At 46.9% G+C, this 237,629-nt stretch overlaps 18 protein-coding genes and 1 long non-coding RNA gene across 49 annotated transcripts in view; 12 read left to right on the top strand and 7 right to left on the bottom strand.

The window, feature by feature from the left end:
• Window positions 1-11,198: 11,198 nt before the first annotated feature.
• TMT1B (thiol methyltransferase 1B) lies at window positions 11,199-13,456 on the top strand. Its single transcript, XM_064491138.1, has 2 exons — window positions 11,199-12,048; window positions 13,107-13,456. Exons 1-2 carry the CDS (start codon window positions 11,551-11,553, stop codon window positions 13,341-13,343), a joined length of 735 nt encoding a protein of 244 aa, XP_064347208.1. The 5' UTR covers window positions 11,199-11,550; the 3' UTR covers window positions 13,344-13,456.
• A 282-nt stretch (window positions 13,457-13,738) lies between these two features.
• ITGA7 (integrin subunit alpha 7) lies at window positions 13,739-33,161 on the bottom strand. Of its 12 annotated transcripts, XM_064491131.1 has the most exons (27): window positions 32,749-33,161; window positions 28,324-28,451; window positions 28,146-28,225; window positions 26,781-27,036; window positions 26,159-26,290; window positions 25,763-25,882; window positions 24,714-24,921; window positions 24,390-24,583; window positions 23,942-24,030; window positions 23,695-23,822; window positions 23,434-23,529; window positions 23,207-23,268; window positions 22,917-23,086; window positions 22,293-22,442; window positions 21,562-21,677; window positions 20,824-21,016; window positions 20,661-20,741; window positions 20,475-20,554; window positions 20,261-20,335; window positions 20,025-20,127; window positions 19,338-19,514; window positions 19,023-19,154; window positions 17,101-17,214; window positions 16,794-16,892; window positions 16,580-16,705; window positions 15,482-15,594; window positions 14,390-14,527 (listed from the first exon to the last, which is right to left on the bottom strand). In XM_064491131.1, the coding sequence occupies exons 1-27, from the start codon at window positions 32,952-32,954 to the stop codon at window positions 14,467-14,469; spliced, it is 3,489 nt and encodes a 1,162-aa protein (XP_064347201.1). In that variant the 5' UTR covers window positions 32,955-33,161; the 3' UTR covers window positions 14,390-14,466. The 12 variants fall into 12 exon arrangements, with proteins under 12 accessions (XP_064347198.1, XP_064347199.1, XP_064347204.1 ...); XM_064491128.1 differs by lacking the exon at window positions 15,482-15,594 and having other exon boundaries at window positions 13,739-14,527; window positions 24,390-24,430; window positions 24,518-24,583; window positions 25,763-26,290; XM_064491129.1 differs by lacking the exon at window positions 15,482-15,594 and having other exon boundaries at window positions 13,739-14,527.
• Window positions 33,162-39,159: 5,998 nt separating this feature from the next.
• Window positions 39,160-42,715, top strand: BLOC1S1 (biogenesis of lysosomal organelles complex 1 subunit 1). The gene is made up of 4 exons (XM_010976910.3): window positions 39,160-39,243; window positions 39,963-40,035; window positions 42,109-42,241; window positions 42,523-42,715. The coding sequence occupies exons 1-4, from the start codon at window positions 39,183-39,185 to the stop codon at window positions 42,631-42,633; spliced, it is 378 nt and encodes a 125-aa protein (XP_010975212.1). The 5' UTR covers window positions 39,160-39,182; the 3' UTR covers window positions 42,634-42,715.
• Window positions 42,716-42,854: 139 nt separating this feature from the next.
• RDH5 (retinol dehydrogenase 5) lies at window positions 42,855-46,742 on the top strand. Of its 2 annotated transcripts, none has more exons than XM_031463670.2 (5): window positions 42,855-43,443; window positions 43,977-44,323; window positions 44,468-44,726; window positions 45,958-46,121; window positions 46,385-46,742. In XM_031463670.2, the coding sequence occupies exons 1-5, from the start codon at window positions 43,181-43,183 to the stop codon at window positions 46,606-46,608; spliced, it is 1,257 nt and encodes a 418-aa protein (XP_031319530.1). In that variant the 5' UTR covers window positions 42,855-43,180; the 3' UTR covers window positions 46,609-46,742. The 2 variants fall into 2 exon arrangements, with proteins under 2 accessions (XP_031319530.1, XP_031319531.1); XM_031463671.2 differs by having other exon boundaries at window positions 43,310-43,443; window positions 43,996-44,323.
• A 705-nt stretch (window positions 46,743-47,447) lies between these two features.
• CD63 (CD63 molecule) lies at window positions 47,448-49,944 on the bottom strand. The gene is made up of 7 exons (XM_031463686.2): window positions 49,868-49,944; window positions 48,771-48,959; window positions 48,542-48,616; window positions 48,344-48,439; window positions 48,099-48,236; window positions 47,786-47,869; window positions 47,448-47,606 (listed from the first exon to the last, which is right to left on the bottom strand). The coding sequence occupies exons 1-7, from the start codon at window positions 49,931-49,933 to the stop codon at window positions 47,541-47,543; spliced, it is 714 nt and encodes a 237-aa protein (XP_031319546.1). The 5' UTR covers window positions 49,934-49,944; the 3' UTR covers window positions 47,448-47,540.
• Window positions 49,945-50,858: 914 nt separating this feature from the next.
• Window positions 50,859-62,562, top strand: LOC105086397 (uncharacterized). Of its 2 annotated transcripts, XR_010382950.1 has the most exons (6): window positions 50,859-51,038; window positions 51,484-52,048; window positions 53,335-53,533; window positions 54,596-54,790; window positions 56,246-56,329; window positions 60,610-62,562. It is a non-coding gene; the product is annotated as an uncharacterized LOC105086397 (long non-coding RNA). The 2 variants fall into 2 exon arrangements; XR_010382949.1 differs by lacking the exon at window positions 60,610-62,562 and having other exon boundaries at window positions 56,246-56,646.
• A 258-nt stretch (window positions 62,563-62,820) lies between these two features.
• Window positions 62,821-72,513, top strand: GDF11 (growth differentiation factor 11). Its single transcript, XM_010976906.3, has 3 exons — window positions 62,821-63,287; window positions 68,233-68,630; window positions 69,142-72,513. Exons 1-3 carry the CDS (start codon window positions 62,837-62,839, stop codon window positions 69,520-69,522), a joined length of 1,230 nt encoding a protein of 409 aa, XP_010975208.3. The 5' UTR covers window positions 62,821-62,836; the 3' UTR covers window positions 69,523-72,513.
• On the bottom strand, window positions 72,211-117,244 carry SARNP (SAP domain containing ribonucleoprotein). Of its 2 annotated transcripts, XR_836914.3 has the most exons (12): window positions 117,069-117,244; window positions 108,594-108,693; window positions 106,906-106,952; window positions 106,613-106,680; window positions 103,456-103,507; window positions 102,529-102,602; window positions 102,049-102,077; window positions 99,705-99,730; window positions 98,451-98,519; window positions 78,808-78,897; window positions 76,481-76,647; window positions 72,211-72,474 (listed from the first exon to the last, which is right to left on the bottom strand). XR_836914.3 is itself a non-coding variant. In XM_010976904.3 (11 exons), the coding sequence occupies exons 1-11, from the start codon at window positions 117,102-117,104 to the stop codon at window positions 76,606-76,608; spliced, it is 633 nt and encodes a 210-aa protein (XP_010975206.1). In that variant the 5' UTR covers window positions 117,105-117,244; the 3' UTR covers window positions 76,355-76,605. The 2 variants fall into 2 exon arrangements, 1 of the variants encoding a protein (XP_010975206.1); XM_010976904.3 differs by lacking the exon at window positions 72,211-72,474 and having other exon boundaries at window positions 76,355-76,647.
• Window positions 117,245-117,371: 127 nt separating this feature from the next.
• On the top strand, window positions 117,372-119,959 carry ORMDL2 (ORMDL sphingolipid biosynthesis regulator 2). The gene is made up of 4 exons (XM_010976905.3): window positions 117,372-117,517; window positions 118,381-118,555; window positions 118,704-118,855; window positions 119,461-119,959. The coding sequence occupies exons 2-4, from the start codon at window positions 118,382-118,384 to the stop codon at window positions 119,594-119,596; spliced, it is 462 nt and encodes a 153-aa protein (XP_010975207.1). The 5' UTR covers window positions 117,372-117,517; window position 118,381; the 3' UTR covers window positions 119,597-119,959.
• A 237-nt stretch (window positions 119,960-120,196) lies between these two features.
• Window positions 120,197-127,342, bottom strand: DNAJC14 (DnaJ heat shock protein family (Hsp40) member C14). 2 transcript variants are annotated; one of them, XM_010976903.3, is made up of 8 exons: window positions 127,201-127,342; window positions 126,349-126,508; window positions 124,440-125,905; window positions 122,380-122,486; window positions 122,077-122,196; window positions 121,545-121,705; window positions 121,360-121,462; window positions 120,197-121,148 (listed from the first exon to the last, which is right to left on the bottom strand). In XM_010976903.3, the coding sequence occupies exons 3-8, from the start codon at window positions 125,847-125,849 to the stop codon at window positions 120,938-120,940; spliced, it is 2,112 nt and encodes a 703-aa protein (XP_010975205.2). In that variant the 5' UTR covers window positions 125,850-125,905; window positions 126,349-126,508; window positions 127,201-127,342; the 3' UTR covers window positions 120,197-120,937. The 2 variants fall into 2 exon arrangements, with proteins under 2 accessions (XP_010975205.2, XP_064347193.1); XM_064491123.1 differs by lacking the exon at window positions 127,201-127,342 and having other exon boundaries at window positions 126,349-126,900.
• Window positions 127,343-127,359: 17 nt separating this feature from the next.
• Window positions 127,360-132,198, top strand: LOC105086391 (transmembrane protein 198). 7 transcript variants are annotated; one of them, XM_031463677.2, is made up of 6 exons: window positions 127,800-127,925; window positions 128,160-128,390; window positions 128,936-129,195; window positions 129,788-130,369; window positions 130,817-130,977; window positions 131,099-132,198. In XM_031463677.2, exons 3-6 carry the CDS (start codon window positions 129,021-129,023, stop codon window positions 131,234-131,236), a joined length of 1,056 nt encoding a protein of 351 aa, XP_031319537.2. In that variant the 5' UTR covers window positions 127,800-127,925; window positions 128,160-128,390; window positions 128,936-129,020; the 3' UTR covers window positions 131,237-132,198. The 7 variants fall into 7 exon arrangements, with proteins under 7 accessions (XP_064347194.1, XP_064347195.1, XP_010975203.2 ...); XM_064491124.1 differs by lacking the exons at window positions 127,800-127,925; window positions 128,160-128,390 and adding an exon at window positions 127,360-127,490; XM_064491125.1 differs by lacking the exons at window positions 128,160-128,390; window positions 128,936-129,195 and having other exon boundaries at window positions 127,672-127,925; window positions 129,788-129,900; window positions 130,139-130,369.
• A 1-nt stretch (window position 132,199) lies between these two features.
• On the bottom strand, window positions 132,200-137,908 carry MMP19 (matrix metallopeptidase 19). The gene is made up of 9 exons (XM_010976900.3): window positions 137,694-137,908; window positions 137,331-137,416; window positions 136,312-136,442; window positions 135,849-136,064; window positions 135,135-135,380; window positions 134,577-134,702; window positions 133,808-133,972; window positions 133,518-133,645; window positions 132,200-133,345 (listed from the first exon to the last, which is right to left on the bottom strand). Exons 1-9 carry the CDS (start codon window positions 137,781-137,783, stop codon window positions 132,890-132,892), a joined length of 1,644 nt encoding a protein of 547 aa, XP_010975202.1. The 5' UTR covers window positions 137,784-137,908; the 3' UTR covers window positions 132,200-132,889.
• Window positions 137,909-155,394: 17,486 nt separating this feature from the next.
• PYM1 (PYM homolog 1, exon junction complex associated factor) lies at window positions 155,395-170,154 on the bottom strand. 2 transcript variants are annotated; one of them, XM_010976899.3, is made up of 3 exons: window positions 170,091-170,154; window positions 156,827-156,920; window positions 155,395-156,347 (listed from the first exon to the last, which is right to left on the bottom strand). In XM_010976899.3, the coding sequence occupies exons 1-3, from the start codon at window positions 170,122-170,124 to the stop codon at window positions 155,864-155,866; spliced, it is 612 nt and encodes a 203-aa protein (XP_010975201.1). In that variant the 5' UTR covers window positions 170,125-170,154; the 3' UTR covers window positions 155,395-155,863. The 2 variants fall into 2 exon arrangements, with proteins under 2 accessions (XP_010975201.1, XP_031319550.1); XM_031463690.2 differs by having other exon boundaries at window positions 156,802-156,920; window positions 170,091-170,109.
• A 3,035-nt stretch (window positions 170,155-173,189) lies between these two features.
• DGKA (diacylglycerol kinase alpha) lies at window positions 173,190-191,870 on the top strand. Of its 2 annotated transcripts, none has more exons than XM_064491120.1 (24): window positions 173,190-173,376; window positions 178,662-178,809; window positions 179,242-179,315; window positions 179,648-179,780; window positions 180,029-180,103; window positions 180,566-180,615; window positions 180,980-181,054; window positions 181,254-181,373; window positions 181,487-181,601; window positions 182,164-182,252; window positions 182,389-182,508; window positions 182,710-182,808; window positions 182,991-183,074; window positions 183,314-183,387; window positions 183,526-183,600; window positions 183,999-184,084; window positions 184,175-184,264; window positions 189,532-189,692; window positions 189,944-190,008; window positions 190,208-190,298; window positions 190,582-190,780; window positions 190,888-191,008; window positions 191,197-191,257; window positions 191,522-191,870. In XM_064491120.1, the coding sequence occupies exons 2-24, from the start codon at window positions 178,746-178,748 to the stop codon at window positions 191,603-191,605; spliced, it is 2,205 nt and encodes a 734-aa protein (XP_064347190.1). In that variant the 5' UTR covers window positions 173,190-173,376; window positions 178,662-178,745; the 3' UTR covers window positions 191,606-191,870. The 2 variants fall into 2 exon arrangements, with proteins under 2 accessions (XP_064347190.1, XP_031319516.1); XM_031463656.2 differs by lacking the exon at window positions 173,190-173,376 and adding an exon at window positions 174,137-174,175.
• A 92-nt stretch (window positions 191,871-191,962) lies between these two features.
• On the bottom strand, window positions 191,963-199,386 carry PMEL (premelanosome protein). Of its 2 annotated transcripts, none has more exons than XM_064491122.1 (11): window positions 199,279-199,386; window positions 197,212-197,322; window positions 196,910-197,056; window positions 196,073-196,207; window positions 195,534-195,695; window positions 194,653-195,294; window positions 193,640-193,756; window positions 193,315-193,399; window positions 192,999-193,204; window positions 192,809-192,920; window positions 191,963-192,201 (listed from the first exon to the last, which is right to left on the bottom strand). In XM_064491122.1, the coding sequence occupies exons 1-11, from the start codon at window positions 199,352-199,354 to the stop codon at window positions 192,060-192,062; spliced, it is 1,935 nt and encodes a 644-aa protein (XP_064347192.1). In that variant the 5' UTR covers window positions 199,355-199,386; the 3' UTR covers window positions 191,963-192,059. The 2 variants fall into 2 exon arrangements, with proteins under 2 accessions (XP_064347192.1, XP_010975198.2); XM_010976896.3 differs by having other exon boundaries at window positions 192,809-192,896.
• A 770-nt stretch (window positions 199,387-200,156) lies between these two features.
• Window positions 200,157-204,977, top strand: CDK2 (cyclin dependent kinase 2). 3 transcript variants are annotated; one of them, XM_064491118.1, is made up of 9 exons: window positions 200,179-200,235; window positions 200,321-200,488; window positions 201,222-201,299; window positions 201,408-201,528; window positions 202,207-202,377; window positions 202,849-202,950; window positions 203,618-203,761; window positions 204,065-204,268; window positions 204,548-204,977. In XM_064491118.1, the coding sequence occupies exons 2-9, from the start codon at window positions 200,373-200,375 to the stop codon at window positions 204,650-204,652; spliced, it is 1,041 nt and encodes a 346-aa protein (XP_064347188.1). In that variant the 5' UTR covers window positions 200,179-200,235; window positions 200,321-200,372; the 3' UTR covers window positions 204,653-204,977. The 3 variants fall into 3 exon arrangements, with proteins under 3 accessions (XP_064347189.1, XP_010975197.1, XP_064347188.1); XM_064491119.1 differs by lacking the exon at window positions 204,548-204,977 and having other exon boundaries at window positions 200,157-200,488; window positions 203,709-203,761; window positions 204,065-204,202; XM_010976895.3 differs by lacking the exon at window positions 203,618-203,761 and having other exon boundaries at window positions 200,158-200,488.
• A 2,042-nt stretch (window positions 204,978-207,019) lies between these two features.
• RAB5B (RAB5B, member RAS oncogene family) lies at window positions 207,020-221,835 on the top strand. Its single transcript, XM_010976891.3, has 6 exons — window positions 207,020-207,120; window positions 216,563-216,825; window positions 217,934-218,085; window positions 218,356-218,478; window positions 219,057-219,150; window positions 219,364-221,835. The coding sequence occupies exons 2-6, from the start codon at window positions 216,663-216,665 to the stop codon at window positions 219,477-219,479; spliced, it is 648 nt and encodes a 215-aa protein (XP_010975193.1). The 5' UTR covers window positions 207,020-207,120; window positions 216,563-216,662; the 3' UTR covers window positions 219,480-221,835.
• Window positions 221,836-223,813: 1,978 nt separating this feature from the next.
• Window positions 223,814-228,079, top strand: SUOX (sulfite oxidase). Of its 5 annotated transcripts, none has more exons than XM_010976888.3 (5): window positions 223,814-223,965; window positions 224,607-224,673; window positions 225,383-225,445; window positions 225,732-225,909; window positions 226,147-228,079. In XM_010976888.3, exons 3-5 carry the CDS (start codon window positions 225,393-225,395, stop codon window positions 227,554-227,556), a joined length of 1,641 nt encoding a protein of 546 aa, XP_010975190.1. In that variant the 5' UTR covers window positions 223,814-223,965; window positions 224,607-224,673; window positions 225,383-225,392; the 3' UTR covers window positions 227,557-228,079. The 5 variants fall into 5 exon arrangements, with proteins under 5 accessions (XP_010975190.1, XP_031319527.1, XP_010975189.1 ...); XM_031463667.2 differs by having other exon boundaries at window positions 224,531-224,673; XM_010976887.3 differs by having other exon boundaries at window positions 224,474-224,673.
• A 7,955-nt stretch (window positions 228,080-236,034) lies between these two features.
• IKZF4 (IKAROS family zinc finger 4) overlaps window positions 236,035-237,629 on the top strand; it is a 17,430-nt gene continuing 15,835 nt past the window's right edge. The window contains exon 1 of the mRNA XM_064491116.1: window positions 236,035-236,294. Coding sequence (XP_064347186.1) covers window positions 236,255-236,294 — 40 coding nt within the window. The 5' untranslated portion in view covers window positions 236,035-236,254. The remainder of the gene's footprint in view (window positions 236,295-237,629) is intronic.

Raw genomic sequence — 237,629 nt, 5'->3', positions numbered from 1 at the left:
TGCCATGTGAGGCCACTTGGTAGCTTAGGAGTCAGCTAATAATTGAAGAGCGATTTCCTTACATGCCTCTGACCATTACGTGTCCCAGCCCTTCCGAGGGGCTGTTCTGTGGGCTGGAGCAGCTTCCAGCTCTGCCTTAACCCTCCCTTCTGCTCACGCGCAGCCTCAGTTCCCCCAGAAGTGAGGGGTGTGCATCCCTGAGCACGAATGTCGCTGACTGTTTGACCAGTGCCCTGAGGATAGGGCTCTCCTCACTGACCAAATGAGGACAAGCCGTGTGAGTGGGGCTTTTCCGGAGATCTCCCAGAAAGGTCAACCCGTGACAGCTCTCTGGGGGTCAGCTCTCTGGGGCCGCCTCAGGAGCCAAGCAGGACTGGCGCTGCTTGGGTGAGGAGTGAGGTCACAAGTTTTTGTGATATGAATACGTTTTTCCATTGTTTTTAGTGCCTTTCTTGTAAAAGGAAATGTAAATTTGACAGTGGTTCAGAACATACAGAACCAGAAGTTAACTTTCTACAATTGTCACAACTGATTGCACTTTCTGTCTACAACCTGCGTGTGGCAGGCAAGGCCACCCCGAGGGTGACAGAGGACTAGTCTCTCACTTTTCAGACCGTGGGTATATTAGGAAATGAAGAAATGCCAGAACAGAGTTACTAAAATGTTGTTGTATTTTAGGTATTTTTTTAACCAACCCAAACTTTGAATATAGCCAGTAAATACAAAGACACGGCGACCTTGTTTAGCAGTAACAGCAGTCTACAACTGAGCCCGTCACGAATGCAAAGCCCAGGTCAAAAAGCTCTCCCAGTTGCTGGAGTAACACGACCCTTCTTTTCTGTCCTGCTGGGGATTTCTCTGCTCCCATGGGAGGAAGGGAACAAGAATTCGGATAAATCAACCTCAAGGTCTCTCTTGCCAGGAGAGCACCTGCAGCTCAGTGGATCAGAGTGGTGGCTCCTCCCAGCAGAACCAAGGAGGTGGGGACAAGTGCGTCCTCCCCACCCACGGCCGTATCTCAGCCCCTGCCAGCATCCTCCTGCCCTCCCCCAGGCCTCCCCAGGGGAAGAAGTCACTCCCGGTGCCACAGTGGAGATCTGCACCATTCCTTGCTGTCTGGCCAGGGAACTATGACAGAGCGGTCAAGAATAAAAGGACTAGACGTGCTGCTTTACCTAAATAACTCATTTCCCTGCATCACACGAGCAAAGGAGCCCTTGTAGACCTAGATCTTAAGATAGAAAGGGTTTCTTGTGGAGCCTTCTTTATCAACCCATGTTCAAGCTTCAGATTTTAGCCAAAAGCTAATAGAAGTTTTCCTCTGTCCAGAATTTATCAGAACCAAAGTGGAGAGGAGCTCTCTGATTTCATAAACGGAGTAGATGCTGTGTGCTGTAGCCAGCTTCCCCACAAGTTATCTAAAAAGCCAGCACGTCTCACCATAGCAGGGATTAATTTTTCCCCCAAGTCCATAAATTCTGATTTCATATTGAGAAAGCATATACTGCAATGGAAAAAAGACAGTCTCTTCAGCAAGTGGCGTAGGGAAAGCTGGACGGTCGCATGTAAATCAGTGAAGTTGGAACACTCCCTCACACCATATACAAAAATAAACTCAAAATGGACTGAAGACTTAAATCTGACATGACACCATAAAACTCCTAAAAGAGAACGTAGGCAAAACATTCTGAGACAGTAAATCATAGCAGTATTTTCTTAGATCAAACAAATGGATTTAATCAAACTTAAAAGCTTTTGCACAGCAAAGGAAACCATCCACAAAATGAAAAGTCAACCTATGGAATGGGAGAAAATATTTGCAAACGATGCGACCCAGGGGGAGAGGGTGTAGCTCAAGTGGTAGAGCACATGCTTAACACACATGAGGTCCTGGGTTCAATCCCCAGTACCTCCTGTAAGAATAAATAAATAAATAAACCTAAATACGTCCCCCAACGACAACAACAACAACAAAAACCCAAACAGATGTGACCCACAAAGGCTTAAATATACAAACAGTTCATACAATTCAATTTCAAAAGAACAACCCAATGAAAACACAAGCAGAAGACCTAAATAGACGTTTCTCCAAAGAAGATATATACATGGCCAACAGGAACATAAAAAGATGCTTAACATCAATAATTACTAGAGAAATGCAAACCAAAACTGTAATGAATTATCACCCCTCACACCTGTCAGAATGGCCATCGTTAAAAATTTTACAAATAATAAATGCTAGAGAGGGTGTGGAGATTCCTACACTGTTAATGGGAATGTAAATTGGTGCAGCCACTATGGAAAACAGCATGGAGCTTTCTTTAAAAAAATAAAAATAGAGCTACCATGTGATCTAGCAATCCCATTCCTGGGCATGAATCTGGAAAGGACAAAAACTCTAATTCAAAAAGATGCAAGCACCCCAATGTTCATTATATAATTAATGGAACACTACTCAGCCATAAAAAATGAAATATTGCCCTTTGCAGCAACATTGATAGACCTAGAGATTATCATACTAAGTGAAATAAGTCAAACAGAGAAAGACAAATATTATATGATATCACTTACATGTGGCCTCCAAAAAATTATACAAACAAAGAGAAAGAGACTCACAGACACAGAAAGCAAACATCGTTACCAAAGGCAAAAGGGAGAGGGGGAGGGATAAATTAATAGTATGGGATTAACAGATCAAATTATGCATAAAATATATAAGCAACAAAGATTTACTGTACAGCCCAGGGAACTATATTCAATATCTTAGAATAACATATGATAGAAAATAATCTGAAAATATGTACATATATACATAAAATACATATAACTGAATCACTTTCCTGTACACATAAAACACAGTATTATTTGTAAATCAATTATACTATAATAAAATTTTTTAAAGATTATATTTTAATAAAAAGTAAACTTTTTTCCTAAAAAAATACATATTGTCCCTAATATTAAGATTTTGATGCTATTCCTTGAAAAATGATAACCCTAACATAACTGTCCTAAGGAACACGTGCCTTCTTCCCAAGCCCACATTCACTCTGCTGGGCTCCTCAGCCCCTCCCAGGTCAGGTGCCACCTTCAAATTTCAATCCACAACACTCCTCCCGGACAGAAGGGAAAAAGAGATCTCAGTACATTTTAACACATGTCATAGCTGGCATTTTAACTCATATCCAGTAGCTTCCATTACTTTTGCTGTGAAATACCAAACACCGCATCTGAACATAAGAGGGTGCATGCAGAGGTCACACAACAAACCTACGGATCAGGAAGGGCACGTTGGGTCACTGGAGGACACGTGCTCTTCTTTCCCTCCCCTCCCCGCTCCTTGCAAGTGTCCTTGGGACCGGAGGAGGCCTAAGGTGAAAGCCGGCCAGCTGCGGCGCAGAGCAGGCGTTTCAGCGCAGCTGCGCCTTCAGACGGTGAAAAGGCTGCCTCGGATCACCAGGAACGAAGTTTACGCCAGACATTCTGACCTTTACCCCAGCCCTGAGCCTCGCCCCATTCCTGAAGCTGAGGGCCCGACCCCAGCCCCTGCCCCAGTCCCAGGAACTGTCTCATCTGATCCTCCAGCCTTGACCCACGCTCACTGACCAGGCCTCTGCCTGTCTCGCCTACCAGTTCCATCCAGGTCCACCTCCTGCTGCACTGCCCCTGCCTGATCCTGCTGGACTCCATTTGGGCCGATACAGCCAAAGCCAGTCCCAGACCCCCGGCAGCTCCTGCTTGACCCTGCCTGTGAGGGGCTGCGTCTGCAGACCTGCCTACCTGGGCACAGCTGCTAGACTGAGTCCTTTGCCACCACCCACCCCTTGAAGTCAGGCCCTGGAACCTCCAGCCAGCCCCACAGAGCACTGCCTCCCAGAGGAACAAGAGGGACCAAGGACCCTGAGCTCACAACTCCATCTAGTGGAGCTCCAGCCAACAAAATGGTTTCTCCAGAGAGAGCATCTCAGACATGGCTGCACATATGAATGACCTGGGGTCTTGTTCAAAATGCAGATTCAGATTCAGCAGCTCTGGGGTGGGACCCAAGACCCTGCATTTCTAACAAATGCCCAGGCGAAGCCAACATCACTGGTCCAGGGAACACACTTTGAGGAGAAAGATTCCAGAATACTAATCACTACAGTTTTGCAAAATTGAAAGAAAAAAAAAACCCACTTCATAGTAATAAGAGCCCTAATCTCCACCAAGGGGAGGGAGTCATTCCCTCACAGAACGCTCCCGCCCACAGAGTCTGGAGCCTGTCCCTGCATACTTGGCGCTAATCACATGCAATTCTGCTTTGCATTTCACTTAATAGTTTCCTACAGGTGTGTTTCATTTACTGCTCAGGCACCTGGTTCCTTTACGGCATTCATCCATTCTGCAGACATTATTGATTATTCCTGTCTTGGGGCTAGAGGAAGATATAAGACATGGTCCCTGTGCTCAACGGGCCATTAAGGGAGACAGATACGTAAACAGGTTATTTCCGCACAATGTAGTGTGAATATAGTGCCTGTATATAGTGTGAGGGAGAAGAGGCCTAGAGCCCATCAGGTCAGGGAGTCATCAGGAAAGCCTCTCTGGGCACCGAAGAGCCTGAGCTGAATCTAACAAAGGCCAGGAGTGAGCCAAGTGAGGTGCAGGGGCCCCGCCTGGCACAGGCTCCGGCGTGAAACAGCCGGGGAGGACGGAGCCGCGCACGCTGCGGGCTGGCGGACCGCAGTCAGCAAGGGGGGAAGCCTCGGAGGAGAGGCTGAGGTTTCCATCGGGAGCCAGTCACACAGGGCCTTGTCTACCACGCTAAGGAGCTTGGGCTTCATCCTGTGGACAACGAGGAAACAACTCCGATTTTTAAATAAAGGTGTGGCATGATCATGTTTGGGTTTTAGGTAAAGCATGTTTGGGGACTGTGTGGAGAATGGACTTAAAGGTGCCAAAACTAGAAACAAAGGGACCCATTAGGAAGCTTTTTTCAGGGTCCAGAAACCAGATGACCTGGGCCTGAACTAAAGCACTGGTGGTTGGGCTGAGAAAGATGAGACGGGGGAGGATATAGCCTAATGGCAGAGCGGGTGCTTAGCATGCACGAGGCCTGGGTTCAATCCCCAGTACCTCCACCAAAAAAAAGAAAAGATCTATTTCGAAGGCATTTGGAAATGCATGGCAAGATCTAGTGCTTTATTGCATGGCAGTGGGGGGAAAGCACAGGGCAAAGGGCTCCCAGTGCTTGGCTTGGGGTATTTTCTGTTTCCACCCAAGTCAGAGAGGACAAGAAGGCTTGCTTGTTCGGAGTTCAGGACCAAACCCAACCTCTAAGCTAATGAGTCTCAAATCTCCAGCCTAAAATGTTCTTCGAAGTTCCAAATTCCTATATTTAACTGTTCACTGGACAGATCACCTCCAGCATGCCAAAACCAAATTCACCATCTTTCAAAAAAAAAATCTCTTATTCTGATAAATTGAATCCAGTGACCCAAGTTAGAAGCCTTAAAGTAATCTGCTAAGAATTATAAACGCTTGGTGGTTGCCGAAGGCTACTGGGGAGTTAATGTTTAATAGGTACAGACTCTCAGGTGGGAAGAGCACAAAGTTCTGGAGGTGGATGACGGTGATGGTTGCACAACGGGAATGAACTCAATGCCACTGAACTATACACTTTAAAATGGTTTTAATGGTTACTTTTGTGTTATGCATATTTTAACAAAAATTTTTTAATGAAAAAATTAATTATCAGTGCTACCTTCTTAACACCTCTGAGATAAATCTCTTCCTGTCTGTCCCCACCACCATTGTTCCATAGGTGTTCCATCCCGTCATCAGAGTATGACAAATTATCACTCAACTGGTGTCCCAGCCTCCAGTCTTTTTTCCTTAAATCAGTTGTCAGATGTTTCCAACAAGCCAATCAGACCATATGACTGGTTCCCATCGCCTGTAGGAAAAGATCCAAATCCATTGGGTCGGCATATCAGGCCCTCAACGATATGGACTTTTTATTCATCCATCCAATAAAGCTATGTTGACTGGTCCCTGAGACAGAAACTGGAAATGGCCCCAAGGACACAGCAACAAGGAGGAAAATGTGCTCCCTGGCATCGTGGAGCGAACTCACTAGCAAAAACAGCAGATTTTGAAACATAGACAAAATTGTTAAATGCAAAGAAAACAAAATTTAGAGGGTTGAGTAGATGAGAAAGACCTTTAAAGGGAGGGGTGGTGGGGAGTCTGAGAGGGAACGCCAGGGGAATGGTGTGGAAAGAAGAAGACTGTGTTGTTGGGGTAGCCTAGATGGGACTTCCAAGGGGGAAGTATTAGCCAGCATTTCTGAAGCTGTTAAGGGGTCAAATAAGACAAGAACAGGGAACAGCCACTAGATCTGGCGATGTGGAGATCACTGACAGTCTTGATGAGAACAGTTTTTATTAGAGCAATGGATTGCGGGGAGAGGAAAAGTACATGGGAGGCGAGGAAACTGAGATAACATGAGTAGAGACTGCAAGTATGACTCTGACGTCAACCTACAAAATGAGCTGGTAGCCAAAGGGAGATGTGGAGTCAAGAGAGAGAGTTGAAGTTTTTTTTGAGTGAGTTAATTTCAATTTGGTGGGGGTGGGGAGGTAATTAGGTTTGTTTGTTTGTTTGTTTTTAATGGAGGTACTGGGGACTGAACCCAGGACCTGGTGCACGCTAAGCATGTGCTCTACCACTGAGCTGTACCCTCCCCCCGAGAGTTGAGTTTTTGTTAACCTGACATATGTGAGAGCATATTAGTATGCTGAAAGATCCATGAAGAGGTAGAGATTGATGACTTAGGAGAGAAAGATAAAACTAAGATTAGAATTCATAGCAGCACTGTTCATAATACCCAAAAAGTGGTAGCAACCCAAGTGAACATAAACTGACCACTGCATAAACGAAATACAGATCACCAGCTGCATACAGCCCTGAGCTAGATCCCACAAACCCCCGCTGCTGTCCTGTCGTCAACACTGTCATGTGTTCTCCATCTGCCAAAGAGGGCAGAGCTGGAATTGCTGAAAAACTGCAGCCTTTGGGTCAGGCTGATAGAGCCTTGACTCACCCAACTTCACTGCTGCTACAGAACCGCCACTACCAGCAACTGCCACACTGTCCAGCTGGAAGCAGGAAGGTGCCCTGTGCTTCCCACAGTCTGATCTCCCTCAAATGCTTACCATTGGCAGAACTCACAAGGACGAAAGCCAAGTAAATGTAGTTTGCAGACTCCTAGTCCCAGCAATATAGTGCAAAGTATAAAAAGGCGGGTGAAAGGCTAAGAGAAAATAGTTATAATCTGGGGAAAGCACTGACGTATTCCCATTAATCTCAAGAGCAAGAAAAAGAATTTAGTATCCATACTACTATTTAACATTATTCTGAAGGTATTAGTTAAAGCAAGTAAGCAAAAGAAAGAAAGAAAGAAAAGATATAAAAATTAGAAAGGAAGAAGTGAAATTATCTTTATTTGCACAGATTATTTTATGCCCAGAAAATCCAAAGAATTAAATAGAAACAATTATTGTAAACAATGAGAGAATTCAGTAAGATGACTTGGTACAAAATTGATATACAAAAATCAAAAAGGATGTTACACATATGCAAATAGCAACCAATTAGAGGATACAGACTCCCTCTTATATTAACCAAAAAAGTAAAATAACTAAAAATCAACAAAGACATGTTCAATGTCTTTGAAATGCTGCTGAGGGGACAAAAGATGTGAATACTTGGAGAGACATAATATACACTTGCATAAAAAGATGTCACAAATGAAAAAGAAAAGCTATGTCAGTTCTCTCTAAACTATATTTAATACAATCCTAATAAAATGCTCACAACAAGCATCATACTCAATGGTAAAAGAAAGAAACCTTCTCTTTGAAGATAAGGAACAAGAAGAGGAAGCCTGCTTTAAAAACATCCACACTGGAAAAGAAGAAGTAAAATTATCTGTTTGCAGATGATCTGATCTTACATGTAGAAAACCCTAAAGATTCCTCCAGGAAAAAACTGTTAAAACTAATAAATAAGTTCAGCAAAGTGACAGTGACAAAAGTCAGTTGCATTTCTATACACAAACAATGAGCAATCTGAAAACAATTCCATTTACAACAGTATCAAAAAGAATAAAATACTTAAGAATCAATTTAACCAGGGAGTTAAAGACTTGTACAATGAAACTACAAAACTTTGTCAAAAGAAATTAGATATAAATAAATGGAAATACATCCCAAATTCATGGATTAGAAGACTTACATAGTTCAAATGTCAGTAACACAACCTAAAGTGATCTGTAGATTCAATGCAAAATCCCAATGATATTTTTTGCAGAAATAGAAAAACTCACCTAAAATTCATATGGGATCTCAAGGGACCCCAAATAGCAAAAACAATCCTGAAAAAAAAAAAACTGAAAATGGAACACTCTCACTTCCTGATTTCAAAATCTACCGTAAAGCTACAGTAATCAAAACTCCATGGGGGTGGGAGGGAGGGAGGATAAATTAGGAGTTTGGGGTTTACATATACGCACTACTGTATATCAAATAGATAAACAGCAAGGACCTAGTGTATAGCACAGAGAACTATATTCATTACCTTGTGATAACCTGTAATGGAAAAGAATCTGAAAAAGAATAGGCAGACAGATAGAGAAATAGATATGTAGGTAGCTAGATATATAGGTATGCATAACTGAATCACTTTGCTGTACACTGGAAACTAACACATTGTAAATCAACTATACTTCAATTAAAAGAAAGAAAAAAATACTATAATATTGGAATAAAGACAGATGTATAGACCAATGGAATAGAGTAGAGAGGCCCAAAATATACCCTCAATTGTATGGTCAAATGATTTTTGACACGGGTGCCAAGACCATTCAATGTGGAAAGGGCGGTCTTTTCAACCAATGGTGCTGGGAAAATTGGATATCCACATGCAAAGAATGAAGTTAGACCCTTACCTAACTCCACACACACACACACAAAATTAACTCAGAATGGATCAAGGACCTAAATGTAAGACCTAACTCAATAAAACTTAGGAAAACACAAGACAAAATCTTCAGGACGTTGGATTTGGCAATGATTTCTTGGGGAAGACACTGAAAGCACAGGTAACAAAAGAAAAAATAGGCAAATTGGACTTGGTGAAATTTTTTAAATTTTGTACGTCAAATGACACTATCCACAGAGTAAAAAGGCAAATCATAAATGTTACCGGCTTATTATCCAGAATATATGGAAAACTCCTAAAACCAAAAATAAATAAATAAATAAATAAACAACCCAATTCAAAACTAGGGAAAAGACCTGAATAGACGTTTCTCCAGAGAAGGTATACGAATGGCCAATAAGCATATGAAAAGATGCTAGATGCTCAACATCAGTAAGCATTAAGGAAATGCTAATCAAAACCACAGTGAGAGGGGAGGGTGTAGCTCAGTGGTAAGAGTGCCTGCTTAGCATCCCAGGTTCAATCCCCAGTACCTCCACCAAATAAATAAACAAACAAACCTAATTACCTCCCCCACTAATAAATAAACAAATAAATTTTAAAAAACTACAATGAAATATCACTTCAAACCCATCAAGATGTCTGCTATCAAAAAAAAAAAAAAAACAAAACAGGAAACAACAAGTGTTGGCAAAGATGTGGAGAAATCAGAATTCTTGTTCACTGTTGGTAGGAATATAAAATGGTACAGCCGCTGTGGAAAACAGTACGGTGGTTCCTCAGAAAAATCAAAAATAGAATACCAAAAAAAAAAAAAAGCCATATGATCCAACAATTCCACTTCTAGGTACATGTCCTTTAAAAGAATTGAAAGAAGTGTCTCAGAGAGACATTTGTACACCCACGTGCAGAGCAGCATTACTGACGGTAGCTAAAGCATGGACGCGACCCAAGTGTCCACTGATAGATGAATGAGTAAGCAAAAGTGGTGTATATACATAACAAAACATTATTCAGCCTTAAAAAGGAAGAAATTCTTCAATATGCTGCAATGCTTGAGGATGTTATGCTAAGTGAAATAAGCCAGTCACAAGAAGATAAACACAGCATCATTCCACTTAAATGAGGTACTTCGAGCAGTCAGAATCACAAAGATGGAAAGTATAATGGTGGCTGCCAGGGGCTTGGGAGGAGAGGATGGAGAGTTACTGTTTCACAGAGTTTCCATTTTACAAGATAAAAAGAGTTACGGGGATGGATAGTGGTGGTGGCTGCACAATAGTGTGAATGTTTTTAATATCTCTGAATTGTACACTTAAAATGGTGAAGATGGTAAGTTTTATGTTATGTGTCTCTAACCACCACAACAACAACAAAATTCAATGACACAGTCAAAACAAAAGAATAGTTACACATTTTAAATAATTGAATAAATATCCATTCCACAAGCAGGTGATGCAAACATTTGTCCACACGAAGACGCGTATATAAATGACCGTAGCAGCTCTGTTTGTAATAGACAAATACTGGACACAACCCAAAGGCCCATCCACAGCTGAACGGATATATAATTTGTGGTATATCCACAAAATGGGATACTATTCAGCAATAAAATGAATGCCAAGTTGTTGATTTTCTTTAAGTAAAATTTCCTTCACCATTATGCATTAGCATTATACAAGAGGGGGATTATAACAATCTAAAATCTCACAAGGACCATTTTCCAGGGCCACTGATGACCTCTGGGGAAGGACTGAGTTTAAACAAAGTCCCTGATTGGGACGGGAGCTCAAAGTCCACTGCCTCTGTCCTACCGGTCAAACCCACTGATGTCACCATCCCGGCCGTTGGGGGCCTCAGAGAAGAGGTCTGGGGACAAACCCTGAGTCAGGCGGGGATGAACTATTTCAGGAAGACGTCTCCTGCACTGTGCTGCTGGAGCCCGCGAGTGGCCCCTGTGCCGCTGCCCAGCAGAAAAGTCCTGTGACAACCCTCCCACCCCCACACCCCTACCCTTCCCACCCCTACCACCTGGTTAAGACACATTCTTCTCGGTTTTTGGCTTGTATCTGGGGCAGAGGCAGGTTACCGTTTATAAAGCCCTGGGGGTGTGCCAGTGACACCCAACCAGAACTTCCAGCTTGCATAAACCGAGCAGAACCTGAGGACCGAATCAGGCCAGGGTGGGCCGGCGTGAGTCAGCTCTGCTAGGCATTTGGCCCCCGCAAACTGTGATCAGAGACATAGCCCCCTCCCCCTTCTCTCCCTTCTGAGATGGTCAGCACACACCATCCTCTTCAACTGGGCAGAGCGCCCCGAACTCAGGACACACTGGCGCCACCTGTTCCTTCGCCTCCCATAAAATCTGCTGAAGAGCTTGTGGGGGCTTGGGACCTGTGCCCTCTGGAGGGATTTCACAGATCCACTCCACCCGGCGAGGAGGAAACTGCCAAGTAGGAGACAGGGAGCAAAGTCCTACCGCGGGGCAAAAAGAGACGCGCGTCTGCAGCGGCCGGGCAGCGCGGAAAGGCCGGCCACCAGGGAAGCGCCGCTCCCAGCCGGGCTGCCATGGACGCCCTGGTCCGGCTCCTGCAGCTGCTGGTGCTGCTCCTGACCCTGCCCCTGCACATCATGGCTCTGCTGGGCTTCTGGGAGCCCCTGTGCAAGAGCTATTTCCCCTACCTGATGGCCGTGCTGGCGGCCAAGACCAACCGCAAGATGGAGGGCAAGAAGCGGGAGCTCTTCAGCCAGATAAAGGGGCTTGCGGGGGCCTCGGGCAAGGTGGCCCTGCTGGAGCTGGGCTGCGGCACTGGTGCCAACTTCCAGTTCTACCCATCTGGCTGCAGGATCACCTGCCTGGACCCGAACCCCAACTTTGAGAAGTTCCTGACAAAAAGTATGGCCGAGAATAGACATCTCGAGTATGAACGGTTTGTGGTGGCTTTCGGAGAGGACATGAAGCAGCTGGCCGATGGCTCCATGGACGTGGTGGTCTGCACCTTGGTGCTCTGCTCAGTGCAGAGCCCGAGGAAGGTCCTGCAGGAGGTCCAGAGAGTGCTGAGGCCGGTGAGCAGAGTGGGAAGGGTGTGGGTGCGGGGCAGCAAACGTAGCATCGGCCACCGCCGTGTCCGGGGCACCCAGGACGGGGAATCTCGTGAACTAGTGCATCTGACACCCGTCCACCCCCATCTGCTGGTGAACACGGCTGGATGTGGAAGCCCACAAGAGAGCCACCCAGTGAAGTCGGGGAAGAGGGGAGGACACCTAAGGATGGGATGTTTACATTGAGATCCGAGGGATTAAGCAGGGGCTGGAGGGAGTGGGGCAACTGACAGTGTTCTAGGTAGAGATATCAGGGGAAGTAGAATCCGTAAGATTGGGAACTGGGTGTGGAGAGAAAGGAGTTTAGGATGGTTTCCAGGTTTTTGGCATGAGCAGCTGATGGAGGGAGGGACGGTAGAGGGAAATGCCTTTTGCAAGACAGGAGAAACCTGTTTTGAACTCTTTAGGTCTGAGGTGCCATGAGGCAGAGAGAACCCAGAGGCAGTTGGAAGTCCAGATCTGGAAGTCAGAAAAAGAGGGAGCATGGAGATAGAGATTTGGAAGTCACCAGCTTTAGCTGGTAAATTCCAAGCACAGAGGTGTATGAGATCACCTAGGGAAGGCACAGCGAGGAGCAAAGAGCTGGAGGAACCCCAGTTTAATCAGAAGCCCAGTGCAAGTGTTCCCCGAAATGCTGGCTGAGATGTCCAGGACACGTGTGTCTGGCTCGCGGGAGGGGGCTCTGGGCAAGCATCTCTGTACCCAGTGAGACCTCTGCTCCTGGTTCTCCGCCTGCCCGTCTGTCTGCCCTCGGTTACGCTGTCCTTCTGGCCGCCCTTTGAGAATGTCTCACCAGTCGTCCCCACTCAGTCACGGGAGGCTCGTCACACTCGCTCTGGGCGGGCAGCCGGAGCCGGGGCGCAGGAGGCGTCACGGAGCAGGACGGGTTTGCTCCCCGAACTTGAAGACCAGCACCTCCCTCTTCACCGAGAGGTTTCGGGCAGGCGTGGCCGGCGGGACGGAGGTGAGGTTAGAGGCAGGCGGTGGGTGGAGCAGGTGAGTGACACGCTCTTCTCTCCCAGGGAGGATTGTTCTTTTTCTGGGAGCACGTAGCTGAGCCGCGTGGGAGCTGGGCCTTCCTGTGGCAGCAAGTTGCAGAGCCCACCTGGAAACACATCGGGGATGGCTGCCGCCTCACCAGAGAGACCTGGAAGGATCTGGAAAGTGCCCAGTTCTCCGAACTCCAAATGGAACGACAGCCCCCTCCCTTCAAGTGGTTGCCTGTTGGGCCGCACATCATGGGGAAGGCCGTGAAGTAAGCCTTCCCCAAATCCTGCCTGCGGTCGGAATGATCCCACCCATCTGCTGAGTCTGCCTTCTCCTGAGAGGATCTGGGCAGAGAGAAGCCATCCCCCCCACCCCTCCCCCACCCCTCCCCCACCCCACCTCTGCCTGGGGACTCTCCAACCCTTCCCTCTTCAGTGGAAAAGCGCTATTGCTCCCCTGACCGCGGGGAGGGAGCAGTGACACCCTGCCGTACCCCTAGCTGCAAATTCCTGGACTGGGTCTCCCAGTTTTTGCCCAACCACCCCAGGACAGCTGCCCTTTCCTCTTTCTGAGACCACACTCAAGTGCCCCAGGACCTGGTCACACAAGTCATGATACGTGTGTCTGTGCCAGGCCCCCAGCACTCCCTCCCATCACCACCTTTGACCTGAGCTGTGTGCGTGCAGAGAAAATCTGCCCTCTCCTGCAGACCCTGGGCAGGAGGCGGCCAGACTCAGTAAAGGAGCCAGGTTTTGTCCTCAAGTATTTTTTAATAAATAGACAAAATCTGCTAGATTGGATCAGCCAACTAAGGTCAGAGGAGAGGGGAAGCTAGGGAGGGAAGAGCCCCTGAGTCAGCGACATAACCTCCTCCCCACCCTCTGGGCTTAAGGCACTTTTGGGGAGACAGGTCCTTGGGGTTCCATTAGACAGGGTGAATGGGAGAGGGAAGGATTAGGGTCCCCTTCCCCACTTTTGCATCAGAACATCGCTGCCCTCCTCACCCTCCCCCATGACCCATCCCTGATTTCCCCTCTCACCTAACAGCATCCTAAGGGGATGTTTGGGGGGTGGTCCTCATGGGGGTAGAGGTCTGTGCCCTGAGGAAGCAGATCCTGCCAAATTCTGATGGGACACCAGCGACCGGGTCCCCCCTCTTCACCCCCAGGAGCCGTCTCTGGGGAAGGGGTGGCGGGGGCCCCAGGGCCAGCTGGGACAAAGGAGGCTAGGCAGTGCTTGGCACAGGGTGGCCATCGGGGCCCAGCTCGGGCTGCCCATCCCCAGCCAGGATGGGGTGAGCGTCGGGGCCCTCCCGCCGGGGGCTGCCCCAGTTGTTCCTCAGGATCGTGCCCGTCTTCTCCTCCTTGAACTGCTGCCGGTCTTCCCGCGGGATCTTCACCGCGTGGTACTGGGGCACTGCGGCTTCGGGGTACCGCGCTCGCTTGAAGAATCCCATCTAGAAGGACACCAGGCCAGACGTGAGGAGCCTGCGGGGCTGAGGTCCCTGGGGCAGGTGCTCAGCACAGCCAGCTGCCTGCCTCCAAGGTCCCTGAGACAGAAAGGACCAACGGCAGCAGGAAGGAGACAGGCTGGGCGGCAGCCAGCACAGCAAGCAGCCCCAATGAGGGCCACCATCCATGCTGGGTCCCCAGGTACTCATTCACAGCAAGAGAAAGACCAGGAGAGGGCCTGAGGTGCAGGACCAAGGACATCTCCCTTGGCACCTGAAAGAGGGGCTTGAAGGTAGAACATCAGGACCGCTGACCCCAAAGGTTCCCACGCCCTCCCAAGCTTTTAAGAGGCCCAATAGCATCCCCAGGAACACAAACGAGTTCGGAGGGAAAACATGGCTTCCGAGACCCGTGGAAGCTCCGGAATAATTCCTCTTCAAGCCTGTGTGCTCGTGCGCTGGGAGCACCCCCCTCGGGCTGGGCCCTCCCCTCTGTGAATAAAATGGCCTGGCCCCTCCCTGAGTCATGAACATGCTGGCCCTTCCACACCAAGATGGAAACGTGCCCCGTGCACACTCACGCTCAGGACTGCTCACACTCAGGACGGCCCAAGACTCCTACATGCTCAGACTGCACGGCACCTCCTTGCACGACGGCCTGCACACTCATGCCCCCAGAGGACAAGCACGGCACCTCCCTGTACTCCCACATGCTCACAGCCCAGGAGCCCACCCAACCCTGGTGCGTGCCCCCGGCTGTGTATACGCCCCCTCATGACCTCACCCTGGTAAGTCCCTCCCACCCCAGCTCCTAGAACTCACGCGGCCCCCGGGCAACCTCATTTCTTCAACCCGCACATCCCTGGTCCCGTGACTACTGGGAGTATCTCACACTCACACACACACATCCCCACACACGCACACACACATTTACACACACACATGCTCACACACAATTACCCCACAGTCCCTGGACCCCCGGCTTCCATGGCCGAGGGCTGCACAGCCAGACGGGCCCGGTGATAGTCGGTGGGAAAAGATGAGCTCTGGCTGCTCCGATGGAAGAAGCCACACTGGGATGTAAGGGAGAAGGGGAGCAGAAGAGGAGGAGGATGGGAAGACTGGAGAAAGATGGGGGCCCCCATTTCTGCTTGGTCCCCCTTCCATGCGAGCAGGGAGCAGAGAGCCAGTTTCTCCCAGGCATCAATCTCCCCTAAAAAGAGCTGGCAAGGTTCCCAACAGTCTGGACGCCCAGAGGCCTGGTCCACTGATGACTCGCATTTGCCAGAGCGTGTGCTTGGTCTATGGTCCCAGGGAGGAGGGGAGGGGCAGTTCCTCATAAAGCCCCAAGGGCGTGCATGGTTCCGCAAATGTAGCATATGGTTCAGGGGATGACCGCAGGTGACGGGTGTGACTGTACGGACATGTGCTCGTATGTGCTCTCAGTGGAGCCCCAGATGCAAACGTGGTTCTGGCTACACTCTGTGTACAAGCATGGTTCCCCGTGGAGCCTGGAATGTGCAGGTTCCGAGTTCAGTCCTGGAGACAGTTCCCTGGAGGCAGTTCTCCACACTGGTTGGCTTCCTTGGCCACAGCTTCCTTCCTAGCCTTACTTGCCATGCTCTAGTTAAATCAGCCCACATTTCCCTGCCTCCATGGCTTTGCCTCCCATGGTCCTTTTGAAAGGCGCAGACCCACCCATTCACCTCCCCACATCCAGACCCTGCTACCCCATCTGCTAAGGCCCAGCTCCAGGCCCCCGGCTCTCAAGCTCTCCCCCCTTGAATTCCCCCTGCACTCTCCTGACTTAGTACCTCTGCCTTGTGCTTGACCACAGGCTCCCCTCCCCCACGAGACTATAAAACCTCTGACAAGATCTGCGCCTGCCTTATCTCCGAACCGTCCAGGGCCCGACAGGGTCCCTGGTACGTGCAGGGTAAGGGCTCAGTGCAGATCTGCTGAAGAAATGGGAGTGTGGGTGAGAGAACCACACCTGGAGAGGCCACCTGCCTGACAAGGAGCCCAGCCCCCGCCGGCCTCCCCCTCCCCAAGCCTCACCTTCCACATGAGCAACACCAGTAGCGCCAACACCAGCAGCCCGGCCAGGACAGCCAGGAGGATGACCCACCAGGGGACTCCTTCTGCCACCACCGCCACGGGGTCCAAGTATACCATCACTGGGATCTGGGGAGGGAGGGGTTCACAGAACGAGGGCGGGAGCGTCAGGAGAGAAGAGAAGCCCCGGCCCCTCCTCCCCAGCCCTGCAGCTCACCACCGTGGAGGCGTCTCTGAGCAGCAGGTTCTTGATGGAGGACTTCACGGTGATGTTGGCTCGAACAATCACCTCCAGGGACTTCACAGCTGAGTACTCCTAAGGGAGCAGGGAAGGAGACCCTCCTCCTAAATGCCTAAGGCCCCCCTCCCCCAGCTTCTGAAGCTGTAAATGGAAGAGGGTGTTTCCTCCTGTCTTGGGCTGTGTGTGCTGCATTTGGACACAGAGGAGGTGGGAGGAGAAGTGAGTCCCCGAGGGGCTGTTGGGGAAGAGGACGCCCAGCCCGGTGCCCCGGCCGTGCTCTCACCTCCAGGAAGGTGCTGTTCCAGAGGCGGCCCCAGACGTGCAGCACAGCCGCGCGGTCAAAACTGTAGAGAGGGCAGCTGAACACCATGCAGTTGGCCGTGCCCTGGGCGCAGTCCTGGGGACAAGGACAGGAGAGGCTCTGAGCTGCGTGGCCCCACCCCACGGAGCTGCTCAGGGCCCAGCACCCTCACGGTCGTGCTCACACAGACACTGAGTCTGCCCAGAGCCTTCCCTCCATCCCTCCCTGAGCCCCCCTTTCCCTTGGCTCCTCATTCAATATCTATCCCATTTTCCTTACTTGGCTTCAAACCCCCTTCCTCCAGGAAGTCTTCCCAAACTAACCCTTGGTCCAAAACAGCAGCCTACCCCAAATCTGGGCTATTCGGTGTTGAGATGCATGGGGAGCAGGGAGGACAGCAACAGGCAGAGCAGCTTCTCCAGGTGCCGCTTCTGCTACCTAATGACGGTCCCATTTACTGAGCATCTACTATCTGCGAGGTACTTGCCCCATTTAAATGTGCTACTGTCCTGCAATGTGCATATTACCATCATCTCCATCTTTCAAACTAGGAAATTCAAGTTCAAAGAAGCCAGGTGACCTCCCTCAGGTCACACAGCTAACAAAGCTGCTAAGAGGTGGAGCAGATATTTGAACCCAGGTCCAGAGTGGGCAAAGCCGCATTCCTCTGCTAAGCCCAAACTCACTGAAGGAGGATGAGGCTGCCCCAGAGCCGCTGGGGGGCAGCGGACTTAGGCCCTGCTCCTTCCAGGCCTGACTTAAATCCATTTGGCCCAATCCCACCTAATGGCCTGTTTGCCTAAGATTAATGTTCTATTTATCACACTTCGTATACAGAAGACTGGCTTTGACAGTGTTTGAACTCTTTGCGTCATCCTTTATTTTGCCACTTTGGAGCAATTCAAGAATCCTTGGTCAATTTGTCTAAATGCCATTTTTAGTAAAAGAATCCATTTCAAAGTTCTTATCAGAAAGGGAGGGCTTTCCGAGGAAACCAGTCACATGGGGAAGGCCAGGACTAGCCACATATCAGGGAAACAGCGATGACACAAGCTCTTACTATTCCTGAGGCGCCTTCGTTTGCTTCAGGTCATGCTCTCAGGGGAGCAGGGACGCTGAGGAAGCCCCGAGAGGGATGGGGTGTGACAGTGGAACTCCCTCCCAGACAGCTGACACCAGAGCTGGCCCCGCCGCTTACCTCCCCCTGCAAAGGCCTCTTTGACTCTTCTTGCCTCTATTGCCCTTCCTTCCGCACCTGGGATTCACCCCCTTGCCACCAGACCAAGTACCCTGCTGACCTGTGTCCCCTGCTCACTCTCCCTGCCAGCACCGCCCTGCAAGGGACAGCACAGAGCATGCGCTAATCTGCTCAGTAAGTCGGCCTGTGGAACAAAGCTAGGTGACACAAGTAGGAGAAGGGGGGCAACACTGCTCAAAAAGGAGAGACAATAAATCACGTGAATATACCATCAGTTTAATTACTAGAACTGTCAAAAACCTAAAGCGTCCTTGACATTGTGAAAATCAAGCAGGTTTCCTTATGCAAATTGACTTTTTGTCGAAAAAGAATTCAAAAGAACAACAAACAGATCTCAGAGGTGGCTAAGACCATCCCACCTCTATAAACCGTGATCTTTCATCCACAAGATGAAAAGGCTATAGGTAAGCGCCTGCCCTGGAGTAAGCACCTGGCGAGCGTGGAGGGGTGGGACTTTGGCGTCCGCAGCTGCCTCACAGGCGTGTTGTGCACTGTCCTGTCAACTTGCCCAGCTGTCAGACCATCGCACCTCCCCACGCGCCACCCACCGTCCTGACGCACCATTCCCTCCCCACCACCCGCATCCTCTATCATACCACGCGCCCCCTCCCCCATTCTGGCTGCACCAAGTTTGCCCTGCCCGCACCAGGGTGACATTTTTCTTCTTCTCAGCAGAGGACACTGGCCACCAGGACGTGCTGGGCTCCGGCTGCTCACGAGGCTCCGGCTGCTCCGGCTGCCCCAGCTCCCGCCGCCTCCTGTCCCTGCTGTCCACATCCTGAGGTGGGGAGGGGGCCCAGTGAGGGTCCCTCCAAACGCAGCAGTCCTGAGATGGCATCTCCTACCCACCACCTTCCTCCGGGCCCCCCACCTATCCACACACCCCCAGCCCACAGCGTCCTTTCCCAAGTCCTCCTCCCACCCTGCTTCAGCAGCCCTGCCCACCCGGCCTAAGACTCACCAGGTAGAGGGCGTTGGGCCTGGGGGAACAGAGCCCCTTCTGCCCGGGCCCCTGCCCGCCCTCCAGCTCGACCCGCATGGGGTACAGCAGCCACTTCCCGTTGGCAATCTCGTGGGGCCACATGATGTTGAGGAAGGCAGAGCCCAGGGTGTTGAGTGACTGGCCTTGGTTGGAGACCTGTGGGCACAAGCAAGCGTGAGGGCCACTAAATCCCTGGGGATGGAGAGCACGCGGGCTGCGGGGAGGCCTCGGAGAGCAGAGTCTCCACAAAGACCCAGGATCCTAGATCCAGGCGCCAGTCTCTGCCCGCCCCAAGGCCAGGAAAACCTAGAGATGCCACTAGAGGTGTGGGAAGGCCCCAGCCGCGCCAGGGCAGAGTCCGGGAGAGAGACAGCAGCCCTGCCCCCGAGTCCCCGGCCCCCAGCTGAGGCCCTAGGCAGAGCAGCTGCCCTGGGCCCTCATGGGCCCCCCAGACCAGCAGGTGAGACGGCCGGCCAGGGCCGAGCAGGAAATGGCCATCTGAGGCCCCAGCACAAACACCTGCCCACAGCCAAGGCCCAGGGGCTGAGCGAGGCCTCGAACTCGCTAGACCACCATGCGGCCACATGGGAGAAGAGCCACAGCTCCTGGGGCAGACCCCAGCCCCTCCTCTGTGCCAAGAAGGAGGGGCCTCACCAGGACACTCACCGTGACCTCGTACTTGACCTTGCTGCCCACATCCCGCTCAGACCGCATGGCACTCTCACCCCGCACCACGCCGGAGAAGAAGAGCTGCTGGGGAATGGCCACCCTGGCGAGGAGGGGTCAAAACGGGGGCTCAGGAGGCCTGGGGCCTGATGGAGGGTGAGGTAGAGCCCAGGCCTGGGTTTGGCAGTAGTAGTGCCCACCCCTCTGGCGGCGGTGCCCCCCTGAGCAGGGCTTACCCTGTGATGGACAGCGGCAGCTCGATGAAGACACGAGCTCGGGCAGAGACCGGACGCAGCTCCTGCTCGCTGATCCTGGCATGTGGCAGGGCGGGCGTGGGCAGCGGGCACAGACGCCACCCCAAGGGGTCAGGTGAGCACAGTGAAGCCCCTTCTAGGTGGACTTCCAGCCAACTTCCCCCACCATCACCCACCCTGGCCCCACCAGCCTTACGTGGCTAACAGCAGCTCCACCTCTAGCTCTGTGGTCTCAATGGTGATCCCTGAGGTGCTAAGGATGAGGTAGAAGGTGACCTGGAGCAAGGACGGAGCAGGATGAGAGTCCAGAAGGGCGAGGGGCTTGAGGAATGATCGGGGGATAGAGAGCCCCCTGGATAGGGACAAGGGTAGATGTGCCAACCTGGGCGCCTCTCTTCATGGGGTTCCCAAGCTCACACTCGACGTGGGAGGCGTTGTCATTGGACAGGCACAGTGGCTTCTCCTGGAGTGGGGAGAGAAGGAGAGGTCAGCTTGGGTTGCTGGAGCCCCTGAACACCCCACGCCTACCCTGCCCAGGTCCTCACCGCAGGGTCCAGGGCCCGGACTCCTGAGTAGTGCAGAGAGGCAGGGAGGGTGACCAGGAGCTGGGCCTCGTGAGCGTCATCCCCGTCGGCCTGGGGCTGGGCTGGGTCCGAGGGCAGATTGCTGACCTTCAGCTCCAGGCCGATGACTGGCTGCCCACTCAGTGCAAACAGGGCTGTCGTCCCATCTGCGTCCCTGGAGGGTCAGATCCCACTCACTCTAAGATCTGAACACCTCCCCCGGCCTCCCCCCTCTCCTGCCTCCTTCCCCCAGGGCACGCCCCCTCTCCTCCCGCCTGGGTCCCCCAAATCTCAGGCTTAGGAGAATCAAGACTTGGAGTCAGGGGACCTCCATTCTGGTCCCAGCTCCACCACTACCCGACCTTGGGCAAGTAACCTAACCTCTCTAGGCCTCCATTTTCCATTTATAAAGTGGGATTTACAAGAATTCCTATCTCACAGGGTCGTGAAGACTATAAAGAGAGATATATGACATGTGAACTGTATGTTTGTATATATATATATATATGTATATATGTATATATATAGTGAAGGCCTGTCATTCCTTGCCAGGGGAGCCCCTGTGGGTCCACCACTGCCCTCATCTGCAAACTTGTGAATTATCAGCAGGTCCCCCCAGCCTTCCGCTTTCTCCCTGCAGACTGGCGCTCCTGAGGGGACTTCCTTCCGATCCTGGAGCTCTTGCCTTCCCACCCCGCCTGCTCCCTTGCTCCGCCTCACATGGGCAGAGGCTGAAACTCGGTGTCACTGATGCGGGTGCAGAAACGGGCGTGGACCAGCCGCAGGTTGCTCTGACAGATCTTATCTTCCCCACAGCCTTGCTTCAGGAAGTGGATCTGAGGAGAGATTCGAGGAGGGTCATTGCTAGGGGGTGAATGTGCCTTGCCTAGGTGGGGTAGAGGATCACAGGGGTAAACAGCTTGTGTTCAATTCGAAGACCTGCGGCTTCCCAGCTGTGTGATATCGAGCTGGTCACTCAACCACTCTGAGCTGGGGCCTCATCAGCAAAATGATGGGAGTATTACGATGTCGCAGTAGAGGCTAGCAGGCTAGTCCAGAGCAAGGCCATATTTCCTCGGCCTTTCTCCCGTGTAACCGAGCCCCAGACTTAGAACGCGAAGCGAAGAGAGCCACTGCCAGACCGGCCGTGAAACCCATGCAAGGAGCTCCACGCTCCCCTCCAGCAGGCTGGGATAGAGGTGGCCTTGGAGACCACATCTGAAGACGGCAGAGCCCCACACCCCTGCGCCCCTGAGTGCCTGCCTGCCCCTCCGACTAGCAACTCATGGTCACTTGGGCCAGGTTTCATCTGGGGTCCCCCCTGTTACAGCATCTAGAAACAGGAGGAAATACCGGGGTAACCGGTGAAAGGGTCTCGCGCGCTGTGAGTGCGTGTCACTGGCGAGGGGCCACGGCTCCTCTTCCTGGGCTAAGCTGGAACCCAGGCTCACCTCCGTCCGCTGGGTGCTGGGCTGGTGGGCATTGAGGATGGGGGCCGCTGGGGGCAGCCCCTGGCCAGGAGCCTGTCGCCGGAGCCGAGGGGTCGGGAGACTATAGGACAGGGTCACCACAATGGCCCGAAGCTTGTCTTTGACATTCTCCTGGGAAGGGAAAACACAGACATGGATACAAGAACAACCCCCAGCCCCAGCCCTGCCCAAAGCCCCAGCCAGACCTGAGACAGATCCTGAAATTCGGAAAGAGGCTCAGGGAGGTGCAGGAGAGAGGTGAAGAACTGGGCAAGGAGGAGGGAGAGTGACTGGGGTAGAGAAGGGAGGAGAGCAGGGCTTTGAGAACCAGACGTGAAGACAGAACCTGCTGTCACCATCTCCAGGGAGGACAGAGCTTAACAGGAGACGCAAGAAGGCAGCGGTTGGGGGGTGGGGGTGGTCAGCCCAAAAGGGAGCCTTCCCCAAAGTCGAGATCTTAGAATGAGGTGTGCGTGTGTTAGGGAGGAAGCTGAGAGGAAAGCAGTGAGGAAGCTGAGAGGAAAGCAGGGAGGAAGCTGAGAGGAAAGCAGGAAGAAAGAGGATGTGATGACAGTGACCCTCAGGGGCCAAGGGGGCAGCGTGCACCTGAAGCTGGAGCGTGGTGTCACCACAGACTCGGTCACGCTGGCGTTTCAGCCACACGGTGCCTGAGGCCTGGTGCTTAGGGTCATCCGGGCCACGGCTCAGGAATGTCACACGGGGGACCTGGCCCCGGAGCCTCCGGTCTGTGTCCCCATCTAACGTGTAATCCAGGGCTGTGGCAGGTGGGAGAGGAGGAGCCAGTGAGCTGGGGAACGGCTCCAGTCGGCCCTTCCTCCACCTCGGGGGACGCACCGGGAAACCCACTGGGGTGGGGGTGGAGGGGCCTCACTCACCCACAACAGGGCTGTAGCTGCTGGGCGATGCGACGTAGCTGAAACAGACCCTTAGGTCCATGCTGCGGGGACAAAGGCGAGGCTGACAGGCCAAGGTCCCACCCCGACCCTGCACACTCCTGCCCCAGCCCCAGCCCCAGCCCCAAGCTGGGCAGAGAAAGGGAGATAGAGGTGCAGGACTGGACCCTGAAGGCTCCCCTCCGCCCTCCCCTGGGATCCCACCTCACCAGACTGAGTGGCCGCCGGCACAGTTGGGCTGTTCTAGGTCGATGGTTCTCGGAAGGATAGAGACCTCATGGGAGACGTGGAGGACGGGCCTGGCCCTGGGGAATGGGGAGTGGAGGGCACAGGAGGCACGAGAACTTGAGGCTGGGAAAGCGGGGAGGCGGTGGACTCTCCAGCAGCAGAGCTGGCCCGGGGCGGGGAGGATGGGGGGGGGGTGCTCCGGGCCTCGGGGAGAAAGAGGGCAGAGCAGAGGGAGGGCTCACCTGAAGAGCACGGCCGTGTCGGCCAGGGAGCCCACCAGCAGGTCCGGGTAATGGTTCCCATCCACGTCCAGGCCGCCCGACAGGGAGTAGCCAAAGCTCTTTATGCCCACGGCCTCGCCCTCCAGCACCTGCGGGGCCAGACCGTCGGCCTCCCACCCACCACCCCCGGGCCTCTGCCTCCCCTGCTGCTGCTGCCCCGCCGCCTGTCCCACCCATGCCCGTTCCTGGTCCCAGCCACAGCCCTCACCTGGGAAGCTGTGATGACAAGCCCCAGGCTGCTCCCGTGGTAGATGAAGACTTTCCCATCCCCATCGAAGGGAGCCCCCACGGCGATGTCTGCGGGAGCAGGAGAAAGGCAATCAGACCTGGGGGGGGCAGGGGGCAGAGAGGCACAAGGTCCAGGCCCCAGCTTTCCCTCAGTCACTCAGCTCCATGTCCTGTCTTCCCTATCTTGCTGAGCGGCTACTAAGTCCTGGGCGCCTTACACGCATCACGTTCAGTCCTCTCAGCTACTCTCTGCAGGTAACGCTAGCTCAGAAAGGGCACCTGCCCAAGGTCACAAAGCTGCCCAGGTGTGAGCCTAGGCTGCTCCCCTCCCTGGGCCCTCAGAGGACCTTCCTCTTGACCTCAGAGGTACTTCCCCACCCCTGCCCTGCCCCCTCCCTCCCCTGAGCCTCTCCCGGTCCCAGTCACACCTGGGAAGCCGTCTTGGTTGAGGTCCCCCAAGACAGCCAGGCTGATCCCAAACATGGAGTCAGGGGAGCCGCAGAGCCGGAGAGGGGAGACCCCAGCCCAGTGACCCCCCTGGTTCATATACACATACACGGCACCCCCCAACTCTTCTTGGCGCTCAAAGAAGTAGGGGGCACCCACTATCAGGTCTGTCCAGCTACGGAGAGAGGAAGACAGTCAGTGTGGAGTCCTCCCAAGCCTGGGGAGTCAGGAGGAAAGGCCAGAGGCCCCTCACCCTTCCCGGACCCAGCCTCCCCCAGGCTCCACTTCCCTCGGCCCTCTCTCACCCATCATTGTTGAGATCAGCCACAGCCAGTGAGTAGCCAAAGCCGGAGGTCAGGCGCTCCCCAGACAGTGTAACTTCGGGCACCAGGCGGCTGGCACTGTCTTTGCGCAGAATGACCACAGCACCCTTGTGGTTGGCACGAGGGGCCCCTGCCACAAAGCTCAGCTCCTCTGCTCGCATCAGCGCCTTCCCCGAGTCAATGGAGAAACCTGAGTGGGGGCGACCCACTAGTAAGCGCCCCCCCACCCTGCCCCTCTCCGAGCAGGTCGGAGCCAATAGGTGGAAGGCGCCTGCCAAGGTATCCCCACCACGGCTGCACCACTCCTCCTCCCCTCTGGAGGCCTGGCAGCCCTCCCCACCCAGATACTGGGGGCTGGCACAAGGGTTGCGGTGAGGTCGGCCTCAAGGACTGGGGAGGAGGGAGAAAGGCCACTGAGAAGGCCAAGGAGCTGGGCGGGGGGCTGTGGCACTGGTAGGAGCTAGGGCAGGTCGCCTCCCATACGATTCCCAGGGAACTGCTCTCCCCTCTGCACACCCAGGAGGTCCCCATTCCATCCAATGCACCTTCCTTGCCCCCAATTCCCACCATCCACGCAGGGAGAGAAAGTCTTCACATGGATGGGAGGGGGGAGACATGGGGGAGTAGGGGAGAACTTGATTCACCCAAACATCTCCCGGGCCTCATTTCCTCCTCTTCTGCAGAGGGATGCAGATGAGACAATGAGAGGGACTTACCAACACAGCTGGACCTGTCTCCACACGTGCCCACCATCCCTCCCTCAGAGGAAGGCCCCCAGAGGTCTAGCTTCCTTCCTTCCCGGGACAGTCCCACCCACCTGGACCTTCCTCCAGAGACCCCGGTCACAGCCCCCTAGGCTGTCACCCCTGGGGCCTCTTCTCCGTCCTGGTTACTGGGCTCAGCTCTTCTCTTTAAGTTGGGCCCAGTGGGTATTTCCCTGAAAGTGTGCTGTTGGGGGGCAGGGCAGGAGAGGAGGGGAGGCGAGGCCAAGCCCCCAGGGCCCAGGAGGACGTGGAGGGGCGCTTACAAACCTAAGTAGCTATTCAGGGCCAAGTCTCCGGCTGGTCCTGGGAGCCGGTCAGCAGGGTCCAAAGTTTTATACACCAGCTGGTCAGGGTCTGAGCTATCAATGTTGGTCACAAAGAGCAACCCTGCGGGGGATGGGGTGGGGGTGGGGGGAGACACCAGGGAGGGACATCCGGGGAAGAGGCCACAGAGTGGAGAGACCGAGGCAGACGGAAAGGCGAGGAGGAGGTAGAAGAGGAAGAAGTGGAGAAAGAACATGAGAGAGACAAAGAGACCAGAGAGATAAGAATCAGAGACAGAGAGACAGAGACAGAGACAGAAGGATGGGAGCGTGGAGAGGGAGGATGAGAGAGAGAGGAACAGAGGGTTAGAGCAGCTCTGGGCCGGGGAGGGGTCCCTACCGAAGTAGCTGTTGGCAGGGACCGGGATGAGGCGGGGGTCCTGCTCCTTCTCACCCCCCGCCTCGTAGGGCCCGTCGTCCAGATGTGCCAGGTCCGCTGAGCCCTGTGCACAGAGCTCCACCCTGGCCGTGCCTGCAAGGACAGATCTGTTAGTGCCCGGGGCAGGAAGTGAGGTGCACCCCCAGGCCGGATGTTAGACAGGCCCCCAGGGAAGCCCCTCCTCTCCTTTCCAGCCCTGTCTCCACCCCCTCCCCGGCCCAAGCTGCCTGGGGTCCCCCAGACTTGGCATCACACTCACCGAGTGTCAGCCTGGCCAGCGGCAGCGTGCAGAGATGGGAATGGGAGTGATGAAGGGTGGGCTGGTGTGTTGGAGCATGCGCGCCCCGGCTGGGCAGGTGCCCAGCGGTGGATGTGGGGACTCGTGCCAGCCTGTTGCAGAACACTCAGCCATGCGAAGGAGAGGAGATAGCCCCATTCGTGAATGTGTGTACACTGGCATGATGGTGGTGGGAGGCGTGGCAGTGAACTTGTGGGCATGCTTGGCCACGTGCTGCCCCCAGTCCCCTCTCTGAGGTACTGGGACATTTTGGTTCCCTTCTCCCCTCCCCTAGGTGTGACTCACCCTTCCAGTTATAAGTTCCTGGGGCTCCAAAGAGGAGGTAGTGGCTGTCTGGAGAGAAGGCAGCGGCTGTGCCCTGCTGGCAGAACCCAAACTGTTCGTGGCCCTGCGGGCGCCCCTCACAGAACTTCCACTCCCCACCATCCAGCTCGTCATGGATGGCCAGGTCTTGGCTTAGCACAAAGCAGCGACCAATCACATCCCTTGTCTCCAGGATCTGGTCCACTCGCTGCCGCGACTCGTATCGGTGTGCACAGGTCTGTGCGAGGAAAGGAGCCGTCATTCTACTGCATGGGCTGGGGACCTACTTGACCCACATGCATACATGTACATGTTTGGCAGACACTGGTTTGTGTGCACACGTGCATCTGCGTAGGTGCACACACATCCACACACTCCTCTGCCAGCATCACTTGGGTACCACTACCCAGCCAGTGTTAGGCAGGTATATACAGAACCCCCATCCTACCCTCTCTGCACCCGCTTCCCGGCCCTGGAGGGAGAAGCCCTTGCTCCACGTTCTGCCCAGGCGCCCACAGCACAGCGAAGCCAGCACACAGAACTCGTGCCTCCTTGATCCCGCCATACGTTGGACAATCCCCAACGTGCCCAGCTTGGTCCTGCCTCTACCCCTTCCCAAGTGCCACCACCTCATCTGCAAAGAGCTCTCTTCCCTCTCCACTCTCCAAGCATTGCTTATTCTTGAATTCCTGGCTCAAACCACCCCCACCTGCAGGAGTCTTTTCTCTCCTCTCCTCCCTCGGACTTTCATAGACTGGGGACTGTACCACTCACTTAACGTTAACCACATCCTGCCCCGTAGTGACTTGTATTACTGTGTTTGTGCGTGTTAGCGATGACACAGAGAAAGAGAGAAACAGACACAGAAAAAGAGAGAATGAGAATCTCTGCAGCTAGGCAGCAGGGTAGCTGAGGCACGGGCCAGGCTTTTCCCTGTGTTCACCTGTCCTCTCTCAGTAACTAGCACGACACCTGAGTTTGACAAATGAGTGGCTGAATGAACAGTTAGATGTTTTTAAATTTCTAAGGACAGGGACTGTGTCTTATGCTTTTTTATATCTCCCTGAGGTCCTGGGAACCAGACCATCACACCATATGGCCAACCTGAGTTCTGTAAGCACATCTGTATATATACACACTACACACACACAGATACCCACTCACACACACACAGATATACACTCACACACACACACCACCCTTGCATACAGTCAGAAGATGTACTCACCGCAATTATATTACTATTACACAGTCAAACTATTTTTCCCTCTTTTTAAAAATTAATTTTTGTGACTTTTTTCAATAAAAATGGTAAATATTAAAAGTGAAAAAAAATGTGGTACTCACAACAACCTTGCCCCCAGGCCCCTGGCTCCGAACACTGACTCCCAACCACTGGTTCTCCTTACTCTCCTTCTGCACATCCGCTAGAGGCAGGACACGGGGAATTAGGGGAGGGGAGTGGAGGGGCCTCCCCTCCCCCCGTCATGTGCTTCCCCCCACCCGACCCCCACAAGGCCCTCACCTCCCCGGTCGATGTCCACCCTGGAGCAGTCAGTCTCTTCCAGGCTCAGGGGGCAGGCGAAGAGTCCTCCGGTGCGATTCGCCTGCTGCCCAGGCAGAGCCAGAGCCTGGGGAGCGCCCACCAGCAGCCTGTGCAACGGGGCAGGAGTTAGTGGCCGGAGCCCTTCACCTCCCCAGAGCTGCCCAGGCCCAGCTCCTTGGTACCAGGCAGTGTTGGAGGACTCAGGAAAAGGGCCAAACGTCAGTTTTCCCATGTCCTGGTAAGGGCAAATTAGTACACTTGGCCATGCAACCATCACATTCCGTACGCACATACTATCTGGATGAGAGACCATATACATAGTTCACACACACGCACACACACACACACACCCACACACACACACCCCAACTCAAGCAGCCTGGCCAGCACTGCTAGTTTGAAAGAACTGCCTGTTCCCAACACCTGTTTCTGACCAGGTCTTCCCTACCCACTCCCTGGCCCCATCCCCAAGCTCTGCCCTCCTCCTCAGCCATGGGTCAGTTGAAACCTTCCCAGAAATGCCAAGAATGCTGGAAGCAAAAGTAACAGGAGCCCAGACTGGCACCATAAGGTGGCCTAGGAACGAGCTTTGGAAGCCAAGCAAAAGACTAGAAATGGCTCTGCCTCCCCCACCCCGTCATCGGGGGCCCATCAAGGACCCACCCACCACCAGCAATCCTGCCGGCCCAGGATTCTGTCGGTCATTCCGGCTGGCATGGAGGTAGGGGCAAGTGCCTCCATTCCTGCCCATTCTACCCCCACATCCTGAATCCCCTTCCCCATCCTCCCTTCTCCTCCCCATGTCCATGATTTTCCCCACTTCTCCCACCCACCCTGCCCCCACCCAGTCTTCTCTCCTACCTCCCCCTCGGACGCTTTCCCAGATACAACTTTCTTGGCAGGACAACTTTCCATGATCACAGCCAAGGCTTCTTCCCCAGGGAAGGACTGTGCTGGGAATGGAGGCTGCCTGGGTCCCCTAGGGCTGAACCCCTGGACCAGGAGTGAAGGAGAGAGTGAGGCAAGGTGACAGGCACCTAGCTGGCTACAAGGATCCTCTCTTCATAGAGGAAGAGACTCAAAGCGGCAGCAGAGCAAACCCCAAGGCCTCTCTCCTACACTCTTTCCCTCCGTCTCCCTCGCTGAGGGCCAAGGCCTGAAGCTGTGCAGGGCAATATTGCAGACAGGCATTCGCAGGGCACCATGCCAGTTCTGATGGGGCACAGAGCCATTCTCCCTTCCCACAACTCCTTTCTCTTCGCAGCTGTCATCCCATGTCAGAGCCAGTGTCAAGAGAGAGGAGGGGGTGGGAAGTGCAAGGGAAGAGAGCAGACACTGGGCACTGATTAACAACAATTTATTGAGAATCTATCACCTGCCGAGCCCTGTGTCAGGCACTGATGAGACAAGGAAGTAATATTTAGTCAGCACGTACTACGGTCAGACCCAGCCCTAGGCTAGATGCCAGGGATATGAGGAACTAACGTATTAGACTCTCTACTGACCAGAAATTGACACGACATTGTAAACTGACTATACTTCGATTAAAAAAATAAACAGACTCTCTACTGGGTGCTGGGCACCAGGCCAGGCAGGTTACCTTCACCAGCTCATTTAACCTTCACAACAATCCTATGTAAGGATTCTTCTCCTGTCTTTCAGATGAGGAAACTTGCCCAGAGACATTAGTAGTATGCTAGAATTCAAACTTACATCTGCCTAACTCCAATACCCGTGCCTTTTCCGCCACACTCAATGACTGGCCACCTCCAGAAAAGGGAGATGGGGATGGGGAGAGGAGGGTACCCTGAGCAGAAAAAGAAACTGAGTGGCATGGCCAACCTTTGGACAAGTCTGCGGTGCCTCCCCTCCACACACAGGAATGGTGACCCCTTGGAGGACCGGGGCTGTCTTATTCATCTTTGCACTTGCCCCCTAGGAGGTGTCCGGATGTGTTCACTGAACCCGCACATTATGTAGGCTCATGGAAGCAACCAATGCCTCAGCTGGTCTGTGCATAACTAAGTACCAGGAGAAGCGAACAACCAGTGCTCAGTGCTCACATCTCCCCTGGAGATCACGACCTGGGGTCGGGCTGGGGGATCCACCTGGAGGAAAGAAGCTGAGTGCATAGCTATGCCCAGCCCCACGCAGTGGAGAACAGAACAGACCATGCCTCCTGGAACAAGAGTTCCCACATGCAGCCACTCCAGTCCCTCCACCTCTGCACCTGCCACACACTCCTTCCTGACTTCATCCCATGGTCCTCAGCCACCCCAGGCCTCTGGACAGAACAATAGCCACAGCTGCAGCCACTGCAGAGAGAAAGACAAAGACATGCTGGCAGCTGGGAGCAAGGGACTCCTTGGGAACCTGACTTAGTGGAGGCGAAGGAGTAGCCCACTACCTCGGCACCTCTCACCTCCCCACACACTCCAGCCTCCAATCCAATCCAGCCCTCTCTGACTCTCAGTCTGGGTGGCCCTCTGGGGAGGGTGCTCGGCCTGGGAGGTTGGCTCAGCCCAGGGGGTGCTCTAGCCAAGCCGTTGGATCAGGGCTCTCTGTGAGGCACTAAAGCTACTCTCCAGCTCCGTGGATCACTACACAAGAATAAAAGTACCAGCACTGTCATAGCGCCCACTACAGGCCTGTGCTATTCCCAGCATTTTCCATATATTAAGAACTCTTTCAATGCCCACAACAACTCTATATGGTCGTACTATTGTTCATCTCCATTTTACAGTTGATGGAAATAAATGAGGCTGAAACCACAGCGCAAAGAAGGTTAAACTTCAAAGTCTCATCTCGGGGCCAGATCGAAAGACATCAAAATAGGTGAGGTCTTTCAATCAGCAAATGCTGGGGCAGGTGAACTGCAACTCCAAAGCCCGGGGGACTTAGCAAGGTACCTACCTGGCCTCTCATGTGCCACCAGATAGCGGAGTGCCCCCTGCTGAAGCAAGAGCAGGGTGAGGGGGTCAGGCCCCTCTGGGAATGCCCCAGGCTTGGCTCTGGGAGACAGAATCAGGGGCCACCTTCAGAGATGAAGGGGAAATGACAAGAGACCAAGCTATTAAAAATAACCTAGAATTTGCCTGGAAATAGCTCAGAGAGTTCAGCATGTCCTAAAAAGGCCTCCAGTCCTGGAACTCTGGCAGATGCGGGGAGAGGGGGGAAGGGAGGGAGACAGAGATGAGGGAGGAAGCAGAGAGAAGGCTGAAGAAGAGATGAAGTCAGTAGCTTTCTATCACTCCCAAAGTTTGGGGGACCACTGACCCTGCTCCCTAATGACAAAGGTAATGGAAGAAGAAAGATCAGAGCTAGCCCCTCCTCCCTGAACAAGGCAAGAGAAATGAGCTCTGGTCCCTACCCTCTGCCCCCAGGGCAACAGCAGTGGGGAGAAGAGAGTCCCAGTGGGTAGCACTGATCCCAGTAGTGGACACTTAGTGTGGCTTAGGGTCTGGCCTAGGAGAGAAAAGCCCCCCGCCCCCGGCGGGAAGGGGTGGGAAGCTTTCTTCCCCTTCCTGCCTCTTTTTCAAATGGCACACCAGAGCAGCGGCCAACTGTACAAGAAGCATGACAGTCACAGGCCCCACACACAACTGTGTCCTTCTCCCTCGGGTCCCAAACTGATCAGAAACTAACCAGAATTGTCCTCTGCCCCTCACTCCTCCCCGCCTTCCCCCACTGCTGAGATTCCTGGAACTGGAAATTTCCTGAGGAGGAGAAGAGGGAACCGCCTGGCCAGCATCCTTCCTGGATCCCCCTCACTGCTGCTGCCGCTGCTGCTACAGCTTTGGGGGTCTCTGTTCTCTGCCACTCTCGATCACCAAACCACCTAGTGCAGATTGCCAGACCACCCCCGCCCCCAGGTCTTCCGAGCCTCTCCTCCCAGCCTTCCCCGTGGTCTTGAGCCACAGAAGCAGCAGGTCTTTCCTGGCCTCCCAGTGTGCTGCTGCTCTCATCCCACCCCATGGCACTACTCTGGCAAGAAGATATTTATGGAGTCTACCTTCCATCCCTCCCATGGCACCTTCAACCTCTGTCCTTTCCCTCTTCTGCCCTAAGCAGAGGCAAAATGCTCAATCTCCCTTCCTGGGGGAGTTCAGTCCCCTGAAGGAGGGGAGCCACAGGCCCTGGGACTGGAAGGAGGATGCAAGTGGGGTGAAAGGCAAAAGGAGGTGGCTCCTGGCCAAGACAAGAACCTTGCTCTCAAACCCATCCCCAAAGCAAGACTCTGGGTCTCAGACCCAAGACAGATGAGACAAAGCTCCAGGCGGGGGTGTGGGATATCTGTGGGCAGTCTGAGAGTCTTGGTGGGGTTCGAAGATTGAGAGATGGGGCAAGGGGTTGGGGGAGACTGTGGCTCGGGCACGGGTATTCTGGGCGGGTGCGGTGACTCACCAGCTCTGGGGTCGGGGCTGCAATTGCCGGTGCAGAGCCACAGAGAAGCCGAAGAGGCTCCCCGGCTCGCCCTCCTTGCGCAGGGCGCCCATCACGTCCAGATTGAAGGCTACAGCCCCCGGGGAGAGCAGTCCGGCGAGCAGGGAGCCGAGAAGGTAACAAATCCCAGGGGCCCCCCAAGGATCGCGGCCCGGAATCCCGGCCATGGGGCGAACCCCGCGCGCTCTCCCTGAGAACGCAAAGAAATACGCTCGCGCCCTGAGCCCCAGGTCTTCCAGGGCGAGTCTCTGGTCTCCGAGTCTCGCTGGTCCTTCAGGGGGGTCTCCCAATCTCTCGCCTCGTCACCCCTCTTCTGACGCTCCGCCGCCCCAGCACTGCCCAGGACGCATGCAGCAGCAGCAGCCCGGCGTCCACTCGGGCTCCCGCCTCCGCCCCCAGGGGTGCCGCCCTCGCCCCGCCCTCGCCCCGCCCTCGCCCCGCCCTTCGGTGCCGCGGCAGGTGGAGGCCGACGGGAGTCTTTGAGGGATGCTCAGGCGGGCAGCTCCGGGTGGGAACTGACCTTGCTCCCTCTCCCGCCCCCCAGCTCCACCTCAGCTCCGGCACCGCCCTCGCCAGCGGTCTCCCCTTCCTCCCACTCCTGCCCAAGCCTGCGAGTGGTGCAAGAGGCGATTAGGAATGGGGCGGGGTTTGGGGGGGGGGGAGCGTAGAAATTCGGATAGAAAGGGGCCAAAAAAGAGAAGGGGATGCTGGAGAAATGAGAAGTGGATGAGGCTAAAGGCCAGTCTGGGAAGAGAGATGCAGACAGAAAAGGGTGATGGAAGGGTAGTGGTCTCGGGCCTGAGTCCGGTGTGGTGCCTTAATGCTCCCTTCTCCCCATGGACACACAGAGCACCTCTTCTGCTGTTCGAGTCACACCCTCTCCCATCCCATTCCATCCACCCCTCAGAGCCCGGCAGTGGCAACGGCTGTGCTAACCGCGTCGATAGACTTCAGGGGAACAGAGGAAAAGACAGGCACGAAGAGAGTAAAACTGAGCAGGCCTGGAGAGGGGAGCAAAGGAGGCATGAAGAAAGAAAACAGAAAGAGAAAAGAGATGGAGGAAGAAGGGCAAGAGTTTGATCAACAAGGGCAGAATGAAAGGAGAAAACAAGGAAAAGACTGATCCAGGAAGAGGAAATTAAGGGGGGGAGGGGCTGTCAAAGAAGGAGGAAGATGAGAGAGATTGGACCCTAGAGGCAGAGGAAAGGGAAGGATGCCTCGAGCTTCCAGACCCTTCCCAGGGTACATTTCCCACCCTCAAAAGGGGAAGGGATTGGAGGAGGCAGAGTCCTGGGCCGGCCTGGGAAGGGGCTGGCTGGGGCTTTCCAGGGATGTCCCTAGGGACCGGCAGGCCTGTCCCTCTGCGTCTTCTCTCCCCATCCCCCAGGCTGAGACAAAGGCAAAGGGAGAGAGGACATTTTCCAACTCTGCTATTTATAACTCCAGTCCAGAAATGGGGCCAGCAGGAGAGATAGGAAATAACTTGGCACAGCTGGAACCTCGCTTGCTCCCGCTCCCCTTCCTAGTTCTCTTTCTTACCAGGTGTTGGTCTTGAGTATATCCATCTGTCCATCTTTCCCTTCTCTCTCTCACTCCCTGGTTTTGTCTCATCCCCAGCTCTATCTTTGTCCCCTGTCTTGTCTCTGTCACTTGGAATCTTTCTAGACTATTTCTCAATGTCTCTAATGTCTTCTCTACCCTTCAAACACTCTCATATTCTTAAGATTCTCTCTTCTCTCTTCCTTTCTTAAAAGCTCCCATACATGTTTTCCCTAATTCTTCTTCCTATATCCCTTTGACTCTCTTACTTCTTTGTCCAGGATTATACCAAAATAACAAACAAACAAACAAACAGGTAGGCTCTCACTCTGCTGGCCCTGGGACAGTCCTTGCCCTGGGTAAGTTACTATACATTTGAAGGTTTGGGTCTCCATTTTTGCAACACTCCCCCTGCGGGCCTCCAGGGGACTGGCACATCTCTACACAGGTGCTATCAAGGTAATACAGCAGGCTGACCCCGAGATCCTACTTTTATTATCCTCCAGATATGCCCTCTCCATCCCTTTACTATCTCAGAGCCCAGGCAACAGATAAGAGCTAATATGAGAATGCAGAGGAGCGAAATCAGGGTAACCCAAAACTCTGGACTCTCAGCCCAAACATCCAACCAGGCTCAAAATGCCTTCAGAGGCCCAGCTGCCTTCTTCTCTGCACCTGCAGCTTCTGCCTCCCTCCATCTCCACTCCACTGGCTCCTGCTATATCCAAGCCTGAAATCAGATGCCAAGAATCTGCTTCTGACCTCCTCTGCCCAAATATTTGAGAAGTCACCTCACCCGCCACAGGAGGAAGGAGCAGGAAAGAAGAGAGAGAGGCCGCCCAAAATTAGCCTGCCTATAAATAGTGGGGAGAGGGAGGGCGGGGGAGCATGCAGGAGTCCCAGACCAGCCTGGTACATTTAGACATGTAGGTTTTCCCTAAAGGGGAAGTGAGACCAGGTTGTTGGAATGGAGAAGAATATTGGAGGTCAAGGAGGGAAATGAAGAAGCTGGAGGAATCCAGATAATGGAGGCAGCTCGATATTAGAATAAATAACCTGCCAGAGAACTTTCGTATTTGAGTCCAGAGTTTGGAAATTCATTCAGTTAAAACAAATGCTGATACCGTGTGATTCCACTCGTATAACATTGTCAAAACGACAGAGCTGGAGAGATGAGGAACAGATTACTGCTCGCTAGAGGACAGAGATGGGGAGGGGGGGGGCGTTAATATATAAAGATAGCACAGGGAGTTCCTTCATGGGGATGAAGAGTTCTGTATCTTGATTTTGGTGGTGGTTATTCAAACCTATATGGGAAATAAAATTGCATAGAACTACGCACACAGGCACACACATACATGAATGAATGCTTATAAAAAAACTGGGGGAAACGGAATAAAGCTTGTAGGCTAGTTAACAGAATTGTACCTGCGTCAGCAACCTGGTTCTGATACCGAGCCACAGTTACAGATGGTGTCACCACTGGGGGAGCTGGGGGAAAGGCACAAGGGAATGTACTGTTTTTGCAACTTCCTCTGCATCTGTAATTATTTCAAAATAATTTCAAAACATTTTAAAAATTGATAAATGTCCGGACCCAGCAAAGGCTTTGCCCCTTGTCTGAGTGGAAGCCAAGGTTTCTCCAGCCCCTCTGTCTCTCTTCCCCTCCCTCTGGAGCCCCTATTTTCCAGCTCCCCCAGATGACACATTTTCCAGCTGCTGTGTCTAGCTTAGGAGCAAACACTTTCAGAACACACTGCAGGGTTTACTTCTCCCTCCACCTCATCTGGCAGCAAAGCCTTGGAGCATACGTCCCAGGGCCTGCCTCTTCCTCCCCAGCACACACAGCCTCAGGACTTTCTCACCCCACCCACCTCTCCAGCACTAGAGTCCTTCTGTGGCCTCTGAATTCAGGCTGTAGCCAAAGTTCGAACTCCGGGAGTGGCTGGGAGAGAAGGAATAGAAATGTGATCGAGGGGAGTCCTTGGAGACATGGCTTGACCACTGTGGTCTTGGAGGATCCAAGGGAAAACCCCTTGCGCCTTGGGGAGAAGGACTGGGAGGTCACTTCCCACAGGGAGCCATTCAGACTGTCTTGAGGGCCCCTTTTCTTTGAGCGTGGGCTTCATGCCAAGATTTGGAACTTGGCCATACCACCAACGGCCCCCTCTTGAAGCCCAGCCAGATTTCCCCGTATGAGAAGCCTTCTCCGCTCACACCATGTCCTCCCTCAGGCCTCACCCAACCCTAACAACTCGGCAGCTTCCAGCCGTAATGCTTAGCCCAGCCAGTCAGCTTGGAGATAGCTAATTAAAGCTAACTCTGAAGGAGACCTCCAAAGAACAGGGAAATGAGTGGAGAAAAGAATTACAGAGTTGCGTTCATCCATTCTAAGAGAAAGTAATCCGGGTGGGAAATTGTGAGCAGAGGTGGGCAGAAGAAGATTTCAAAGTTCAAGAGTCATTCTCCAGTTATGTATGCAGCTAGTGTCTGTCTCTACCAAAGGCAGGTGGACACTGAGGTTAGACAGTGAGCAACAAGGGTCTAGAACAAGAGCAGATGGAGGATGATATCAGCTGGGGTTCTCAGATGCAGGGACCCATGGGCTCTGCCCAGATCTAGGGCAAAGGAACAGCCAGTGCATGGGAGAGGAGGGCGGGGCTGATGTCTGCAGAGTCCTGGCACTCTCAACACTGATTGTGAAAATGTCAGGAGGTTGTGCCAAGGGGGGTGAGGGTAATACAGCATGGGCCTGGCACTCTCCATGAGTCATCCTCTTCCCAACAGTCACAGACTTAAGGCCGAAACCCCCAACACCAACCCCCTCATTAGCCCCTGACTCCTGTTTCACATTCTCCTTGTCACCATTCTCTGGCACCCCTTCCAGCCCCTGCCTGTCTCTCCCAGCTTTGGGAGTGAGGCACTGGGCATCTTCCAATCTGCCTCTGTTTTGCTTGCTCACTGCAGTTGGAAGCTAGAGCCAGAGGGGGTGAGGACCGGGCCAGGCTGCCCTGCGATGCTCTCACTCTTCCCGTTTCTATTGATCAGCCGCTTTTTGGAGCAGAGCCTCTTCCCAAACACTCCTCCTCTGCCAGGATTCCCTTCAACTGATGTCCCACAAGTACAGAGGGGCACAGTGGCAGGAGACAGTGAGCCCTCCCTAAAAGTGCTTCTGGGCTCCCCCTCCTAGGGCCCCTCCCATGGAGTCTGCAGAGCAGCGCAGTGGTTACCCTGGGGATCTGGCATCAGACGGCCTGCGTCTGTGTCCTGGCTCCACTTCTTCATTACTACACTGCCCTGTACCGCAGATGCTTCCCTGCAAACTGGGGGCGACTATTACACTTCACACGATTGTTCTAGGGATTAAATGAATTAATACATGTAAAGTGCTTGACACACAGTAAGTACTCAGGAAATGTTGGGGAGAAAGTACACATTTAAGCATAGACACATACACACGGTATCCAACAGTTTTATTCAGAAGTTTTATTTTGGCACTTAATGTTCTGCTTTATGTTCCCACTTAACCATTTCACTCACTAATCTTTTGACAGCTGCTCATCTCCCAGGACTTAAGGTGCTACTCTGCAAAGAGCTGAATGACTTAATCTCCAACTGGGACTCAGGAAATTCATGAAGAATGTTTTATTCTAACTCAATCAGTATCCATTTCTTCCCCAGCCCCCACAAGTAGATGTAATGAAGTCACTTTTCAACTATGTCACTGAATCACCAAGTGAGAGCATGCCATAGTTGGAAATGGCCTTAGATGTGGTTCAGCCCCGTGATTCTCACCTTGGGTGCACATTAGAATCACCTGAACAATTTTTAAAAAAAAAACACCTATACCGGGGTTAATTAATTAAGTAGTCTCAGGCTAAGGTATTTCTTTTAAAACTTCCCCCAGTGATTCTAATGTTTAGCCAGGGCTGAAAGTCACTGATTTAATCCAATCCCCTAATTTTAGTAGGAGAAAACCAAAATCCAGAGTGAGTAAGCAACTTGCCTGAAGTCACCCAGCATGTCAGTGCACCGTGCACCAGGAGAGATTGTGGCAACCAAGAATATGTTGGTAACGTTTATCATTGCTTCTTGTTGGGGTTAATCTCAGAAGTATTTCTCTGTAGTTCAGAAAGGTGTTATATAATTTACCTTTTACTTGGCCAGCAGCGCTTATTCTTCGCGTTAAGACTTAAGTGAGTTTGCATTCCCTGACCACAAAAGGACAGAGATGGAACTGCACGTTCACCACACGTAGCCAGCCAAATTAGCTAAGCTCCCTAGGAGGCCGCTGGAAGTGCCTAAAGTGCTTCCTCTCTACAATGATCACCCAGAGGCGAGGAACTTTGGCCGGGTGGTGAGAAGTGAGAGGGCTGGAAAAGAGCGGACAGCATTCCGTCCTAGAGGGAGGGAGCCAGGAACCAGCCAGAACTGCCAGGAGAGAAAGGCCAGGGAAGGCAAAGAATTTCAGTGAGTCCTGGGAGCCTCTGCTCCCCCAACAACCGAGCTGTGATGGACAGCCTGGCAACAACAACCCTCCTGGGAGCCTGAGATTCAGAGGAGATGTGAAAAACTGGCTCTGCAATATGAATACTAAAGAAAACGTCTTCCAACACTCACTGAAAAGTGAGCCCCCCATAAAGACAAAAGCTCACCTGCCCCCAACCCTCTCCTAGTCCCTTCCTTCTTAGCCAAGAGCCTCGCTACCTACCACCCCACGTCTCGAAAGAAGGGCGGTTCCGAGCCTCACGTGACACTTCGGCCACGTGACCAGGGCCCCGCGGGAGCCGAGCGGCGCGTTCCAGTTCCGGGAGCCAGAGGGGGCCGGGCTTGCCCTGCCCCCAGCCGTCGCGACCATGCTGTCCCGCCTGCTGAAGGAACACCAGGCCAAGCAGAATGAACGCAAGGAGTTGCAGGGTGAGCCGAATATCCCCCCCGCGGTTTTCTCTCCCGCCGCGGCCTAGCCGCAGCCCAGAGCCTGGACCTCGAGTACCAGCCCAGATCCGGGGATGGCCGCTGGCCAGTGGTCACGGGCGTTGGGGAGAGGAAATTAGACGGAGCTTTTCTGGAAGTTCCGTTCCCCTGCTAACCGGCTCTGGTCCCTTTAGCAGCACTCTGTGCCTCTCGGCAACGCCCCCCACCTTCGGGCTCGGCGGCGTCCTAGCCCCGCCCCCTCTCGTGGAACGTTGTGCCGATTGGTCCAGGGAGCCGCTAGGCCTGGAAGGGGAAGGAGCGCTCCTGGAGGGAGGAGGGTGTTGGGGACCCACCCGAGATGGGATCCTTGGAGGCCTGAAACCAGCGAGATGGGGGTGGGGTCCTTGTTTCCTGAATCCAGGCTGGGAATCCCGGAGTTACCAATCCTTAGACCGAGGTTGTGGGAAAAGAGTGCCTGGGAGTCTGGAGTCCTGGGCCCTGCCACTGACTGGTTAACATCCCTGGGTGAAGCACTTCCCGTCTCCGGGTACCAGTTTCCTCACCTCTAAAATGTCTTGCAAGGTCCTTTCAGCTGTGGCACTCTGAGGTTAGTTGAGATGTTCCCACAACTAGTAGAACAGCAGTGAATGGGTGGGGAGCCTTCAGCACCATCCCTCAAAAAAACAAATCTCCACTCCAATCCCTTTTCCCCCTCCCCCTAGAGAAGAGGAGGCGAGAGGCTATCACTGCAGCGACCTGCCTGACAGAAGCTTTGGTGGATCACCTCAATGTGGGGTATGAACCTCTTCCTCTCAACACTAGCCCTCCCCCTCTCACCAGGTTTAGACACTGACAGGATCTGGCCCTCAGACGCTCTTGAGAGGATGAGATGTTCCACTCATTCCCCTGCCCTTCCCCCACTCAGCCTAACTTCATGGAGAGAGGCTTGAGTCAGCTCTGACCCCTAACATTGGGCAGGGAGAAGCAGCTGCAGTGGTTGGAGAGGCAGCCACATCCCCCCTCCCCACAATATCTTCCCTGGTGCTCACAACTTGAAGCCATCTGGTCACCTCCCTTCACCCCTCCAAGTCCAGCTGTCACTTCCAGCGGGAGGGAGAGCACCATCCTTCACCAAAGCTTACCACACTCTCCTCCTCCACCTCCCGCCCTCCGGCAGGCCTGGGAAGCAGCTGGCAGGAAAGAGATGGCACAGCTGGTGAGGGTAAGGGCAGAACCTATGCCAGGAGCCACCACAGAGCCAGGCTGTCGCTTCCCTTCCTTCTGAGTCTCCAGAAACCACCCCTTGCCCCAGACCTAAAGGAGGATGCCAGTAATAGCCAAAGACTTGGGAAAGAGCAAAGAATATTGTCTCTTGACCCTGAGTGACCCAGAAGAGTACAGAGGTGATGATGCGATAGGCCAGGCTGTCTACTGGGAGAAAGGAGGCAGTGCAATGCCTTCCACTGCAGGGCAAGGAGAATAGCTTGGTTGTGAATCCAGAGACTGAGTCACCCAAGTGAGCCATGCAGGGGCTGTCATCTTCATTGCTCATCTCTGGGTAGGATTAGAGGGAGAGAAGCCTGTGGTTGGGGCCTCTGATCTCCCTCCCCTGCAGGCCTCTCCCTTCACGCAGTGTGAGTGAGAGAAGCAGGAGGTCAGCAAGGAAAAACGGGATGTCAGGAACTCCCAGGGGAATGTTGAAGCACTGCGAGCCCGTCCTATGGGTGTTTCAGCTCGAACACCACCCCCTACCAAGGCCAGCTCTCCCAAAGAGGAGGGACAGGGTCTGCCCCACCCCTCCCACATTGGCGCCTCCTGGGCTCTGCTGGGAGGTTGGCCCAGACTTCTCCCACTTCTCTTCCTTCGCTGGGCGCCACCCCACTTTCAGCTTAGAGGGCAGCTAAACCAAAGCCAGATTAGAAAGGGTCTTGTGTCGCTGCCCACGGCTCCTCTCATTCCCCGGAAAGGAAAACAAAGGCTCAGTCTATCCCAGCCCCTGTCAGGTGTCCTTCCCACTCTCTGGGTCCCCCCACCCCTTGCCCCCTCCAGCCCACACAGATTCCAGAGGGTGGGGGCACCGGATGTGGATTGTCCCAGCTGACCTCAAGCTTTGGGGTGGGCAGGGAAAGATTCAGCAGCCAATAAGGGAGAACAGTTACTGCAGGGTCTGGGGGGACCGGACAGAGGGTTGGGGACACCAGCCTCAGGGCAGTGATGTAACCGGAGTCAACCATGATTGAGGAGAAAAGAGAAACCATTGCCTAGAGCAGAAGGGAGAGAGAAAGAGATCGCTGGTCTGTGTGGGCGAGAGGAGAAGGGTTGGGAGAGAGACTGAGGGCCAAGAAGCAGCCCCTGGGACATCTTCTCTTGACCCTGAGTTCCTGGGGAGGGGGTTGCTCTCCATCCCACCCCAGATTCAGGGAGGGGCCCAATTTCCCTTCTCAACTTCTTGCACAGATCCCTGGCCTTCCGATCACTGCCAGATGTGTCCCTGCTGCTGGATTTTCCCAGCTTCCCCACACCCCGTTTTCCCTCCCAGCTTCTTCCTCAGGGATGTCTTTCCCCCCAGGTTAACCCTCCCTTCTCTCACCCAGCTTCAGAAACCCCTTTCGGGGGTAGGAGATGGGATGTTTCTAGTCAGCTCCCGGCTAGGCTCTCCTGGGAATCCTGGGAGCGGGAGGAGGGAACCGGGTTCATTTGCATGAACTGATTGGTAGTCATTTGCCTCACATCCAAGGATAGCTAAAATCACAAAGTCTTCTCCAGCCTGGTTCCTGGCTGGCCTCCCACTTTGCAGTGGAGTCTTAGTCCTGGAGACCGCTCCCCTCCAGCTGGGGGAGTTGACTTCCTCCCTCCTCCAACCTTCAGTGTGGCCCAGGCCTACATGAACCAAAGAAAGCTGGACCATGAAGTGAAGACCCTACAGGTCCAGGCTGCCCAGTTTGCCAAGCAGACAGGCCAGTGGATCGGGATGGTGGAGAACTTCAACCAGGCGCTCAAGGTGGGCCAAGCTTCTTACATCACCAGCCTCCTCATGGGCCCCCATTGGCTGCCTCCAACGGGGTCACCTCAGGCCTGGGGTTAAGGAAGAAGTGGGAATGTTCCTAGAAACCCCAGAAGTCTTTGGCCCCAGTGTCACAGAAGCTAGAGAAAGAGGTAAAAGCAGCTGGTGGGTCCAAGTAAAGCCTTTTCTAGGGGATTAATGGGAAGTGCCCCCATCCATCCCCTAGAGCCACACTCCACCCACCCTGACTCCCAGGCTCCCACCCCCTCCCTTCCCAGGAAATCGGAGATGTGGAGAACTGGGCTCGGAGCATCGAGCTGGACATGCGCACCATCGCCACCGCACTGGAGTATGTCTACAAAGGGCAGCTGCAGTCTGCCCCCTCCTAGCCCCCATCCCCCCCTCTCCTCTTGCCTCCCCCAGAGGAGCAAGAGGGAGGCTGACAGGCCATGAATAAAACCCAAGCCTCCATTTCTCTGTGTTTGTCCAAGGAGCTACTGGCTAGAGGGTGGGAATGGAAGGCTCGAAGGCTCTTTCCCTAAGAGTCAGGTACCTTCCTCTTACAGTCAGCTCTCTTTTCCTCCTTGGGCCTGGGACCTGTGCAGAGGGTGGGAGTTTCCCACACCTCCCCAGAGAAGAGCTGTGGGCGCAGTTTTCAGTTCAGCAGAGAAGCAGGACCGGGAGCCAGCCTGGTCCCAGCTCTGGCTCTCTGCCTCTCCACGTGTCCGTGGCCTCCCCAGCCTGGTGCTAAGCAGTGTCATGAGTCTGGGCCTGGTGGGAGATTAACTCTTGGGTGTGGGATCACTTCAGGGCAGGGAAGGAGGGGGGATGACAGGTCCAAGGTCACCAACAGAGAGGGGCAGCTGCCATCCTTGACCGATCTGTCCCCTCTTGAGAATCCACAACAAAGGTAGTGAGGAACCCCAGCTGGACTAGATGGCCAAGAAGAGGGCCCGGGCACTGCCGGCCTGTGCCAAGCGCTGGCTTCAGCCCGCAGGCTCCAGCTCCCCCAGCCTGTCCTCCCCGCCCTCCCCCACCCCACATGCACTTAATACTCTGGCACCCAGTCCACCTGCTGTGGACTTGGCCTTAGCTGTAGCTAGTGTGGAAGCCTGGGAAGACCGGGAGCAGAGTTTCTCAAGCAAAGCAAAAGCAGCGGCGTCAGGTGTTGCAGTACCTGCTAGCTTTCCCCGCAGGAGGTAAGCGAGGTGCCGGGAGCCCGGGTGGGGAGAGGGCGGTGCTGGGAGACTAGGAAGACACTCACATACTGAGAACTCAGAGCCGAAAGCTTTCAGTGTGCCCCCTCACACTTTATCCTCTGATTCTCCACAGCCCTCAGGTGGGCAAGGAGGGTGTTAGCCCCACTTGGTAGATGAGGAAACAGGTTCAGAGACACAGTGATCTGCTTAGCCTCACACAGTAAGTTTGGAGCCCCCGGGACTAACATGCAGGGGCCCCGTACATGTTTCTAAAACCAAGGCCCTGCTGTTTAGCAGGAGGTAAGAGGTGACAGCAAAGTCCCTCTGCTCCCGTGAGGCAGGTCTGCACACAGACCGGCTCACAGATACAGGCTCTGCCCAGATCTTTGTTCTACCGAGATAAGCCATAGTTTAAAAGTTACCTGCCAAGCAGGTAATTTCTCAGTCCGCTCAAATCAGAGACTTCCAGCCAGGGAGGATATTAGTGGCAAGGGCCTGAGGACTGGAGTCAACTAGCACGCCCTCCTGCCCAGCCTCGGCTGCCACCTGCAGGTCGTTTGGGCTCCGGCCATGTGGCTGCCTCTGCTGCTGGGAGTCTTGCTCTGGGCAGCGCTCTGGTTGCTCAGGGACCGGCAGAGCCTGCCAGCCAGCGATGCTTTCGTCTTCATCACCGGCTGTGACTCGGGCTTCGGGCGACTCCTGGCACTGAGGCTGGACCAGAGAGGCTTCCGGGTCCTGGCCAGCTGCCTGACCCCCTCAGGGGCAGAGGACCTACAGCGGGTGGCCTCCTCCCGCCTCCACACCACCTTGCTGGATGTCACTGATCCCCAGAGTGTCCAGCGTGCAGCCAAGTGGGTGGAAACACATGTTGGGGAAGCAGGTGAGTACGGCTGGGGCCCCAGGACGGGTCGGGGTGTAAGGTGTGCACTCGCGGGGCTACGTGGGGAGGAGCGTGCTCAGGTGCTCCCAGAAAGGAGAGGGGCCCTTGGAAGGCCTCACCCACCCCATGCCTTTCTCCCCACAGGGCTTTTTGGTCTGGTGAACAATGCTGGTGTGACTGGTATCATCGGGCCCACACCTTGGCAGACACGGGAGGATTTCCTTCCGGTGCTGAATGTGAACACACTGGGTCCCATCGGGGTCACCCTTGCCCTGCTGCCCCTGCTGCGTCAGGCCCGGGGCCGGGTGGTCAACATCACCAGCGTCCTGGGTCGCCTGGCAGCCAATGGAGGGGGCTACTGTGTCTCTAAGTTCGCCCTGGAGGCCTTCTCTGACAGCCTGAGGTGAGGGGTGCAGGGCCCCGGCTCCCAGCCCCAGGGCAGCCCAACAAGTGAACTAGCCTCTGCCCTGCAGAGGGTGAACACAGCCTGGTGGAATACTTAAGAGACAGTTTAGGGCTCGACTTCGTGGGCTCAAATTCCAGCCTTCTCCCACGCGAGCTTGGTGACTTTAGTCGGTTACTTCTCTTTACCCCCGAGTGTTCCTCTGTTAAATCAGGATGAGACCTGCCTCATGGGTGTTGAGTGAAGTGAGACACATGTGAAACCCGAAAATGCCCCCAAAAGCCTGCTCTCATTATTAGCGTTGTTAATAACAACTATTCATGATGAGCTAGTACCTTCACATAACACTTTCTCCCAAAAATATGGGAAGGGTAGGTATTAACAGACATCCTTAGGGTAACATGACTTACTCAAGCCCACAACAGTGGGAGCACTGGCACCCCAGGTCTGCTAGCCTACAGAGCCCGGTCATTACGTCCTCCTGCCCGTCATCTTTAGACAGTAATGTTCAAAGTCCCATGAGAGCACAGGGGAGACTGGATGAGGGGCAGGGCCTGAATTTGGAGCAGAAGTCAAGTCCCCCAAGCCAAGCCCACCTTCTGAAGGAAGCCTTCAATACATCAATACAGTAAATACACCAGTATCTACTTTGGTCCCTATCCCTGTTTTTTCATTTTCCAATCGGCATCACAGAACACAGACTTTATACTTGGACTTCTGCAGTCCGTGCCGGGTATCCCCAATTTCCCCCAGCAAATGCCAGCACTTGGGACACAGCCCAGTGTTTTGGGCGCTAGGGAGCGGGGCTCTTCCAGGGCAGAAGTTGGCACATTGTGGTTCTCTCCTCAGATCTCACCAGCTGCCTACAAGCTAATAATGGCTTTTATGTTTTTAAATGGTTACTTTGTAAGTGGTTATATAAGTACCTACGATTTATCATTAATTACAGACCTAGTGCCAATAATATTTACTATCTGGCCCTTTAAGAAGTTTGCTGGTCCCTGTTCTAGATGCTCTAGAAGAGAAGACAAAGGAAAACAAACCTCTAAAATACCTCCTTCCCTGTGCCCCCTTTGCCCCACCCCAGAGCAGCAGGAATGTCCCTTCCTGTCAGGACCCCTGTCCCTCCCTGGTCGGTGACCCTTTCCCATCTTAGCCCTCCCACCCGTCCCTGAAGGTCTTCTCCCTATAAAAGCAAGAACCCAGAAACCTCCCTCTGCCCCCATTCCAGGCGGGACGTGGCTCCTTTTGGGGTACGAGTCTCCATCGTGGAGCCTGGCTTCTTCCGAACCCCTGTGACAAACCTGGAAAGTTTAGAAGACACCCTACAGGCCTGCTGGGCACGGCTACCTCCAGCCACAAAGGCCCTCTACGGAGAGGCCTTCCTCACCAAGTGTGAGTAGCTGGGCCCAAAGGCCAGGCCTGCACCGGCCTGCTGGGAGGCGGTGGGCAGGGCGATCAGGGAGGGGGTGAGGGGGAACGGGATGCCATAGGAGAACACCCAGGCCGTGTGCAACCTGCCCACACCCCAAACTGGGGAGGGGACCAAAGCCCCCTCTCACCTCTGCTGGGCAACAGCCCCAGGACCCAGGAGGTAGGGCCTGAGGTGGGCTGGATCGGGACAGGGACGCTGATCACAACCGCCTCCTGGGCTGCAGACCTGAAAGCGCAGCAGCGCGTCATGAACCTGATCTGTGACCCAGACCTGACCAAGGTGAGCAGGTGCCTGGAGCACGCCCTGACTGCCCGTCACCCCAGAACCCGCTACAGCCCAGGCTGGGACGCCAAGCTGCTCTGGCTGCCCGCCTCCTACCTGCCAGCCAGCCTGGTGGATGCTGTGCTCACCTGGGTCCTTCCCAAGCCTGCTCAGGCGGTCTCCTGAATCTAGCCCTCCTGCAAGAGATTGTTTTTCAAAGCAAGGACTTTGATTTATTTCTGTCCCCACCCTGTTACTGTCTGGTGCCTGGCACAAAACAGCCACTCAATAAATGTGTATTATTCGAAACAAAACAGAAACACTGTAGGTGGTTAGAAATGAAGGTGCCCAGTGAGAGACTGACCTCACTTAACTCCACTAACCTAAACTGACATCCCCTAGCGTCTCTGGCCTGTTTAGTACCTGCAAAACAACCAGCCCCGCTGGGGGGCGCAAGGGGACAACATCACAGCTGGCAGTGATCTTTAACGCGGCACCTGAAGGAGTGGCCACCAGAGGGCACTGTTGGATGTTTATTTTCTATGGAGTAAGTGTTGAAATTCAGTGTTTGGCCTGGGAATGAAGGGGTGGGGAGGTGGTGAAGAGGGGTCAGGGCCAAACTAGGTGGTTTCCAGGGAGAAAAAAGGCAAAACCCTCTTAAATTCTACTAGCTAAAGTAAGGAGGATGGATACTGGCCCCGCAGGTATAAAAGCAACCTGTCACCACCCTGAAAGAAGCCAGGCAGGAGGTGGCTTCACAAACCCTTCAGCACTGAGCCTGGCAACACGAGACTGGGAGACAGGGAGCGGAGGCCTCAGCCTCCTCCAGATCCCCACTTCCACTTCCAACCCAACTCACGCCTTCAGCCCAGGTCTTGTCCCAACACCCACCCCTACTCACCCACCAACCCAAGATAGGCCTGCCTTTCCCAGAAGTGCAAAGAGAACAAGGTCCCAGAGGACAACATGGATGAGCAGAGGAACAGGACAAAGCATCACTCTTTAAGACAAACTGAGGCTCTCTCTTTTCGGTCTGAAAAAATAATCCGTTTAATGGAAAAACCTGGAGTATATGACTCCACTCCCCCTGGATGAGGGGGCTGAACAGACCAGACCCCCTACATCACCTCATAGCCACTTCGGATACTCTTCACCAGGCAGCAGGCAAAGACAATGCCCAGGATCTAGAAGGAAAAGATAAGAGAAGGGGTAAAGAGGAGTCAGAGCAGCAAGGCACCCTGGACCCATTCAGGAGACCCCAGACACAAACAGGGCTCCCCACCCCCTCCCTGGGCCAGTGCCTCCTGCTCAGCGCCCCCCCCCCCACTGCCCCGCGTTCCCAGATGCCCCAGGGCGCTTTCACCTCCACAAAAGCAATGCCCAGAGCTGCTGCAGCTGCCACCAGCACGTTGCTCCTCAGCCAGACCCCAATCTTCTCCACGCAGCCCTGAAGGGTGGCAGGCACACCATCAGAGACTTCCCACCTCCTTCCCCGGACCACCTGTCTCCCCCATGCTCTGTACCTTTCACCCTACCCAAGCATCCCCAGATTCCCTCCATCCCTGACCCCCAACTTCCCAGAGCACCAAGCCTCTCCACCAGCACCCGGGTTGCTCCTGCCTCCTGAAACACTTCCCAGGTTCCCCGAGTCCCAACAACCTCGGCCTCCTCCCTACCTGGGTATGGATCGCCTTCACGTTGAAATCGGTCCCACAGCCCTGAGTGACATTGACACAGCAGGAGTCAGGGACTCGCTTGGCCGTGAGCAGGATCTTCTCCCAATCTGTGTAGTTAGCCGCCCCGCAGCACTCAAACTAGGGGAGAGGAGAGATATGGAGAAGAAGGTTGTTAAGTGAACTTCCATCTTCAACATGGAGATGAGACTTCCTCCCTTACCCCTGCTCCCAGCAACCCTACTCACCTTTTCTTGCATCCTGTCCAGGATCAATGCCGTGTCGTTGTTTTTCGTATAATTCTGCATCTGCTGCTGGAAGTTTTTATTAAATTCTGACCTCACCTGGGAGTAGGGAGGAGCACTGTTGAAGCCAGAATTCAGAGCACCTGGATCCCAGAGCAGCCAGGCCTCTGAGGCAAGGTCCTCCCCTTATTCCCTGCTTACCTTGTCTCTAAACACATAGCCAGCAATGGCCGCAGCCAACTCCACCAGCATGATAAGAGACAGCAAGATGGCAAACTGCAGCAAAGGACAGGAGTCAGGTCTGGAGTCTGGGTGAGAGGGGCCTGCCAGTCTCAGGAACATTCACAAATGTTTCCCTCCCCCACCCACCCTCCGGAGAAATGCCCTTCTGGCAGTGCCAGGCACCCACACTGGCCTGTACCCCACTCACCGTCACCATAAGACAGTAGTTCTCCTTGCAGGTCCCACAGCAGCCCACAAAGGCCACCAGGAAGAGGAAGGCACCCACTGTGATGATGACCACGGGCAATAGGGAGCCAGGGGTGGCCCCTTGGGTAATGGTCTGATTCAGGACAAGCTGGACCCCTATACCCACGGCGATCAGTCCCACTGCACAGGCCTGCAAGGAGGGCAGGTCAGGATTCAGAAGACCCAAACACCATCAGGCCTCCACAGTGAAGGGCGACATGTGCACCCAGGACATGGCCAGAACCCCCATCCCAGAGAAACAGATTCTCACACCTCCAGGAAACTTTTGACTGTGGGGGAGGAGTCTGGGAAATTGTTCAAGGCTCTCAGAGAGAAGGCAGTCAGCAACCACGCCTTCCTTCAAGCAGCAATTCACCAAACACAAAAAGAGAAGTTCCCAGAAAGCCTTGACCCCAGGGCATGAATTCCCACCAGTAAAACTTCCTAAAGGTAGGTCTCTTCCTATGAGCCTGTAGGGCTCCCAGAACTGCCCTCTCACTACCCTCCAATCCCACCACATCATCATCAGCTGTGACTAGGCCAGAGCGAAGAGAGGAGAAAAAGGGGGTAAGAGGGTCTGCCCCTCCCTGGACGAACAGTAGCCTCTCAGGCCAGAAGACCAGGGCAGAGCAACTGAGGTGAGCAGAGCCCTTCCCCACCCCCGAGCAGCCCAGCCGACAGGGAAGAGGAGGTGGAGGGGGAGCCGGCTCTATAGAGGAGGAGCGGACGGGCACCCCGTGGCCTGGCGATAGCATCAGGCGGTTGGCTGGTTGCCCCACTGCCCCATATCACAAGAGGTTGGGTCACCCGACAGGAAGGGCCAGAAAGGGTTGTGGGGAGGGTGCTGAGCACCCGGGCCGGCCATTCTCGGTCCAGACCAGCCTCAGAGGTCCCTGAAAACTGGAGGGGATGGCCGCGCTGTCCTCGGTCGTTTCTCGGCTCTCCTGCTACATCTGGTCTCCAGCTGCCTTCATTCTTGATCCCTCAGCCCTCACCACTCCGGGCCAGGTCTCCCCGCACCCCGCCAGCGCGCCCTCGCCGTCCCCGCTCCTCACTCACGCAAAAGGCCAGCAGGAGAACGTAGAGCAAGAACTTGACACATTTCATTCCTCCTTCCACCGCCATGGCTGCCTGGCCTGGAGCAGAGGGGAGGGCAGCGGGATGAGAACCGGCCGAGGGGGGATCTTGGCTCCGGAGCAGTCTGCCGGCCCTCGAGACCTTCCCTGCGCGGCCCCCATTCCCGGCCCCTCCCACCCGGAAACCCGCGGTCAGATCCACGTCTCCCAGCCCCCTCTTCTCCCCGCAGGAGAGGGGTGGGGGCGCCCGCCGCCCAGCCCGAACCCCGCCCCGCCGCCGCTGGGGCCCGGGACCGAGCGGAGGGCGAGGTCAAGGGCCAGGGTCTGACGCCCACCCTCGGCCCGCCGGGCCCCAGGCGTTGAACACCCTCACCCCACCCAACCAGCCCGGAAAAACGGACCTCAGCCCCAGCCGGACCCCAGGCCACTTTCCCCTAGGCTCTGACCACCGCCAAAAATAAATGCAGCCGGCATCCCCACCCCACCAAGCCCGAGCCTCCGGAACTTTCCAAAGTTGCAAAGTTACGAGGGCCTCAGGAGCGGCGGGGGAGCGCGGCGGATCTTCCGAGGCCCAGGGGTAGCCCACGAGCGGGAAGCTGCCGGCGATCCCCACCACCCTACCCTACTCCACGCCGAAGCCGGCGCGAGCCCCGCGGCCTCACCTGGGCTCCCCGAGGCCTCACCTGGGCTCCCCGAGGCTGTGCGCTGCTCTCCCGCTGCGGCTCAGGGGCTCTCTAGCTGCGCCCCCCGGCTCCGGCCCCGCCCGGCTCCGGCCCCGCCCCGGCTCCAGCCACAGCCCCCTCCCCCGTCGCCTCCCCGCCGAGTGGCCGCCAGCCTCCTTCATGTGACGCGGGAACAGCTGCGGCCTGAGTCACCCGGCCCGCGTGGGGAGGGCCGAGCCCCCAGCCCAGTCAAGACCACGTGGCCCCTGCCCGGAAGACAGCGCCCACCCCCGCAAAGGGCAGGACCTCAGGGTGCCGGGGGCCCCGCTGGCGCCCCCAGCCTCTGCCAACTCAGGGTAGGAGAGCGCGACGGAGCGCCGCCTGATTCTTCTGGCTCAGGGAAGCAGAGGAGACATGTGAGAGCCAGAGGAGGGACGAGCGGCCCAGAGTTATCCTTTGAGCGCCGGGTCCGGGCCGCAGAGTTCAGGCAAGGTGACAAGATGGTCTCCTCACCCTCCACCCACAGCCCACTCCCTCTCGCTCCAACTCGGTTCCAGCCCCCAACCCCTTCCCCGAGTCAGCAGAGGGCGCTGTTGGATCTCTGGGATCGGGTGGGGCCTGAATAAACACTATCAGAAAGTCCCTGGCCTCACATCTTGGGAGTCCCCCAAAGTTCTAGAGTAGGTGTTCCCATCCCTCTCTTAGTCCCTTCTCCATTTTCTGGGACTCAAGAGTAGTGAGCTGAGTAGTGGAGGAAGCCCTTCTCAGAACCATCCCACGCAGTCAATCATGACACGTCAGAGTTATGTCCCTCCCTCTGGGGGAGGATTGCGGAGGTCGCTCCCACCGCTTGCTCATAGATCAGCCTGGGGAGGCCTGGGCGAGGGCACTAAGGCAGGCAGGCATCTATCTTCTGGGTCTTCCCCTCCCATCCTAGGGGAAAGTCCAGAGGGCAAAGCCAGGAGAGGACTGGAAGTTCAGGGCGTGGGCTCAAGCTGCCTCCCTCCCGGTGGGCCCTGGTCGTCCCCAGAAGGAGCTGTGTGAACAGGCAAGGACAGGACCAACAACCACACTCCTGCCCGCCCAGCCTGGACCCCACACCTTAGGTTCTTCTGGTCCTGCCTGAAGAACCATTTCCTGAGCTTTGGTGTGTGTACGCAAACGCGGAAAGAAACTGTAAGAGCAAAAGGAAGGAAATCTGGCTGGGCTGAGAACCAGTTTCCAGGACCACAACCTTCCAGCGAGACACACCAAGCCCTAGTGGACCTTGCTCCCTAGTTATCCCCGCAGGCAGACTGTGGAGGAGGAGCAAAGATGCTGAAGAAAGAAGTATCCAACCGTTTCTGCCAGGCATGTGCTAGGCTCAGGGGCAGCGAGGCGAGGAGGACTGTGGCCCTCTCCTCTGCCTGCAGACAGAGCCCACACTGTAAATAGAGGCACTCCCCAGAGCCAGACAGCTGCACGAACTCAGGGAGGAAGAAGAAAAAACTGATTTCACAGAGGTGAGTGGTGCTCTTCAAGGTGACCTTAGAGAATAAAAGGGCAAATGCTCAGTTCCAGGGACAAGGACAGGGCGAAGTATAAAAAGGAGTAGTTTTAAAAGCCCATGGCATGAGCAGAAGACCTAAATAGGCATTTGTCCAAAGAAGACATTGGCAATAGGGGGAGGGTATAGCTCAGTGGTAGAATGTGTGTTTAAATAATAACATAAATAAATAAATAAACAAGCCTAATTACCTCCCCCCCCGAAAAAGAAGACATACACACGGCCAACAGGAACATGAAAAATGCTGAACAGCACTAATTATTAGAGAAATGCAAATCAGAACTACAATGAGGTATCACCTCACAGCTGTCAGAATGGCCATTATCAAAAAGTACAAATAATAAATGCTAGAGAGGGTGTGGAGATTCCTATTTTGTTGGTGGGAATGTAAAATTGGTGCAGCCACTATGAAAAACTAAAAATAAGAGTTACCATGTGATCCAGCAATCCCACTCCTGGGCATATATCTGGAAAAGATGAAAACTCTAATTTAGAAAAGACACATGCACCCCAATGTTTATACAAACACTATTTACAATAGCCAAGTCATGGGAGCAAACTTAATGTCCTTCAACAGATGACTGGATAAAGAAGATGTGGTATGTGTGTGTGTGTGTGTGTGTATACATATACACACATACACACATACCTGAAGCTAACACAACATTGTAAATCAACTATATCAATTTTTAAAAAAAAGTCCACGGTAGGTTGGGGTTGGCTGACTCACAGGGCTCAGAAAGGATGTGGTGACAGATGAACAAGGGGGAAGGTGGTCTGAAGTCAATATGAAGAAACTTTGGACACGTAACCACCAAGTATAATTGCCTGAACAAACCAACTGTGAAAGACATTTTGGGAATAACTGGGCAGGATGTGAATATAAGCTGAGGATTAGACATGAGAAAATTATTTTGTTAGCTCTGATGATAATATGATTATATAGGAAAATTACCCTTTTTTTTTTTTTAATGGCTACTCTCCTGAACCATCTCTTTTTTTCAAGAAGAAGGTTAGACCTGGGGTAGGATGACAAGCAAGCACAAACCCAGGGCAGACCTGGCTCCCCAGACAACCCAGAGAGGAGCAGCTGTGCCAGGGACACCCTCTGTGCTACAGCACAGCCAGGGAGAGCTGCGGCCAGGGAAAGCGGGAGAGGAGAGCAAAGATGGGAACTGTGTGTCTTAGAGACTGTCATCTCACCTCAGTACTGACCAGAGTACTGACACTGCATCCCTTCAGGTGCCACGAGGTAAGAAGCCATTCTTCCTGGAGTGATCGTGTGTGCTTCCAGCTTCCTCAGCCTCAACCCTACTCTTATCAGACTCCAAGATCAATCTTGGCTGCAAACTTTGCTGGTGAGCAGGGAGAAGCCGCCAGCGATGGACAGCTCCACCTTTTCTCATGGCTCAGCCTGTGGAGAAGGACTTTGCTCTCTCAGGTATGGTTGCTGGTCTTGGAGAGACTCCTGGAGAGGCAAGGGCAGCTGCAGCTCACAGACCTTGGTGGCAGGCATATTGGGGGGCACTCAGCCATGTGAACACCCCTGGAGGCTGACGTCTTGAATTCAATTACTCTATTTTTTAAAGATGCATACTAAAGTATTGAAGGGTGAAATGTCATATCTGTAATTTACTTTGGAATAGTTCACAAAACAATAAATGAGGCAGAAAGAAGACAGTCTGGGTGATAGACTAATGAGATGGCTCTGCTGAATGTGTTCTAGAGCAATGGGGAGTGCTGGAAAGTCACTGAATGGGTTATCTTGGGGTTGGGATTGGGCTGACCTTGGAAGGAGGATGAATGAATGCCTGGAGGGCAGGTGGACCATCACTGCCACGTCCAAGGGAGAACTGATGAAGGCCAGGACCATGGAAATGAGAGAAAATCCTTGGAAAGGCCTTTCAGAGGGCCAAAGGACAGGGTGAATGCTTACCTGCAGGAGGGGGAGAGGAAGTGGGAAGAGTTGGCGATGGCTCCGAGCTTCCAGACCTGGGCACCCAGGGGAGGAGGTGGCAGTCACCCAAGGCAGGAGACCCATAAGGGGCAGCCAGGTGGCGATGTCCCACCTGGAGTTGGGGATGTGAAATTCAGAGGAGAAGAGCAGTCAGACTAAAGATAAAAAGTGATATCTAAATCCATAGATGAGTGAGGGCCAGAGCAAGAGAAGAAAACAGAGGCAGAGTTTCAGGAAACCGTTATGTTTCAGGAACATGGGGGAGGGGTGAGTAGCAGTAAAGGGGCTGAAAGAGAAAGGAAGCCGCAGGGCCAGACCCCTCACTGTGCCAGGCACCATCCTGGGCGCTTATAGCTATGAGCTCATTTAAGCCTCACCACAACCTGGCAGGGTCTGTGCGACTTGTCCTGTTTTAGAGATGAGGAAACTGAGGCTCGGAGACAGGAAGTGACATGCCCGGAGTCCAAGCCAGTAAAGGGCTGTGTTTGGACTTGAACCCAGATCTCTGGGGGTTCCAAAGCCCATGGTTTTTTCTCTCTCTCTCAGACACGAAGAGAAAAGAGAACTTCAGGACAAGAGGAGGGGACAGTGGTCAGAAGCGCCAGCTAGTAAAGAAAGCTGAGAAGCAAGAGAAGGCCACTCGATGGGGTGGCCTCCAGCCCAGTGTCCGGACAGGATCCCAGGATCCAGAGCACCTGCCAGTCCTGAGGAGGGATCCAGGCGGGCAGGGGCAGAGCTGAGGTGAAGGTCATGGGAGCGGGACCCTCCCACCGGGGAACAGCTGGAAGCAAACTGTGGCCAGTGCAGAGTAGTGGCAGCGGTGTGGTCACGCAGTGGGAGAGAGAACGGGGCCAGGAGACCCCGGAGAACAGACCCGTGTGGAGTTGGAGGAGGAGAGCAAGGAAAGCCCATTCCTAGTCAAGTTCATAGAGACAGAGAGTAGGGAGGTGCTTGCCAGGGGCTGGGGGAGGGAGGAACGGGGAGTTACTGTTCCCTCGGGTATTCGGTTTCCTCTTGGGAGAATGGAAGAGTTCTGGAGATGGGTGGAAGTGACAGTAGCACAACATGTGGATGTACTGAGAGCCCCTGAGCTGTAAGCACAAAAGGGGTTAAAACGGTAAATTTTGTGTTACGTGTATTTTAACACAATTAAAAAAGAAAAAGAACAGCCCACTTCCCTAGCCTGGAAAGTCAGCAGAGAACGCTGTGTACCTTGGGTGGGGAGGTGGCGGACCTCAGCCCTGCCCTTCACATTACACCCTCAGAGCCTCCGGCACCAGCTCCAAGTGCTAGCACCTGGAAATGCCACCGAGCCACCGGATCCGCTCAGGCTTCTGTCCCTTGGGTGCCTGGCACTGGCTGGTGGAGGCGAGCTGGGGTGGGCACCTGGCCCCCTCCCCACACAGCAGAGCTGGGCTGCCCTCTAACTCTGCCACACCCCCACCCGGGGCCAGATATTTGGGCGCCCACAGGTGTCCCAAGTGAAGGCAGTGTCTTCTGAGAGCGCATAGGCATCAGCTGGACCCAACGCGACAACGCACAGCAGCTTTTAGCCAGCATCCCAAGCCCAGACCCCATAACAGAGAGTTTGACACCTGCTGCAGACACCGCCTCCCCTCCACTCAGCAGGGCCCCTGCCTGAGCCCCACGGGAGGGGCCGGCTCAGAGATTAGACACAGGTGCCCTGGCAGGAGACCTGGGAACTTCCACCTGTGGAGGCCTGTGGGGGTGAGGGAGCAGGGGAAAGGAGTGAGGAGGCCTGAGAGGAGGGAAGAAGAGGGAAGAGAGGAGTTGAGGAGGGTTGAAGACGGCATGGAGATACAGGAGAGATGAGAGGAGGGGTTGGAGGATGTGAGAGAGAGAAGCAGACACACAGACAGGATGGAGGGGGTGGGGAGAAGGAAGAGGAGGAGATGGGGGTGGAGGAGAGAAAGGAGGATGCATCTCTTCACAGGGTAGGGCAGGAAGGGTGGTGCTGGAACTCAAGGTCAAGAGATTGGGTCTGAACTGGGGGCCTGGGATTTTAATCCAGAGGCCCCAGCTTTGGATATGAGGGAGGCCCCGATGCTTGATGGCAGCTCCCAAGTGGCAGGGTTAGATCAAAACAAGGGTGAGGTTGGAGATGCACTCCTTGGTGGAGTCTGGGGCCTAGAGAGGGGTCTCCAGTCACTGAGGGGCCCCCCCTTACTCCTCCAGGTGTCTGGGCCAGACTAGGTCACCAGAACATGGTGCCCAGGGAATATCATCATTGCCAAAGTCAGCTTACCTCCTCGCTGCCAGGTGAGTAAGGCCCAGAGAGGTGAAGCAACCTGCCGGCCAGAGGCAGGGACTTGGCCCACCAACGCCAGTGCTGGGTGCACCACGCCTGCCACCAGCAAGAAGCCCCCTCTGGTCAGAAGCCCTGGTGAGAGGCAGGTTCTGCCCCATGTGCAGGGGGTGAGTTTGGCTAAACTCACTCTCCCTGAGCCTCAGCTTTCTCCCAGTTCAGCAGGAGGAGAACCCCCGTCCTCACCTCCCAGGGCAATTGTGAGGATCAGAGGAGAAATGTGGGGATCAGTTTCATTGCTTTGAGAAAGTAAAGGCTTTATCATACCCTGTTTATTGACTCATGGGAGCTAAAATGATTCTGTAAATCAAATATCTGGACTCGACCCCACTTGAGACGGCCAAGGAAAGGGTCAGGAGGAACAACCCAGCCTCCTTTGGCCCCTTCTACCCACCTTGGCCTTGGCCCAGAGTTCTAGCTTCAGCCCCAACCCACTCCCCACTGCTCCCCAGTGCTCTGCCTCCCTTCTTACCCACTCCTTTCACTGCTCCTGGGGCTTCCAGCCCCTGAACTCTGGCCCCTCATTCTCCCCACCTTGCCTGACTCCTGTCCCGGTCTCCTCCCAGCCTGTGTCACTGTTCCCCACAGGGTCAATCCAGATGCTCAGCCGGTGACTGGGCAGGACAGACAGCTCCAATCCGTGGCCTCCTCATGCACCCCCTGAGCCAGGAACTCGGCTGGGCTGCCTTGTGGCTCTGGTCCAGGACCGGCTCAGGAGTGCAGCGGCCTCCACCTGGGATGGAGCAGCCGAGGGCCCTGGAGAAAAGAGAAAGAGGCAATGCTGGGGGCAGGGGGAGGCAGTTAGTTCAGGAATTCATTCAGTCATGTATCAATCCTTCCACTTACTGAAAGCCTAAACATACCAGGCACTAGGACTATAGAGATGAGTAAGACGTTGATTATAACCTGCAGGCACCAACTCAAAATACGGTGAGGTGAGGGCAGTGCCAAAGAGAGGCCCTGGATGCTGGGGGCCACCTAGTACAGGCTGGGGGATGCAGCAGGGTCCTGAAGGTGTTGGGGGCATTCAGCCAGGCTCTTCTCAGCTGGTTGGACCCCTCCCCAGGGATGCAGTCTTGTAGCTTAGGGAACTGGGGTGAAGAGACAAGGCAGGGTTTGAATGGGTGGAGGTCGCTGGCACTCCTAGGCAGAGCTCAGACCAGTCTGCCCTGCCCTCACATCTCTAATTTCCAGTTACCATTCCCAGACCCCAGCCGGACCTTCTGGTCATCCACCCACCCTCACCCTTGCTACACACACACACACCCCTCATCTAGCAATGACCTTGACTTTCACTGCTCTGTGCTCTCTCCATGAGATTGGATTTCCTCTGAACATTTCTGCTTTCCGCCAGTTCCCCTCACCTGGCAGCCCAGGTCATGCTTTGTCACTTCCTGGGTCAGCATATCCTCCAATGGTTTGAAGTCCCTGGAGAAGCAGACTGTGTGCTTAGACCCCTCCTTTTCTGTGACTAGCAGCTGGAACAGTGGTGCCTCCTGCCAGCAGAGTTGGGCCATGGGGCTGGCCTTGGCCACTGCCCCCAGTAGGATCCCACCAAGGCCCTGGAGAAGGAGAAAGACAGAAAGAGGTGGGCAGGGCCAGGGGGACCTCCAGTGAAGGTGGAAAGAGGGTGCATCTGAGGACTGGGAGGGCTAAGCCTGCCCTGAGAGGATGAGGAGTGGATGGTGCAGGGGCGGGGTGTCTTCTGGGGAGGCCAGATGAAGAGGTGACACCCAGTGATTCTCAGAGTTCCTCATTTGTATCCCCCCTCCACCCCCTTCCTCCAAAAATGAATGCTTTGGCTCCTTCCTCCCAATCTCCAACTTGTCTTGGAGGGCCTTGGGGTTAAAGAGGGTAACATGGCTGACAGGCGATCCAGGCAGGATGATTATAGGGTTGAGAACGTGGTGTGGGAGAGGATGGTAATTACACAGTAAGATCCTCCCTGGGGGCTTCAGGATTTGTGGGCAGAGACCTGGGAGGGGTCCGTTTCACCAACATACTATCCCCAGCCCAGAATAGCCTCACCACACCACATTCCCAGCGGCTTCTTCTGGGAGAGGAGGGGTGAGGGAAGCCCCTCCTGGGGAAGCCCCCACCCCAGCTTCCTCTCAATGGTCCAGCCCTTCCCCTCCTTGGAAAGACCTGCGATGCCAGGGAATGAGTCCACTGACTCTAGAAATAGGCCTTTAGGAGGAAGAAGCAAGAAGAGCTGGGTTAGAGGTCATGAGTTACTGCCCACTGAGCCCAGCTCCAATAGACAAGGCAGTTTGTGTGTGGGGGTGGCCTTTGTGGTAGGAGTGCAGAATAGCAAGAGTCCCTCCTCCTTAACGTGGTTCCCCTGTTCTGGGGTCAGCAGCTCTGAGAGTGGTCCAGGTGTCTCTGGCCTTGAACCTGGTGACCGGCTCCCAAGACCTACAGTTCCTCTTCCTGGGGATGTAACATAAGAAACCCTCTACCCAAGGCTACACGAGCACCTCTTTCCTCCAGCAGCTGAAACCTCATCACTGCTTCTCTCCCGGCAGCTCAACACCCTTCAAAGCTCAGTGACTCCCTTAGCCCCCAACCCACATTTGCTATGATCCAGTCAGGACCTTGAAGAAGGCGGGCCGAAGGTTGCCTGGGTAACACCGCCGAGGGGCACCCCTAGCTGGAAGACAGTTGCCTGGGAAACCAGGGCAGTGGGCGGGGCCCCAAACCCCGGTTAGCCTGTGTTGGGATGAGGAAAGAGCTAAATGTTCACATCTCTCCCAACTCCTTTTCTGTAAAGACAGCAGGGTCTCTTCTTCTGGACTGGGTCTAGGGCAGCCGGAAATCTGAAGCTCCTGAAAGACTCCCGGGGTTTACCTGCAACCCAAGGGAACCCAATAGTACCAAGCCTGAGGGAACTCGAGGAAAGAGGCAAGATCTAGGAGGGGTTGGAGACAGGAACAAAGCTTAATACATTATGGTACAGAACTTGGAATAGAAATCTAAAGTGGAAATATGCAAAGCATGCCCCCCCCCCTAAAAAACCCCACCAAAAAAAGTGGTTTTAGTCCCACGGCCAAGAATCAGAAGTTCCAGAATCCACCACCAGATGGCAGTGTTGCCCACTCATTGGATTAAGTGCAGTCCTGGAACCCACCGGGAGGAAGCCAGAAGATGGAAATCCTTTTTGTCACACAAGTTTTTCCTGACTCTTGCTCGCTGGTATTTGGCAGATACCCATAACTGCTTATGGTCATAAATACACAGTTTTATTTCCCCAACCTGGCTCTGACCCGATCCAGTTAGCAGACCTCATTCTTTTTTTTAACTGGGTTTTTTTTGGCGGGGGTGGGGGGGGGTGGATCTGTTTTACTTAACTTAGTTACTTACTTATTTATAGGTGAGGCACTGGGGATTGAACCCAGGACCTCCTGCGTGCTAAGCATGCGCTCTATCACTTGAGCTGTACCCTCCCCAGTTCACTCATTCTTTACTCAAAGCAGCTAAGGAATACTTTGCTGAAAAATGTTCCCACTCCCTTGGGTCTCACAGTGTGAGGCTGATAAGCTGGGGTAGTAATAATGGCTACTTATCTCATTTAAAACTGTGTGTCAGGCAGTTAATCCTCAGAACCTTATGAAGTCGGTACAGTATTGTTATCTTCATCTTACAGATGAGGCATCTGAGGCCTAGAGCCAAGTTCACATAGCCAGAAAAGGGGCAGAGCTAGGACTTGAACCCAGGCAGCCGAGTTTGAGTCTAGAAGCTGTGTGACTAACCTCTGTGAGACACAGGATGGTGCAGATGTAGCTAGGAGAAGCATCTACTCTAGACCTGGGAGTCAGGAATGGAATCCTGGACAGCATGTCTAAAATCTCATCTATACTGAGACCTGAAGAAAGAGTAAATTGGGGGAGGGGGCAGTGGCAGGAGAAGGGGGAGTTGTCCTGGGAAGAGGAAACAATTTGTGCAAAGATGCAGAGATAATCAAGAGAAAGAGGGTGGAGTGACATCCAGGTTTTTCGCCTGGATGATTGAGTGTCATTCATTAAAATGAAACACAGCCAGATGGAGGCACAATTTAGGGGAGAGAAGAAGTTGTCTGTCACATTTAACCTATGAGGTTTAAGGTGCCTTGGGACATCCAGACGGAGATATCAACGAGGCATCTGGCCTGGAGTTTTAGCCAGTATCATTTACAGTGTCCTGTCTACTCTGTTACCTGAAAAAGGGTCTACGTCTTATTGCTCTTTGCATTGCTCAGAGACCTGCCACTTGCTACATGTTTGGTGGAGAAGTGAAAGCTGGGCCACCTCCTCGAAGGAAGAAAGAGGCGACACCATCTCTTCTCTCAAGGAGTTTACAATTTTGCTGGATAGGCAATATGATCCTATTTTATAGATGAAGAAACTTGATGAAGTGTTGAGATGTCCATGTCGTGGAGGGAACCGGCTGTCTTAAGTTTTTTTTTTCATTCTGCTGCGGTCTTAGTTCCTGTTCTCCATGAAATAGGTCATCTCTTCAAAGATCCCCAGCTTGGTCCTCCTAATCCCTACCCACCTTCTTCCTTCACATCTGGGCTCCCACTTTCTTCTCTCATTCCACTTCAGCTTCCCAGCCCAACTCTGTCCTTACGCCCAGTGCTCCATCTAATCCAAAAAGGAAACCAGTGTCACTCTGTTCTGCCTGAGAAGCCCAATAATGGTCACCCACTTATTCAATAAGCACTGTGTGTGCCAGGAAACGAGCAAGATCTGACCGGACGGACGCCCTCGAACCTTTTCAGTCTGTTGGTTATTTGCCCATTGACCTCTAGGGCTTTAGACTCAAGAGATCAGCCTGAAGGAACCGAGGTCTGGGAAGAGGTATCCAGAACCAGAAGTTAAGTACCTCAGGAGCACTTTAGTACCTTAGCACTCTTCTGCTCTGCTACTGGTACCTCGTGTTACATCTGAAGATGAGGGCTCATCCCACACCTGGGTCTCTCCCCTCACAACTTGCTGTCTGCAGCTCAGGCACAGAGAGCAGACCTCTCTCTCACCCTCACCCCTGCGACTACAAGCCCCTTCTCAGACTTCGAAGATCCTGCAGGTCCAAAAGTACATCTAGGAATTCAGAGGCCAGATTTCTCTGCAAGCACAGTGGTCTCAGCCCTGATCCCTCCCACTCCTCCCCCGATGGTGCCCAGTTCCTGTCTGTTCCAGCCTCTGACTCCCTTATTCCCTTTCAAGCCTCAATTTCAAGTTCACATTCTTCCCAGCTCTAAGTCTTCCTCTTGTTTCAGGGCTTCCCACCACCTCTCCACCTTCTCAGATTGTCTATGGCCTCTTCTCCTAGTGTTCCTCACTGACTCCCATGTCAATCCTTCCATCCCAAGCTGTGCTTCCTGATCCCCTGCTGAGCCCAGCCTGCTGCTTCCCTCCAAGCCCCCTTCAAACATCTTTTTTGGGCTGCTTCTGGTAACTAGGGCCCTTCTGGGCTAAAATCCTCCATCTCCGCCCCCTCGGGCTCTCCGTGCTTCTACCAAGGCTGACTTAAGTGAGTCAGCCTTGGGCTAGGCTGTTCTTCCTTCCGCAGGAGTCTCTGTCTTCCTATCTCTGCCTTCCTCTGATCCTCTGTGTCCGCTTCCTCTGTGTCTACCAAGGAGGCTCCCTTGGTATCTCCCAGTCTCTGTGCCTCCTGCACCTCTTCCTCCTGATTTCTCTGTATTTCTCTTTCCCAGGGCTCTGGTCTCCGTCCCATCAGTTCTTCTGCCCAGCTTCCATCTCTGTGCACCCCTGACCTCCTGTGGTCTGGTCCATAGACCGCCATCTCCCCTCCTGTCTAGCCACAACTCTCTCCTCCCTCTGGTCTCCCTCCTCTATCGTTGTCTTTGATTCTCCCTACTCTAACTCCCCAACTTGTTATGCCTGTCACTTTCCTTCTCTATCTGTCTCTTTAGTTAAGTCTCTCCTCTCTGTGTCTTCCCCACCTTTGTCTCTCTCCTCTTCCTCCAGCTCTTCCTATCTCTATGTCTCTGATCTGTCTCTTCCCCTTTATCTCTCGGTCTTTCTTCGATTTCTCTGACTCTGACTTTGTCTATCTGCCCCCTCTTCTCCCCCACCCCAATATCTCTGTCTCTCCATCTCTCTGGGCCCTCGCTCCCTCCCTCTCTCTCTCTTCCTCGGCTCTCTCCGGCTCCCTCTCTCGCCTCGGATGACAGCGCTGCCTCTTTTGTTGGCTCCGCAGCCAATCGCGGCCGCTGACGACACGGGGGCCGGGGCTATAAAGGGCCAGGCCCGGGCTCGGGCCCCCCCAGCCGCCCGCCCCGGCCGCCCGCCCGCCCCGCCCGCGCGCCCGCCGCCCCCGGCCCCCCCGGCCCCCCCTCGGCCGGGCAGCCCCCAATCCCGCGGCGCCCGGACCCCCTCCTCCTCCCTCCCTCCTCCCTCCGCCCCCTCCCCGCGGGACTCCGGCGTCCCCGCCCCCCAGTCCTCCCTCCCCTCCCCTCCAGCATGGTGCTCGCGGCCCCGCTGCTGCTGGGCTTCCTGCTCCTCGCCCTGGAGCTGCGGCCCCGGGGGGAGGCGGCCGAGGGCCCCGCGGCGGCGGCGGCGGCGGCGGCGGCGGCGGTGGCGGCGGCGGCGGGGGCCGGGGGGGAGCGCTCGAGCCGGCCGGCCCCGTCCGTGGCGCCCGAGCCCGACGGCTGCCCCGTGTGCGTCTGGCGGCAGCATAGCCGCGAGCTGCGCCTGGAGAGCATCAAGTCGCAGATCTTGAGCAAACTGCGGCTCAAGGAGGCGCCCAACATCAGCCGCGAGGTGGTGAAGCAGCTGCTGCCCAAGGCGCCGCCGCTGCAGCAGATCCTGGACCTGCACGACTTCCAGGGCGACGCGCTGCAGCCCGAGGACTTCTTGGAGGAGGACGAGTACCACGCCACCACCGAGACTGTCATTAGCATGGCCCAAGAGAGTAAGTGGTTGGTGGGACGTGAGCGGTGGGGTGCGGGCTCCAGCTCCCGCTCGGGGAAAGTGAGCGCCTCCCTCTCTGATGCGGGGCGCTCCTGGCTGCTCCGTCCGGAAAGGCTTTTCGGCGAAAACTTGATGAATTGGGGGGCGGGGGCTGTTCCGCAGAAGTTTTTCGAGCTGTGGAGATGGGCTGCAGAGTTGTGTGCACGCCCCGTCCTTGGAGGTGAGGGGGCAAACGGAAAGGATTGCGAGATACCGACTCCCACCCTGGGTGTGCAGAAAAGACCGGTGTTGCGGGGATTCTGGGGAAGCAAGGGTCCGCCTGCAGCGGAGGGGAAGGGGCAGCAACTCAGTCCTGAAGGGCCGTGGTGGAGAGGCTGGAGAACAGAATCGGGAGGCTTCGGGACCCCCGCAGTTCTAGCCAGGTTGCAGTGCTCTCCGCTACCCAATGGCCCTGGCACCAACTCTCCACTCCTTCCACCTTGGGCTTCGCAACGCGCCCCCGGGGCTGCAGAAAATCAAGTGCCCCTCTCCCTCTCCCGGGGACGAGATCCCAGAGCCCTGTATCTCTCTCCCGGCAGCCCAGCTGGCACCCATTCTAGCCGGAGCCCTTTTGACATCGGGTCTCTCAAGGGGCTGGAAAAGCTGTGCCTTCTCTTACTGACCGAGCTCAAAGAACTCAACTCCATTGCGCTGGGGCTAAGGGTACCCGTTTAACTGTTCAAACCTTAGTGTTGTATCCCATATTCACCCGCCCCTACCCGCAACCAGGCTTGAGGAGAGAGAGGAACACTTAGGGAGAAAAAGAAAGAGGTAGATGGGAGGCAGGGGAAACCCAGGCATCCTAGCTCCTGGCCAAACGGAAGATGAACATGTTAATAGACTTGAGCTGCTTTGAAATTTTATGGCCTGGAAAATCCAGGCCAACACTCCCCGACACATACACCCAAACCCCCCAGCTCTCCCTAAGGTCAGATGACTCCCTTTTCCCCTCCCCCACTGAAGTCTCCCCCAACCCCCAACAACTCCAGGGAACCAGGCCCTCTCTTATTCCCTAGTGGTTTGGCAAAGTCGCCGCCCCCCCCTCCACTGTTTGGTTTTATGGCTCTGAACAGAAGAGGGGGAGACTGGTTTATTGGCAGATGGGTCATAAAAAGCTGGGGGCCTAGGGGAGTCCTAGTGGCCCACCCCCAAGGGAGAGGCACTGGAACCCAGGTGTGCATCTGGGAGGCTGAGTGCCTCACACTGCCACCAGTTTTTCTGCAAAGCTAACTCCACAGTGCTTGGTCAGGGCTGTACAGAAAAGAATACTCAAAGGACTAGTAAACTAACCTGGGGTTGGGGGTGGGAAGGCCTGGGATCTGGTCTTGGGTTCCTCAGTCTCCCTTCTGTTCTTAAGGCTTCTGCTTTATAGATGCTGGGGTCAGTCTGAGACTGACAGAGGGCAGGGTTGGGGGTGGGGAATTATAACAGAGTTAGAAACAGTGGTAGAGGAATTCTGAAGAAGAGTTTGCTAGAGGAAGATGAAGGATACAGAAAAAACGATACTTTGGTCTATGTGGTGGAGTGTGTGAGAGAGGCTTTCCAGAATGAGTGATGGAGCTGTGGGCTTCCCCCTGCCTCGTTCTGTCCCTAGCATCTCTTAACCAATAGGCCTAAGCCCAGAGTTAGCCCTGGTAATGCAGATGCAGGAAGGAACAGACACCACACGCACAGTTTGGGAAGTGCAGGTTAGACGTAGGGGGTGGACAGGACAGGGAAGGACACCAGTAGATGGGATTCCACCCCAACTTCTACCCTCTTGCCACCCCAGGACTTGGATAACTAGGGAACTGGGTCTCCAGCCAGGTATTGTGCGTCCCCTTTAAGAGCTAAGCTGAGCTCTTAAGAGAGGGAGGGGGAGCAGAGGGAAGGGGAGGGAGAGAGGGGAAAAGGAAAAAGAGACTTTTATAGTCTAATCCCCAGGGACCCGCTTTAATAAGAGACTTGTGCTCTGCTAATCGGGGGAGGTGTTTGTCAGCAGAGATGGCCTCCGCTCCCCTCCCCCTTCTTCCCCTCCCCCAGCCCTCAACCCTGGACCCCAGCCCCCACCTCTCCTGGGCTGCAGTGCCTGCCCTAGTTCCCTCCACCCTCTCGGGCTCTCCCACCCCAGCCTTCATCCTGGGAACCCAGCCCCCTTGCCCTTCTGGGAGCCAAGCCCAGCCCCTCAGTTTCTCTCTCCTCCTTACACCAAGAGGCCCCTGCCCTCTCAGCCCAACCTCCTGCCCCTAGGCCTTCCAGCCAGGGTGAGGAAAGTGTGTTTGGTGTTTGGGGGTGGCGGGGTGGGGGGAGGAGGAGGTGGTGAGCAGGGAGGGGGTTGGGCTTTTGCTGAAAATAGTGCAATGACCTCTCTCCAGACCACAGCCGCCTACTAAACCTGACCTGCTGCCTGCCACCAACCCGATCAATCCAACACAGATGTGGCTCCTTCCCCTCCCCTTGGGAGCTGGGCCTATGTGTGTGTTGGGGACTCTCTCAAGCCTCTTGTTCCTCTGTGGCTCTACCTGCTTCTCCTTTGTTCCTTCCTCTGTATCCTTCTATCCTTTCTCTTTTTCCCACTAGGCTTAGCTACCTCCCTTCTTTTGGCTTCTTAACCCCCACCCACTCCTTTTGCGTCCCTCCTTCTCTCCTGGTGTTCTCCAGCTCCCAAACTTATTTCTTCTCTCTCTGCCATGATCTTCCCCTCTCTCTTCCTTCTCTCCTCCATTTCACTGCCTCTCTCTTCTAACCTACCCCCATCTCTAAAATCTTTTCTCTATTCTTATCTTCCTTGCCATCTTCAGTCTCTCCCCTGTCTCTTCTGCTTTCCCTTTTCTTCCTCCATATGTCTTCATCCTGTCCCCTTATAGTACCAAATGTCCTCATATCCACTGGGTGAGAAGTGTATGGTGGTTCCTAGGGGTGAGGATGGGACCTGCCTGAAGGAACCAAAGACTGGCGCCCAGTCCCCCATCCCTAAGCCTTGGGCAGGTTTAGGTAGGGAAATATGTTTAGAGTTTAGAAAACTAATAATAAACCAACACTTACTGAGAAACTACTACTATTTTCAAATTCTTTATTTAATGCTCAGCACTCCTATGAAGCAAGTATTATTATCTGTATCACTGAGAAGTCTGGTGAGTGAGGTCAGACACTGAATAATATGGCAGACAGTGATAAAACCCACTTCAACTGCAGTCAAAGAACAGTGCTTAGATGCCAGGAAGAACTTTCAGGCACTTGCCTATATAATTTAAGACTGGGAGTTTAGGGAGTTAACTCAGCATGCACTTACTGAGCACTCCCTGGTATTATGGGAGGCAGTAAGGCTGCAATGGTGAGCAAAACAGAAATAGTACTGACACAGTGTCCACTTTCAGCAAGATTAGCACCTAATGGTGAAGACAGGCAGGAAAATAAAACAATCTCTGTGCTGAAATTAGGTATAGCACACTGTTCGAATTGTTGCTATCACTCTCCATCTCACCAGCGACTACCTTGCCCCAGAGACTCCTAATCCCCAAATCTCCACTCCGTAAACCTTACCCCATTGCAGCTCCAGCCAGAGTTAAGATAATCGGGAGGACTGTCAGTGCCCTGGGGCTTCAGAGAAAAACCAAGGGGAAAGAAAGCTGCAGAGGAACTTTGTGTCTTGTGTCCTGAATATATGAAGATCATTAAGCACTTTCCTTCCATTTAAATTGGAGTGTCTTCCCTTTCTTCCGGTGGGGGTTGGGGAATGCTGACGGGAGACAACAGATGCTAAATTATCTGTGATTATGCAGAACTCAAGACCAGGGTATGACAGACACATAAGGGCCTGGACTTCCTGATCATACTTACATGGCTCTGGAAGCTCATTCCTGATTCTTCCTGTTTAGCGTAAAAATGGATATTCCTATCCAATGGAAACATGACTTAGGGCATTCCCAACTAATTTAAGAAATTAGAAAGGGGAACTGAGAGGAGCTGAAATGGAAGCAGCGGCAGATATGGAGAATCATCCTTTAAACCCAAGAAGGGTCAATTTATGGTCCAGAACAAGGGGAAATGGGCCAAAATGTAAAATTGGGATGTTAAACCTTTGTAAAGACTTATTGGCACTGGACTAAGAAACCAAAGGAAGCTCAGAGGAGAAAAGAAGAGTGATTACATCTGACGTGGTGTGTTGACTATTATTTCCGATGCTCCAGGGAAGTATGAGAAAAAACCCCGGGAGGCAGTTTTTCCTCCCTTAAAAGTGGAGGCAGTGATGGTGATGCTGCGGAAGCAGCTGAGGGTCAAAGAAGTGAAGAGTCAGATGCAGGAGTGCTTGAGTATTCCATACTTTTGGGTGTGTGGTTTCTAGTGGGAATGATGCCAGAAGCCTAGATCTGAATTCTGGCTTACTTCATGGAATAAATTTGGCCCCTGCTCCGTATCTGGACCCTGGATTATCCATTCTTTGAGGCCATCTGCTTTGCGGGGGGGGGGGGGGGGCTGTGCCAGGATCCACTTGGCCACCAGACAAAACAGAGCAGAAACGGGGCAAGGTGACCTGAGGACAGCAGGTGTGATATGAGGTTTGGCTTCCATGAAGAGCATCAAAGGTTCAGGAAAAGTTGAAGCCCTACATGCTGGGGAAAGCTGGAGGAAGGAGAGGCTACAGGTTGAGGAATTCCCTAATAACCGTCTTTGCAGGTTATCTGGTAGAAGGGAACTCATGCATTAGGGCAAGCAGGGTAAGGAAGGGGTACAGATCAGTAAGGCCTGAAAGAACCATCTTATAGGGAAAGAGCGAGGGGGGTTCTGGGTACCAGTGACACTGCAGTCAACAAAACAGGCAAGAGAGAGGGGTAAGAACTCGAAAACAGGCTGAAGGGATTGCCAGTGCCCACAACAGCTGCTGACCCCTCCACACTCTTCACTCATGCTGTGCCCTTTCTTTTCAGCGGACCCTGCGGTACAGACGGATGGCAGCCCTCTCTGTTGCCATTTCCACTTCAGCCCCAAGGTGATGTTCACAAAGGTACTGAAGGCCCAGCTGTGGGTGTATCTACGGCCTGTGCCCCGCCCAGCCACAGTCTACCTGCAGATCTTGCGACTGAAACCCCTAACTGGGGAAGGGACTGCAGGGGGAGGGGGCGGAGGCCGGCGTCACATCCGAATCCGCTCACTCAAAATTGACCTGCACTCACGCTCCGGCCACTGGCAAAGCATCGACTTCAAGCAAGTGCTACACAGCTGGTTCCGCCAGCCACAGAGCAACTGGGGCATCGAGATCAACGCCTTTGATCCCAGTGGCACAGACCTGGCTGTCACTTCCCTGGGGCCAGGAGCTGAGGGGCTGGTGAGCAGGGAGCCTGAGATACTGGCAGATATATTAACCTGGCCCTGAGGAGGTGGGATGTTGGAAAAGGTAGACCAGGAATGTAAAGGGGGCTGAGGACCAATATTATTTTTCTAGGTTCCAGAGCTGATTCTAGAGGAGCAATTAGGTGGTAGTGATGGGGTGCTAATCACTTTTCAAAGATCCAAGGCAGGCAACAGCTGGAAACTGGATTTGGGGTGGTGTGTTAATAGATTCGTGGAAACACAGAGATGGGCTGTTGTTGAGACCTTGGGCCAGGGGCTGATGAGGGTCAGGTTGCCAGGAGAGGGAGAATTAGGGAAGGTGAATTGAGGGAGAGATGGCTAGCTGGCAGGAAGAGTGGGCAGAAGACGGGCTGGGGATGGGAGCAGGGGAAAGGCTAACAGTCTCCGTTTCTGATACTCCTGTTGAGGGGCAGGTGAGAAAGGAACAGGGAGTAGGAGCTCTTGGGGAATATGTCACATCTCTTTCTCCTCTCCCTCACCCCCAGCACCCTTTCATGGAGCTTCGAGTCCTAGAGAACACAAAACGGTCCCGGCGGAACCTGGGCCTGGACTGCGATGAGCACTCAAGCGAGTCCCGCTGCTGCCGCTATCCCCTCACAGTGGACTTCGAGGCTTTTGGCTGGGACTGGATCATTGCACCTAAACGCTACAAGGCCAACTACTGCTCCGGCCAGTGCGAGTACATGTTCATGCAAAAGTATCCACACACCCACTTGGTGCAACAGGCTAATCCAAGAGGCTCTGCTGGGCCCTGCTGTACCCCCACCAAGATGTCCCCAATCAACATGCTCTACTTCAATGACAAGCAGCAGATTATCTACGGCAAGATCCCTGGCATGGTGGTTGATCGCTGTGGCTGCTCCTAAGGTGGGGGATAGGATGCCTCCCTCACAGACCCTACCCCTCGAACCCTCAGCCCTGACCCCCATGCCCCCAGGCCCAAGAGCTCCCTCCACCTCTTCCCATGAACATCACACCTTGTTCCCTGCCCAAGCAGTGTGCAATACAACAGAGGGAGGCAGGTGGGGGATTGAGGGGTGAGGGGTTTGGGGGAAAAGGGGAAGAGGAGGGGGCATGGTCAGGTGGGGAGTGTTAGAGGTTTGAGGTGAGAACGTTTGGCAAGAAGACAGAGAGACGTAGAGACAAAGGTAGAGCAGAGGGATAGAGACAGAGGAACAAAAAAGAGCAGCAGTGAGAAGGCAAAAGGATAGAGATGCAGAAGAGACAGAGACTAAGGCAGAGATAGAGAGAGAAACCGAAATGGAGTTTTAAGAGAAAGCCCCACACCAAGCCTCCTTTCTTCCACTGGCAAGGTGAGGGGCTTGGTATGGTTTGGGGAGATCCCCTGACTACCATTCTCAGTAGGAGAAGAAATCAGAATTCATTCTTAGCTTCTTCCCTTTCTCTCTCCAGCAGTGGCTGGGGGAAGGGAAGTCAGGGCAGGGGCAAAGGGAGGATTTTGGAATTTTATTTATTTATTTATTGTGACTTTTCCTTTTTTGGTATTTGGCTTTACTGAAATAGAAGGGCCCCTGCCCACGGTGCCCCATTTGTCCCTTATTCCCCAAACCCTGTTCTCCCTCAGTACCCATCTACTTAAGCACTTGTTTGAAGCCTCCAGGGTTGAGAATGGGAGTAGAGGGCAAGAGGGCTGACACATGAAGTTCCCAACCCCAAGTCACCCTACTTAAAACCTTCCTGAGCCAAGTGGGTTGAACTGAATTCCAGCAGTCACAGAAACAGGAGGAGGGTTGGGGTTTAGGAGCTGGAGGGGTGGGGGGAGTGGGGCTCAACATCCAGGATCCGTATGAGAGCCACTAAACTAACCCTCAGGTCCACCCTCATAGTACTGACTTATTTAGGCAGAGGTGTGGCCTACTCATGCCCAAATTCCCCCCAGCTAAGAGAGAGACCAAAGAGCCTGTGGAATGCCTCTGCTGCCAGCCTTTATCTTCAGGTCAATAAAAAGAAGAGTAGAAAGCCCAGAGTCCCCTAGTCTGGGCAGCATTAGGAGGGGTCAAGAAAGTAGTAGTAAGGAGGCTGAAGGTAACAGGGCGTTTGAATCCAAATCACTGCTCTGGGCTAGGGAATAGAGCCGGCAGACCAAGGTGGAAGGGATTCTGAAGGGGGGACATTTTAGTCCCCCAACCCAAAGCTCAGGGTGGAAGAGGGGAGAACAAGGGAGCAGAGTGTCTATAATTATTTTTATCTTTTATTTTTTGGAATCTAGCAGTACCTGGCAGCAGGGAGGGGACAATACAGTAGGGAAAAGCATCTGACAAGGCCAGTTAGAGCAGATGGGAAGGATGGAGACTCCCTGGTTTGGAAGGCTAGGAAGCAGGCAGGGACTGGTTGCCACTCCAAGTCACTAGCTGGGCCTATTCATTCCTTCCACAATCCTGACCCACCCTCCTCTGGACTCACTGTGCCTCAGTTTCTTCCCCTCGATGGAATGAGAACTAGCAGCACCCGCCACAGCCAAGAGATGAATTCTGAGCACTTACCACGGGCACTTTATGGACATAAAATACCTCTCGCTGTGGGACAGATAACCAGGGCACCAGAGTAGTGGTGAAGAGATGTGAGGCTTAGAGGAGTCACAGGCTTCCGAGTACAAGTTCCCCTCTGCCTCCCAGCTGGACAGTGCCTGAAGCCAAGGAGCTGAGAATCTCCTGATCTGCACCCTATTCATACCTCACCACCAGACCTCTTGGCTCTGGGCAAAAGCCTAGAGGATATCAGGAGAGGAGGGGAAAAGAACCTTCAGCAAAATTGTCACTCTAATTAGAGCCAACAGTTACGGCTTTGATGCAAACAGTACTGAACTAAACTCAAGTCCAAGCTGGAGAGCTGACCTGGAAGGCTTGTTCTTCCCAAGAGCATGACTTTCCTGACTGGTCCAGCTGGTAGAAGGGGCAAAGGTATGTGACCACCCTTGGAAAGGTGATGCTGGTGAGTTTTGGCATCTTATTCCCATCCCCACAGTGAAAAAGTAAGATGAATTATTTCGGTATAGGAATGGGCAAGGGCTGTTAAGCATTTTAACTCACCTCTGCCCATATAGCAGCTATGCTAACCCCAGCCTCTCCTTTCTGGCCCTGTTCTTCATCCTTCCTCTGCCCCAATCTTGGAGAGCAAGATACACCTGACCATCAACACCATCCACGTTTCCTTGGTGGAAGGAGAGGGAGAGAAGTGAAAGTGAAGAACAGAAGATGCCTCCTCCAAGGTCAAATGCCCATGTCTCTTCATGTTGGCACAGGGTGGGGGCTGGGCAACAGGCATCGGGTGACTTCCCTCTACAAATTCTAGAGAGCTGGGGCATTAGACTTGGGGGACACTTAGAATATGACCCTTTAGTATCACCAAATAAAGACCTTTGGGGGGGTCTTTCTCTATGAACATATATCTATGAGTTGAAGTCTCATTCCCCTCGTCCTCCCCACCCCCAAAGAGGCATGAGGTAAAGAAGCCTGGGGGCACAGCCCAGCAACCACCCCCCATCTCCCACCTTATGATGTGTATGGACATGGTCAGTGCCCCTCCGATCAAAATTAGTGTAATTATTATTTACTTTGTGTATTTGTTACACCATGTGCGTGATTGCCTTTGTTTGTTAAGGGTGTCTGAGGAGTATGGGGCTGACAGGGGCACTGGAATGCCGGGAAAGGACTTCTTCACTGAGACCAAGGCTTCCTGGAGGGAACCACTGCAAAAAGGCCATCAGGCAGTTTTCAAGTTATGTGACAGAGGACAAAGATGGCCATAGGGTGCTCTGAGTTTTGGGATGGTCACATGACACAATCCAGCACTTGAACCTGAAAAAAGAAAAATAAAAGCAGTCAAAGAGTTTAGAATTCAGTGATGAGCTCTTCTCCCTAATCAAGCGCCACATTTACACCTTGGAGACCAGGAAGCAGACGATCTGAGAGAGAATGAAACCCTATGTTCAAGGACTAAGAAGATGGGGTCTCTGAAGCAACGGAAAACACTGAGGGCACCTAGGATGAGGGATGGGATGTGCAGCCCAAGGGAGGTTGGGCAAGGGACAGGAAAGAGAAGGGACTTAGAACAACTCTTCTTTGGAGACTTAATCCTAAACTGTCTCAAAGATTACAAAAACCCTCTCTCAGCCTCCACAGAACAGAAGATCTAAAAGTTCTCTTGAGATGACCTAGCTAATGTCTACCCTATTCTCCTGCAGTTCCCTGATCTTAAGGTTTCTTCAACAAAATCCTCAAACCAAACCAACATTCAACTTGCCAGTGTACCAAGAGTGGTTAAGCATCTCAAATATTGATTCCACCATAAAAACGTCTGCCTAGGGCCTAAAGAGTTGGGGATAGCAAAGGAATCTTGCCTAACTCGTATCTGGAAACAAAGGAAAGTTCCTGTGACATCAATCTGATCCAGATGGGGGACAGGGCCACTGACGGCTCAAGTGCAACCATGCTTTCTCTGTCCTGTCAGTTTTCTCAGTAGACTGACCCCACCTCAGACCAACTACAAGACTGAGGTTGAGGGAGGACAGGAGTGCCACATATTGTATTGTCCCCCCAAGGAAGTGCTTTACCCACACTTCTCCCTACCTTTTGTCCTGAGCTAAAAATAGGTCCCTGCCCCCCAACTGCTTATTGTTTCCTACATTGAGAGGACACCCAGAAGAGACTGCAAGATGACTTCCTGCAACTCAATGCATGAATAGCTATCCTATACTGTCTTTGCCCATGTCAGGAAGCTAGGAACCAACAGGCAGTGGCATTTATAGCTTCTGGTGTGTGGTCATGCAGAAGAGGGAAGTCAATGCCCCTGGCCACAACGTGAGCTGGGGTTAAGGGAGCAACTGGGACTCCTCCCATATCTCTAACCTCCAAATGCACCAGCACCTGCAGTAAGCATACACATACACACTCTCAAACTAGTCCACTCAGCCCCCTTTCTTCTAGCTGGACTCTACTCAGGGAAAAGAATGTTTCCACTGTAAATCACCTTGTAAAATTAGGAGCTAATATTTATGGAAAGATTACTATTCAAGCTATGTTAAGCAAACTGTGCTCAGTACATAATATGATAGTGTCAATTCTCACAGCAATCTTCACAATAGGGTTGCTCTTGGCACAGAGTCTGGGAACCAGCTGAGCTAGTGTGGTAGAACAAGGAATTACACCAAAAGAGTTGCAATACAGTATTTCATTGTTACTTACCTATTAACAGTGATCTGAGAGGTTAGAAAAACGAAAGGCAGGGACAACTGAGAAAGGAAAACAAAGAGAAAGCTGGGAGCACTTTGGGCTCAAAGGGTCCCCAAAGTTGTGAAGTCTGACATTTTTTAGTCCCTTTGAAAGGAGAAACAAGAGGAGTGTGGACATGTAGCAAGAGTGGGAGATTAGATTCTGGAGAATTCCAATCGTCAGAGGCCCTTATAAAAGGGAAAAACCGTTCTTCTCCCTTATTTGTGTAAGTTCCTTCCTTTCCCCTCATCTGTTTCTCATGTCAGATATGACAACAGGACTCAACCTCAACACCAAGAAGTCCTGCTCTTATTCACATCTTCCTTCCTTACAGCCCTCACCCCCCAAAGAAGCTTCTAGCCTTGTGTCTTCACAAGTTCCCAGGATTTGCGGAGGGGGAAGGGCAGTTTAGAGTGATGGTAGAGAAAAAGAGAATGATCCTAGAGAACCATAAAAAGGTGCAGATTTACAGCGGAGGAAACTGGTTCCCTCCAGCATCTTTTATAGACTCCCTCATTAAGAGCTTCCAGGTATGCAGAGAATGTCACAGCCTCAGGACAGGGGAAAGAAGACTGGGGTTGGCTAACTACATCTGGATCCTGGATTAGCTACACTAAAGAGACTCGGGGATAGGAAGGAAGGGTACTTGGATCTCAGATCAAGAATTGTAAGCATGGATATCTATTTTGCCTTTCAAGGGACTTACCATTTTAAGATTGAATTAGTAAAAGACATAGGCATCCTGAACTATTCCTGCTCAACAAGTATGTGTGGAATGGTTACAATGAGACAGGAAGAGGATTTGGTGATCAGGCTTGGAGGTGAGACTCCTGACCAACATAAGAATAGCTGCTGGAACAGGATGAAAAGGGTTAGTAAAAAATCCACACAAACTGAGAAACACTGTATTAAAGAAATGGGAAAAGTGAGTTGAGTGGGGAAAAGAATGATTAGGCTTCAGGAAGAGAATCCTCGGGATGGGGATAGGGAGGTTGAATAACTATCTGGAACATTATAGAGGATAAGGAAACAAAGTGAAGAAAACTTCTGAAGGACCTAGTACTCCACTCCATTATCAGCATCTACTCCATTCCTTTACCTATTTCTTATTTTGGGTAGAAAACCCTTACTGAATATATAAACTCTCTAAAGCTACAAAACTGAACGAATTCTCTCTGGTTCTGTTTTCAGAGAGACAGAGTAAGAGGGGAAAAGCTAAATTCAAGATCAGGGCCTGGAGAAAAGAAAAGGGAGGCCGACAGTAGAGGCCAGAGAAAGAGAAGGAAGAAGTTTAACCAGTGTTCCCTTTTGTTCCTTTCTCCAAAGTCTCAGAATGGGGCAAAATTCACAACCAGTGGACAAACAGGCAATCTCTGGATATGTTCTCCAAGACAGCGTATTCTTAGGCATCTAAACTTAGGTCCTTGTCCTCTAGCAAACAAAGGGACTTTGTGGAAAGAGATCATTAGGAAGGGGATCAAATCATTACCTTTCTATTAATCACAAAGCCAGACAGAGGTGTTAGTAGAAATGGGAACAAGGAATTACACCACAGCAACATGGGATCTGATCACGGTACCAAGGTCTTCCAGTAAGGTGCCAGGTTCTTAAGTTTTATTATCAAAAAACCCGAATAAAACCCAACCTTATATAGCTGTACAGAAATAAAGATTAAGAGGAGAAACTCCATACCAACAAATCCAAAAAGATTAAGCAGCACGTCTCAGATCTATATGAAACTTTAAATGCAAACAAGCAGTCTGCTTACGGAGAGCCAAACCTTTCTAAGTAGGAGGCTCAGCAGAGAAAATGGATTTTAGTAGTATTTGAGAAACACTACCACCAAAACTGCAGAAGGGTATTTCTGCAACAGAAGAAGACAAACTAAACTAGCACAAGGCTTGATTAAAAAATAGAAGCCTCTAGTCCACAACTTATGTTCCCAAGGATCTAGGTACTAACGCTTAACACCTCTGACATCCTGTCATACTTTGAATCCCTGTATTTTCTTCCAGTTCTGAGGGGTACCCAGCCTATCTGCTTCCCTGAACTGCATAACCAACAGGGTAGGTCCCACATACTGACTGCAGCACTCTTGAAAATGGGGATAATAGGGACTCTGGACTCCATTCCATAATAGACTACCAATCACTAGCCCTTGTATTTATATCCTTTGCACCTCCTAAAACCCACAGTTTTATCCCAATGGGTCAGGCCAACCTGCTAAAGCAAAGATTCAGGATGAAACCTGGCCTCTTCATGGAGAATAAAGAGGTAAAAGGATGCCTGTGAGTATGAGAGAAGGGAATAAACAGGCTTAAAGGGATAGACTCAATCCTTTTCCTTGTTCTCCTTTCTAAAGGATAAAGGCATTACGGCTAATTCTCTATAGTATTTACCCCTGAAGCTCCCCTTATCTGGTCTAATCTGGCTCTAAGAACTCAAAAGGAGCACCTGATAAAACACATTGTTCTTTTTTCTGTTTTTTTTTTTTATTAACAAGCAAAATAATAATTAAAAAACAATAACACAACAACAACAACCTATAAGTTGGAACAGCAATAAGTCAAATTGCTGAAGTTCACAGATGTACCTGGGGTACATGCTCCCTCACTGCGAGGCAGGACCTCAGCACATGACTGCATTTAGGCATACATGTGACCAGGAAGAGTCAGAGATGGAAACCACCAGAGAACAGAAAGCATCAAGAGCTTTTCATCAGGCAATCCCAAAGCGCTCTGCTCTTTTCCTCTTCTTTGCCTGTAAGGAAAAAGCAAGAAAAAAATTAAGATTGCAAGACACAGTGGCCTGGGTTCCTGGCTTTAGCCTAAACCCTCATGGACTGTCACAAGGTCCAAGAAGGAAGGCAGGCCGAGCTTAAGCTTGGCGGCCAGAGATTTAATGTCTGACTCTCTTCAGTTATCCAGTTAGTTATCCAGAGTTGGGGAGGTCTGGTGGAAAAGGAGGGTAAAGAGAAGACTGTGGGGAGCAGGGGGTGGGAGGGAGAGAAGAACAGTCATAGAAAACAGAAAGATTCCTAAAGGAGAGAGAGGGCCACTCGGCCTTATAGAAAGTTAGCTTGGAAACAATGGGACCTTAACAGGCTAGGGAAAGTCTTCCAGTCAGTGGAGAGATGGGAGATTTCAAAGAACAAAAGGTCGGCCAATGTTATGTCACGGAGAAGGTGACGGGGGATGCCATTCTGGGCTGTTACGCCCAATCAGCAACTATTCCTCAGGCCTCCCAATCCACAGAGAGGCATATAAATTTTCAGTGCCAACAGAGTAAATTCAGGGAAGGGGGAGGCGCAGTGAAGAGGCCAAACATGGATCTCTTAAGGATGGCAGCATTGGAGGGCATACAATGTGTAGAGGGGAGAAAGAGAAAGGTATTTTTGCTCTGGGAGTGACTCACAAAACAGAATTGAGTCCATCCTCACTCCAACCACTGCCCCAAAGCAAAGAGGGGACTCATTTAATTTAGATTAAAAAGAAAAGATGAGTACATGTAAGCCCAGTGCACTCCGCCTGCATCACTTACACAATTCTCTGGAATCAAAAGTTCATGTAAACTCCATCAGCCTCAGAAGTTACTACTCCCTTACATACACTTACTCGCCCCCAAAAAGCTACTATTCCTTTCCACCCCACAAAATCCTCACCTGCCTTATCTTGGAGGCCAAATTTACCAATTTAGTGAGCACTCCTGGTTTAGCAATGGATTCCCTGGCAAAGAGGGAGTAATTTTTAACTAGAATTAAAATAAGCCTAAGTTTACTTCTAGCTCATGCTGGCAAGTATCAGCTACATTTACTTACACCATGCAATGCTTTATCCTGAATTAGTAGCACAAAGAATACAAACTACTTTAGTTTTTTCCCTAGTGGAAAATGTAAACTGATCAGATTCTAAAATTTTCAGTGTTTATTACAAGATTGTTTTTGATATTTATTCATAAAGAGACTATAATTATTTTGAGTATATGAGGTAATAGATTTTCAGAGGCCATCTCCAGAGGTAGATGGAAAGAAGTAAATCTGGATCAAATGGAAGAAGCAACATTCCAAATTCCTTGCCATCTAACTTTCTATAATTCTAAACATATTCATTATTTCAACTGTTCACGTATACCTGAGGTGACACCTCGTCTCCATTATAGATATTCTCAAGTCAGCAAATCAATATCATCCATTAAACATCCGTTAAAGCTCCAAGAGCTGTGAGCAGTCTGCCAATGCTCAGAGCCTCAGTGAATGCGAGTTACTCCAAAGAACGCTGAGATACGGATGAACACAAGTCTTTTTTTTTTTTAAAGGGGTAAACCACTCTTTCATTTTGAGAGCCTATCTGTAAACAGAGTGATAAGAACATGAAGTCTCCTTTGAGCCCACTCTCCTATTCCAGAGGGCAGTTAGGCACAACTGTATTTGTGTCTGGGCTGGACATGGCCTTCATTAAATGATCAAAGAAAATGCTTGGCAGATAATCACAGACATTGCTACTTACTGAATACTTAACAAGATGACAGGCACTGTGTCTAACATTTTATATAGAATCATCTCATGCTTAAAATACCACTTTGAAGTAGGTTTTAGTATCGCCACTTCCCAGATAATGAAACTGAAGCAGAAAACTACCATAACTTGTAAGTAATACTGTGATATAAGTGCCACAGCTACTCTTCAAATCCAAGCTTAACTGATTCCATATCTTGTGCTCTTTCCTACTAGGCTTATCAGCTCTAACAGTGAATTACCTGTGGGGCTACTTTACCCAGAAAACAGATATTAAGCAAAGGACAAAAGATCCTGTCATCTGGTCACTTAAGAAGTAAGCCAGAGAAACAATAATGTTTCTCCACTGTTTGTCACCCTTATTTTCCCTTCAAGTGCTCTAGGAAGCAGTTCTCAGTAAATTTTACCTCTGTATCCTCTGTGGTTCCTGTTCCAGCTGAACTTGTGACAATCCCAAATCGCTCCTTCCTCTTTTTCAGCTTCTCGTCATCCTCAGACTGTTCAGGCATAAAGAAAAGAGTTAAAACAAGCTAGCCTCCATTCACAAGGTAAATGGGAATGAAATTATAACTTATTGGTCACAATATGCCAGCCAAGCTTGTGTCAAGAACTAAGGATCACACAAACATAAAGAACAGAAAACGGAATAAGCTAGCATGTAGCATATTGTCCTTGGAATGACTAAAAACAATCTTAAGTAGGGCCTCAATACTCATTAGACAAGTAGAGTCAAGAAAACAGTAAAAAATACTCATCAAACAAACTTTTGTGCTGAAGGAATTTTTGTAATTCAGAGACACGGAAAAATGAGGCTTTACTAAATAACACCTGCAGAGAGCAGGCTAGTAGAAGGCACCCAAATTATTTGTTGAACACTGCTTACATGTTCCATTCACTTGCCAAGGGAAGAGGAAGAGAGCCAGAGTGGTGTTTCTGAAGAACTTACAAAGAAAGCTAAGCATTATGAACACCTAGCAAAGTCACAGAAAGTTTTGAATAGTTTGAAATGATTTTAAAATAAGGAAACAGCGGCAGTCATCTCTCTGAGAGAGAGATTGTGGAACTTTTCCAAGCATCCAAGACTCATGTATCTGCCCTGTAACGAGAGAGAGAGAGAGAGAGAGAGAGAGAGAGAGAGAGAGAGAGAGAGAGAGAGAGAGAGAGAGAGTGTGTGTGTGTGTGTGTGTGTGTGTGTGATGTATACAAAGATCCTATCCTCTAAGCTATCCCAGGAGACACTCCACTCCACTCCATACACACATAACTACCCTCAGGTCAGGTCAAAAGGGCTCAAACAGACTTCTGAACAAGCTTCTGTGTGGTGCTCCTGAGCTGGATTTAAAAAAAAAACAAAAAAGCCCTAAGGAGTTCATATTCCTGCAGTCTGTAGGCAAGTTTCTGGGTGTCCCCAAAACCAGAGCCAAAAGGAAAGGCAATAAACAGAACTACAGAAACATGGGAATGTTCAAAATACCTTTACTCTCAACTCCAGCCGAGGAGCTACCTTTGCCCTGACGACCAGGGAGCCGCCTTCTGGTCCAAAGCAGGGCGGCCCTACAGCCTCTGCGTTCAGTCTGCCCACCTGCCCTGCTCTCTGAACACAGCAGGCAGCAGTACTTTCCTGTTCTTAGTTCAGCTCTTTCAACTTGAGAAGCATGTTCATTTTCTCCCTTTTATTGCACCTGCCTTCCAGCAAGGAAGAAAGGAGCTAAGAAAGGTTGGTGGCTATTCAAGGACTGAAGACTCCTATACAGGAGTTATCACTTAATAGTGTATTACTAGAATAGAATATTGCCTACATAGTTTTTCTGCCTTTTTCATTATAACCATGAGCAAATCCATAGTGGGAGCATAATTAATGTACTCTAAACTACTGTAAAACATTGAGCCAGGTTCCAAAAAATAAAAGAAGTTCTTGTCTTTAATAATCGTAAGTTAAAATAATGATGATGATAATATTAATCTCATTTATGTTTTAACAATCTTAAACATAGGTACTATGAATAAAATCATTTCATAGATAGGAAAACTAAGCCTTAGAGAAACTAAGTATCTTGCCCAAATCTCACAAATAGTAAGTGGAAGAGCCACAAGTGGAACCCAAGACATTTTACTCAAGAACCCACTTTCTTAACTTGACCATATTCTCCAGTATCTCACATAAGCATTTCTTTGGAAGAACAGTAGCAGAATGGAAGTAGTGCTTAATTTCCAAGGGAGGAAGGATCACTAAAGGATCCTTGCAAACTACTTCAACTACTTCCACTATTTCCATATCTCTCAAATAACTTGAGTCAGTGCTAGGATCCTATCCTTTCTCTACTATACTGTTTGCCTCCACTTTATAACTAACTAGGGATCAAGGGAAAGGACTCCAATTAGTAGTCTCATACTAAACATTTTCACAACTGAATTTGTTTCTAATTTTGGCTAATTGGCTCTTCCATCTGCTGAAATCTATGAAAAGAATTAGGATTTCCAATGAACACAGGCCTCACTATTTCCTTACCAAGGTCACTAGGGAAAGTTTTCTTGATTTTTGTCTACCGCCACTAAGATAAAAGTGATTAAGAAATATAAATGGAAATTTCAAAATGAGAACATCTATAGAATATTCTAAATGAAAGCCCTCCCTTTCATTAAGCCTCCAGGCCAAGCAAGAAACAGTTTCAGGGGGAATAAAAGGAGCATACCATACCCTTCTCGGGGAGAGGTAGGACTAGACTGTATCTTGCTCAACTACCACTATGTATTTTTTTCAGTGCTAGTGGGTACACAGCTAGGGGTACATCAGCAAGTTCAAATCACAGAGGGAGATGCTACTTCTGAAACCTAGCCATTCTCTCAGCACAAACCATGGGGCCATTCCCTCACAAATCTCATCACAAAGCCTAGATCCATTTAGAATATGTGGGACAGCCTTCCCTCTGGTTCTCTACTTTGCTACATCCTAAAATGTAGAGTTTCACTTCTAAATTAAATTTCCTGGTTTTTTTTTTGTTTTTTTTTTTTTTTTGTTTTTTTTTTAGTTCAAAAGTGAGGAAAGAACGAGGTAGGAAAAGAAGAGGGAGTGGGGTCAGGTGGATATATTTCTCTAGCCACTAAGGCTAGTATCAGAGATTTCCCTATGAGCTTCCTTTTTAAATCCCTTGGTGCCTCTCCTGGAGATCCAGGCAGAGCATCTGCTCCAAACCTACCAGAAGCTCTAGAGAGAAAAAAAAACAAACAATACAGATCCCCCCACCCACTATGAACAGCCTGCCCACCTCTCACCCGCAGAGACCAATAGGAGTTCTATTTATTTTGTGCATGCCTGCCCTTCTCTCCCCACCCAGTGCCCCTCAGCTCCCCTCCTAAAGCCTCTTTCCTCATTGCCCTGCAGGGAAAGTGCACAACAGGCCCAGTAAATCAACACAGTTCTAATGATCTCTCTCACTTGACCCTTCTAGCGTGACGGTGTCGCATGGAAACAAACATACAATAAACTTCACTCCATCTTTAGCTCCTTGCTGACAGGTTTTGATTCATGGGATGGTGAGACCCATTTCTGAGGGAAATTACCTCGATCAAAACGCATCTCTCTGTGCATTCATCAGGCCAATGCTCCCCCAGGCCATGCTCAAGTGCACAAATGGGGTTGTGCATCTGCAGGCAGCACTGACCCCTTTAACTCAGTGTCATATGCATTTGCAAACCTTCCTCTGCTTCATCCCTCCCCCACTTCTCTCCTGCAAAACTTCAACCACTAACAAATCTTTCTTCTCCCCCTGCAAGTCCCTATGTGGGAAGAACACTGCTGGAATCTGAAGCGCCCTTATTTGCTACCAAGTGAAAACTCCTCAAAACACAACTTGCATCCAAAATCAGAAGAGAAACCTGTCCTCAATGACTAAACACAGGCATTGGATATTCAGATTGATCCATATACTTCACTTCTCTCATTCTTACTCAAGATTTAAACAGCAAGCCAACTAACTGACTGATGCCAATAGTTTCAGCACAATCTTCACTCATCTCCCAGTAACTGTCTTTTCTTTTCAAAAGTTTGGTGATAAAATGAGAAAGAGAATTGTGCAGAAGAGGAGAGAGCCCATATAAGCAGCACAGGACAGAAAGCATGATATATATATTTAATAAAGACAAACACCCCCATGAATCACTATCACTGTATTTTTCATCATGGAACAAGATAGTTCTAAACTGTATCCTTCAGAAGATATCTTTCACTTTTCTTCTTGTTTCCCTTTCATATTTGGCAAATCCTCAGACAATATAAGGAAAATGATACCTGCTGAGGGAAAAGACTGAGACATTCCAGGCTGCCCCAAGATACAAATTACATGTGTGAAAGTGCTTGGTACACAGAAACTATCATACAAGTATTCAATAAATGTTAGCCATTATTTCTGTTGCTTCCTCGTGTTCCTTGAAATAAAGTCAGAGACCACCAACAAAATTTTGCAGCTAACAATGCCATTCATTCTTCTGCTACACTAGAAGTGAAGTCATCAAAGAATCATACTCATTACCAAGGCAACAAGGAAATTCCCTTTAGTTGCAGAGCAAATGACAGACAATTAGATTTAGCATTCCAATGTAGCAGAACAGTAACTGGACAAAACTCCAGGTACTATTAACCATCTTCTCTTTCTAGATCTGGCCTCTAACTCTGCAGACCTAATCCTAGATACTCTAAAGGCCCCTGGGGAATTGCTTTCACTGATTTACACATCAGTTTCTATCAACATTTTCAGTAACACTGAAATCATAAAATTAAATCATTCATTCACTAGTCATTCAAATATCCACTGAGAGTCTACTTTGGGTCAGGCACTGTTTCAGTCCTAGGAACAGAGATATGAATAAGACAAAGATCCTTAACCTCATGAGGCTTATGAATTCACAACTGAGTTACAATACAGATGTGTGCCACTGTTCATTATACTACTGAATTATGGGGACCCATGGGGAAATTTTCTTTCCCATTCCCAGACCCCAAGTAATTATACTTTTGCTGAGCAACTTGTTAGTTTTTACCTTCTGAACCCTGTGAATCATTGTAAACAGTACAACTGTGTTTTTCTTTCTGTTGACTACTATAAAGTTTGGAGCAAAATGTGTGGCCTGTCTCTGTCAAGTGGTTTTGAAAATATTTCTATTAGAAAGGTTGAAGTGAGAGAGAAACATGAGATCAAAAGATGGAGATCAAACACCCAGATCCAGAGGCAGAAGCTTAGAAGACAAGATGAAGTACAGATAATCACAGGATTGCTACTGGCCGTTTCAGAACTTATTTCTCTCTAAATATAATTGGATTAATTTAAAGAAACTTCAATGCCCCAAGAAGGAAAAAGAGAGGGGATAGAAATACAAGGTTATAGCTAGAAATTTTTAATTAAGGGCTCTTGTCAATGGTTTCCATGGCATATACACTGTAGCCAGGAATTAAGTCCCAAGTGGAAGATCAGCTGCAACAACTGGCAGCCAGTGTATCATAGATACTTTCTAAAGTGACTGCCTCTTATTATGGCAAAGAGTACCATGGATTAATCTCTACCCAAAATGGAGTTCCAGCTTTATCTTCCAAACCCAACTTGTGTCTCCAAGATTCAAATTCAAGTGAACATTTTTCAAAAACAGTAATTACTAATTTTATCTTGAATACAATAAAGAATACCACTGCAAGCTTAGTGTGCTAGGGTTATTTGCGCCACCAAAAGGAGCCCACTTTGATTTAATTAGCACCCCCACAGGTTGTATGCTAAAGCATTCACCTTCTTCAATCTTACTACCAGGGCCACCCACTCTGGATCATAAAGAGAAACTAGGAGAAACAAAACAGTGACCCAAATGTAACCCAGGCTTATTTAGGGGATTTGAACTTGGTAAATCCCAAAACACAAAGCAAGAGTATTTACTAAATTCAAATAAGAGATATCCTCACTATTCTCACAGGAAATCAAAAGAATTAACCAAGTCAGGTATTTTTCCTGGTCAGTACAACAAGCTCACTCATTCATCATCCCTTCTTATACTGTACGTGAGGAGCAGAAATTCCAATCTAAACAATTCAGTCAGAGATATCCTCACAAGTAGAAAGGGGGATTTCAGGGAAGCTCACGTACTACTGAGTTGGAACTGGCCCTTCTGCTATAGCTGTTTTAATGACTGAGCTCCTATTCACATCCAACACTGTTCAATGTAAAAGTCTCATATATATTCCCAACAGCACCTAAACCATGCCACTTTATTCATCTCACTTTAACAGTTATTTTCTCAGAAGTCTTTTCCCTGGAGTGATGGAAGAGAGGCTGACAGTGAGCTAAAGATGATCACAGCTTGCAAAAATAAACAAGTAATTGCCCTCTTTTGTAAATGAATTACCATACCAAGATGTTAATAATTCTCAGGCCAATCTGATTTTCCAAGGGAATGTAAGAGTGAAGCAAAAAGGAAGAGAGGGGGCCTTATGATGACTTTCCTGACTTTCACTGCCACATGACTGATGGTAGGATGAAAAGCAGAGCCTGGGGGCTTTCAGGCGATGGTAGATTAATAATGACATGGCCTTGACTTCCCAGAGGTAAAGGTTATGAAACACTCCAGGGTAAGTGGGCTTCCAATTTCATACTCTCGGGGTGAACGACAGCAACTGATGGTTTTTCTCTCAGAAACACTTCAATGCTTAAACACACAGCTGTCACCTCCCTGCCCCAGTTTCTGCAATTCATTTGAACATGTTTACTCCTGAGCCTTTACACCAGCCAGATCACAGAACATGGGGTGGTCCTAGAAACCAGTGCACAGTCTAAAGGTGAAGGACTGGACTAACAGAGGGTATGCCATCTTAACATATACATAGTAAAGAAATACTCTAACACTCCTGCACACACACATAACATACTTCCCAATACAATAATCTTACCTACTCACAACAATCTTTACACTGTTAAGATCAGAATCAACTTTCTAGGGCCACAAGGGTACCAGGAACTGTAAAACTACATCAAAATTAGAGACCACTAGGAACTGCATCTTCTATCTTTACAGTATTTGAAGCCCCAATATATACTCGGCTCAGAACCAAACACTCTTCTGGGTCACTGGCTCCCATTACTTTTTCTCTCTTATCCACATCAAGCTTTTCCCCTCGACCCCCACTCTTCCCCAACACCAGAGGAGGTCGTCTCGGTCTTGCTCTAGCTGACTGTAGGACAAAGCAAGGAAGGTGGAGGAAATGAAGGCTTCACACTTGAGACACTTGGAAATCAAGTTTCTATTAAAAGTCCCCACCTCCCTCTCTTAAAAGCCAGGAAGCTGCTGCTTTTAAGGATAAGTGATGCAGAGCTTGGCAGAAATGTCAAGAAATCAGTAGAGGGAAGCTAAAAACTTTCAAGAGGAGGTGAATTCTGTCTTCACGAAAATATACAGAGAATGAAAGACGATAGTTACCTGAGCATTCAGAGATTTATAATGAGTGCTAGGAAAATATGTTCTTTTCACCTGTAATATCTTAAAATGCAGATTTCTGGCTTCACCTCAACCTAAAAAATCTGAATCTCGAAAGGTAGAACCTAGGGAACTGTAAGGGACCACTAAGACCCTTAGGTGCAGCAGTAGTTAGGAACAACTGCAAAAGGCTTTGATAAAGTATAGGGGGAAAAAAATTCTTGTTAAGACCAAATAAGGCTGCTATTCCACTCCAATTTCCCCCCAAAAACACTGGAGGCCTTCCAAAAAAGCTTATGCTTCCTGCAAACAGGTTATCTCAGCTGCAAAGATGTGAAGGGAAAAAGAAAGCTACTAAGGCATCACAGCTGGCTCAAAGGCACACATCTGTCTTGCTGCCTTCCTAGAATTAAAATAGAGAAACAGACTTTTCTATCAGGGGAGTTTAATACAGGAATAACACGTCAAAATAAGATCAGGGAACACCTCAGGTGTGTGGGAAAAAGAGAGAGGCAACTAGTTTCAAGCACACAAAGGTATTTTTTTCTATAGAACCGATACAGGGGAAGATGGAGAGTATCAATAAAGAGGAGAACAGACAGGAGAACAGATGGCTTTTGTCTTAAGGCTCATGTGTTTTGCTAGTTCATTTAGAGCACTAAAGAGGTCCAACATCATGTAAGGCTCATCTCTCACCTTATAGGTCTGTTAATTTCCAATTGTTCTTCCTCCTGAACAATTACATACCTTAAGCATAAGCATGGTAGTGAAAATTCTATAACTGCCTCCTCTACTCTACACCCCAATAAACTCCTCACCAAATAAATATTTTCTAATATCCAGACACTAAGCACTTCAAATATAATCTCCTTCTCAATAACACATCTTCATTGTTAGGAATTTAAACATTCAATATTTGATATAAACTCTAAATGTAGAACACTCTGAAAATACATTTCTGTATCTGTCCTAAGAATCTGCTCTGGGGATGAGAAGCTATAAATACATTAAATACTACCTTTAAAAATATGTGAACAAAGTAGCAAAGGAAAAGGAAGGGAGAAAAGGAGTTAGCATTTTCTAGATCTTAACAAGGGACCTCAGATTTTATTTAAAAAAAAAACAAAACAGGGCCTTTGCTAGTTTGCAAACATCACCACCAAGTATCCCCCCCTATAAAACACCTAATCTGATACCCTACCCCTGCCTCATCACCATCTCCATCTCCAAAATACTACAGGATTTTATCTGACCTGCTTCAGCTTTCAGGCATGAACGCAACTTTACTATTTTGGTGAAAACATAAGAAAATGAATTATCATGTAATAATTAACCCTTACTTGAACTCAACCCATATGTATTTTTTAAAATGCTACTTCTCCTGAAAGAAAAATACCATATGATATCACTCATACGTGGAATCTAAAAAAGAAAAAAGAAAAAAAGAGGACACTAATGTACTCATCTACAAATGAAACAGACTCACAGATATAGTAAACAGTCCTATGGTTACAAGGAAGGGATGGGAAGGGATAAATTCGGGGGTTGGAGATTTGCAAATGTTAACCACCATATATAAAAATAGATTAAAAAAAATTTCTTCTATATAGCACAGGGAACTACATTCAGTATCCTGTAATAACCTTTAACAGAGAAGAATATGAAAACGAATATATGTATATATATGCATGACAGGGACATTATGCTGCACACTAGAGACTGACACACTGTAACTGACTATACTTCAATTAAAAAAAAGTTACCTCTCCTTATCAATATCAGCCCAACAAACAGTATCACTCAAGTATTAGTCACTCAGGTGTTAGAATACATCTTCAACATTCTGACACTGCTACAGCTCTTGTATCGTGAGAAGCCTTTGAACACCAAAATTTCATACGCCCTCCCAAAATTAATAACACACATACCAAAAAACCCAAACCAAAATAAAAAACATTCCACACTTTTCCCTCCCATACAGATTTTGAAGCATGGACAGGCCTGGATTCAAACAGTTAGCTCACATTTCACCATAGCCAGGGAGAGTATCTGGGAGTGTTCAGATACTGCTCTGCTTAGAGAGCCAGGCCAGCTACTGGTCACCCCAAAATTAGACATACAACCAGATATACAATCAGATATAATATGACTTACGGGTGGCTTTTAAAAGCCTTATGTACTATAGTGGCAATTTTTTAAAACCTGACATTCAAAGAATGATCCCACCCCCAAGAACTTGGTTGGCAAAAACAGCTGAAGGTATTTAAAAGCAAAACAGACTCAACAGAATGCAGCATTCTCCTCCTTTTCCAGGCTATGTTCACTCTTGAGGTAAAGACTAAGGGGGTCAACAGAGAAGCATAAAACTCGTTTTTTATCAAATTCATCAGTTCCAACAAATCAGAAAAAGGAATGTAAAGACATTAGTGGGAGTGGGGTATCAAGCAGAGGAGACAGAAAAGAGAATAAATTTTTTTTCTTACTACAAACTTTTTTACCTTCAGTTTTTTGGGGTTCAAATTCAATGAATGAAATGAGAGAGAGAAAAATAAAATGAAATGGTACAAGATCCTAGTGGTCTCAACCATGTACCTTATGGAAGTACAACCCTCTATCAGAAACTTCTCAGAGATCCAATTTACAGTAAACAGGGCAAATACCAGTTATAAATGCTAGTATAGCACCAAAAATTTCATTGTGTTTCCCCCAATTTTTAAAGATTTTCCTCTTAAAGTGATCAAGTTATATTCCTAACATTTCTTGCCCAATTTTCTTATGTACACAGCCAGATAAAAAGTGTATGTCTGAGGTTTAGGGCATAGAGGGAGGGTAGAAGAAGTTGAGCAAAGAAAACTCTGACTCCTATTTCTCCTGTTAAAATTAGAATATATTTTCAAGAGCCCTGGACAGGAGAGAGAAAAATTCCATTCTGCCTCTTTGCTCTTCCAAATTCCTATAGCCAAGTGGTTCAACAGCAGTTGAATGGCACACATAATGACATCATTGATTGGAACCATAATAGAAGGGAATGAGAAGAGAGGGTGGGGGGGAAAGTGGGAAGGGAAGGAGGTAAAGATGTATTTGTGTTACAGACAAAAGATAAGTTCTGTTCCTCAGCAGGGACAAATGAAGAACCAGATGAGGGGATAAACTGAGGTCAGAGAGTTTTCCCTATTGTTTCCTCTTTGAACAGCTCCTTCACCACTCCCTCAAGGTTTGTTCCAGTGGGTGGATGGAAAAACAGCAGCATATGTGTTATCTTAGAGGAGGAGGCAGAAGGGGAAAAAAAAACCCCAAATACTTATTTTCAAATTATTATGAATTAGAAGGGGATTTAAAGGACTGGTTAAATTTTAGTTGGGCTCTGAACTCCCAGAAATGCTGAGGACTATGTGGGCTTGGATTTTGGCTTTTCTGAAATTCATCTTCTCTGATGGCCACTCTCGAATGCCATCTCTATCTATTATATAACCTGTTCTTATCTTCTCTTCTTGTTGGTTAATGTAAGTTAGAAGAACACAATTTTGCAAGCGGAAGAAGCATTTTTTGAGACAATGACAATCTAGGATGAAGGAGGAGGGATGGAAATTTCCCCCAAAGCCCTTCATCTATTAAATACAATGACTTAGAGGATCTACACTGATGTTTCTCCATCTACAATCCTACTATTTTTCTTACTCTCATAGGGTACCATGAGAAAAGAGAATAGAGAATTAAGTGTTGCACTTGGCCTAAGTACTGCTGCTTGAGTATACGTGAATGTAAAGAACCCAAACCTACTCAGAATGCTATTTTTCCAACTTATCCTGTGATCTAAATCTTCTACCTTCTCTTCCTTTAAAAAATATTCTACCAAACTTCTTGCCATAGCTTACGGCTCCTCAGGTTCTTACAGCTCCATGCTGGCAATGTCCTATGCATGTCCTACAATTCTTCCTTTGGAAAAGGTTTGTATACACACGCTTAAACTCTCTAACAAATCCTAATTATAGACCTTGTGGGAAGGCTGATGACCAACATCTAATTCTATAGTGTGAACTTCCTTCTCTTCACATTCCTTCACTGGCTAACCTCTATACCAAAACTCACTGCTGAAGGGAGAAACAATCATTCTTCATCTCCTTCAGATGGTGGAATGCAATCTCAATACAATCAAACAGGGCTTCCAGAAGAGAGCGAATGGAGTCAAGCCCATTGTCAGCCACAATGAAATTTGTAGACACCGGTGCCCTCCTGTGCTTGGAACTGACTCTTCTTTGTCCTAGCTTCCTCTTTGATAACTCAACACATTTCTGCGACAAGCTCCTCAGAATCAAGGCAGGTCCAACATCTCTCACTCTGAAGTGGTTCATCCCCAGCAATACAAAAGGTTCATGAAACTAATCACTGCAGCCTGAGAGTCTTCTAGTTACCAGCCTCAACAAGAAGACAGTAGAGGGATATTTATTTTCAACCTTTTTATATTCTGACACTGTGTAACACAGTACATTCATCAGGGAAGATACTGGAAAATCACAAATCTGGAAAAAGTAGTCTTTAGGGTTTACAGGCCTTAAGATAACTCATCAGGACAGTTACTTATATGAAGAACTACAAGTAAGGAAAACTCAGTGATATCCTAGTAGAGAAGGAAGATGTATTAAGGTCAATATTTTCAACTACTAATCAAAAATCAAGAAGCAGTAACACATCCCTACTTTCTCAGGGAAGAAGAGTATAAACCATACTCCGGTTTTCTGCTTAATGCTTGGGCTTGGTTTTGTTTGTTTTAACTACTTACCTAACTGGATTTCCTGTAACTTCCTAAAGTATCAAGTTTCACTTTCCCAAATGTGTCAATGTTTGAAAACAAACCAAAAAAACCCAATCCACTCAAATCAGCTACATCAGTTAACAATACAACTATAAACCCAGACTTCGTTTTTACCAAAACTAACGTCCTATGACCAGCATATATTAACTGAGCTGGCTTCCCATCTATTTCCTCTATCCATCTCTCACTCCTTTTAGAGATGAATTTCTTATGTGCCAGGCCATGTGCTGTCCATCACCAACAGGGACTAACCCAAGCACTACTTCTCTTGGGAGGCATGGAAAACTAACTGACAGAGAAAAAAAAACCACCAGTCAAGCACAAGGTTGAAAACTTAGCTGGTGATCAATCAGAACCAACCAGGCAGAGGTTATTTATCTGCGTTTTGTTTTGAGGTGGTGGAAGGTTTCTCAGTCCATAGTCACCATGAGGCTTATATGAGAAAAGGCATGCCATTCTATCCTCAAATAGTCCAAAGAGTTGGAGGAGACAATTTACAGCCTCTTGTGTAAAAAAATGTCTATAAATGCCAGTGCCATTCTTTGCCCTGTCACTTCCCATTATTCTAAACCTACAGGATTCTATTCACTGAGACTTGAGCTGGAAACATGAACGGGCAGGCCTTTCTTGGGCAGGGGGAAAGGGGGAAGATGATGGGGGGAGGTGTGGTAGCCAGATTTCTTTAAGTTTCTGTGTACTGCTTAATATGTATAGTACACTAGTGGAGCTGAAAATTGAAATATATGAGCAGTCATGCACAAGTCAGCCTAGGAAGAACAGCAGAAATTTGATATCTTCAAATTTATAATATGCTGAAGTCATATATTTAAAATATGAAGAGGAGATGGGCAGACTGTGACAGTTAGGAAAAAAATCTGTCATTAATACTATTGATCTATGGCTCACTCCTTTCACACATCCTGTCTCTTTATTACATCCAATGCAGCAGAATCTACTGAAGAGAAATCAACCAAGCAATCAGGGCCTTACACTGGATCAAGCAAACACGCCATGCACTGGAGATGGTAAGAGGTAGATCTCTCATTGCCCCTTTTAGGATACTAGGATGAAGAAGAGGTTATCTTCACATCACCTATTAACTTCTACTATCTGTACCATATCTAACTAAATGAGATTTGTGCCTAGAGAATTGTACAACTTAAAGACAGATGACCAAACACACAGGAGGAGGCTATACTTGAACCCAGGACCCCAGGATGAGATGGACATTAAGTGTGCTGATCTGGCTGTTCCATAAATACAAATTTAATCACATCATTAACCTCTAACCAACCAAGTACGAGGCAGCAAATCATTTCTGACAATAGAGAACTGTTAAACACAAGACTCTAAACCAACCAACTCTAACTGAAAATATAGCCAGGTGCAATTTCAGATTTGGGTCTAGAACACTAAGTTCTACCAAAAAAAGTTACTTGGAAAAAAAAACCACTTCCTTTTCTTATTTCCTATTCCCTTTTCTCCAACTTTTCTCCTTTTACAGATTTACTCTCAAACTGCTTATATTTTACAAATACTAAAAAATTCTGGGCTATGGAAACAATGGTCCAAATATGCGGTTTGATAAATGATTTCTATGCTATGTAAGTATGAAAACTGTGTGGGAGATAAAAGCTAGACTTGAGTCTAATACAAATGTGGCTATTTAAATTTAAGATAATTAGTGGGGAAAGCAGCAGCTCAGTGGTAGAGCACATGTTTAGCATGCATGAAGTCCTGCGTTCAATCCCCAGTACCTCCATTTAAAAACATTATTTTAAAAAGTTAAAAAAATAAGATAATTAAAGATTCCGTTCCTCAGTCACACTAGCTACATTTCAAGTGGTCAACCACCATATGTGGCTAATAACTAGAGCACAGGCACACCTTGTTTTACTGTGCTTCGATTCACTGCATGTCACAGGTATCGTACTTCTTACAAATTTAAAGTCTGTGGCAAACCTATGTTGAGCAAGTCTATTGGAGACATTTTTTGAACAGCCATTTGCTCATTTTATGTCTCTTGTATCGTATTTTGGTAATCCCTGCAATATTTAAAACTTTTTCATGATTATTATACTTATGGGGATATGTGATCAGTGACCTGTGACGTTACTATTCTAATTGTTTTGGGGTGCCACTAACTATGCCCATATAAGACAGTGAACTTAATAAATGTGTGTGATCTGACTGCTCCACCAACCAGCCATTCCCCTGTCTCTTTCCCTCTTCCTGGGCCTCCCTATTCCCTGAGATACAATATGGAAATTAGGCCAATTAATGACCCTACAAAGGTGTCTAGGTGTTTGAGTGAAAGGAAGAGTTGCATGTTTCTCACTTTAAATCAAAAGCTAGAAATGATTAAGCTTAAGGAAGAAGGTATGTCAAAAGCTGTAACAGGCAAAAAGCTAGGCCCTCTTGTACTAAACAGCCAAGCTGTGAATGCAAAGGAAAGTTCTTGAAGGAAATTAAAAGTGCTATTCCAGTGAACATTAGAATGATAAGAAAGTGAAACAGCCTTATTTCTGATGTGAAGAAAGTTTAAGTGGTTTAGATAAAAGATCAAACCAGCCATAATATTCCCTTAAACCAAAGCCTAACCCATGGCAAGGCCCTAACTCTCTTTAATTTTATGAAGGCTGCTGAGAGGTGAGAAAGCTGCAGAAGTCTGAACCAAGCAGAGGTTTCATGAGGTTTAAGAAGCCGCATTCATGGAACATAAAAGTGCAAGGTGAGGCAGCAAGCGCTGATACAGAAGCTGCAGTAAGTTATCTAGAAGACTGAGTTAAGATAATTAATGAAGGTGGCTATACAAAACAACAGATTTTCAATGAAGACGAAACAGCCTTATACTGGAAGAAGATGCCACCTAGGACTTTTGCAGTTAAAGAGCAGAAGTTAATGCCTGGCTTCAAAGCTTCAAAGGACAGGCAGACTCCCTTGCTAGGGGCTAACACAGCTGGTGATTTTAAGCTAATGCTCATTTACCATTCTGAAAATCCTAGGGCTCTGCATGTGCTCTATACATGGAACAACAAAGCCTGGATGACAGCATATCTGCTTACAACATGGTTTACTGAATATTTTAAGCTCATTGTTCAGACCTATAGCTCAGGAAAAAAAAATTCTTTTCAAAATATTACTGCTCATTGACAATGCACCTGGTCACCCAAGAGCTCTGATGGAGATGTTCAGTGAGATTAATGTTGTTTCCACACTTGCTAATACAACATCCCTTCTGCACTCTTTGGATCAAGGAGTAATCGCAACTTTCAAGTCTTATTATTTAAGAAATACTTTTCATAAGACTACAGCCATCACACATAGTGATTCCTTTGATGGATCTGGGCAAACTGAAAACCTTCTGGAAAGGATTCCACATTCCAGATGCCATTAGGAATATCTGTGATTTCACAGGAAGAGGTCAGAATATCAAGTTTAACAGCAAGCTGAAAAGAGTTGATTTGAACCCTCATGGATGACTCTGAGGGGTTCAAGACTTCAGTGGAGGAAGTAACTGCAGATGTGGTGTAAACAGCAAAAGGACTAGAATCAGAATGGAGCATGAAGATGGGATTGAATTGCTACAACTCACTGCAAAACTTGAATGAATGAGGAGTTGCTTCTTATGGATAAGCAAAGAAAGTCGTTTCTTGAGATGGAATATACTCCTGGTGAAGATGCTGTGAAGACTACTGAAATGACAACATAGGATTTAGAATATTCTATAAACTTAGCTGATAAAGCAGGAGTTGGGTTTAAGAGGGCTGACTCCAGTTCTGAAAGAACTTCTGCTGTGGGCAAGATGGTATCAAACACCACTGCATGTTACAGAGAAATCATCTGTGACAGGAAGTCAGTCAACTGAACCTCACTGGCAAGTGTCACTGTTGTCTTATTTTTAAGAAATTGCTACAGCCACCTCAACCTTCAGCAACCACCATCCTGATCACAGTCAGCAGCCCTCCATGGCAAAAAGATTACAACTCACTGAAGGCTCATATGATTGTTAGCATTTTTTTAGGAATAAAGTATTTTGTGTGTATTTATATATACATATTTATATATATGTATGTATATATTTATTGAAGTATAGTCAGTTTATAATGTGTCAATTTCTGATGTACAGCACAATACTTCAGTCATATAGGAATATACATATATTCATTGTCATATTTTTTTCACCATAGGTTACCACAAGATATTGAATACAGTTCCCTGTGCTATACAGTGTAATTCAATAAAGTGTTTTTAAATTTAGGTGTGTATATTGTTTTTTTTTATTCGTGACTCGCTTTATTGCAATATTCACTGTACTTTGGTGGTCTGGAACTGAATCTGAAACATTTCCAAAGTATGCCTGTATTAGATAACACAGATTATTCAATAGAACAACATTCTACAGAATATTCCCATCATCACAGAAAGTTCCACTGAATGGTGATAATCTAGATGGCAAAATACCACCATTTCTGGAACATTTTAATGGTTTATGTGAAGCAAATTAGGGCAAAGTGTTAAAATTAGGATGGTTCTGAAAATCAGGATTTATGACTAATGTAAATGGAACCTATACTCAACCTATCTCAGAAAGTAATAAGTCTCCAAGTGGTTCTTGGAAGAAATCATATATACTCTAATACAGTGTTATTCAAAACGTGGTCTGCCTTTAGTGCTGTTTGTTACCAGTCGGCAGTAAGTCCAGAAATTGAGAGTGTTTAGAAATTTATGAAGCAACTTAACATTGCTTTGACATTTTTATTGTAGTTTACAAAAGTACCACTCTACAATTAACTGGAAATTTTAAAAACTAGTCTTTTGCCACAGAACTGGAGAAGCACTACTCTAGAACATGTGCGACAATAAATGTTATTAAAGAACAGAGCTCATATAGTCAGTTCTTCCAATTACCATTATCTCATCATAACTTCAGAATTTAAAACAGGAACTGAAATCTTATCAACGATCAACTAAAACACAGAAGTTAATTGACTCAAAGTGATAAAACCAGTTGGCCAACAGAACTGAACTAAGAAAACTAACATTTATTGAGAGTCAAAGTGTAACCATGCAGATAATTGCAAATATACAATTATTTATTCTTTGCAAACACGGTGTTAGGTTATTATTTCCAGTTTTACAGATGAGGACCAAAGAAGTTTAGTAATTTGCTCAAAGTCACAAAATTTGCTGGAAGTTAATAAATGTACCTCTTCATGTTTTATTCAGCCTCCTGTGGAGGCTAAAAAGAGATCAAATACACAGAAAGATTCCAGGAAAGGGAAAAGACAAGACTGATATCCCTGTATAACTCAGGTGGACAGTATAAAGTGAAGAACAAATTCCTCTCTAAATACAAATTTTATTTACAAACCGTAAATAGACTCACAGATACAAAAAACAAACTGTGGTTACCGGGGGGAAGGCGCGGGGTGGTGGTAGATAGATTAGGAGTTTGAGATTAACAGATACACATTACTATATATAAAATAGATAAACAACAAGCACCTACTGTATAGCACAGGGAACTATATTCAATTTTTTGTAATGAGCCGTAATAGAAAAGAAACTGAAAAAATATGTATGAATGTATGTGTACGTATACTGAATCGCTTTGCTGTACACTTGAAACTAACATTGTGAACTGACTACACTTCAATAAAAAATAATTAAACAAGTTTATACTGTACAGCACAGGCAACTATATTCAATATCTTGTAGTAACCTACAATGAAAAAGAACATGAAAATATATATGTATGACTGAAACATTATGCAGTATATCAGAAACTGACACAACATTGTAAACTGACTATATTTCAATTAAAAAAAAGAATTTTAAAAAACTCCAGGGGGCAGGGTATAGCTCACTGGTAGAGTGCAAGCTTAGCATGCACAGCATGCAGGAGGTCCTGAGTTCAATCCCCAGTACCTTCTCTAAAAATCAATAAATAAACCTAATTATGCACCCCCCATCAAAACACAAAAAATAAATTTAAAAAAATTTTTAATAAAAAATTTAAAAACCCCAAATTCCTCTCAGGAATGTGTCCATATGAGCTAAGGAGCAGGAGATATGATGTTCAATATTGTTAATTTTGATGGAATACACAATGTATGGCTGTAAGCATAACTGATGCCATCCATTTAGTTCCTCTTGTCCTTCCACTGACCCTACCTAGGACTATATTGTGTAATAAACCTCTTCTGTCATCAAGGGCTATTTTAATAGATACTAATGATCATTAGGTCTAGGTGGCCTCTATGCTCTGTTAGTCTTTAAAAAACAATGAAGACCTTTGCTGACATACTCCCAGTGCCCCCGAAACTAGTTAGCCATTCATAAATCTTGACTTCCCATTTCCAAGCATGTACCCACAAACCCAGGTTAACTATAAAACTGTCCCAATGGTCCTTCAGCAGTGCAGAGTGCAGCTGCAAATGCTTCCGGATTGTTGTGTAACCGATCCTAACCTATGAGTAAGTTACCCTATAATAAACTGATTCACTGATTATATGGAGCTGCATGTTTCATTTTTTGTTCTCAAGGTAACTTCTCAGTTCGGTGGGTACCTTTTGTTCCCCTCCGCCCTCCAAAACACAAACTCAACAATTCCCTACGGGAGTCAAGTTACTGCTGAGATTCTCAAAATACTTAGCCCTCATATACAAAAGAAGGAAACAGATGACAACTAGGGCCACAAATCCAAGGAACCCTTCCCCCTGACCATCTAGCAAAACACAAATGACTTTTGGTTTATAACAGTTCTTCCCAATTAAGCTGCATATGGCTTGAATCATATACTCTGCCTACCTCTCAACTCCTAACTTATTTCATATAAACTAGCAAATACTCCTACTGAACACCTATGGTCTCAGTGTCAACCTGGGTACACAGATCTGATGCTGTATTTCTGCTAAACATAAAAAAATGTAACCCAAAGGGAAGGAAGATGAAGCACAGTTGTGTTCAAGATTATGAGCCCCATAGAGACACAACTAGTGTTCACTTTTATGTGCTTTTTTTTTTTTTTTTTTTTTTGAACAAAACTATAACTACTATCAGGTCAGTTTTTTTCAATGGATTTCCAGGGGGCTAAATGCTTCTATATTCCAAATGGGAAATAATTCTTTTTTTCCCCAATGACAGTTTTTCTGGTTTGAAATAGTCTTCCCTTAACCCTACCACCACTTCAAACAAGAAACATGTTCTCATTCCCACAGAAGAAAGATTAAGAGACTACCTGGCTCTAGGCAAACAGAAGAGTCCTCAGCATTTTCTCCAATGCGCCTAGCAAAACTCCAAACACAACAATGCCCTATAGGACTGATTTACCCACCCAGCATGGTGCCAACAAAGTTATCTTGCTTAAACTTAATAGTATCAGTTAGCAGAGGGGCAGAAAGAATGAAATAACTTTCTCAATTTTGTTCCACAGAACCTCCAAATTTTGTTTCTAGGTACTTTTGACTTAAAGACAGGATTGTCTTCCCCTGATTATTCAATTTCCATTATGCCTACATCACAAGTTAAAGCAGATGTAACAAGTTTTAAAATCACTGAAATCAACATCTTAACCAGCCTGCATGGAAGCTCTGAAAACAATCTGTGGGGAAAACAATTAGCTCTGTGAAACAATTCACATAATGTAATCAACAGTCAGTGAGAGGAGGTAATAGTAAAAGGACGGCATTAAATGAAGTGCTGAGCAGCCAGCTCTATGCTCAGGGCAGTCATTTCCAGACTATGAGCCCCAAAGGCTGTAATATTGCAAAAACAGTATCTTACCTTTCTGGAGATTGAAGAGACGTTCAAACCAAATCTTTGAGCTCTTTCTTTTAGCTTATCCAGGTTAACCTACAAAAATACAGGAAAAAAATTTTAAGAATCAAAACAGAAAATACGGAAAGCATAAACTATGGTCCAAAGCTAAGAGTTCAAGTAAGCCTACACACAGATACCCTATGTGCCAAATTAAGAAATTAAGCAACACCCATCTACGCCACTAATTATTAAAAGGCCTCTCCTGGAATGCAGTGAAAGATTTAGCCCTGCCTCCTTCATTCATCAAAGGTGGCAAGACCCCAAGGAGGGTTTAAGATCAAAGTAGGCCAAATACTGCTTGAAAAAGCAAACAAATGTCTAAATCATCACCTCCAAACAAGTCCATCATTCACAGTCCAAAACTGTTAATTCCTATACACAGTCTTGGCAAGTAGTTCTTAACTACCTCCTAGCAAAGAGAAACTATCACTGCAGTTACCCTTGCTTCAGAAGATAAATCTACTACCAGTACACAACTCAATTTTATTCCTTACTTTTTCTTGGAAGCCCTGATATGTAAGACTTATCATAAGGATATTTGGGACATTTTCATTACTACTACTGTTCTAATTACTACTACTACCACCACCACTACTATTACCACTACCACTACTACCACTACAACATTTCACCTTCACTTACAGTATTGATCTATAACCCCAAGAGCAGGATTTCATAATGCTGAATATAGTTTGCAGCATTTATTCCCATTTTCTAAATATGCTGAATAGTCATAATGGCCCAGAAGGGATCTTATTCTACTAGTCTTTATTCCCTGGTTTTATATTTAATAATTAGTGTTGAAAATTCCCAGTATCTACAAATAGAACTCATAAGTTGCTTCCACAGATTCTCTTGTGGTAATCAAGAACCAGACATTATTCAAAGCCACTGGTTGAGGCCTAAAAACTCCAGTACCATAAAACAAAGAGCTACATGAACTGTCCTCAAGCTAACAAAATCTACCCACTATTTTTCCCCCAAGGAGTGGCAGGAAGAAAGATATCTATAATGACTTTGAAGATGCGGCAATTTCCCCAACCTCTCAGTACCTCAAACAATTCTTTTTATTCAGGACATAAAACACTGCACTGAAAACAGTCACCAAACTCATATGATCTCAATTTCCTCTGATCTGGGGAGAAGTAAATCTCTAACTTTAACTGTACAGAGCTAAGATTTGGCACTCAAGGTTGAGAAAAAAAAAAGATTTCTTACCATAGGCTTAGTGTCAGATGACAGGCCTAAAGAAGTAAATTAAAAAGGTTTATTTAATATTTTTAAAAGTTGTAAAGAAAGTTGACAGTCTTCAACTCAAGTGAGACAGCACAGAAATCATATATAGGATAAATATCCTTTATCCTATGAAGGGAAAGAAAAGGCAGAAATTATATCTAGAGATCATGTCTGCATTCATTGCTGATGGGAATATAAAAGAGTACAGCCGTTTTGGAAAACATTTTGATGGTTTCTCAAAAAGCTAAACATGGAGTTTACCATATGACCTAGCAATCTGACTCCTAGGTAACTCCCCAAGAGAAATGAAAATATGTATCTACACAAAAATTCAGATATGAATGTTCACAGTAGCATTATCCATAGTAGACAAAAAGTGAAAATAACCCAAATGTACACTAACTGATGGAAAGATAAAATGTGGTATATCAGTACAACACAATATTATCCAATAATAAAAAGAAAGGAAGTAATGACATATCCTAAAACATGGATGAACCTTGAATACATTATGTTAAGTGAAAGGCGGCAGTCACCAAAGACAATGAATTATGAGATACCATTTATATGAAGGCAAATTTATATATACAGAAAAAATTTAGTGGTTGCTTGCTGGAGGTTGGGGGGGAGGTGATGAGTAAAACTGCTAATGGGTACGGGGTTTCTTTTTGGGGTGATGAATATGCCCTAAAATTAGACTGTGATGATGGTTACACAATCCTGTGAATATATAAAAAACACTGAATTGCATACTTTAAGTGGATGAGCTGTATGACATAGGAATTATATCTCAATAAAGCTGTTTTAAAAAAGAGAAAGACACTGTATCTGGACAAAAGAGCAGAGCTACTATCAAAACGAGTTAAAATCATGATCTCTTAAAGCCAATGTTCAGTCCTGAAATTATCACTAATAAGTAGTATACTGGCCTATAGGCCCAACCCCAATCTAGTCAATAATTATTTATTTAAAACTTGACAGAATTATATTTTAAGCAACCTCAATCTTGTAATTGGTTCCCTAATTGTCCACCATAAACATTCAGGTATGGACTCAACTTTTACCATAGCTATTTGCTAGGAACTTTTAGGTATTTTTATGTTCTCACTCATAAAAACAATACTTCCTTTAACTGCTGCCAAATTCTATTCTTTTAAGAGCCACTCTGTAGTTCTCCAGATTATACAGATAGCACTGCAAACGTTATCTTTACATTATTTTATTGACAATCTTCCTTTTCAGGCTAAGTATTAATTTTAACTTTTGTCTTTCTTCAAATAGCACCATCTAATAATGCCTTTAATAATTTTTATTGTACCATCACCAATCCTATTATCTCTCTCGATGTAACTAAAAGCCAGAAAATATTTTGTTTCTAAAACATGTAGTGACAGTGACCAGAACTTTGCTGGACTTTTATTAAAAAGCATAGCAGAACTCTCTAAGATTTTTGAAGCACATTTTCTTAACGGACTTGAAACTACTAACAGGTCACTAGAAGACTAGATTGGATCAGGAGACTACATTTAAAGTCTCTGAGAACAGGAACTATGTTCTTTTTAAAAAGTATAACTTTTCTCCCTAATTTGTTACAAATATATACTCACTGCAGAAATTAAAAAAAAAGGCATTTAAAATTCTACCAACCAGAGATAATGTGTTATCAATTCAGTATATATCCCTCCAATCTTTTTTCCTATCCATAAGTGCATTTTTATTACTAAAATAGGAACACACTACAAATATTATTTTATATTTTTTCCATTTATATGTTTGACAAATATTCTTCAATATAATTTAAACATCTGCATAGTCTTCAACTGTACTATGATACATATTTATTTAACCAATTCTCTATTGTATATTACATTGTTTCCAGTTATTGATAACTATAATGCTGTGATAATCCTTGTGGCTAAGTCTTTAAACATAGCCAAAGTTTTCTTGTAATTTCCTAGAAGGTAAAAGATACTCTCTTCTCTTTGCCACTCACACTAGGCAGTACTAACAATGGGCAGGTACACAGTAATTACATGCTGACTTGTGAAATCAGAATAAGTAAGTAAGGTACTAGAAACTTCCCTAAAGATGTCTAAGAAAAGGAAAACAGATGTTGGTGCTTCCTTCTATTCTCTCATAACTTCAGTACCTTCTCTAAATTGCCCAGGAAGGGTTAAGCATGGTTTTACCTAAAGCACAGAGGTGAATATAATAACCTCTTAAAGGCTTCTAGCACTAACAAGTTTACCTTAATTTGGAGAAATGGAATCTGTTGTGCCAAAAAAGACCATAAAGATAACTTTCTCAGAAGTCTCTATATTCTTACCTTTTGACGGAACGGAAGAAATCCCAAATCTGTAGAAAGAAAAACAAGCCAAATTTTAGGAAGCTGTTCACACTCCTGGTTGTCTGTCTCCGTGTCAAGTGTACATATGGCACTTCTTGCTTGTGATCTCAAGCCTTGCAATCATTAGCTAATTCTAACAACCCCATGAAAGAGGTCCAGTTGACTCTTTTTCTCACCAAGAGTCCAGAGAATAAACTAAAAGGAAGCCTTATCAGAACTGGGAGTAGCAGTCAGTTTCTGACTTTCACCTATTACAAAAACCCTGTTTGACAATAAAACCCAATCTACAACTACTATATTGAATGAACAGACAAGTCCTGAATAAAGTCAAGAGAGTATTTCTTTTCGGCAAAGGCCTCTATTTCACTTAAAATCAACAATTATATTTAAAACCTAGGAACACACTTCCTCATCTTTGTATGATCACTATCTCAGGTCCAAAACACTGGGGACACTCACCTAGCTGCTCTGGCAGCTTTCTTACTCTCCAAGCTCACAGGTACATTGAATCGTTCAGCTCTCTTCTGCATTCTCTAAGTGGTAATAGACAAAAGAAGGGGGAGAGAAACACTCATTTTCTGGTTTTCTTCTTTTAAGAGAAAAGTTGTTAAGAAGTGTGTATCTTTAGAACATAAAGAGTAATTTCTTAGGTCTAAACTGAGTTATATTGACAATCTTAGAAGATATCAGGGTGTACCCCTCTCAGGGCTTAACTCAACAGCCCTTTCCAGAAAGCAAACACAAAAAGACTATTATTACATTCATGTCCTCAAAAACAAAAGGGAAGGAATAAAATAAAACCCACATTCTGCATCAAGCCAAGAAGACAAAAGCTGTGTTTGGTTGACCTTTGAAAAGGGATCAAAGGAACAGCTTGGTTCCAACACTAGTTGTACTCTTTCAGTTAGAAATGAGGCAGCATTGTCCTATGCCATCTCTACTTTAAAGGTACAAAAAGAACACAGATCTTGACTGGAACATAGTTTCAGAGATCTTGAGATGGAATTCAGAGAAATTTCAATCTCTCCATCTAGCCAGTAGTAACTTATAAGTGATATCTTCCCTTGTTACTTTTCAGCTCTTCCAAGGTACAATCCTCCCAAACTCTAATCCTAGTTTGTAAATATCTTAAAAAGAGTTACCACTAAGACCAGAATATTATACACAAAAAGACTAGGGCTTCAAAGGTGACTATGCCAGCCAGAGTATTTTCCCAAATATAGTTAGTTGGTGGAAAAATGTATCAATACCAAAATCTGTCAATATTGATTTTCTGCCTATAAGTAAAATTTTTAAAGTGATGATACAGATAGAATAGAGGGTAAGAAACAGAAAACAAAAACTAAAACATATATATATAGACTGCTCCTCTAAAAGAATGCATACCTCAGTTTGTGGTATTTCAGATGTAATTTTTACTACTTTCTTCTCTGCTGCCCTGGAAAAGAAAGAGATTTTCAAAATCAAAAAACTGATATTCTAAACCAAAACCTCAGAATTGTATAAGAATTTACCTGAGTTATATCCTCTGTCCCCTATCTCTCTGCCTTCCCTTTGACCAAAAAAACATGAAGCCCATTAGCTCTTCAGTTCCTTAAACTGTCGTCTATTGATAAAGAGTTCAAATAATAGACTAAGATACTTTGCTAGAATATAAGAAAGTAACCAGGAAAGAAGTTAATATACTGGGTGAGGGTAACACTTAAAGGACATTGGCAACCATTTCATTTACCTTTAGGAACTTTAAATGTACTTCTGGAGTAATGACTATTCTTCTAACCCTCATTTAAATACCAGCTCTCAATGTTCATCACAACAATCAATGAGTGCTCTACAAGGTCTGGTTTTCTTCTTTTACAAATCCCTTATTTCTCCCATGGGGACTGTAGTTCTTGCTGAAACAGTCAAAATGGGACAAATAAAAATGCCAAAGGGAGTAGAAAGAAAAAAGCCTAAGAGGAGTTTGAATTAGGACAACATGGTAAGTTACTAGTCAAAAGGTTTAAGAGGAAACAAAAGCAGGGGGTGGTGGTGGGGTGGACCAGAGGGGCGGGAGACAAAGTTCGGAAGTACCTAGGATAAATGGAAGGGTATTAACTCTCCACCAAACAACTCCCATAAAACTGTGGGTCATAACCAGTCTCATTAAGGTCCCTCATTTAAGGACATAGGCAGCTTTTGTTCAAATATCCCGGACACTTTTCCCATTTGATGCCCTGAAAGGTAGTAATGGTGTAATAGCATTTTCAGAGGAAGCAATTCTGTAACAGGAACTTACTCTCTCCTCCATCCTTTTGTTGGAAGTCCCTGGACTCACAGATAAGCAATGGGAGCCCCCTGCTGACCATAACTAAGTCCTGCAATATTTAACTGCCTTAGCTTGGGATGGGGGTGGAAATCAAACTAGAAACAGAGGTATTTCTTTGGAGAACCTCAAGCGAAAAACAAAGCAAAGGGATCTACTTTTGAATGGTCAAAGGATCTAAATTAGCCCTGTATATTCTGACTTTTAAAGAAATTTCTGAATTCTTTCCATTTCCTGGTCATCCTTCCTTCCCCAACCCTCTGTTTTGTTCAGGCAGAGAGGGCCACTGAAGTTTAATGTTTTACTTGAAGTCCAATGCCATTAAAAAAGCAGTCCTCTCCACCAAACCCCAGGCTAATGACTTCCTCCACATTCCCATCTTAAAGCACAATCATTGCAGCACACCTCATGGCAGAAAGGGAACAAGGAGAGAGGAAGCTTCCTTCTGCTCTGTTCCAACTCCCTCAGGCACAATTAAGCTCAAGCAATAAATACACATCATATTCTGGGACTCATTCTTCTGTTCACTGAGAAGTTTCTCTCCTATCCAGTCATGTACAAAACATTCTCCAAACTACAGGCACCCAGAACCTTTCTGTATATACTTTAATCTAATCACTACTAGCTCTCTAAAAAGCAAAAGCACCCCCTCAACACACACACAATTTCAATTCCCTTGTTTAGAAATTCACTGATTAAATTAAAGCACTCTAAACAAGAGAATTACATATTTTAGATTTTCTAAAGATAATGAACTTCTATAAATTTTTAAATTTCATTATTTTTAACCCACACAGGCCAATTATTACTGTATTTACCTCATCTTCCTTTTTGCCCCATTAAGTCCTCAAAACATCTCTATCTTAAAGCTATTCCATTAGGCGTTTTCTCAAGGCATTATACCTAGACACTAACCTCCTATGATGGAAGATAAGTAAATGATTTTAGAAAGCAGTAATATTTGAGAAAATCTAATAAAACATTAAATGCACATCCCCTATGTTGCCTCAAATCCATTGCTAGAAATTTATCCTATGGATATATCTGCATAAATTTAAAACTAGTTGTATAAGGACATGTAGCGCTGCATTTTCTGTAATTATGAATAATCTAAATGTCCATCAACAGGAGACTGGTGAAATTACTGTCCATTCAAAGGATGGAGCATTATTAGCTACCAGAAAGAATACAATTCCAAGTTGATGGGTTCATGGGGGTCTATATACTATTCTCATAATTTTTATATATACTTGTAATATCCCATAATAACTAAAAAAAAGAGAGCGAGACCTACTACTTACTAGGATAATTATTCCCATTTCACAGGGTTGAAGTGAGGATTAAATGAGAATACATGTAAAATAGTTAGAACCTTGCCTACTATATAACTATATTTAAATAAGGACATTATTATATAATATAGAAAGAGATCTGTATGTGAAAAAAAATCAAGAAACCAACAATTTGCATGGTGTGTACATATGTAACTGTATATACACATATACACACAGCATATAAAATATTCCAGAAGCATATACTGAAAACATCTGAGAAGTCAGGTGGGGATGAAAACAAGGGTACTTAATTTTCAATTTATATACTCCTCTACGTACTGTTTGACTTTTTACTAGTACATATATTATCTTTTATAATTAAATAGATTAATACAGCTATGAGGAACAAAAATGTTAAAAAGGACTCAACTGTTCTTAATGTGCTGGAGTATAAGATGGCCAGACATTTGTGGGGAGATCCCAAATAAAAGATGTTTGTGATCAATCTTGTGGAATAATTTAAATAAATCAAGATTCACTTTCTACTCTAGTACTCTGTCCTCCCCTCCACCACTGTAAGTCAAAAGGAAGAGAGAATACAGTGTTACTTTGAGACATAATCTCTGCTCAGCACCCTCCTCCCTTACAAAATTCTTTATATGCAGAAAATTTGCATGACTCGATACAGAAAGAGAATCATCTATTACAGTTATACAACAAAGGCTAGGAGAACTAAACTTTATCTGGGCTTGAAGTCACCAGCTCCTAATTATTACATAACCCAGAGACAAACTTAATTTTGCTTCACTGGGACCATGCACTTGAAATGAAGTAGACCCTCTGAAAATGTATGATCTAACGAGAAATGAAAAAGCCAATGGGAATGTATGAGGTAAACAGAGTGAAACACTAAAAACCCCAGAACTGTCTGCTTTGTACTCATTATTAAAAAAAGGATAGTTACACATCAACAGTTTTTTCAGGTGGTTCTTCCTCTTTGACAGGCAGTTCTATGGGCTTTGGTTCTTCTTCCTAAAACCAAATGAAACAAGATGGTTAACATAAATTAAGAGTAAATACCCAATAATAGAAGAATATGAGAACTCCAAAATGAACCAGTCTTTCAGAACCTTCATTCCCCCTGTATGCTCCCCTAATGAGTTAGTATTTAAGCCCTCTAATGATTGATGTTCAGCAATGTGACCAAGGTAGTGGCACACTGCCAGGCCAGTGACTAACCTTACTCTCTCAACTCACCTCTGTTTCATCTCCCAGTACATCTTCTTCATTTGCCTCCTCTTCAGCTAAAGAATATTAAAATATTCAGGTCAAGCCCTGCTACAAAACCATCTTGATCACTGTACTTAGGCTAAAGTTGTATTTATTTTGCTTTCCCAAAATAAAATTAAATAATGAAGGCAGAACTGATGCTTACAAAATTTGTTCCACATGGAGAAGGTAAAACTCTTCTTTACCTAACATTGATATGAGGTTAAACTCTAGCTGGACTAAAGAAGTGAACGTGATGAGTTCAAACTACAACATTAATAAAAAATAATGTGGGAGAATTTAGTGTTGGTGAATAATTTCTTAAAAAAAAAACCCACAAACAAAAGTAATATGCAAAAAACTACAAATTTTTCAAAACTAGGGGAGGGCTCCACAGAAAAAGAAACAAATGAAAAAGAAGGTATTTGTGTCTAGAACAAACAAGGATATAGTTACTAGAATTAAAGAAGAAATGCCTGCAAACTAATAAGCCAATGATGGAAATCCCAATAGAAAAATGAGTAAAGGAGAAACCCAAAGAACCATGAACAAAAGAAATGTTTAAACTTTTTAATAATTAGAGGGATGTAAATTGAAACCACCAACAGATCAGCAAAAAATCGGGCCACTTGATAGGTCAGTGCCAAGTTTAGGTTTGTGAAGGAGATACAAAAACCCTCATGTGCTGACAATGAGATTTATAAAGCAATTCAGAAATACAACTTGTCTGTGTTTAGTCACACTGAGTAAACATTTATGAATAGATATTTATTAGCAATCCCATTCCTGGGTATATACCCCAGAAAGACTCTCACACCAGAATATAAAGAAACATGAAAGAAGTGGTTCAGGAGGCAATAAAGGCATCAGTCACCGAGTGAACTGAACAAAATGTGGTAAATTCCATATATCATACACTACCATGCAGGAATTAGAATCAACAGACTAGATGACCACACAGCCATAGGCCACACAAATACATCTTAAAAAAACACAGGACTTAGAGAAAAAATGAAAAATAAAGTAAGGCCTTATTAAGTAAGTATGGCCTTACTGCCAATGACATAAAAATACTGTATGCCAAACAACACTACATGATTTACAAGGACAAAGACAAAAAGTATTTATCAAACACTTCAGAATAGTTGCCTAAGGGAGTTGGGGTAAAAGGAATGGAAATAAAAACTAGGGAGGGATGACAGTATGCCTTAAATGAAGCGGTTTTTATTTGTTTTTAAAAAGGTGGAATTAGAGAATGTCAGAGCTAGAAGGGACCAGAGACTATCTAGGTTTATGGATTTCAAGGGTGGAGACATTTGTCTCATGTCACAGAACAAAACAGACACTTAGCCATGAAAACAGTGGCTGTCAAAGTTACCAAGTAAATTTCTGGCGTAAGAGTAATTAGAATTCAAATCTTTAAATTCTCAGTCTAATGATACTTTTTTTTACCACACTCTCTTCAACATAATTTGCTGAAATAAAATTACAATGTCTTAAAAGGGAGGGGGGTAATTTCTTTTCATTGTAACCACTGTTTTAGATGACCCAGAATTTTGATACAATTAAGAGCTTACACCATCAACAACCTAAAGGAAAAGAAGAAATCTTCCATATGGCAGAGCCTAGAAATTAATCCCCTCACTCACATCACTCTGCCTCCACAGAGCACTCACCATGCTCTTCAAGATATGCCTGGAGCCTGTTGATGAGATCTTGTTTTATTCCCTTGGTCTCCAAACCACGAGCAAGACACTCCTGCTTTAGTTCAGCAAGCTGAGGAAAAAGAATAAAGCTTTTCCTTAATTTATAGAATGAACCTGGGGCAGGCGGGGAAGAAGAGGTAGCTCTCACAAGAAAGAAAAAGAAAGTTCAACCCCAAACTACTGCTCTTAATCCCACCAAGCCTCTAGGTCCACAAAGATGGTGTACTTTCCCCTAATAATACTCAATATGCAAGAGGACTTTTCTAACAGATTCTGAAGAATAAACAGCCTAAGTCAATAAAATTTGATCTAATCATGTATCTGTTTACTATCATAAATCTTTAGCTATTTCTGAGGGGAGAAAAAAAGGTGTCTTTTTTTCCGCAAATAATTACTGTACTAGCTCATACATGGAAAGAATGAATCTAATATTCTAAAGGTAGATTATTCTTACTATCCCAGACTGTTTACTGCAATATTCCATATACATGCATACAAGTATGACCACCATAGAATAGGTAGGTATGTTAGCTTAATGTCAACAATTAATTGATTAAAGGATATCTGCCAAAATGGAAAAAGTAACAGCATGCTACAGAAGACATTATGTTGAAGACTTTGAAATCAGTAACATGACTAATTGTGAGGACAACAGAAGGAGGAAGAATTGATAGATTACTGACAGAACCAAATAGGGGGTGTCACTGGCTCTTCAGGGAGAACAATGAGTCAAAATGAAGACTCAATTTAGAAAGAATAAGGTACACTATAAAGTAGTACACTTATATTCAAAACTTAAATTGTTAAAAAAAAAAAAACAGATGATAGGGATCTGGCTCAACAGTAACTCACAGGATAAAGACCTCAGTCAGGGTTTTAGACGATTACAAGTGCAAAAAGAGTTAACAGTATGATTTGTTACCAAAGTAATTTTAAGTTAAGGGTAACTGAAAGAAACAGAATCTATATTAAATGATGTAATAGGTTTACTGGGCTCTGTATTCTCATTTTACGGAGCAAAATGATATGCTCCTCCAAGGAGAAAAACGAACAAAAGGAAGGTCCCAAAAATCCTATATGTAGATCAGTGCACAAATATGTATTTGTCCTGAAAAAAGACTTAACCAGTTTTGAGGTAGAGATCTAAGATCAACCAGTAGAAGTTAGAAAGCAGATTCCTACAGAAAAAAGAAATTTACAATTAAGGGAATATGATGGGCATCTTTAGAGGCTTTCAACCACAGGAGCATTTGGAAATGGAGGGGAGCTTTTTTTTCTTTCCCAACCGGGCAGATGGAGCATTCAGTGAGTGGGGCAGGCAGGGAGGAAGGGATACTATGTGGAAACTGTCCTACTCAACAAGCCAACAGCACCCTCTATTGAGAAACATGGTAGGTAACCACCTATTAAAAGTGTGGAGTGGATGCATAGCATAACATGGCCTCGGACTACCTTGGGTTCAAATTTCAGCTTTACCACTTACAGCTGAATAACCATGGGTGAGTAATTTAACCTCTGTGTGCTTCAGTTTCCTACAAAATGGGAATAATGCAACAGTACCCATAACATACGGCTGTTTTGAAGATTAAACCAGTGAATACTTATAAGGCATTTAGAATAGTGCTTGGCAGCTAACAAGCACTTTATAAGTGTTAGATACTAGATGAAGAGTTAGACAAGACTGGATAATCACTGCTTCTCAGATTTTTGAATTTCAGATTGATATATTTTTATTTATTGATTGATATATTTTAAAATAGGTAGACCGATAGGGCTGCCAACTTTTTATAATATTTCAGCCAGGCTGTGAACCAACACTTTTATGGAACAATAAAACCATTACTTGAAAAATGATCATACACTTGGATGTAGCAGTGATGTCAAACTGCTGAAGAAGTTTCTAAAAGTTTACCCAATTTTCTATTTTTGTTTTTTACTTTTCACTAACCAACACTGGCCTACAGACCATACCTTGAATAGTATTAATCTAGAATCTAGACTGTAAGTGATCTCTAAGATCCATTTCTTAAGTAAGACTCAATCTTTCCTATATTGGTACTTTATTTTCTTTCAGTTTCCTGGAGAACAAGTCTTCTGATTTTAGTTAAGAGTTTTGTTGATTTGTTATAAAAGTATTACATTCACCGCCAAATAGTTTGACAATTCTGAAAAGTACAGAAGAAAGTAAAAGCCTTATTATGTAACCCCAGGATTTAGGGATCACCTAACATTTTAAATATATCATTTGGGTTATTTGGTGTGTGTGTGCGCGCGCGCATGTGCGTGTGTGTTTAGAGGATGTTGGTTGGTTGTTTACAAAGCAATACAGCTTCTTTATTTCCTGTAACTTCTAATCTTCCTCAGAAGACTCCATTCCTTTTTTCTTTTGCTGGTTTAAGAACATTAAGACCACCTACAATAAAGGAATGTAAATATTCAGGCAATTCAAAATTCAACTTTCTAATAGAGTTGTTCCTTCCTTCCCCAAATTGTGTCTAGACATACGCAAAAGTTTACAAAAACTTCCAGATGACAAGGAAACAGACAGTGATGGTTTCTGCATAGGGTGCTGATCTGGTAGATTTGAAGCTGACAGACTGGTACAACTGGTTGTTTAGTGTGGATAGCATCTACCACTGCTGACCACTGACCTTGCCATTGCCTTTGGTCATTGAAATCTCAGCCTCCACTGGTTCTCAGTCCCAAATCTCAAATCTCTGGCTTATTAAGCAGTCTTCTCAGCACCTTCATATTCCCTTTCTGGTCATATGAGAGTGTTACATACAGTTTTTATACCATGTTGTATTACTTTAGTTATTACATTGTAGGTTCTGCTCCTATACTGGGACATTATTTCAAAAGGGAAATAGATGAGTAAAAACAAAATAGCTAAAGATGAAGTCGTTTTACACATTTTGACACAATTACGTTAGTAGTAGGACAAAATCCTTTTAAAGTCTCAAATAAGAACTTATAATATCAAATCTTACCCATTTTTATATGCATTTGACTTCAAAATATTTTAAAAGAACATATTTTAAAAGCAAGGTATACTGAATGAATTGCACAGTATGTGAAATTGTACCTCAGTAAGGCTATTTTTAAAAACCAAGCTATAGAACACTGTATACAGGATACTAACATTAATGTGAAAAATAATATGCACCCCCCCCATATAATGTGTATACATAAGATGCTTGGACAAGGAAAGAGCTAAATTAACACTAGTTTAAGGAGTTTGTTGAGGACAAGTGTAGGAGGGAAATTTTTTACTATATACCCTTATTATCTTCAGAATTGTGAACTTGTGCATGAATTACCTATTCAAAAGTTAAATTTTCAGTATCAATCTAAAAATATTATTTTTCAGTATTAACAAGGTACCTTTCATTCTACCTAGCCAACCAACAGAGAAAGGACCAATCAACTGACTACATAATACATTTGACATTACTCATTCATAGCCCTGTGATTTCTACTAATCTTGATTTTTTCTTTTTGGTATATACATATATTTTTATTGAAGTATATAGTCAGTTTATAATGTTGTGTGAGTTCTGGTATACAGCATAATGTTTCAGTTATACATGAGCACACATATATTCATTTTCATATTCTCTTCACCATAAGTTACAAGATATTGAATATAGTTCCCTGTGCTATACAGTATGAACTTGTTGTTTATCTATTTTATATATATTAGTTAGTATCTGCAAATCTCAAACCCCCACCAATTTATCTAATCTTGATTTTTGATTCAAATCTTTTTCATCTGTTATCTCTCAACCTGGTTTGTAAACATTTCAGGACAGAGACATTTTACATCATTTATAACATTTCATATGATAGAAACTAAAATTTCAAGTACCAATACGTGCCAGGAAAAGGGCTAAGTACTTTTAATGTATGTTCCTCATTTAATCCTTACAACATCATGTGGTTGGTACTATGAGCCCATTTCATAAAACAAGAAAATGAGGCTTAAAGAAACTCAGTAATTTGCTTAAAAATCACCCAGCCAGAGAACAGCAGAGCCAATACGCCAGCTCAGGTCTCTCTGATTCAAGCCCAGTCTTAACAACCAAAATGCGGCACTGCTCTTATGCACACTCTGTCTCTCTTACCGTTTTCCTCGTACCTTTCCTCCTCAGCCTCCTTGCTAGCTCTTCTTCCACCCAACCCTGTAAATACTGGTATTCACTGAGATTCCTTCTTTGGCCTTTTTATTCTTCCACTTATACCAAAGGCTTTTTCACTTCCTGGAATCCAATTATTGGCAAATCCTGTTGGCTCTACTTTCAAAATATATCCAGAATCTAACCCCTTTTTGTCTTTCTTTCACACATACTATCGTAAAAACTCTTCAGCCCTTGAGCCTCATTACAGTTTATTCTCAGCAAGGTAGTCAGAGTGATTCTGACAATTTAAGTCAGAATATGTCATTCTTCTAGTCAGAAATCCTCCATGGGTTTCCTATCTCATTAAGGGTAAAAAGCCAGAGTCCTAATGATCACCTCTAAGGTTCTCTTATTAATACTTTGCACAAGGCTCACTCTTCTACCTCCTTCAAGTCTTTGCTTAAACATCACCTTCTCAAAGAGCCCTTCCCCTACATCCTGTTTCAGATACCTTCTTACCACTGTACTCCCTGTTCTTATTTTTCTCTACAAACCTTATCATTATTTGACATACATCAATAAACTTCACTTATTTATTGTCCCTTCCCCCAGTAAAATATAACCTCCATGACAGCAAGATTTTTGCCTGCTATGTTCATTGCTGTATCCCCAGTACCTATGGTAGCTGGCACATGGTAAGCAATCCACAAATATTTTAAACTTTGATCAGCTCTCAGCTCTTGAGCAGGAGACCCCACATTTCCAAATGACTACTAAATATCTCCAAGGTCCTGTCTCAAAGACACTTAAACCCAAAACTGAACTTTTCTTCTCCTGCACAAAACTGGCTTCTTCTCCCAACCTAGACTAAAAGTATCACTATTTGGAGTCATGTTTCATTCCTCCCACATCTAGCTAACCTGTAAGTACTTATAATTCTATATCCCAAATTTCTTTCAAATTCATTCCTATTCTAAAAGCCACTACCTTTTCCAGGTCTTATTACGTTTATTCACTTGACAAATAGTTACTGAGTACCCACTGTATGTCAAGCATTATCTTAGATACAAGAAAATGATCATAAACAAAACAGAAAGTTCCTGCCCACATGGAGCTTACAATCTAGTATGGAAACAAGACAATCAATGATCATACATACAATGTTTAACTGATAAAAAAAAGAACTACAGTATAAAAGCATTTAAAAGGTGGCCTGACCTTGTGTGTGGATGGATGGAACCCATCCTACCTAAGGGTTCCTTGGATAAATGATGTTTGACTGATATCTGAAGGACAACTAACAGTTATTTCAACAAAGGTATGGAGGATGGGAGTAGCAAGAGCACTGAGTCCAAAAGCATATGTAAAGGTTCTGGGTACTAAGCTAAGGAGAGGCAGTCATGCACGGTGATTAAAAACATGAATTCTGGAAACAGATTGCCTGGATGTGAGCTACCACTTATTAGCTGTGTGACCTATGGCAAGTTATCCAACGTCTCTGAGCTTCCATTTTTTGAAATGGAAACAATAGAGGCATTCACCTTATAGGATTATTGCGAGAATTAAACCAGTTAACATGTAAAAACAGCTTTGACCAGCATTTGCCACATAGTAAATATTATGTAAATGTCAGCAATTAATGAACACAGCCATTCTGAGAAATGAAATAAAGCCACTTTGCTTGGAATGTGAGAAACTAAGCTGGAGAGACTGGCAGAGATATAATTAAAATGTTTTAAGCAGGGGAGTGACTTCTATAATAAAAATCTAACTGATGAAATATCTTCCTCTCCAGACCCCATCCTTCTTAATGCTAAAAGAACACAAGCTGATAACATCAGCTCCTCCTTTCAAAATTCCAAAGGCTCTCCACTTTCTGCCTACATGACAGAAACCAAACACTGTACACAACTTAAAAGGTCCTTTTCAATATCACTCCAATCTACCTCCAGTGACACAGTTCACCTACTTTACTTTCCAAACTATCTTCAACTACAAACATATATGCACTTTATGCTTCAATATCACAAATGTCTCACTGTTCTCAACACTCTTGACACTAATATACCCTTCTTGTTCTCCTCTTCTCTGTAGTCCCTTTTTTCATCCTGGATTGGAAATCTGGTACTATTACAGTTCAGAGCATTTTTACCCACAATTCAGTCTCTCTTTCCAACTGTGTTCGAATGACTGCATTTCTACAGAATCTTCAGAAATTTACAGTTGATGTGGACTTACGTATCAATTGGCAGGTATTATGTTTCCTTCCCACTTCAAAGTTTGTACCTTTCCTCTGAAATCCTATACTAAAGCCCCCAAATTCTCTTTAGAAAAATGGAAAGTTGTGTTTTTGTTGTTTTTTTTTTTTAAAGAGACAAACACTAGGTCAACCCAAAAGTCAGGATCACTCCACCAAGATCAACAGTGGAACCAAACATTAACCATCCAGGAAGTCAGAATTAAAGGCATGGGTTCTTAACCAGAGGTCCATGGACTCCTCAGGGCTACAAGGTAGTTTTATAAAGCCCCTTAAATCGCATGCAAAGTGTATGTACATGCCTTTTTCTGGGGAGAGGGTCCATACCTTTCATCAGAGTTCAAAGATATCTGTGACCTCCAAAAGGTTAAGAAGTGCTCTAGAGAAAAAGCAAAAACAAGCAAATATGATTAAAAGAGTGAATCCCTTTTAGGCTGTCAGGACTGTCTCATGTTCTCTTAGACTATAACACCTGAAATCAGGTCAGAGGACATTCCCCAATCAAAATGAAATTTAATACAGACCTGACAAATACAGATTTTTATGGAAGGTGGAACTCCATAAACCAACAAAATCCATAAAGACAAGTCACTAGGCTAGTACTTACTCTAGGGGTTTCAAAAATGGAACTACTAGGAAGAAAAATTAGAAATTCACATTTCCTTTTTATCTCATTCATTCAAAAGTTCCTTTTCTGTGTATATTTTATAACATACATAACAAGACAGTACATAATTTATATAAGTAAGTATACACATAATGGAGGTGTTTGCTCAACTTTTTTTACTTGCCATCCTACTTGGAGAGCACTGATACAATCTACACCTTTCAGGACCACCAAGTTAACAGTAACTCCAGGATAACACAAAAACCCACTAGGACAGTTTAGAATACAAGAGTAAGAAATCTATCAGCTTTCACAGAAAGGCTAATTGGTGTCAACTAGTAAGTGACTAAAAGGACCTCTCCCTAGCCTTAATCTCCTTATGCTCTTTTTTTTTTTTAAAGGCCTATTAAGCTTTAAAGGGTAAGTTTTCAGCTTGGGCTACACCACCTTGGTTTGTCAAAGGTTCCCAGGGCGTGACCAAAACATGTGATGGGAAAACTACTTGTGAAACCACAAATGGACATCTAATAGAGATATTTTATTAATTCACCCTAAAAGAAACTACTCTTTTCTTCCAGGAAAACAATAATCTAAATTTAAAAAAGCTACCAAGATTTCCAAGACACAACTCAAAACCGCTTTTGTGGTTGAGTGTCACCCAGTGGTGACACCAAGAGATGCAGGGTCCATCCGCGATATGAAATGGGACAGAGATAACCCTAATCTTGGAAATGCTTTTCCAAACTATCACAGCTCTGAGCGAGTTGCTCCCTGGTGGTGGGGGCAAGGCTGGCGGGCAGAGAACCGCGTGAGAGAACTCGAAAAACTTTTCAATCTAGGGTATCTGTGCCTTTACTAATTCTTAAGGTCTCTAAAGCCCAGGCCTCTACACAGAGGCCTATCTTCGGAGGCCTCTCCTCGGGTTTCAAAATTCGCCCCGGGGGCATCACCCCACCTAAAAACGGGGAGTGGAAGCATTTTCTGCATCGAGTTTGAGACCTGGATGGGCAGAAAAACACGAAGGTGCCATAATCTGCTAACGGGAAGCTCAGTTTTGGACGAGAGACAAAAAAAGCATCAACCCAAGGGAGAAAAAGGGGTCCCGGGTCCCGCACGGGCCAAGAGGAGGAGACAACTGACGTAATGCAGTCTGACGAGAAACGAAAAGGGAGTGGAACAGGTTGAAGGCACTTACACAACCCGGCGGGGAAGTGACGGACAACACAAAGGTGGAGGAAGGGGCCAAAATAATAAGTAAAGATACAGTAAAACTGGGAGAAGAAATGGGAAATTAGGGAAGGCGTAATGGGGAGGAAGGGAGGCACAAAAGAAAAGAACTACGGTAGTAGCCGGAAAACGAAGTGGAAGAGCCCTCAAGGAGAACACGCAGGAAAAGGCGCAAGCCACTCGGCAGAATTCAGTCTCCGGAGAAGTCCGCTCCGGTCCTTCCCCCCTCACGGTACCTTCAGCTTATGGAGCTCCACCGTCTCGGCCGCCATCTTGATACCCCTCCACTCGGCCAGGCCCCCACCCGCTGGCTCCGTCTCCAGGAGCTCCCGCCTCGGCGCCGACAGCCACAGCCCGCCAATCGCTGCCGCTCTTACTCCCGCCTCCTACCATCAACTCTTCTCATTAGTCGATAGCTGGCGTCGCCCTCACTCCAGTTAGAAGCTTTCCCCACCTCTCTCGAAAGGTGGGACTAGGAGAAGGGCGGGTTCGGGACCTTCCGATCGACGGAAATGGTGACCAATTGTGCGTCCAATTGGAGACAGATAGCCAATGGGTGGTGGCAGCCCTGACTCTGCTCCACCAGTAGGCAGCGCGCAGATGGGCCGGGGCGGCTGCTTCCTGGAGACCGCAGGTGTAGAAGCAGCGCCGCGCCCCGAGTCGGACGGGCTTCCGAAGTTGGCAGGTAGGGGTACCAGGAAACTGAAAAGGGGTGCCAAAGAAAAAAGGTGGGAGGCGAAAGTGGGGCGTGGGTGGAGCAGCGGCGAGCTAAAGACCGAGAGAGGAGAGCTGAAGAGAGCCCTGAGGGGAGCCGATGAAGGAGAGAGGGGAGCTGGGAGGAGCAAGGGGCGGGCTCAATACCAGTGTTTAGGGAATTTTAGGTAGAGGGCGGGCAAGAGCTGCTTCCTAACTGGGCATCAACTTCTGGGCTAACACGATTTTAAAGGGCCAAGTTCAGACTATCAGAGCCGCCCCTGGAGTCGGGAATAGGACTTCATCTCTCGAGACGCGTAGCTCAGGTCCCTTCCTAGCTAAATCCAAAAGCCCTAGGTGCATTCTTGCAGCGCCTCACGCTTGAGAGAAGGACACTGCCTGTTTACATGCCAAGGAGATGACAGGACGGGCGAGCCCCAGAGGAAAAGGTGGGGATTAGATGAGAAAAGGTAGTTCTACCCCATATCCCTCCTTAGTGGTTCCTTGTTTCCCATGTTCCTCTTCTGAAATTCTGGGTGTACGTAACGTCTTCAAGGTTCTTTATTAACTTCCTCAGGAAAGTAAAGTGAGGCACTTGTTTCCATTGCTCCTTTAAGCAAGTGCTAGGCTTAAGCCTTCAAGTTACAGTTAAGTGTAAGAATCAGAAGAAAGATTGCCTTCTAGTTTTCTCCCTCAAGTCTGCAGTTTTTCTTTTGTGCATTTTGGGGAAGTTCTTTCCTTCCCAATAGAGTTCAGGGGATTTTGGCTATTCAGGAGATAACTTGGAGGAACAGTCTCAAAGAGTGGTTGAGAGGAAATTAAGTTGGATTCCTGCCTGATCCCCCACTGTGGTAGGATGAATGTGGGGGTGGCACACAGCGAAGTAAACCCCAACACTCGAGTGCTGAATAGCCGGGGCATCTGGCTGGCCTACATCATCTTGGTAGGACTGCTGCATGTGGTTCTACTCAGCATCCCCTTCTTCAGCATTCCTGTTGTCTGGACCTTGACCAACGTCATCCATAACTTGGTGAGCACTAACCCATGCCCTTACCCACCCCAGGCCCTAACCAACCAAAAACAAAATAAAACCACCAATTATTTGGGGATTTCGCTCTTCCTTCTGGGGTCTAAGCATACTTCTTGGGCTGAAGGACTTCTTTCTGCCCTCCTCACAGGCTATGTATGTCTTTCTACATACGGTAAAAGGAACACCCTTTGAGACCCCTGACCAAGGAAAGGCTCGGCTTCTGACACATTGGGAACAGATGGACTACGGGCTCCAATTTACCTCTTCCCGCAAATTCCTCAGCATCTCTCCTATTGTACTGTGAGTCCAGGGGGAGATATGGGAGCTGCTTCAAGAGCCAGGTACAAAGGCCCACAGGGAAGCTTTAAAAAAGCAGACTACTACTCACTTAGACCCTGTGAAGACAGTATAGTATCCTAGGGTCTAAATCTAGGGAGAACAGTAAAAAAATAGAAGACAGTAATCAAGCATTACTTGCTGCCTCCTTGGTGGTAGGGGAATGGAGAAGGGACTGAGAAAAGATAAAACATATAATAAAACAAATTGTACACTTCCAAAAGAAGTGAATAAATAAAGGGAGAACTGACGTAAAACTGTGAAAACTGAGAAGTGGAAGCAAAAAGGAATCTAACAGTCATACAGGCTGAAACTGCTTCAGCTGTCATTTGCCACATGTCATTAACAATCAAAAAAAAAAAAAAACCACTAATTTATAAATCGCCAGTTAAAGGTGCTATCTGATGATCTGCCCAACACCAAAGTAAATAGTTAATATAGCTGGAATATTTTCAGATATCCTAGGATTACATGCAGTCAAACCGGTCATTTAAAATAGGAGAGGACGTCACTGGAAAGGCCTGATATGGAAGGCCAACTTGACTCAACCTATTTCTTCTCTTCCCCAGCTACCTCCTGGCCAGCTTCTACACCAAGTATGATGCTGCTCACTTCCTCATCAACACAGCCTCATTGCTCAGCGTACTGCTGCCTAAGTTGCCGCAATTCCATGGGGTTCGGCTCTTTGGCATCAACAAATACTGAGGGATGGAGCCGGGGACAACATTGGAACAAAGGGCTATAACATCCCTCTCCTTCCGTCATACTGTCTTCTATATCTTGAAAGCCTGAGAACTAGACAGCCTTTCCCAAACTCGCACTGGAAACGCAAACATCCCCAAAATTTCACTGGAAATGGGTGCCCTTGGCTCAGCCCTGCTAGGAGCAGGTTTCTTTGAATCACGAAAGACAGGTGAGGTAAGGGCCAAATCACTCTTCTCTACAGCAGGAAGCCATGTTTGGGCAGCTTTTTGGTTGATTATAAGTTTTTCCATATTATCCATTCCCACTGCCTTCCAGCTCTGTTTTGTTGTGTATTTTCCTTATAATAAAGATACACTTTTTTCAGATATGGCTACAGTCTGATCAGCAGGAGGGGTAAGGAGATGTCTTCATAAGGCTGGGGAAGAAAGATGCAACAGTGATTTACTTAGAGAAGTATAAAATTCTCTAAGGTATTTTTTTTTAATCCCCTGTCCCTTGGTCCAGTAGGAGGTGCCCTTCACTCTCAGCTAACAGTAGGGAAAAGATTCTCAAATGAAAAAAAGGGCTCCAGCTATATGGGCAAAGAAAAGAGGGCAGATACAGGTTGCCAGTTACATATTTATAGAAAGATAATCCCCTGGCTTTAAATAGATATGTACATACAAATATGAACAAACTTAAAAAAATACAAACCCTTGGATCATATGGGGGCTGCCGGGAACCTCTTTATCCTTCCCCATCACCCAAGGGCAGAGGGCATGAATCTGCTCTTTAAAAGTTACTAGTTTTGGCCATCCCTGCAACAAGCATGAAGTTGGATGCTTACCCACAAGGTGAGAGTTGCCACTCTGAACTCTGTATGTCCTGTAATGAGGCTTACATGCTTTCTTGTTCATTTTTACTAGTATATTGGGGCAAGGGAGGGGGGGGCTCCCTCCTCAAATGGGTCAAGAAAAAAGATAAGACTTGTAGTTTAAAAAGGGGAGAAAGTGTCATCTGCCATAGAAGCAAAGGACAAAACAAAGGCATACAGACCTCAGGGAAATACCCAGTTCCCACACTACTGTGGGAGATATTGTCCAGCCCAGATCCAGGCCCTTAGGTTCTTTGCTCTAGCCACCCTCTATTTCTTTGGTATTGTCAGAAGACAAGATTCAGTTCCTGGGTGCTGATGGAGGAGGGAGAGTGGTTCCAGGGCTTCCTACAAATACTGAGTGAACGATTTGAGCTTAAAATCTTCCCTTTTTAAAATATTTAAAAATAAACAAATCAAACTCCATCAGGTGCTATACACAGCCCTTTTGACTCCCTGACATTGATTTGAGGAAAGAGAAGAGGGGGTCAACGTTGGAAGGGCCTCCTCACTTTCTTCCGCCGCTTGGGTTTGGCTTCTCCCTTGGGTACTGTGCTGTTGGGCTTGGAGGCTGCAGTGGCCCCAGGACCAGGCTGAGGAGCTGCAAAGAAGTTCCCATTGGACATCTGGCCTGGGGGTACTTGAAAAATCCGGCTCAAGAAATCCTGAAGGTCAGCAGGAGGGGCATCTGGGGTAGCTCTGAGAGAAAAACAGAAGGCATGATGAGGCAAGAGATACTGCAGTCAAATGGTTACCCATGTTATCTATCTATACGTACGTTAAAGATAATTCTGAGTCAGTTCCCGAACTTCTTAAAGGTGACACGACTACATGTCCTAAACAGCATGTCATTTGAAACCATATTCAGAATGAGAAGAATGGATAGATTATTGAGAGAAATACCACCTACCTCTGCCGCCCACTGGTGCCTGGCATCCGCGAACCAAATGAGATGTGATAGGGGACTCTGTGGGTATCTGGGGAGATTCCCACACGCTGGCATCCAGCCCACTCTGCAAGCATGAGAGATAATTAGCCAAAATATCACAGTTTTGAGGATGTATGAGCCCGGACTTCTAGAGGGCAGAAGTATACCTGTGATGTCATACACCTTTCCATCCATCAGCGCAAAGTAGGTGATCTTGAGGCCCAACATGCTTGACTCTGCCCAGAAGTCTCCTTCCTCAGCAGGATGCAGCCTATTACACTCAGCACAGTATCTGGCATTCTTAGGTTCCCGGTCCATTTCAAACCTCCTAAAACCAAACATAAGGACAGTTCCTTAATAATTCGTGAAGCCTTCCTAGGGCACTGCTGTAGTCTCATCCTTACTGACAAATATGGCTGCAACAGCTAAAATGATCTCCATGTGTAACAATGATCAGTTGTTACATATGCCCACATACACCCTGCCCTCAACCTTCTACCTTACATCTAGAAATGTTATCTTTTCTTCTTGCTAATTCAAATTCTCAATCTCTTGACAATATGGCAAAAGTAAAAACCTCAGGGTCCTTTTACTCTTTTTACCATCTGTATCGCATAACTACCAATAATACTCACAAGGAAGGTTTTTGGCTACCCAGTTCCTAAGCTGTGGCTGTCCCATTCCTGTCCTATTTCATACCTATGCTTTCCCTGGCATCGGCTGCACATCATAGTATTCATTGCCTCTTTGAGATCATCCTGCAGCTTGGACAGAAACTCATTCACTGACCGGCTCAGCTCATTCTCTGCCATTCGTTTCCTAAGAGAAGAAAGGCTTTGTAAGTCAGGGTATCAAGTGAGGGACAAAGGCCCCTGGCCAGCTAGAAACACAAGCCACCTCAGTTCTCTCTGCCTCAGAGAGCCTCCATCCACAAGTCTAGGGATCTCTGTTATTGAAGATTGTTCATTTACCCAACCTTACAATTTCCTAGCCCCAACTTACATCTCATATTCCTTCCGTCTTTCAGGGTTGCTGACAATGTCCCAAGCTGCCCGCAAAACCTTGAAGGCCTCCTCAGCCCGGGGGTGATGATTTTTGTCAGGATGAACCTACCGACACAAAGATTTCATTACAAATCCATTGCAACCCTCTCCCCATCTTGAGTCAAAATAACCTCGTATCAAAGGGTTCTCTTTCACCACCCTTTTGGAGAGTCAGTACAGCTTAATGGTTAATTGCTTCAGCTCTGCAGACAGATCTGGGTTCGAGGCCCAGCTCTGTCGCTTATGGGCTATATGACCTAGAATATTTTCTCTCTCATGGATTGTTGGGAGTATTAAATGAGAATACACGTGAAGCATATGTCACAGAATCAAGTGCTGTGGTGATCCCAGTGTGCCTGGGACTGTCCCAGTTTTAGCACTGGAAGTTCATGCCTCAGGAAACCTTTCAACCCCAGGCAAACAGAGATGGTTGGTCACCCTACCTGGTATACACATACTAAACCTTCACATTTTAACTTTATTGTCAGTCATAGAGTTCCAACAATATTACATCCTCAGACTCATTGTTTTCTAACTAGGGAATTCTCTGATCTACTCAAAACCTCCTACAGTAGTTTGCCTTTCTGTCCCAGAAATGTGATAATACACCAAGATCCTCACAGGCTTTTTATCCACTTTTCAGCCTTTTCTCCAAGACAAGTAAATCCTCACTTCCTACAGCTTCCTGATTGTTCCCATTCTCATTCACCAACTAGAGAGAAAGCTGGTCTCTTGATTGATGCCAAATAAACAGAATGCTGTTAAATCTCTCAAATTCCCAAGCTCATAGAATGTGGGTCATGGTACTTTAGGGCCTAACAAGGGCAGTGAGAGGTATGAAAGAAGCCCACAGTAACTCTGGCCCAGAAAAGGGGGAGAACTTTGAGGTGTGGGTCAGGTCTACTAAGGATCAGGGAACAACTATCTCTACTCCAAGAAAGTAAGCTGAAAATGAGAATTTTTGAACGGTATTTCCCAAGAGAAGACATCTGCTACAAGACACGAATGAGAAAAAAGAGTTCTACCATTAGTAATAATCTGAGTGTAAGCATTGTTCCCCACTCAGAATATCCCTGGCTATCCACTAAGGGGCATACATTTCTCATTTAACTAATTTAGTCCTCTGGTAAGTTACTTTATTGTGCCTTGAATGGTTAATGGAAACTTTGATTGCCCATTCCTCTTTGGTGTCATGCAACCCTTGAAGTAATTTGCACACTGTAATATTTTACCAGTCAAGTTCCATACACTCAGATAGGCCTCCAATGCAATTTACACACATTACTTATATTCATAATACAGTTTTACTTGTATGGAAATATCAGTAACAATCATATCTAAAAACAGCAACCTAATATCTACTTCTAAAAACAATTTGATCTCATGCTTATATTAAACCATTTCTGTCAAGCATATGGTAAGTCACAATTGAAGCAACCATATTTTCATGTATGACATATGTATGCACATGCCTCTGTATGATTTATGTCCCATTCTTCTTCCCTTTCCCACTTAGGGAAAAGTTGGGTTGCTGGTCTTGAAAAAGCTTGTTTCTTTCACCTGGCCCTGGAATAATCATTCACATGTATTCCCTGAACCTTCCCCCACTAGTCCACATTTCCCTTACTGGGCCAGATAGATTTCCCTGTATTTTAAAAACTCTCATTTGTTCAGGGGAGAGAAACTGACAGGCTTCCTGACTAGGCCTCCACCCTGCTCAGAAGGATTTCACCTGGTTATTCCAGGGTGAGTGAGTCCAACACTCTAATACACCAGGCTCAATTATTTATATATTTATTTGAAAGAAAGAATCTCATGACAAAAAGCTTTAAATGAAGGTAAAGTCAGATCCCATAGTAAAGGGGAAAAAGTCTAATTCTTTCCTAAGGATTAAAGATACTAATCTTCAGATTGACTTTCTACTCTGCCTTCCATTTATTCTGCTCTCCCTAAAACCGTAATAGAAAATAAAATTTGGGAACAAAGAACAGGTAACAGGGAACAGGTAACAGTACTCACCATCACTGCCAGCTGCCTATAGGCCTTCTTCAGTTCAACATCTGATGCTGTGGCTTCAACTCCCAACACATGGAAAGGGTTTAGCTCATCCTCAGAAACCCCAGCCATGGTCAAGAGTCGAGCCACTTCCTCTTCAGGCTGGCAGTAGCGCCCACTAGCTACCGGTGCATTCCCCTGCCTCTTAGTCCTCTGCTTGACCCAAGGCAACTCCAGCCAACCCCACTGAACCATTCTTACCAGCTGCTGCCATGGCCTGCTATCTCTCAGCAGAATCAGGCACCGTTGCCAGGTGGGAGAAGCCAGCCAAGAGAAGAGCCAGGTGGCTTTACCCCTCCAGCCTAAACGGTCACCCAGTCCTACCAGAAACCGCCAACCCAACTGTAGACAGCCCAACAAAAGGGCCAGGGCCAGAAGCAGCAAAGCACCCAGTAGCCTAAGAAAACGGGTGAACAGCCCTGCCCCATAGCAAGACCCTTGGCTCAGAAATTGGAATATCACCTGGGCCCAGCCCCCCAGTCGCCCTGCCCAAACTCCCACCCAGACTCGAAAAAGGTCCAGATCACTGCCTTTCAGCTGCCTGCATGCATAGATGAGATGGCCACAAGTTTCCACGTACTCCCCCACTAATACCAGCAGTTCGATCAGCCACCAGAAGCCTGCCTGTCCAAGCTGACACAGCTCCTCTGCTCCCCACAATCCCAGGCCTCTGCGTTTATCTGCCTGACTTCGTTTGCGACCCAGCCGATGCCGACCAGGGGATCTGGGATCCCTGCGTCCACCCTCCCGAGTATCCTCCTTGGCTGGAACTCGGTGCCGCTGTCTCCGGGGTGGAGGTTTCTTTCCACTGGGCACACGTGAAAAATCACTGGGGAATTTAAGAGGTTCCTCATCATCGTATTCCTCTTCCAACTCTTCATCTTCCCCCAAAGCTGGAGCGGTACAGTGGTGGCAAAAGTTGCTAGAAGAGCTATCTCCTCCCTCAGAGTAAGGCCCTTCAGGGATTCCAGGGGTTCCCTGGCAGTTACAAACAGATGGAATGGAAAGAAAAGACGGGTTCCCATCCTCCTGGTGCCCAGTCTCATTCTCTCTTGAGAGTTCCTGGTCCACTCCTGACTCTTCTGAAGATGCCTCACACTGATGTGGGTCCTCTCCATCCCTTGGGGGTCCTGGACCCCTCGGGAGGCCATGGCTTGGATCCGACCAGTGGGCTGGATTTGGGGGCTGTGTGTACTTAGGACTAGAGTGCTCTGTGAGGCAGCGGGTACCATTAGGAGCAGGCCCCGCTGAGTCCCTGAGTCCTGAGAATGAAAGTATTTCAGGGTCCACAGAGGGTCCTAAAGTCCTGAGGGAGGCACCACCACTGTGGTGGGCTCCACACAACCCTCCTTCTCCGGGGTGCTTCTGGGCCATGACCCCGGGGCTTCCTGAGGACTTTAGGTCACAGCCATTATGGTAAGTTCTGATGCCTGTAACAAAGGTATCAAGGTGGGAATGAGCAAGGATAGGACAAAGAGAGAGGTTAAATAATCATATTGGGGATATATTGAGTAAACCAATCTCCCTTGTTTTCCCAAGTTCTTTTGGGGCATTCATTAACCCTAGCAATAAAGCCACTACATTAACGACAACCCTGATCCCTCCCCCATTCCTCCAAATCCCCTTATTTTCTCTCTGCCCTCAAAAGCTATAATCCTGAATCCAGGAAAAAGGGAGGTACCGCACAGGGTGTGGTCCCGGGGTCACTCTTGGGAAAAAGGAAAAGAAGACCGGAAAGGGGGTCGCAGGCTGCCAGAAAAGGGTGGGGACTGTACGGCCCTTAAGGAAAATCTGAGGGCGGAGCTAGGGGTTGCCCCTGAGAGAAAAAACCAGGGAACCTTTGAACTAGGTAGAAGGTGCGAAGGTAACGTACCAAAGAGCGGCAGTAACTCCTCCCCCTCGAGCAGCTGGGCCTAGGGCCAGGGGGAGCTACGAGAGCAGCTCCCCCGGCTCCGCCTCCTCCTCACGCTCTGCTTCCGCCTTCAGTCCCCGCCGCGGCCGCCGACCTGCGCCCACTTCCACTTCCGGGGTCACTAGAGAAGAGACGGGAAGGAAAAGTAAAAGCGGTTGGCGGAGGCGCGAGCCAGCGCCGCAAGTGGTATGTCAAATCAGAGGAGGCGGTCCTTGGGAAAGCACTGGCCCCGCCCCTTAAAGGGCCCTCTGCTGCCGCCCTCGGCGTGCTGGAGTGGGGTCTCCGAAGGTTGCACCACTGGAAGCGAAGCAGATGGGCGCTACAGCAGTGCCTGCAGACTGGGGACAGATTCTTAGGGCTCCTCTGGCTATATTCTTGGGCTTTACCGAGACCGGGAGATAGAGGAAAGCCACCAAGCCAGTCTGTTTCCCTTGCAGAGAAAACAAGGGAGCTTAGAGGAGCCACCGGCCTGATCCCTTCCTTGCTGGCTGTAACGAGAACAGAGGCCCTTTTGTATCATGCGGAGGTGGAGCGGAGGGGAGGACGCCCCCGGCCTACCCACGGCCTGGCCCTCCTTCTCTGCCCCTTCTTTCCCATCAACCCTCAGCCTCCCAGCGCCTGACCCAGCTGGCCAACTGCCCTGTATAACTGTAGCTCTCACGGCCTGGACCCCTCCTCTAGGTGCAGCTCTCAGGCCCCGTCACGAAGCGGAGCCGGAGGACTTAAAGCGTAGGCCCGCTGGGCTCAGGACCCGAGCCGAGCGCCAAAAATCCCTGCACTCATCTCATGCTGCTTTGCATCTCGTTTGCATACCAAGCTGTTCAGCCAACGTAGACACGCGCCCCCGCCCCCACGCAGACCCGGCTTGGGTTTCCTCTTTGTCGGTCCCCTCTTCTGCATACGCCTCTCTCGTTAGTCCCCCTTTCAAATCCCGTCTTGCTCCGCAAGTTTCTCCACCCATGAACCCTCTTGCCGACGCCCCCAGACCAGTACGAGCCCCTTCCCAGGTCCCCGATCCCCGATCCCGACCACCAAGTTCTCCTGAAGACAATACTCCAATTCTCTGGGAAGTGGAAGAAACCAAGCCGGAGCTGGGGGGGACGGTAGGACATGTAGGGTCTTTGAGAGCTTCGAGTTGTTGAGTCAGCGCCTAAATAGTCAGAGATCTTTTTCCAAACCTCTTATGGTTCCCCCAAGACCCTTCCCTGTTATGGTTGGGGATCTGTGGTCTCAGCCTAGAGCAGTAGGCAAACTGGGTCCCCACACACAGGGAAAAGAGTTGGAGGGGCCCGCCCCGTGATGTCACCCCCCCTCCCCACACACACACCGTGTCCCCTTCCTCCACCCACCAAGCTGGTTGCATTTAGCTTAGAGGGCTTGGGCTACGACTTGCAAGAGTTTAGGGGGCAACGAACAGAGTGGCCCTGGGGGTGCCCTCTCCCGACAGCCGCCCCGACGCCTAGGACTCCGGGCAGGGATGCAGCTGGGAGTCTAGGGAAGCACATCTACCCCCTCCTCTCCTCAGCCCTGGCAGGGTGGTGAGTAGCTAACACCCCCTCCCCAACCTCTCCTTGTTTAGGGTCCCTAGACTTCCAAGCTGATTGAGGAGAATAACCCCAGGGATTCCCCAAGCCAACTCTCCTGCCTATTAAGACCTTGATGTCCGAAAGACCTTGATGTCCGAAAGACCACTGAAGGGAAGTCCCTGCACCCACCCTACCCCACTCTCATAGTGCCCCAATGCCAGCCCCTCCTTGGTGTTCTCCTTTCAGGAACTGAGTTCAAATCCCATGGCAGCCCTGCCACCCCAGGGGAAAGGGAGAGGTAGGAAAAGTCCCATCAGTATCCTAAGGGGAGGAGCCAAAGGCTACCAGGATATGAGACGTCTGTGGGCAAGGCGCCTGCTTAGTCCATAAGGGACCGTGGGAGTTGGACTGTGACTGGACGCTCCTTCCCCAACAACTCCATCTTTTGAAGCCGAGGCTTCAAACCCCTGACAAAGTGTGGGTTACTGTCTCTGCTTAATTCCTTGTCCCAAACTCTTCTGGTGTCTGATTTTTTTCCCTTCTTCTCTGGGGTTGGAGCAGCTGTCAGGGGACCCCCACCATGACTCATTCTCTCCTCTTTCTCCTCCTTCTCCCTCTCTATTAACTCCACCCTTCCCAGTCCAATGGGATAGCTTTGAGTCCCGGCTGCAGATGGGGCAAGCTTTCTTTTCGGCTGGAACAGGCTGCAGGGCCTTTAGCCCCCAGTCTCACCCCTGGGCCTCCCTCTCCACAAACCTAGGACTTCCTACTCCTCCAGCCCCACCCTGAAAAGCCAGGGGGCAAAGATTCATTTCTTGTATAAAATTTTAATTTCTACTTTAATGTCCTTGTTTCAGAGGGTGGTAAATAGACAGCTGGCTCCCCTCAACCCAGCCCAGTAGATTTCTTCAGTGATCTCTTAATTTCTCCCTCCTGAAATTGGCCTTTCTTCAAAAGAAGTAGAGATACAGAGTCCTCAAGATTCATGGGCACCTGAGTTCCTGCCCCTTACCCCCTTGCAGGTTTCCCAACCCCCTCAAGACATTCATGGATGGATGAGAGGAGCTGACACTGACCTCCCCCTCTGTGACCACCTTCTCTTCGGCCATGGAGGAAGCCTTGCTGCCCCTGGCCATGACCTCTGACCCCAGGCCCTTTAATCAACAACTCCCAGAGCCTCCAGACCCAAGATGTGTCTTGGAACCCCAGGACAATCCTGAATTGGCACCTGCCCTGGTGTGTGCTCTTTGCTGCTGCTTTGGAATCATCTACTGCTGCTTCGGTGAGGGCAGGGCCAGGGTTCTGGGGGGCAGCTGCCCAAAACTGTCACCCTCAAGGATGATGCCAACTTTCTCCTTTGCTCCTGGGCCACCTCTACTCCTCTATCAGGGGACGCCTACCTTCAGTGTGGCCAATGCTGCTCTTGCCAGCTCTTCCATCCCCCATGCCCACTCACCTTCCAGCTCTGACTCCTGGCAACTATCACATGCTCTCCCCTTGCCTCCTACCTCAAAACTCCATTCCCAAATCATCCTCCTTGCTTAAGGCGTCTCCACCCTTCCCCAATAACCTGAATCAGCCTGTGCTGATTTCTTCCTGTCTACCATCCCTGGAAGGATTAAACCTTTTTTCTATACTTAGTCCCCTCAGTGCATCCATCTTACTTCCTGATTTGCCCTCCCATCCCCTCAGTTTCTGAAAAGTCCCTGCCCTCCCAAAAATGATCCTTTCTGCCCTTTGCCTTGATGTCCTTGAGTATGCTGTTCCTGTCTTCTGCACCTCTGGTTAGCCATTCCTCTCCCTTCTAATTCATCAGAGCTATCCCTGTAGAACCCCGCTTTCCACGTCTCAGTGCCTCCTGCCTCCCTTCCCAGGCTATCGCTGCTTCAAGGCAGTGATGTTTCTCTCCGGCCTGCTGTCAGGAGCTCTGGTGATCTTCCTGCTGTGCCACAAGGAGCGAGTACTAGAGACACAGTTGAGCCTGGAGGTGAGCGCGGGCATTGCGCTAGGCATCGGACTCCTCTGCGGCCTGGTCACCATGCTGGTTCGCAGTGTTGGGCTCTTCTTGACTGGTCTCCTGCTAGGCCTAACCCTGGGTGCCGGGGTCCTGCTGGGCACCGAGCCCATCTACCAGCCGCCTTCAGCCTGGGTGCCGGCCGGGGGGCTGGTGGGGCTGGCACTGCTGGGAGCCCTGTTCACGCTTCGGTGGCCACGTCCATTCACAGTTCTGGGCACAGCCCTGCTGGGTGCTGCGGTGCTGGTGTCCTGTGCTGACTACTTCCTGGAGGGGCTGGCACTGGGCAGTCGGCTGGGCCAACGCTTGCAGGCACTTCCAGCCTTGCCTCCTCTCTGCTGGTATAGCTGGGTCTTGCTGGGGACCTGGCCAGCCCTGGGGACCCTTGGGGCCCTGGCCCAGTGGAAGCTCATGGATGAGGAACATGGAGGCCACGCCAATGGTGAGTTAGTGCCGTGGTACCGAAAGCAGCCAACCTGTGCCTTCTCTTGTTTCTGGTTCCCAGACTTGAGGAGGGGAAGGGGGAAAATACATGTGAGGGCAGAGGGCAGAGGCATCTAAGATGAATGGGGCAGGGCTTTGAAAGAAAGTTACAGTTGGAGGAGCCAAATGTCTGGGTAACAATGACAAGAGAAATTGTTGTGGGAGGAAGCACAAAGAAGAATTATTGGGGACCGTTATGGAAGGAAAGGAAGATCTCAGGGATATCCAGAAGGAAATAGTAGGATGAATCCAAAGAAAAGCTTCTTTTAGAATAACTGGGGGGAAGGTGAGGTTTGAGAGACACGAAACAGGGAGATTGAATGGGTTTCCCTAGAGTGTGAGTGTATTTGGGGGTGGGTTTCAGGATCTAAAGAGGCCTCCCTGAATCTATATTGCCCCCCTCAAGCAGTGGTCTTGAGCCACCAGCGAAGGCATCTCCAGCTCCTACGGATCCGTCAGCAAGAGGCCAAGTGGCACCGGACCTCCTCTGGGGTAGGGATCTGTGAGGGCAGCTTCCGGCGCCAGCTCCCCTCCAGCACCCGGAGTCCTGCTGACAGTCTGGCTCCAGTGAGTGGAGGGGTAGGGGCTCTCTGGGGCATGGGGCAGAGGGCACATGGGATGGCCAGGGTGGGAGGAGGGCTCTGACCCAGGCCCTTCCTTCTGCCCTCTCTGCCCTGTGCCCCTCCAGAGTTACCTCCAGAGCCTTCGAGAACGCCAGCTGGGACCAGGCATCCAGGCCACAGCCCCCCACACCGTTCTGGACCTGGATTCTGACTGTGGCTCAACTGTACCCCTCACCACAACTTCTGGTTCTGTCCGAACCTGAGCCTAAACCTCCAGTGATGCCCTCACCCCTAGCAAGGGCCTAGGAACAGTAGGTGGTCAGACCCTGAGCCCAGAGGACACACAAACCTCCCGACCTCTTGGACTTGGGGATAGAATCTGTGCTCCAACCCAGACCAGCCCTGTAGGGATATGTTTCAGAGACAGACAGAGAGGAATCTTGTGGTGAGGGGAGCGTGATGGAAGTATGAGTACCTACCTCTGTCCAATAACAGAGGTGCCTTGGTCCCTAAAGCAACTGACTCCTTAATTGTCTCCAGACCAAGGAGGCCCGTTACCCAAATAGCCTTCTGTATACCCACCTCAGTGCCTCACAGCGATAAAACAAGGGGCTTTGTTTCTGTAGGATCTATAGAAAATCAGGAAGCCTCCTAAAGCACTTCATAGCTTTGTGATGGGGAGAAGGGCACAGAGGCGCTCCGGGATTCCTTCATCCCCGGACCCTTCATTAGGGGGTAGTTGGGTTCCTGGTTAGCCTGTCCCTCTGGACCCCCATAGGCTCAAGCCCCCTTCTACCTCAGTTGGGGGTACTGTCCTCCATGGTGCTTCCCTTGCCCTCCTTCTTAACATGGGGAAGAGCAGAGAGCAGTGCCTGGCTCAGTACCCACCTTCCCCAAAAGCTGGCTTCTTGCTCCAAGGAGAGAGCATTGGCCCAAGTGCCAGAGTCTTGCCCTTTTGCCCAAAGGAGCCTGGTCTGCGGGGCTGCATGGGAGACAAGTGCCTTCTCTGCCTCTCATTATAGGTGATGCTAATCTCCTTAACCAGAACATTGTCCCAGCCACTAACCCATTCTAACTCTCTCCCCTCCCCTGATCCTCCTGCCCAAGGTCTGTTCCCTGGTTCCCCAGACAGCATGAAGGAAGATATGTCCCTCTCCTGGGCAGCAAGGTTATGATGGGAGGAAGAATGTGGGAGCATGTGAATAAAATGGCATTGAACACTGAACCAGGGAGTCTGGCCTTTACTGTTGCTGTTCTTTTCTTTCTTTGCACCCCAAAACAAAGAGTTAGCCATACTGACAAGTCCTCTGTCCCTTAAAGATCTTATAAGGGTAACTTATCAGACAGAACTACCTCTGGCTGCACACACACAGCCAGAGGAAGAGCTGCTCAGTCCTCTCTTATGAAGATGAAGTTAACCTTTATTAGGCACAGATGTGCCAGGCACTTCACATAGAGTATTTCATTTAATACATCAACCCTGCGGGGTTGGTATTAACCTTATTTTGCAGATGGGGAATCCCAGGCTCAATGAGGTTAATTAACTTGCCCAAAGTCATAAGCAAATCAATGTGATTCTAAGGATTCCAAAACCCTTGCTGATTTTACTGGCCATGTTGTTTTCTTGCACTCTGTCTAGGAAGAACAGAACCAGGCATTCCCAGCTGTTGCCTCTTGTCACCTAAAGGCCTGATGGATTCCTTTCCTCTACCAACGTCCTCCAGAGAGTAGATAACACAGTTGGAAGTGCTATCTAGGATGGGGAAGAAATGGATGGAGTTGGGGGCTGTCCCAGAGTTAGGGGGTCACTGCCCAGGAGGGAAAGAGTACAGGGGAATGGTGGCTGGAGCAGGGACATTTAGAGGCCTGAGGTCTTTGGTTCATGCCGAAGCTGCAGCAGACATTTGACTCAGGTGTTAGGCCTCTGGGAGGGTGACATTACCAGGGAATGAACGAATGGCAGAGACTGTGGCTGAGGGTGAAATGTCCAAGATTGTATCGCTGGGTGAGTGGTCAGTGTTCAAGGTGATATCTATGGCCAAGGAAGTGGTATCCGAAGTTGTTCCTGTGGCTGAGTGGTCAGTGCTTGTGGCTGAGGAGGTGGTATCCCCACCTGATGAGGTGGCGTTTGGGGTCTCGGGATGACAGTGCATCCAGTTGTGGGCTATATCTCTGGGATAACCTTTCTCTACTCGAAGCTGCCGATTGAGGCGCCAGTACTGTTTGCCCTTGAAGAAGTAGACACGGCCATCCCGCCAACTCATAGCAGCTGACGGCTGGTCTGGCACTCCTGTAAATAACAGCTTGGTTGGTTTGGGGTAGCGGCTGAAGTCAGTTGGGGCCAGCTCGTCCCATTGCCAGTATTCGGAGCCCTAGGTGTGGGGTGGGCGGGGAGAAGAGAAGGATGAGGAGAGACTTTAGAGACACCCACAGGTCTACCCTCAGCCCACTGCAGCTGCAGAACTCCCTTCAAGAGCAAGTCTTCTTGTGTGAGGGAAGCCCACCCTCCTAAGAAAGGATTTGCCCTTGCTTTGAATTTTATACCTTAAAGAGGAACACCTTTTGGTTGACAGGCCAATAGAGAGCTGCATCCAGGTTGGGTTCCACCCTGTTCAGTTTCTTGGGGAAGCCAGGAGACATCTTGAAATTAACATAGCGCCACACCTTGTCTCCTGAGAGCGTGTAAGGAAAGATCAAGTCACCCCTGTCCTCAGGTGATAGCTTTCGGATCCTCCATTCCACCCTTTCAGAAACTTCTTATCTCTCCATCCCTTTTATGGCTTCTCTGATGGGAGGCCCTCCTCAGTTGACACACTGTAAACCAGCCCCCTTACCCTTAAAGAAGTGAATCCATTGTGTTCGAGGAGAGTACACAGCAGCATCCAGATTTCCTGGGAGCCCCTCCCACAGGGCAGACACTTGGAACAGGGGACCCAGCCCTGAATCTGTCACGGTCCACACGTAGTTTCCCTTGAAGGCATAGGTCTTCCCGCGGGGACCTGAGAGCACAGGTGCAACAAGTCGAAAAGACGGGGGTCAAATAAAGACTCGTGGGTATCTCAGGCAGGCTGATCATTTGCCCTCTTCCCACAGCTTGATGCCTCAAAAATTCATTCAACTTTAAGGAGAAGATTAAGGTCAGAGAAGGCGGACCCAGTGCTCAGCCTCTCCTTTGTTCACAGCAATTCAGCTCTGGTCCACTCAACAAAACAAAAGCCCTGCAGATAGCTGCTCCCCCTTGGGGCTCTCAGCTACTCCAAGTGACTCCCAAGCTGTAGGTCCATGCAGGTATAATTCCCTCTCTAGTAGACATTCCAGTTAAGACTGTTTTCTCCATCTTGCTGTATTTTCCAGATGTGTTTTAGTTTTAGTTGCCCTCATAAGGTGGCAGCCAAGGTAAATGCCTGCCTGGCCCACTTCCATTTGGCTCTGAGCCCTCCCTTCCCATGTCACATGCCTCCTTCCATGGCTACCAACCCCTGCTTGGTGTCTAACCTCCACTGCTCATGCTAAGGTCCCATGTCATTCCCATCTGTCCAGGTCTCAAGGTCAGCGGGCTGCCCCTACTGCCTGCCTATACAGCCTGGAGGGGAAGGGTCTTACCCAGCATCATGGCATCCAGTTCACCACTGCAGGGGTCTGGCATGGGCATGGGTTCTGTGGGCACTTGGGGGACAGTAGGGAGCTCTGTCTCTTCTTCCTCATTCTCTGTCTCTGGGGTCTTCTTGCCTGCAGAGTAACATAATGCTGCTCAGGGTAAGAACTCGGAGTGCTGGCTTCCCTACACTTCTACTGTCAGTTCAGCTCAGAGGCCTCATAGAGAGAGGAAGAGGGAATCCTGGAGAGCTTCCCTTGGTGGGAGGCAAGATCATATTTATATCAGCAGGAAACACGTCTTAGTTCTGAGAGGCACTAGAAAGGGAAAAGGAGGTTTGCTAGAATGCTCATTCTTTGTCCTCAAGAAGGGGTGTGAAGGGAGAGAGGCCTGGAAGGAAGATTAGACCTGGGAGTATCAGAAAAACAGCTCCTGAAAGTGAAGGAGCCTGAAAAACAGAGCAGCTGGAAGAGAAAGAAGCCAAGCCATTTCCTTCCCTGGAGATTAGACCTATCTCTTTAAGCCTGAAGAGATGCTGGTCTTGATCGCTAGGGGAAAGGACTGACCATAGAGAGCCTGGATCCCTGCCACGTCATCCGGGTGCAGCTTGAAGTGGGGTCGGTAGCCAGCGTAGACAGGGGCCATGAGGGCCTGGGTGTATCGAGAGTGCCCAAGCCCCAGGGCATGGCCCAGTTCGTGGGCTGCAATGATGCGCAGGTTCACCCCCCGGTAGGTCCCCTCAGTCCAGAGCTCATCTTCATCAAAGTGCACACTGCCCATCTCTGGGATGTCAGCATGGGCCAGGACCCTCCCTGGACAAAAGCAAAGGTAGATAGGAAGGTAGTCAGAGTCTCCTAGGCTGGAACATCCCCTGCCCATTATAAACTCCAATTACTCCATTCCCTTAAAATTCCCCCATGCACATTCAGTCTCTGGGATGCCTCTCTCGCCTTTCAGATTCCCCTGTCATCACCCAGTTCTCTCAGGGATGCCCATCACGCTGTCCCATTACCTCCCAGCCACTCTGTTCTCTCTGGCCCAGTCCTCTCTGAGGTCTGCCTTGAGCAGAGGAACTTAAACCAAAGAAGGCATAAGCTTTGTAGAAGAGGCTTAGAAAGCCTCAGGGAGGTGACATGCTACTCCCCAAGGGAATGTCAAAAGCTGGTTACAGAGTGTAGGGTGCAGCTGAGCATAGAGGGCAGCCTGAACATTAAGGTTCCAGAGTCACTGACTCAAGGAGACAGAGGTCTGTGAGGTGGGAGCTAAGAGCTGGTGCCTACCAGGTCCGTCAAAGCTATTGGAGCAGTACTGGCTTTGGCGGCCGTGAAAGGAGAGGCGGATGTCAGCCCAGCCAGCCTTCACCTCCCGGAAGGTCAAGGGAGCCACATTGCTCCAGTACTGGAAGGCTCGAAGCAGGGCTGCCCGGGCTGTGTAGGATGGGAGCGTGGAGGGCAGGTTCAAGATGCGGAAGGTCAGGTGCTTCTTTCTCCAGCGGCCTGGTTATTGGACAAGAAAATAGATTAGAAACACACATACTTCTGCCAACCCTGGAAAGCTTCCCGGAGTCTGGGCACTCACTTATCAAAGCTGTGTGACAACCCCTCCAGGCAAATGATGATCAGTTAATCACCATGTGATCAAACATTCAACACTGAGCTGGTCCAGGCTGTCCCAATGCCACCTGTGATACATAGCCGTGCCCCACCCCCAATTCATCCTTCCTTTCCCAGGCTCATTCCTCACCCAGCAACAGGTATTTAAGGGTCTTCTGGTTGAAGGGGTCCTCCAGGCCACAGCGTGGCTGCCTCATACGGGCCCTCGTGGCATCATCCAGCTGACCTGAGACTGGCAGCTCAGATGCTTCCTGAAAAGCTCTTAAAAAGAGAGAGAGGGATGGGTCCAGCAGGGCAGGAGAATCTGGAATGACTGGGAACTGGGGACAGCTCGTTGGCCCCCTGTTGCTCAAGGTGGTGGCTAAGAATAGTGACACATAAACTCTGTAGCTAATGGGATCACTTTAGGATCCAGTCCTCATAAATGGGACTTCCTCTTCTGTTCTGCAGAAAAGGGAGTACTCTAAATTCACCACCCATGCTCAGTCTCTTATTTGGGTAAAGTTCTCCTCCAGTGTAGCCTTCTTCCCTTACTGCAATTTCTAACCTCCTGCTCTGGTGAAGTGTCCTGCCCACTGCTCTGGAGACTCTCCTACCACAACTCCTACCTGAGGGCCTGTCCACCCTCAGCCTTCTCCCCTCCCGGATGCTCTGGGGCAATTTCATCCATCAGGCCCTGCAGGTACTGTGGTTTTTCAAGGGACTGTGAATATACCTGAGAGTAGATAGAAAACTGACCCATTAGATCCAAAATACGAAAAGAGGACTTCAAAATAGAAATAAATAAATGCTGAAATAAATGTCCACAAAAGGCAACATCTGTCAACAACTCAATCCCAACTCAACTCAACTCAGTTTTGCATACAAATTACCCTTTATGTGGGATGTGACCAAATATTAGTATTTTGGATACAATGTGAGCTGGAGCCTCCAAAGGAGTAATTAGGGCCTAAGAAGATCCAGTGACTGTGCCCTTCATCTTTGAATCGCCATCTCACCCCAGGGCCCACCACCCATTCCCTAGATCCCCAACATGGACCTGGGTCAGGCAGATGTGGGCCTGGGGAGTGGAAGGGATGAGGAGAGAGAAAGAAGACCTTGACACCTTGCGACCTTGATCCTGAAGCCATGTGCCTTACGACCTCTCACCTCAGCGCCTCCATGATATCTTCTGGCCTGAAGTCATCAGGTCCTTCTAGAGGCTTCTGTAGGTACCCATATTGCAATAAGTAATCCTATGATGAGTGTAGAGATCAGCAGAATAAAAATGGTGTTAGTAAAGATTCTAAGTGACATAACAGCCCATAGGATAGGAGGGGACAGACTTGAAAGGACTAAAGGAGAGGCATCTTAGGGAAGGAACAAGGGGAAGGAGTGGGAGATGGGTTGGGGTGGATCATGGAGGAAGGGAAAGGCAGGCAGTTGTAGGTCAGAAGGGAAGCTTGGATGGGACTGTGGAGCAGTGCCTCTATCCCTCCCCCAGCCTGGGTCCATATTTCCCAGGGGACTCACCACTGCTTCCTCCTGCTCTCCAGGCTCTAGGGCCCGGCCTGAGACTGTCATGGGGAATAGAAAGCCCAGCCATAGCCCCTGCCAGTTCATGGTCCCACCAGGCAAGAGTTCCAGAGGCTGTCTGTGCCCTCTGCCCTGAGCCTTCTGAGAGCCTGGGGAAGCAGGGCTAGGTGAGGGGCTCTTATCTCCAGTTCTTTTCACTCTCCAGTCTCTGGTCCACTTTATGAAACTCCAGGGGAGGGGAATTGGGGGGAGTGGCAGTAGGTGGTGACTCAGCCCAGAGATGTGTTGCAATTCACCATTAACCCCTGTCCTGCCAGAGAGCAGAAGTCAAGATAAGCCTCCAACCCACTCCCCCAGGGTCCTCTGGTGGAGATAGGAAGATATTTCATATTGTCCTGTGGGTGGTTATCCTGGCAGGATTGGAAGCAGAATATCTGCAGAGACTCAGGATAGGGGCTATGGCCATCCCCTAAAGCTGGACATTCTTGTGCCCCAGGGATCCCGGGGCAGCAACCCCCTCATCTACAACCTTCAGGTCTCCCTGTTAGCTCTAGGATAGGAAAAAAAAAAAAAAACAACTACTAAGAGGTAGGAAGCAGGTTGCTTAGATGCTTGGGTTTCAGGTGAAGGAATGAAGGATGAGATCTCTGTTTCTTCACATCCAAGACCAAGTTGGGAATTGAAACGCTCTGGAAGCCTACTTGTGTCTGCTTTAATAAAAAGTCATCATATCAAGCATTTAATGAATCTGGAATGCATGGGTGAGGCTAAGGGTTAACAAAGACACAAAGAAGTAAATGTCTGGAGCCTACCTGCAGGGAGCTTACAGATATAGGGTGAGTCCAACCCAAATACCTGAAATGCAGGGAATAGGATGCCAGGCAGGAGGTGCCCCATCCAAGGGGTCATGGGGCTATGGGGGGGGGGTTCACTGAGAAGGCAGGCTTTGAGCTGGACTGTGAAGGCTGGCTATGAGTTAGATTGAGTAAAAGAGTCTTAAGGCACAGGGACAGGGCAGGTCTTGAGTAAAAGTACAGAGCTGAGAAATGCCAGCTGTGCTCAGTGACTAGGTTCTGAGGGTCTGCTTCATGCACCAGAGTCCCCAGTGCCCACCCCAGGCTAGCTCAAGGCTTCAGGTGATGCTTAATAAATCTTTGTTAAATGATTGACCAGAGTGGGAGAGTGGCTGGGAGCCAGAGTTTAGAGAGGGTCTTGAATGCTATTTAAGAAAGCAGAGAAAAATTTACATTAAAAAAAAAAAACCCTACTTTGTGTTAGGTGCTTTATATATCATCCCATTTAACTCTCACTATCCTCCTGTGAGGGAGGAATTACTCTGGCCATTTTTTATGAGAGGAAATGGAGACCCAGATAGGGAAACGGTGACTAAGGACATGGAGCTCCTAATTGATTCAAATCCTTCTGCCAACTCCTTAACCCATTCCCCTTCTGTGTGCTACAGCGACTCTTAGAGCTTTGTTCTCTGAGTGGTTGGGAGCCACTGAAGTTTCCACCATCATTTGTGCATCACACAACATTTACATGCTGTTTGAACTCAGGGAAGTAGGGATAGGAGTGGGGGAAAGGGTTACTGAACTCATGTTCTCAGTAGGACCCCAGTTCTGAGCCCTTCCCCACCTCCCCAGGCTTAAAGGCTGACAGGCCACCAGGGAACCCTTCTCACCCCAGGATCGAGGTGGGGGATACCGCTGACTCATATAGCTGCCCTCAATGATGCTGGTCCTCTTGACCCACTCAGCGCTCAACTGGGTAACAATCAAATGACTAAGTCCCAAACGGCCAGTGACAGGCAAGGAAGGACAGAGCCTCTGACTGATGAGTGACAGAAGCCATGACTAAGGCCATGACCAAGGCTGATTCCCCAGGAAAAGAGGGAGCTTGGAAACCATCTCCATTCAGCCTCTTTCCACCCCTCACCCTTCAATCCCTCTTCTTTTGAGAACAGAACATGGGCCAATTGGAAATTATATATATATATATTTTCCGATTGACGTCTTCACTACCTTTTTTTGAATAAAAGTTATCCATTGCTCATTGTAGTAAATTTGGAAAATACCAAAATAAGCAAGGAAGAAAATGAAAACCACCAGTAAATTCTACCCAGAAGAGAACCACTAGTAACATTTTCATGCATTTACTTGAAACTGTCTGTGGCTCTGAGTTCAGCTCCAGCTCTGCCAGCCCAGCTCAGTCCCTGGTGATGGAGTGGGATGAAAGAGAATGATAGGAAGTAGTGAGGACAGTGGGGAAGGGCCAGGAGCTGATGGCGGTGTGGGGAGAGGAGGACACAGGGGAAAGCGGTGGAGTAAGATGAATGTGATAGCACATTACTCCCTCCCCTTAGACACCTCATAAAACAAACAAACAAAAGAAGTGGAGAGGAAGCCTAGGTTTGTTAGTGTGTTAGTGAAAGAGATGGTGTTTATTATAAGAGGTGAAGGATGGGCACTCACTGTCACTCTGGCCTCAGAAGACCCAGGAGATGGAACCACATTCTAGATACAAAGGAGCCAGGGAGAGAGCAGAGTGAAACAGTAAATGCTGCCAAACAGTTTATCTCATTTAAATCTGGACAACAACCTGTGGGCTGCTAGTATCACCTTTCACAGAAGAGGGAACTGAGTCTCGAATAGGTTACTTCAGGTCACACAGCTAGGAAGCAGCAGGGCCTCAGACCCAAGCTATGATCTCCTCGGCCTCCCAAGAGTTTCCGCAGGCACCCAAACAAAACCCCCTAGAGCCAGGAGCTGCAGGCTGGGCATGTGCACAAAGACGGCATGACTAACTGTTCCCCAAACGGCGTCATGACCAGCCCTTCCGCCAGCCCCCTCTCCCTGAACGGGCTGAGCCAGCTCTTTTCCCCACTGAATTCGTCACCTCTCACTGGGGGAGATGTGGGAATGTGTGCAAAGGGTTGGACCTGTGGTCTGCCTGCCCCGAAAAGGGAACTTGGGTCTGACAGCAAGAACTTCTGGGTTCTTTGGCTGGTTTGCTCCTGCCCTGCAAACTGGTTTCCCTTTCTGCTCATAGTTTGTGGCAGAAGAGTTTGTACAGAAATATGTTTAATTGAAATATTTTAAACTGTAGCGGCAGGGAGTAGGTGAGACTCTTGAGAGTACTTTCTAATGATCAGGGGCTACGGGGCTTTGGATGGAGGGCAAAGGTTTGTAGAGGTCTCTCAGCCCAGGAGGAGCCAATCTCTAAACCAGCCCCCAGCCCCTTGGACAGCCATTCATACCGAATAGGGTGGCCTGGAGGGCTGGGCATCCTAGTAAGTAAAGGGCAAGTCTGGGGCCTGAAACTGGAAGCTGGGGGTGAGAAAAACATAACGCATAACCAAGTTAGACACTGGCCTAGACAGCGCTCTTGATGGAGAGAAATATGAGAGAAACATAGTGTTAGCCTCTGGCCTGTTTTCCCCTCAGAGCCCTGGGGGAGTCAGGAGAGAGGGAGATTTTGCTGGCTGGGTGAGACTGAGTTCTCGCCAAGCCGTTACCCTGGAAACCTCTGTTTTAACAGGACACCCCCCCACCTCCACACACACACTCCTTTAATTAGTCATGAGTTCCTAGAAGCCAGATGGGAAAGGAGGGCCAGGACTGCGCACAGCTGGAACCGGTTAGTAACCAGGGAAGTGGGTGGGGTTTGGGGATGGCTCAGGCTCATATTCTGCTCCCAGGTTGCCCTAGACTTCCTCAACCCCCATTATAAACACTTTCCGGTATTCCCTCCCACCCACTGCTCCTTAACACGCATCCACTCGCTTGGGACTAGCCTGAACTGGCTCAGGTGAGAGTACGTCAGACCCAAATTCTTTAATTCTTCGTTTCCTGTCAAGTACTGGGGAGACCAAGATTAGCTCCCCTTCTCCAATTCACAAAAAAAGGTGTTATCCCACAGGACTCCCCGGGAGATGCTTGAGGTCCCATCACCCAGTGCCAGTGCCCAAGGGATGCACAAGTTCTAGCCTCTGGAATAAAGAGGGGAGCAGAGGAATAAGGAGTTTAAGATGACAGGGAAATGATGGTAACACAAAAGATTTTTGCTCCAGAAACAAAGAATTTTTGCTCCTTCTGGGAACAGCAACCTTTTTCTTAGCAAAACCCAAATGGATCTTTATTGCTTTTCCCAAGCAAAGTAGGATGTAGGGGAGCACTGTGGCCTCCTGTCCTCATCCTGTGACCCCAGGAAACTGATCTGTCCTAGTGTTTGGGGACAGTCATGGGCCTGGAAAATCCACATTTGGCTGCCTTTACTGTTGGCAAAAGTGTTTGATAGGGGGTTGGCAAGGGAAGGAGCTCAGCACTGCCTTCCCCTTTTGAACTGGATGGGGGAAGGAGACCTTGGGAAAGACCCAAGTTTCTCTGTTTTCTGTCAGGCCAGCAGTGGAGGAGAGGGCGGTTGGGGTGAGAAGGCTGCCCTGATGAGGGTGGGGGAGGCAGGCAGGGAGAGGGTTCTCCTCGGCATCCTCTGTTTTGCCCCTATTAAGAAAGATAGTGGATGTTCACCAGTTTAGTTTTATTTTTGTTTCTTGGTGAATTTATTCATTTGACGATGGAGGAAGCGTTGATACTATACAAGCATATTGTGCACAGAGTGAGGAAGAAAGAGCAACAGGATTTTAAAGTGACAGAGGGGCACAATTCCAGTTTGAGTTGGAGCCCCGTGCCACTTCGGCATAATGAGCGCTCCCCTTCAGCTGTGGAAGAAGATTTTGAAAGGGGAAATAAGAAAAGACAGCTGAGAAAGAAGACCATTAAGAATATGAAAACAAATATATGTATGGCTGAAACATTATGCTGTACACCAGAAACTGACACATTATAACTGACTGTACTTCAATTTAAAAAAAAAAAAAAGACCATGAATCCTAAGGAAGACTGTGTTCTCAGATTTTTTATCCAGAAGCTATTCATAACTATGTGTGCTTGCCTCTTGTCTATTTTTATAAGCCCCTTGTGTGTGTGTGTGTGTCTGTGTGCCTGTGTGTGCACATGCATGTGTTATTACAGGAGTGACGCTTCCCTATTATAAACAATTGAGCTGATATATAACTGTTTACCTACTTCCAAAAAGGAAGCCAGATATTGATAGAATAGAAGCACACTGGGGGGAAAGATTTGAGGGTCTTTGAAAACCAAAGGCTGGAAAAATATCCAGTTGATCACTCACCACAAAGCAAGTCTGGCCACTGACCAGAGGTAGCCATGGTGATCAATAAGATCAGAAAGAACTGATTGACAAAATGTTGGCCTCTATTATGAGGCCAGTGGTGGTGGCCAGAGGCAAAAATAGAGTAAAAGAGAAGCAAGAGAAAAGGGCAATCCGGTTGTGGAGCTGAAGGAGCATGTGAAACCAAACCTGGCTTAGATTACGGTCATATATAGAGGGCAAATGGAAAGAGCTGTTTTTATGACCAGACAAATGTAAGAATGAGTATTGCAGGGGAGGGGATAGCTCAGTGGTAGAGTGCATACTTAGCATGCACGAGGTCCTGGGTTCAATCCCCAGTACCTCTATTTAAAAAAAAAAGGATGAGTGTTGGCAAAAGTTGTATTCATCTGTCACTCATTACCTTACTTATTGAATTTATCAATGCTTCAACTTTTCTGCAAGTATTTCCCAAGTAGATTATAAAAATATATATGAAGAGTGTAGAGGTGTAGGTACATAACTGTGGTGGTTACACCTTCAGGGTATTTGTCCATCTCACAATGATGACCCCTTCTCTGCCCTCCTTCCACAGGGTCAGGGGGTGGCTTCCAGCAGCCATGTTTATCCTCCGTAAAACTAAGTATAGAATTCGATATTGACAGGTTTTCTTTTTCCCTTAGAGTGCTTTAAACTGTCTTCTGATCTCCACAGTTTCTGGTGAGAAATCCATGATGACTCAAATTATTTTTTCCCCTGTGTTGTTTTTCTCAAACTGCTTTCAAAATTGGTTCTACTTTTTGGTTTTCAACAGTTTGAGTATGATGTACTTAAATGTGGTTTGCTAAGCTTCTTTTTTTTTTTTTTTACTGTATTTTATTTTATTTTTAATGAAGTGTAGTTGATTTACAATATTATATAAGTTTCAGGTGTACAACATGATTTACAAATTTTAAAGGTTATACTCCATTTACAGATATTTTAAAATATAAGCTATATTCCCTGTGTGTACAATATACCCTGTAACTTATTTATTTTATACAAAGTATTTTGTATCTCTTAATCCCCTACCCCTATTTTGCCCCTCCACCTTTACCTTTCTTCACTTATAATCACTAATTTGTTTTCTGTATTGGTAAGTCTGCTTCTTTTTTTTCCTATATTCAATAGTTGGTTTTATTTTTAATTCCACATATTAAGTGGTAAAGAGTATTTGTCTTTCTCCGTCTCACTTATTTCACTAGAAATAATATCCTTCAAGTCTATCCATGTTGTTGCAAATGGCAAAATTTTCATTCTTTTTGATGGCTGAGGAGTATTTCATTGTATAAGTACACCACATCTTTTTTATCCGTTCGTCTGTTGATGGACACTTCGGTTACTTCCACATCTTGGCTATTGTGAATAGTGCTGCTATGAACATTGGGGTGCATATATCTTTTCAAATTAATGTTTTTATTTTCTTCAGATATATACCCAGGAGTAGAATTGCTGGATCATATGTTAGTTCTATTTTTAGTTTTTTGAGAAACCTCCATAACGTTTTGCATGGTGACTTCACTAATTTACATTCCCACCAACAGTTGCTGAGTTTCTTTGATCTGAAAATTTGTGTTTTTCACCAAGTTTGGGAAGTCTTCAAACATTATTTTGTTAAAGAGTTGTTTGCTCCATTCCCTTTCCTCTCTTTCTGTGACTCCAATTACATACATGTATATTAGATTTCTGAATTTCTGTTCACAGTTTTCAATCTTTTTTCCTCTGTATTCTTCAGACTGGATTCTTTCTATTATCTATCTTTAAGTTTACTGACTTTTTCCTATATCCAAATGTCTATTAAGCCCATTTAGTGATTTTTAAATTTCAAATACTGTATTTTTCAGTTCTAGAGTTTTCATTTGCTTCTTTTTTTATAGTTTCTGTTCTTCTGCTGAGATTTTCTATTTTCCCACTTATGGTGAGCACAGTTTTCTTTACTTCATTCAGAATTGTTAACAAATTCAGGCTTTAAAGTCCATGCCTGATAATTCTGATAAATGGGTTATTGTATGAGTCTGCGTCCAACCAGGAAAGAGAAACTACGTGGTAATTTAAACAAGAAAAGTTTACACACACACACAAAAGCAAAGAATAAGTGTGCAAAAAAAGAGAGAGAGAGAGAAAGTTTAACATGCTAAATGGCAGGCAAGAAGCCGTGGTGCCACACCAATAGGACCTTCTGGAAATACACCCTATAAGGTGTCAAGGAAAGCTGTTCATAGGAAGACGCCCCGCCTTTCACTATAAAACCTCCTGAGGGTGAGGGGTTACCATGGAAAGCTGTTGGCTTCTGGGTGCTGCCAGTCCCCACGCACTGGAGAAGCCACACATTGCAGGAGCTTGCTGAGTGAGCACATCAGAATTAGGAAGCAAATATACACAAAATGTTATGATAACTCACAGAGAAAAAAATGTGACAATGAGTGTGTATGTGTCCATGAATGACTGAAAAATTGTGCTGAACACTGGAATTTGACACAACATTGTAAAATGATTATAAATCAATAAAAAATGTTTAAAAAAAAAAAGAATTAGGAAGCGAAAGACGTTTCTCTAGTGATGTTTCTCCAGCACCTTCTACTGACAAAACTTCAGTGCCCACTGGCAAAGATTTTCCAAAGGGCCCCCATCCATTTTTATGGAGCAGGCAAACAGGTGAATTTGGAGCTGAGAGGCAATAAATCAATAACCAGCAAGGTCATTTTAGGGTTGAGCTCTGTTGATTATCTTTTCCTTTGAGAATTATTCACATTTTCCTGATTTTCTGTGTGCATATTGTAGATTTTTGGATTGTATCCAAGACATTGTGACATGGTGTGGGGACTGTTTTCTGTTATGTTCCTCTACAGAGTGTTATTGTTTCTGAGCAGACCATTAACTGGATTAGAAATCAAACTACAAATTCTGTCTCACCTGTGGTGGTTGATAGGTCAGATCTCAGATTATTTTAGCCTTAACTGCAAGCTGCTTTGAGTCCGCCACAAGCAGAGATCGTCCAGACACGTGGGTAATGTTTATAAACAGATATGGGGGCCCCACTTTCTGATTTTTCTCCTTCCTGTGATTACATCCTCACTGTCCCATGGCTACGGTTGCCCTGGGCTCTGAACTCTGGTTCTTCAGGCCAGATAAAGGTGGGTTTTCTATCAAAGTTTTAGCTGTCACATGCCACACTATGACTGTGGTCTGCCCTCAGGCTAACATTGCAAAACTGAGAAAATCGTTCTTGACTAATCCCTTTTTCCAAGTTTTGACTCTCTTCTAAAATATACCTGCTTTGGTTCCTCCTCCAGAGCTTTCAGGTGGTTGTTTTGTATTGCGTCCTGAGTTTATAATTGTTATCTGCAGAAATGTAGGACTGTTAGAGGTTTACTTCACTGTTCTGGAAGAAGAAGCCCCTAGACTCATGTTATTATTAGTAGTAAAAAAAAAATTGTTCGTTAAGAATTAAGCTACAGTGGTGATTATTTTATAATGTATATAGTACCATGGAATAGCTATGTTGTGCACCTGGAACTAACATAGTGTTGTAGGTCAATTATAATTCAATTTTTTTAAAAAAGAATTAAGCTATAAACACCAACATATAATGAATAATAACAGAGCTAGGCAAAGCCTCCAATTAAAGAAATAGAATAGTTCCCAGCAAGATGAAAGACAGAAAGACAGGAAGAAAGACGAAAGAAAGAAAGACAGACAGAAAGAAAGGCAAGCAAAGAAAGAGAGAGGAAAGAAGGGAGGGAGAAAAGGAGGAAGGAAGGAAAGAAGGAAGAAAAGAAAAACTAGGCAAATCAAAAGGAGTTTTGTTAGTCATGGAGACATCAAAAGGCAGAGTCAGAGAAGCAAACACTGGCAACGGCCATCCAAGCACTGTATTGAGAAAATGAATCTTAGCAATGGACTTTAGTATTCAGCATATTTGACACGACCATCCCTACTGTGAAAGTAAATGCATCACACAATGTAGTCTGGTAACTTCAGTCTTTCTAGTATAATTGACTTTTCATGTCCCAATTTCCATCCTGTAGAAGCTGAAAAATGTGCCTCCTAAATAAGATATCCATCTCTGAATCCCTGGAATTTATACATAATACCTTATATGGCCAAAAAAAAAAAAAAGTGAGGGAGGTCTTTGCAGATGTGGTTAAATTAAGGATTTTGGGATGAGGAGATTATTTTGGATTATCTGAGTGGGTACTAAATGCAATCACATGTATCCTTATAAAGCAGAGAGAGGGAGATTTTACATACAAAGAGGAGAAGATAGTGTGAAGATGGAGGCAGAGATTGGAGTGAAACTGTCACAAGCCAAGGAATACTGGCAAACACCAGAAGCTGGAAAAGGCCAGGAATGGAGTCTCCCCTAGAGTCTCTGAGGGCACTGTTGTTTTGCTGTTACCTTTATTTTGATCCAGTGATACTGATTTTGGACTTCTGGGATCCAGAACTGTGAAAGAAAAAGGTTTTGCTGTTTTCAGCCACCATGTTTGTGTAATCTGCTAGAACAGTCGTGGGAAACATGTGTGTTCACCAAGTGACCTTATGAATATAGTTTGGTGAACCAAATTAGGAGCAATGTTTGTGGGAAGTTGGAGTGCTGGTTGTGCTGGCCCAAATATTCTGTTTCCCATGGCAGGTGTAGTATGTGTAAATTGATAACTTGACATTGTAGTTTATAAATTCTGGTTTATATATCAGTCTTATGAGCTTGACTAATATGAATCTGACCCGAAGATCTACTATTTGTGCTGACAAAACCAGATGTCTGTCTCTGTAGGGATATTTGCAAGATCCTGGCCATAGTAAACACACACGAAACTAAATACTATATTGTTGAAGTCTCTTGAGAAATATATCTGGCATCTCCTGGTTATTCCATGATGTGATCATCAGTTCTCTACTTCTAAACTTCATTAATAATAACTTAATCATAGAACTTACAGTTTAAAAGCGACTTCATATTTATTATCTCATTTAATTTTGATAATAATGCTGTGGACTAGGTTTTATCATCATTCTTATTTTTATAGTTGAGGAAAGCAACATTCAAGAAGGCTAAGAGTTTTGCCCATGGCAAGTGGAACTGAGATTTGAACTCAGATTTTCTGACGCTGAACCCTAGGGACTAGATTCAACCAACAGACATTTGTATTATGTTTCATTATATGCTAGGTACTAAAAACCAGGAATTCAGATATGAATAAGACCAGCCTTATTTCCACTGCCATGAGGAGCTCCCAACCTAGTAGGAATAAGTATGCAAAGTGTAAAAATGTTTAGAGCAAGGGCGAAAACAAGTAGCGCAGAAAAACTAACCTTACATTGTGCATAAGGAACTATAATTCACTGAATTTGCTTTGTATTTGAGAGTTTTAGAATTGTTACAGCCTGCACATTATTGTCTGGGATGTTATTGCTAGATAAGATGCCATTTTTACAATCCAGTTAAAACAAGCTTGCCACCCAGAGGAGGAACTCTAGGCAGAGGGATTCGTGTTAAACAAAACCACACTTATAATTAATTCTATGCGTGTCTACGTTAGATTTTTGATGAATATAGAAGTAGTTTACATAGTGTTGTCCTTCCCAATAATCTCCTTCATTTCTAAATCCTGGGTTAAACAATTTACTCAAATATCATTAACCTTAGAAATACCTATACTCAAGAGGACCCATCCCTTCCTCTAGAGCAGTCTTGATGCCTGGGTCAGACTAGCCCCTGCTGAGTGTGCTAACCTAAGTCATACAGATTTTTAATGAAGTGGTGCTGAAATAAGCAAAATCCCTGATTTTTGGTAGTGCCTGGTAAGCTAGTCTCACATATGTTCAGCAGGAGAGGTAAGCATGATTCATAACTAACTTTAATACATGGATCTATGTGATAAGTACCATGAGAGACATATAAGAGGCTATAGAATTTGAAAAAGAAAAGAACTATTCTTAGTTGGGAGATTCTGAGAACAGTTCACAAATGAGTAGCTTCTCAGCTGACTTAGGTTAGCACACTCAGCAGCTGAAAAAAATGTAATAAACTTCATTTTTTAGTTTATTAAAAATAGTACATAATTTATGATAATAATTGTAGAACATAAAAATTATATAAAAGAAAAATCATCTATAATCCTACTACCCGGAAACCCAGTGGTGGTTACCGCTAACATTTTTCAGTATTTCCTCTTAGTCTTTTCATGTAATTAAGTGTCCTTCTTAAATCTTTTCAAGATTTCTTTTTAAGAGACTGTAAGAAATAAAAAATACCATTGTATAATCTTAACAGGAAATTAGACAATGCAATTGAAAGACTTGAAGGCATAGAAATAAAAACTATCTAAACTGAAGCATAAAAAGAAAAGAAAGCTAGGAGGAAAAATGAACAGAGCCTTAGCAAACGATTAGACATTATCAACTACTCTACCATACATGTAATTTGGAGTAGTGGAAAACAGGAGGAACAGGAAAGAATATTTGAAGAAATTATGGCAAAAAATTTACCAGATTTATGGAAAAAATACCAACACACCTATATCCAAAAAGTTTGGTGAACCATGAGCAGGAAAAACACAAAGAAAACTATAGCAAGACACAGCATTAATCAAATTGCTGAAAACCAATAATAAAAAGGACATTTGAAAAGAAGCCAGAGAAAAAGATCATTACATACATGGAAGCAAAGATAAAAATAACTATTAACTTCTCATCAGAAACAATGTAAAACAGAAAACAATGGAATGACACCTTTAAAGTGCTAAATGAAAAAAGTGTCAATCTAGAATTATATACCCAGAGAAAATAACCATCAAAAATGAAGACCGAAAAAAAAGAGATTTTAGAGGAGGAGAGTATAGCTGAGTGGTAGAGTGCATGCTTAGCATGCGCAAGGTCCTGGGCTCAATTCTGAGAACCTCTGTTTAAATGAATGAATGAATGAATGAATGAATGAATCTAATTCTCCCCCTCACAAAAAAAGAAAGAAATTTTAAGACAAACAAATGTTGCAAAAAATGTGTCATTAGCATTACAAGAAGTATTAAAGGAGGTTCTTCAGATTGAAGAAAAGTGATACCAAGTGGAAACTGAGATCTACACAACAGAATTAAGGGCATGGAAATAGCAAACATGTGGGTAAAGATAAAAGACATTTTTAAAATTCTTTAAAATATGGAAACAAATATACATATGTATATGCATGACTGGGATATTGTGCTATATACCAGAAACTGACATTTTGTACTTCAATTTTTTTTAATTATTTAAAAAAATCATCAACTCTGTAAGACAAAAGTAGTCATTATATATAATGAATATACTTTATGTAGAAGTTAAATATATGACAACAATAGTAAAAAGGATGGGAGAAAGGAAAATGGAAGTATACCTTTGTGAAGTTTTGACATTACACGTGAAGCCATATAATATTATTCGAAGGTAGACTGTGATAAATTAAAGATGTATATGGTAAACCCTGGAGCAACTACTGAAAAAATATATAATTAATAATAGAAGATTATCACTAAAATAAAATACTAAAAATACTCAATCCAAGGTCAGCAGGAAAAATGGAGCAAAAACAGATAGGACAAGTAGAAAAAAAATAGCATGATGGTTGAGCATTAAACCCAACCATATCAATTGGAATTGTCTATTTATGGAAACTGCCTATTTTTCTGTTGGAGAGTTTGTCTTTTCTTGTTGATTTGCAAGAGCTCTTTATATAATCAAATATAAGTCCTTTGTCATATATGTTTTCTGCCTTTAACATTATGCTCAGGAAAACTTTCCTCTCCCAAAACAGGTAGTGTTTCGACAAGGAAGATGAAACTAGTATAAATTTAAACACTGAGGTAGAAAATCATAAGCTACATTTAGGAAATTAATATTGATTAGGTGTGTTTGGCTATAAAAAGCACGTAAGGGAATCACAGAATATAAAGTAGAAAGAGTAATTCAAGACCAAAACTTTGAGCGCTGTCTTAGTCTATTCAGGCTGCTATAACAAAGACTTATAAATAACAGAAATGCATTACTCCCAATGGGGAAGGACTATATAGGGGTAAGGGATTAAGAGGTACAAACTACTATATATAAAATAAGGGGGGAGGGTATAGCTCAAGTGAAGGAGCGCCTGCTTAGCATGCACAAGGTCCTGGGTTCAATCCCCAGTACCCCCTCAAAAAAAAAATAAATAAATAAACCGAATTACTCCTCTCAAAAAAATAAAAATAAAAATAAATAAACTACAAAGTTTGATTATACAGCACAGGAAATACAGCCAATAGTTTATAATAACTATAAATGGAATACAACTTTTAAAAACTGTGAGTCACTATGTTGTACACTTGAAGCTTATATAATGTTGTAAATCAACTATAAACCTAGAAAAAAAGAAAAAAATTTATTACTCACACTTCTAGAGGCTAGAAGTCTGAGATCAGGGTGCCAGCATGGTCAAGTGAGGGCTCTATTCCAGGTCTCAGATTTCTCTCCTCACGTAGTGGAAGGGGCTCAGGAGTTCTGTGGGTCTCTCTCTCTTTTTTTTTTTTTAATTAATTAATTAATTATTTTTTTGGTGGGGAGAGGTAATTATGTTTACTTATTTAGTCATTCTTAGATGAAGTACTGGAGATTGAACCCAGGACCCCATGCGTGCTAAGAGCGCACTCTACCATTTGAACTATACGCTCCCCGCTGTGGGTCTCTTTTATAAAAGTATCAATCCTCTACATGAGGGCCCCACCCTCATGACCTAATCACCTCCCAAGGGCCCCACCTACTAATACACTTTAGGGGTTAGGATTTCAACGTATGAATCTGGGGGGACATAAACATTCAGACCCAAGCAACTGCCTTTGGTAGACCAAAGGGAACCCATTAAATGTTTGGTGAAATGATACCATCAACAATGGGCTTAAGGGAGGTAAATCTTGTTGAAGATCAAAGTGTGTGGGACTGACTGGGGAAGTGGGTTGTGGAGAGAGATTTAAATTGGAGAACAGTTAGTGTGCTTTTGCAGTAGTTCAGATGAGAAATGACTAAGAGAGCAACCCAGACAATGAATAAGGATAAAAACTACATGATTACTATAAAAATCAACAGCCTCAGGCTTCTTTCAGTGCTTGGTTTTAGATAAATTGAATCTGAAGCACCAACATCCAAATAGGAGATACTGGATAGGCAGGTTTTAGAGATGCCTGGGCTAGAGAAAGATTGGGAGTTACTAGCACTGAAATCACAAGAGTAAATGAAGAACCTTGTGGATTTCTAGAATGTTGGAGGGCTCCTACTCGTCCTTCCAGACTCAGCCTTAATCTAGGTGTCGTCTTGTCTGTGGAGCCTTTCCTGATCACCACCTGCCCCACCCCACAGCTGACTTAGGGGTCCCCTCTTGGCCTCCACGGCAACCTGGTTATGCCCCTAGTAGAGTATCTTTCATACTTTATTATTGTTGAGTGTTTGCCTCTTTTTCTTGAGACTCTAGAAAGGAGTCACCAACATGTATCCATCTTTGTGTTCTCTTGGCCTATGGAAAGCTCTTGGAGAATGTTTGCTGAATTTAATCAAATTCCATGTATTGTTGCTTTCCCAAGGATGAGATACTTTAACATTTCTCTCCCCTCCTCTCAGCCAATTTTACTACCCCCATCCAGCCAGTTACTCGTTCTGGGGTATAACCTCCACCCTTTCCACTTGAGTTCAGCATCCGTTTTGATCTTCAGGGCAGAATGGAAAGGATTGCTGTTGACCATCTTTTGAGAGATGGCATTACTGACAAAAAATTGTACCCTCTCGACCCCAGATTCTCTCTCTCTCTCTCGATTTGTAGCACGAAGTTATAGTTGGGAAGGGGAGGGAGATCTAGACACCCCTTATCCATGAGTGCCTGTGAGCCTGAAGAGAAAAGATTTTCTAGCTGAGTAAACCTCTCTGCTAATTTCAAAACAAGCTGGAGTCTAGGGACAAGATAACTTGCCAGCACTGGCCCCTCACAGCACCACCTAGTGGACATAAAAAACTAACACGTGGACTCTGAGCCTGTGAGGGCAAACGGCCAATCCTAAAATAATTCACTTCTAGATCCCAAAAATCTTTGCTATTTACACATTAGGAGAGAGGATGCACCTGCAAGGAAGAAAGAAATGCCAAATAAATAGTAATACAGTCTCAGGAATGGAAAAAAAAACAAAAACAAAAACAGGGGCTAATGTACTTCGCCTTAAGCTGAAAGAGTCCTTGGGGAAGTAATTAAACTAGTATCCTTCTATCCCACTCATCCCAAATATAAAGCCCAGAAGGAGAGTATGATGCCTTAGCCCCTCAGTATTGATTTTATCAGTGGCTTTGGAATTTATTTTTCTGCAAACCAAGGTAAGGAAAATAAATCTCTTACATTCTAACCCGGTACTCATATAGTATATATTTGAAACAAAATTATCATGAGACATATTTACTCTTAAGTATCTCTCTCTGCTCTTTTCTATTCTATTTAAGAAACGATATTGGTCACAACTTTCTAAATTGATTTCATAACCCACATTTAGAAAAACACTAGCTTATCTGTAAATATCATCCTATAGCATGTGATTAACATTGATTTTTATGTAAAGAAATGTGTCTCTGCAAAATTGAAAGCAAATTTAAGGGGGAGGGGATAGCTCAAGTGGTAGAGTGCATGCTTAGCATGCACAAGGTCCTGGGTTCAATCCCCAGTAACTCCTCTAAGAATAAATAAATAAATAAATAAATAAATAAATAAATAAATAAACAAACAAACAAACAAATAAACAAATAAACCTAATTTACCTCCCCCCAACAAAAGAAAGCAAACTTACCACGTACCTTTCATGCTGCCAAGCCTTTACTCATTTACTTGCTCTCCCTTACCTACCTTTCTTGAGATGTGAGGGTCTTCAAATTCCAACTCCACCTTTAAGCCTCCCCATCCCCCGAATCAGAAGTTTCTTTCTTAGCTCTCCCTCAACACGTTGCTGATCTCTCTACCATAGTAGTTAGTGATTTGCACGCTTAACAGCTTCCTTAAATGAAGGGTCTACAATGTCTTCTTAATTGCATCCCTCCGGACTAACACAATGATTGATAGGACCCAACAAATATTGAAATAAACTTTAATCAAACCACTGAAGACCCAGAAAATGTAAAGGTTTACTGTGGTAAATTCTTTTGCAAAACAATTAATCTCTCCCTAATAATGATTTTTAAAGTATAGATTCCTCTGAAACATCAGAACTTACAAAGCATCAAACACCTACTTATAAGCCAATTAAATCTTATTTAAAATCTTTATAATTGCGTTGGGGTCCTTTTGGTTTTTTGGTTCTTTGGGCTTTTGGTCTCACACTGAGGTCCCTAATCAAGTTCTCATAACTGCTCAGGTGTGCCAGGCACAAATTTTCCCTCCTCTTCTGTTTCCCCACATGGCTTGTGGCTTCATTTGTTCAGCCAAATATTTGAGAATTTATTCTGTTGGGCACTGGGATGCAGTGATGATAAACACAGTCCCAGAGCTGGAGGAGCACATGATCTAATGAGGAGGAGGAGGGCTAACAAGTAAACAAGCATGACAATATAATGTAATAAATGCCACTACAAATGTTAAGTGTGGAGTGTTAAGGAAGTAAGTTAAGAAAGGTGCCTAATGAAAAAAAAAAAAAAGGTACCTAATGTCTGGTAATGAAAGTCTTCCCAGAGAAGATAACATTTAAGCAGAGATCCAAATGCTAAGAAAGAGTTGATTAGGGAGAATGAGTCCGGAGAAGTATTCTAGGCAGGGGGGCCAGCAGGGGCAAAGGCTTAAGGCTCAGAGAGAATGTGGCTCATTTGTTGAACTGAAAATAGTTCAAGAGTTGGAGCAGTTTGACCAGAGTTGAGGAATGGCCAAGAAACAAGGCCAGATTGTGTGGGACCTTAAGAGTCAGGCTAAGAACTGTGAACTCCTGAAATAGTTCATTACAGCTGACTTTCCCCTCTGTTGGTTTCCATACTGGCAGCTGGCTAGAAAGACTGTGATAAGTGAGGATGTGGAAATCAGAGGATAGACAAAAAGTGACAGCTCTTTATGGCTGAAAATTCCTCTTCCTGTATCATTAGTTGGCTCCACAATGCCGTCTGGGGGTGGGGTGGGGGGCATGTGAGAAGGTAAAATTTCATGAGTTGAGTTGCGCCAGTGAAGCTGTGAAGTAGGTCGATGATCTTCAGAAATAAACAGCAAGGGAGATACCAAGGCCCCATTGCTATGCAGCACGATAATGATGACACATGTAAATTAACGTCCAATTTAATTTTTGTTTCACTTTATTATAACACTAATTTCTGTTCACTGAAGTCTGGGCAAACGTACAGAAGTCGGTACTAATTTGGTAATACACATCATTTTTAAAAATTAAAAGCAATATTACTCCCAACACTTACCTTCCTGCACCAAACTGATGGGGATAAAACACCTAGAAGCTGACAAAAGAGGCAAAGCAAGACATGTTGTCTACTTGAGTTTATTCTGTTCTTTTTTTTTAAAAAAGAAAAAAAAAAAAAGAGGTGAGGGATGGAGGGGGAAATAACCCATAAACACTGTGAACAGGAACCAAGACTCCAAGACTTGGGCGTACTCCCCCCCGACCCTTGACCTCAGTTCTCCAAGAGACTCCCACCCACCCGATTTTCTTTTAAACAAGACATCCAAATCAGCAGCAAAGGTACCTCCTGGGGTAGTCACGGAGATTTTGAACACTGGGAATGGGAGGGAGAAAAGTCCAAAAAAATAGGAGTTGGTAAGGAAAGGGAAGGAATGAAGGAGAGGCTAGGCTCTGGAGGACAGAGTTGGGCCATGAGAGGTGAAAGCGAGCCAGTAGGGGGCACCCCTCCTGACTGCCGCTGCCCACGTTCCCCAGGACCCCGGATAGCCCCGCGGTTTGTTCTGCAGTCCGTTCCCTGTTCCCGGGGGGGCCTCACAGGCCCAGCTCCAAGTCCTCTAGCTCCTCCTCCAGCGCCCTCCTCCTCGCCAGCTTCTCCAGCTGCTCTTTGCTGGGCTGGCTGATTTCCCCAGCCTGGATCCGCTGCTGCAGCTCCTCCACCTGCCGAAGCTTCTTCTTTAGGTTCTTTATCTTCTTGGCCTTCTCGGTGGCGGCGGCTGGGTCGGGCTGGTCCAGGGCGGCGGTGGGGGCTGCCCGGGAGGCCTGTGGAGCGCTGGGCACCTGGGCGCTCTCGCCCAGGGACACCTTCTCGAGAGTCCGGCTCAAGGCCTCCGCCTCCCCCTTCTCCTGCTGCTGCCGCCTCTTCTCCTTCCGCTTCAGGTTGCGTTTGGCTGTCTTGGAGAGGCCTGGTTCACCGCCTTCAGGCCTGGATGGGGTGACGGGAGCAGTGGCCTCGGGGCTCAGCCCGGGGGGCAGTTCTGGTTTACTCTTGAAAAACTTCACATACTTGTTCTCATACCTGCGGGGAAGAGTGTCAAAGAATCACGGACTTTTCCAAGTCCCCCCCTTTTTTTCTTTTCTTTCTTTCTTTTTTTTTAAATCAAGCCCTCCACCCTTTTTTTCCGAGCCCTTTTCTTAACAGTATAAATTATTTCACCCCTTTCTTTCCTGCTTCCTTCTTCTCCCTATGGCCCTTCCCCAGCTTTCCTCTGCTGTGCAGGTTGTAGGATCCCCCGGTCCTGAAGCTCCGATCTCTGAACGCTATTTACAGGTTCTGCTGAACAGAGGCCATAGGAACAGGGCTGGTCACTTGGTTACTCATCCCTCACTCATCCCTAAATCCTAGCTTCCTCCTCTCCCTTCTCTGATAGCTGCCCCCTCCTTCCACTTCGGAGGATCCTGGGATCAGAAAACTCCTCCTTGAACTCTTAGGCACGCATTTTCTTTCTTGCGGCAGGGACCCCATTAGGTACCCCCTCCTCACGCCTGACCACGCACACTGGGACCTCCTCCTGGGGCACATAGCCTTCTTTCACCCTCCGCTGCTTTCGCCAGGTCCCGTCTGGTCGCTGAGTGGAGGCGATGTACTTGCCTGAAATAACAGAATTGCGTTGGAGTTACTCTTTCTAATTTTCAATAGACTTTTCAAATAGATTTCAAATAATTTTAAAAACTTTTTAATTTCAAAATCGATTATATTACAGTCATGCTTGTGGAATTAATTGTACATAATAAACTATTATATATGTATATATACACATTTTAAGTTATAGAGAAAGTTTATTTTGGCAGAGAGTGTTAAACAAAATTAAAGTTGCATACATTAGTAACATAACTCAACATCGTTAATTTGGTGTAAGTGTGACTCCCGGAATGAAAGAATGCATCAGAGCACACAGCTTCCCCCAGCACCCATCCTTCCACTAAAAGCAACCATTAAAGCATCCTTTTCTCACATCAATCAACCCTTAATTAATCTCTCATCATTATCTATTGCGTGCCTATACACTGTATAATACACCATCCCTGCCCTCAGGGAATTTCTAATTTTATAATCTAGTTGGCAAGACAGGACAGGCATGGAGGGAAGTTTAAAAAACACAAGACAATAGCATGGGGACATCAAAAGACAGCAAATGAATAGGAGGCTAAAAAGGGGCAAAAACAAGAATCATGGGAAGGAAAAATGACCAGAGAAATTGTAGAGAAGGAGAAGTTTTATTAAGGTGAATGGTGAGAAAGAGGTCAACTTTTAGGAATCCATACTGTAGATACAAAAGCACTAGCACACAAGGCTGTATGTAAAGGATGTTTGCATTAATAATGTTTCTGTATTATTTAAATTAGCGAAAAGCTGAATGCAACTTGAATGGCTATCAGTAGATGAACGACTACATAGATGTGGGTCATCCATACGATGGAACACCATGCTGTTATGAAAAACAATGTTAGATACAAATGCACTGATCTTGAATGGTCTTCATGATATACTTTGGGATCATAAGAGTATAGATCCTCAAAGTTTTTAACGTCAGGATCCCCCACACACTCTTATTTTGTAATATTATGCATTTCACTACGCAATATAAAAAACAATCGTTTTAGATTCATAAATCTCATCAGAAAAGTCCTTACTAGGAAACTGCCATGCTCACAGTGGCAAATACAAGTTTTCCAAAATTCCGATTTCCTCTTGAAGGTTTGAATTTTATCACTGGCAACAAACACTGTCAATTGTTTTCCTTGAAATGACAGGCTCACTTCATTTTCAGGAAAATGCTATCAGATACTGAGGTCTGAATTACCATGGTTTGTCAGTGGTTCTTTCAAGTAAAAATGGGGTTCCATGAAATGGAAGCTTGTTTAGCTTGCAACTCGGACAACTGCACCAGTGCTTTTCCTTGAGACACCACCGCACTTCAGTGTGCAGCAGTGCTTCATGCTTGCGTCCTACTTAATTCACAGAGAACACCAGAAAGCTGTGTAACTTTCAGTTATAAGATGAGTAAGTTCTGAGGGGGTCTAAGATACAGCATGGTAACTACAGTCAGCAGAACTGCATTGTATATTTGCAAATTGCCGCAGAGAGTAGAGCTTTAACATTCTCACCATAAAGCAACGAAATGGTCATTACGTGAGGTAAAGGATGTGTTAACTAACCTTATTGTGGTAAACCTTTCACAATACATATGTGTATCAAATCATCACACTGTACACCTTAAACTTACACAATGTTATATATGTCAATCATATCTCAATAAAGCTGGGAAAAATAATAAATAAATTAAAAGATGTACATTAAGGGGCCAGGGTATAATTAAATTAATAATGTTACAAGGACATTCTTAAGTGAAACTGGCATTATTTACTGCAGTGTGTCAGTGAAGAACACAATGATTAGTACAGTTGGTGCCATCACCTTGATTACTGTTAAGGGGCCAGGAGTTTCCCCCATCATTGCTTTTGCACCCTTAGTGCCAACGTCAACCCAGCAAAAGAGGCAAATAGCATCTTAGTATATTATCAAAAGAGTTATGCTTGCAGACCTCCTGAAAGGGTTTTAGGGACTCCCCAAGGGTCCTGGACATTCTGAGAAACGCTGGGGTAGAGGACACTCCCATTCTTGGGGCAAGAGAAGCACTTAGAGGTCCATACAGTCTGTGTACAGGCGCAAAGAGAAAGGTGTGGAAAGACATAACAAGATACCAAGACTATGCTGGCTACCTTAAGAGGGATAACCTAGAAGAAGAGGTGGTAGAAACCATTAACTCCTAATAATATATATATATATATGTATCTTGTGTGCCTCTTGTTCTTCCTTTGAGCATCACTTTTGTAAAAAACAAGAAAGGGGGGAAAAAAAGAAAGATTTAAAAACTTAAAAGTCAAGTCAAGAGCCTCCCACAATGGATTATACATGGTTACATGAATTGAGTTTTTCTCAAAATACAAATATCATTAATAAATTAAAACTAAAAAAAAAAAAAAGTTAAAGAAAATGGGTAAGATTTGACAGGTAGGGGGGATAGGAGAAAACAAACATGAGCCAAGAAAGATGTGGCTGTGAGGCAGCCTGGAATATGCAGAGAGCAGAAAGCAGAGGAGTCCAGGTGAACCAGACAGTCCCTATTGGGGAATAACACAAAGTGAGGTTGAAAATTTAAAAATTTAAAGATCTTAGAAAGCCTAAAAAACAAAGTCAAGGAATTTGGAATTTATCAGGTGAACAAAAGAGGGCCCACTGAGGATACTGTTTGCTTAGCTGTGACCGTTTCGAGACAAGAGTTAAAAACTCAAGGCTCCGTGGAGGGAGGACTGAGACTAGAGGTGGGCTCCGAAGAAAGAGTCAAACTAAAGTAAATGAAAAGGGAAGCAGAATGAGATTGTAAACAGAATCTTACTCTAAAGCAAAATTTCAGACATGGGAAGGTAGATGGCATGTTCCAGAAAGGGAGACTAGACCAGTCCGGCTGAGTCAGGCTGGTGTTAAGTAAATGAGAGAATGTTCAGACCTTGAAATGTCAGTTAAGGAGCTGAATATCTGGAACATGGCATGCATTCAAAAAATATTTGTCAAATGAATGAATCTTTTATCCAAAGCAGTATTTTAGGGCAATTACTCTGGCATGATGAAAAGATGAATTGTTAAGAGAAAACACTGGAGACTGGGGAAATCAGTTAGGAAAAAAAGACTGCAATAATCCTGGCATGAGGCAGAACTGCCTGAAACAGTGAGAATGGAAAGGAAGAGAATGATGCCAGATACATTATCAAAGAATCAACAGCCTTCGGTAATTCCCTGACTTGGGGAGGGGTAAGGAGGTTGAAGTCAAAGACAATTCAACACACTTTGTTTCAGTAATTCTGATCTTGAGAATTTAGCGTAAGTAAATAGTTGTAACAGGGAAAAAAAAACAAAAACAGAAAAAAGAAGAAAGGGAGTAATCATGTGAAAATTATGGTATTATCTATAAATAGCTAAAAAATAAAAACAAACTTCACATCCAGTTATACAGGAATGGTTTACAAAACAGGCATTAAAACTAATAACAGTAAATTTTTTAAAAAATCATTAATGTGATACAGTGGAATGTAAAACATAATAAAATTATATAAACACCATGATTTCAACTCTTAAATATTATATTCAAAAGTTTAGGAAAGAATGAGCAATATGAAGTTATGTTGGGTGACTGGATTATAATTTTTCCTTTTAAAATTTTCCATTAATGTCATATTGTGGGTTTTTTAAAATCTCATTTTGTTTCAAACCAAAGTGGCTTGGAGAATGGGTACACCAAGGAGAGTGAAAGTACTTTTGACCAGGTGACCTATAAAGTTACAGAAGACAGAACATCTTTGTGATCTTTGGAAGATGAGCAGGATTTAGACAGGTGGAGGTGGGGGTGTGGTTAATGAGGAAAGAGGAAAAAGGGAAGATTTTCACGCTTATAGAAGAATATAAACAAAGGGACAAATCAGACTAGTCATGCCCCTACTTAAAATTCTTCCAGGATTCCTCTTGCCCTTAGGGAATTTACATGGAGGATGGAACCACACACAAAGGTCTTGTGACCCAGCTCTTGTTAGTCTCCAGCCTCTCAGCACCCAGTCACTCACCCCTGTGCTTCAGCCACTGAAATATTCACAAATTGCAACTGACTGTGTCTTTACTCTCTATGCCTTTTTGCTTTTGCTTCCTTTGGCTTGCAGTAGACTTTCTTGATTCTTATCTGAATTCCTATTGGTCTTTAAAGGTCCAGTTCAAGTGTAAACTCCTCAGTGAAGTCTTTCCTAACCTCCCCACACCAAACCAGTTTAGAAGTTGCCCTGTGTACACCCACAGTACCTGTTTTGGCCTTTTCTCATGATCTAATGTTTAATGTAATTGTTTGCTTGCTTGAGAGCAGGGACTTTGATCTTTGAAGCAAAGGTCTTGGCCCCTAGAAGACTGTAATTATTCAAATTAATAAATAAATAAAATTAAGTATCATATTAGGGAAGAGCAAATCTCCAGTATATTTTGGGCAAAAGGTGTATGTAATGGGAAAAGAGACTAGAGGTAAATTAGTAAGACTATGAAAGGTATCCAATCTCCTCTTGAGTTTGGACTCAAGCTTCAGAATGTGGGAGAATGTTAAAGGCCATTAAGGGAGTACAGACTCTGCTCAAAGCTTTGCTTTATGGAGATTAACCTGAAAGTGTAACACAAAGGTAGAAAAAAAATGAAAGCAATCGCTGCCATGTGAGAAGACTTAATTGAAATGATCTCTATGGGTATTGAAAAGAAAATGAAAGAGAAATTCATCATGAAGAATTAAGTAAATAGGATCTGACAACTGCCAAGATTTGAATGAGAGAGGAAATCATTGAAATTGCTACAGCGGATTTAATCTGGTGCTTGTCACGTGTTCTCTCTTATTTTTCCACAACATACCATGTGGGTAAATAGGGCATATGGTAATAACATCCATTCACACATGGATTTTAAATGTTTATTGAGTACTTGTTGTTGAGCCAGGCACTGTAACAGGAGCTAGGGATACAATGAATAAATAAAACAAGCAAGGGTCTTGCCTTCTTGGAGCATGCATTCTAATGAGGAAGAAAAAAAATAAGTAAGAAATAAACACAAATCAACAAACTAACTACAATATCACTCTTGAATGTGGACAATTTGGAGGAGAATAAAAACCACCGATACAAAGAAAGTCCAAAGGACAAGACAACTTTGTGAAAATAACTAATTCAATTCTAGACAGGTAGTGTTTTTACGTGGGATTAAGGAGAAAGGGACAATGCTAGAAGCGTGTATTTACGTAACTGCACAGAGATGATAACTGAAGCCTTAAGACTAGTACAGATGAAATTAGAGAAAAGCTAGGACAGAAGCTTCTTGAATGGCCATCCTAACTAGAAGTCCTCAGTGATATAAACAGCCCATCATCACAAAGGAGCACCCATTTTATGTTATCTTGGTTCCATTCTCTGGCCTTGATGGTATTCAAAGGTAAAGTCAAAAAGAAGGGGGGAGTGTGCCGATTTATAACCCTAGAAATAAAAACCATGGGCAGAATATTGGGATTTTCAGGTGGCATCTTTTTTTTTTTTTTTTTTTTTGAGACAGGGAGGTAATTCGGTTTATTTATTTATTTATTTGCATGGCAGTACTGGGGATTGAACCCAGGACCTCATGCATGCTAAGCAGGCACTCTACCACTGAGCTATACCCTCCCCCTCAGGTAGCATCTTTGAGAGGCAGAACCGAGAGGTTAGAGACTGCTACTATAAGAACTTCATAAACTTTGTTATTCCTCACATCTGCTGTTTTGTAATCCTCAATCTGTTTCCTTAAACTGAAAAGGGCTTTGTTTTCAGGGCTGGCAGGAAGACAGAGAAGAGACAACACAGCAAATCTTGGGAGGACTCCAAAGGATTAGGGGGAAGTAACTGGTAAAAGGTGTACTGAATCCCTGGAACCTGCTTCAAAGTTAAGAAAGGAGATCTGGGTCACAGATCTGAGCCTGAGGATGATCTCGGGGCCAACAATGATAAGACTTAGACATGGTTTCTAACATAGAGAAAATATAAAAAGAGAAGATCCATCTTGGAGGCATGACCCTCCAAAATGGTCATGGTCATCTTCCTCAAGGAAAAGGTGTCAGCAACACCAGGAAATGATCCTAGAAAAGAAGGACCAGGACAGTGCTATGCCATGGAGACCAAAAGGATCTGAAGTAAGGGCAGATGATTACCTGTATAGATACTGTAAAGATTGTGGTAGCTCACAGTGAAAAAAAAAAATGTGACAATGAATATACATATGTTCATGTATAACTGAAAAATTGTGCTCTACACTGGAATTTGACACAACATTGTAAAATGACTATAACTCGATAAAAAAAAATGTTTAAAAAAAAAAACACTGCAAAGAGATTAAGAAAAAGGAGAACTGAGTCGAAAAAGGTTATTCATTTTGGCAATTTGGAAATCCCTAATTATGTACAAGACTTTAGCTTCAGAAAAGTAGAGTGGGCAGAAGCCAGACTACAAATTAATTAAATGTAATAAACATTTACTGAAAGCCTCCCATGAGAAAAATACTCCACATTCTATGGGGATTATCAAGATCAGTAAAATGGTCCCCACTTTCAAGAAATTTACAGTTTAGGTCAGGAGAAGTAGGAGCAAGTTAGGCAAAGAATCACACAAAAATATACATGTCTTAGGTATCCCTAAGAGACACTGATACATACTAATAAGAGATTTCAAGAGAATAAATAAGCACAGCCTGTTTGATGGGAGAAGGTGACAGGAAATTAGGAAAATCTCAGGGACTTAATCTTAAAGACTAGGTAGTACTAGTAATGATATCAACAATAAAGGAACGGCTGATACTTCTGCAGGCAGAGAAAGGAAGGGAAAGGGCATTCTAAGAGGAATAACAACAAGCAAAATCATGGCAGGCTAAAACTCACAGTATGTTAAGAACAATCAGGAAAGAACATAAGGAGCTCCATTACACCAGGAACTTTACATCCACCACCTCACTGAATCGAGATTATGCATAGATTACTATCACCCACAGCCGCTGAGGCAGAGTCTTCAAGAAGTAAAGATATGTCCAAGATCACAAGGGTAGCATGTAGCTGCGATCTGAACTCAGTTCTGATGCTGAAGCTTACATACCAGCATACTGCTGTTCCACCTGCTTTATACTGTACAACCCAGTTTCCCTGGAGGGTTTAGGCAGAGATGTGATGATACTGTATTGGAAAGTGGTTTGTGCTCATACTAGAGAGGAGTATCTTGAATGAAAGAGCAAATTGTCCGTATGTAAATTTGACAGTCCATTCCAAAAAGATAACAGCACCTTTACTGAGTGCTTTGCTTCATGCCAAGGACGGTGTTTATATACATGATCTTATTTCATTCTCACAACTCCATGAAGGCTTATTCCAGATGATGAGAAATTTAATAACTTGCCTGAAGTTACAATGTCAGTAAACTGCAGCAGAATTCAAAATGAGGCTGTGGGTTTCAAAGGCACTGCTTTTTACATTATTACTGTGTATTGTGTTATAAATGAAAAAGATACCAAGAAGTTCAACATCACTAATAATCAAAGGAAATACAAATTAAAACAATCATTGTCAGTGGTAAAACCCTTTAGAAAGCAATCTGGCTACATAAACCAACGCTAAGCTAACTACTAACAACTAACTAGTACTAAGAGAGTGAGGTGGTCCTCTCATATAGCAGTATTTCCCAAAGGTTTTGTTAGATAAAATACTACTTCCGTAAGATATTAGCAAGGAATGCCCAAAAGAACTGTTAAATAAGGTTGGGAAATTCTGGGTTAAACATTAAAAAAAAAAAAAAGATTCTGTTTTTTATCAGTAAGACTTAAAATAAGCTATGTTCTTATTCATGTGAGTATTAAGATGTAAATGTAGTTCATCACTGTGTTTCCCAAATTTATTTGACTACAGGAATCTTATTTTTATATCATTTTATTTTTTAGATTTTTATTTTATATCCCTTCTCACAGAACTTCTAATTGTTTCAAGGATCGTATTTTGGTAAGTACAGCCATTCGGTACAATCACAATTATGTTAAATAGATATGCTATGTATGTATGTATATATACATATACATATGTGTGTGTGTGTGTGTGTGTGTGTGTGTGTGTGTGTGTGTGTGTGTGTATACACATAAAACTAAAAGGGAATGTAAATGTAGTTATCTTTGGGTTCTGGAATTACCAAACACACATGTGACTTATATAATATACTAGTTATGAAAATATTTTCCAAGTTTTCTACAATCAGTAGGAATTAATTTTTTAATTAATTAAAAATAAATAAAAGTTTGTACCCTCCAATCCAGTAATTCTACTTCTGGAAAATCTATCCTAAGAAAATAACCCTAAATGCAGACAAAAATTTACGCACAAAAATATTCATAGAGTTCTTATAACAAAAATTCTGGAAACAGTCTAGAAGTCCAATAACAGAAAATTGGTAAGAGAAGGTGCATGCCCAAACAATAAAACACTCTGCCAGTATTTCAAAAGATGTTTACAAAGACTTTTTAATAACAAAGAGAAACATTTTATGTGTTGCTATGAAAAGGCAACACATAAAAATATATATACTGTCTGATTTTAAAATGCACAGAAAAATAAATATCAGAAGGATCTATGCCAATTTTTTAATAAATTTTTTTTAGCTTTTGTTTTGGGGAAGAGGTAATTATGTTTAATTACATTTTTTAAAAATTTTTAATTTAAATAGAGGTCCTGGGGATTGAACCCAGACCTTGTGCATGATAAGCATGCACTCTACCACTGACCTAAAGCCTCCCCCTGGTATATGCCCAATTTAACAGAGGACTCTGAATGAATTATATTGAACAAAAATTACACAATTAAGTTTGTACTTAAGGAGCAGTAATCTGGTAACGGTGTGTCAAATGAACTGGACTAGAGAGAGTGACAGAGGTAGGACAACTATTTGTTGTCACAGCAATATCTGCAGGATAAAGGAAACTAAAATTTTATCAAACACTTAGAATAACCAAAGTATTATGCCTGATACTTTACATATATAATCTCTTCTAATCCACACAATAATCTTTACATAACAATAATAATTACAGAACCATTTCTTGGGCACTTTCTATGTGCTAGACGTGTACATTATATCACTTAAATTTTAATTCTCACAATAATCCTATATTGTAGGAGTTATTATTCCTATTTATTGATGAGAAAACTAAGGCTTGGATTCCCTAGGCTTAAAATTCCTAAGGCCACATAGTTAACAAGTATTGAAGATGGAATAAGGGTAACAGCAGTAGGAACAGAAGAATGATGTTTTGACAACAAGGGCCGATGAGGAGGGAGTAAAAGACAATGCAAAAACAACACCCCAGTTAATTTTGTTACTAGCAACAAAAACACCTAGTGCTCTGATCTTGGTTTCCTGTATCACTCTTCAATAAAGGGAACAAAGCCTCCTTGGAGAAATGACTCATTCTAAGACTGGGACAGGAAATATGCAAGATGAGGCTGGAGCATCTTCTAGGGCCAGAAAGTAAGGAAGAGCTTTTAAAAAAAAAAAAAAAAAAAGAGGAAAAACAAAAAACAAAAAAAACCCTACACTGATGGCAGTATGTCAAAGGGTCATGGGGCCAACTAAAGAGCTCCCAATGTCCAAAGCTGGAATGTTTGAGCAATAAAATAAATATAATAACCCAAAGTTCAAACTGATATAAATAAGTGATTGAATAAATAAATGAGGAAGAAGAGACAAACCTCCTGTGCAGAATTCCAAATGATGTGTATAAATAAATACTCCATCCTTAAGGAAGAGAGCATAACTCCCTACTCTTCAAGTGTGGGCTGTGAATAGTGATTTTCTTCTAAAGAGTACAAAATGGAACGGAGAGAGGAAAAAAGTAACTTTATAGTGGAGAAACCTTAACGCTACCTCAGCAGGAAGAGCATGCTAAATATCAAGAGTAAAAAAATCATTGTGATACTGTGTATCCCTGTAAAATATGAACTATGTATCCCTGTATGATATGATGAAAATGTTACTTTACTTCTAAGGTTGTCCCCTAAAAAGTACACAACCCCACTATAATCGTGAGAAAAACATCAAATTCCAGCAGAGGGGCAGCCAACAAAAATACCTGACCAATACTCCTCAAAACTGTCAAGACCATCAAAAACAAGGAAAGTCTGAGAAACTGTCACAGCCAACAGGAGTAAAGGAGACATGAGAACTAAATGTAATATGCTATACTGAGTGGGATACTGAAACAGGAAAAAAAAAAAAAAAAACTAGGTAAAAAATAAAGGAATCTGGTAGGGAGGATATAGCTCAAGCAGTAAAGCACATGCTTAGCATACACAAGGGCCTGGGTTCAATCCCCAGGACCTCTAAAAATAAGCAAATAAATAAACCTAAAATTACCCCTCAAAAAAGGAAATCTGAATAATGTATGAACCTTAGTTTATAACAAGGTATCAATACTGGTTCATCAACTGCAATAATGACACCATACTAATGTAACATGTTAATAACAGGGGAAGCTGAAAAAAGGTATACGGGAATTATATCATTTTCTCAATTTTCCTACAAATCTAAATCTGTCCTAAAAAATAAAGTCTATATAAAATTTTTAAAAAGAGAGAGAGAAATGATGCAAAAAGTTGATCTTGGTTTAGCTAGAACAGTACTGCCTTTAACAGAAACAAGGAAGGAAAAACTGATACTGATTTTGGTCAGACTGGATTTAAGGTGTGACAGTACATCTAAGAATGAAAGCTAGTCACCAAACAATCAGAAAAGGGAACTGGCAACTCAAGAGAGAGGCTGGTGCTAGAAATAAATCACTGTAAAGAGTTAAGAAACAAATAAGCAGTAAGGAAATGGAAATAGTATGTGTGGACCTGATATTCAAGAAATCAGGCTATGAACAGGTAAGAAAGAGAAATGACAGACCTTGATTTCTCAGTGAAATAAAAAGTGAGGTCATTTGCCACAAGAAGGAGATTTAAAACTGAAGGTTACAGAGAGCTGAGAAAGGTAGGGAAAATAGCCATGGTAGAATGCAAGCAAACCAAGAAAGAAGAATTGGACAGAAGCTGTGATGTTGGCAGAAGTTAACATTAAGTTACATTGTATTGAATGTGCAACTGTCTGTGTCTTTTCTCTACCCACGTGCTGTGGCCTAGAAGCAGAAGCCAAGAAAACAGTTGATGGGTATGATTCAAGATAACAGAAGTGCTTGCTTAGTATAGAAGATCAAAATGAAGGAAGAAAACAATGAGGACAGCATCAAGTGACTGGTTACAGAGGTCTAGATGGGGGCCTCAAAATTAGTCATGAAAGAAATGGAAGACTCAATGAAATGGGAAAGGTAAAGGACCAGAGAACCTAAGGAGGACAAAATCTGATTCTGTGAGTGTGATGCAGTAAAAATGGTTATTGGGTAAGGAGGTTAAAGTGAGAGATGGAGAGGACCTAAAGGCAGAAGCAGTGTCATAGGTGAGGTCCTATGTAGTAGGTAGGTCCAGATTGTAGTGATTTTGATGTGTAGTTGGTTTCAAAACTCAAAGGAAAGTCAATGGTCTCATGCTGAGGAACTATAAGATAAGAGTATTCCAAACATGCTGGAGACACTGAGAATGAGTGGAAACACTGAGAAACAGAATGGAGAAAAAAATATGATCGGATACATCTGGGTCCTTGTGGGCAGTAAATGATGGCCCTTGAGGTTTTAGAGAAAATGCTATAATTGCATGGCAGCATCTTCCACGAGGATGAGAGTGATAGTGGTGGATCGATGATCTGGAAGTAGTAAGGGAAAGCAAAATAGCAGTGTGATTCCTCCTCTTCCACATTGTCATAGAAAACAGAAGATGCTTCTTGGTGGGAGGGTAGGGTGAGATGTGATATCTGGATTTTCATTAAATCAGTTTAAAGAAAACAGAATAAGGAGACGTGTACTGGACAATGAGTAATATTTTCAAAGCACACATTAAAGGGAGCTGGTTGAAGAAGGACCTACTATGTAGACAGCAGAGGAAGAGGTGGTACCACTTTGAAATGTGAGGTTGCAGAGAAGTATCAAAGACTTGAGTTGTCATAGATACCATAGGAGAGGTGGGTTGAGAGGTAAGTAACATGGAAAACAGCAAAGCAAAACGACACATTTTAGAACAGTCTGCATGTACCAAAGCACGCGTGCACACACACACATGCACACACACACTGTCACTTCTACAGGATATACATACACAATGAGGGCTACAAAAAACAGTAACATCTTGCCTTGCACAGCATTTTTATAAGTTGCTTTCATATATACTATCTTATTTATCATCAATGAGTAGATATTACTATGCCCATTTTTTTAAAGATGAAATTATAATGGGAAAGCCAAAATGAAAATCTTGATTCTCAATTTTCAACACATAATTCTCACACACACAGCAGACAGTTCAGCATCTCAAGCAGCCAGGCTGGAAACTCTTCTCTAGCCAGAATTAATAGTAGATTCTACCAGCTTGTTAGAGAGCTTGAGAGGCCACTAGACACCTTCCTATTTGCCTTTTTGCACCTGAGATCTCTCAACTCCTATCACCAACACCAGAGAAGGGACAGAAGGCTGGTGCCATCAAGGAGAAAACTCAAGCTGAAAGTTGTATTAGGTTCCTCTTCCCTTCATACCTCTAGACCTCAGTGATCCAACAATAAAGATGAGGAAGATAGTGGAAAAAGCACTATGTAGCAACGAGGAGGTTTCCAACAGATACAGCTTCGAGAAAAAGAATTAAAACGGGGCTAGGGTAGGGCAGAAAGCAGGCATACTAAGAGATGGGGGAGGGGAAGGGGGCGAGCAGGATTTGGAGGGAACTGAGGGTGGAGGAGTCCCCAAGGCTGAAGAACCCAAAAGAGATATGGGAGCTCCAACTGCTGGAGAAAAGTTAAGGGCCAGTGAGGGTCCTGGAGCAAGGACCAGCACTGAAGAACCCCAGGGTTTGGGTGACCGGAAGCGGAGACCCCCAAACTCGAGACCAAAAGGGGGCGCAGGTGACACCCCGTAGGGGAGAATGAATGGGGAAGGCGGTCCGGAGGGCGGGGCAAAGGATGGGCCCCGGGATGGGCGGGGCACAGACCCCTTTCCAAGTCCGAACCCCTGCCCCGAGAGCCCGGGGAGAAGCGGCTCCGGGTCTCCCGCACTCACCGCCGGTCTCGTCAGTTACATAGGGAGTCGCCATCTTGAAAACGCAAACCACTTCCGGCGTGAGCGGGCTGGGGTCCCGCCCCCCTCCCCACCGGAAGTGGAGTCCTGACCGTAGCAAGCCACCATTTTAGTCTTAAAGGGAGAGTACACCATTTTATGGACCGAGGTGGAGAAGGAGGGAGTAGAAGCTGAAGGCTTTAATAAAATAAGAGCCGTGGTCTTGATAATGCCACTGATAACATTATTGAGGTCCTGCTGCGTGTATAGCAGTTCTCTGGGCGCCGAGAGAAGTGCCGAGGCACAGCCCCTCTCCTCACAGGCATTCTTCGTCCGTCTAGGACCTGCGGGAGAAAAGGGGGCAAGGCCCATCTGCACCCAGAAAGGGGGAGTCGCTAATAGATGAGGAAAAGAATATTCAGACCCTGGCCTGAACCCAGGTCCCAGAGCAACTTGGGGACATGGGGCGGGGCAGGTCAACTCCGGGAACGCACTGGGGCGCACCAATGTTAGGGGCGAACGCAAGACCCCAACTGACCCTCTCTTAGAAGGTGGGGAGGTCGAAATCGCTTGCCGATTGCCCTTGGCCGCTCAGCTCGACCTCCGGACAGAGATCCGCGAGAGGGGCGTGCTGGGGCAGAAAGCGCTGCCGGCTGGTCACCGGTCCCTGAACCTCAGGGTTGCTGGCGGCTTCTATGGCTGAGGAGGCGCCGGGCCTGGCCGGGCTGGGCGGGCAGCCCTGGGCTAGCCCTGCCCCTCGGGCGGCCCCAGGACTCGGCGGCGAAGTGCTGACAGCCCAAGTTTATTCTGGCCTTCGACCCCGGGAGCCTCCTCGGGTTTGGCCCCAGGGTCAGAGGGCAAGTTGAAGGCTTCTGGGCGGACCCAGTTAGTATTCTTATTAACCTTGTCCGTGTGTCTGGGCGCTGGGGATCGAAAGCAGGGCAACACGCCAAAAATCCGAGCCGTACGGTCGGTCACTCCCTTTGCAGCCCTGCCCTGCCCCGCGCCTCCCTATTCTTTAGACGAACCCAAATGTTCTCCCTCCCCCGCTCTTTTCAGCAGCTCTTTTTCCTTCTGGACTAAGTCCTGCTAAACTCGTTTCCCCTACAGCCTAGGAGGGGCCAGCTGCAGGTTTCTCTCCTCAGGTGTCTGCCCACCTCTTCCCCCGACGTTGCTTTTTCCTTATCAACCCTTCTACCTTCCTCCAAACCCCCAACTTTGGCTGAGGTTAATATCCAACGGAACCGCTTAGGGACCACCTCCAACGCTAGGCTGTATGTCCCATTTATAAAACAAATGAACAACAACAACAACAAACAGAACAGAGCAATGGCTGACTAGGAACTTCCTAAAGCTTTGATATGAAGCTTCAGAAATTTTCTGGGGTCACAGCTTGTCCTCCCATACTCCACCTTTCTGAATTCCACCAAAGGCTCAACTCACAAGAGCTCAAAAAGATTCATTTAAAAACTGATTTGCATTCACAGTTATTGCAAGTGTTTTAACACTGCCATCCTTAACCCTTGCCCTTCTTTCACCGGTAGTGCTTCAGCCCTGGGGATCTAGCATCCTGTCAATAGCCTTGTTACTAGCAATTAGAGGTAAGGGTGAGCTGAAGCTTCTAAAAGCTAGAGAGTTACATTAGTCCTGACTGTACTACCTGAGGAGGCCTAGAGTACTAGTACTAGTGGGCTGCTCAGTGGACCTTTTTTTGCAAGAAACGTGGCCCCTGTTGACTACCCACCTCTAGGCCCCCCACTACGCCCCCCTCCATCCTGCCTCAGCTCTGGGGTTGACAGGAAGTGAAACTCAATGTCTGCCTAGCAGACCTGCCTGGGACCCAGCCCTGAACCCCGGATATGGCCCCCCCACCCTGAGGAGGAAGAGGAGAGCTAAGAGGCTGAGGAGAACAAGGCTGTTGTTTTTTCCTTTCCCTTTGTTCACTGCGGTTTCTTTCTTTCTGATTCTTATGATGTGGTTGATTAAAGACATGAGCACCTGGAACTGTAGGCATTAGACGCCTCCTCCTTAGATGTTTCTTGGCCTTTCTTCCTCCCACCCCCACCCATAACTGACTGGGGTATGATGGAGCACAGATCCTAAAGAAGACGCAAGCCTAGAGTATGACTGATTCCATCTTATTCCTTATTAGAGAGATCACCTCAGGCCCCACATTGAAGTCTCAAAAAATGTCTTAGAAGAGACATCTTTAACTTCATGTAGGAACATAGCTGAGGATTACAGAGTGAGAAACACAGGCCATAAATAGAGTGGTAGCACTGCAGGAGTTACTTGTAAGGAAAGCTGAGTACCTTAAGGATCAGTGTCATTCCAGGATTCCTAGATGAGGGGTTCAGGGGCAGAAAACTGGTTGGAAGAGGGGCTAGGGTACTTGTTCTTACTTAAATTCTATGTTTGTTTAGGATGGCTTTCAGTGGTGTGGCTTTACACACATACCCACACACACCAAGCCACTCTCTGGTGCAGTCCATAAGCTGGGCTATGCTTTTGGCTGTCCTGCAGAACTAAGTACAGGACCTGGGCATAATAAGTCTTCAAAAGTTCTTATGATTCCATGACTAAGGAGGTCACGTAGGAAGGGAAGATGAAGGATGGGGAGTGGCAGGGTCCTTATCTTTTTAAGATTAGAGGGGAGAGGAGCAGAGAGACAGGCCCTCTCCAACCCCTGCCTCAGATCTCCAGTTCAGATGCAACCACAATACTCCCAAACCCTATTACTCAGCAGCTATATTTCTAACAAAAATGGAGGATTCTCTTCCGACAAGGATATCTTGAGACGGTCTGAGAACTGCTTAGATCTCTCTGTTTCCACTAGAGGGCCTCATGTATTCATTCCTTCTCTCCAACCCCCACCAAAAGTATGTCTATATTATGTGTGTTTGTATGTGTGTACATACAAACACAACATACGCACAACACGGACATATACCTTTCCAATCAGAGTTCTCCCCTCCCCACTCTTCCATCACTAGGTGTACCAGGGAAGATTCCAGGAACTCAAGCCTTTGTTACTGTGCCCTATTTCAATGAAAGGTAGGAGGGGGTTAGATGGGGGTTAGGGCGGGGCCAGGGAGCAGGATGCCTGGGTCCCCAGTTCCTACCAGTAAGGCCCTAGGCCTCTGTCTTTCACCCTTGCTCTACCAGCATCCATGCTGCCCCAAGAGCTGTAACAACTCCAGAACAGATTCCAGACAGAAGAAGCTGAAAGGATCTCCTTTCACCCTGATTTGTGGCCAGGGCCTTCCATACCACCTGCTGAGGCCAGCAGGCAAAGTGGGAGGGTTTGGGCATGAAGAAAGGGTGGACACAGACCAGAATGCTGTTTGCACCTAAACCTCAACCCGAGAATTAAGGGAAGAATCTGAGTCTTGAGAGAAGAAGTCGTCCTTAGCCTGGGGAAAACAAATCCCTGACATCTAGGGTTTGGGTTTAACCTAGGTGAGGAGGCAAAGATGGCCAGATTCTTTCAGATAGTGTCAAGCAGTGGAGCCCATGGTGGCAGGGTGGGTGTTTGGTTTTAGGATGTGGAGTCTGGAACTCTGGCCTTGCTGCTACAGCATCTCCTGAGTATGAATTCAATCCATGGTGGATGGAAAGGAGTTGGGAAGAGAAGTCCCCAGGTGGCAGCAATTAGGAGAGGGTGAGACCGTTGGGTGGACAACTGACAAGCTGTCTCATCAGTGACCCCGCCTCCAACCTTGGCCTCCAGGGGTTGGGGATGCAGGGAGCGGTTTTGAGTGGTTGAAAGATAAAAAAAACAGAGCTGTTATATCGGGGCAGGAATGAGTGGCTCAGGAATGTAGAGAAAGTGGCACAAATTAGAGCCCTGGAGATATTCGGGGGAGGGGAGACTCGGGTCTGGTGAACTAGAAGTTCCCGAAGTTGGGGGCGCCGGGAGCTGGCGCGGGCGGGCGGGCGGGCCGGGGTGGGGGGCGGGCAGCTGTGTCGTCAGGAGCGGGGCGGCCCCGCGGCGGCCGCGTCTGCCTGGCCCGTCCCCTCCAGCCCAGCTCAGGCTCCAGCTCCCGCGCCGGCGCTCCAGCTCCGACCGCGCGCCCTCCGCCGGCAAGGTAGAGACCCCGCGAGCCCCCCGCCGCCTCCAGTCCTCCCGCTCCGGAGCAGGCGGGGACGGGGGCCGCGGGAGGGGACGCCCCAGGGGCTGGGGTAGGGCTGCTGGGCCGAGAAGGAGGAAGCGTGACAGCTGGAGCGGGCAGCTAGAAGGGTTTGCGCCAGGAGCTGGGGGCAGCGGGAGGGCTGGCTCAGAACCCCGTAGGCTGCTTTTCCCCCAGACCTTCCCCCGCATCTCTCCCGATCACTCGGACGGATGCTGAAGCCGGCTCCTAGAGACGCGAGTCGGAGGAAAGTCCGTTCTGGAACCTCCACAGAGCTGCACGGGTAGAGAAGGGTTCTTGTTTGGCCTCCCGGTCTCCAACTTCCCACCCATCTCCTTTCCACACCTGTCACCGGGAAGTTTCTGAAACTCCCTGGGTCTGAATCCCACTTTTCTCCTTTAAATGGGGGAAATGAACTTTGCCGGGAAGAAATGCAAATGTTACTGGGCATCTCCTCAACCTCATAACGTATGAGCCCACATCCCCCAACCATGCCAACATCGTAACTTCCTCCTGTACCACATAATGACACCCCCCTACACAGACACACTCACATGCACACACCACCCTCCTAATCAAGCAACACTACCATCTGCGACGTTTGTGGAGGCTTAACACATTTTGAGGCTTCAAGCCAAATGATTCCCTCTAGGAGCCACTGATGGGTAGCAGGAATGGGCAGTAAAGATGAGACCTTCTCTCGGTCCTCAGAAAGAGGAGGAGGTTGCAAGCCCTGGTGTGGTGAAGGGATTGAGAAGTCCAGGTGATCAGGGGAGTGCCTGCTCCTTGGGGTGTTTTGCTGGGTCAGCCTGAGTGTTCCGGGGGCATAGCTGATTCTTGAGTAATGGTAAACCGACATGACTTGGAATGTTAGCAATGAATGTTGAAATGAAGAAGGAAACTTGAAATGTTAGCACTGGTTTTAAAAATCATATTTCTCTCTTGGTTACCAGTAATTTTCATGTTTAAAATAAGATCTAGAAGACCAGAGGCACTAAGATTTAATCGAATGGACTAAGGACAGGATGTCTCGAGTCTGGGTGTGACCCTGAAAGAGTTGCTTTTTCTCTGGGCCTCAGTTTCCTCCTCTGTAAAATAAGAGCGTTGGTGCCTCCCAGCTCTAAAGATGTTCAGGATACTCTGCCTCCAAGTCAACTTCTTACTTTCTGACCCCCAAGTTTGTAGGGGCAAGCAGGGAAAACAGGAGGGAAGGGAAGCGTGAGTCACAAATAGCTGGCGGGCGGGCAGCAGACCCCGCCCTCCCAGCCCTGGCACTCGCCTGAACTAGCCCAGGTTATAGCCTCGGGGTTGGGATGGAGAAGGACAAAACTGGACTCATTCCAGGTTTTTAAGACCCTGGACAACTGGAAAAAAAAAAAAACAACCCAGGAGCCCTTATGGCCAGTGTCTCAGCCCAGGGATGTCCTTGGACCCTGACAGTCTAGTTTCTATAGCCACCTCCTCACACTCCCAGAGGCAAAGTGCAGGATCCTGATACTACATGTCTGTGCCTGAGATATGACACAAGAGGGAAGGTATACAACTGGGCTTCACTGCTGCTGGGAGTCCCTAGAATTTATGCCTTCCTGGTCCAAGGCATTATTTTTCCTAATCTCCAGATGTGTTTCTCTAGCTACCACCCTTGTATAATAATAATTAATAATAATAGTAGTAGTAGTAATGATAATAATATAATATTCATTGCCTTCTTTCTCTGTGCCATGCAATTTGCTGAGTATATTGTGTGTATTACCTTATTAATCCCCAATTTGTGACTAATTTGTCTAGACACCCATTTTACCAGTGAGGAAACAATTTCAGGGAGATGAAATAACTCACCCAAGAGCTAGCATTCCAATCCACGCCTATCTAATTCAAAAGTCCATTCTCTTAACTTCTACTGAATACTACATTTAAGATCTAGGGGGCTAGGAAGGTTATTGTGAAAAGAGAGGCAAGAAAGAAGTATTGTGTCCTCTCTCCTGTTTGTCCTTTTTTGCTCTCTCCCTGTCACTTTCTCTCTCAGATTCCATTTCCTAGAAGCTTGGAGCCATCTAAGAATCCCCAGGGGTAATCAGAGAGGCTAATTAAGCCATACAGGCCCCATTAGCCATAAGACTATTATGTATTCATTAGATCCATTGGCAGTAGAAGTTGGATTATAGTCATTGAAAGGGCCAGAAGGGTGGAGTCCTTTCTCCAGAATATCAGTGTCCCAGAACCCCCTTCTAAGAGTTCCCAGAGAGCCTCCAGAATGGGAATAGTATACTACACAGCAGTGAGCAGCAAAGATGTCCCAAGGGCAGAGGCTACAGAGAAGGTTCTTGCATCATCAGAAAGGAAATTCTAGAAGGCCCTAACTGCCTCCTTAAGCCTGACCCAACAACCCTCAATAAATGGGCAGAAGAGAGATAGAAGGTCAGAGCCTTGGGTGGAGTACCACAATAAGTACTTTCTAGCATCATTTATTCATTTAACAAATAGTTATTTAGCACCTACTGTATGTGCTCCAGATTGTCTCATATTCCCCTGATTGTCAGGATGGATACTCTGGCATCCCATTTAACCATATTTTGATTCATGGTCCCCAAATATGATTCCTTAACTTTACACAACTATTTGCACAACCAGTATGGAACATTTGCAACAAGATGGGCATTAGGTATTGGGGATCCAGTGGTGAAAAAAGACTGACAAGTCCCTGCCCTGTGGAACATACATTTTGGTAGGAGAGAACAAACAATAAATAAAGAAGCAAATGCATTGGCAAGACAATTTCCACTTGTGATAAGCTCCCAGAAGGAATCAAAGGAGGATGCTGTGCAAAGGAGAGGGGCAACTTACGACAGAATGATCAGGGAGGTCCTCCTGGAGGAGCTGACATTTGAGATTAGGCAAGAAGTCAGCTCTGCCAAGAGTAGGAAAGGGTGTTCCAGGCAGACAGAACAGTCAGTGTCATGGCCCTGAGCAGAAAGGATTTGGCATGCTTGCGGAAGAGAAAGGAGGGTAGTGAGACTAGAAGGCAGTGTGTGAAGGGGACAGTGGAACAAGAGGAGGACAGAGAGACAGGCGTGAACCCCGTCATGCAGTTTTGGGGTTAGAGCCTTGGCTCCTCCGCTTATCACCTGCCTTGTGAAGTCCCAGCCTCTTTGAGCTCCCATTTCTTCATTTGTAGGATGGCTATACCAATAATTCCCTCCTAGAATTTGATTTTACTTGTTAATACAATAATAGCTACCATTCCTTGTAAGTCTTCTATATGCCAGGCATTATACTAGGTACTTTTCATACGTTATTTCACTTAATCCTTGCAACTATGAAATTGGGTATCATTCTCCCCATTTTATAGATGTAATTTGCCCAAGTTCCACAGTGGTATCAGAGCTAAGAATGGGGCCCAAATATGACTAACCCCAGTTCTGTTTGACTCCAAAGTGGTGCTGTACTGTAATACTGTAAGATATTATTGTTATTGCTGTTATTGAATCCTCAAGGCAAGTTGCCCTCTGCAACCTGGCCCTTGGGTCAGTGGTCAGCCTGATCCACATGGTGGCCCCTCCTTGGTCCCTGAGTCCCATAGTGGGAAGTTGGGGGTCCCCAAACACTGCTAACCTAGCGGAATGGAAGGAGGAACCCAGCATCAGAGACTCCCGCCCTCAGCACAACCCTCCTGGAACTGAGAAGCCAGGCAGATGCTCAGCGCCTTCCTCCCCTGCCTCCTCCCAACCTCTCTGCCTGGGTCCCCGCCCTTCCCCTGTGGAGCTCTGCAGGGCGGAGGCGAGGCGGGGCCGGGCCGGACCCGGCGAGAGCTGGTTCTGTGTCGCGCGCGTCAGAAGCGCTAGAGGTCGTTGCGGGGCGTGGGTGGCTCTGGGAGTGGGTGGCTGAGCGGAGCTGGGGACCGGGGCTGGGGACCGAGGCTGGAGGCGGAGCAAGATGGGGTCGCAGCCAGGGAGGCGTTCCGCCATCTCAGTGAGAACCGCCGGAGGGCCGGGACCGCGGGATCCGAAGGGAGATGGGACGGAGCGCAGGCCCGGCAGAGACCGCAGAGACTGGGGGTGGAGGGAGAAAAGGTAGAAGCAGGAGAGGGACACGCTCACAGAGACACATACAGCCTGGGAACGCGGGGCTGGGGCGCGGGGAGGCGAGGGTGGTCAGGGATGAATCAAATTAGGGGAGAAATCAGAGAGCTGGAGAGGGATCCACAAATGTTGGAGAGAAAGTCAGAGATGAGTCAGAGAAACAGAGACAGAGGACAGACACTGTCAATGAGAGATAGAGACATAGGGGAGAGGAACACAGGGAAAGGAAGAGACTTAGGGAGGGACTCAGAGACAAGGAAAGAACAGAAATTATAGTAGCAGTGGAAAATGAACAGAGTAGCTGGAAGCAAAGAGGAACAGACAGCTGGCTAGTCCTGCCACATGCTTTTGTTACCTTCCTCCAGACCTACCTTTGGAAGCGGAGGTGCAGGCACCGGAAGTACTACTACCAAGCTGCCTTTGCAGCCATCCTTAGGAAAAAAAGAAAGATGGCCAAGGAGAGGGGCCTAATAAGCCCCAGTGATTTTGCCCAGCTGCAAACATACATGGAATGTGAGTCTTCCTCTCAGCCCTTCAGTTCTGGGGACCTCACTGTTAAAGAATCCCTTCTCCTCCTCATTCCCACCCAACACCCCCTATTTTCTCCAGCGGCCTTGAGACAGTGTGCTGCTGAGATCTGCCTGGCTGGGGAGGGGAGGAGAGGAGAGGGAAATGGGGAGATGCCTGGGGTCTCAGCTCTCTTCCCACCTTCTCTGAACCTTGACCTCTGGCTCCAAGTCTCAGAGAAAAGAAGTAAAGAAGGCAACCACCTTGGAGGATCTGAACTGTTTTTCTCTCTGTATTTCTGAGTTTCTTTTTGGAATCTCTTCTTTTTTCTTGTCACTGGAAACTTCTTTCCTTTTGGCTGTCTCGGCAAGAATCTAGCAGAGGACAGGGAGAACTGAACCAGACTAATGCTCTACTCTCACTCTCTTCACACCCTAGACTCCACCAAAAAGGTCAGTGATGTCCTAAAACTCTTTGAGGATGGTGAAATGGCTGAATATCTCCAAGGAGATGTGAGTGGCAGCTGGGAAATCCTCTCCATCCCCAATTCCTCCCATCTTTGTTTTTGCTACTGCATTGGGATGCCCAACTTCCAGGGATTATTCTGAGCCCAACCCTTGCTGTCCTCTCTCTAGATTCCCCAGTGCCCACTGTCATGGCAGCTATTGCTTTGGGACAAAACAAGAGATTCCATTAACTCAGACCTTAGCCCAAGAAACCATATTCCCACTTTGGTTGCTTCTCAGCTCTGCACTTATTGTCACTGTCCCCACCACTCTTGATTCGTCAGTCCCCAACTCCCATCCTGTAGACTCCCCCAGGGTAATGCCTGCTCTCATCATAGGCCATTGGGTACGAGGGATTCCAGCAATTCCTGAAAATCTATCTGGAGGTGGATAATGTTCCCAGTCACATAAGCGAGGCACTGTTTCAATCCTTCCAGACCGGTTACTGCTTAGAAGAGACTGTAAAACAAGGTATGGTCATGTAGGTGGGACTGGGCTGGGCCTCTGGAAGAACAAATTAAGTGTGAGTTCTGGGGTGAGAGTTGAATTGAGTCACATGTTGGGGGCAGGGTAAGAGGAGAGAGGTGGAGGGTGGCCAGACGGGTCTAGGAGCTGGAGGGAGGAAAGTTAAAGGGAAGAGTTGGAACGAACAAGGGAAAAGAGAAGAGCCAGAGTGGAGGCAGCTGCAACCTCAGATCTGCTGTACTTTTTGTACCCAGATGTGGTGTGTCTCAGCGATGTCTCCTGCTACTTTTCCCTTCTGGAGGGTGGCCGGCCGGAAGACAAGCTAGAATGTGAGTTGCCATTCAGAACTGGGAGAGGGGAGGAAAGGTGAAGGGAGAGAAGGTATTCCCCAGCCTTCCTTCCCTCATTTTTTCAGGACTCCTAAAGGCTGACAGGGCCAGACAAAGGTGGGGCCAGAGAATGGGCCCATTTCCTCTCTTCCCCCAGACTCCTTATATGTAATGCCATCCACCATAGTCACCCCAGTCCCCATGTCTTGTATATTTTCACGTGGGTGGCCTGGGATGTTCTTGGGATGTGGGAGGTGTCTACTGTCTCCCCTGTCAGGTTCACCCAGGGTAGCATCCAGGCCTGTTTCCCCTCCCTGTTTGTCTCCTGTCTCAGTCTCAGCCCCAAGTCCTGGTTGTTCATCCAAAATGTCCTTCCTTATCTCTTTGTTTTCCCTGTATTCTGTTATGAATTCTCTGGGTATTCCTCACAAACTGACCCTGGCCCCCTGAAACACCCCACAGTCACCTTCAAGCTGTACGACACGGACAGAAATGGGATCCTGGACAGCTCAGTGAGTTGGGGGACCTGTATGCTGGGCAAGGGAGTATGTGTCCATTTGTCTGTGCCCTCCTGTTCCCAACTCTTCCAGGATCTTAAGAAGCAGAGGAAGCTAGAGGGAGAAGTTGAGTCCTTTAGGGCTAAATTTGGGAGTAGGTCCCAAGCTCTTGACTCCCAAAAGAGGATGCTGGAGACATGAATTGGGGGCTGCCTTGCACACATACAAACACACATAGACACTCATTTACTTGACAGAGGCACCTGAGGATTAGAGAGGGTCTGCGGGTGGAACTTAGAAGCCCTGATTTCTAGAGAAGAGTTTGGATGCTGGTAATGAGGGGAGATATGGCTGTGGCTCTTACCCTCTTGGCCCCCAGGAAGTGGACAAAATCATCATACAGATGATGCGAGTGGCTGAATACCTGGATTGGGACGTGTCTGAGCTGAGGCCGGTAAGGCAACTCTTCCTGCATGGCCCTTCTTGTACCTTCTCCCTGATGAGTCCCACGTCTCCCTTACCTCATCACTGACAGGCAGGCTGGTGCCCTTGGCTAGGATGGCTAAGCTGGGTGTCCTAGGGGGCAATGGAGAAGTGTCAGATCTTAGGGACTACTCATACCAAAAGTCCCCTCACCTCCATTCTCTGTTCAGATTCTTCAGGAGATGATGAAAGAGATTGACTATGATGGCAGTGGCTCCGTCTCGCTAGCTGAGTGGCTCCGGGCTGGGGCCACCACTGTGCCCTTGCTAGTGCTGCTGGGTCTGGAGATGGTGAGTAGGGGAGACTTGTGAGGGTGAGTAAGACGGTTGCCTTGGGTTGTGCTTGCCAGAGGTTGGCCCTCTAAGAGCTTAGACACTCCCCAGCATCTGCTGTGCCCTCCCAGACCCTGAAGGACAATGGGCAGCACATGTGGAGACCCAAGAGGTTCCCCCGACCCATCTACTGCAACCTATGCGAATCGAGCATTGGTCTTGGCAAACAGGGGCTGAGCTGTAACCGTGAGTGATGGGACCTCAGGGCATGGGAGCAGAAGGGTAGCCCAGCTGTCTATGGGAACACAGCACTCTGAACTTAGAGAGACCTGGGTTTGAATCCCAGGATCTGCCACTGATTAGTGATGTGACCTTGGGGAAGCCACATAACCTCTTTAAGTCTTAGTTTCTTTGACTGAAAATGAGGTAATTGTGAGCATTACATAAGTTGATGCAAGAAAAGTGCCTCATGCAGTGCATGTACACACTATTAAGTCTGCAATAAAAATTGGCTACTGTTATTCTTTTTGTTGTTGTTGTTCTATCTGGGCCTCCTTTACATCATCCAGTTCGGCTCCTGGCACATCAGTTGAGTGGGACTGGGTGTGGGGTAGCAATTGCTCTTTGAGGGGGAAGAGTGAGCAAAAGGCACAAGTGTGGGAGGTGAGCCCCCACCCCAAACTTTCCTACCATACCCTCAGAGCAAGGGGTTATATGTATCGTTTCAGTAAGTGATCTTGCCTCACCCCCAGGTAAGGAGGGAGGAGGGGCTGCAGCGAAGGCTCTGACCTTCTTCCCTCTCACCTAGTCTGTAAATACGTCGTTCACGACCAGTGCGCCATGAGGGCCCTGCCCTGTGAAGTCAGCACCTATGCCAAGTCTCGGAAGGACATTGGTGTAAGTGACACCATGCCCACCCACTCACCACCAGCATCCTGGCCCTGGCCCTGGCTCTTGGCCCGTTGCTGCCCTCAGCCCTTCCCGGAGTCCCTGCTCAGACCCTCTCAGACAAGAGATTGCCTTCTTCCCCAAGGTCCAGGCACACGTGTGGGTGCGAGGAGGCTGTGAATCGGGGAGATGTGACCGCTGTCAGAAAAAGATCCGAATCTATCACAGTCTGGTTGGCCTGCATTGTGTGTGGTGCCATCTAGAGGTCAGTTTGGGAGCTACCCCTCCAGCCTTGCTTTGGGGCCCCTCCCTAAGCTGCCCTCTTTCCAGTGGCCTCCTCCAGCAGCATGTCTCCCCTACTGTCACAGTTGCCCTACTCCCAAGGGCTCTCTGTCAGTACCAGACCCCAAGTTGAGAGGTGACAGGATTCCCTCCACCATCTCTCCATGCCTACTCTGTGTTTCAGATCCATGATGACTGCCTGCCAGCCATGGGCCCTGAGTGTGACTGTGGGCTGCTCCGTGATCACATCCTGCCTCCATCTTCCATCTATCCCGGCGTCCTGGTGAGACCCTTGGGCAGCGGCTGGGAGAGGACAGGAGTGCTCCCCTAATTTAAACACACATGCATACACACAGTGCCATTTAGAGCAGAAAGCCTGTACTTTTAGGATTCAAGTCAGACTCTCATCTGCTTATGGATTCATACAATCCAGTTTTTCTTCCTTCTGTTTCACTCCCTTCCTAGGTCTCTGGACAGGAGCGTAAAATTAGCAAAACAAGCCAGAAGACTATAGATGATATAAATTTGAGCCCCTCTGAGGCTCTGCGGGTAAGGGGTTAGAGGCTTGAGTTTCGTCTTGGGGGCCAGTTTTTCTTCACTAGAGCCCTCATGGGAGGGGATGAAGTGGGAAGCCTGGGGAATGGTGCCTACTCTGCAGAAGCCCCACCTGGTAGGGGAGGGGAAAGCCTCTTGAGAATGCCAGCCTCTGCCCCTGTCTCCAGGGCCCATCCCAACTCTGACAAAAGTCTGCTTTCCTTATCCCTCAATGTTTTCTTCCCTCAATGCAGATTGACCCTGTTTCTAACACTCACCCACTTCTGGTCTTTGTCAACCCCAAGAGTGGCGGGAAGCAAGGGGAGAGGTGAGGAGATATACTGGGTCTTCTAAGATGGAGACATTGGGAATCTGTGTGTATGAAAGGGACATACCTTGAGGAGGGCATCAAGAGAGTGGGGTACAGAATATCCCCTGCCATGATCTTTCCTTTTTCCCCACACAGGGTGCTCTGGAAATTTCAGTATCTACTAAACCCTCGACAGGTGTTCAACCTCCTAAAGGATGGTCCTGAGCCAGGGTGAGTGTAGTTAGGGGCTGTGTCACAGTGTCTGCTTGTTTCTGCCTGTCGGTGTTGGAAGAGAGCAGGAAAGGGTACATGTTGAGAGGGGAGGGCTAGGGGAGCCAAGAAACCAGACTTCCGAATGCTGCTCTAACTGGGTATCCCAACTTCTGAATTCTCCGGCTTATCTTTGTTCTGCTCGCAAAGGATGGAGATGCCAATCTCTCCCTCACCACTGAGGAATGGCTATAACTTCCCCATTGTACTTTTTCTCTGCCCTTAATAGAAACAAGTCTTTTGACGAAGGGGAAGGGGGTTGTAAGGAATGAGAGACAAGAAGTACTCTGCCTGTCCAGGAGTTGGGTAGCCTCAGTCCTGTTGTCCTTCCTCATCTTCTCTCTCGCCTTTTGTCTTAGACTCAGATTCTTCAGAGAGGTTCCTGATTACCGGATTTTGGTGTGTGGTGGAGATGGCACAGTAGGCTGGATTTTGGAGACCATTGGTCAGTGAAGGGAGAGGCTCCGGGCAGGGCGTGGGGCAGTGGCCTTCCAGAGCTAACTCCCTCTATTCAACTCCTCACCTGCCTCCCCAGACAAAGCCAACTTGCCTTTTGTGCCTCCTGTTGCTGTGTTGCCCCTGGGCACTGGAAATGATCTGGCTCGTTGCCTAAGATGGGGAGGAGGTAAGTGGTTAGAAATTGTTTTCCTGGAGGGATAGGGGTTGGAACGGAAAGGCACATAGAGAAGGCATCTAGGCATCTGGTGTTGAAAAAAGGTTGGTAGAGAAGAGAGGCAGAGATGAGTAGGTCCCAAAGTGGATTGTCCCAAAGAAGAGAGCTTTGGAAGAAGCAAGGATCACAGTCTTAACCTAGAAGGGTCCAGGGGTGGCAGTCTTCTTCCCCATAATCTAAAAATATCCCAAGTCTTAGGACTCAGAGAATCAAAGAATATGGGGGTGGAGAGGACAATGTGGGAATAAGGAAGGTTGTGTAAGAGCCAAGCCAGATGCTGAGTGATGGAGCTAGCAGGGAGCTTGGCCATGATTCATTCATTTATTCAACCAGTTACAGTTGAACAACGTGGACTGGAACAGCGCTAGTCCACTTCTATGCAGACATTTTTCAGTAGTAAATCCTACAGGACTACACAGTCCACCATTGGGTGAATCTGTGGATGCAGAGAAACAGTGGATATGGAGGGCAGAATATAAGTTATATGCCAACTAACCCCAGTGTTATTCAAGGGTCATCTGTAATCAGGGGTCATTCATTGATTCATCATGATTTTTTCCCAAGTCTATTACAACAGTCTCCTAACTGCTCTCCAGTTTCTAGTCTCTATTTTCTTTCAAAGAGAAGGAGTTTAAGGGATGGTATTGGTAGATAAAGAGATCAGTGTGGTGAGATTGTCTTGGAATTGAGGCAGTTGTCTTGGAAACGAGGCTCTTGGATTCAGAGTCCAGCTCTGAGATCTCTCAGGAGAGTATGGAGTAGGGGTCTGCTAAGGACTGCAAAAGGTATTCCAGGTGGAAAAAGTTGTGTAAGTCCAGAGGAGCCACCAAACAACATAGTGGTGCATTAGGGAAGGTGTGCGTCATTCTCTGTGACTTGGACACGGGGTGCACAGTGGGCAATGGGAAGAGGGAGGGCTGAGTTGAGCAGGGTCCAGATTATAGAGGTTCATGGATGCTGTGCTGAGGCGTTGTGAACTTTATCCTGCCGGAGACTGAAAGCTGACAGTCCACGGAAATGATTTGTATTGTATTGTGTACCTTGCTGCTTTTTTAATCTGACCTTGGTTATTTCTAAGCAGTGGGTCATGTATTCTTCAATTCACCACAATTCCCTCAGCTCCTGACCACTCATTCACTTTACCTTTCTAGCCACTGAGACATTTGAATATGCAATCCTTGAACCATGGGGAACTCTTAAACTCATGAAAGATGTAATTAAAAGAAAAAATTGGTGTATATATATATATATATATATGTTTTATTCCTTATAATATATATATATATTATACTTTTATATAATAAAAATTACTCCTTACATAAAATATTATTCCAGAAAGTAGAGATATCTCTGCATATTATAATTTAAATCTTATATATAAACATATGACTTTTTTTTGGCCAGTTCTTAAATCCTCAACATCTGACTTTGTTTTCATTTATAGTATTAGACACTTCAAAATCATGAATTTTTGAGTCTTCACTTTGTGTTCTGCAAATGAGACTTTCACAGCAACTTCTGCTAATTCCATCTGAATCATGAAAATAATGATATATATATATATGGGACTAATGAAAATCTGTGTTGATATTGAAAAAATGATGAGATTTGAAGAGGGGTTGATGAAAAGAATACGGCTATGGGAGCATGATGGTGGTTGGATTGAGGAAGGAGGCAGGACCTCAACTGCAAAAGCCTAGTCAAGGGATGATGAACACAAAAGTGGTGCATCAGTGGAGTCATGAGGTAGAAGCCACAACATTTGGTAACTAATGGATTGTGCAGGAGGAGTTGAGGACAAGTCTAGGACATCTTCTAGGCTTGTGGAATGAGCAGATGGGGGTACCATTTATTAAAATAGGAAATACAAGTGGAGGACTAGTTTAAGGAAGAAAGATAGGTTCAATTTTGGACGTACTGAGTTGATGTACTAGATGTCAGTGGAGCACCCAGATGGAACTATGTGGTAGGTAGTTGGAAATCGATATTAGAAATTTAGGAGAGAACGTGATTGAGAGTCATCTGCTCCTAGGAGGTAACTGACATCCTCAGAGTAGTTAAGTTACCAGGGAAAGAGGTAAGAAGAGAAGGTAGATAAGGACAGCCAGATCCTGATAAACACCCTATTTAGGGGTTGAACAGAAGATGAATTATTAAAGGAGTCTGTATTAGTGTCCTATTGCTGCTGTAACAATGCCTTAAAACAACACAAATTTATTCTCTTACAGTTCTGGAGGGCACAGGTCCAAAATAGTTTCAACTACACTAGCATTGAGATGTTGGCAGGGCCATGTTTTCTCTAGAGGCTCTAGGGGAGAATTCCTTGCCTTGCCTTTTCCAGTTATGAGAGGCTGCCTGCATTCCTTATCTCATGGCCCCCCTTCCAACCAGCAGTGTTATCATTCCAGCCTTGGCTTCCGTTGTCAAATCTCCTTCCATGACTCTTCCATCTTGCCTTTCTTTCACTTATAAGGAGCCCTGTGATTACCTAGGGCCCAGCCAGATAATCCAGGATAATCTCCCCATCTTAAAATCCTTAATTTAATCACATCTACAAAGTGTCTTGCCATTTAAGGCAACAGATTCACAGAGTCTGGAGATTAGGATGCGGACATCTCTGAGGGGCTGTTGTTCTGCTCACCGCAGAGACTAAGAAGAAAGAGAGTGGGTCCTCTGATACCTAGAGGTATTTTAGAGGCCAAGTGAGGAGTTTCATGAGTTAAAATGAGAACTGAAGATATACTGTTGCTTTTGGCAGGAATTATTGGCAAGTTTGCCAAAAGAGCTTCAGCAGGGTGGCATGGAGAAAGACAAATTACAGTAGGTTGAACCATCAGTGGAATGTGAGGAAGTGAAGAGCTATTTTTTTCATCTTTTTTTTCCTGATTACAAAAATGATACATGCTTGTGGTAAAAAATAATTCAAACATTTCAGATATAGATGCCAAGAACGTGAATGTTCCCTGTAATCTACTTCCTGAAGTTTAGGAGTCTATTCCTCCATTTCTCTCTAGATCTCTCTCTAGATTTCTCTCTATTTCTCTCTAGATACATACTAATATATATTTAAACAATGAGATCATTTACTGATGTTTTTCTTCTTATTTTAACCAAACAGTTCATCTTGGTTATCATTATATTTCAATACAATCAGGTGTGCTTCACTGTTTTTATTGCTGAACAGCATTCCATTGTGTGACTATGTCGTAATTTATTTAACTAGTCCTATATTGATAGATACTTGGGTAGCATTCAGTCTTTTGTTACAAACCGTGCTGCAGTCTATCTCTGCACACAGATGTGAGAATTTCTCTAGGAGAGATTTCTAGAAGTGGAATTGCTGGCTCAAAGAATATGAACATTTTACTAGTTATTTTATTTGTTTTAAATTACACAAATAATGCATCAGTACATTTTCCCTGTAAAAGATTTTAAAAAGTAAAATGTATGAGTCTTCACATACAGGTCTCCTCTTCCCTCCCCACTCCACCACCAAATTCCACATACTTCCCCAGAGATAACCACTGTTTTCTATTTGCACTCATTTTTCTGTTTTCACATGCACACATATACAACACATATACAACTTTTAAACAAAGATAAATATGATCATACTATATACATTGGCCTGGGACTTTTTTCATTGACTATGTCTTGGAGAACTTTCCATGTTAGTAGGTAGAGATTTCATTCTGATTTCAATAGCTGCACATTATTTCGTGGCATGGATTTGGCATAATTTATATAACTTTCGCCTCCCAATGGGCTGTAGATTGTCTCCAATTTTTTGCTGTTTTAGTGAGTACCTCAGCAAATATCCTTGCACATGCATCTCCGTGCATGTGTTTCTGTGAGAGAAATTCCTACAAGTAGAATTGCTGCGTCAAAGGATATGTTTTGATAAAATTTGATGATATTTTGATAAAAGTTGCCAAATTGCCTTCCAAAAATGAAATACCAATCTATGCTCCAACTAACAGCAGTTGAGTGCCAGTTTATTCATAATCTCATTAACACTTGGTTTTCTCAATCTCTGTAGTTTGTCAATCTGATAGGCAACAAAAAGTTAACTGATTTACAGTTTTAATTTATAATTATTTTAATTATCAGTAATATTGAGCATCTTTAATATGCATATTGGCCATCTGTATTTCTTCCATGATTGGCTTATTTGCCCATTTTTCTATTGACTTTTTAAATATAGGGATTCGTAGCATTTTTTGAATGTTGAGGAAGTTAGTCTGTTATATGTGCTGCAGATAATTCTTCCCTGTTTGTAGTTTGTCTTTTTTTAGGTGTATGTTTATTTAACCATGCAGAAGTTTTTTGTTCATTTGATTGGTTGGTTTTGGGGTTTTGTTGTTGTTGTTAGAACTATTTCTGTTTATTTTGTGGCAATTTTGAAAATCCCAAATATATTTTCTTTACTTTTGTTTGATTTCAGAAGTTTTAACTTTAATATAATTGTATTTATCAGTTTTTTTCTTTTTTGGCTCTGGGTTTTGTACTATGCTTTAGAAAGCCCTTTTCCACTCAAAGATTATAAAAACATTCACTCATGTCCACTAGTACAAATTGTGCTTCAACTTTTTACATTTAAATTTGTTGACCCATCTTGAATTTATTTTAGTGTAAAGGTTGACTTTTACATCTAGCACCATTTACTGAGTAATCTGTCTTTCCCCATTTATTTGAAATGTCATCATATTCTAAATTCCAGTGTATACTTGAGTCTATTTCTGGGAACTCTGTTCTTTACTGCTGAACTTTGTATTGTATTCACTGTGCCAGTGTCACCCTGTTTTGACACCATTGCTTTATGCTGTGTTCCATCTGGTAGAATGAGGAGGGGAAGCATCAGAGAAAGAGAGAGACTATTCATATTCATCACTTGTCTTTTCAGCATTTTGCATTTTCCTGGCTATTTCCTTTACTCTTCCAGATGAATTTTGGCATTTATTGCTAAGTGCACACACACATTTGGGAATATACACCTTCCATGACAGTGACAGTATGGAGAAAAGGGTCAGCAATGGTCTGACCTTAAGACTGGTCTGTGGGAGCCATGACTGAGCACCCTGCCCTTTCACTGCTTAGGGGTGGGAGGGTCTGCAGAACCAGGTCAGAGGATCCCTGGGAATTTGTGGAGCTGGGAACTGAGAGGAAGTCCCTCTGGGAGCCGGGGCTCAGTGCTAACCTGTCTTCTCCTCCACCCTTAGGGTATGAGGGACAGAACTTGGGAAAGATCCTCAAGGATTTAGAGACAAGTAAGGTGGTACATATGGATCGATGGTCCGTGGAGGTGATACCCCAACAAACTGAAGAAAAGAGTGACCCAGTCCCCTTTCAAATCATCAATAACTACTTCTCCATTGGTGTGGTTAGTGGAGTGGAGCATGGGGGAAAGGGAGACGGTGGGGGTTAAGTAGGCAGAGGCCGGAGAAGGGCAGAAAGGGAAGGTAGAGGGTAAGGGAGCTGTGACACAGGGAAATCAGGAGTGGGGTACAGTGGTGTGAGTTGTAAGAAAAGAACGTGGGACATATTACTCCCCAACTTGGGAGTTAAAGAGACGGAGGGCTCTGTGCTGAGAGAGGGGGCAGCCTCTGATCTCACACGCCCTGAACTCCCCAGGATGCCTCTATTGCTCACCGCTTCCACATCATGCGAGAGAAATATCCTGAGAAGTTCAACAGCAGGTGAGAGAAGGGGGGATGGGTGCGGGCATACACAGCGGCAGGGACCAGGCTGTGGCCCAGTTTGACTCAGAACTTAGATGAGCAGTGAGACCTCTAGGAAGCCCCTCAACCAAGCCTCCCTGACCGCCATGGGACTGCATGTAGCCCACCTCTGCCTCTTGTCCCCTTCCTCCTGGGGCTGCTGTTGGGGCCGACACAGAATGAAGAACAAGCTATGGTACTTCGAATTTGCCACGTCTGAATCCATCTTCTCAACGTGCAAAAAGCTGGAGGAATCTCTGACAGTTGAGGTGGGTGTGATAAGACCCAACCCCATATCCCTTTCAGTTTCTTGTATCTTAGTTTCTTCCTCCACAGGCGCCCTCGGGAACTCCGCATATTCTTGAACTTATACTTTGACCTCCCAGCTCTCCAATTGTGATTTCCCAAGTTCTCAAGATACACCGGTTCCTGTTTCCCTCCATGTCTTGCAAGCCTCCAAATCCTAGCCTTCCCAGTTCATTGTCTGGTGGAGGGAGGGGTCACGTCCATGATTATGCCATGAGGTAAGGATCTGTGCTCTCCTCCCCTCAGATCTGTGGGAAACCACTGGATCTAAGCAACCTGTCCCTAGAAGGCATCGCAGTGCTGAACATCCCAAGCATGCACGGTGGCTCCAATCTCTGGGGTGACACCAAGAGACCACAAAGTGACATCCATGGGATCAACCAGGCCTTAGGTGCTACAGCTAAAGTCATCACCGACCCTGATATCCTGAAAACCTGCGTACCCGGTAAGAGGAGCAGCCTTGGGAGCTGAGTGAGTGGGACTAATGGAAGGTGTGACTCTTTGGAAACACCCTGCTTCTACAAGACCTATCTCCCTACTTTTCACCCCCAGATCTAAGTGACAAGCGGCTAGAAGTAGTAGGGCTGGAGGGTGCAATTGAGATGGGCCAGATCTACACCAAGCTCAAGAATGCTGGACATCGGCTGGCCAAGTGCTCTGAGATCACCTTCCAGTAAGGAAAATGCCAGCCAGGGGCTCTGAGGGAAGGAGCGGGGCAGGGAAAGCGGAAGGGGTCTGGGGATGGTGTGGAGGGGCTGTACCAGATCTTCCTCAGTGACAAAGAGTCTCAAAACCAACCTAAGAAACAGAGTTTTGGTACTTGGTTGGTAATCACCACCAATCTACCTTGACCTCACACAGCACCACAAAAACCCTCCCCATGCAAATCGATGGAGAACCCTGGATGCAGACACCCTGTACAGTGAGTATTGCCTATGGCTGCCAAAAACTGAACCCTCATGGATCCTAAATTTCCATTCCACAGCTTCTTTACTTCCTCCTGAGGCCCGAAGTTCCCTGTGCACCCTTCCTCCCAAATCCTGATTTCTCAGCCCCTAGTCTTCCTACCATGGCCTCTCTAGGACCCTTATAACCCACCCTAAACCCCACAATGTTCCCCAAAACTCTGCTGCTCCAGCCCCAGAGCCCCAGGTCCTGCCTCTGAATGTGCCCCCTTCCCTTCCAGATCAAGATCACCCACAGGAACCAGATGCCCATGCTTATGGGCCCGCCTCCCCGCTCCTCCAATTTCTTTGGCTTCTTGTGCTGAGAGGGACATCTCAGCTTCCAAGCCAGCCTTGAACCCACCTCCTCGTCCCTGGACTCTACCTGCTAGGCTCTGTACATTGCTGCCACACCCTCCTGCCAGCTCAGGGGAGTGTTCCTTCACCCTCACAGTATTTATTATCCTGTACCACCTCCACTATTCCCCATGCACATGTGCACACACACACACACACACACCCCACAAACAATACATTCGAAGTGCCTCATCTGAATAAAATGACTTTTTTTCCCACTGGGGTATCTGTTAAGTAAGTGGTACCCCTCCTTCCTTTATGCCTCCACTCCTTAAATGACATGGATTCTCCCAGAAGCAAGGAAAAAGCAGCACCAGGTTCTGAGTGTTTATTTCAGGCAATGGTAGTCTCCAAGGGAAGACTGAGGAAAAGACAGACATTGCTGTCCCCCCCTGGGTAAATCATGACATCACATGAGGGTACTCAGACCTGCTGCCCACTGAGGAGGGGCCTGCTCTCCCCAATGGGGCAAGAGCGGAAGAGCCAGGGCAGACGCAGCCAGTGGGTTCTACATTGTGGCAGCTGGGGAACGGGGAGATCCGAGCCCCGCTTCACAAGTCTGCGCCTGATATTGGGAGAAAAGGGGGGATACTGGTTAGCAATGGTCCAGGGCAGCCCGTTTGTGCTTCTCCAAAGAAGAGGATAAACGCTATCCCAGGTTTACTTGGCCTGGATCCGAGCTCCCTCCCCTTCTTACTAACAGGGTTCATCCTCTCCTGTTTTTGTGGTAGCCTCTGTCCATGCCCCTCTCTCCCTACAAGCTTCCTTGCCTTGAGGACCTGGCACTCTAGGCCTGGGGAGTTGCCTTGTTATGGGTGGAAAACTCAGTTCACCCAAACTCCTCCACTCTTCATGTTATTATTAACAGTCATCAACATCATCATTTATTGTACTCTTGCTTCAGAACCAGATGCTTCATAACCCCATGGTCTGGAATCCTGACAATAGCCCCACAGGGCAGGTATTAGTTTTCCTATTTTTCAGAGGCTCAGAAAGGTTAAGCTACTTCCCCTGAAGTGCCACCAGGAAGACCGCAATCCAGGCCTGTTTAACTTCCAAGTCTGGGCTCCTTCCTGGACACTGTGCTCCCTCCCTGTGCTTCTTCCCTTGAAGAAAAGTGAGTGGTGGAAATGAGGGATAAGGGGGTGTGAGCTGGATGGTGGGGCTCTCACCTATATATCAGAGATGCAAGCAGCAAAGCCATCAGCCCCAGCACGATGCCCACGAACAGGGGAGCCTGCCCGAGGCCTGCTTCTTGACCTACGAGCAGAATCCCAGACAGAGCTACAGTCAGTGTCTGCTTCCTGTCAGGTAGCTTCTGCCACTCCCCTGCTTCATCCTACCTCTTGTCCAAGTACCTACCAGGCATGACAAGCTGGGTGCTGACCATTGCCAGGCTGTTGGTATCAGTCAAAGACACATTGAGGCAGTAGGTCCCCGAGCCACCCGTCAGTACCTGGTGCAGAACCAGCTGGCAGGTTGGGCTGGGTGGCACAGGCTGACACAGCCGCTGGGCAGGGGGCTGGCACCCTGGCGATGAGATGTCCATACAGGCTTCCTTGGGTAGTCTGGGAGAGATGTCACCTTATGTCAGGGGGTCTGGGAAGGAACACTAGACACCAGAGTGTGGGGCAACAGTCAACCCAAGAGTTCTCAAGGCAACCAGTGGGCTACTCACCTGCCTTGGCAAGACACAGTCAGCTCAAATGCATCCCCTTCGCTGGATGGCACAGCCTGCAGTATCTCAGCACTCTCAATGCCCTCTGCAAAGTTGCAGGATTTTAAGTCTGGAGTTCCTCTCCCAGTCCTCCCCAAAGGCCCACGGACAGGAACAGCCTAGGGCTGTTTCTCCAACCCCATCCTCCTGCCTTCAAATGAAAACGCTGGGATATGGGTATTATTCTTGTCCAGGTGAGCTTCCTCCTTTCAAGCTGTGCTTCCACTCGGCAGCCCTAGGCAGCACACGCCTCCCTCTAGCAACCCCCAAAATACACAAGACTCACGGACAATGTCCAGGGTGAGGGAAAAAGAGCCATATCGATACAGAACACAATCCAGGGGGACTTGTCGCTTCACCAGGATTAAGGCAGCTGTGCCATCCAGCAGAGGGCTCTGGGAGCCTGGCAGGAGAGGATCAAAGAGGAAAAGTCAGGAGACAAATGACTCACCTGGAAACAGAGGCCAAGCAGGCATTTTTTCCAGGTAGGGCCAGAGCTACTGGATCCAGGCTTGGAATCAGACAAGACCTGGGAAGTCTCATTTTATAGATAAGAAAACTGAGGCCCAGGAGGAAAAATGACTGCTCCTGGGTCACACGGGTAGAGTTGGCGTTTTTAAAAATCTCAAATATCACACCCCACACTGTGCCAGGTCATGGCCTAGACACTCAACACACGTTAACTCATCTAAGCATCACTATCTCAGTCCTCCCTTTTCAGTGTTCCTACCACAGTCCCAGGTAGGCCTGCTTTGGGGTAGGGATCCAGGTGGGTGGGGTGGGAATTGGTGTCAGAGTCTGGGAAAGATTTCTGTGCATTTACAGTAATCAGAAAATGAGATATAAATATTATGTAAATGGTTACAGTCTGCTCTCTGACCTTCCCTTCAGGGAACAGCTCTTTTCATGGGTAGAGAAGCAACAAGTTCTCTCCCCATGGCCTAGAGGAAGACCCTGGTTTCCTGAACTCCAGATCTATTCCATGCCATTAAAAGGAACTTGTGGGGAGTGGAGTATAGCTCAAGTGGTAAAGTGCATGCTTAGAATGCACAAGGTCCTGGGTTCAATCCCCAGTACCTCCACTGAAAAAAACAAATAAATAAACCTAATTACCTCCCCTGCAAAAAAAAAAAAAAAAAAAAAGAGGAACTTAAGGGACTTTAAAACCAGTGAAGACTGAAGGGACTCCACTGCTAAAGCTAAGGATGGGGTAACATCCGGGTCCTGAGTAAGTCCTTCAGCTCTTTAGAGTGGTGACAAATGCCCCACCTCAAACCTCATTCACACTGGCCCCCTTACCTGTAATCCTTTCTGTAGGCATGAATGGGCTGGCATCTGGACCCTCAGGCTCAGGGGTGGGTGCCTCTCCAGCAGTGCCCTCTACCAACTCTGTAGTTGTCACCTGTGCAGCTGTGGTCCCAGAGGGCTCTGCGGCTGGCACTTCAGGTGTGGTACCTATGGCCTCGGCAGTTGGCATCTCTGCAGGTGTGGTACCTATGGCTTCTGAGGTTGGTACCTGCTCAGGTGTAGTGCCTGTGCCCTCTGTGGTTGGCACCTGCACAGCTGTGGTTCCAGAGGGCTCTGCAGTTGGCACCTGACCAGGAGTAGTACCTACGACTTCTGCAGTAGGCACTTGCCTGGCTGTGGTGCCTGGAACTGGGGAGGAGCCACAGGAGGTGAGGGGAATGGCAGCCTGCAGCACCACCTGGGCAGTGACTGGGCCAGGCTCTAGGTAAGTGTGAGTGACCACAAGTGCCCGAGAGATCAGGGTCCCAGTACTGTCTCCGAAGTCCCAGGTGTAGGAGAGGTCAGCCCCAGCCAAATAGCCACTAGGGTCGTGGAGCTGGAGGGCAAAGGTCAGAGGTTGCTTTCTCAGGAAGTGCTTGTTGCCTCCATCCAATGCCTGCAGCTGAGACACGCTCACGGAGAAGGGCACCTGGTCTGGGATTGGAGCCAGAAAAAGTGAGGACCAGGCCTGGGCCAGAGCTTCCCCTTTCACAGCCACACCCTCCAACCCCAAGCTGACTGGCCCTTCACTGGCTCCAAGCCCCACATTCCTCTGCCCACATCTTCCTGGCTCTGCCCCTTTAAGGTTACACACCATTACCTCTTTCCTCTTTCCTGTCCAGCCAAACTTCCCCATCTCCTGCGAATGGCCTTGTCCCTTCCTAAATCCTTACCAGTAATGATGAAAGCTGAGCGGGAGTGAGCGAGGGGTACGTAGCTCTGGGACCCCCGGCGGTGGTAGACAGTCACTTCCATGGTGTGTGTGCCCAGCACTGCTGTGCCTGTCCCAATGCTCAGCCCGGACACTGGGCCCCCCAGAACTTGCCAGTATTGGCCTGAGGTTTTTGGAAGGAAAAGTAGGGAAGGGGGTTACTAGTCAAAGGGAACTGAGGCAGGATTAGAGAAAAGACAACCAGAGAAGGAAGGTCAGGAGATGTATTGAGGATGGTAATTTCAGAGGGAAGCTTATATATGGGGGGCAGGAAAGGAGTCCTAATGAAAGGTTCTGTGGGATGGGACTGTAATTGGAGAATGGTTCCCAGAAAGAACTGTAACAGAATTGACTAGGTGCTATGGAAGAGGAAGGAGTCATGGGGGAAGTGAAGACTATGGAAACTCACAGAGTTTAAGGGATGAGGCCAAAAGGAAGGGGATCAGGCAGGAAGAGGTGAATCCAAGTGTGGAAAACAGGCCAAAGAATGGAGTCTCTTACCCCAGGTCTTCCATACATAAACAAAGCTTCTCCTCCGAGATGAGGGGCCAGATGGGCAGGACCCCCCATCAGGGAAGACACAGGTATCATCAGGTTCCTGGGAATACACTGGCTGTCCTCCCCACACCTGACTCCCTGAAAGGAAGATACAGAGTCCCCCTCAAACTCTGGCATTCCTTACTATACACCAAAACCTTAAACATGGCTCCCAGAGACAGGCTCTAGGAATACTCCTGAGCTACAAAATATGTTCTCCTCAGTATAACCCATTTGGGGTGATGGTGGGGGAGGATGGAAACTATAATTAAAGATTCTTATGTATATACTTAGCATAGGAAAGAGATTGGAAGGCCATATGTCAGAATGTTTAGGATGATTTACTCTAGCTAGTGGGAAAGGAAAAATAACAGCTCAACTAACATTTATTGAGCCTTCACTGTAGCCTAGGGCAGGCATTTTGCTAAATTATTTATATATTATCACATTTTAATCCCTTACAACAACTTTTAAAATAGGTATCATCCCCAACCTACAGATAAGGGAGTGGAAGCACAAAACAATTAAGTGATTTGCCCAGGGTCACATACTACTAACAAGTTTAAAACCAAGTCTGTCCAACTTCTATATCAACTGGGTCTTCTGTCCCCTATTTGAGGGACTATAATCTTTTTTCTTCTTCCTTATCTGTGTTTTCTAATTTTTCTACAATGAATATGTATGACATTTATAATTTGTGGGGGAAAAGAAGTAGAAGAAGAAGGGTCATTCCTTGAGCTCACTGAGGGTACCAGGGATTCTGAGCCCTGGGAATGAGGCCTGGAGGAGAGAGGTACTCACCATTGATGATGGTGTTGTTGGTCCAAATGACCTGTCCATCTGGCAGCACCTTTTGGCTTTTAGGAAACTGAAGGGCAATAGAGAAGGAAGCATTTGCCCCAACCAGTGTAGGCCCATCATTGCTGACCTTCAGGGAGACCTGGCCACCTGAAAAGGGTAGCTGCATTAGCTGGGACTCCTTGGCTTCCCCTCCCCACTTGCCTTTTCCCTTCCTATCTTCCCAAGCTACATTCAGCCCAGTTCTTACTCCTCTCCCCACCCCATTCCTACCATGCCCTCCCCAGAAATTGCCAAGTTCCCACCTCTCCAGCAGTCAGACCCCTGGATTTCTGTCCACTCTGGATAAAGCTTCCTGTTCCATGATTTAGTTCTGAGCTGCCTTGAGACACCAAGCCAATCCCGGTCTCTGGGTCCTAAAAGGAAGGTACCATGAGGGCCCTAAGGTCATCTCTCACTCCCTTCTCAAGGGATAACAATGTCTCATGTCACCCCACTCATTCTCACATTCAAAGTATATTTTAATTTACTGAATACCCACCTCATACCAGGCACTGTGCTAGGTTCAGAGAACTTAAGAAATGAAAAAGAAATGGTCCTGAAGGGATTCAAGTTAAAGTATATGAAATAGACATATGCATAAATTATTATAAATTCCAGGCGCTGTATAATATGAGCCATAATAGACATGCACGAAGTACAACAAAATGACAAACTAAACTGACAGTTCCACTCTGGTATATTGGGAAAGATTCTATGAGAAGCTGGCCTGTGGGATAAAGCACTCCAGGCAGGAGGCCCAGCCTGAGCAGACACATGGCGGTATGCAAGCACACGCATGACAGGGGACCACTAGGCGATGTGGTGACGTACACTGTGAGAGATGAGGCCAAGAAGAGGGGCTGGGGGCTTTTCTCCTGTGGGCAAAGCTGCCTGAGAAGATTTTCTTAGTTTGTTTTATTGAGATAGAATTCACGTACCATACAATTCACCCTTCAGAAGTTTTTGAATAAGATCAGATTTGTGTTTTAGAAGGACCACTATGGCAGGCAGTGAGGAGGATGGATCAGAAAGGTAGAAGTTGGGCGTGGGGCCAAATAAAATTATTATAACTGACCAAGACAGAGGTCTGAGAAAAGGGGACAAGATGGATCTCCGTATGTCTCGCCCAGATCCAACAATTCTCAGCTTTTGCCACATTGGCTTTATCTATTCTTTATTGTTGTTGCTGTTTTGTTTTTTGACTAATATATTTAAAAGTAAATCCCAGACATCATGTTATTTTAAATCCTACAAATTCAGTATGTACCTGTAAAAAAATTTTAAAAATATTTTCTTGAATGAGCATGTCAGTTCACACCAGACAAAATTATCAAACGCAGTCCATATAAAATTTCATGAATATCTAAAAATGCCTTTTTCTGATTTTAAAAATCAGGATTCAGAAAGTAAGCATAGTATTTTAAGAGCGTCAGGTGGACACATATGAACAAAATATTTTCAAAATACATTAGGAAACACAGTAAAAGGGAAAGACTTGAAACTGCACCATAAGTGAGGGAAGTCAGATCAAGGAGAACTTCCTAGAAGTCTGTGAGATCTAGAGAAATGGTGGCACAGGGATTTGATATACATATTTCAGCACAGCAAAAACTGTCCTCACTCCATTTGTAATGTGTGCTGGAAACCTGGTGGATTCTGCTGGGGAGGATCTGGAATCGCCCATTGAGCATCCCACCACTAGAGCAAAAGAGTCATAAGATGTCCCATTCTTTCTCCATGCCCAACCCTCCCTCCTCAGAGCAGCACGGGACATTCCAGACCCTCTCACCATCTCCACCCCCACCGCTCACTCCTGTCACGAGGCTCCAATCCCCCAGAGCCCTTTCATGTGATACTCAGCTGAGACCCCTCTGCCTGTCTCTTCCAGTAACAGAGCCAAAGCCTGGGCTGTGTTCACCCATGCCCATCCCAAAGAGGGGGTGTGGCGCCTCATTACCTTTCTATCCAATACCACATTCTCTTTCTCCTCACGTTAAATACCCTATCCCAAGTGCCTGAGACATTGTCTAAAAGTCTCCCATTCATTTCGCCCCTTTTGGAGACCTGTTCCAGCTCACTGCCCAAGGGGTTTTAGGATTAGGACCAGAAAGATTCACTATTCTCTTGCCCTTCCAAGCAGATGGGATTATTTTCAGGCTCAGTCCCAAATCTCCATGTGGGGAGGGAGCTCAGGTGCCCAGACACTCACTAAATCAAATTGGGAGAGAAGCCAGAAGCATTGCTGCTATCTCCCATTAGGAAGCGGAAAGCCAGAGCAGGCGTGCAACCCCAAATTTACACTTGTTTGTATCCACATATCCCACACTCACCTTCTGTGGCCCCCACAGTCAGAAAAACACCCATCACAGCCACATGGAGAAGGTATTTTCTCACCACCAGATCCATCCTGTTCTTTCTTCCAGCAACCAAAGGTGCTGGAAGGTGGGACAAGCCCCTATATAAGAAAGGGGTGCTCATTTGCATAGCCCTTCCTCCTCTCCTTCTAAGGGAGGCCTGGGAGGAGCAAGAGGACCTGAGAAAGGCAGAACTGACGAGGGATCCTGTCCCTGGACATCTTGCTACTCAGTGAGTTTCTGGTTTCAGAGTCATTCTCATCTTCTCACACTCTATCCTCCTGGGAAAGAACTGACTGAAGGGCAGCTAAGTAACACAACACGTACCGGTACACACTATTCACCATGGAAGAGTAGATCAATCAGTTGTGAGTCAAATTTAGAACCTCTCAAAAAGACTTTAGAAACAGTGACCCTGCATCCAAAAACAAAGAGAGACAATTTCCGGGTAGTCTGAGAGGCGGAGGCAACGACTCCTCTGAGGCCCAGGAAATTCTTACAATGAGATTCCCAGCTTCCTGCTTTTCAGAGGAATCTCCTTGGGCCAGGTGGAATTTAATCTCAGATCAGTACACATTTTCCCGGGGGTGGTGAAAACGGCGATTTAGAGATCAGGAAATCCTTACAGACTCAGGACACAGGTAGGATTCTCGAGTCCAAATCAAATACTTGGAAACAGGTATTCGACCTCCCTACCTAGGTTGAAACTTATCTTAATATCCCTCAGAATCAAACTTGTGAGGGGCGGGGTCATTTGCGGCGCGGGGCGCACGACTGGCACCGCCCCTCTGACGTTGGCCAATAGGAGGGCCTGGGGGCGGAGCCATGGAAACGCGGGAAGGAGGGGCGGGGCCTCTGGTGGCGGTCGGGAACTGGGGGGGGAGGCGGCAACATTGTTTCAAGTTGGACAAATTGACAAGAGCGAGAGATACAGTGCGTTCCATCCCGACCTGGGGTCGCGGTGCTGGGCCCTGTTCCCCCTCCTCGGCCCCTGAGAGCTGGGTGCCGCTTTCTGCAGGGTTCCCAGGCCCCCGCTCCAGGGCCGGGCTGACCCGACTCGCTAGCGCTTCATGGAGAACTTCCAAAAAGTGGAAAAGATCGGAGAGGGCACGTACGGAGTTGTGTACAAAGCCAAAAACAAGGTGACGGGAGAAGTGGTGGCGCTTAAAAAAATCCGCCTGGACACGTGAGTGGCCTCTGTACCCGGGACTCCTAACTCGGGAGTTCCTTGAGTGCCCCCCACCCCCACCCTAACAGTTGGGTAGCCATCCAGGGACCGGAAGGTAGCAGGGAGCGACTTCTTTGGAAGTGGAGAGGTGGGTTGAAGGACAGTAGAGGATTTCCCTGTGGAGAATATAAGGTACTGTAGAATCCATGGTAAATTTCCTCCCCAAAGCCGGGTTATGACCCCCAAATGTACAGTCAGAAAGACTCAAGAAGAGGAGGAAGGAGGCCTCTGAGAGGGGGCCCAGGACTCCCGTGTAGTTGGGTTTTGTGGTAAGCAGTAAAGAGCACCTTTTTGAATGATAGGCCCTCCTCACTGCCCCAACCCCACCCTCATCTTAGAATTCTCTCCCTCTTTCAAAAGAATGGCAGTTGAACCTCACTGGCCCCTCTAGAGAGGCTCGGTGCTGCTACTCCTTTTTTTTTTTTTTTTTTTTCTGTTAACCTTCTTCACCTTCACCAGGAGGCTCTGCTAACCTACCCTCGGGAAAAGAAGAAATAATGATCTTAATGTATCCAAAAGCCATTCCCTTTCCCTGTCCACCCATAAATTAACCCCTACAGCCCCCCTTCTTTCCCTTTCCTAGGGGATGCTGGGGTGGTGTCTCTGTAGGGGAGTGGGAAGAGTGACTGGGCTGGGGGGAAAGGAATATTTGTAACCACATTCCCATCTCTGCTTTCCCAACTTCTCCAAGTGAGACGGAGGGTGTACCCAGTACTGCCATACGAGAGATCTCTCTGCTTAAGGAGCTTAACCACCCTAATATTGTCAAGTAAGTATGTATCTGGGAGGTGCTCTGACAGTAAAGGAGGATGTGTTCTGTGTGTGTTGTCTAGGCATTTCTCTCCTTCACCTCTATTCCTGGACTCCCTTTCCCTAGGCTGCTGGATGTCATTCACACAGAAAACAAACTCTACCTGGTTTTTGAGTTTCTGCACCAGGATCTCAAGAAATTCATGGATGCCTCTGCTCTCACTGGCATTCCTCTTCCCCTTATCAAGGTAATCCTTCTTATCACCTTCTCTCCAACGTGGGCATGTCTTTTGGGGACTGAAGGCAGGCAATCCAGACTGAGTGATGATTTGTGATCTTGGCTTCCTTCCCAGTCCTCATCCCCACCCCACCCCCAATACACACATACACACACACTCTTTTGTTATTTGTATGTGGCTCTTTCACTGCTTATTATGCTTATTATGCTTATTAACCCTAGGGCTGGGCAGGAGAATCAAAGAAGTTGAAACTCTAGTGAGTCAACTTAGCTCAGGTGGAAGATGAGCTGAAACTCAGATAAATCAGACTTAAGGGCACTTGGTAGATTCCTCCAAAGAGCTTTTCCACCTGTTTGGTGCGGAAAATAGCCAGTCAGTTTCTGGGTTGTCTGTTTTGCTGGGTTCTTTACTCCTGGAGCTACTTTCAATCTGTCAACAAACATTTATTCAACACACATTTACTGAACACCTTCACTGTGCTGGACACAAGATATGGAAAAGAGATGCAAAACTGAATAAGACCTGATCTTTATCCTCACTGGACTGAGGGTCCACTGGGAGAAATTGCTTGTTAACATGTAATTATAACTTAATATAGTAAAGGCTTTAGTAGAACTTTAGAGGCACAGAGCAGTCCCTAATCTGCTCACTGTGATGGAAAAACAGTCTTTTCTCTCCCCTCTTCAGAGCTATCTGTTCCAGCTGCTCCAGGGCCTAGCTTTCTGCCATTCTCATCGCGTCCTGCACCGAGACCTCAAACCTCAAAATCTGCTTATCAACGCAGAGGGGTCCATAAAACTAGCTGACTTTGGACTAGCCAGAGCCTTTGGAGTCCCTGTTCGTACTTACACTCATGAGGTGAGTTCTCGGCATGTCTTCTCTTAACTTCCTGGGAGGTGTTAACAGGGACATTCACAAAGTTACTAAAAATATCTAGCCAGCAGTTTCTCTCTCACTAGATGGAAAGTATCTCTGACACCCCAAGAGGTCTTAGAGTATGCACAGAGTTCATAGTTTGATATCAAGCCAGGAGAGCTGGATGGCACAGCATTAAAATTATGATCACTTGCCTCAAGTTTTCCAGGAAGGTCGCAAATTGGGCTTTCAGAAAATATGGTCCTGAGAGCCAGGGGCTAGGTTAACTCTGAGCTAAGAAGTTGTATGTGGTTATTTTACTTAGGGGAAATCACAGGGGTGAGAAAGGGAAAGACGGAGGGAAAGAAGTTGCTTTTTAAGAAGCTGAGAGTTAGCAGACTAGTGTTGAGAAGCTGAGATATGGGCATCTCTATGCCCCCTACACCACCCTCCCCTTCCTGCTCTTGTCCCCAGGTGGTGACTCTGTGGTACCGAGCACCTGAAATCCTTCTGGGCTGCAAATACTACTCCACAGCAGTGGACATCTGGAGCCTGGGCTGCATCTTTGCTGAGATGGTACGGAGGCATGCCCGAGTTCCACCCAGCCCACTCCTCCCCACATTCAAGAACAACCAAACTGTTTCTTGGCCCAGAATCATGGCCGTTCTCTTATCACAAGGTTCTTCCTCTAGAGTAGCACAGAGGGGTGGTGGGGAAAGGACTGTCAACCCTGATGCCACCCACAATGTTAGGATATCCTCAAACAGCCTTAGCACGCACTATACATGTCTCATCCCTGAATTGAGCTAAATCATTTCTACAGCTGTTTTAGCTGTAGTCTGCATATATTTGGGGAATGAGTTCCATTTAGTGTCTCCTTCTTTTGGCCTGTAGACCTTATTGTAGGGTACCAGGAATGTGATGAAACCAATTGTCTTCACCTTATCCACACCTTTTATTTAAACTGCAGACTTAGATCACGTCCCCCCTCCACCTCTGGCTTTTCAGATTGAAGGATCCCTGAGGCCCAGCCTTATAAGAGAGCTCTCATCCCCTTTAATACAACAGTGGAGCGAGCTGAGTTTTCAAATCAAATCAGCAGCATGTTTTCTGATCCCTTATCTGGGTTATAACTGGGGGCTTGGAGACCATTAGCCTATAAATATAATGTGAATTTATCCCCAGTGCATTACCTACAATTGCCCATATTCATCTCTCAATTCATCAAAAAATATTTGTTAAGCACCTAGTGTGTACCCAGCACCATGCTAGGTGCTATGGGGAACACAGAAGAAATGGAAGACACAGTCTCTGCCCGCTGTGCTCCTATCTAGAAGTGGCTGCATCACAAGGAGGGGGGATGACCGAAGTGTCTACCCCACACCCCGTGAGTGGCTTGGGATCCCTTTGCTACACGTCAGTGGCACCCCAGACATTCACCCCCTCCCAGCCCCACCCAGCCTTGGGGATCTGCAAAGCCATGGTTGGGGGAAGGAAGGAGGGGGCAAGGAGACAGATGAAGGGACTTCATTGTCTCAGGCTCTGTGTGACTGACCCCATGAAAAGCCCTGGGGAGGGAGTCATGGGGCCCTGCTGACCTTCCACTGCCTGTGGGAACCCGCATTATTCAGTGGGCAGTTTTTACTGACGTCAATGTGGGTCTTGGCCTTTCCTCTCTCCCCATTTTCAGGTGACTCGCCGGGCCCTATTCCCCGGAGATTCTGAGATCGATCAACTCTTCCGGATCTTTCGGACTCTGGGGACCCCTGATGAGGTGGTTTGGCCAGGAGTTACTTCTATGCCTGATTATAAGCCGAGTTTCCCAAAGTGGGCCAGGCAAGATTTTAGCAAAGTTGTGCCTCCGCTGGATGAAGATGGACGGAGCTTGTTATCGGTGAGAGTGGGGGCTGGGCACCCATTTCTTCTCAGTTGCTCCCCTAGGGCAGGGTTTTTCCAAGATGAAAGAAGAATGAGGCCTTGGACTCCTGGTCTCAGCATCTCCCCAGCCCCTGCTTGCCTCTCGTCATTTGTGCACCCATTAGATATAGGGAGGAGGGAAATAGGAACTCTGCCTTGGGTGAAAGGAATTCTATTTTCCTGATTTCTCAAAACACCTGCTGCCCATTCAGTCCATTATCACATTACTGAAGTCAGCATGCGTCTCTCCCTCCAGCAAATGCTGCACTACGACCCCAACAAGCGGATTTCAGCAAAGGCAGCTCTGGCTCACCCTTTCTTCCAGGATGTGACCAAGCCAGTACCCCACCTTCGACTCTGATGTCCTTCTCCAAGCCCCTGCCTCCAGGATCACCCTCTCCTCCAGTGGGGGCCCGATCTGCCTTGGTCCTGGGATCTTAGCCCACTGATTTTGTCTGGCTGCCTTAGCACTCACCTGCCCCTCTTAGCCAGCCAACTCTGGGGAAACAGCAGGTGGAGGGGAGAAATAGGTAAAATTGAAAGGAAGCTTCAGTATTAGATGCACTTATGTCAGCCTCGACCATCCTATCCCCCTCCTCTTAGTCATTGCTTAGGAGGGCTGGTATTTAAGGAAAAAAAAAAAAAAGATTGACTCTTCCTCATTCCTCCATATAGGGTTTGCCATCCCAGTCTCTGAAAGCCCGGCAATTATTATTTTCTGTGTTCGGGATGACAGAGACCCCAAGCCTCCTGCAGCCACTGTGTTTGTAAGGCCAACTGAAAGCGAAGGGGCTAAGTTGGAACTTTTGGAAACAAAGCAAAACAAAAACATAGGGAGGGTCCTGTTTTAAAGAATTAGGTTAAATAATAGGTCCAACCAGTTTATATCTTAGTTTTAGTGTTTCATCTCACCTAATAGTTTGGGAGACTCCAGATTCCCAGTCTCCACAGTCCTGGTGGGGCTGCAGTAGAAATGATTACTCCTAGTCTTCTTGCCTGTCCCTTTTATAGGCAAGGAGTGTCTGGGAGGCTCTGGGACAGGGACTGCTTCACTGAGGCCTTATGGAGACAGTGAACGATGTTTGAAATTTTCTCTTCTTTTTAAGATTCTTAATTCTTCAGGTGCTAGTTCCCATCTTCCTCTGAAGGCCACCCCATGGAGTGAAAGTGAAGGTTTAGACATCATTTTGAGAATGCTGACACTTTTAGGACTGAGTGGGGGGGTTGGGAAAAAAATTTTTTTTCTTTAAAAGAAGGATGAACAAGTATATTTATATTTCAGGTTATAATAGTTTTTTAAGTCGGAATGATTGGACTTGTTGCCATGGGCACCTTGGGATTTGTAATGCAAATGTCTTTAAAAAATCCTTTTCTCTTTTTATGATTTTGTCTCTCTTCTCCCACCTTTTGTCCTTGAATGTTCTTGCTATTAACATTATTTGTAATTTAGTTTGTAATTCATTAAAAAAAAAAAAGTTCCTGGTTTTATAGTTCATCTTTTTACTCTTTTACTTTTGTGTATTTACTGAAAGAATGTTGTGAGAGAGAATATGAATGTGTGCATATAATTGATTTCAGACCCCACCCCCTCCTTTTCCTAATCTCTCTGTGCAGGGTTACCCACCTCACCCCTTTTTGACTTCTGTGATAAAATTGGGATAGTCCCGAGGGTGGGCGAAGTGGGAATTATTGCCCCCATTTTACAGCTGGGGAAACTGAAGCCTATGTATTTCCTACTTCACTTTCCCCACAAACCTGCATCTAGCCCCCGACCCCCTAACACGCACAGACCAAATACACACACATACAATGGGCCTGTTCCAGAATTTCAGTGTTAGGAAGGGCTTAAGAACAGTAATTTGGTTGAAAGTGGGCTCCATGGGAATTTGCCTTGACACTGCAATTCCCAGTAAGCTCGTCTTTTTTCCTTTTTGTTGCATATCACTAACAGCAAAGTTTTCTAAGGCTACTTTATACACATTTACATACGATTCAGAATACATCAATCGTTTCATGAAAAATCATTATAAAAGAGCTAATGCCTCCCTCAGCTACCACTTCTCAGAGTTGCCATTGTCTTAACCTCACCTAAAAGAAAAAATCTCAGGCAGGCCCGCGGGCCACCCCCAAAATTCTTGTGCTCTTGGGCCCCACCGAAAGGAGAAAGCACCGACAAGAGGAGTACTTAAATTCCCAGGCTCCGGGTCCCTAGGAGAGGTATTTCCCTTCACGCCCACGAATTTGTCATAGAGGGCGGGGCACCGGAGGCAACCCCCGCCAAATCCGGGGGGAGGGGCGAAGGTCAGTAGCGGCCTTCCTAAGGCTTTTCGACCCCGCCTTGCCTGCCATTCAAGTACCGAATTTTCTCAGTACTGGTTAAAGTTTCACATTGACCCGCCTCCGTCGCTCACCTGATTAGATGTTTATGAGTCAAAAGGCGGAGTCATGAGGGTGTCGAGAATTTATTGGTTGGTGTATACGCCTTCTACAGGGCACCGCCCCCACCTCGGGAAGCTCGCTCTTTAGTGGCTCGTCACCTGGTCCGTCTTCAAGGTTTCTCTCTCTGTATTGGTCCAGGATCCCGCCTGTCCAGTCCTTTGCTCGTACTCGTTGGTGACAGCGCCTAAAAGGACCCGCCTTTCTCCAGAGGATTGGCGGGTTAGTGCGCACAGAGCCCACCCTTGACGGTAGGCGGGTAGTCGTGCTATTGGCTGTGGCCCCCGCCCCAGGGCGAGGAGGAGGAGGAGGAGGGGCAGGAAGGTTTGGTTGAGCTGCAGCTGTTTGTCTGTTCGACACAGGCTTGGGCCCGACGGGGGAACGGAGCCCCAGGTACCGGGCTGATGGAGCCCGCAAGGGCAGGGGCGGAGGCGCCCGGGAGAAGAGAGCGCCCTGGCCTGAGGGCAGAGGCGGGTCTGGGCCTCAGTGAAGGGTTAGAATGGCCCACTGGAGAGGGGAGAAGGGGGCCGGGCCCCCGCAGGCCTAATGAGGGCGCTGAGGAGGGGGCCGGGCGGGCTGGGAGCCCGAAGTTGGTGAGTCCGGGAGGCGGCCGGGTGGTGTTGGCGGCCGGGCTTGGGTCGGCGCGGGAGGCCCGGGGCTCGTGTGCGGGCAGGGGCAGGCCTCACTGAGCGGCGCGGGAGAGGGAGGAGCTGGGGGAAAGGGACGGGGCGGCGGGTGAGGTAAGCCCATTCGCCGGGAGGTGAGGAGGGGTCAAGTCCGGCGCCCGGCCCCGGAGGAGCTCTCTCGAGATGTCTCATTGGAAGGGCCAGAGAAGAGCTCTTAGCTGGGTGAGAGAAATTCTTTTCAGGAAAAGCGATTATTATAAAAATAACTAGGGTGCCCCAGAGTTGAGCCGAGAAGGGTTTGGGTTCAGGGAGGGAGAACTGAGACAAGGGAAGAAAGCTTTCCTAATCTAGAAGACTCAGGGAGCTGGGGCAATGGAAGTAGGGCCTCGTATCAGTTTAGGGAGTTTATGGGAATACTGAAGGGTGGGCTGCAAGTACCCTTGGGAGTAGTAACTCTTGTTCCCATTAGTATGGAGATGTGGCAATTTTAAGTTTTTTGGTATTCCCAGGGTAGCCAGTAAGACAAAAGTAATTTTTTTCTGTAACTATTGGCTGTTCCAAATTCAGCCCCTAACACTTTCCCTTGCCCTCAAGCTGGTCTTGGCTGCAGTCTCTGTTACTTCTTACCTACTGTTTCATGACTGTGAAAAAGCTAAAAAGTTGGATTTGGGGGATGTTTGTTGGTTTCTTTCCAGCTTAATAATGTGGTCTATATTGGATGCCATATCTCTGACCTAGAAGTGGGGAATCAGTGATTCATTTTCTGCACTAGAAATGGGCTTAGGGATCCCCAGCTATCCAGAGATCTTCTGACCATAGTTGGTGAAACTTTTATGTCTCTTAGACTTGGGTATTTCCCAGGCAGGTAGTGGTTAGGTAGGACCAAGCTTGGAAATATGAGGTGATATCACTGAGGAAGGGATTTGGGGACAAGTGAGAAATTCCATTCCAGAAGGTTGGCATCACAACTGTTCTTTATCTACTTCTTCAGGAGCCCAGGTTTCTGAGCTATTAGAAGGTTGGGTCAGAGAGGCACTTAGGGAAGATGGTGAGTAGAGAAAAGATGGATTACTAAGACACAGGAGTCCCCTCCTATTTATGTTTAATGGCCTACTGACCTCCTTAGTCCCCCCATAGATTGGAGCTTATTTGATTTTCCCTTGTTATACTTCCTCCTTTTTCCCTTTTATACTACCGTATTTTATAACTACATTTCTTTTTAATTAGAAAAGTAATATGTACATATTTTTAAATATTCAACTTTTACAGAAGTGTAAAAAGTGTAAATCCTCCCACATATACCTCACTCATTTCATCCAGAAAGATCAGAGATAAGAGACAGCACATCAGACCAATCTTGCTTCGCTTTGGGGGATGTGCCACCAAAGGCAATTCTGTTTTCATGTTTTCCACCAAACTGATTTCTCATTCTTTCCAGTTTTCCCTTCTGAGATGATACTCTGTTATTCATTGTGCTCCTTTCACAGTTCATTTTGTCTTGCTTTTATCAAAGTCACACAAGCAGAGAGCTCTACTCTGGGTTATCCTGTACATCTTTACATACACCCCCTTGTGCATGGGTATCCTAGGAAATAGCCAATAGATGGCCTGCTTCTCTTTTATGGGCAGGAAAGAAACATTAACGTGAATTATTTTGTTTGGGAGAATTATTGGCATCTCTGCTAAAGTGAGGAATTTGAGACTTCTATCTTCTGGTTCATGGTCTCTGCATGTTCAGATTATGTGACTGTCCCTTCATTATCCTAAAAGAAGATGATGGGTCTCCTAAGGGGCCCCTGTATCTTTCTGTAGTGTTACATGAAGGCTCCAAATTTCTCTGGATATGAAATTGATTTTCCTCTAAATCTCAGCACAGCTGGGATGCTTTATACACCACCTTATTAACTGAATTTGTCCTTACTGGCTGTAGAAGCCCTTTAATGTGCCCAGCCTTTGTACAGTGCCCCCAGAAACCTTGATTGTTGTTCCCCCAGGAGCTTTTATTTTCTCTTCTGCAAAGCCAGTCCTAGAGAAGATTGTGTAGATGCATGTGTGTGGGGGGAGGGCTTTTTTTTTAATGCTCACTAGGCTTCCTACATCCTAGTGGTATCCTGTCCCTTTCTTCTTCTTTTTGTCTTTTCCACCTTCCTCATAGTCAAAGTCTACCTTCAAGAAATGATCTGGAATTGCTCCATGTTAAGTTATAAATAACAAATAGTCACTTAAAGTATTAATCATTCCAAGGGTTTTTGCTTCTTAACATGGAGCTAAGGAGTAGAATTATCAATATAGAATTTCAAACATAGATCTGGAGTTACAAAAATACTTTTGGAGAAGAGGGCTTTCCCATTGCCCTTGAAGTCATACCTCATATCGTCCAACTCTTAGTTTGCCCAGGAGCAAGGATTGCTCTTTGATAGTTTGCTTGTTTGTGTGCATTGATACGAATTTGACTTATGAGAGGGGGCATAGTGTAGAAGAAGCAAGTGTACAGCCTGCTCCCTAATCCTAAAGCATTTCAGATTAGAAAGTAACCAAAGTGTAAGACAGTGAATTTAAAATAAGGAAATGCAACAGCCTTCTAGGAGGAAGGATACCTTAAAACCCTACATAATACAATCCCACTTGTTTTAGAAAAGATTTAGCCCTTGACTGCACAGTAACTGAGCTGAATAAGGAGCTACCCAGGTGAGCAAAGTGTGTGCAAATTTCTGGGCCAGGTTGTAGTTTCTACTGAGGGGCAGTGGGTACCTTTTCAGTGTCCTCTAGGTCTGTGGTGGTATGATTTTTTTTTTAACTTGTGTTTCTTAAGTTCAGAAATTAATAGAGATAATGACCCAGTGTTTTTTGAACACTTCACATAACTGAAAATTCAGAGAACTTTTTTAGCCACTGTTGCTTCAGTGTTAGGTTGGAAGGGCAACATATTTAGTGTGATTAGGCCATCTGAGGCATAGTAACGGGTGACAGGAAAAGCAGTTAGCCCATGTGAGTTGCAACAGTACCTTGTGGCCTGGGTCCCAAGAGGGCCCTCCATCCAGGGGAGATCACAGAGAGGCAAGAGGGAGAATTGGTTCTCTGAGGCCTATTAAAAACATTCCCAAATGGAACTGAGTAAGAATCTATCCAGATGGCACAGAAGGGAAGGAGTAGATGGAGGAAGGAAGCAAGATTGCTTTGGCCTTAATTAATTTAGGGAGCATTTAATGAACACCTACTAGGGACCAGGTATTGTGCTCTGCTCTGGAGATTCAAGATGACTTAAAAAATAGTCACACTTAGTGAGAATATCATAGTTTAGCAGAGAAGACAAACACAATTAGCTCATATAATGTAATGAATGCTGCAGTAGAAATAGTCTTAATACTCTAGGATCCCAGAAGCAGTGATGAATCCTGCTGGAGTGAGAGAGTAGTCATGGAATTTCACAGAGAAGGTGGCATTTGAGCGTGGCTTTAGAAGGTATCTTAGGAGTTTGCTAGGCAGTCTAGAGTGGGGAAGGGCATTCCAGTCTTTCCTAGGTCAATAACAGGGAGTTTGTAGTACCATGCTAATAAGAGATAGGTATGCTTTTTGCCTCTTGGGGAACTACAAGGGAGAAATGTAAGTGGGGGAAGTGGAAGGACTCTCATTTAAGCCAGTGACTCCCTGGTTAACATTGGATGAACACAATGAAAGCTGAGCCAAGTAGTGGAACTCAGTTTAAGATTTTGGTAATTTGGGGTCTAAACAAAGTTGGAGAGTTTAAGGTACTTACTGGCTTCTGCTCTATCTTCCCTACTCAGTAAATCTCACATTAATCACAAGGCACACTGAATCGTGCGGAAATTACCACTGCTTTCCTGACGCCTTCCATTGAATTGCTTCTATTTCAACTGTCCTGGCAGGGGTTGGTCAAGACCGTCTAGAGAGGCATAGTAATGAGTGAGTCCTTCTGTCAGAAAAATAAAGGGCTGGATCCCAGTTCCCAGGGAAGGCCTGGGCCTTCCTAACTTGTTTTTAGTTCCCAAAGGAAGTGCTTATCTAAACTGAATAGAGGCAGAAACTTTATCCAGTCTAAGCTCTTGTTCCTCTCCTGGTGCCTTTGGATTTCAGTTCAGAGTTTAGCACCTCCTGCTTCCTTACGAGGTGTGGTGGTACAACAGGAGCCAGAGTTCCTGACTAGGAGTACTGGCTAGCTAGGAGATTTGCTAAGCGGTTGTGGGGTAGCTTGCTGTATGGTAACACCTGGTAGGTTGATTGATTTGCCCCAGTTTCCTCACCATAAAATACAGAGACTAGACCAGATGACCTCTAGACTGCCTCTTATCTGGCAAACTGAACTTATAGGGCTGACATTTGGGAGTGGGCTAGACTCTAGTGGCTCTGTACCTGGAACTCAGTCTCTATTGATAGATGACAGACTTCTAGAGGCTTCATACTTAGTTGGCATAGTGACCCAAAGCTACCAAGTAGAAAGGGACCTGAGGAATGGAGTTTTGCCCTACCTGGGATTGGCAGGCTGAGGAACTTATCCTATTCATATTTTCCTGTGCTGCTGGGAGAGCTGCCCACACTAAAGAAGTTACCCCTCATCTTCCACGTCCCCCTTTCCCAGTGGGCTGATGCCATGGTCGAGCCTTGATCCTCCCTAGTTAATGGTCATTTGATAAGCCATTCTTGTGGAAAGTTAAGTCTGATTTCTTCTCTTCTGAACTGAAAGGGTTGAAGAAAGAAAAACTTCCTTGGGGAGGAGGGTAAAACTCAGTGATATAGCACATGCTTAGCATGCATGAGGTCCTGAGTTCAATCCCCAGTACCTCCATTTAAAAAAAATTTAATTAAAAAATAAATAAACGTAATTAGCACCCCACCCCAAAAAATGAAAAGAAACCTCCTTCTCCTTTTTTTGCCTCCAGTTTGAAGGTAATAATCATCACACTACATGACTGGTTGGCTGTGGTTTATTTTTGCCTTTGGATGGGTCGTTTGCCCACTGTCAACTCTTAGCAAAAAAAATCACCATCAGAGTAGAAATCAGTTGAGTCTTATATGTATTATTCCATTTCTGTACCCCTGAACTTTTGAAAGTCCAGCTATTGCCTAAGAAACATAATACCCCTATAAACATGTTGGGATTAAAGATAAGGCACAGAGATGACAACCCATCAATTACTGTGAACAGAGAAGGTAGGACATACCCTTGAGTTAAAACTTTGGGGTAGAGGTAGTCTCCTCTAATCCAGTAGTTACTAATCTGACAATTCAAGAAAGTTTGCTGATTGCCGATGGGCTCTGGCTTGACTTAAAATCTGTGAGGGTTAGTGACCAAGGGCTTTGCAACCCTAGTGTCTGACTGTTTCCTGTCTTCACACTTCTCCAACTCCCTACTGTTTTCCCAGGCCTAGCATGATGTGTTTGCCCATGAGAATTCAGTCTCTTCTAACTCCCATATATTGTAGAGCAGTAACATTAAGGCTTAGTGTTCTGCCCCTTGAATCACGTGCTTTGGTAGATAAAAATGTGAGGGAGTAAGTCGAAGAATCTAGTAACTTTCCCTGTTGTTTCTTAAGAGTAGAGAATGTGTATGGCACCTAAAGGAAACTTTATCAGCTTATTTGTAGGGTTTTTTTCCTATTATGTTATCTGTTTTAGAGTGTAGAGTTATGATGGCCTATCTTCTTTTCCTATGAAATAATGTATATGAAGTACTACATAAATGTTTTAAAAAATAATTCATCCTCACAGATTCTGAGAAGTCAAGACCTAAGAGAAACAGATATCTTAAATGTACCCAGAACTTTGGGATTGAATTCAAATTCTGCCTTTTGCTACTTTCACCTATTATCCTCCCCACCCCACCCCCACATCCTCACAGATAAGGAAACTAAGGCTCAGAAAGGCAAAGGGAGTGAATAGTCTGAGATCCCAATGGGTTCATTGCAAAGCAGAGAATAAAACTCAGGCTTGCCTGATTGCAAAGCCCTTACCATTGTGTGGGACTGCCTCTGTCGGCTTTGACTTCCCATTTTCATAATTGCTCCCTAACTTTAGTAGCAGGGTTGGAGAACCTCTGACCCCTGGAGAGCTATATTCAGCCCTCATCTTAATTTCATCTAGAAGTGCTTTAGTAGTAACCATAGCCTATAGGCTGGCCAGAGACTGGCCTTCCTGTTAACCCATCTTGCAGTGTCAGACATCTCCAAAGCACTGTTTCTGTATGTCCTTGTTGTTTATCTGTCTTATAGATAATAGTGTGTATCTGTTAATACCAAATTCCTAATCCAAAGCAATGTTTTCTAAACTTTTTTTGGTCATGGCATTTTAAAAAATTTTTTTCTTTACTTCGTAATTCATTGTGTGTACATCTACCCACAAGTGAAACATTTTCGCAAAATAATTCTTATGCTTATTATTTACAATACATTTGACTTTTTTTCTTTCTTTCTTTCTTTCTTTTTTTTTTTTTTTTTTAATAATACTGATCATGATCCACCAAGTGATTTCAGGGTCACTGTTGGCTTACAGCCACAATTGGAGAAACAGTGCTTTAAAGGTTTGAGAATGGAAAGAGCTAAAGAACTGTGACTAGTGGTTAAGAAGTGAGTTAATACTGATTCTTGCAATACTAGTTCCCAGGATTTTGGATTTAATAGACCAATTATTTAAATTTTGGCGTTTTTATTTTTATACATAAAACAAGGTTATTTAGAAAGCCTATCAACACTATTTTTTAAAAGCACTAAAAAAAAACCTAGTTATATGGGAAACTAAAAATATATATTTCCTGTTAGAAAAGGATTATGTAGAATGAAAAAAATCTGAATCCTTCACATACCACTCTCCTCAGAGGGAGGTAACCACTGTTAACAGATGAGTCTGTATCTTTCCATACTTTTTTCTCCGTAGGATTTTGTTTTGTTTTATAGAAATAGGATCAACCATGTGTTTTGTTCTCCAGTTTATTTTTAACGTTAACAATAGGCCTGAGAGGTTTATCCATGCAATAAATATATATTTACCTCTGAAAGAAAATTGATGCTGAGAAAGTAAGAAGTTAGAAATCTTAGAAAGGATATTTTTAAATTGAATAAATTTAGCTTTATGAAAAACTTGCTATGTCATTTTTCTTTTAATCATTTTATCGTAGACTAGTGAAAACTTCACAAAGTGGCACATGTATATCTAGATTCTTAGAACTCATTGACCTAGGAGACTACAAAATACCCAGTAGGATCAGAGTAATTTCTTACATTCCTCTGTCTTAATTAGTCTACTTTGGGACTTTTCTGAGTTCTCACTTCTGTCTCATTCCTCTGTTAACTTCCTCTTTATACTTTTTTTTCTTGTTTTTTTTTTCCCTCTATCTCATATCATGGCTTTTAGAAATATATTGATAACGACTAATATTGAGAAATTTAATATATTAAATTGATCTTTTCTGTGAATCAGGGCCTCTAAATGACATACCTACCTTATTATTTATTAGCACTATGCTAAATATATCTTTCATTTAATCCTCATGGCTACTTTATGAGGTAGGTTTTTTTTCCATTTTATAAATGCAGAAGGTAAGGCTCAGGCAGAGAAATTTTCTTGATGTTATATTCATAATGATTAGTAGCTTAATAATCATTGAGCACTTTTTGTCAAATATTTAGGTTCTTTGTATATATTATCTCACTTAATCCTCACACCAACCTTATGAAGTAGATGCTCATAAGGCTATTAACCCATTTTACAGATGTGGGAGTAAATACACAGATAGATTTAATAACTTGTCCCAAGTTTCACAGCTAGTAAGCAGAACTATAAAATAAATCCAGTGAATTGGACTCCACAACCTGTGTTCCTCTGCATTGCCTCCTGTATGGTTTTTCTATCTTTTATTTTCTGTCTTGTCTTCATCTAGGATTGCAGAGATTTTTAACCCTGATTTGACTCCAAAGCAACTTGCTATAGTGACAAAAATGTTTCCCCCTATATGTCAGAGTATGTTTGTGGAGTCAACAGAATTAACCCTAGAGCAGGGAAAGAGTCACTTGAACAAGCAAAGTACAACCCAAGCAACACTTAGGTTTTAGAGAGGTTTTGCATGCTCTGATCATGCTGACATTTCTTTGAATCTTATAGTTCATTTCCCCTCAGAGTCAACATGATATGTGTTCAGGTTTGGATGATGGGACACTCAGAGTCCCAACTTTTCTGTCTCCTCCTCCACCACCAGCTGTCCTAGCCACTTGGAAGGTAGAGAAGGTGATTAGTTCTATTCTTTCATCAAATATTTATAGCTTGAAGACTTAGCCCCTATACCATCCTCTAGAGACTTTTGCATGTATTGAGAAGGTACCTTCTTTCTCTGCCTGTAATTTGGAGGGCTACAGCTGTTGGGCCCTTTTAGTGTGGAGGGTAGTCTAATCCCTAGGCACCAGGAGGACAGCTGCAGGTTGAGAGCAAGTCAAACTTTCTGACTCAGAGTTTCAGGTTCGGAGAGGTGGCAGAAGCAAAGTGAAGAATTAATACTGAATGTGTTCTCTTGGTTGTGTTTCTATACTAACCTTTGACCAGAAATGAGAAAAGATAGATTTTTTTTGATAATTGGACCTTGATTAGATTTTCATACTGAACGTGGGCTCTTGGTTGTGTTTCTGTACTTACTTTTGACCAGAAGTGAGAAAGGACACATTTTTTGGTAATTAGACTTTGGTTAGATTTTCAGAAATGTCGAGAAGAATGGTCATGTATGAAGGATATAGAACAGAAGCTACCCTCCACTGAGGAGGGGTGACTTGTCTGACACCCCTAGAGTAAATCTCTCATTTTGAAAGCTAGAAAAAAGAGGAGAGTAAAAAAAGACAGTATCAGGACACCAAGGAGTTAGCAGGGATCTAGTGTCCTTGTGGGTGGATATGGGTGTTTTAACTAAAAAGTTGATCACTTTGCCTTTCTTTGAAGACCTGTTCGGGAATGAATGGGAGGTTAAAAACTTCTCTCACACGATTTTTAGTCTCCATTTCAGCAAACTCTATTTTAGATGCAGTTCTTATTTTACTGTTTCCCACTCTTACCACTGAGTGTCTGCTGTCTAGGTATAACCTTTTAATGATGGGTGATTATAAGAGTTAAGTCCTCATGGGAGCAAAGAAATGAAGAGATTCTATCCTTTCTTTAAAAAATGATTGCAGCTGTAATGGCCCTGTGTTTAATTTTGCCCACTTTTTTTCTTGCAGGACTGTTGAAGCCTGGAAGTCCCCTCCCCTCCCCCCTCCCCCCTTCGCCGCTTTGTGGCATCCCCCTCCCTTCACCCTTTCCCACTCTGATAATCTAGCCATGACTAGCAGAAGCACAGCCAGGCCCAACGGGCAGCCCCAGGCCAGCAAAATATGCCAATTCAAATTGGTCCTGCTGGGTGAATCTGCAGTGGGAAAGTCTAGCCTGGTATTACGTTTTGTCAAAGGGCAGTTCCATGAGTACCAGGAGAGCACCATTGGAGGTGAGTACCTCAGGGAGAGAAGAGGTTCAATGCTTAGAAAGGCTTTGAAGGGAGATATAGGGACCTGATTGTGGAACTGGCCCTCTTGGCTCCCTGAAATGGAAATCCTTTGTGAAACAAAAAAATTGCCATAATGCCAGAAAGCAGGTATATGTTCATCCTCTTACTTCCTAGAAGGTTAGAAAGGTTGGCCTTTGTGCACCAAGAAAACCACTAATTTTCTATCACAGTCTGTTTTCCTCTTCCTACTCTCATCTTTATGCCAGTGAAGTTCAGTTGAGTGTCATCTTGAGCAAGGTTGGTTTGGGGCAGTGACTCATAATCAGAGATGTACATTAGAATCACCTGGAGACCATTTTCATCCCATGCATGCTTGGGTCCTACCCTCGATCTACTGATTAGTATTGGGGGTAGGGTTAGGTTGGTGATGGTATAGACATGTATGTTTGGAAAAGCTCTTTAAATGATCCTGATGCACATATCTGGTAAAATAGAGGCTGGAACTAAATACAAAAGATAAAGGACATCTGCCTTTTCCACCTTTGCTACCTTCTCCCTGCCACTACCCCAAAATAGGGTGCTAATTCAATAAAGGATCTTTTGCGAATTCCCATGTCTTTCTTCCCCACTTTTATTAGTCACCTTGGAAACGTGTTCTTGGACCAACAGAAGAAGATATGAAAAAGTAGCAGCCAAATAATATTGATAATGGTGGGACCTCACATCAGGCTTTAAAATCTTCTAATCAGTTCTTGATGTGACTTTTTTCTGAAACTTATGATCTCTGTCATCATCTTACTCCTCTGTTTTGGTTGGAAGAGGGATGACTCTGGTATAAGTGCCAGTTCTTCTTTCTGTCCCTCAGGATTTATGACGTGCCCCCATTCCTTAGCTAGAGAGACTTCTGACAGGAAGGACTTAGCCAAGAGCAGCCTTAGTTCTGGTTCCAGGACCTGGAGGAGAATGCTAAGCCTTTCCTATAGGTGAATAGCCTGGGTGGTGACCGGTCTTGGACTGAGAGTGGAGATATTTTGAGGAGGGGGTGGTGGGATCTTCTCATTCATCCTTCCACTTAACAACAACTTCTCCTCCATTCTCTCATTCATAGCGGCCTTCCTCACCCAGTCTGTTTGTCTAGATGACACAACAGTCAAGTTTGAGATCTGGGACACAGCTGGGCAGGAGCGGTACCATAGCTTGGCCCCCATGTACTACAGAGGTGCCCAAGCTGCAATTGTGGTTTATGACATTACTAATCAGGTAAGTGGGCTGAGAAGATTGTCCTTGCTTTTATTTATAGGAATTAAATTAGGTGGGGGAAAGAAAACTGGTTCTTAAAATAGCAAAATAAGAATACAAATTATGCTTCCAAGTGCTGAGAAGACATAGGTAATGAATTGTCAGACACAGGTGGTTTCAGTGAGTGAAGGCTGCTTAGAAGAGGTGAGTTTTAAGACTGGTTTTTGAAGGTGATGGGCCTGGATCGGCAGTCATTCCAGCCCATCCATTCTCATCCTCGTGTTTTCCTAGGAGACCTTCGCCCGAGCAAAGACATGGGTGAAGGAACTACAACGACAGGCCAGTCCTAGCATCGTTATTGCCCTGGCGGGGAACAAAGCTGACCTGGCCAACAAGCGCATGGTGGAGTATGAAGTAAGATGGCCATAGAGTCCCTCTCTAACACTCTCCCTCTGTGCTTAGGACCTCTCTTTTCCAAACCTGCCCTCTCTGAAAACGTCATCTGAGGACATTCATCATCTCATTCCCCAGTTCTGCACCAAGTTAAATACAGCAAAACTGTGACCCTAATGCCAGCCAGGAGATTTTAGAGGAGTCAGAAGACAATTCCAGAGCAAAGGGGTAGGGAAGTACCGGTACCAGCTGTGGGAGTACCAGCTGTGGGGGTACCAATGTGAAAACAGGAAAGAGGGAGCAATTGAATTTGAGGTAAGGGACTATTCAAGTGTCAGAACTCGAAAACCCCCAACCAGCTTACCTTCTTCCCCATAATTAAGATTCCTGACCTCTGTTTGTGGGATTAAGTGGGCTAGACCCTGGGTTATCCTTGAGGGAGTCATCACCAAAATATGGGTCCAGGGCCAGCTGGCTCAGAGGGGCAGTTAAGGGAGGGAACCTAGGATATTGGCTAGCTCTGGTGCTACATGGGAGTGGAAAGGCAGTACTTGTTCCTGCCCTGCATTCTGAGCACCAGTCCACCCCACCCCTTTCAGGAGGCCCAGGCGTATGCAGATGACAACAGCTTATTGTTTATGGAGACTTCAGCCAAGACAGCTATGAACGTGAATGATCTCTTCCTGGCAATAGGTAAGGTCAGAGCAGCATCTTAACTTTCCATGTGACCCTCTGTCCTACCACTGCAGCTTAAGACCCCTCATCTTCAGTGTAGTTTACAGTGAACCCGCCCCCCTGCAGAACATCCCCTTTCCCTCGTTCCCCTACTTCTCCCCCACCCAGTAGTCTTTTTGGGAGTATCAGTAAAATTGACCATGCTTTGTTCCCTTCTGTTTTTATCTCTAGCTAAGAAGTTGCCAAAGAGTGAACCCCAGAATCTGGGGGGTGCAGCAGGCCGAAGCCGTGGTGTGGATCTCCATGAGCAGTCCCAGCAGAACAAGAGCCAGTGTTGTAGCAACTGAGGGGGTGGCTAGCAGCAAACAAGCACGGAGCTAGCACGAGAGCTAAGAAATAACCTCCATCCCCACCCCTCAGCACACAGCCCCTATGGTAACAGCACACTGAGCCCTGGCTCCAAGGGCTGCCTCCTGACAGCTCCGTCATGGCACTTTTTAACGCTTCAGCAACCAACACCAGGCAGCTGTTGCCACTGGCCTCCTACCCCTACTCTGGGGCTTGGGGGTCAGATCCCCCAGGACTTACCTTCCAAAACAAACTTTCTTCACTTTGTATTATAGGTGCAAGACAGTGACCTACTTATCTTTCCTCCTCCTCCTCCCCATTTTTTCAGAAAACATTTTTTGTCTCCTGCCCCTTCCCCTTCTGCTTTTGGTCAATCTCTGTTCTTGATCCCTTTTTCCTCCTCTCCCCAGGATGGAGAAGGTGGTGAATCCAGGAACTGAAGGAGTTTTCTACTTCAGTCACATTAAGGGCCCTGGGGAAAAGTAAGGTGCGGAGCAGGAGGGAGTAAGGAAACGTTTCCTTTTTGTTTTTATTTGGTTGGAGTTTCTCATATTTGAAAACACTGCAGTATCCGTGAGTTGGTCTTATGGAGGGTGTTTCTAGGTGGAGGTGAGAATGGGAAGGCAAGCTCTTGGGCACCAGGCTGGAGTCATGTTGTTAGCTAACTGGGAGGAGGAGGTGGAGACGTAGTGTCATCTGTGGCTCTGGCATTCTTCTAAGGCCTCCTTTCCCCTCACCCAGCCTCTTAGGTAGCTTCTCCCCCATAGCGGGGGAGATTCTGGACCCTAGAGTCCTCCAAAGAATCTTCACTGGTTGCCTGCATCTTTGGCTCTGCTGTGATCTAAATGGAGGAGGGACCAGTTTCTGATACCCATCCTCTGACCTTTACATATGCATTTTTTCCCCTCTCTGGCCTTCAGATGGCCTCAGCCCCAGCCACTGTATCCCCCTGCAGTTTGCACTTTAATTGATGGTAGTTCAGTTGTGATATTTGTTTTATGGGGGTTTTGATTGATTTACCTGCCCTCTACTCCTTTTAGTTAAATGGAATCTGAGGTGTATGTGAGGTTTGGGGAGGGGCTGTAGAGAACAGTACTGGTGGCAGCTACTCAAGCCCAATCTCCACTGCTACCTTCCTCCAACTCTGATTCTTACCTCACCTGTATTCTTACCATCCTAGCTCTTGGGTATAGGTTTGCCTTTCCTGGGGAATCACTGAGCAACTGAAGAGGAGTCTCAGGACAGCATAGGCCATGGTAGGGGAGTGAAGAGGAGTCAGGCAAAAGGGAGGCATTTTCTGTCCTTTCCCAGGGTTCCCATTCAATTTGATCCACCAATTACCATGTCTTTTCTACTTCCCTGTAAATAGATATGATCTTTATTCCCACTGTACAGTCTGTTCTGTCCCCCATCTCCCTATTTCTTTTCTTCTTTGTTAGTATCTTCAGTTTGGTTCCTCCATGATATCCCCACCCCCCATACAACCAGTGGTTTAATCCACACACCACTAGGGGGTAGTACCATAGAGGCCTACATGTGGCTCCCTCATATCTTAACACCTGTTCCTGTGGACAGGGTATGACTGGCACTGAAGGTCCCTCACGGTGTCTCACATCCCAGAGGATGGTTGTCCTTTTAAATCTCTAGCCTCTTTACATCCCTCATCAGGAATTTTAGGATGGCTTTGGGAAGCCATCAAGGCAAGAGAGAACTTTCAACTCCTTCTCGTTCTAACCCAGAGTTTTGGGACTGTTGGGGGAAGTAAGGAGAGGCCATAGTGACCCAGGATTGGAACCTTTCTGCCCTTTCGGCTTCCAGACTGCCTCCTGTCCCAGAGCAGCTGAGAAATCCAAGAAGCTGAGCTTCTGGAGGACCCAGCTTAGGTTCTTCCACTTAGGCCTCAATTCCCTTCCTTTTCCAGGGGCAGCCTTAGTTCCCGTGGCCCTGAAACACACAAACATTTTCCCCTTTCCCAGCGCCCACTAGCACCAAAAGCACTCAGTGCATCCCTACAAGTGGAAGAACTAGGATGGCTCTCTTAAGCCTCTTAGAAATGAAGTTCTTTGTCTGCACAGCTTTCCTTGTGGAGCAGGAGTAAAAATGTTTCATTGCCTTGGGGCTGGGAAACCATTTCTCCAGGCTTCTTCTTCCCTCCCCGCCCCCCCTTAGGAACAGGATTGGCCTTAGCTTCTGGGCCTGTCTGCTGCCTTCCATCTACTTCCAGCTCTTCTGCTTTCCTTTGAGCTCTGTTGGGCTTGGGGGAATCTTAGTTTTTATTTCCCAGCTCTTCATTTTTTTTCTTCTGATCTTTTTTTTAAGCGGGGAGGCTTTTTTTTTTTTTTTTTTTTTTTTTCCCCTGAGAAAGCATTTGCCTTTTCCCCCCTTTCTCCTTCTCCCAACATAACAATCGTGGTAACAGAATGCGACTGCTGATTTACCGATGTATTTAATGTAAGTAAAAAAGGAGAAAAAAAAAGTGTACTGGAGTGTTTCTTTTTCTTTTTATTTATTTTTTCCTATTTCTCCATCTGATACTAGAAATTTGGAAGGAAGGACACCCAATAATGTTTATTGAATCAGAAACACCCTCCCTTGTGTCTTGGTACCACCATATTCCCGCTAATCTTTTCTTGAATAGTGAGGTAACCCAATTTGGAAATAGCCCATTTATTGCTGTTTAATAGCTCCTGTTCCCAGGCCACTAGAGACCTCATCAAATCTGACCCTAGTTTGTTTATTTAGGCCATCTATACAGAATGAATATAAGGGAAAGGGTGGTGGTCTATAGACCTCTGGCAGACAACTGATGAAATTGGAGGAAGAGGTGATATTTATAAATGCTTTGAAGTATTACTCAAAGATTTATGTGCAGCTTTCTAGGGAGAGGGTCCACAGCCTTAATTAGTATCTCGGGGTCTGTGACCTAAAGAACTTTTTTTTTTTTTTTAATCACTGAATGTTTTTGATTGATCATGTAGTTTCTAACCCAATAGGAAAATTTCAACAGGAAATTCTGCTCTTGTTTCCTACCATACTTGAAGCCCTTCAGTCCATCACAATCTAAGTGGAAGTGGGTGGGGGATATTGATACAGAGAAAAGATTAGGTATGGTTGCAGAGGGAGTTTTAAATTCCAAAGAATCTGAAGGATAGGAAAGACAGAGTCAAGTATTCTGTTCCATCTCTGCCAGCTTAACCAGCTGTGGCTTTGATCAAGTTACTTAGCCGCTCTTTGCCTCCGTTTCTTATGTAAAATGAAAAAAAAAGTTGAGGTTTAAAAGGTCAATTATATAAAGCATGTGTGTGGCTTTTTATAAGGTGACACTGTTATTAGGCAGAAGTCTCATCCATGGCTTCAGACAGTCCCTAACTGACTTCTTTGTATACTTGGGCTGAGCCCTGTTTCTTAAGACTGGTGGGAGAGGTTGGGCATCAGGCCTCTTTGATGATTAGTTTATATACAGTTGAGTTGGGAATCATTTTCCAAAAACTTTTTCCAAAATCACCTTTTCACTGTCGGTTCCCTTTTGTGTATATCTCTTAGTACTCCCCACACAGCTCCTTGATTCGTAGTAAAAGCTCAAGTTCAGTTGAGAGCAGAAAGGGAGCGGAAGTGATCTTCCAAAATTAAATAAGGCCGTCACTTAAACTAAGGTTGTAATTCAACCTTCTAGTCTCTAGAGGGCAGTGTGGGATACGTTTGCAGCTAGCTAATGACAAATTCTCCGCACCAAAAGATAAAAGGGTAATTTGCAAACAATTTCTATTAGTGTTCTTTATTCTAAGATTATGAGCAATTATAATCTTCCTACTTTTGAATGTTGAAAATGTCATTTATTTTATTAAATGGCAACTAAGCAAAATAAAGATGGCTATTGAATGTTGCTTCTATAATTTGAGGGAAACTTCAACTAGTCCAAGGAATCTCGAAGTCTTTGAGCCACTTATTTAGGCCTCATTTCTGCCCTCATTTCTGGATATAAGAGACTCGAGCGCTTGATCCTGTTTTCTCTAAAAGACAAACAGGGCTGTTGTAATTGCAACACAGACGTTTGTCAAAAACAGGGTAGAGGCCGAGCTCACCACCGGGAGAAAAGCCAGCTGGATCCCGAGGTCTCTAGTGAAAGCACCTTGTGTCTCTGCCGGGGCGGGGGCATCTCTTAGCCCAACCTTTGGAGTCCTTGTCACCTTCCACTGCCTGGGTTCCGGACATTGTGAGGGTCCCATTCATCCTCTAGCGGGAGGTGGAGACAAAAACATCGCTCCTAGCTCGGAGCCCAGGGGGCGCCCCGCCAGCATTAGCCTCCGGGAGGCGGTCACAGCAGCTGGGAGGTGGCCTGCAGCCCGCCAATTGCTGAGGGGTGAGCCGAGGGGCGAGAGTGGTCCTTTACTCTGGCCCTACGTCACGGCGCTGCCCCCGCCCCTTCGCCGGCAGCTGCTGGGCCGGGCGGGTAAAACAGCCACCGTGTGGACTGCCGCCGAACGGGTAAGGAGGCTTGGGCCGAGAGAAGGAAAAGGAGGAGGCAGGGCTAGTAACCCGGGCGGGGGTCTTGGCACCCAGAGCGCTCCGAATACCACGGACAACAGAACCGCCAGTACCCGCCTCCACTCCCGCTAGCCGGGTGCTCCTGGGGCCGCGGGGTGTTGCTATAAGACACTTGGGCCAGCTGCTGGGCAGTAACATGGGACCGGGTGCTTGTGCCCTGGTGCTGGTTATATCCATATTCTAACTAAAGTGCCCCCTGGGAAGTGACTGGCTACCACCTGCACAGGGGGGTGACATTGTGTTTTGAAGGCTGTCTCTCCCAACCTGGGACACTGGACTGATCACCTGCAGGTCAGTCCTATTTGCACCGCTCCAGTTTTGTTCTAATGGGTTGCTGGGATTGAGGGTAGGTGGAAGGAAGTGAGGGTCCCAAGGTACAGGAGTAAAATGCAGACTCTATTCCAACGCCTAGCTCCCTCACAGTCTCTCTGCCCGCCCCCGTCTTTAGCATCTCATCAGCAATTCTGACTCGTACCCCTCCCCACTTTGGCCCTGCTGGGGTCAGTGATCTGCTCAGTGCTGTGAAGAAGAAACTGCTGCAGGCAGGCCAGAGCAGGAAAATTACCTTCTTCCTTCTCTAGCCCATCCCCTGACACCCTGGCCATTAACTTCTCAACTTGCTGAGCTCATTGGAATGGCATAGACAAGGTAAGGGTGGGAACCCCAGGTTGGGGTCCAGTTCCCAGCAGGGTTCAATGTTTATTTTTTTAGGGTGGGTGGAGGGATGACAGGGAAAGGCCTTCAGTGACAGGGTTATTACTTGTTTGCTCATCACGTCAGCTCTGCTACGCAGATGTCATTTCATAGATGAGGACACAAGTTCAGAGAGGCTTGGTATCTTGCCCAGGAACAAGGCTGGTTAATGGTAGGGCTGGTTTCACAAATGCAAGGCAGTTTAACTTCAGAATCCAGGCTTCTTTACCCCATTAGGCTGCCACTACCTTTTTTACCTTTTTTGTCCCTGTTTAAGTAGTCTGCCCCTCAGTTGTCCTCTGCTGACTTCAGAAAAAATAAACTGGCAAACTGGACAATAGACTTTTGGCCCCCAGACATTGTTCTCTGTAGTGGACAAAGTAGAGAGTGGAGGATGGGAGACAGGTGATTCTAGGAGACTCCACATAGACACCGCCTCCCATTCCTTTCCATCTTGTCAGCATAGTCTGTCTCCGAAGTGCTCCAGATTTTCTCTAAGGCCCATTTGGACCCCCACTTCCATCCTTTGACCTCATTGCCACAGAAAAGTTTTCCCCATTTGTCCAGAGAGTTCCTTGCTGAACTCTGTGTCTTCCTCCCATTCCCTCAGTCATCACCTCCCAGGACTCCCTATCTTGATCCTGGAATCTTCCTCCTATCCTAGGTCTGCCACAATGCTACTGCTGCTGCACAGAGCTGTAGTCCCAGGGCTTCGACAGGCCTGCAGGTAGGCCATTCATTTCTAGGACTTGTTTCCAATCTCATATCTCCTAATCCCCCACCCACCTCTCCCTACCTTTATGAATGTTATCTTATCTGCCAGATAAGATTGTTGAGGTAGTAGCCAGGGAGGAAAGGGAAAGCCACATCCCACTTGTCCCACCCATCCTGGGAGAAACTAAGTCCCAACTAAAGGAACCAATTGCCAACCAGGGAGAGGTACACCCTGGGCCTTCCTCGGCCCTTTCTTAAAATCAGGAGTAGTGTGCCACTAAGACCTCTCTCTCTTCCAGACTCAAGTCAACCCCCTCAAGGTTCTGCATACAGGCCTGCTCTACAAATGATTCGTTTCAGCCCCAGCACCCCAGCCTCACCTTCTCTGGTGGTAACTCCAGCACCAGGGGTTGGAGAGTCATGGGAACCCTGCTAGGCCTCGGTGCAGTGTTGGCCTATCATGACCATCGGTGCAGGGTAAGTAGGGAAGGAAGCGACTTTACTGTCAGAACAAAGGGGGCCTAGTGAACTCCCCAGGCAACCTAGGCTTTATTTACCACAGAGCCCATGGACACTGTCTTCGTGTGCAGTAGAGATGGAACCCATTACCTCCATTTCCCAGTGGCCACATTTTGTGGATTGGGTCAGAGTGAGCTAGAGTGATTTCTTCTTAATATTCTGTTCCCTTTTGCCTCACCCCTGCCCTGACTGCAGGCTGCTCAGGAGCCACCACACATATACACGAGGGAGGAAGTGAGATCCCACAGCAGCCCTGAGACTGGGATCTGGGTGACTTTGGGCTCTGAGGTCTTTGATGTCACAGAATTTGTGGACCTACACCCAGGGGGGCAATCAAAGCTGATGCTAGCAGCCGGGGGTCCTCTAGAGCCCTTCTGGGCCCTCTATGCTGTTCACAACCAGCCCCACGTGCGTGAGATACTGGCTCAGTACAAGATTGGGGAGCTGAGCCCCGAAGACAAGGCACCCTCCACCTTGAAGACCTCTGACCCTTACGCTGATGATCCTATACGTCACCCAGCTCTGAAGATCAACAGCCAGCGCCCCTTTAATGCAGAGCCCCCTCTTGAGCTGCTGACAGAAAACTACATTACACCCAACCCTATCTTCTTCACCCGGAATCATCTACCTGTACCTAACCTGGACCCAGACACCTACCGCCTGCATGTAGTAGGGCCACCTGGGGGTCAGTCCCTCTCCCTATCCCTGGATGACTTGTACCAGTTCCCCAAACACGAGGTCACTGTCACTCTGCAGTGTGCTGGTAACCGGCGCTCTGAGATGACTCAGTTCAAAGAAGTAAGAGGTCTGGGGTGGAATGCAGGGGCTATTAGCACTGCACGCTGGGCTGGAGCACGGCTCTGTGATGTGTTAGCCCAGGCTGGTCACCAACTCTCTGAAACTGAGGCCCATGTCTGCTTTGAGGGACTGGACTCAGACCCCACAGGGACTGCCTATGGAGCATCCATTCCTCTGGCTCGGGCCATGGACCCTGAAGCTGAGGTCCTGCTGGCATATGAGATGAATGGGCAGCCTCTGCCTCGTGACCATGGCTTCCCTGTGCGGGTGGTGGTTCCTGGTGTGGTGGGTGCCCGCCATGTTAAATGGCTGGGCAAAGTGAGTGTGGAACCAGAGGAAAGTTACAGCCACTGGCAGCGGCGAGATTACAAAGGCTTCTCTCCGTCTGTGGACTGGGACACTGTAGATTTTGACTCGGCTCCATCTATTCAGGAACTTCCTGTCCAGTCAGCCATCACACAGCCCAAAGATGGGGAGACAATAGAGTCAGGGGAGGTGACTGTGAAGGGCTATGCATGGAGTGGTGGAGGAAGAGCTGTAGTCAGGGTGGATGTGTCTCTGGATGGGGGCCTAACCTGGCAGGTGGCTGAGCTGGATGGAGAGGAACAGCGCCCCCGAAAGGCCTGGGCCTGGCGACTATGGCAGCTGCAAGCCCCTGTACCACCTGGGAAAACGGAATTGAACATTGTTTGTAAGGCTGTAGATGACAGCTACAACGTGCAGCCAGACACGGTGGCCCCAATCTGGAACCTGCGAGGAGTGCTCAGCAACGCCTGGCACCGTGTCCATGTCCATATCGCCCCATAGAAGGTGAAATGGAACCATCTACTCTTCAGAATCACCTTCTCAACCCCTTTCCACATCCATCCTTTGGCCTCATTACCACAGAAAAATATTTCCCTCTACCTCTCCATGTCTTGGATCACAACCCTGACTATGCCTTCCTAAGCCACACAAACATACACACCACACATTTCCACCCAGGCATCCACCCTTCCTTTGACACTGTATTATATACTCCTCCTGGCTACTAACCCTGTGCCAGGAGGTGAGAGCTGTTGGAGCAGAGGACCAGAAGTGGGAAATTCTGGAAATAAGCACTATTTTCTCTACCTACCCTATCTCCTTTTCTAATGCTCATCACCACTGAAGCCTTATTTTGCTTTTCTTCTTAGGGTCTTCAGAGAATGTGTGAGAATATGTGTAAGAAAACTGTATACAATTTTTTACTGCCTCTGTAGTTTGCCAGGGGTTGTGAGGGGCTCAACCCTCTTCTTTTATAGTTACACTTTTCTAAATACTTCAATAAAGTATCTGTTTAAGACTACCACTATGAAAAAGCAAAAAATAAAAAGTGACTTCTGGGACCTCTTGAGGCTAGAGTGAGCACGTTGCAGGAAGGAGATTCAGTGGTACTGGGATGTCTAGTGAGACAACCCAAACAAAAGGTGGAGGGGAGGGGAAAAGGAAGCAGTACAGGGAAATCAAGAAATGGGGTTTCTTTCTCTGATGTCTGTCGGCATCTGCAGGGCTGCTTAGGTGAATGACCTCAGGATATCCCCCCAAGAGGAAAATATTTTAAATTCGGCATCCTTAAGGTCCTCTTCCCCCTCCCCCGCAATCCCTACGCACTTGGCAGGAAAGGCAAAGAATGCTAAGAGGTTAAAATCAATATTGTCTTAGGACAGGCAGAGACAAAACTTGGCACTAAGAGCAGATGTGGTAGGACAAGTAGGGCGTCCAACGTGGCCTAGTTTGCAAATTAGATGGAGGTGAAGGGGCAGCGATTGTTACGCTCTGCCCGGGACCGCGCCTTTAGGACTCGAATTTTTCGGCGCTCGGCTACTCTCCCCTAGCTCTTCCATCTCTCCCCAGCAGTCTCCAGGGCTTGGGGGCGCTCGGTGTTCGGCCACGCCGCCTGTCGCCTGGTGGTGGGGCCGGAAGTTGTTCGCGGGAGGGGGGAAGGTTGTGATGGGGGGGGCTTATGGGGGGGGGCCGTCCCTCCTCAGGTGAAGCCGCTGATGGAGATGGAGCCGCCGCCGCTGCTGAACGCCCGGATGCCGCCTCCGGCCCGGCTGCGGCCACCTCAGTGACCCCACTCCCCCCGCACTGGGCCGCCCGGGCCAGAGTGGGGGACCGCCGCCGCCCCGCCCCCCTCTCCCCCAATACCGCCCCCTCTCCCTCACCGCCCCCCCAAGCCTGCGCGCGCGCGGAGCTGCCTCAGGTGAGTGAGGGGCGGGGCTTGGGCGAAGCGCGGGGGCGGGGCCTCTGTGGTCGGGGGCGGGGCCTGAGGGGCTTGGGAGTAAAGCGCGGGGAGACGTGGGCGGGGGCCAGTTGGGTAGAGGGTCGCTGGGTGGGCTGCGGCCCGAAGGAAGAAGCTGTCATGGGGGAGTTTGACGCGAGGCCACAGGGTTGAGAGGGAGGTAACAGAAACCAAGGCAACCTAAAAAGGCGGGAGACTGGTCAAGGCTGAGGACCGAGGACAGGCAGGAGCTGGCGTGCGCGAGGCTCCTCTCGGGGTACGACTTGGGTAGAACAGAGGAACAGGGCGGAGAAGGCATAATTAGACAGGGTACCTGGGCAGAGAAGCTAGAGACCGGGGATTTGGTAGAGAAGGTTAGAGTGAAAGACATAGGCCGAAGTGCGAAGATCTGGGAGGCAATGAGCCGAGTGGGAGAACCATGTAGTAGAGAACAAAGTCCGGAATGGAGTGAAAAGTGCTGTCTGGAGTACTGTGTAGGGTGAGAAGTCTGGGGAACCTGGGAAGGAAGAGATTCACTGCATAAGACCTCCAAGAAAGAAATGTAACAGAGAAAGTCCTGGGGCAGACAACCAGAGAGAACAAAAGACCTTGAGAAGCAGGTCTGAACTAAAACAGCCCTCCCTGTACCTCTTCACACAGACCCATTCCCAGTTATTTTCTTCCCCTTTATCTAATAGAATTGTAGATCCTCACTACCTTTGATTTCTGTGCTTTTTTTTCCCCTCTCTAATTATGAATGGCCCTATCGGGTGACAGTGGAATATTTAATGGGAACATAGACCTAAATATGAGATGTTTAGGAAATATAGTACCCCATTTCCCCCTCCAAGGTCAAGAATTTACTAATTCTGCTTCCAGGAAGATTTGATGTATTACCAACCACATTGTGTCAAATTTTGCACACCTTCTTTCGCCTCAGTCCCTTCTCTTATAAGCAAAACTGTCTACTGTTGTGACTCTTACCCACCCCCACTTACATGTTTGATAGCTGCAGCTGTGCCCCAGTCTCCCCAGTATGAGCCCTCAAAGCATCAAGGGTGAGCTTGGTATATTTTTGACTTGCTCACAGGTCAGCTCTAAGCCTTCTAACATCATAGCCAAGCAGAAGACTCTGGAGGCCTGGCTGTTTTCCCTTACTGCTACTTGTTCACTTTGCCTATGTGAAGGTACATGTTCATATCCTTAGGAAGTATTAAAAACAGGTATCTCACTACCTAGAATATTTCCACTTAAAGATAACTAAAATTCTGAGGACAAGACGAGATAAAAGGCCAAATCAGACGCTGTTTGAAAGTATAGCATCTTGTTTGGTAGGGGTTGCTGGGAATTCCTCACCTCCTCATGGGTCTGCCAGTGGGTCCTTGAATCTTGCTTTGCAGTGTGCAGAGGACTTCAGCCTTCCCCACTAACAGCCTAATTCAGAGAATCCAGACAGCTCCGTGGGTCATGAGAACAGTCAAAAGAGTGGCTCCTTAGTTAAAAATAAAGTCTTAAAAGAAGAAAATAACCTTACTATGGGGAAGCAGGAGAGGTCTCTCTAGAGTAGGCCCCAGGACAGTGGGAGCTGTCCTCAATTTGGCAGCTTCAGAATCATATCTTGTCCTAATCAATAGATGCTGAGGTCTCAAGCACAAAGCATGTTTTCATTGCCCACTGAGTGCAGTTAGCTGAATTGTAGCTTCTGGGCGGTCCCCTTACTCTCAGTAGGTTAAGGGTAAATCATGTTTCAAGACTTGGCTCAGAAATAAGTCCTGACTTTTTTTCAGTAAAAATGCAACTGAAAATTTATTCCTTATTTCCTCTTAGTATATAGTCAGTACTTCCCAGCATGGGAGGAACATTATCCTATCTTTTATCCTACCTTCCCCACCCAACATCCACAAAGAAGTTATTTTCTCTCAGACTGGCCATCTCTTTTCTCAACACACACACAGAATAGTCAAGGAAAAATAAAGATAAGTTATTGTTGGACAGGTACTTCCAGCCTCATTTTACTCTGTAGGAACAAATAAGAGTGTGGGGCCCTGTGCATGTAGACAATGTCACAGGCAGAGGGACTCTCTTTGTTGGTCTCTTGACCCTGCTGGCAAAGGCTCTGAATTCCAAGCTCTTTTATTTGCCTCCTTTTCTCAGAAGTTGTGGATTCTGTATTGGGAACAGAGACAGGTTCAAGGTTTATCAGATGAAAGCACCTAAGAAAAGACAGTGCTGATGTGAATGGCCTGGTCCCCACCCTCTTGGGGGAGGTGGGGAGCATCAACCTTGTAGACTCTCTGGAATACTGCTGGTCTAATCCTTGAGCCAAGGAGCCCTGTTCCTACCTTAAAGAGATGTAGTGAGAGTCTAGGTTGACTTTTTCCTCAGGCCCATAATCTCTGAAAGCAGACATGGGAAGGAGAGGGTTCTTTCTTTTCCCATCATAAACCTGTATTTCTAGTTCAAGGATTTAAGTCACTGAGATGCAAACCCCAAAACTGTTCATTTCATTACTCAAGAAAGAGGGCAAGCAGAGTAGCCCCAAACCTTACAGTTGTGGCAAGATTTAACTTTGTGCTGTAGTAGAAAGAACCCGACTGGTTACCTGGGTGCTATTTGTCTTACTTCTATTGCTAACCAGATAGGGGACTCAGAGCTTAATTTCCTCTTCTGTTAAAAACCAAGAGATTGGATGTCATCTCTCAACTCCATTCTAGCTCCAGGATTCCCTAGGTCCTGGAGTAGCCCTGCCCCAGACCCTCCACATGAAGAGAGGCTTACTAAATTGGATTGTCAGAGCAAGATTCCTTGTTAGCCGAGGAGCCTGAAAACATCTTTTTCTGGCCCAAACAACAGTGAGCTGCTTTGGTCAGCATGCATTAGGGACTTCTGGCCAGGACAGCCACCAAAAGCAGTTGTTCCTGTCTCTTCCACCTTTTTGCCACCCTACACCAACCAGAATAGTTAATTGAGACTTCCGTGTCATTTCAGACTTCACTTGAGAGAGCAAACCGTTTTGGGCATCACCTCAAATTGAACTGTCCTGCTCCACTTTCATGACCCCTGCCCAAACATGCAGCTGAACAGCGTGACTTTGTGGGGCCTTTCTATAGAAGCAGGGCTTGTGTACTCAAGGGTATACCCAAAAGACTCAAAGTATCGTCTCATGCGCATCACACCTAGTGATTTAAACTGTTTAGTTTGGCCCTTTCCTTATTCCTTAAATCCTGAAGTGAGACATGGAGGGGTGAGATTGTTTCCCCTCCCACCCATAACCCTTAGCAGCATTCTCTCTCTTCCGCAGTCTGCATGGGGAGGACAGGGAAGCGCAAAGAACAAGAGAAAAGATGCATCCATCTGAGATCTAAAAGGAGAAATGAAGTGATACTTTCCCACTGCCCAGGTGTTGTGTTTCCCGCTCTTACCCCTTCTTGTTTTAGAGACTGGCCATTCCTAGGGAGATCTGGGAATTCATCCCCTCCGCTCTGCTCCCCAAGCACTTGGATAACGAAGCTGAGCTGTCTTAGTCTATGTTGTATGTAGGCAGAAGGTCACCATCTACAGCCTAGTGGAAAAAGGAGTCAGAGCTTTCTGCTGTACATACAGACACATGAGCTGAGAAAAGGTTGGTGGGTTTCCTTCAGAGGGCACTAGGTTGACCGTCAAGGTCATTTCAGAGCTACAAACTGCTCCATGTCAAGGTCTGGATCCTGGAAAGGGGCATGTAGTCAGGTTGCAGACAATGCCTAATTCTACCTCTTCCCTCAACCCTTTCCCCTCCCCAAATATGCAAAGTCCTGGTAGAACGCAGAGCCAGCTATGTGATTCCAGTGTATTTGCTCAGATTTCATTCAGTTCAGGAGGGCACAGACAGGAGAAGATGATGCTGTGGGTTTGGTCTACTTGTAGTATCTGAACTGCTCAGGTCCAGGAAGGTGGAAAGTTCTGTCTTATTAATAATCACTGGGCTCTGCCTTAGATCCCAGATCTTAAGAGGGGCCAGAGGAAAAAACTTCCACTTCTCCATGTTGCACTTTGGGAATAATAACCAAAAGGATGGCATGGACCCTTGCCCCTCTCTCCACTCCCACCCTCTTTCCCACCAATATCCTCCTCACTACTTTTCTACCTAGTATGCTACATGGTGGGAGGAGGGAGTGTTTTAAATTCTCATTTTGTAGTGTCACTGGATCAAACAGGATTCTTTGGAGGATTTGAAGAGTTTTAATTACTTGTGATGTCCATCTTATTTCAGGCTTTCAGGGCCACTACACAGAGAAAATTTAATGCTCTGGTATTTTTGTTACCAATAGTTAGAGCTGGGGGAACGTTTTTGGGGAGATGGTGAGATGGAGGTGCTAGCTGATGCCTGACCTGCCCTTGGAAGTCAGACCTTGGATTGGTCTCCCCTGCTGCTTGTCAGGAAGCGTGGTAGGAAATCTGTCTAGAAGGGGTGCCCATTCCTGTTCAAATGTGATATCATGTTGATGGGAGAAAGCCAGGGCCATGGAGGACTCCTGTGATGGTGCAAAGTGCATTCAAAGGAACAGGGAAGAAAATCTTTGTCTCCAGAGTTACAATGACTAACCTTTCCTCCCTTCTTACAGAGCTACTTTCTTCTGAATTGGGAGACTGGCTGTCTCTAGTTGCTTTGTATTCAGCTCACTGAACTGAATTTACAGTACATATGTGCCGACCTCCGTCACTGAATGATGTCTATGTTGCTGTAAAGCCAGTTTCCTTTCAAGATCTTTGAGCCAAACCTGTCTTGTGAAACTAACTTCTCCGTCCTTATACCTCTTCCCCCTGTGGTGTGTCTCCAATTGGCACTGCCTAATCTGACCCAGTTCCTCTAAGGAGACACTAAGATCTGCCTGGCTGGCCAGGCAGGGAAGGAGGTGCTGTGAAGGGCAGGGAGTGGGAAGGTTGAGAGGGATGTGCTGCCTGGAGAGTTGAGCAGACAGTGAAGTACATCTCCTGATGTGCTTGTGGCTCTCAGAATACCAGGATTGGGAACAGCAGAACCTCGATCCCATCTCACTCCCAGGGGTCCCAGCGTGGCATTTAGACAGTTGGAGGCAGCTAAAGATGGTTTTTGCCCAAGCTGTGTCATGGGGCACCTGTTAAGAACAATTAAGAAGCAGAAGAGCTCAGTTTACTTCTAAGAACAAAGTCCAACTCAGAAAACAACTCCTTCAGACCCTTCTGGCAATTATTTTGGGGCCATTTGGGCAGGTGTCCAAGAATGAGATATACTTCCTAAGCCAGTACTAGCTGAATGCTATGCTTCAGCTGCTCTGCCCACCTAGTGCTTGTCTAGCTCCTGGTTCTCACACACGCACACACACACAATTGCATTAGCATATTTCTCCCCTTAGAGCCTGCTCAACTTGTTCTTCCTTTTCAAGTAACAGACCCCACTCCCACAGGGATCACACCAAAGGAAAATATGCAAACCAGGGAAATTGATGTTAGAACCAGGACAAGCAAGGAGATCCACGAAGGCCTTGAGTACCCTGGCTTTTGAAAGGAAGCAAGATGGTTTAATGGAAAGAGCACACCTCAGAGAGGCTGGAGACTTACTCTTTTCCTTGTTCCGATCTCACTGTGAGCCCTGAGACAAGTCCGTTAGCTGCCCTGAGCCTCAGGTTCTCCAAGCAGAAAACAGGGGAAATCCTGCTCACTCTTGCTTCACCTGCCTGGGGGCAGTGTGTGTGAGGGAAGTTACTTGTGGCATCTTGAGCTTTGCAAAATCCCAAAGGGCAATTATGGAGCTAATGACTCAGAAATGAAAGGGGCCCGTGGGTACCAGACTGCCTTCCCTCACATTTGCATCCCTGACCACCCGCAAGTTCTAAGGCTAGTTCCAGAGGCTCTGAGTTCACTAACCACTGTGGACTTGGGCTCTTCTCATCATTGCCCCTAAGGGAACCTTCAAGGAACCACTTATTCTTGTGGCTTGGTTTAACAGTCTGGTCCTAAGTCTCAGTCCATCCCAGGGAGGATGTCAAGAAAAGAGGAGCTGAAAATAAATTTAGAGAATTTTTTCTTCCACACCCAGGCTTCCTGGGTAAAGCTAGGAATCTCTCTAATGAAATCTAGGGAGAGCTGCTTTGCAAAGTGAAGCAAAGCCTGTGTCTTGGGCTTTCTCATGAGACTATTTACAGGAGTATGTCTCTCAGCACTAAACAAGAATGACTGGGGAGGAGAGACAGGGTAATAGATACTTTCCCTCTGGAGGGGGTGCCCTCCAGAACCCCCTACTCCCACTTTTCTCAATATAGTATTACAAGCAAACCAGATTTTCATCTGTTTGCTTCAATGAATCCTTTAGAGACCAAGAATCCTTGTGCAGCTCAGCCTGTTCCCTTGGCCCACCCTGGCTCCCCCAGATCTGCCCCTGGGGTATTTGTTTTTCATTAGATGATGGGTGAAAGCAATTTTGGATATATGTAAATTTCCACCAAATAGATTTTTTTTCTCCTCCCACAGGCCCCTAAGGAGATAATTCATTGCAACAAATTATCACTTTTAATTGTTCTCAGTTCTTGGTTGTTTAATACTCTACTGCCAATTACTGTTTGCCTTCCCTCAAATAGACTAGCCTGCATTTTAAATTCAGAGTCCCCCCACCACTCCACTTAAAAAAAAAAATCATAGCAAAGTAATTGACAAGAAGGTAAGGGAAGCCACTTAAAGGTTTAATTTATTACCCCTTCAGTAGAGGAGTCTTCACTGAACCTAAGGTGGGCTGCTCTTCTCCATCTTCTACTTTCCTGTCCCCTCCCATGCTCCCTCCACCCAAAAAATATCCCTTGAATGACTGAATCTAGCTTCTTCCTCTTATTACTACCCCATCCTTAACAAGGTTTAGAGCCTCTATGGGGCTGTTTCTTTGCCACCCGAGGGCTGGCCTGTAACCTGTCTCCATTCCTATTCCATCACCCCATCTACAGGAAGAGGGTCTACTCTCAAAACAACACAACCAGGGACCAGTCTGGAATAAGACAGTGTTTCTCCCCAAGAGACTGGGGAAGTCTGCAGAAGTTGGGGTTGGAGGAAACCCTGGGGTTTGCAAGTCAGTGTACATTGTCTTTCTCACCAGGACAAAGTATGAGGTTTTGATTCTTTAGGATAGGGTCAGAACACACGTAAGTGATCCTGTAGGGTTCTTGCTAACTCCAGAATGTTAGAGAGAAACCTCCTCGTTCCTCACGTCTGGCTTCTAATATCAGCTGTTTTCTCTTCCAGCAGAATCTCCCTAAGATGGACATAGAAGACTGCAATGGCCGCTCCTATATGTCTGGTATGCCCTCTTGTGCATTCTGTTTGTAAGGGGCTGGGAGCAGACACTCTCCTGTGGAGCAAAGTGGAGAGCCCCAGTCACAGAGCTGACACTCATGCTTGCTAGTGTGCATTTATTGTGGTCATTTTACATTCTGTAAACAGTGATTCTCTTCCCAGACTTCTTGAGGGATGGGGGAGGGGAAGGCAATAGGAAGGGAAGATGAGTGGAGACTATTAGAGAGAGAAGTGATTTGAAACAAAGAGATGGAAGGAAGATGTGTTTCCTTCTCCTGTGCCCTGAGGACACCAGCCAAACTTGACATTCTGTCCCAGCCAGGTAGAGAGTGGAGCAGGGTTTCAAATCTCAGAAGCCTGCAGGGGCCATGCGGGTATGTAGATGAATGAACTAGGCTCAGATAATGAGCAGAAGAGACCGATGGGGCTGTCATGAATGAAGAGCACGTGTCCTAACCTACCTCAAGGAGCAGCAGCTCTGCAGTGTCCACCAGGCACTGCCATGTGGGAGTGTGTATCCAGTGTAGCCAAAACTTACAGTTTTTCAAAAGAAATCAGAAATTGAAATCTTATAGGAAATGCCACCCTTTAAAAATAATAACTCAATATTAAAAAAAAAAACCAAACATTCCATGGGACAAGCCAAACTGATCTATGGTCTGAATGAGTTCAGCCAATGGGCCAAGAGCTTACAACCATTAAAGCAGAGCTTCTCATTTCCCCCAGTCCTTTCCATGATCATAAGATGTTGTAGTTTTTTATACTGGCCAAATGCTCTTATTGAGGTGGAAGAGATCACTGCTTATAGTATGGATGGCTGTCAGGGATATGAAAGTAATCAGGATCCCCTCAGAGTTTAACAAGATGAAAAGAAATGAGGAACTTCATCTGGCCTCCCCTCTGAGGGTGGAGAAAAGGGCCTAAGACAGAGTTTGTCTCGAGGATGACAGGAATCATTTTTTGTACCGTTAGAATGCCAGGGCAGGAAATGATTTTAAGAGGTAAGGGAAGGGGGATGGGTATAGCTCAGAGGTAAATGCAAGCCTAGCTTGTGTGAGGTCCTGGGTTCAATCTCCAGTACCTCCATTAAAAATAAAAATAAAAATAAAATAATAATAGTAATAATTAAATAAAAGCCCACCTTTGGGACCATGGACCCATAAACAAAGAAGAGGGAAGGTATAACTCAGTGGTAACACTCATACTTAGGATGCACGAGGTCCTGGGTTCAATCCCCAGTACCTCCATTTAAAACAATTAAAATAAATAAATAAACCTAACCCCCCCCCCTCAAAAAACCCTAACATCTCTTAAAAAAAAAAAGAGGTGATGGAACCAG

Source organism: Camelus dromedarius, chromosome 11 (assembly GCF_036321535.1).
Source record: "Camelus dromedarius isolate mCamDro1 chromosome 11, mCamDro1.pat, whole genome shotgun sequence".
In the NCBI taxonomy this organism is placed as follows: Eukaryota; Metazoa; Chordata; class Mammalia; order Artiodactyla; family Camelidae; genus Camelus; species Camelus dromedarius.
Note: the sequence above shows the minus strand (reverse complement) of the source record. Positions and strands in the feature narration are given on the sequence as shown.

Excerpts from the sequence above, each read along its gene's own strand:
- TMT1B (XM_064491138.1), top strand. The coding sequence starts at position 11,551 with ATGGACGCCCTGGTCCGGCTCCTGCAGCTGCTGGTGCTGCTCCTGACC. Across the intron at positions 12,049-13,106 it reads TCCAGAGAGTGCTGAGGCCG|GGAGGATTGTTCTTTTTCTG; the intron begins GTGAGCAGAGTG and ends CTTCTCTCCCAG.
- ITGA7 (XM_064491126.1), bottom strand. The coding sequence starts at position 32,954 with ATGGCCGGGATTCCGGGCCGCGATCCTTGGGGGGCCCCTGGGATTTGT. Across the intron at positions 24,031-24,389 it reads CAACCAAGACGGCTTCCCAG|ACATCGCCGTGGGGGCTCCC; the intron begins GTGTGACTGGGA and ends CTGCTCCCGCAG. Across the intron at positions 23,087-23,206 it reads CAGCTACAGCCCTGTTGTGG|CCCTGGATTACACGTTAGAT; the intron begins GTGAGTGAGGCC and ends CACCTGCCACAG.
- BLOC1S1 (XM_010976910.3), top strand. The coding sequence starts at position 39,183 with ATGCTGTCCCGCCTGCTGAAGGAACACCAGGCCAAGCAGAATGAACGC. Across the intron at positions 39,244-39,962 it reads TGAACGCAAGGAGTTGCAGG|AGAAGAGGAGGCGAGAGGCT; the intron begins GTGAGCCGAATA and ends CCCTCCCCCTAG. Across the intron at positions 42,242-42,522 it reads ACTTCAACCAGGCGCTCAAG|GAAATCGGAGATGTGGAGAA; the intron begins GTGGGCCAAGCT and ends CTCCCTTCCCAG.
- RDH5 (XM_031463670.2), top strand. The coding sequence starts at position 43,181 with ATGGCCAAGAAGAGGGCCCGGGCACTGCCGGCCTGTGCCAAGCGCTGG. Across the intron at positions 44,324-44,467 it reads AACACATGTTGGGGAAGCAG|GGCTTTTTGGTCTGGTGAAC; the intron begins GTGAGTACGGCT and ends TTCTCCCCACAG. Across the intron at positions 46,122-46,384 it reads AGAGGCCTTCCTCACCAAGT|ACCTGAAAGCGCAGCAGCGC; the intron begins GTGAGTAGCTGG and ends CCTGGGCTGCAG.
- CD63 (XM_031463686.2), bottom strand. The coding sequence starts at position 49,933 with ATGGCGGTGGAAGGAGGAATGAAATGTGTCAAGTTCTTGCTCTACGTT. Across the intron at positions 48,960-49,867 it reads TTCTCCTGCTGGCCTTTTGC|GCCTGTGCAGTGGGACTGAT; the intron begins GTGAGTGAGGAG and ends CCCTCCTTGCAG. Across the intron at positions 48,617-48,770 it reads ACTACTGTCTTATGGTGACG|TTTGCCATCTTGCTGTCTCT; the intron begins GTGAGTGGGGTA and ends CCTTTGCTGCAG.
- GDF11 (XM_010976906.3), top strand. The coding sequence starts at position 62,837 with ATGGTGCTCGCGGCCCCGCTGCTGCTGGGCTTCCTGCTCCTCGCCCTG. Across the intron at positions 63,288-68,232 it reads CATTAGCATGGCCCAAGAGA|CGGACCCTGCGGTACAGACG; the intron begins GTAAGTGGTTGG and ends CTTTCTTTTCAG. Across the intron at positions 68,631-69,141 it reads GGCCAGGAGCTGAGGGGCTG|CACCCTTTCATGGAGCTTCG; the intron begins GTGAGCAGGGAG and ends CCTCACCCCCAG.
- SARNP (XM_010976904.3), bottom strand. The coding sequence starts at position 117,104 with ATGGCGGCCGAGACGGTGGAGCTCCATAAGCTGAAG. Across the intron at positions 99,731-102,048 it reads TTCTTCCGTTCCGTCAAAAG|GCCTGTCATCTGACACTAAG; the intron begins GTAAGAATATAG and ends TTACTTCTTTAG. Across the intron at positions 78,898-98,450 it reads TCTCTTCAATCTCCAGAAAG|TCTGAGGATGACGAGAAGCT; the intron begins GTAAGATACTGT and ends ATGCCTGAACAG.
- ORMDL2 (XM_010976905.3), top strand. The coding sequence starts at position 118,382 with ATGAATGTGGGGGTGGCACACAGCGAAGTAAACCCCAACACTCGAGTG. Across the intron at positions 118,556-118,703 it reads CCAACGTCATCCATAACTTG|GCTATGTATGTCTTTCTACA; the intron begins GTGAGCACTAAC and ends CCCTCCTCACAG. Across the intron at positions 118,856-119,460 it reads AGCATCTCTCCTATTGTACT|CTACCTCCTGGCCAGCTTCT; the intron begins GTGAGTCCAGGG and ends TCTCTTCCCCAG.
- DNAJC14 (XM_010976903.3), bottom strand. The coding sequence starts at position 125,849 with ATGGCCCAGAAGCACCCCGGAGAAGGAGGGTTGTGTGGAGCCCACCAC. Across the intron at positions 122,487-124,439 it reads ATAGGCAGCTGGCAGTGATG|GTTCATCCTGACAAAAATCA; the intron begins GTGAGTACTGTT and ends TTGTGTCGGTAG. Across the intron at positions 121,706-122,076 it reads CGATGCCAGGGAAAGCATAG|GAGGTTTGAAATGGACCGGG; the intron begins GTATGAAATAGG and ends GTTTGGTTTTAG.
- LOC105086391 (XM_064491124.1), top strand. The coding sequence starts at position 129,021 with ATGGAGGAAGCCTTGCTGCCCCTGGCCATGACCTCTGACCCCAGGCCC. Across the intron at positions 130,370-130,816 it reads ACATGGAGGCCACGCCAATG|CAGTGGTCTTGAGCCACCAG; the intron begins GTGAGTTAGTGC and ends GCCCCCCTCAAG. Across the intron at positions 130,978-131,098 it reads CTGCTGACAGTCTGGCTCCA|AGTTACCTCCAGAGCCTTCG; the intron begins GTGAGTGGAGGG and ends GTGCCCCTCCAG.
- MMP19 (XM_010976900.3), bottom strand. The coding sequence starts at position 137,783 with ATGAACTGGCAGGGGCTATGGCTGGGCTTTCTATTCCCCATGACAGTC. Across the intron at positions 135,381-135,848 it reads CAATAGCTTTGACGGACCTG|GGAGGGTCCTGGCCCATGCT; the intron begins GTAGGCACCAGC and ends GCTTTTGTCCAG. Across the intron at positions 133,973-134,576 it reads ACTGGATGCCATGATGCTGG|GTCCCCGCGGGAAGACCTAT; the intron begins GTAAGACCCTTC and ends CTGTGCTCTCAG.
- PYM1 (XM_010976899.3), bottom strand. The coding sequence starts at position 170,124 with ATGGCGACTCCCTATGTAACTGACGAGACCGGCG. Across the intron at positions 156,921-170,090 it reads TGTAACTGACGAGACCGGCG|GCAAGTACATCGCCTCCACT; the intron begins GTGAGTGCGGGA and ends CTGTTATTTCAG. Across the intron at positions 156,348-156,826 it reads CCCCAGGAGGAGGTCCCAGT|GTATGAGAACAAGTATGTGA; the intron begins GTGCGTGGTCAG and ends TCTTCCCCGCAG.
- DGKA (XM_064491120.1), top strand. The coding sequence starts at position 178,746 with ATGGCCAAGGAGAGGGGCCTAATAAGCCCCAGTGATTTTGCCCAGCTG. Across the intron at positions 180,104-180,565 it reads GCCGGAAGACAAGCTAGAAT|TCACCTTCAAGCTGTACGAC; the intron begins GTGAGTTGCCAT and ends AACACCCCACAG. Across the intron at positions 183,388-183,525 it reads GGCGGGAAGCAAGGGGAGAG|GGTGCTCTGGAAATTTCAGT; the intron begins GTGAGGAGATAT and ends TTCCCCACACAG.
- PMEL (XM_064491122.1), bottom strand. The coding sequence starts at position 199,354 with ATGGATCTGGTGGTGAGAAAATACCTTCTCCATGTGGCTGTGATGGGT. Across the intron at positions 196,208-196,909 it reads CAACAACACCATCATCAATG|GGAGTCAGGTGTGGGGAGGA; the intron begins GTGAGTACCTCT and ends TCTTCCTTTCAG. Across the intron at positions 195,696-196,072 it reads TTATGTATGGAAGACCTGGG|GCCAATACTGGCAAGTTCTG; the intron begins GTAAGAGACTCC and ends CAAAAACCTCAG.
- CDK2 (XM_064491118.1), top strand. The coding sequence starts at position 200,373 with ATGGAGAACTTCCAAAAAGTGGAAAAGATCGGAGAGGGCACGTACGGA. Across the intron at positions 201,529-202,206 it reads TTCCTCTTCCCCTTATCAAG|AGCTATCTGTTCCAGCTGCT; the intron begins GTAATCCTTCTT and ends TCCCCTCTTCAG. Across the intron at positions 202,951-203,617 it reads GCTGCATCTTTGCTGAGATG|CACCTAGTGTGTACCCAGCA; the intron begins GTACGGAGGCAT and ends ATATTTGTTAAG.
- RAB5B (XM_010976891.3), top strand. The coding sequence starts at position 216,663 with ATGACTAGCAGAAGCACAGCCAGGCCCAACGGGCAGCCCCAGGCCAGC. Across the intron at positions 218,086-218,355 it reads TTTATGACATTACTAATCAG|GAGACCTTCGCCCGAGCAAA; the intron begins GTAAGTGGGCTG and ends GTGTTTTCCTAG. Across the intron at positions 218,479-219,056 it reads AGCGCATGGTGGAGTATGAA|GAGGCCCAGGCGTATGCAGA; the intron begins GTAAGATGGCCA and ends CACCCCTTTCAG.
- SUOX (XM_010976890.3), top strand. The coding sequence starts at position 225,393 with ATGCTACTGCTGCTGCACAGAGCTGTAGTCCCAGGGCTTCGACAGGCC. Across the intron at positions 225,446-225,731 it reads GGGCTTCGACAGGCCTGCAG|ACTCAAGTCAACCCCCTCAA; the intron begins GTAGGCCATTCA and ends TCTCTCTTCCAG. Across the intron at positions 225,910-226,146 it reads ATCATGACCATCGGTGCAGG|GCTGCTCAGGAGCCACCACA; the intron begins GTAAGTAGGGAA and ends CCCTGACTGCAG.